The sequence below is a fragment of the Protopterus annectens genome, chromosome 11.part0 (genome assembly GCF_019279795.1).
Source record: "Protopterus annectens isolate FY-2018-M chromosome 11.part0, PAN1.0, whole genome shotgun sequence".
NCBI classification, from domain to species: domain Eukaryota; kingdom Metazoa; phylum Chordata; order Ceratodontiformes; family Protopteridae; genus Protopterus; species Protopterus annectens.
The window spans coordinates 185,457,984-185,746,341 of NC_056745.1; the positions used below are offsets into that span (position 1 = coordinate 185,457,984).

At 39.6% G+C, this 288,358-nt stretch overlaps 1 protein-coding gene across 2 annotated transcripts; it reads left to right on the forward strand.

Moving 5' to 3' along the window:
* Nucleotides 1–30,915: 30,915 nt before the first annotated feature.
* Nucleotides 30,916–238,620, forward strand: LOC122815249 (dihydrofolate reductase-like). 2 transcript variants are annotated; one of them, XM_044087591.1, is made up of 6 exons: nucleotides 30,918–31,261; nucleotides 80,536–80,585; nucleotides 123,594–123,696; nucleotides 152,876–153,002; nucleotides 190,816–190,931; nucleotides 237,641–237,877. In XM_044087591.1, exons 1-6 carry the CDS (start codon nucleotides 31,155–31,157, stop codon nucleotides 237,744–237,746), a joined length of 609 nt encoding a protein of 202 aa, XP_043943526.1. In that variant the 5' UTR covers nucleotides 30,918–31,154; the 3' UTR covers nucleotides 237,747–237,877. The 2 variants fall into 2 exon arrangements, with proteins under 2 accessions (XP_043943525.1, XP_043943526.1); XM_044087590.1 differs by lacking the exon at nucleotides 190,816–190,931 and having other exon boundaries at nucleotides 30,916–31,261; nucleotides 237,641–238,620.
* The last annotated feature ends 49,738 nt before the right edge of the window (nucleotides 238,621–288,358 follow it).

Consider the following 288,358-nt stretch of genomic DNA (forward strand, 5'->3'; position numbering starts at 1 on the left):
CATGTCATGCTGTACAAAGGAGAGGGATGGGAAACATTTGACATACCTTTCCACCATGTGAGCAGCTGGTACTTTAGCATGCATTTACTGAAAGATATGAAGTGTAATACTCAAAAGTCTGGCATTAAGGACTGGCAGTGTCATTCCTGTATTACCTGGGCAAGGAAAAAAGAGACATCATGGACGTTCTGGCAACAGGGACAGGTATGGGGTATGTGGTGTGTGCTTGTGTGTGTGTGTGGGAGGGTGAGGGGGGGAGGATTGCCTGTACTCACACGATGCCGCCACCACAGCTGACTACTGCTGATCTGCACTTCATGGTTAATAACTGCACTTCATAGACATGCAAATTAGTTAATAATGATTTTTTTTCCTCATTGAGGGTGATGTATCTATGAATTGCGAAACAGTACATTGTGGGAACAGGGCTTTTTTACCATGGGGCATCTGGCCCTTGCTGGAGATCTTAATAAATCCCCAAGATAGACTACAACTTACAAATAACATAGAAGCAATGGCTACATCCAGTATACTTACACACACACACACACACACACACACACACACATATATATATATATATATATATATATATATATGTATATTTATAGATATCTATTTACATAAGCATTATCTAAAAGTTCAGACACAAGAGATATTAAATCTGATTAATTATCAATTACATGAAATTAACAGCAGTTGTACAAGAAGTAAAGGAAAAAAATAAAAAAAAGAGTAGAAGGGTTAAAAGAAGGGGGACAGAAATGAACAGGCTTCAAAAATGTTTTGGACTTTATTAATAGGTAATTTCACTCTAAGACTATCATGTGTGAGAGGTAATGAATCGGTGGCACAAAGCAGGAGTTAAGTAATATAATCTTAGGACAAACATTTGAATTTGTCTTGAATCTTAACATGTTTTTTTTTTTATTTTTTTTTACAAAGAATTAAACAACATATCATTTATTTTGTGTGGTTTTAGTGGCTCCTACAGTTCTAAGTCAATATAAAAAAGTTGTGTTCAGTGCAATGCATGTGCATTTGATTTGTAGTAATGGGTCTGAGTGCCACTGGCTTCTAAGGTTGCAAGAAGGAATCCTGTCTGTAAGTTTAGCTGCTATGAGAGAAAATGTTTTGAATACATAACTTTAGATAACTGAGCTCTTATCAAGAGGACAGCACTTTGTTTAACTGGCAACTATATTGCTTGTTTGATTTTCTGGTAGTGATGTTTATTTTCTGGAGACAGTGTTATGAACTGTCATATTTTGTTAGAAAGAATTTGTAATGTTTTGATGTTTTTATTAGAGCTTTTACAGCTTTTACTTAAACATATTTACTATTCCATTGTTATAGGATCAGAGGTTGCTACTGAGTGATAAACCAGTTAAGCCTTTTGAATTCTAGTCACTGCAGTCACACCGGTGCACCTAGCTTGTTAGTCCCCCTGCCTGAAAGTGACAGGAAGTTAGACATGGGGATAAATTTGCAGTGTCCCATCCATTCATATAAAGTTAGATTTCAGGATAGTGAGGAATATTTTTTGTTTTACAAAAAGCAGGATTTTTTCCCAGCTGTGAAGATTACCTTGGCACAGATATCTGTCACACCAACAAGTCCTAGTTATGTTGCATTGTAGATTTATGTCCCTTGATTCTGCATTTGTGTTACTACAAGTCTTGCAGATAATCTAGCAGATCAAGCAGGCCTGGGTCATGTACATCTATTTAGGTCAGGTACAGATCACCGCACGAAAGTCAGTAGGATATGTAGAAGAGAAAAAAGAGTTTTTACGAACTCTGGCTGACACAGCAAACTCACAATAGAGAATTTTTTAGTAAGGAACTGCTTGAATTTGCCAGGTTTGATTAGGTATTCAGACAGGTATATACTGAGTGACACACTGTAGTCTAGCATCAGTACTGGATAATTTACAGCTTTGTAGGTCAAGTAAAAGATTGCCTACTAAAAGTCTGTACAAAATGGAGAGAAGAAACATGGAGTTTTTTTAGTGAGGAACTTTTTTTTTTTAATTAGGTTAGCTGTTTTGGGGTGAGCATACCAAACTATATATTGTATTCTAGTATGGACTTAAGAGGTAGGAGTAGAGGGGAATGATGACCTCTTTCAACCAGTTAGAGGTGTCCATAGTAATCAGTTGGGTGACACATAAGGCTTTCTTAATGACAACAGATACATGATGGTCAGAGGAGAGTTTGTTATCAACAGAGGTGCCTAGGTCTGTAACAAGAGTGTCTGTATTGTGTTAGTGTCATTTAGGTTCATAATCTGGCTCATTTTCTGTGATTTTTGGTCTGATTTCCTTAACTTGCCTCCTTTCAGACAAACTGTGCCAATGGCTGCACTATGAGATACAGTTCCTGTACAGCTGTCAGTTATAACCAGAATCATTTTAGAACCACAATTGTGGTTTCTCAAATAGGTTTCATGTACCATGCAAACATTTTCAACTTTAGGTGATTTCTGAGAGTGTGTTTCTTAGCTCAATGTTTTTTCTGAAATTTTGCTTACATACTTAGCAAAACCACTTGGTCTGGGATCTAGAGACTCTACTACTCAGGAGGAGGACATGCTAGAAATGGTGTGGGAATTGTGGTGAGGGAGAGGCTTCAGAAGACAGTGAGGAATGTCATCAGAATTAGTGACAGACATAAAAATCAGACTCCAGTGTAGGGACATGGCAGTATTCATAATCACAGTCTATATCCCACAGCAGGGGTGTGACAGTGAATATAGAGTGCATTCAGGCAGCAATTGCAGGACCTACTAGATAAAGTAGGGCAACATGAGCTGATGTTGACATTGGGGGATCTGAATGCAAATATCATTACAGGTAGAACAGGCTATAAGGACTAACTGGGTTCACATGAGTGCAGCAACAGAAATAACTGACAGGTTTTTTCTAGACTTCTGTATGATGGTGGCCAACACATGGTTCTGAAAGTGGAACAGTCACAATAACACTACAAGAATGACCAACATGCAACTCAGGTAGACTTCCTCCTAGTAAGGAAAGGGCACTGATAAAGAATCTAAGAATGCAAAATCATCCCCATTGAAACAGCTGGCCCACAGCATAAATGACTGTTTGCCACAATCGGCTGCAACAGTTGGCCAGAGAAAGCTCTAAGGTCAACAGAGACCACGCTGAAGGCATAGAAGTTGACTGGAGAGAAAGCACATGAGATCAAGGAAATACTCAGGGCCCTCCTCAGGAAGAGGAGGAAATAAGTGGAGCTGAAGAAGAATGTCAGCACCACAAAACAGCATGTGTGAGGACTACAGAACATATATGTGGCTAAGCCACATATGGCAATAAGGTGGATAAGGAAAGCTGGTGGTGGAATGTAGAAGTGCAGGAAAATGTGGAAGATAGAACAGTATCACATACACCCTCTCTCTGCACTACATGAAGTAGTTACAATGGTGAGATGGTTTCCCATTCCAGTTGTGGTCTGTGATTGTAAATAGTTGTCCAAACCCCACTGACATCACCAATAGTCATAAGGTAATGCATAACCAATGCAGACGGTCCAAGTGTCAACAGTTTGCTGATCAAAGTAGGTAGTTTAATTGTAATGGTAGATGCTACAGATGGCTATGTGGCATCACATCATACCTGAATGCAAGTGTCATTGGTCCTCTGGCCTGTCATAGATATGGTGGTAGTGATGGTGGTTGTGGGAGACATATCTTCCAAGCTGTACACAAGCAGTCAGAACCACATAAAGACATGGTAACACAGAGGCAGTAGCCAGATCTTTACTTCACAGAATGCACTGAGCTGGCAGTGCCTAATACAGCCATAGTGACTGATGTCATTGCTGGCAAAGTGGCCTATCATTGCAATGTACCTGTTTGTGCATAAGAAGCGTATCTCCCCACATTTACAGTACCATCAGTACCCTTAGACGGGGCACCTCCCTCCAAACCCTGGCAACAAGAAAAGCATGGTAATGCAGAATCTCAAAATAGCACTTCACTTCAGCAATTGTATGATGTTTCCAAAGGTGTAATTCCATGATGCAGAAGCAGGCAACTGATGTAAGTGATTATGTTATCCCCAAGCACATAGTAATGCAAAAGCACTATATACCCCCACCATCCTGCAAATCATATGCAGTGAAAATGTTGACAATGTCAGCTGTAGTCAGCGTCTGCCAGTGACAGCAATTATTGCACAAAAGTTGGCTAAGTATAAACAAATTATAAACCCTCCTACACTAATTCAAGTAGTGACAATAGTGAAATGTCTCCCCATTACTTTTGTGGTAGATAGTTACAGACATAGTCTAATCCCTATCACCATATCCACCAACCACAAGGCAATGCATGGCAAGCTCATTTCTCCCTAGTGTCAACAATGTGCTGTGATGGAAGTAGGTAACTGATTCATAATGGCAGATGCCATATATAGCTAAGTGGCATTACATAACACCTGAAATCCAAGTGTCTGTTACTGTGGTCCCTCACACATGTAGTGGTGCAAGGGGACTTATTTTCCAGGTCCCACACAAGAGATTAGTACCACATGTAAACGCATGGTAATATAGAGGCCACACACAGATCTATACTACACAGAATGCAGCAAGCTGACATTGCTTAAAGGAGCCATAGTGGCTTATGTTATTGGTGGCGTGGTGCATGAACATCCCCTTGCACCTAGTTATGTATAAGTAGCACATGCACCCTAACTGGCTACCATGTACTGCACTACTAGTAAATCAATGTTTCCTCATCCTGGCTGGAATGAATACATATATGTCCTACCAGTCCTCTAAATGTCATTTGCACTGCCACAGACATGCTAAAACCTAAACAGCACATTCTTCTCTAGATGTTTTTTGGGCGGCGCAGTGGTGCAGCGGTTAACATTGTCGCCTCACAGCAAGAGGTTCTCTGGTTCGATTCTTGGCTGGGGTGCCTTCTGTGTGGAGTTTGCATATTCTCCCTGTGTTCGCGTGGGTTTCCTCCGGGTACTCCAGTTTCCTCCCACATTCCAAAGACATGCATCTGGAGCATTTCTCCCCGGGCCTCCGCTGAAAACAGGCTCTGTGGAACCTAGTCGGACATTCCCAGTCAACAAATGTTAAATAAATAAATAAATAAATGTGCTGTGATAAAGTGGACTTGCATCCCAGAGAACTTGTTATTGTGTAACCATGATACACTCCCTTATTGTCCACAACAGAAAATAGTGGCATTAGTAAAATACTATCCTATTCCTGTGGTGCTTAGTTGCTACTAGTAATACATGCCCTGCAACTGCCACCAGCACCACTCCGAGCAACAAGATAATGTAAGCGTGGCATGTAAGTACCACTACAAGCATAGACAGTAAACAAAGTTTACACCAGTGTCACCTTCCAACTGCCTGACATATGTAAATGGATGTCAGTGTCATCGTCCGGCAACCCCACTGTATTACAGAAGCAGCACAAACCTCCACAGTGCCATAATCAAGGGTGAGGTAATGAGCATCTATGCCAGTTTATATTACTCCATACAATGCCGCAGTACTAACGAATGTGTGGTAATGAGCATCTACGCCAGCTTATATTTTTTATTTTTATTTTATTTATTTTACATTTGTTGACCGGGCTGGTCTAGATGGATACATGTCCATTTTCAGTAGAGGCCCGAGGAGAAAAGCTCCACATAGAGATACATAATAGTACAATTACATAAAAGAAGTTATACAGTGTTAAGAAATAATATTTAGGAAATGTAAAATAGTACAGTCAAAACGAAAATCCCCCCCCCCTTTTTTTTTTTCATACTTATTACTCCATACAATGTCGCAGTACTAATGAATGTGTGGTAATGAGCATCTAAACCAGCTTATATTACTCCATACAATGCCACAGTACTAACGAATGTGTGGTAATGAGCATCTATGCCAGCTTATATTACTCCATACAATGCCACAGTACTAACGAATGTGTGGTAATGAGCATCTATGCCAGCTTATATTACTCCATACAATGCCACAGTACTAACAAATGTGTGGTAATGCAAAAGCAGTGAAATTTCAAAATGCAAAAGGCATTTATGGCCAAAAATATGCACACTGCAGTAAGACAGATAACATTTGTACATTTTCATTACGATAATCAAAATGTCATTAGTGTGACAGCACAGTCTACAGGGCAGAGGAGTAGAATTATATCTGTATATATTGTACAGAATTCCATGTGTAAAGGAAAAAAATATTTCAATTTCTAATATGTATTTTCATAATTTTCTTGAAATCCATTTCAGTAGAAGTTCAGCTGCATTTTATTTCAAATGCAGAATATCAGTATTGGCCACCATCATGCCTAAAAGCTTTATTGTATTTGCATGACTAATAGCAGGGTTTGGCTTTTTCTCTTTCTGGGAATGCTACATATTTTAAAGGTAATCATTACAATTTTAGACACACTATATTTCATAATCTAGAGGAATTAATGTTGTGGTTACATCTAAAAGTTCACACCCAATCTGTTTTAAGTTTTCAGCTGCAAAGTATGTAGTTTACCAGTGTTTATGAATTCTGCACCCTGACTGAACCTGACTTATTGTAAGCATGAGGAACTAGGAAACATAATAAAATATGCACAAAAGATAATGCCCTGTACTCATAGCTAACCAGTGATTAGAAAGTGAACATTAAAACTCGGTATTTCTGAAAGGGAAGTACGTGGCTTGTGAATTATTGTCATACAGCACATAGTAAGCAAATCAAAGATAAATTTGGTGGTATTACTACTGTTGATGAGTGGTTTGAATTTAATTATGATATGTAAATGCATATATACTCTTTACAAGTCACTACAACAGTACGATTTTACTTTTATTCATGATTTGCAAAGACTTGCATCATTCTATTCAGCCACTGCTTCCAATGTGCCCACATGTGTCACCATGATGTCATTTGCATGAGAATTGTTGAGCTGCACAATTAATTTGTGGTAAAGGTACACTAACACCTGGCATTCATTACTGGAATACACATTTGACAAGACAGAAGTCAGCAAGTTACTACAAGCAGGATAAATTGTCATGAACAGCAAGCTAGTTCTATACCATTGTAGTCATGCCACATGACCATAATCATGGAGATGTTCCTGGACACTGTTACACCATGAAATGATTGTCTCACTGAAGTCTATTATGATATACATACAAATAGGCTTTTGAACTCTCTGACAGTTGTGAACTCATTAAGCATACATCATTTCACTTATTGCAAGACACACTAACTGCACTTAACACCATCTCTAGTCAAAGATCTCTTTCCTTATGTGTGTGACTACTATGACTTCATACACAACACTCTCTATGCTGATGTGATTTACAAAGCAGCAACCACTCGTTAAGAAGTATGCCAGCATTCTCCACTTCCAGTGCTGTAGCTAGACTGAAGCTCTGGGTGTAGACAAGGGACTGTTACTACTTTCACACAGTGGGCAGAAGTATGGAATGTGCCAAGACCATGCTAGGAAAGGTGGATCAAAGGCAAAAACGTGTGCAAAGGCAAAACTATGCAGCATTATAATGCTCAATACATAACCAGGAATGCCAATCCAGGGGGGTACTGATGAGGCAGTCATACTTCTTCCTTACTACACTACATTGCGTGTTGCAACATCCACAGAGTACAGTTATTTAGTTTGTTGACAATCACTGGTGTGGTGTACCTCCTGGGACATTATCTCATTGTGCGATCCAATGCACACATAACTTCCATTACAGAATCTGCCCTGCAGACTTACAATAAACTCTGTCTTGCTCTGCTTTGGATGCAAAAACTGGTGGTCACAGCATTCATACTTTTTTGACTCATTGCCTGGCTGTACAACAGAATGGCCTTCTGCACAAGGAAACAGCCATTGTCAATGTGTTCACTTACTTTCAATGAAATGAAAGAGGCAGTACAGTTTTACTGATTTCAGAACAGGAAAGCAGTAATGCATGCTGTCATTAACAAGACATTATTCAATATTTTTGAAGGCATTCCATACCGGCTCACATAATGGCATTTTGGGCCTGACAGACAATTGCATATTGATGACTAAAACTATGACCTACCACACTGTATCTTTACTTACTGGACTGCAATCAATTACATTCCAAAGAAAAAAACTTGCATGAGGAGTACCAGTGAACAAAAATCACATGATATGATGTAAGTCATGAGCCTGGTACTACAACCAGTTAAAATGCAACAGCTATGTGGATACATGCATTGTCACTAGAGAAAAGCAGTTAGTGGAGAATGCTTACAATGATGCCCATACACTACTTCTAATACTAGGAAAGTCATGCAGCTCTTGTGAGTATTACAGCCATACTGCTGCTGAGTAAGAACCGCTATCATGGCATATATTTAGAAGCAGAGGAGTGCTAATGTATGCAGATACTTACTATATAAAATTTAAGTATAAGAGATTTGGGAGACATAAATTGAAAGATGAACATTTAATACAGCACACAATGACTGAAACTGTAGATTCATTTAAGGACCTGGGTATATGGGTAGTTCCAGCTTTGAGTTTTTCTAATCGTATCAACCAATTGGTTAATGATAGTTATAACACTGTACGTTGTATAAAAAGATTTACAAAGTCTAGGAAATCAGAAATGATGAAGTTATTGTTTGTTAGTTACATTAGACCCAAATGTGAATAAGGAATAACAACATGGAAACCTTATAAGAAAACAAACCTGAGTAAACTGGAAGGAGTACAGTGGAAATATATCAAGGGCATCCATGGATGTGAAAATTTAAGTTATTATGAAAGACTAAAATATCTGAACTTGTACAGTGTCTAATAGATATCTAAGAGGAGATGTTATTCAGGTATATAAGGCATTTAGAGACAACTATCTCTGGGGATGTTTGAGATTATCAAAAAAATACTAGAGAATCATCAGATAACCTACTCAGAAGATTCTATAGGAATGAGAAGTGTATAGCTGGTTCTCTGAGAGAGCAGCCGATGAACAGACTACCAAGCTACACTAAAGCAAATAGTATTTAGATATTTTTAAGAGCAGCCTGAACACTTATTATGGGAAGAAGTGTTTTGGTGTATTGGCAGGCTAGATGGACATTAATGCCCGTGCTTGAAATATTTGTGTGTACGTATACATCATGGGTGTTTTAAGCTCCTTGATAATGGGATCATGACCTTGGCTGCATGGACATGTCACTGCTCAATGAGCCTCAGCACAAGCAGCGCTCTGCTGATAACAGTTTACAATCTCACTGAATTGCATTGCTAATAGCTTTACCCCAGAAGTGAAATGTTTGCGTAATAGTACTGTACATATTAATCTGTTGCTGGTGTTTTATTCTTCAACTGCTACACCACCATTGACAGATTACCTGGCCTACATGCTGTCATAGGAGTAGTCTATCATCTTGGTGCATAGAATGTTAACATGTGATGATATGCTTCCAGAACTCATGTTTGATGTGATGGAGACATGTATGGCACACCCAACAGTAAGGTCAGATTTGAAATGATGGACTTAGACTCCTTGCATTAACTGAATAGAGCAGAGAACAGCATAATGGAATGACAGTTATGACTGTTACCATTGCATGATATGATAACTTTGAAGGCATTTCTTTTTTCAGTTATGCATCTTGTAAGACAGTTGCCTATATGGACAGTTCAGTGCATTGATCCATAGTATGTAAGTACACAATACCATTGTATGAAAACCTTGACCTGCTCCAGCTATGCTTAACAGAAGTGGCTGGTTAGCCTACAGATGCAACAAATCCATGTTTCTCATAGGATACATTCCAACTATGATTTACAGAAACTCTATAACTATGACCACATCGTGTTTCACACTTGCTATAGTTAGCAGTTAGAATTACATTGCATAGATTGTGACCTTTTTTGAACCAGATGCATTTGTGTATGCCATCATACTGAGATTGTGGGAAAGTGCCACTGTCATGCACATAGCATACGTGACTCAACAAGGACAGCCACTTAGTAGTTACTGTGGGACGTTACCAGTGGCCCACAGACACGAAGTTAAAGAATCTGTACTCAGGAGCAGGGGCTCACTTCCTAGACCACTTTTTCTCTCTCTCTTCTTTCCTCACTCACCTGCTAGTTTATAAAACCATTAAATTTAACTTACAGCAGGCCTTCCTCCATTCTACTTATCCTTTCCCCTTCTCTATTTATACTACATATCCTTTTCCCTTCTCTATTTATACTACTTATCTTTTCCCCTTCTCTATGTATATTACTTATCCTTTCCCCTTCTCTATTTATACTACTTATCCTTTCCCTGTCTCTATTTCTACTACTTATCCTTTCCCCTTCTCTATTTATACTACTTATCCTTTCCCCTTCTCTATTTATACTACTTATCCTTTCCCCTTCTCTATTTATACTACTTATTCTTTCCCCTTCTTTATTTATACTACTTATCCTTTCCCCTTCTCTGTTTATACTACTTATCCTTTCCCCTTCTCTATTTATACTACTTATCCTTTCCCCTTCCTTTTTATACTACTTATCCTTTCCCTTCTCTATTTATACTACTTATCCTTTCCCTTCTCTATTTATACTACTTATCCTTTCCCCTTCTTTATTTATACTACTTATCCTTTCCCCTTCTCTATTTATACTACTTATCTTTTCCCCTTCTCTGTTTATACTACTTATCCTTTCCCCTTCTCTATTTATACTACTTATCCTTTCCCCTTCTCTATTTATACTACTTATCCTTTCCCCTTCTCTATTTATACTACTTATCCTTTCCCCTTCTCTATTTATACTACTTATTCTTTCCCCTTCTCTATTTATACTACTTATCCTTTCCCCTTCTCTATTTATACTACTTATCTTTTCTAAAAAATATTTTACTTAGCGCTTTCGGTAAAACTGTGCTTCACCTTCCTTACATCTGAGGAAGGTGAAGCACAGTTTCCAAAGCTAAGTAAATATTTTTGTTTATATCCGCTTCTTGTTTTTATTGGTTTCCGTTCGCTTTACAGTTTAAAAGGTTTTTTGTCATTTTGCTTGTTTTGTACTTATCTTTTCCCCTTCTCTGTTTATACTACTTATCCTTTCCCCTTCTCAGTTTATACTACTTATTCTTTCCCCTTCTCTATTTATACTACTTATCCCTTCCCCTTCTCTATTTATACTACTTATCCTTTCCCCGTCTCTATTTATACAACTTATCCTTTCCCCTTCTCTATTTATACTACTTATCCTTTCCCCTTCTCTATTTATACTACTTATCCTTTCCCATTCTCTAGTTATACTACTTATCCTTTCCCCTTCTCTATTTATACTACTTATGCTTTCCCCTTCTCTATTTATACTATTTATCCTTTCCCCTTCTCTAGTTATACTACTTATCCTTTCCCCGTCTCTATTTATACTACTTATCCTTTCCCCTTCTCTATTTATACTTTATTGTGCTCTTCCTTTTCCCTTCTCTCCGGCATGAATGCCTTGTTGTCTGTTCTTTCCATAATCTTTCCCCCTTTACTTTACTTTCTCTTTCACAAATCCACTCACTCTAGCATCTTTAGACCTAGGCTGTTCCCTCCTTACCTGCTCTCTGTACAATCTATTATCTGAGAAGACATGTCTTCAGCACTGCATTGCAACTACTATCACTACTGTCCTCTGCTACAGCTGTGCAACTGTATTTATTTATTTTATTTTATTTTACATTTGTTGACCGGGCTAGTCTAACTGAATACATGTCCATTTTCAGTAGAGGCCCGGGGAGATAAGCTCCAAGATAGAACAATGAAATTAACAAGATAACAAATAAGGAAACATTAAACAAAAAAATCATATTTACAATGCATATTACAGGTTATCACAGTAAATTCAGCAGTGCAGAATACAGGCATAACATATCCTGCTAGTACAATCAAGATGTTCTAGAGGGAGATAGTATTATGGTTAATAAGGAAGGAATTACAGTTAATGAGTAGAATGGGTAGGAAGAGCAAAGTATTAAGAGATACATAACTAGTCAGGCTTAGTACAGGGGCATAACCACTGTGTTCTGAGGAACACTTTCAATTTGTTTTTGAAGCATGATTCTGAGGGAAGTGAGGAGAGTTCACTGGGGAGGAGATTCCAGGTTTTTCCAACAATATTAGAAAAGAGGGAGTCACCAGCCTTGTTGTTTGGTTTAGTGGTATGTACTAGAAGTCTCTGAGAAGACCTTAAGGATTTCAGGTTTTTATAGGGAGTGATGAGTGTGGATAGAATAGGAGTTTTGGAAGGTTTGTAAAAAGTGTTGTGGGCTATAGATAGTTGATGAAATGTAATCAGATTTTGTAGTTCAAGCCATCCCAGCTGCTTTAAATTAATGCAATGGTGGGTTCTAAATGGGTTGCCTGTAACAAATCTGGCAATGTTATTGTAAGACATTTCCAATTTGCTAAGATTATTTTTAGATAGATTAGTAAAAATGGGTGAGGCATAAAGAAGTGAAGAGATTAGATGAGTGTGTGCTATAGTGGTTTTAGCTGAAGGTAAGAGGAAGGATTTTACCCTATAGAGAGAGCCAAGTTTTTTGTTGACAGTTTTTATAGTATTGTTAATATGGATATCAAAGTTCAGATTGTTGTCAATGGTGATACCCAATAGTTTGGTGGTTGGATCAGGGGATATAATAGTTTTATTGGTAGAGATAACTGAGAAATCAAGAGGACAGAACTTACTGGTGGGAGAGAAGAGGAGGAGTTTAGTCTTTTTGGGGTTTAGGAGAAGGCATCTATGTGTGAACCATTGCTCAACTGTGTTAAATACTTGTTGGGTAAGAGATTGAAGTTCAGAAGAGGAGGTGGCTGAGCATATCAGTGTGGAGTCATCTGCATATTGTATGCATGTGGCTTGGGGGATGGCAAGGTGAAGGCCATTAATGAATATGGAAAAAAGTAGGGCTCCAAGGATGGACCCTTGAGGGACACCAAGTTTGACAGGCAGGTGAGTGGAGAGAGACTTGTGCCATAGCACGGCCTGTTGTCTTTTATCAAGGTAGGACTGGAACCACTTTATAGAAGATGTATCTAGTGACAGGGATTTCAGTATTTTGATGAGAATTTGGTGATTTACCATGTCAAAAGCTTTAGACAGGTCAATAAATAGTGCTGAAGAAAGATTATTAAGATTGCGGTTTTTGTTGATATAATCTGTGAAGGAAAGAAGGGCAGTACTAGTGCTATGTGAAGGTCTGAATCCATGTTGACAGTTGGAAAGTAAATTATTTTGGGTTAGATGGTCAAGTAATTGTCTGTATATAACTGTATATGAATGTGACAGATTTTTAAAATCGATCTACCATAAATCTGCTTTGTATATGTAATTGTACAAAATTATCAATGTAATTGTAAATGTGCTGGATTATCTTCTGCTTTTACTACTATTTGTTAATAAATTTATTCTGTATTGTGTTATCCTACTAGGAAAATCATTGTAACTTTTTTTCTCTTTTCTGTACTATGTCTTTTTTATTTTGATGTACAGATCTTTTCTTCCTGGTTTTGCTGACATAGTTGGATCATCCGTGTAAATAAATACATAAATTACCGGGCAGAACTTAATTGAGTACCACACTGAGACCATCCCTTGTGAAACTAACTTTGAAACATTATCAGATGCCAGAGTCCTAATGCCAAATAGTTGAGGAGAAATACTGAAAATACTTGATATTTGGATCATCAAAGACTCATTGAGTAAGTAGAATGACCCCCTTGAACTGGTTTGTAAATCTGATGGAATTATAAGAATTTGACTTCAGAAAACAATAGTAATTCCATAGCTGATTCATACTGCATACCTAGTCTAGATGAACTGGTTTAAAAATTGGACAAAGCCAGGTTTCTGTTCACTCTGGATGGCAAATCCCATTAGCTCAACAAGCCAAGAAAAACAGTTTTTTTCATGCCAGATGGACTTTTCCACTACAACGCCATGTGGTTTAGCCTTCACAGAACCACAGCAGCATTGCAAAGGCTTAAGGACCAAATTATGAAACTTCCCACCAAATATGCTACAGCTTACCTTAATGTCATAGTTATTTTCATGTAGAATTGAGGACATCATCTCTCCAAGGTTCAAGCTGTTTGAAACTATTTTCATTAAGCAGGGTATCAACCAACCCCATGTAAATGTAAACTGGGCATGATCAAAGTCTGGAACCTAAGCTGTGTGATAGGAAAAGAGATAATAAAACAACTGGCAAAGAAGATATAATCTGTACTAAATCGACCCATAACCAGAAAAAACTACATCAGGGATTTTTCAGGACTGGCCAGTTACTACCACAAGTTTATCCCCAAGTTTGCTATGATAGTGTACCCCCTGACTTCCCTGACTTAGGTGAGTAATGCACACTAGCCATTTTGGAAGTTGAAAGAAAATGCTGTGCTTTGAGCCCATTCTGTTAAAACCTGACTTTTTAAAACAGTTTATGGTATTCAAGGATGCCTATAATGTAGGCATCAGAGCAGGAGTAGTACTGCCACAAAACATAAGGTTCATAGGTTTATACTAGGCTAATGACCACTAGGGTGTTTATAAGCCTAGCTGTGCAACCCAACCCAGAGTACCATAGACTCCTATATCATGGGTATATTAGTAAGGAGGTAGCTAAGGGTTATGTACGAGGAGTATGCTAACTGGGGAATAATTTACTTACAGTCGACTTCTGTCCATCAGACACATGTGAGTCAGATCAGGGGTGAATCTGCAATTGTCCATCCAATGCCCAAGATTTTGTTTCAATAAGGTCAGGGAAGAACTCTGTTTCATGTGGATAGGAAGCTTATTCCACAGTGCAGGGATCCTTCAAGACGCATATCAGTGTCTCCAGCATGTTCTATTTATGTCGCAGGCAGAATTAAGTTTCTAGGATCTAGTGTTTCTGGTGTTGTTTGTTTTGCAGATGGGCAAGAGATTCATCAAAGCTGATCTGAGGATGCCTTATATTTTAGGCATAGATCGCCTCTAAGAAACCTGTAAGAGATAGAATACAGATAAAGGGCCTTAAGGTGATCTGCTTCGGACAGGATATTCATACTCTGGATTCTCTTGGAGAGGAACCTTTGAGGGCATTCCAACTGTTGCAAGTGCCTGATTAGGGACATGCCAAAGGGAGCATTGTACTCAATGAGAGATCTGATAAGGGTTGACTAGAGTGGTACTATAACTTCCTTGGACCTGTATGCCATACCCTTGCTTATGAACTGGGTGATATAGAATGACTTTCTTACTATCTTGGCTATGTGTTGGTTGAAGACCAGATTACTGTCTACACATGTTCCCAGATCCTTAACTACCATTCTGGAATTATAGCTAAACTCACTAAACTAGGTATGATGACAGAACCCACACTGTAAAAGTTGCAAACTCCAAATCTGACTTCAAACCAATGCCATGTGGAGTACCACAGGGTTCAGTCCTGGGGACCTCTCCTGTTTGGTATCTACTTCTCTGAAGTACAGGCTAACACAGAAGGCCTCTGGCTAATGAAGTTTGCAGATGACTGCAAACTAAGAGCCATAGTTGAGTCCCCAAATGATGTGGACATCCTACAGAAGGGCCTCACTGAGACAAATGCCTGGTGTCAGAGGCATGGCCTCAAGCTCAGTGTCAAAAAGTGCATTGTCATCCCCTTCGGTAAAAACTCTGTACCCATGAACTACCACATAAATGGCAGTCTACTTAATGCTGAATGGGTGCTAAGAGACCTTGGGACCCAGGTGGACAGGAGTCTCTTCTTTAATAATCACATCGCCACAGTAGTCATGAAATCCTTCTATGTGGCACACCTCATCACAAAAAGGAACTCATCCATGAAAAAAGAGGTCATTGTTCCCCTCTACTCGGCACTCATTAGACCCATTATAGAGTACAACGCCCCTCAAGACATCTGCAGCAGCTGGAAACGCCACAGATGTACCTCACAAAAAGGATTACTGACCTCAAACAGATGCCCTACACCGACTGTCTCAAAAAACTCTAGCTTTACTCTGTAGCATATCGCCTGCTCTGAGGAGATCTCTGCCTAACATATAAAGCTATGTTAAACCCAGAGCTGTTGGACATGCTACACCTAAAGAAATCCCAATCCCTCAGAGCTACACTCTCTAGGGACCTAAACTTTGTCACCACAATAAACAGGACATGCTGAAGGGATAGATTTCTGTCCCAGAGACTTCTTATTCTCTGGAACAAGCTACCCATCTAAGTCAAGCAAAGTTCCTCATTATTTAGCACTCTTCAAGAAAAATCTTGATGAGCGAATAGAAAATAGGAAATACACCATGGGGATCACTTCTGTGGCTCTGCTCGACAGGGGCACAAGAAATTAACTTTCTTGGGTGGTGTAAGACAGGGAACCTTGTTGGCTAGGCTTACTTAGGCCCTTGGGCCGATAGCCTAGTACCTACCTATGAACCTATGAACCGGGTCAACTCTTAAGGGTGTTTTACTGATGGAGTAAATAGCTTGGGTGGATGATTTCTCAAAATGTACTATATGCATTTCTTCTCATTGAGTTTTACCCCATGGCTTTGGCACCAGTCATTGGTTTGTGTTAGACCCTCTTGGAGGATGCCAGTGTCATGAGGGGATTCTACGATGACTCCCAATTTACAGTCATCTGCAAACTTGGTGAGTCAGAATCCTTTGACATTAGCTTTGACTTCCAAGAAGAAGAGTTAAAACAAAGCAATAGTTTGTCAAAATATACGGCTCCCCAAACCCCAAAAACACACTACCTATGTAGAATTACTCAAATAAACCCTGTACAAACATGTAAATAGCTGCATTGAGGCTGCCATACCTACTCAAAATAAGGCCAAATCTAACACCAAAAACAAACAAAACTGGTGGAATCCTTACTGCTTTTATGAAGGAACAGCTTTAAACCAAGTCTCAGTAACAGCGCATATGTCTACATTATCCTGAGTGAGGAGAGCTTGTAGGGTGTGGAGTTTCTGAGATGTTATATAGACCAAGCACTAAGTGACGTAGAATGAAGATTCCAAACAGGTGCGGGCCCTACATGAAGCTCTGGGGTACTCCACTGGTGACTGTCTCCTGGTAGAGGGGATATCACTGATTCTGACTTCTTGCATCCTATCTGTGAGCCAGCCAGCATTCCAAAGAGTTATGTAGGGACTTATGCCTAGTTCTGAGAGTTTGTCAATAACACCTGAGTGGGGTATTATATTGTGCACCTTGGCCAGGTCAAGGTAGATAGTATGCACCATTTTTCACTTATCCATAGCCTTGGTGACCCTCTCAAAGAAGTCTAACCAGATTGAGTAGGCAAGACCTTCCCTTAAGAAAGTCAAACTGGGATGGGTCTAGTGTCTGTAGGTTGTCAATGTCCTTGTTGATCATTTTTCATGGTAATTCATTCCATGGTTTTGCATATTAGACTTATCAGACTTATAGGTCTGTAGTTCCCAAGGCACATAACTTATTTTGAGGCTGTAGTTGAAGAGTGTCTTAAGGGATCCTGCTATGGCATGTTTTAGTCTATTCAGGAGGCAACCAGAGATATTGTCAAGGCCCATTGAAGCAGTGTTTTTGGCCTTAGCAAGCTCCACCAGGACATTCTCCCTGTAGTTGGGGGTGATAAGCTAGAAGTTATTTTACAGGGGGTAGTTGGGAGAGAGTGGGGAGTGAAGCCAGAGTTAAGGTTATCAGCCAGTAGATTTGCTGTGTCACCCTGTCATTGAAGGTTGCGGCATTTATGACTAGTTCTACACACTGTTCAGTGTTGCCTTTAAGGTTTCTGACACAATTGAAGAAGGTCATATGATTGTCCTTAGCATCCTTAGTCTGGGAGGTTATCCTGACCTCATAATTTGCCTTGATGGACTTTATTAGACCTCTTAGTTTCTTGTTTAGTTAAATCAGAGAGCTCTTGTCTCTATGAAAATTGCTCTTTCTGATTTTTGCTATGACTAGGTTCATAGGTTAATACCAAGCTAACTGCCCTTAAGGGCCATTTTAAGCCTAGCTAATTATCCTATCCGAGAATCAAACCCTGCACCTTTTGTCTGTAAGGTAAACACTTTAACCATTATGCCACATTTTTTCTTTTGTTATATATTCTACCATTAGGGTTTGTTTTTGGTGTTAGATTTGGGCTTACGTCTGGTGAGTACAGCAGCCTTAATACAGCCATTTACCTGTTTATACAGGATTTCTGTGAATAATTCTGAATAGGTAGCTGTGGTCTTGGGGTTTGGAGGAGTTATGAATTTTGACAAACTATTGCTTAAAATAATGTAGTTTTCTTTAGAGTAGTTCCTAACTTTTACAGGTTTAGTTGGGTTTTCTGAGTTAATTTTTAGTTAAAGGAAACAGCTTTGTGATACGATATTAGCAATGAAGACTTCACACAGGGGAAGATGCAATCCTCTCCCGTGTTTGTGAGTACTAGTTCGAGTATGACTGATCCTTTTGTTGAAGAGTTCACTATCTGGTCCAGGGTGTTTGCATTTATAAAGTCCAGGAAACGTTGTGCCTGTGAGTTAGAAACAGTACATTTCTTAGTCTGTAGAGGTGTAGTTAAAGTCTCCACGAATTTGGTATTTGGTTGGATGATGAGCACCTCTAGTAGGTCTAGGTAGGAGTTTTAACTTCATGAATCATAGAGTGTGACCTGTAGCTGAACAGGACATGGTAAGGAACCTGTCTATGGAGACTTGGACCTGGATGAATTCCAGGGCATTATCATGTTTAACCAAATTGGAGTTGTATTTGTTACTAATGTAGATCGAGACACTTCCATCTATAGCCCCTGTCTGTGCTGCTGTTAGCCTAAATGTGTGGAATGCATTGCACCTTGCACTGCTGGAGTACTTTCTGCAGCTTTAAACCAAGTCTCAGTAACAGCACAGATGTCCACATTCTCCAGAGTAAGGAGAGCTTGTAAGAAGTGGAGTTTCTGATATGTTATATAGGCAGAGCAATATGCAGACGGAGATATTCAGTGGCTGAAAGGCAACACTGATGTATTAAATGAGCCCTCACCACTTCTTAAGTGTTACCTGTTGGGTAAGAGTTCCTGCTATTCACAGACAATACTCCTCATCAGTGGCTCTATAAGCAATCCGAGTTAGCCAGGTTGGCATTATCTCTACATCCCTTTCATTTCAAAAATGTACTGCCTGGGTCACAAGCATATGCATGCAGATGAGTTGTTATGGTCATATTCCCCATCTTAGGATGCAAAAGCTGTGCTGTTTCTATGCAGTAATACTGCGACCACTAGGCCAGTGTTGAACATTATGCCGAGAATGGGAAGAGTACAGACATTCTACTGCTAAGCCAAGGATATACAGTAGGGGGAACACAATAGAAAGCACATACAAAGTCTTTAGGTAAAAAAAAAAAAAGCTGTTGAAGCTAATGAGGGATGGTTGCCCCAGCCTTTATATTAAGTTCACTAGTGGAGTTAGATTCGCTTGTTTGTAACAATAAACAGAATTGTGGGAAAGTCGGAGGGTCTGGGTATAAATAAGAAGGCAAGCTAACAGTATGGAAAAGTAGCCTGTTTTCCTGTAGGAAATGCAATCTGTTTGAAATGAATTTATCCTACTTATACAGGAAAGCTAAATGAATTTCATAAGTTGCTGCAGGTCTTTTGTAATATGTTGGTGTGTGCCTAGTCAGGTGATACAAGCACATGTAGGACTGAGGATGTGTTTCTTATTTTCGCCAGATTAAAGCACCTGCTTGATAGAGTTATACTTATTTTTGCTCTAAGAAATCTCACTGAAAAAATACAAATATTTAGTTTTGGGAGTAAAGCAACTCATCTCCTGTTCATGTCTGAACTGTTTTCATTTGTAATTTTTAAAACTTTATTTGCTACTGAAATGTATGGTCTCTTTGTATTGTGTGCATGAATACAGGAAAAAATCACACTTTCCAGCTCTTTTATTATTATACTGTATAATCCTTTAAACCATATCATTTATCTATATATTCTTTTAAGTTAATTTATTTTTATTTAGTATTTAATGTGCCTGTTCTTACAGGCATGTAAATAAAAAATGATTTATTGATCTACTGAAAGGCACGCTTTTCTCTTTGTATGAGTTATTTGTATGTCTGTCGTGTAGGATCTGTCTTAAATTTGTCATGTGCTACTGAACAAAAGGAGTGATGCCTGCTGAGATTTAGAAGCATTTCCATCTCTAATTTGCTACTTTGCTGAGCTCTGTGATGTTTAGTGCTTCTTTCAGCCTCTTCAACCTCCGTTTTCACTTTCTCTTTTGCCACCTGCCTGTTTTTCCCTCTTTATTTTTGGGTTTCTGAGAAAATCTTTTTTTATGTGTAGATATCAGGTTGAGCCTAATACGTGACTCATTTAAAAAGTTTGGCAGTTGTTATTTAAAAATGTTTGGCAGTTGTTACGTGTACCTGTATACAACTGAACAGAATCACTGTGACGCATACCTCTCAAACTTGTAGCACAAGAAATTTGGACAAACCCAAGAATAATGATGGGAACAAAGGTCAAAAATTAAGGACAGATTTTAATTACTACTCATAACCGTAAGAGGTTTTGCATTAAAATACATTTTCTGAAGGATATGAAGCCTGAAACTCAAAAATTCTGTCTTTATTTAGTGACATCAATCCACAATGATTTGCCAGAAAACCACAAGTTTTATGACAAATATATTATGATGAATATACCAAAAATATGAGGCAAAAATCTGAACACTCTGAAAAATCTGGGCAGCTGAGAGATATGCTGTGACTCACCACTTGAAATATTGTGTGATACTATAATATGCAAACGTTATAAAAAGAACATGCTATACAATGAGACAAGTTTGGAAATAGTTTCATTTGTTGTGTGTGGGGGGGTATTCTACAGTATATGAGAAAAGGGCCTTGTTATCTTTCTTGTATGAAACTTTGGAAGGTCTCAGTAGTGGGTTTTGTTTTATTAATATGACATATTTTGCATTATAGTCATCATCTTGTACTAGTTATTGCTTTGTTCACTTTGTTGTGGAATGAATGCATTGGCTTGTGCAACAGTTCCCAGGAAATAAGAATACAAATCAATGTCCTTATATTTTGTTGTGTATTTGTTTTATTAAGGGAAGCATACAGCTTATGCTATCTATCCCCGTCCTACAACAAGCTAAACATTTCTTTCTTCTTTTTAATAAATGCCAGAGGTTAATGAATGGTAGCCCCCATACATGCTTTTTTTCAACTGGTGTAACTTTGTTCCATGTAGGGAGTGTTTTCTCCCCTTAACACCCTCCCATTTGGATTAAAAAGGCTTAATTAGGCAGTCAGGATCATTGCACACACTGGACACAATGTGCCTGACATTCTTCATTTTAATTTAAAGGTCTTTTCCATCACAATTGCTATCATACCTTCTGCCACACTGGTAGTGATTAGTTGGTTTCATTACACTGTTCATTAAGGGACAAATTATTCTTTTTATCTTGGGCAGCAGCTACTGAGAAACGAGAGTACGCATCTTTATTTTTGGGCAAAGCAATTACTTTGCTAAGGAAAGCAACCCCTTTTAACCCCCCCCCCCATTTTTCCTTAAAAATAAAATAATTAGATTGTCAAGAGCACTGCCCATAATTTATACTCTGCAAATTTTATTCATTGTTTTTAATGAACAAATCTTTTGCAGTGCATGAAGTGCCCTAATTGCACTCAAAAAACGGCTATGTTATATCCTGGTTCAGGGCTGCTATAGCATGAGACCTAACATTAACAATGTTTAGAGGGGTGCTTAACAATTGTTAAACACCTCCTAGGCACTGTTAACATCGCATCAGCACTAAACGCAGACAGCACTGACCAATAAACAGCAGCAGGAAGGAAGATATGAAATGGTTTTTTTCAGCTTCTGTTTCTGCCTGCTGATTGGTGAAATACACAAAGTATTTTGAATTTCTTACTTCTGATTCATGTGTAGTACATGGAGAAGATAACTCTCTATGCACTACAAAGAATTATGAGCTTGTCAGCAGATTATAACCCCCCTGCACTGTGTGTTCTCGACATGGATGTCAAGATTCACCTATCAAGAACATTTCTTGGCAGCTATGTCGTGAACACATAATGAAGCGGTTATAATCAGAGACCCACTCATAATTTTCTATTTCTGTCAGTTTCTGGTATCTTTTCCAATGTTGTCCACCAGCCTTTATATTTACATTGAATTTGCACTGTTAGTAATGCTGGGCTGGGCTGGTTCTTATGCGACATACACTATCTTAAATAAAGACGTACTTACTAAAAGGACAGTCACAATGAGCAGGATCCAGCAATAACAACTGCCAAAGCCCTAAAAACATCACTCTATGCTCTTCAGTTTATTGTACTTTCTTAGCACCTTTTCATGCAAACTCACTAGCTTTAAAGCAATGGACGGATTCTTCTTTATCAGAAAAGTCTTTTATATAATTCATTTGTTCTTACATACTTAACTCTGCTTTCTTTTAACTCCTAACTCCTCTCCCAAAACTGTAACATTTTAAATTATTGACTTTTCTCAGTCCACAGTTTACATACCAAACCTCACATATGCTTACAACAATCATTGTAATTCACCATTGAGATATCTTCCATTACTATTATTATTTTATATTTTATTTTCAGCTTTAATTATAAATTACTATTCTTCTTGCATCATTTTCAGTTTTTCCCAGCTTTCTCCTCTGCTGTTTGTTTCTCAGTATTCCTGTACTCTCTCATTTGCACTGCTGTCCACATGCTAGCCTGTGAAAAGGATGTCACACCTACCTACCAGCCCTTTTCACAGTGACTAGCCTACCCAGCTCTTCCCACCTTTATTTAAGTAACTTATCCTAGACTAACCCTGTGCCCCTATTCTTCACACCCTTCTCCCCTATTTAAAGGTCATCTGGCTGCAGGGTCCTAGCTAGTCCCTGTTAGTTGAAATTATCTCAGGATTCATCTCTGGATGCCTCAGAACCTCTGAGAAGAACAAGAAGAAGAACCTTCCTTATGCAGGTGTTATACCAAAGTCACTCATGCAATCATAGGTGAGAAGAACAGTTTAAAATAGCTTCAATTAGGACATCCTGTCAGTAGATGGGTAAAAGGTCACCCCCTCCTTGTCAAGTGTAATGGTTCACAGAGACATACATTCAGCAATAAGTTGCCAAAAGAAGTCCAATGCAAAAACAGTGTAAAATGGACAAAGGGCACCAATAGTGATCAAAACTTTGGGGAGGTAACAAAGCAGTATGAAAAAGGAAAGAAGACAAAAAAATACATTAAAAGCATTAAAATTATCAGCGCTTCAGTGTGCAGCATGACTTAACATAAGCAGAAGGGCATCTAGGAAATAGTATATCTGCAGCAGAAAATGCCACATAATAGTATAATTCCAGCACAAGTAGTAAAACGCTATGAAAAACAAAATAGGATAACAAATTATTACAGATGAGTAAAATATACATTAAACGGCATTAAACTAGCTAAGCTCCTTAATATAATATATGCAAAGCTAGGACTTATCCCATAAGGAACCAAACAATGTCTACAGTACAGTAGTAGGGCAAACCAGTTAGGTAGAGATTACGTGTATAATAAATGGGCACAGACTGAGACATCATCTCCCACATAGTCAGAATTATGATAAATGAAACATGCATGTCAACTGCAACTATATTCAATCACCATGGCTCATATTGAAACTGAAACTCTTGCAATAGGGCTACTTGAACAAAATCCATAAGGAGCCTCCCAACTCTTATTCTGTGTGTTTGAACCCCTAGGAGATACATAACAGTGTAACTTGTCTAGTTGCAAAAGGAATAAGACAATAAATAGTAAAACAAACATTAGCAAAGGCAGTAAGTATGATTACATAAACTTAGACATCTTTTTGCATATTTTTATGTCATTGATTTTCAAACCCTTGCAAAGAACAAGAATCACAGCACTTAAAACTCTTGGCCAACATATAGAAAAGGTGTTCTTCAGTGACAGCATTAGTGCAAAAAAAGAGAAGGCACAGAATTAAAGGCACTTTTTTAAAAGTTACCATAAAACTAATGTAACAGTTAACCTAAAACTATTACTTATTCAGCTGGCTATGCCTCATTGAGTCCCAGCTTACTTATAATAATTCCAAGGTAATGAAACCTTGGAGTAAGTATAAGCAAGGGTTTAGGGGATTGCATCCCCCTAAATCAATGGTTTGGGCAGCATAAAACCACTGAATAAACAAAAAATATAGTGCATAAACCAAAAAACAACAAAACTCAAAAAGTTAGAACCACTGAGGCTGGAAATGAAACGTAGCAATCAGCCTTGAAGGCTTTTCAGCCAAGATACCAGGAAGCACCATTAAATGTTTTGGACACTACTTGCATGATTGCTACGTTTCATTTCCAGCCTCAGTGGTTCTAGCTTTTTGGGTTTTGTTTTTCAGCATAAAACCACTGTAAATTATCTTACATTATGGCTACATTTTATTAGTTTTTATATGACATGTACAAAGTTATTAAACATTTTGCTTTCATTCACTAAGGAATCATTTACATATATAATTGGTCAGTCTGACTTTATTATATAGGAGGTGATATTTCACTATGTACCTCAAAATACTGTACCCCCTCAAAGTACAGCAATGTAATAATACCCAGATGAATTACTGATCGCTGAGTATATACAGAGAATCAGATGAAAAAAAGGTTACCGACAGGATGGTGAGTCAAAGGTGTAATATTTGTTTCACAGCTTTGTGGAATGGGATGCAGTCCTAGCCTCCAATACTCCCTGTGTAGAGTTCACAATTTGTCCCCAAGTCCTTCTTAGTTTTTTCCAAGTACACTCCACTCCCAGAAAACATACAGATGGAATTAGCTACTCTAAACTCTCTCTCTGTCTACATTGCATTTACCCTTATCCTATACTAAACAAACCACAAAAGTTTTGGTCAGACATTAATAAACTCCTACACCCAGGTCGTTCTGTCACACCCACCCCATTAGGCTCTGATCACGATAGTCCCAAACAAATTGCCAATACCTTTAACACTTTTTTTACAGAGACCATTCAATCTCTTGCCAATCAACTATCCCCTGACACCTCATCTCTGACTACTTCTATATCTAACTCACCCCCATCATTTCACCTTCAACCTGTTCCTACATCCCTCGTCTGCACCCTTATTCAAAAACTTAAACCAACCACTCTCTTTGATGATCTACTATCTGCAGAATACTTGCAAAAAGCTGCGAAAGCTATAGCCTATACCATTTCCATCCTGATTAATAGAACTATTACTGAAGGAACTATCCCATCAATCTGGAAAATTTCACATATTATCCCCCTACACAAAGGTGGTAACTCCAATGAATTATCAAACTATAGACCTATAGCTATATTATCTCCTCTGGCAAAAATCATGGAGAAATGCATTCATAGACAACTGTTAAACTACCTAATAGAAAACAACTTACTAGCTAACTGCCAACATGGTTTTAGGCCATTTCATAGCACCACCTCTGCCCTCTTATCCTTCTCTGACTGTATTAACAAAAATCGCAATAATGACACTCTATCCTCAGCCCTCTTTATTGATCTCTCTAAAGCCTTCGATATGGTTAACCACTGGTTACTCATAAATATACTCAAAAACCTGTCACTAGATGCACTGGCTACACAATGGTTCCAATCCCACTTAAACAATAGACAGCAGGCTGTACTATGGGAGAACAACTTATCTACCCACCTCCCCATTGCCCTTGGTGTCCCTCAAGGCTCCGTATTAGGCCCTCTCCTATTTTCTATTTTTATAAATGACCTACATTCTGTAATACCTCTAGCTAACTGCATCCAGTACGCAGACTATTCCATATTAATATGCTCAGCCACTTCTCCATCAGACCTACAGACCCTAACCCAAAATGTGTTTAATGCAGTCGAGAAATGGCTCCTACACCGATGCCTCATCTTGAATCCCAAATAAGCAAAACGTTTTCTATTCACTCCCACCCGTAGGGCCTCCCCACTTAACTTTACTGTTATATCAAACAATATAAATATCTGCTGATCCTAGGGGTACTAATTGATAACAACCTTAACGTTGATTCTCATATTAACAGTGCTATAAAAACAGTCAACAAAAAAATTAGGATCCCTCTATAGGATCAAACCCTTTCTGACTCCATTAGCCAGGGCTACTATTGCCCGTACCCACTTAATCTCTACTCTCCTCTATGCCTCCCCTATATATACTAAACTGTGTAAAAACAACCTGAACAAGCTGGCTATCGCCTACAATAATATTGCCAGATTTGCAACTGGCTCTGCTTTCAGAACCCATCATTGTTACAATCTTGAACAACTAGGATGGCTAGAGTTGCCAAATCTACTACTATTTAACCAATTAACAGTTGCCCACAAGATCCTGTATCAACCTACTAATACACCAATACTTACCAACCTTATCACCCCCTACAATAATCTTAAGACCCTATGCTCATCTAATAAACCACTTGTACAAATAGTTAAAACTAACAATATGGCTGGTGACTCTTTGTTCTCTGATACCGTGGACAAAACCTGGAACTCACTCCCCAGTGACCTGACCTCCCTTTCCTCAATAACACTGTTTAAAAACCAAACTGAAACTATACCTTAAATCACATTGGTTATGCCCTTGTGCTAATCCTGAATAACTACCTCACTTACCTCTGGGTACTTATCACTATACCTGTATAAACTAGTTACTTTTCTGTTAACTATAAAGAGAGTATGATTTTTGAATAAATGTGTATTTAAATATTAATCTAATATTAGAAATATCTTCGTATGACTATCCATACATGATATGTACTATGATTCTGTAAGCAGAAATGTAAGGAAATGTAAAGAATTCCTAAAATCTGTAATGTACCTGCATCTGTAAAATGTCTCATAATATAAATAATACTGTGTTTTGTGGAGCTTTTCTCCCCAGGCCTGTACTAAAAATGGACATATATCCAGCTTGACTAGTCCGGTCAACAAATGTAAAATGAATAAATAAATTGTGGGATGGGCTGTGTTTAGGAAGGGTCCACTGAGCACTAATTCACTTAGCTGGTTAAGAAATGAATGAAATTAAACACCAGGACCCTCTGAACAAAAAAGCAGTTGTACCTTGGTCCAGACAAAGACCCAGTAAATGTAAAAGTGTTCTAATTCAGAAAAGTTGTAGTGACCTATAATTACTTCTGAGAACAACAACAACACCTCACACACTTAACTTTGTCCATTAATGAAGAAGAGAATCTGGCACCTCATACACTAGACGGTGTGGCTAATACTGAAAGCTAAAATGTATCTATATAGTCGTATATTTTTAATTTGATGATGGACTTTTTGGATGAGTCTCCAATACTTTCAAAAATCTTCCCCTGTTAAGTGGCAAAGAATGTCAGCTTTGCTAACTTCAGTTTTACAGCCAGATTGCTTTTTAACTCTAATCTTAAGTGTACATGTGGGACAGTAACCATTAATTAGTTATTAGCTTCTCTTCTTGACTCTTGCTTGTTAATTTGAAATAATCAAGTTTGTCTCTCTCTGGTAACAAATATGTTTTCAAATGATTATGCAAGTCCCTAAACATGGCATGTTTTAGCAATTGCAAATACAACTTATGAGGCTGTATTGCAGTATCTGTTTACAATTGCAATAATTTTTGTGGATTGCACATTTTGTTGATGTGTTTGTTGAATTCTGATATAGTCAACTTCTGTGTGGTTGACTCCATTGTAGTGAACTATAGCATTTAGTTGGGAATTACCGTTTTGGGTACACTTGTGCAACTATGCTGTTAGTATATATATATATATATATATATATATGGTTCTACCTCACATAAACGAAACACCAAAACACCGACAATGCAATCACCGAAACCACATAACCGACAGTACAAAAACACGAAATTCCACATGCCCGACAACGAAATAACCGACGGTACACAAACACGAAACCTCATACACTGCACACACCACAATCAACAAACAAAACACATTCCCCATCCAAAAACCACATACACAACACAAGCACACCAAAATCCCTACAAACCCACACTAAACCTCACATACACAACTACCTACAACCCTAACCCAAACCCTAACCCTAAGGTCCATCACTAACGCACACTTACCTGGCCCGCTCCCTAACCCTAACTCACTTATCCCGCCCCTAACCCAAACACAATCACTACCGCACACTTACCTGACCCGCTCCCTAACCCTAACTCACTTATCCCGCCCCTAACCCAAACACAATCACTACCACACACTTACCTGACCCGCTCCCTAACCCTAACTCACTTAACCCACCCCTATCCCCACAGACCGTCAATATCCACACTTACCTTACTCGCACCCTAACGTCCGTCACTACTGCATACTTACACAGCCTTTTCCCATGTCGGCATCCTCGGCGTCGGTGCTTTCATCCGTCGGGTCGGTCTTCTGCACTGTCGATCTTCCGGGTCCCGTCGCATCGGTCTTCTAAGCCGTCGATCTTCTGGGGCTCGCGATTTCCGTGTCGATGTTCCGGCGTGTCATTTAAGTGAGGTAGAACCATATATATATATATATATATATATATATATATATATATATATATATATATATATATACATACACAAGTTTGGGGGGGGGGGCAAAACCTCCAGTGTAAAACAGTGACATTGTGTTTCAGTTCTATGTGTGAGTGTGTGTAGTGACTGTGGGTTGTTTTTAAAGGTTTGAGTGCTTTCTAGCAGACTGTTTAAGTGTTTGTATGTATGTATATGATATATTGTTATAGCCATTTTACTGTTTTGCTCATCACAGAAAGAAGCCTATCACATTAGGGAATTTCGGTTAGTTGGGTACTTGAGGTTTATTTGTTTGCTGAGTTTTGATGGGTTTTGTTTTTGGTATTTTGGAATAAAATCTTGTTTATGTATGTATAACCATAACTGGCAATGCCTCAACTGACTGTTTTCCCAGTCATCTACTGAAAATTAGTTTTACCCTATTGAAATCTGGTTATCAAAATAAATTAAGTATAAATTACAGATAGGGCTACAATCTATGGATAGTTTCTAAGCAATTATGAAACTTCCATAACAGGATGCACTCACTATATAGCTCAAGTAACCAAAACAATATTAAACATAGTTGAAAGGTTTCAGTATTCTAGTCAGTAAGGCAGAAAAGATGTAGGGCTTTAATCCATTAGATATAGTAACAAAATATTAATGTACAAAATACCCGTTAAAAAAGGTAAAATTAGGGAAGAGATGATTCAGACAAGGTGGGATGTGGAGAGGCACATATATAACTGTGTGGAAAACAAGGTCACCTAGCAGTGAATTATAATTTGTCAAGCCTGTTTAATTGAATAGGCTCTGATCAACACCTTTTACAATTTACCTTTAGGCTTTACAAGCTTGGAGTTAGTAATATTAGTTTCAAAGGAGATGAGTATAGATCCTGGTTGTGCCACATAAAGCTGTAAATCAGAACTCATGCTACTATGGGCTTACTAGGCCGTGGTTTGCTAAAAGGTGAGCCACCTGAATGTCCTATATTCTGAAAACAGTCCAAAAAAAATAAATGTATCTGACGTTAATCCCATGACCACAGATGAAGAAGACTGACTGTTCAGGGTTTGACTGCAGATTCATGGAAGGAAATGAGAGAGAAGAAGGAGCCCTTCAGGCTTTTGACTTTAAAAGACAGGTCTGTGCATAAATAAAGCATTACTTAGGAGGTTCTACACTGCTGTAGTATTTGTATGTGATTCAGCTTCCTTGGTTCACACCATATTTTTGTCAGTGTTTCTGAATGTTAGATAGCGTCACTGTTTTGAATTGCAGTTGCACTTTGATTTGCTGTTTGTTGCAATATAATGCTGCAAAATGTGTTTTAGGAACAGATTTCTTCTCATTGGATGTTTGCCCTTTTCTCAAGGTTGTGCAAACAATATATCTAATATAGTTAAGTAAGAGGTGGGGGCAGCAAAGTCCATCACATTACAAAAACACTTTTTCATTTCTATATGACATTCCTACTTACTGGTTTGTTATTTGGGGCTTCCTTTTTATTGTGCTACATCTCATGAGCTGATTGCCTTGCTTTTTGTAAAAGATCTATTTACCACAGCAAAAAGGTCAACTATGTTCGGGGAGGTATTGCACAGAAATACGGTGTCCAAATCTGAACTTTCTAGCTACTCCTGGAGGGTGCAGCATTGAACTTGGTAGGGTGCCACTTGGTATGGCTTGAAGGCTTCATGAAAGCACTAATGCTTGGTGAATGCCTTTTAAAAAGCCAAGAGAACAGAGGAGCCTCTCAGTGACCCAAAGGAAAAAAGTTTCATGTTTTGTAATAACTGTATTGCTCATTCTTTGAAATAAAAGGTAGATTTGCTTCGTGCTTGTGTAGAAATTAATAGAATATTAGGTGGGGTATTGAAACAGAGGCATATAAGTTCAAATCACCACTTCAAAGCCATGCATTTTCTGTAGCTCTAATGAGCTACATATTCTCTATACTTAAAAATAAAAAGACAATAATCATAAACAGCCACACTGTGTTATAACTTGGTGATTAGTTTAAGCTGGGCTTTGTTTGGAATATGTCTGTATCAGTTTTGCCATGTCATGGATTTAGAAAAACAAGTAAGGTCAAGCAGCTACCCCACAATAGATTAAAAATCAAATTAGCGACCCTTTTTAAATATTACAAAAGCCCAATTATGCATTGTCATTCTGTAATAGAGCATTGCACAACCTATCAGCAGGCAGATTTGCATCACTCCTCCCATACAGAGCATATGTGCTCATTGCTTTCCTGAGGGAAGGGAAAATAATTGTACAAGGAAGAGAAAGCATTTTGCAATGATGCAGCAGGAAGAAGCAGACATGATCTCCTTCAACACAAGGAAAAGAGGCTTTTTAAATGTATAGTATGTAGAAGCAAAACTTAAAAGTTTATGAGTAGCTACCACTTGAGGAAATACATTTTGAGTTTACATGAAAAAAGTGATACCATCTTCTGCATTTATCCAGTAAAGTGAAATTTTCTCCTTCCAAAAATGCAAGACAGTGATGAAAATGAGTACTTTAAACCTATTTATGTGATCGCCGCAGCCTGCAAAAACATGGGAATTGGAAATGACTCTGGATTGCCATGGAATCTTCCGTGAGTTACTCTCCTATATAATAAGGAACTAACTGAACCTGTTATATTCTAGCTTTGCAAATATATAACAAACTAAAGATGCATATCTTACCATTCTGAAAAGTAAACAGATCTATAGACAGCTTTTATTTATCTGCCTGCTTGTTGCTTTCTTTTTCACTTTCTCTGTCTCTCTCTCTATCTGTATGTATGCATCACCGCCTGCTTATGTGTTCTTGTAATGGATTTGCCTGCTGGCTGTGGCCCCACTTTATGATCCTAAGGTCAAAAATAATAAGATATGTAGACAGTTTAGTAAAAAGATGTACCTATTGGAAGGGTCCTAAGGGCAGAGATAGTGAGATATGTAGAAAGTTCAATGAAAAGTGTTGTAATGGTATACACCTAATTAGGAATAAAATGTTGTAAAAAATGACTTAAACAGCTCATTTGCACCAAACAATATCTGATACTATCTGTAACAGAACATTTAATATAAAATGGAGGTAGTTTAACTTAAATAAAATACTTCAGTCAGTATTTCAGGCTTCCTACAGAGCAAAAAAGGAAACACCTTTGAGCAGCTCATTCTAGACAAATGGTGTTTGATGGGGAGAAAACAGTTCTACGGGAGACTGGAATGAAGAATGGAGACAGCACACTAGCAAGAGCAGGGAGTAACAGCCGCCTGTTTGTAGCCAAGGCCCTTGATTCTTCTTAGCACTCGTACTGCTCTAATGCCTCGTGCTGTCAGTTCTGCCTTACCTGGATCATTAAATGGCTCTCGTCCTTCTAAAAGTCTGACATCCCACTCATTGAAATCCTTCATGAATCATAAAGATTCAGAATTTGACATTTTTGAGGGGGGTCCTTAGGGTTCTTTTTTATGTCCACAGACAAGCTCCTTGCAATCTGGACCTGTAGCATTGTAGCATTCTTTTGTATGTAGACAACAGTATTGTGTTTTCTAGCACCAGATCATCAGAGGTACTTGGGTAGACAACTTAGGGCATATCTCCACAGTCTACAAGTTTGATTTGCATTCAGTGACTACTAACAAATTTAAAAGAAGCAAAAACTTAATGCTGTAACTGTTTCTCCAGTATAACTAACTACATGCTGTCAGATGCTTGTCTGTGAATACAAAATTTCATGCTGGACTTCATGTAGTCCTTTGAGAAGACCCTGCCTCCATGCCTGCTTGTTAGAGATATTTATTTGCAGGTGCTCTATGTTAATAGGTTAAACCACATCAGAAACTCACCCACTGATTATGTTGTTTTCACTGTTTGCCACTTTTCTTTTAACTTACTATGGTATCATTGTCTGTGAAACTGCAATTTGGACAGATGAAAGTTCAACAGACTGGGGAATTAAAGAAGAATAAGGCACAGGGGTCTATATTAGAACAGCGAAGTTTTAAAACATCGAATGTTCTAATAGCGACCCCTATTCAGTGAACGCTTAAAATATCGAATATGCAGAACAGCAAATTTTTTCCCAGGGAAAAAAATTTCTGTTCCAAACACATACACACAACACAAGCACACCAAAAAAACAGCAATCCACACACATACACTTAAAATCCTACATATAACCCTACACTAAACTGTGCATACACTACTATCTATCCACTTATCTTAACCCAAACCCAAACCCTAACCCTAAGGTCCGTCACTATTGCACACTCACCTCACCCTCGCCCTAACCCTAACTCACCTACCCCACCCTAACCCTAACGTCCATCACAATCGCATACTTACCTGACCCGCGCCCTAACCCTATCACCTAACCCATGCCCTAACCCTCACGTCCACACAATCGCACACTTACCTGAACCCAACCCGTAACTTTCCACCACATTGCCGAAAATAGTGAAGCCACAGAAACCGCCAACCAAATTCTTTCCCTAGGAAAAAATTCAGTGTTCTGCAGCTTCGCTATTTTCAGCGTTCGCTGAATAGAGGTTGATATCAGAGCATTCGAAGTTTCAAGACTTCGATGTTCTAATATAGACCCAGGCACAGGATGAGTTGTCACCTTTCATTTTTATTAGGTTACTAAGATCACTGACATGACATCTGACAGATTTAGATGCAGACATGTCTGTTATGATAAGCTAAGCATCAGTAGACTGCAGAAGAGTGTGCTGAAACATTTCAAGACAGGAGTTCTAGAACACACACCAGAAATTACAGGCAGGCAAATCAGCCTTTATTTTAAGCTTGTAGAGAAAGCAGTGATGGTACAATGACTTTATGATTTCCTAGGGTCCAATAAGCATAGACATGAATGTGCATGGATATATGGAGGCAAAGATCATGACAGTTTAGTCTGATCCAATATTATGACAGGGTTATGACTGAGATAGACCAGAGACAGCTGCTAGAAATGGTCTTCAGTTTTAGTTAAAACCCTGATGTCATCCCACATTACAAGCTGGCTATGTTTATGTTTTGCTTGCATCTAATGTGCATCTTTAGCACCTGAGCAATATATTTGTCTGCCTCCATGTTTGCTGATGTAATCTCTAAATTTTACCCATACCAGGACACTCTCTGTGCATAGGATAACTTTTGTTTATATGTATGTATTCAATTTCATTTAATTTTGTTTGTTAATTAATTTATTTATTTCCTTCCTTCCTTTGTTAACTGGGTAAATAAAACAGTTCTAAACTCTGGAATATTTTCAGTCATGACCTGGGTAAAATGGCAACAACAAACATACAGCACAAACAATAATAACAAATGATAAAAATGCACAGTAGTGAACTATATTCGTATATATATATATATATATATATATATATATATATATATATATATATACACACACATTAGCTTAGCATTTATGTTACTCCAAATGAGTATAAATCGCCTAAAAACGTCAACAATAAGAACCACATTCACTGAGAAATACAGCAAAAAGAATGATGATGATGATGATGACAATGATGATGATGATGATGACGACAATGATGATGATGATGGCGATGATGATTACACCCCAAAATATCCCGTAATAAAATGAATGCTTACAGATTTTTTTTAATTATATCAGCTGTCATTGAGTGAGTGTCACAAACAAATGGCAAAGCCACATCTAGTCCTGCAAGGGGATATAAATACAGACTGGAGTATTTGCAGATATGACTTAAACAGGATCCCTAGGATAGCTGCACCTGTATCTACCTCCATGGCAAGATTTTAGGAGTTTGTGTAATACCATAAGACAATCATAGCACTCCAGGAGCTAGGAGCAACTTTACTGTAAATGTAGATCTTTGCAATAGGAAGCTGCCCTGATGTCCTCAAACCTTAAATGGAACATTTAATAAATACCTTTTCTTCTTAAAACTTGAAATTATGTAGAGAATCGATCTGTTATGTGTGGCACAGTGTTCATGGGTAACATGCCTTGATCCTCCTTTAACAGCCCTGCCTGTGGCCCAGACCTGTGGTAACTAGATCATAGCCTGCTTGCACCTCTGTGCTGTGTAGCTTGTCCTTAATGGACTTACATCAAACCTCATTACCATCCCGTACACCTCACTTTTCACATTTGACATTGTACCATCAGTCATTTCTTTGTTCCATCTGAATAAACACGTCCTAATACACATGAACATAGCTTCCACTCTGAGTCTTTTCTTCTCAATAAACGAGGCAGCCCTAAGACCCAACTTCTTCAAATTCAAATTATTTAATGTGCTAGTTACAAGTAATCACTGTTATAATAAAAACAAAGTTAAAACACAATATACAAATACTGTAGATTGTGAAATAAAACTGATAAATATAAATGAGACTTAGCTCAAAAGATGGCTTGAAAAAGTAGGTCTTAGGTGCCATTTTGAAGCCAGTCAGCAAGACAGACTCCCTCAACCACTGGGCAGGGGGAATTTAAAGGTGTGGTGCCTGATAACAAAAGGCATGCATGCCAGAGTATTCCATAGTCACTCTAGAAGTTTCTATTAACCCCAGGAAAGAGGAACACAAAGACCTTGAAGAGCTGCACAAGCCCAGGAGCTCTTTCAGATAAGGAAGACTCATCATGTAGGGCTAAATAAACAAGCACAATAAGATCAAAGGTAATCTAAGACATTATCGGGAGTTTGTGCAGGTTCCAAAAGGCAGGTGTGATATGTTTGTTATCATAAGTACCAGTGGACAACTGGGCTGAAGAATTCTGCACCAGCTACATCTGCTCATCTTCCACATCTGGAAAGTCTAGGCAAAGGGAAATAATGAAGATAAGAAGACACAAAGGTTTGCAGCACCTTTCCAAAATCTGTGGCAGGAGAAGACGCTCGATGAACGATGTGTGTTTCACAAATGAAAATTAGATGACTGACAAAAGAAGACATTTAATATCTGATAAAAAAAAAACATCAAGTTTCTTCACCGTCTCAACAAAATTCAGTGTATCACAACCATAACTTCCACAGAAATGCTGGGCTTAAGAACTAGCAAGTTTGATTGCCTGATAGTTGCAAGAACAACCATACCCACTGTCTTGGCTGAGTTAAATCTCGGTCGATTACAGTTCATCCAGTTTTAAATATATTCCACGTCCTTGCTTAAAGAACAGCATACACATTGTCCTGAGGAAAGGACAGGTAAAACTGAGTGTCATGTAAATGAGCTTGTCTAATGAAAGCGCATATCAGGACAAGTGCTACTAAATCTCCTGGCCAATTCATGAACCTGAGTCACCATCAACATGATTATGTACTCTTCCTCTAGTCTGTATGTTAGCCTAGCACAGACAAAAGTTGAGTATCACGTGGAAAAAGTCTTCATTTCATACAACAAGGGTATCCTTGGAGAGAGAGCATTTTCACAAACACTGTTATTATGGCTGCAATAGGCAGTACCTTGAAATCCAGCATGCAAAGAAAAGTCTAGCAGAGTCATGTGAAGAACACAGTCATCTAGTTTATGTAAGGCCAGTAAGAACAGACATCTCAGTTCCCTAGTCATTTCTGGAATGGAGTTACACGTCACAGATACTGACCTTTGGCTGACTGGCCTGGGACCTCTGATTTTCTTTTAATTTCAACAGACGCTGTGAAAGCATAAAATTCACATGATACTGCCCTGGGCTACATCTGTATGGATGTTTGGAACAAACAGTAATAGGAGAACCTATAAAGAAAATATAAAATGGGATGGCGCACTGTACACAGCGCTGTTGCTATCTAGTAATATTAAGAACAAAAATTAAATGGTACTAATTTAATTTCTACAATGACAAAGAATAAAGACTGTTCAGAAAACAACCATGTAAGTGGTACAGAGTCTCACAAAAGCCAGAAAAACAGAAATGAATGGAGTTTACTGTATAGAGCCTTGATGAAAAACGTTGAGGGACATGCATGATATTAACATTTAGGTAGTTCAAATGAGCCAGCGGGATTCCAAGAATATAACATTTTTGCTAAAAACAGCCGTGAGAGGAGAAGATAGTGCAGATGGAAGCTGTTTAAGTGGACGTCGAATGGACATCTCTTTCGTTATGTGGTTGTGTGATTAAACACGACTATCAAAATGCATAGGAAAAATAGGTTAGTTATACAGTTAAGGGTAGTCAAAGAGGAAATTAAACTGCAGATTAACTAGCATCTGGAGTATATCAACAGGCTGGAAAACAGACTGCTTATTTCATTAAACTGGTATCTGTCTGCTGTTTAAGTTTGTTTTCCTCCTTCCATCACTACAAACTGAACTGCAAACCAGAATACTAATTTTATAATAACTAAAATAAAGTTTGGAGTTACGTGATAGCAATTTTGCTTTCCAGTTTTCTGATATAGGTGCAATGGGAAAAGATGTAAAAGCAAGTAAAAACACATCACTTTATAATTGTCTTACTCCATTTTCTGATCAGATTTTGGTTTTCCAAGTAAATTTAATATAAAATGCAGCCATGTTGTATGCTGTCATATTACACTATAAACATATATTCTTTCATTTTATAGGGTTGCCAACTGTCTTACAAACCGGACACACACTATCAAAGTGGGTGACGCCACATCAACTAGCAGAACTGTGCTGGGCCCCCTACTATTTGGTATATACTTCTCAGAAGTTCAGGTCAAAACTAAGGGGTTGTGGCTGACCAGGTCTGCAGATGACTGGAAAGTGAGTGCAATTACTGAATCCCCAAATGATGTCAATATACTCCAGGAGGGTTTTACACAGACCAACGACTGCTGTCTTAGTCACGGTCTCAAACTAAATGCAAAGAAATGCATCATCATTCTCTTCAGCACAAACAATGTCCCTTCACAATATCAAATCAACAGCAATACCCTAAGTACCCATGAAGTGGTAAGGGATCTGGGATGACAAGTTGACTGCGATCTTAACTTTGACCACCACCCTATCTATATCAAACAAAGCTCCTCATTAGCACTCTTCAAGAAAAATCTTGATGATTGGATGGGAAATAGGAAATTCACCCCAGGGATCACATCTGTGGCTCTGCTCAACAGGAGAACAGGAAAATAATTTTCTTGGGTGGCGAAAGCCAGGGTACCTTTTTGGCTAGGCCGATAGCCTAGTACCTACGTATGAACCTATGTGTCTAGTGTAGTAAGGAAGGCATTCTACATACCACACTTTATTAGTAAAGGCATCACCTTGAGAGCAAAAGACGTTATAATTCGTCTATATTTGGCACTAATCTGTCCCATAATTGAGTATAATGCCCCATTCGGCATGTACGTACAAAGCATCTGCAGCAATTGGAGAGACCTCAGAGGTTTCTAACAAAGAAGATCAAGGGACTCCAGCACGTGCCTTACACAGACCGACTAAAGTCCCCATCACTATACTCTGTATCGTATAGACTTTTTAGGGGAGAATTATGCCTGGCTTACAGAGTAATCTTACACCCAAACCTAATGAATTTGCTGTATATCTGTAAATCAAACAGGACTAGAGCTACCCATTACAGGGACCTAAATATGGCCTATGACTTAAATAGGACACACTGGAGGGACAGATTTATCTTCCAGTGATTGCCTCATCTTTGGAATAGGCTACCAATTCATGTGAAACACTGCACCTCGATGACACTGTTCAAGAGGAACCTGGATGAGTGGATGAGGCACCATAAATTCTTACCGGGGTTAGTGCCCACAACCATCCTGGACATGGGCAGTCATCACTAAATGCAATCTTGGGTATGGACTAGCATTGTTATGGTATTACATTGAGATGAAATGACTAGACTTGAAATGACCTCTGGGTCTATAGCCTAGCAATCTCCTATGACCCTATGATCCTATGATCCGTTGGTATTTCCATACTATGTGTGAGCATTTAAATAGCAAAGCATTTGGTATAAATTTTGGGGGAACGTAACTTAATGGTAGAGCATAGGGCTTGCTTGTATGAAGACCTGGGTTCAATCTTTGGCATCTGCATGTATCTACAGTACCACCTGCAAATTAGTACAGAGGACTGAAGCTGTCAAATGTTGATGAATTGTTCTTCTGTACTACAATCCTTAATTTCCTCAGCCACCATTTACCTGCTGTGTGACTCTGAGCAAGTCACTTACCCAGATAGTGCTCTTGGGCAGTTTGGGAATTTGGGTGGCTAGGATCCTCACCTACAAACTTAGCAAATACTTATGTAGTAAGTGCAGAGATTAGGTACATGAATGACATATATCATTATATTCATAAACATTTTGAAAATCTAGACAAAAAAGATATGAAGAAACAACAGTCCAGCACAATAGTACAATTCAGTACTTCAGGATTCCACTTTATAAAAATCAGTATTCTTTGAAGTGACAAATTCTTCATTTGGTTTCTGTTGTGAGAATACAGCACACATACAGACTTTTCTTACTTGAGTGCATATCGGTCAGTGTCTTCTCCAGCCAGCTGCCAGCATACCTCTCGACTGACCAGATTTTTGCAGAATATGCAGAATGTTGCCTCTTATTTTTGGTCTTTTCTTCATAAAATTTGTGGTTTTATGGCAAATTGCTAAGGACTGAAGTCACTAAAAAATGACATAATTTTGAGTTTCAGATCTCATATCCTTCAGAAAATGCATGCTAACATAAATCCTATTATTCTAGCAACTTTTTAAGTCTATAAGAGCAATATATAAAATCTATCCCTATTTTATTTATTTATTTATTTAACATCTGTTTACTGGGAATGTCCGACTGAGACAGAGCCCATTTTCAGCAGAGGCCTGGGGAGAAATGCTCCAGATGCATGTCCCCCCATTATTTTAGGTTTTGTCCAGATTTCTTGCCTTCAGAGGTTGATAGGTATGGCTGCCAGTGTTACATCCTTTTTAAAATAAATGGTGACTCTTCCATTTGGTGGTGGATTTCTACAAGCCACGAAACAAACAACTAAGGAACTACTCCAGCTGTTCAGGCTGATTTTGATGTGCTAGCAAACTGTTGCCATACACAGCAGGGCCTCCAAATGCATAATTGTATCTTTACAAACTTTGAACAGCTTCAGTTATGACACTTTTAGGTCTATATATATATATATATATATATATATATCCCCTAGGATTTATAAAGCATCTAAAATCACATTGAAAAAGGCTCAGATCCTCCAATAAACAAGACATGGGGCAAATGATGCCATATTGCCTTGTTGGTATAATGGAGTCTCCCAATATACACCCTAACCTGTCAAGGTCTGTTAGCCTGTGCAGTACATACATACATACACACACCCCAAGTGTCATTCCATAAATGTATGTAAAGTTGTTAACAGGCCCACACCTGGCTTCCTTCAAAATAGTAATTAATGCATATCCTTCCTTCCTCATGTCAATACCTCAGCACTAGCAATGCAGTTGATGTATAGCCCTCTCCTACCTCAGCTACCTCAGTCATCTCCAGTAGAGAGGGAATAACAGTTCAGGCTCCTCTGACTTACTTCATGTCATGTCCCTTCCAACACTGTTCAGAGTAATGAGTCCATCATTTTTTTTCTTTGTTACTCAGTCAAGTAGAGTAGACATGATATGAATGTCATTTTTCAGATGCAACATGAAGGCACTATCTGGGTAAAGGAATTTCTCAAACAGTTTGCAAGTGGCACCTGAGGGAAGCAAACGCGGAATTGGAGAAGGAAACTCATTAGCAGCTTATAGCCTTAACCACTGAGAGAAACATTACTGTGACTGATTGCTAACTAGAACTGCCTATACAGCTAGCTAGCGCTTCACTGGCTCAGTGCTACGTAATGTACATTTTGTGACTTCTGTAAATACATACGGGACCAAGTGGTTACAGGACAGTGTGAAGGGTGTAATAGAAACTAGAGAACAAATCACACACAAGTGCATCAGTCCCTGTTTTAGAAATGAAAAAGTGGTAGTAGCAAAGATCTCTGCTGTCATGAAGTTATTTAGTGTCTGTAGTCCTCAATAATTTTACAGGAAAACAGAAATTTCACAGTGAACAGATCCAAAATATCTGTTAAAAATATGGGCATTCTGCAAAATTCTGGACAATTGAGAGGTATGTATGCCTATCTTTCTCTCAGATGGGTTAGCACTCAACCCAGTTTGGAACAGGGAATCTAAAATGGCTTAAACTTTATAGAGCTGGCTTTTCCAGTCTTTGTAAAATATTATTACATCATCTAGGTAGGCTGCTGAATCTTTGATATGACATTTAATAACTTAATCCATCAGCCTGTAGAACTTTGCTGTGTTCTGTGATCAAAAGATAGGACCGAAATAAGCAACTCCATCTGGTATGTAAAATTTTGTTTATTTCCTTATCTAAATTTCAGTCAATTCATTCTCTAGGAATATAGGGCATTTCATTTTCAGATGGTAGTCCAAAATCTTATAGACTCATTAGATTTAGGGACCAGTGCATTGGGAATATTCCACTAACTCTCGGATTTTTTATGACCATGTTTGAGCATTTTCTGCACCTAATTCTTAACTACTTAACTTTGGGATTATGGAATTTGGTATAATTGCAAATCAAATTTCTCACCAAATATGGCGTTTGTGTTGTGGTGGATTAAACTAGTTGTTAGCAACTCTGAAAATATATCTTTATTCCCGAGTACAAAGTCCTTTGCCTCTTGTTTATGAGACATTGATAACAGCTCATCTGTTCCGACGTTAGGGCTTGCAGCGGGGGCCTTACTTTCTCTCACTCAGACTTATCACCGAAATATAAGATTCTCTGCAAGGCTTTGTAACATTTATATGGGATGGCAGCTCTGGTTATCCTGTTATTTACTTCACTTACTTTTGCCTTGATTTCAAAAAAAACTTTACTACTTTGCAAATAACTTGTTTTCAGCAGTGGGTAATACACAAGTACATTCATTATTCCATGGATGGAATTCTCTAAGACAGTTTTTGTTACGTTATCTGCTCTGTCTCCTGTGCTCTCTTCTTATGTTCTTGTACTATACGCACTATAGTTGTTAACCTGTTGTTTGGGTCTGTAAAATGCTCTGTTATACTTATAAAGGCTGTGTTTTCCTCCTCTCTTGTTCCATTTGTTAGATGCGATAAGAGTTGGGGATGTCTGCCATACATCAGTCCAAATGATGGGACTCTAACTGATGCTTTCTATACATACATTACAGCATAGGAAAATATGGAAGCAGTTGGTCCCAGTTTTTCCTGTCCAGTTCTACAGCCTTTTGTAACATAGACTTCAATTTTTTTCTAAACGACACAACTAGTCCATCAGTTTGAGAGTGACACACAGATGTTCTGTAGGCCTGTAAGTCCCATTTCAAAGACTAGCAATGGACACTGACAGAATGACAAAGTTCATGCATTACTCTGGGTATGAATGGACAGCCTTGGTCAGTACGAATATCTCAGCTCATTCCTACTGTAGAAAATAGCAGTACTGGTTGCTTTGGAATGGATTTGCATTAAGGGTATTGCCTCAGGAAATTTGATTGCATAACCAGTGTTTGCCAGGAGTCGACCTATAATGTCCATTGCTATTCAAATGGGACTTCCACAGTATGGAAGGGTATCAAAGGGTTCTTAAATCCTGGGTCAAGTGCTGTCTTTTGATATTCTGGATAAGCTGCACAAACATATTTTAGGTACTTCATAACACCAGGCCAGTAAAATCTATCTAAAATCTTAGCTTTTCACTTATCCATTCCTAAATTTCTACCAAAATATGGCTGTGTACTAACTTCATCACAGGTTTTCCAAAATGCCTTGAAACTAATAACTAGTATCTGCTGTTTGTGTTTGGTTACCCTTGAAAGCAGATTGTTTCTTACTTCAAAATATGGGTATGAAGTGAGGTTGTTCTATACCTTTGTTTTCTTATTTACTTTTCCTATATTTTCCCTATTTCTTCTTAGCATGTTGTCTTCAAACTGAGCCTTCTTGAAAATGAGATTACTTATCTGGGAGGTCAGCCACGTCAGCTTTGTATTCATTACTATTCGGTCATGAAGTGGGGGCAATGGCCTCCTCTCCTACAGATACATGTTAGAGGCTTCTCCTCTTTAACTAGTCCATCCCCTACAAAAATAACTCATGAAAATAATTTTCTTCTGCCAAGAATGCTGGTAATTTCTTTTCCTCCTCCTCATACTTATTTATTTTCCTTTCTTTTATCCTTTTTGTATCCTTAGAGTCCTGCTTCTATTTGTGAGTGGCACTTTGCTTTGGTGTAGAAGGAAAAAGCTTAACATTCTTTAAGTTCCCCTTCCTTTTTTTCCTTCAGGATAAGATCTAACAATGTTCTTCTCAATTTCTACACCTAATTCTTTTGGCATTTTCTTAACTATGGATCCTTCTCTGTCAACATCCACACTGACATTTTTTTATTATTTTAGCACCTGGAATCTTTTGGTAAATCTAGTATCAGATTTATCGAACAATTTCACCCCCAGAGACAGATGTTTAGCTCCTTTGGCATCTTCACCTTTTTCTTTAGTGGGGTTAAATATTTCTGGCAACTTCCCTATTATCTTCCTTAACTCTTTGAACTGAGAAATGCCTTGGCCAAGTATCACATCGTGCAAAGATAGGCACTAGTAATATTGAGTGTAACACTTTTGTCCTGATTCCAAAAGATTTGCTCACAGTGTAAGTGACCACTTTCACTGAGAGTAGGTCATTTGGAATCTGGCCAGTGGTGTAAATTTGTTTATAGATAGGCTTTACGCCAAAGTAAGCCACTTACACTGACAGCAAGTCTTTCAGAAGCAGGGCAAACTTATACTGAGAGTAACTGATTCGGAATCTGATCCCCTGTGTTTATATTTGTGTTATATACTTTTCTGTCCATGTACACATTACTTTAGTTTTTTGTTTACTAGTTATTTTATGCATACAAATATACTATGACCTAACTAATACAATAATGCTTCCAGCAACACTTGCATCTCTTTCCCTTCTAGAATATTTAAGGCAGACCACCTCAGATGGTTACAGTTTTTTTTTCTTTTCTCCTGAAAAAGAAACATACTTAAGTGGAGGAGTATTATTACCTTTTGGTGCAAGCATATCTGATATAAGAATTGTAATTTCAATTAACAGCAGATGTTCTACTAAAGCAACTAGATGTTTAGAAGACTTAGGGTCATTCTGGAATTTCCATTTACTTAAGTTGATAGGGAGTTCTGCCCTTTTAAACATATCTACAAATGAACATTTCTAGAATTTTACTTACATTATTTGCATGAGGTTCTAACCCAAGTTTTCAAATTTGTATTAAATTATATGTTTGTGACTTTACCAGTCAGTCCCTAGCAAATGTCCAATTGTGAACATTAAGTCACTGTGCCTTGAGTGAAGCCTGAGCCTTAGCTCCAACCCCCACTAGACATCGCCCAACTCAAGTGTGCTGACCCTCACTCTAAGCTTGAACTTACCCCAACCACAATCCTGCCCATTACCTTAAGAAAAAACATTTCCCCAACAGTACCACTAATCAAGACACTCAGACACAGAATACATACACATTCAAACACTAACAACACTAAAACCTATCCCCTTATCTAACCCTGATTCTGTTCCTAACCAACAAACACTTGTGCTTGCATACACATACAAACACACACACTCTGATCCACATGCACAACACTAAAGATATCCTGTTATCTAACACTAACTCTAATCCTAACCAATAAAGATGCATGAGCCCCCCCACATACACAACACTAAAGATATCCTATCTAATCCTAACCAATAAAGATGCACAACCCCCCCCCCCAAAACACACACAAACATTCCCAACTGTAATAGAAACCCACTTACCTTTTTCACAGACATTTGACAACACTGACGTTCGCTAAAGTATATGTCTAGAATAAGAACCCATGGTTCATTTTATCAACCAAATTAACATTTGGTAAAGTGTGTGTGAATGCATTTAAATATATGTTTGTGTGCATATATTTGTGTGTGTGTGTGTGTGTGTGTGTGTGTGTGTGTGTGTGTGTGTGTGTGTGTGTGTGTGTGTGTGTGTGTGTGTAGATTTATATATGTATTATATATTTTATACATATGTGGATATAATTGTTCTGACTGAAAATGAAATGGAACAAGTCATTTCATTTCATCGTAGATCAGAAACATTTGAAGCAAAGAACAACTTGTGATCATAATGCTTCTGACTATAAAAATAAAAATAAAACAAAAAACTACTTGTACAAGGGGAACTCCACCCCCATATTTCCTGATCTGGGGGCTGTGCCCCTAGACCCACTGAATTAAAGTGTATTATCTCCATGATCACATGACAAAGCAAGTAAAATACATCAAATTATATTATATTCGAACACCTCAACTTCAGCTATGACATAATTCAATATAATTCATTAGTTACCATTTGTAGTACAAAAACTTTGCTGCAACTAAAGCAACCTGTGACCAAAACAGCTATAACCATATAAACAAATATAAAATATGGATTGTCCTAGTTGGTTGAAGGGTGTTTTAGTCGAGCTGCATGTTAGTTTAATGCATTTTTGTTGAATAACATGCATGTCAGATGAATAATACTGAAGGAGAATGCAGTAAGTGGCAAGTTTGCAGAATGCTTGGGTATGAGAGCTTTACCTTTTCCCTGTTATTGTGCATACCTGGAGTTAGTATTTGTAAATAGCTATATGTGTAAGTATGTGTGTTTGCATTTGTAGATACATAAAATACACACACACACACAGACACACACACACACACACACACACACACACACACACACACACACACACACACACACACACACACACGGACAAATATATACATGTACAGTCATGGGGGACACAGTTCTCTCCTGTGAAAATACTGGTTTACTGTTTGAATTTTTTGTTTAATGAGTCTGGTTTTTGATTAGTTTGACTTTGAGCAAAGTTTATTTTCAATAGATTGCCATATACCCATATTACATACACATTCTCTCTCACACACACACACACACACACACACACACACACACACACACACACACACACACACACACACACACTGAGAAGGATTTACAATACACACACACACACACACACACACACACACACACACACACACACACACACACACACACACAAACATTTAAAACCACTGCAAATTCCTGCTATCAGCGATGGTCCTATTGAATTAATCTGCTTAAGTTAATTTATCAGAGTCCTATAGTATACAGACAAATGCTGTTACAATCGATGTTACAGGCAATTAGGTCAACTGGCCTTGGCAGTATGCATGCCAAATGTCCAAAGGATCAGACAGGCAAAAGTGAAGTTATGCAGAGCTGTAAAACACATAGATTCATAGATTCATTGACTGTTACTAGGCTAACGACTGGGGAAGGGGTGCTTTCTAAGCCTAGCCATGTTTTTCTAAAAGAATAATGATGTCCTCTATTCAAGCAGGCCATTTAGGGCCAGGAATTTGTAAGCCACCGCTGTCCACTGGTCTAGGTTGTGCTTAAACTGGGTAATAGACAAACTCAGCTTCACATGGATGGGAAGCCTGTTCCATAGGAGGGACAGTCTCTGGGACACATATCTGTCTCTCCAGCAAGTTCTGAAAAATTTATTTCAATTTGCGTGCTCTCTTCCTATGCCCACTGGATCCAAAGTCTTTTTAAGACACACAGTCTTGCTGTGCTGTTTACTGCTGAAATCAAAGTCACAGAGCTTTGCATGACTCCATCTGAAGTCTGTTTAAAGCACCACACCTTTCAAATTGCACACTGATAAAGAAACATATTTTGCAGCTATAAGCACAGTTACAAATAACTTATTTTATAACAAATGACACATACTATTTCCGTCAGATTTGTAGCATATATTTACAAAGTTTTCCTTCATTACAGATATGAATGATAACTTCTGCAAAATACCTCTCTCTGTCCTTCTCTCACATAACTGAATTACTACAATTGCTATATAGAGAGCTAGTCACACACACAGATTGTTATTTCCTCTTGGTATATTTTTCTGGCCTTCTGTGGGAAGTCACATAATGTCTGTTTTTTAGATTTTTCTATTGTCCTTTTGTGATTTAAGCACTTTTGCTGATGTGAGGATGCCATTCTGAAAGGAAACATCCGTATAAGCTGTTCCTATAGAAAAAACATCACGTATTGCTGAATTTATAAAAAAAGGATGTCTGTTAATAGATATTTGTTCTGCAAACATGAGAAAATCATGTAATGCTTGCTTTCCAATATTGCTTTGTTAGGCATTTTCTGATGCTGTGAAGAGAAGCCTGTCTGTTATACATATAGTATGAATGCACATTTTAAACTCTATACATATATTCAAGCAAACTTTTTCTTTCAGCATATTTACAACAGAATTAATTTCAGCCTTATATTCATAATATCTAACAATTCCCTCTGTTTTTAAACATACTCAAAACATTTTATATAGAAAGCACATTAAGAAACAAAACCTTTAGTCTTCTTTTGATACAAGTAAAAATGCAATTTTACACAGTTAATACAATGATATTAATGTATTACTACCAAACCTGAATGTATTTAACATTTTTTCTTTTACAGACCATTTTGTGAAAATATTTCATCAATTATGAGCTGTGTCTGCTTTAGTTTTATTTTTTTAACTTGATTAATTTATTCTTTTGCAATCACATAATTTCATTTATGATTTAGAACTGTTTCATTAACTCTTTGCAACTGTTGAATTAACTATAAGAGACAAGAACCATGTGCTACTGCAAGCATTTATACACTGCTGAAAATATACAGTTTCAATGTCATTTTTAACCATAACATTGTGGTCATGTCTCTGAACTGCTCATTAACATCTTGGTAAAGTACTGAACTTGACTTAGATATTTGAATGTAATTATTTTAGTATATTTAATACTTGAGGATTAAAAAAACATGATTTATACACTAAAGAATGCTATGTACATATTAGTCCATTAGCTGTATGAGTACAATATTTTAATATAATTTTTTCTGTAGCTGGGGTAACCAATACTAGTACAGATCTTGAAACCAGCGATAATGAACTTCCTGTACAGTATGTATTTACACAGACTGTTTGCTATTCATGCATTTCAATCTAGTAGGTACCCTGGAGCCATTTTTTTCCTTACATATTCATTACTAGACATTAATTTCATTTGTACAGAATTCTTCTGCATTTGTATATACAAAGACTATCATTTGTACTGATTTTTCTGCATTTGTACATACAAAGACTATAAAGTACATTTAGTCTAATCTTACAAATTTAATAACATTAATATCAAGCAACATTTTGGAAAATTATTATGTCTCTTTAGAAGTATCTAGTGGAATTGACACCAAATGCATATGTCCTGTTATTTTAATCTACATACTCAGCAATTAGAAACATTCATGCTTTTTTATACCAACATTGTTTTGCCAAAAAATATTAAAAATAGTGACCATTCTTGCTATTAGAAACATTTATGCATTGTGCATATCTTTATTCTGTCTTGTATAGCTTTAATAAAGCAATTTTAAATTATCTTGTGTATAGCTTTGCAGTTTAACATGTTGCAAGTACAATTTAATACTAAACAATAATAACTAGCATAAAATATCTTGGACTTTCAGATTTAATCTGTTTACCAGTGTTTCTTATGCACTAATACCTGTTTTTCCCTCCCCCTAAAAGAGTATTGTCAAGAAGGAATGAGATATTTCTTCCTGTAACTTTATTTTAGACCCTTGTTTATTTTTTTCTGTAGCTTTATTTCAGACCATTGTTGTTTATTTTTTCTGTAGCTTTATTTCAGACCCTTGTGCAGTACTGCTTATACAGTCAGGGTAAAACTGAGAAAGTACATCTCCCCCTGTAGTACTGCAGCACTGTTTACCTGCTTTATGCTGTGAGAATAGAATGTATGTCAGCCCAACACTTTGGTTATACATTTTCTTTATTAGGTTACTAATAAACTATGGACATTTATCTGATTTGATCATTTTTTATAAATCTTTTGCTGTTTATTACCACTAGTGGGTATATATACCCTTCTGCATAATTGATTTGAGCTGTATGTATACTATAGCCCATCTGCTGGCTGCACTTGATGCAACTGAGTTTTTTTTTATTTTACTTTTAACATTTACTTGCAAGCAGATTATCAGTGACATCTATGCACAATTGTGACATTTTATTACAATTTCCAAATAGTGTTGCCTGTAAACATTTTAACAATTATGTTTTAATAACAATGATGTTTTAGAAAAACATAAGCTACTTGTCTGGCAATTAGTCTTGTTGTTTATCTTATCTTTCCAACATTTCCTGTAACTATTCATCTAGTCTAGGAAGGTCTGAGCTCACAAACTATACTCTATAAACTATAGTTAATTATTTTGGCATTTTTTCCTTTAATATGATTGTGATTTGCATAACTATGCATTTATACTACATAAATAGACATTATTTTACAATTAGCTTACATGGATTTCAGTATTTTTTATTTTTATTTATCTATTTAACTGTCCTGCCATTAATTTTACAAAAAAACTGTTTGACTAATACCATCTGTGATTTTCTTTTTAAAATTCAGAACTTTAACTGTTTGGTGTGGTGTTACTATAAAATTATTTAAAAATTGTAAAAAAAAAAACAAATAGATATTAGCTTAACTAACATGTGTTTATTTATATTTGCTGTTGTCTGCCTTTTGCTTTTGTGTATTGTAAACAAATGTACTCTAGATGAAAAGAACATACATGCATGTCTGTCTTGTATCTGTACATCTTTATACAAGCATGTCTGTCTTGTATCTGTACATCTTTATACAAGCATGTCAGTCTTGTGACTTGAAATCTTTACTCTTATTAACTATTTTTATTTAATTTTATGCACTAGAACTGTTTTGTGTAACTATTTTTATGTAATTTTTATACGCTAAATCTGTTGTGTACCTTTTGACTATGCTATAAGAATAGCAGTTATATACTGTACTACCAGTCTTGTTTTAACTGAATGAAAGTAAAACATTTAAGAATGATTTGTCCATACCATCCTACCATCTATGCTTAACCATTTTCAAAACATAAACATATTATAAAATATATTTATTTTGCACAGATTAGCTGTGTATGCAGGAAGTTCCCAGTCTTTGTCAGTTCAGCTAATTTATTTCCTTTATCCTGCAACTGCTGTTGAATTTCATATAATGTTGCATGGTCTTTCTGACATTCTTTAGTAAGCTGTTCTGCTGAATTTGAAACTCCTATGCACTTTTGAAAAGATGTGTGTATAACTTGTCTAAGCTTCCTGAACTCATTGTGTCTGTCTTTTAGAAGTTTATTACATTCTTTTGTAACAAAATATACTAGAGGTGCTATCAGTAACTGATTTGACTGTTGTTGCAACTCTGAAATAAACCTTTTACATCTGGTGACAGAAAATAACTGTCTAACATTTGAATATAATGTCAGCATATTAGTGGCATGCACTGTATTTTTATGACATTGTACACACAATAAACATTTTTTATACAACACATGATTTTGTTTCAGATACCAGTCAAATATTGTAATACATTTGCACAATACCTTACTATCAACCTGCAATCCATTTGCATAATGCCTTACTATTAACTTGCCCTAATACGGTTTTACATTTGCTAATATGCAGTATATACATTTATTCTGTTATTATTATTACATCTATGGCATTCATACTGTATGTAATCAGAATAATTTTCTTACCAGTCAACAGAGAGGCAGATGGCCAAGCTGCTTTACTGTAGATGGTTGAAAAGTTTCTGTAGTCACTTGTGAAGTTGGTAGAGCAAAACTGGCAGTTTCAGTCTTACAACTTTGTCTTGTACCTTTTCTGGAGAATTTATGGAAATGCTCACCTTCCTGCAATGCAGTCTCACTGGATTTAGACATCTATTAAACTGTATTGCTACAAACTGTAGAAAACTGTAGAAATCTGAAGTACTTCACATAAACGTTAGTTAGTGTGCTTTTACAGGAGTGACCTTATACAAGGCATTACCCATTCACTCCCCCTGTTTTTGGATACAGGCTAGGAATGTTGTTAAAGGGTCACCATTGAAAAATGTATTTTAATTTGCGTGCTCTCCTCCTATGCCCGCTGGATCCAAAGTCTTTTTAAGACACACAGTCTTGCTGTGCTGTTTACTGCTGAAATCAAAATCACAGAGCTTTGCATGACTCCATCTGTAGTCTGTTTAAAACACCTTTCAAATTGCACACTGATAAAGAAACATATTTTGCAGCTATAAGCACAGTTACAAATAACTTATTTTATAACAAATGACACATACTATTTCTGTTAGATTTGTAGCATATATTTACAAAGTTTTCCTTCATTACAGATATGAATGATGACTTCTACAAAATACCTCTCTCTGTCCTTCTCTCACATAACTGAATTATTACAATTGCTATATAGAGAGCTAGTCACGCACACAGATTGTTATTTCCTCTTGGTATATTTTTCTGGCCTTCTGTGGGAAGTCACATAATGTCTGTTTTTTTAGATTTTTCTATTGTCCTTTTGTGATTTAAGCACTTTTGCTGATGTGAGGATGCCATTCTGAAAGGAAACATCCATATAAGCTGTTCCTATAGAAAAAACATCACGTATTGCTGAATTTATAAAAAAGGATGTCTGTTAATAGATATTTGTTCTGCAAACATGAGAAAATCATGTAATGCTTGCTTTCCAATATTGCTTTGTTAGGCATTTTCTGATGCTGTGAAGAGAAGCCTGTCTGTTATACATATAGTATGAATGCACATTTTAAACTCTATACATATATTCAAGCAAACTTTTTCTTTCAGCATATTTACAACAGAATTAATTTCAGCCTTATATTCATAATATCTAACAAGTTCTGTTTAGGTCACAGACAAAATATAGGTCCCTAGACCTTATATTTCTGATACTGTCTGACTTATGAATATGCAGAGATTCATAAGTGTAGGGTTTGCAGATGTCTTGTAAGCCAGGCATAGATAACTCCTCAGCAATCTATAGGAGAGTGAGTAGAAGGAAAGGGCTTTAAGGCACTCTGCATAAGGCAGGTTTGTTATGCCTTGTATTCCTTTTGTAAGGAACATCTGAGGTCACGCTAGTTGCTGCATATGCCTGGTCAGGTAGATACCAAAGGGAGCATTGTACTCTATGATTGGTCTGATTAGGATGGTGTACAGTGGGATAATGACCTCTTTGTACCTAGAAGCCATGCCCATACTTATAAGTTGCACAACATAAAGGATTTCCTCACCACTGTGGTTACGTGGTGGTCAAAGTTAAGGCTATATGCATTGAGTTATACAGTAAAACTGATTTATTCCATCTTTCTCTCCAAGACATTAAGTAGGGAAGACACATGGAAAGCTCTTAATAAATCCAGAAATGTTAAGGAAGTGTTTTTTTTTTTTTTTTTTTTTTTTGCTTACATAGGACAAAAACTATTCAAAATGATTGATGTGAAAAGTTTTACATGCAGAATGAAGTACTGGAACTTGTCACACAAACTTCGGTCAAAGTAAGACTTTGGTTTTGAGTGGTGTCCTCCCTGCACTTTGAATGATGCCTAAATATAAGGAGAAGATAATTGGGTTCAACAACTGACCAAATAGCTGATATCAATCCTGGGGATTCAGTTTATGTCACACTGGGATAAGATGACTGACAGCCTGACTTGCTTTGCAAAGGACAGTCTACACCTCACCTCCAAGGATTTCTGCATACTGATTAAAGCCTTTGCTATCCCAATTGTGCTTTTTGTGGAGACAGAGTTCAACTAATGAACATCCTTACCTAACAAACAAACAAACAAACAAAATGATAAACATCAGGGTGGCCCTTCTTTGTGCCAGCAGTCACAATAAACTGCTTGATCTGGAAGCGCATTTAAATCTGAAACATGTCTATGTCTGTATGGGTCTATGTCACATAATCAAACTTTCAAAATTTCGAACACCATATGTTCGAACTTGGAAGTTCGAAATGTGATAACATTGAAACCTCAGAACAGCGAATTTTTCCTGGGAAAAAATTCGCTGTTCCGAAAAACACACACACACACACAAAACACAAGCACACCAAAAACCTTATAAACCTACACTAAACCTTACATACACAACTATATATACACTAACCTTAACCCAAACCCTAACCCTAAGGTCCGTCACTATCACACACTTACCTTACCCACACCCTAACCCTAAAGTCCATCACTATTGCACACTTACCTTACCCGCACCCTAACCCTAAAGTCCGTCACTATCGCACACTTACCTTACCTGCACCCTAACCCTAAAGTCCGTCACTATCGCACACTTACCTTACCCACACCCTAACCCTAAAGTCCATCACTATCCACACTTACCTTAACCCATTCTGCAACTTTTGCACCACAGTGGAGAAAATGTCAAAGCCACAGAAACAGCCAACCGAATTCTTTCCCTGGGAAAGAATTCGGATTTCCGCGGCTTCGACATTTTTAATTTTTGAACTTCCCCATTCGAACTTCTGGTGTTCAAACTTCTGGAAGTTCGGTTACATGACATAGACCCGTCTGTATTGCTGCCAAGATACAGTTTACAGTTAAACAGAGCACCTCCTCTGTGCCTGAGTTTGTGCCTGCCACACCTTTAAACCCACTGGTAACTGAGGCAGGGTCCCAGTGTTCATCAGTGACAGTATCCCTTCAAAGGTGATACCTAGAACCTCCCACCCACTCTTCACCAGTGAGCTCATAGACCTCCATCTCACCTTAGGGAAGACAGACTTTCAAGTTATAGCTTGGTATTAATCCCTGTTCATGGCCTCATACAATCATGAAAACTTTCTGGCATTCCTTAAAAATATCTCTTTAAGCAATGGCTGACTTAATCCTTGGTGACTTAAACTATTCATCCATAGACTGGAGTATCTACACTAGCAGTATAGAGTATGTCCAGTGCTTCCTGGATTGGTTAAATAAAAGGTCCCTGGATTGACTCTTCCTCAATCCCACCAGGATCAGTAACATTCCTGATCTGGTTCTTATGAATTTGGCTCCAGCCTTTTCTCTAACAGTAGTCAGTCCCTTATTAGTTCAGTCAGACCACCTACTGGTTATCTTTGCCCTTAGAAAATCCACTCCCCTGGTAAACAACATCATCCTCTTTAGAGACTTTAAAAAGGCTGACCTTTTACAATTATATGACAAAAATCTCTAAATTCATCCACAAAAACTTCACAGTTGATCTGAGATATGCATCCACCTACACAAAGGATTTTTATGCCCACTTAGACAAATGCATTGGCTTGGCAGTCCCTATTAGAACCAAATATAATCACACACTTCCTCCATGGGTCTCAACAATGTAACAGATTGACTAATAAAGTGTCAGACATACACTCACTGGTTAAAGTCTTTAAACCTAAGCCTTTCTATAGGCTATGTCCCCAAATCCTGGTGCGCTGTGGTAATGAAGCCCCTCCACAAAGATGGACCCACCACAGACCCTGGAAACTATAGACCTGCCACCCTTGCAATTCTTATCTGTAAAGCCATGAAGTGCATTATTACCGACCTAATAAATCAGAATAGCAATAATCTGATTGAGCTTGAACCCAACTATTCATCTTTGTAAAGGGTAGCTCATGTCTGCTAAATCCTGTAAGCTTCTTTGAAAACGTGTCCATGCTGCCCATCTTGATTTAGCTAAGGCATTTTGACACCATACCACATGATCAAACTGTAATAAGCTTATGGCATTAAATATTGATCCCTATGTGATAAGACGGATAGCAAACTAGCTTAAGGACAGAACGCATATTATCAAAGCTGGTGGCACCTCCTCAATCAGATGGAAGGAGACCAATGGTGTCCCCCTGGGATTTGCATTGGGCTCCCTCCTATTTGGTGTTTATTTGTCTGATCTTAAACCTGATAACACAAATCTCTGGCAGCTGGTAAAAGGTTAAGGTTGCAAGTTATAGTTCTAGTGGTACAGAGTTTGATTCTCTCGACTCTCGTTTGCCTAGTGTGTAATCTTGAGCATGTCACTTAACCAGCTATTGTTCCCAGGTCACCCCTGAAAAGGTACTGTGTCCGGTGGGCCTACCTTGTTAACAAATAGTGAAATGAAAAAATCCTAACAGAATTTTTCAGTGAACTTCTCGTTGTAGTGGAAGCCTTTTTTTCATTTCACTATGTTTGCCTATTAAGGCTTCCTTTGGAGGTGTTTTTTGGTTTGGTTGTTTGTTAGCAAATAGGGTTATTATTATTATCTTTGGTTAACCAAATGTGTTCATGCTGCAAGATTGTTGTAGTTCCTCAGGATACTCAAACCCTTCAAAATGAATTAATACAAGTCAACACCTTGTGCTCCAAAAAAGGACTTAAATCAAGAATCAGGAAGTACAGTATCATTCCTTTCAGAAAACAGCAAATTGATTCAGCCTACTTCACTTATAATACCCCTATATCAAGCAAGTTAATGATTAGAGACCTTGGATGATAATTATTTTTCCTTTAATCATCATGTGCACACTGTAATTATGAAATCCTATATCTTGCAGCTAATTGTCAAAGGCATCTCTTCTAAAACTAAGGAAGTTATTTTTCCCTTATTCTCTACCCTGATCTCAACCACTATAGAATATAGCACACACATATTGGTATGTATCTTAATAGGTACATCAAAAATTAAAAAAAATGCAGATCTTCTTAATGAAAATGATTAATGGCCATAAAAATATTATCTACCCAGAAAGGCTGGAAATTGTGTCCTTTTACTCAGTACTTTATAGGCTCCTGAGAGGAATCTGTGTCTTGTCTACTGTGCTCTCAAGGATCCTGATATCCTTTACTTCTTTTTTCTTGATAAACCAAAATGTGCAGCCAAAGCCGGAACAAATATAAATTAAATTAAGTGAGGAAAGGATTCCTCCACAAACCTGCTGGTATATAGCTTCTCCCACAAGCGTGCAGCAACACTAGAACAAAAGATCTCAGCCTACATCAGGAAGTAAATAAAGCTAGATGGAAAGATAGGTTAAACTCCCAGTGTCTTCCTCTGCTCTGGAATATTCTCCTTCAACTGGTCAAGCAGTGCAACTCCCTGTTGTCCGTCAAACATAGATTGAACAGAAAAACAAGAAACAGCACAGCAGAAGCAGCAATCAGAGGCAAACTGGAATTGATAAATGACAAAAATAATAGCGTAATAAAATTTAATTCACCGCTTTCGTCCGGAGACTTCATCAGAATAAAAAACAAAGATAAAAAGAAGGCTTAAATACATCCAAATTTAAATAATTAATTGAACATTTAAGTACATAATTAAAACAATTAGTTCTGATGCTTCAGTTAAAAAAGGAAGTAACAACATTATTCCTTTTATGGAGATGTAACTTCCTGTGTTTCAAAAAACATTTGATGTTAACAGCTTCATTTATTCCAGGGTGTTTATCAGCTTTTAATTTCATCTGCCATAAAGTTTCTCTTTGTAATATGTAGTTTTTAAAATCCCCTCCTCTCATGTCAGCCTGACACACTTCTAATATAGAAAATAAAAATTTTTTGAAACTAGTGCAAACAATAGAATGTTTGTATAAAGCACTTGTTAGATCTTTCTTTTTGATGTCATAAAGATGTTCTTTAATGCGAGTCTTGAGGCATCTACTGGTCATTCCAACATAAAAAGCTGGGCACGAACTACATAAACTAATGTAAACTACACATCTGGTGTCGCAATTGACACAATTAGGTGCAGTCAAGATTCTGTCATGAGATTCTACGCTAATGTAGGGTCCCACAAAAATGTACCTGCATATATTGCAGTGATGACAACACTGCATACCTTTCTTAGTGGTGGTCATATTATTGTTGTAACTGTAATTGGACTCTAAAATTTTTTTCAAACTACGAGTGTTTCTAGACACAAAAACAGGTTGATCACCAACAACCTTAGATAAATCCAAATTTTCCCTGATCACCGACCAATTTTTTCTAACTAGATTTTGTATGTGTTTGACATCACTACTCATGTCAATAGAACAAATCAAGTTGGTATTCGAGTTACCCCTGTTGGTGGTGTTAGTAAAAATGGTGTTGTCATTGGTTTCCAAACTATTGGAATAGTCAAGCAATGCTGGATATTGCTTTGTTTGTCTATTCCAAATGTCTTTACTGGTATCAACCAGTAGTGATTCATGGTATCCTCTGTTCAAAAACAAGGAAAAAATGAACTCAAATTCAACTATCAAATCAGATTGTTTAGAGGTCATTCGACAAGCTCTAATAAACTGGCCCCTGGGGATATTTTTGATAATGTGCCTAGGATGGTTGCTGGAAAAATGAAGGTACCCATTGGTAAAAGTCTCCTTTCAGAAAATACTGCTGTGAAACCGATTGTCAATGTCGTCCCATTTTAAACAAACATCTAAAAAATTAACCTTGAGACCAACAACACCTTTCACAAATTTTAAATAGCTTGAAAAAGTATTAACATCAGTGACAAAAGCATCAACTGTGTCTGAGTTTCCATCAATGATGAAAAATAAATTGTCTATAAACCTACAATAAAAAGAAATATTATACTTCTTATTAAGAAGGGGAATAAATTGGTGCTCCCACCATGCCATGACAATGTTGGCATAGGCCGGAGCAGCTGGAGAACCCATAGCTACACCTCGCTTTTGTCTATAATATGTTTTTCCAAATAAGAAAAAGTTGTTATCTAATATAAGTTCCAAAAAGTTACAAATAGTAGCAATAGCATTGTTAGTAAAACCAGTACTGTTGTAATGCAAAAAACTTCTTACTGCCTCAATTCCCTCATGGTGAGGAATACAGGTGTACAATGATATCACATCTATTGTAAAAATAATATGCTTATTAGGGTCAAAAGAACTTTCCTGAATGTATTTGTTAAATTTAATCAAAAAATCCCAGGAATCCCTAATAAATGAATCATGATGGTGTAATATTGGTCCAAGTACAGCGTCAATAATAATAGAAATTCCCTCGGTAATAGAATGGGGTGAGGACACAATTGGCCTGAACGGTGGGTCTTCAAGGTTTTTGTGGGTCTTGGGTATACCAAAAATGATCCCAATTTTGGGGTCTTCCACCACACAAAAATCATAAACCTCTAAAGTAATGTCACCTGACATAAGAGCATCATAGAGGAGAGAATGAATAAACCCCTGTCTCTTTAAAATTTCGAATAAAGGAATAACCTCATATTCATCACAGTTGTTTAAAATTTCTAACATTTTAATGTTGTAAGAATCTTGTTTCATTACTACAATGTTGCCCCCTTTGTCACTTTTCATATATCTAAGTTCACTATTTAAAACCTGTAAGTTGTGTAATGCTTTCCTTTCGTCTTTATCTAAATTGTTAGTACATTTACGTTTGTGTTCTAACAAATGAGTTGCATCCTGAATACATAAATTTTCGAACACTCTAATGGTGTGCTGTAATTTCGGGGTAAAAAATGATGGCTTTATAAGAACTTTATCAGTAACCGAAATGTCTTGCATTAAATATGCCAGATTTAGCTTTCTGGCATACTTCTTAATATCTAAGATGGTCTTACTAAGATTAGGTCTGTTACTTGGAACATAATTTAAGCCATAACGCAAAACTTTCAATTCACAATCAGTAAACAAATGCCCACTAAGATTAATAATACTAAAGTGTTCACAGTCTTTGTTCAAGTCTCGTCGCCTGAGGAATTCGATCCCAGAAAGGTACGACTTCTGGTGAGAATGTTCGTCTTTGTCGAATGATTCCTCTTTTGAAAAAAAGTGTTAACATTAGAATGAGATTTAGTCCTAGTAGACTTGTCATTGTCCGGAACAGAACTGTCAGTTTTATTGTCATTACTTTCAATGTCAGTAGATTCCGTTTCAGTAGCACAACCCTCCACATTTAAAAAATGGGTAGTGTTAACCGGTGGAGTTGGATTTAAAGTGACTTTATCAGAATAAGCCAACTCTCTCGTTTTAACAGCTTCAAAGAAAACATCAGTGTTAGGTACACGCCTGCTAGTTGGATTAAGATGTTGCTGTTGATAATGGTTCCTCTTAAAGGAACCAACAAAATCATGATAAGCAGTCTTATTTTCATAGGAAGAAATGTCCCTCGCTAATTTGGACTGCTTCCTATTAATAACATCGGTGGAATGCTGTTCTACTTCGTTTGATAGTTTTTGAAAAAAGTTGTCAAACGAGTTGTCAATTAGTTTTTCTTTAAAGTAAGACTCAATAGCTGTGATGTCATTCTTTAAGTAACTCATTTTGACAGTGCTGTTTTCAACTAATAATTTCAGAAACTTGATACCAGCATCATTAAAAAAACAAACCAAAGTGTCAAAAAATGGTTGCCCAATAGACACACCATTTGGGCATTTAAAAAACCGGAGCCCCTTAGGCACTATTTTCAATTCAATACACTTCATGAAATAGCAGTTTTCAAATTCTAAAGACCGGTACCTTTTTAAAAGTTTCAGCAAGGTGTCACGTTTGCGGTTGTATTCCTCGCCATTCAAACCTTGGCATGGTTGATTAAAATTACAAAAGGGATTGTTCACAGGTTTGAAAAAATGGTTCGTGTTCTTGTAACCTGGTAAATCACGGCAACACTCGTTTGTAGGTTTGTTGACACTAAAAGGTTCACCAGAAACAGGAATGTTGTTGAGGTCAATAACAGTTTCCATTTCACGAAGTGGTTCAACAGGACTGGAAGCATGAGGCAAACTTTCCCTTTCAGATGCCTTTGCTACCAGGAACTTCAACAAATTTTGTATATCTATTAAAGTCGTAACCAACAAACCATTGATGTTACATCCGTCGGAACTAGGCGTAGGATGTAATGTCATGTTCAGTAACGAATCCTCCGCTGCTTCAGCCATAGAAAGGCAAATAAACACAAATAATCCACTAAAGAGCCTGTTCTTGACACAAAAAAACAAGAAACAGCACAGCAGAAGCAGCAATCAGAGGCAAACTGGAATTGATAAATGACAAAAATAATAGCGTAATAAAATTTAATTCACCGCTTTCGTCCGGAGACTTCATCAGAATAAAAAACAAAGATAAAAAGAAGGCTTAAATACATCCAAATTTAAATAATTAATTGAACATTTAAGTACATAATTAAAACAATTAGTTCTGATGCTTCAGTTAATGTTTTTTGAAACACAGGAAGTTACATCTCCATAAAAGGAATAATGTTGTTACTTCCTTTTTTTAACTGAAGCATCAGAACTAATTGTTTTAATTATGTACTTAAATGTTCAATTAATTATTTAAATTTGGATGTATTTAAGCCTTCTTTTTATCTTTGTTTTTTATTCTGATGAAGTCTCCGGACGAAAGCGGTGAATTAAATTTTATTACGCTATTATTTTTGTCATTTATCAATTCCAGTTTGCCTCTGATTGCTGCTTCTGCTGTGCTCTTTCTTGTTTTTTTGTGTCAAGAACAGGCTCTTTAGTGGATAGATTGAACAGCCTGATGCAGCCCCAAAAATTTACTTCAGGACCTACAGACCCTGCCATCCTTCAAGGTGTGATAGAAACTGTGGGTAGTTTCAGTTTATGCTAGACCGCTTCCCCTGTGTCTGCGGTGATGTGCACAAGCTAAGTGAGGTAAAGACTTGCTTCAACCACCCCGAACCAACTGCTGCAACAGACCTTTGAGCAAAAGCAAACAGGCTTCACCTCTTTACTCAGACCCTGTGTTCAACTCCTGCCTGCGACCTACTGCTGCATATATTGCAACTGTTGTATAATCCATATTACCTTTTAATACCTCTAATTGGCTCTCCAACACATCACTCTCTACCCCTAACTGCTTTCCATTTTTCTCTTCTCTTCCCACTATTATTCCTCATCACAGATTTCTACCCCATTGTACTATTTTCTAGTTAATTATTTTTCCCTTAGCCCACCTTACTCCCTGTTGTATTCTCTGGTCTCTGCTCTTATTTACTTGTAATAACCCCTTTTCTTGTTGTGGTATCCTTCATGCAGTCTACTTAATCCCTACCTGTAATTCTCCCATGTAATTGCTCAGTATTTATAGTAGTTACGATTACACCAGACTTTAGCTTTCTTGCCACCCCTGTCTTGTTAACAATCTAAACTTTAAAGTAATAGTAAAAGTGGTTTACGTAGTTCATTTTCTCCTACATATCCCACAATGCATTACGATATTTAAAACTCCATTGTGGTCTCTCGTGCCATCTTTTGCTTTCAGTTTATGCTAGAATGTTTTCCCTTTGTTTGTGGTGATGTGCGCGAGCTAATTGATGTACTATTACACTGTTTTTGATGCAAATTCATGTGTTTCTAAATAGCTTATGTTCCTAAAAGCTAGAGAATCAGTTTCTCTTCTTTTAAAGCCTTTTTTCAACCACAGGAAAGCGTTATAAGCTGTAACAATGTCTTGAACTGCAATATACTGTTTACACTTATGAGCCTGCTTGTATATAGCGCCTATTGTTTTTCTGACATATTTTGAAATGGTATTGCTGTTTGATTGCTCATATTTTGATTTTAACTGTGCTATCTAATGCTGATACATTTTACAGTTGCTAGACATTCTGTATTATGATTGTATTACAATTTGGTGTACTGCTTTTAGTTGATTATGCTGTCATAGTACTCCATTTTTGACTGTTCTGCTTGACTTATAACTGCATTCAACTTATATGACTACTGTCTCTGATCCATGTCTGCTAATGCTTCACTATCGTAACTGACACTATTCTCTACATTTCCTCTCTTCCCTGGATGAAAGCTATTAGGCTTGTTGCCGACCCTTCTCTGTCTTCTTATAGCTTCCGCAATATTTCATGGCTGCTTTTCTTCTTTGTTGGACCACCTTAATTTACCCATTCATGTTATCTCTCTCTCTCATTTCTCTTCGGTAAAGACTTGCTTCTACCACCCTGAACCAACTGCTGCAACAGACCTTTGACCAAAAGCAAACAGGCTTCACCTCTTTACTCAGACCCTGTGTTCAGCTCCTGCCTGCAACTTACTGCTGCATATATTGCAACTGCTGTATAATCCATATTACCTTTTAATACCTCTAATTGGCTCTCCAACACATCACTCTCTACCCCTAACTGCTTTCCATTTTTCTCTTCTCTTCCTACAATTACTCCTCATCACAGATTTCTACCCCATTGTACTATTTTCTAGTTAATTATTTTTCCCTTAGCCCACCTTATTCCCTGTTGTAGTCTCTAGTCTCTGCTCTTATCTACTCCTAATAACCCCTTTTCTTGTTGTGGTATCCTTCATGCAGTCTACCTAGTCCATACCTGTAATTATCTCATGCAATTATTCAGTAGTTTTAGTAGTTAGTATTAAGCCAAACTTTAGCACTTCCTTACTGAGTGTTTTTCTTGACACTCGTGCATTTGTGACTGGGCTCTTCCTACTCCATTTGCCCTCGCTACACTCAGGCTCACTCTGCTCCAATATCCTACCCACAAATCCCACCCACCCCTACTACTCCTAGACTTTTATCTCAACCCCCCCCCCCCAATCAAACCAACCAACTAAAACATTCTCTGGCTTTTACATCACGTCCTACCCCAAAAGACCTTCCATCTTTACACTACAATCCACAACCAAAACCACTTTCTTTTATCCTTAGCTACATCTACCTCCTTGTATATTGTTACCTTCTCTATTCACAACAACATTTTTCAAAATCCTTACTACATCCACTCTAAGCTAACACCATGCCCCCTCAACACTAACACTCTTAACCTACATATCTTTAGCTTTTCTTTTCCTACTTCAACAAACAAGTTGCCGTAAACCCAATATCAATTCCCATATCACTTCCATAGCATCATCCACAGCCATTCCTCACAAAACAAAAACTTTCGATAATATATCATATGGTCTACTTCAAACTTATACTTTACCCTCTCCAAAAATAAAACTTTCACAATAAAATTCCAAAGTCACTAAGCCTCATTACTTGTTGTTGTTGTGCCTTTCGGCTTTTCCTGGTTAGGGGTCTCCACAGCGGAACTCTGGTCCGCTAATGATTGGCAGTAGATTTTTACATGCCGAGTTGCCAGCCCTGATGCACAACCTTCAACAAAGGTACGCCCATTCACGCATGTCTCCACACAGAAGACACTTTAGCTGAGAATCAAACAGGACAACGTCTTACTGTGAGGTGACAATGCTACCACAGCACCACCACCGCAGTGTCACTAAGCTTCATTACTATATAATTAAATTCCCTTTTATACTCAAACGACTGTCTACCTACATTTCATTCATCTCCCTCTCTGGTGATGTTCATCCAAATCCAGGCCCAACCTCTACCTCTTACCTCCCCAACCCTACAAACTCATCACAGAGCAAAAATCTGAAATTCATTACCCTCAATTCTTGAAACATTTGCAAGAAAATCTGAGACTTCCATGCTTGGGTTGCATTACATACATCTGATTTCTTAGCTGCCATAGAAACCTCATTTAAACATAAAATATGTTAAAATACTCCCCCAGGATATAATTTAATCAAACTACACAGATTACATGAAAAAGCAGGTAGAATTACCTTATTTTACAACAGTCCCTTCACTGTTACTAATTATTCCGGCCACATCCCTAAATTCGATAGTGCTGAACTACTCATAACTGTCCTAAAAATAAACAACTCAAAGAACCTGTGTATAGTAGTCATTTACATCCCCCAGGTCAAAACATCCCAACACTTGAAAACATCCTAGCATGGATTTCTACAAATATAATCGTTCTTGGTGAAGTCAATATAAATTGGCTAGCTTTTACATCTACCTTTCCCACTGCCTCCATAAATTTTTACAACTTCTCTCAACTAGTAGTAACCCTTAACAACAAAAATAGCACACAAAGATCAACCTTAGACAGGATTCTAGTATCCAATCCAAGTAAGTATACACAGATACCCTTCCTAACACTCTTAGTGATCACTTACCATCCTATACCATTAGAATATCAAAACATACTCCTAGTGCACATGTATATAAGACTGTCCGTAACCTAACAAACGTCAATATACAGATCTTTCTGAACATATTAAAATCCACTAAATGGTCAACCCTAAAAACTCTTCCTCTCGATGAAGCTGTAAATCACTTTAATACCAAATTCTTATCATTCTGAATAGCTTATCTCCCACTCGGACTAAACAAATCAAAACCAATTATGCCCCATGGCTATCATGTGCCACCAAATAATTAATGTCACTAAGAGAGAGCATAGAATGAATGCCAAAAATCCAAAACCCCTGACAAACTACTAAACTGCAAACAACTCTGAAACAAAGTCAAAATTCTCATTATCACTGATAAAAAAAAATTCTATACCAAACTGCAAACTAACACTTCTCATAACTCCCATAAAATTCTGGTCACCAATCAACTCACTTCTCAAACCAGGCACAAAACATAATCCTAGCCTTTACCCTGACAAATCCCTTAGTGAAACTGCCACACTATTTAACTGTCACTTTATTGACAGCATCTCCAACTTTGTGTCAAACAATACCCATGCTCTACCTACTTTTAATCAGTCCCCTGTTCCAAATCCTTCTTTAGTGAGTATAAATACTGCCTTCACGCCACGTTCCACTGCTACTTCTTTAACCTTTACACTCCACCCAGTCTCCACGAACTTCACAAAAAAACTTCTACTAAAACTCAAACCCAGTATAATCTCTGCAGATTACCTCCCTGCAGAATACCTCAAATGTGCTGCTGAGGCCATAACTTACCTAGTAAGTATTTTTATCTACAGATCAGTCTCTGAATCATATGTCCCATGCATCTGGAAAAAGTCATACATTATCCCACTACACAAAGGAGGTAACTCTTCTGATATAACTACCGCCCCATTGCAATCCTATCAACCTTTGTCCAAAATACTTGAAAAATGTATCCATTTACAACTTGTTAATTATCTTGTCCAAAGCACACTACTGTCCCCAACACAGCTTGCCTTCAGACCACATCACAGCACATCAACCGCTCTTTTATCCTTTATGGATGCCATAAATTATGCTAAAGACTTTGGTCAACTTATCTCTGCACTGTTTCTAGACTTCTCTAAGGCATTTGATACAGTGTCACACACTAAACTGTTACACAAGCTTGCATCTCTCGGTCTCACATCATCCTCCTTTGCATGGTTCAAAGTTTATCTCACAGACAGACAACAGTCAGCTAAGTGGCATGGCTTTCTTTTTCCCTTTCTACCAAATATCACAGGGGTTCCCCAAAGATCCATCCTTGGGCCCCTTCTGTTCAACATTTTTATAAATAATATTCATTTATTCTCTAAGAAATCCAAATTAATCCAATATGCTGATGATTCAACTATTATTTGGTCATCAAATAGCCTAACTGATCTGCAACTCATGATTATCTTTCATCTATTGAACTTTGGGTAAACAACTCCCAATTGCTACTTAACCCCCAAAAACAAAACTCATACTCTTTCTCTCAAAAGGGCAAACACTAAATAAACCACATTTAAAAATTCTTTCCTTAAATAACACTCTAATTGAAGCAGGCCCATACATTAAGCTGCTAGGCATAATCATCGATGAAAACTTATAATTTGATCTGCATATCCAAAGTAACATAAAAAAAAAAACCACCAGAAATTAGGCATGCTCTACAGACATTCTCATTTTATTAACTGATCCACCAGAATTACTCTTGCCAACACATACCTATTACCTTCCTTACTATATTACACAAATATCCTTACCAATCTCCAGATCTCCTTCTTATCTAAACTTGAAGCTTGCTATAATAAAATTGCAAAATTTGCCACATTTTCTCCCAGTTCTACACACCACTGCACCTCTTTCTGATCATTAAGATGGCTAGAACTACCACAACATCTCTTCTTCATGCAACTCTTAACAGCCCACAGCATTATAAATAAACCCACTGCCTGCTCTGCTCTAAAATCCATTCTTTCTAGTTACCTTCCCACTAGATCTCTAAGATCCAAAGACAAACAACTTATATCAGTTCATAAGCCCAATAAAAATGCTGGAATATGCCTCTAATCCCATCACATCACCAAAGCCTGGAATCATCCTCCAACAAATATTAGAAATAACTCTAACTTTCTCTCATTTAAATATGCACTGAAAGAATTCGTAAGCAAAATGTGGATCTGTTCCTACTCTAAGTCCACTCAATTCTATATCCCTTCTGCCTTAACTACCGTTTACAACAACCTTCGCACCTCTACCTCCTTAACAACCTCTGCTCCTCATTAAATTTCCCCACGTTCTCTCTCGCCTACTTGTATTTTTATACATACATACATGTTGACTATGAGTCTGTTACTCCTTAACAACCCTCCTCTCTTTCCACATCAGCTACTCTTACTGCCTGCACTAATTCCCTTCCTCACCCTCTCATCTGCTCCTGTGCCTCCCCTTGTGCTGTCTGTCCTCCCTTTTCCTATTCAAATACTTAACCAAGATTGTAATAGAATTCCTCCTTTTGTTACCTTGTAAATATCTCACATATCTCTTCCAGTGCAATTTTTTGACATGTTTATTATTTATATAAGAATTCTACTGTATTATATTATTATTTACCATGTACCTTGGAGCTTTTCTCCCTGGGCTACTGCTGAAAATGGGATCCTTGGACCCCAGTCAAACTTTCGCAGTAAACAATGTCAAATAAATAAATAGTTACTGTCAATTTGCATATGGCTGCTGGCCACATTGCCTTGTATATGCTATGATTCTATGATCCTATGTATATGGTTATTGCTATTCCTATCATAGGTCCATTGATATAGTTATTAGCTGCAAAGTTCTCTGTGGACTCCAGATATTGGTCAGTGAAGGGATGGGCAATAAATTGAAGAGACACTGTACAAACAGGAGTCAGATTAATGCCTCAGAATCCCTTTCTCTGACCAGGAATTACTAGAGAACATATGAATGTCAGATGAGAATGTTGCACAGTTTCTGAGCAGAAGCACATATCCTTCTGAGCACGTGACCCTTTAGCTTGGTTTGTAAGGTTGTACTTTCAGGCAGCTTGATACGCACCTAGCAATACTGTTCCATGAAGGGGGTAGGAACACAGAAGGTATTATCATCAGCTGCCTTTTTGTTTTTACTACTTTTGAATTAAAAGAGTACGCATTCATCAGTTCTCAAAGCTATGATAGGAGTACACTAAAAACAGTTTTACTGGTGTTTTGATATAATACGTGTGTGTTCTTCTGAGCTGCACATAGTGTAGTCTGTGGTACGGAAAAGCTAGCCTAGCTTTGTAAGGGCACGGCAATCATCCAACGATACTAATGCAGAAAGACTTATAGCTAAATAAATCTGTTGCCCTTCCCACAAACAGCCCCAATGTAAAATACAGAAATTACAGCTATGCTTAAATAAAAACGAAGTACAGAGCTGGTTCTTCATAGGATTTCATATGATAAATTATTATCCGAACTTATTATGTTACTGCTATTATAATATTATTTTAAAGAGGCGATGTGTACCAGAGATATGCCATGTTTTCAGAAACACAGGAGTTTTAGTGCACTTAAATAACTTGACAAGAACCATCTTGTACATAAGCAGAGGTTGAGTTAGTAAAATCCAAGTCTGCAGAATTCAGGATTTGCATTGCTAATTCATAATTCATTACTGCCCTCCCCCCTGCAACCCATCTCTTTCATGCTGTAAAAACCCTTTTCCCACTTCGTTCTCTTTAATCTAATTATTCCACTTAGTACATTATAATTATTTATATAACATTAGTATTTACTGTAATTATTCTGTACAGTTATATTTAATACTCTCACACTTAAAAATGATAAACAATGCAAAGACTACTTAATCCTGACTGCCAAGAGCTGCCTATAATGGGGGTCATTATGCCAGCAAATCATAGACATTTAACCCAGGTCCTGGTGCATATCACAGAACTGTTGAAGACAGCAGCCAATGTAGTGCAGGAATATGTACTGGCTGTCTGCCAGAAAGTGTGGGGGGGGGCAGAATATGTTGTTGTCTTTCAGCTTTTCCCAGTTAGGGGTCGCAACAGTGGAACTCCGGTCCGCTAATGATTGGCAGTAGATTTTGACAAATGCAGAGGTGCCAGCTTGATGTTCAACCTTCAACGAAGGCACGCCCATTTACGCATGTCTTTCAAATGCCCACCCAACCGTGGGGAGGACATGCAGACTCCACACAGAAGGCATTCCCCGCACTCCAGCCGAGAATCGAATGGGAGAACCTTTTGCTGTGAGGCAACAATGCTACCACTGCACCACCGCAAATATAAACTGTAAAATCCATGCCAACCATAGGGCCTTGTTAGTACTCTCTTTCCACACTCCCCATCCAGTAAGAAAAAGTCTCTGGTAAGTCAGACCCCCCCCCCCCAAGAAAGAGGAGATTACAGTGATTACATGTACTAATGTGGGATGCCAATGCCATGACAAGCTGGAGCAATAAATGTTTCAGTTTTGGCATGAAGGTAGATGGATGGTCAAAAATATGTAAGAGCCATGAAAAATGATGTCAGCAAAACAGCCCAAACTGTTACAAATGCCATTAACAGAGTATAGTGATAGTTAACAAAATGACAGATGCTCATAATTCAGACTGAATATAGCTCTAGTTTCTCAGTTGTCACTCAGTATTTGAAGCCACTAAAACCCACTGTTGACAGTTTGCTTTAATTTGCTGAACAATCAAAATACAATAACAAAAAAGCATAGGGCACTATATTAGTTTTGTACACTTCTCCCTGTCCAAACTGCTTAGCCTTTGTTTTTTCCCCCTTTTTCTGTGCCCATACACCCTTGATTGCCAGTTGCTCTTTATCAGGTTAAATACAGCTTTACCCTTCAACCAGGTGGTCCCCCTGATTACTCTGGTCAACCTCATGATATACATCTGTAGTTCCTAAGGACTGAGGGATCCAATGCAGAAACATACGCTATGGAGTCATCATAGATACAGAGGAGTGGTGATTGCTACTGCTCCTGCCTTTCCCCCAGGCAGATTACCTGCAAGGGTCCTGGCCACCATCTGCAATTTCACAGGTAGCAGTTCTTCTGAACCCTCCACCTGGGATAAGAGCACTGGCTGCAGGCTACTTCATCCTATCCCCCATCAACCCTACTAGTGATCCAAGCCCATTGCTGAACTTAGGTCACCATCAGCACAGATGGACTTGGACAGTCTGCCTCTGTGCTACTGGGCCAACTGTATAGGACAATAAATTACTGCATGAAAGTTGATCTTCAATGTTCTACTTTATCAGCAGAAATAAAAGCAATAACAATGCAGCCATTAAGGCTATAATAAAAAGCACAAGCTACCAGATCGGTCTGGCCTGCGCTCCTCTACTTTGCTTTAGATACTCTTGCAGCAAATTCAACAACTTGAAAAAAGAAGTGCTGTAAATTATGTGCCCACACATGAATTGGTTCAGCAATATCCATAGTTATGGGGACATGATAAAGTGAACGACTTATGAGTATGGATTAAAAAGGATTTTGGTGTGGCAGCTAAGGGTATGAGGGAAGAGACTAAACAAAAGATAATACAAAAAATGAGAAATTGTATCTCTGTTATATGTTTATGGATAGCAAGATACAAACAGTTAAAATGTTTTTAGTCCCTTTACCTTTATACACAGGTCAGGCATATTTTTATCAATCAGAGGAGAAGTTGTAGATAGCAATTAATAAAGAGCTGAAAGACCTGAAGGATTTTATCTGGGAGGGGAAGATAGCAAGAGACAAGTGGGATAAGCTGATTCTTCCAATTGAACAAGGCAATGTGGGATTACCTGATATGAAGGGGTATTTCAGAGTTACACAGTTAAGGCTCCGATAAATAGCACAAGCAGAAACCTTTAATTCAAAGTGGAAAGGGATGATGATGAATCAAGGGAAAGCTTAAGAAACAAGGAGAGACTGGGATTTTGGATGCAGATCCTTAAGAAGAATAACAATAACCATGCAAAATATTATATTTATAAAGTAGCAAAAAGTATTCTATGAACTAAGCCGACACTGGAATGAAAAAAGGAAATTCTGCTGATAGGGATAACTGTAATCAGGGATACAGACAATAGACAAGAGAGGGATGGAATTTATTGGAGAAAACTGGAAAAAGGACTAAGGTATTGGGAGCAAATAATTAGAGAAGGAAAGGTAATAGAATGGGAAGAGGCCAAGAATTTTTTGGACTGCAGGTTAGAGATTGCCTCCCTGTCAAGGATTGATATCAGACTATAGGCAATGAAAAATAAACAGGGAGATCCTAAGTGAAAGATCAGCGCTGGTAGAGTTTTTAGTAGACTCTAGAATATAAGCTGCTGTTAAAAAAGAACTAATTAGCAGAGCATACAAAATATTGCATGATAACTACAAAAATCAATCAGAGGAGGTTAAAAAGGATTGGGAAGAGAGATTTTATAAGCAATTTACAAAGAAACAATGGGGGGTATCTATATGTCTCCCAAATATGTAACAAAGTCTAAAGATTTAGGATCTTTGCTTGGAAGCGCTTACATAGGTATATTTATACCCCAAGTAGACTCCAAAGAATTTTTCCTCAGGTAGACAACAAATGTTGGAGGTATGATGGGGAAGAAAGAGGTAAATGGTAACATACTTTTTGTTAGTGTAATGAGTTGGCTGACTTTAAAGGTTCCCTGCATACTGCTCTGTCAAAGATACTGGGTGAGCAAATTGGTGTAACTAAGGAAATCATTGTTGAGCTACAATACACAATCAGAATTGCCTATACAATGTAAGGCCTTGCTGGGTCTAATTATGGTGGCTGCCAAAAAAAAAGCAATTACTAGAAAATGGAAATCAAAGTCTAAACCAACTTTACTGGAAGCAGTGAATATAAGTTCATAGGTGGTTACTGGGCTATTGACAAAGGTCTTTATAAGCCTAGCCATGTGTACCCAATATAATACTAGAGGAAACCCAATATAAACTCAAGATCTTAGTTAGTAATGACTGCCTATATCTAGGAGGGTCATAGGTGAAATCCCTGGCAGGAATTTATGGTTTCCCATCCAGTCACCCAGGCTACATTTAACTCATTATATCCAAGTGATGTCTCAAAGTGCATCTGTATTTAACTCCAACTAATTCCTCTAGGCATCAAATATTACTTGTTCCTTTGCATCAATAATTCCAAAAAACATGTTATGTGCAAGATTTTAAAATATTTCATCTTGAAGCTTGCACAATGGAAAGTTCAACTGCATTAATATTTGACCTCTGTCTAGTGTAGATAAATGGATATTAACTGTTGTTTTTATCATACTAATTTTTATAGATAGAATTTTCACATTTTTCTAAATATCTCAAAAAGTAAGAGACAGAACTTCGTAGCCTCATATGAAAACTCTCAGCTAGATGAATAAGATTCTTCTGACAGTATGTGTGTAACTTGAGTGGTTGCTGAGATATTGTAAGTTGTTTACAAAGTTCTACAAATGGAATAGTAGTTACTGCGTTTACTGTTACTTATAAAATATGGTTTAAGACCTAGAACCTAAAGAATACTACCACTAGAGGAATGGTTTGTGCTGAGGAGTTTGCCATTTATATTTTTTAACCCCTATGGTTTCAGAGATATGAACATTTGTTTGAAATGTGAGGATGTAATTTCATTCTGTCAAAAGGCTTAGGCTCTGCCTATTAGAAGTTACAGTGCAAACTTCCTGAGCTCCATTGGAGTGATTAAACAGGGTCATTGAAGAGCTTTTGTTTGATGTGAACTGGTAGCCTATTCCAGAGGAGTGGCAACCTCTGAGAGACATATCTGTCTCTCCAGCAGGTCCTATTTATGTCGCAGGCCAGGATAAGGTCCCTGGAGTGGGTGACCCTTGTCTCAATTGACTTGTAGATGTGCAGCATTTCCATTAGGTTTGGATCCAAGATTGCTCTGTAGGTCAGGCACAAGTCTTCTGTAGGTAGTCTGTATGCTACTGAGTACAGTGACAGTGACTTCAGTCTGTCAATGTATGACATGTGTTGGAGACCCTGAACTTTCTTGGTTAAAAATCTCTGACCTTCAAGTTGCTGCAGGTGCCTGGTAAGGTACATACCAAAGGGAGAATTGTACTCAATTACTGGCCTAATGAGGGTCGAGTACAAGGGTGTTATGACTACTTTCACTCTTGAGGCAATGCCTTTGCTAATTAGGTGTGTGACGTAGAATGCCTTCCTTACCACAGTAGACACATGAAGTTTAGATTACAGTCAACTTGCGTTCCCAAGCCTCTCACTACTGAGTTGTTACTTAGGGTATTATTATTTATATTATAATCTGCAGGGATATTGTTTTTCCCCGAAGGGGATGATAATGCATTTTTTTAGCACTGAGTTTGAGTCCATGGCTTTGGCACCAGTCATTGGTTTGTGTAAGTCCTTCTTGAAGTTTATTGACATAGCTTGGGGATTCAGTGATTGCACCTAATTTGCAGTCATCAGCAAACTTAGTCAGCCACAGCCCCTCTGTTTTGGTCTGAACTTCTGAGAAGTATTCCAAACAATAGGGGGCCCGGTACTGACCTCTGTGGAACCCACTGGTGACAGGTCTGCTGTTTGAGGTAAAGTCCCCAAATTTGACTGAGTGTGATCTGTCAGTGAGCCAGTTAGCAACCCACCTAACAACATAAGGGTTGATATTCAACTGGGAGATGTAGAGGGACTGCTTTGTGGAATGTTTGGAGGGGATGGGGGGGGGTGAAATTTTTGCCAAACCTGTCGGATAATAGGTTAGCTATTTTTGCAGGATCAGTGCATGTGATGCCATCCACAGCTAGTTCAGCACATGTCTGCATCCTACCTTTTAGGTTATGGATATAGCTGAAGAATACCTTATGGTTATCCTTATCTGTAGTTGCTAGGGGGTTAGGAGGGTGGCCTAATGGTTAAGGTGTTTGCCTTACAAACACAAGATGCAGGGTTTGAGTCTCACAAGGGACAACTGGCTAGGCTTACAATGACTCACAAGGGCAGGTAGCTTAGTACTAACCTATGAACCTATTTTTTTTTCAAAGTCACCCTTAGAGGATTTTACAAGTTGTCTGATTTGTTTGTTCAAGCAGAGAAGGGTGTTCTTCCAGAGCTGGAACCTCTTTTTTATTCTTAGACAGCAACTTCTTCCTCTTGTTGTATAACTTATTATTGCTAGATATCCACCATGAAGGCTTGTTTTTTCTTGAGGATCATGTTTTGATCCTATCAGGTACAGCTGTGTCAATACATTTGTGAAAGCGTTTGTACAGGACATTTGTGTATACCTTAGTATAGCTGTCAATGTCATCTGTGGGAAAAGGAGCTTGCAAATTATTTATGCCATCCCTTAGGAGGGTATAATTACCTTTGGTGAAATGTTTTAGCCCAATTTCACCTAAGAGGGGTTCAGGTGTTATAGCTACTTCAAATGTGAATGATTTGCAATCAGATTTAACCAGTGAGGGTTGTATACTTGTGGTGGTGCAATGGTCACCCGTGTTGGTGAGGACCAGGTCCAAAATATTTGAGCCCCTTGTGGGGTTGCATACTATTTGTTCCAGGGCATTAGTGTTAATAAAGTCCAGGAACCTTTGTGCAAGCATGTTGGTACTCATATAAGTTTCCCAGTCAATAGACAGACTCTTTGATTGTAATTTGATTGACTCAAGTAGGTCCAAATATGTAGTGTGGGTATCTTGGTTCTCTGAAGGGGGCCTATAGCTAAAGATGACTTGAAGAAGGGTCTTACCCAAAGTTAGGTGAACTTGGAGTAACTCCATGAAGGTTTCCTATCTAACCAGTCTACAGGTGTATATTTCTTTGATGAAGATAGATAGTCCTCCTTCTTTGGTTATCACACATTCATTTTGCAGTCTGAAAGTGTGGAAGGCATTGTAGCCTTGCAAGCCCAGGGTAGTCTCTGCGGCCCTGAACCAAGTTTCTGTGACTGCACAGACGTCAACATCCTCCAGGGAGATAAGTGCTTCCAGAGAGTGCAGTTTCTGATTTAAACTCCTAGCATTTAGCAGCATAACCTTTAATTTATTTGTGAATGATATTTTCACTTTGGAAATTTTGTTCTTGAGACTTGCCTAAAAAGGGCATTATGGGGGAGGCAAGTGTCTTAGTAACTGAAAGCATAGAGGTGACAAGTCAGGATCATCTCTGGCAAAGCGGCATGGTCTGTCATCCATGTCATTCCAGGCTGACAGAAACTGGATCCCCCTAGAATGACACCAGAAACTAAGTCAATCATTTTTTGTTTATATTGTGGTATCATCCTAGGTGAGGGTAGACTGCATCATAGGTGAAGGTAGAATAAAGTAACAGAGATAAAACAACTGGAAATGAGATCTTTAGAAAAGGGTAGGAGCAAATTGAATAGAAAAAAATGGGAATTGCGGGAACAATACATGCAGAGGAGGAACAAGGTTTAAAAGAAGTCAGGATTTGCATGAGTTTTATAATGTTTGACTGACAATGACTGGATAGAATATAAGAGATGTATAATGTTTGCAATTATGTAATATGGTTTGTGATGCATAATGTTTGCAACTAAAGTTATGTAATATGGTTTGTTTTCATTTATATAAATGTATGATAGCTTATGTCATACATTAGCTTATGTCATACATGATAATTTAATAAAAATGTTTCTTGTTTAAGAAAAACTTGAATAAAAGAAGCTTTAGCACAATTAAAGAGCACAGCCATTTCACAGATAATTATTCTGTCTTGTTGGCATGCCAGGTCTTTTAAGAACCACTCAAAAGCCTACATAATATACAATCCTCTCTCTCTCTCTCTCTCTCTCTCTCTCTCTTTCCAAGACAGCCACTGTACCATTGGCTCTTTTTAGCAGTAAGTAGCTGTACATTTCTCATCAGTACCCCAGTTGCTCCTTGTGATTATCTGTCCCTCTCCCAGATACAAAAATAGTCAGTTGATTAGTTCTGTCCACCATCATCTCCTTAAGTTTGTGACATAGTCAGTTCTTGATGTCCATATATATTCTTACCTTAAATATCTCATCTGATAATATGCAAGTCTACATACTGTAAAGGTGACTAAAGGAGCAAGGAAGTGGGAAATGGGAATGTGAAACAGATGCCATAATAGCTAACCATAGAAAAAGAAAAAAGGTACAATAACGTCACTGTTGAGTAATAAGGCAAGGAGTTTTATCAAAGGAAAAAAAAAGACTGTCAGTAGCCTCTTTTCTTCACCTGCATCAGTCGTGCCAACGTGTGAACTGCTTTACTGAACAGCATTTTAAAACTTGTTACTCTGCCTAATTTTATTAATTATTAATTAAAAAATAACTTGTTCTTTTTAAGCATAATTAAACCTTCCTTGGTAGGTATCATGAACAATGCTGGCTCTTCTTGGAGTTTAGCAACTCCCCCCCAAAAGGTCTGTGGCATTAGGGCTCATTACAACCCAGAGTGGTTGAGTATTATCACCTCCCCTTGTCAGAATTAAGTAATGGCATAATAAGACGTAATCAGAGCAATAGTTTTAGCTGTGTTTTTTGTGACCCTGAAGAGTTACACACTTAAGAATAGAAAAAATATGTTACAGCAACATAGTTTGCCTTATTTTAGATTTATCAAAACATTTCTCTGGTGCTCCTTCCAGAAATTGAACCATGTATCTTTATTTGGATTCAAATATGGGACCATCGGTAGAGCCACATCTGAATCAAAGCAGAAATGTAGCAAAAATTAAGTTCCTTGATCCAAAAACAGACCTACTCAAAAGTATTCTCCATCGAGTAGGCTGTAAGTCACCTGGGGTTGTGCATGGTATAGATATTGCAAGCCTAGGGGTGTTGTGAAGCACGAACCTGAACAGCAACTGCATAACTATCCATGGATGTACAGTAATATAAGTATCCTGCACACCCTCCCATGCTTTACTGCACTTATAAAATGGGCATCTGTATTTTTTGCAGTTTGAGGTTTACATTTAGTAGTTTATATATGGTAGTGTATGTTTTGTAGTGTATTTTAATGTAAAATAGATTCACTGTCCATTTTAATTAATTGATAGCTGTGTAGAATTTTGGTCTGAAGTTTTCATATCAGTCATTTAACAGACTCTTCTGTCAAATTGTTGTGTGCTATTGCCCAGTTTATAAACAGCTGCCAGCAGTACACAATTCCTCAACAAAGTCCAGATGAGAAGACTAACATGTTAGTAGGATAGTGCTTCTTTAACGGTAATATAGAGCCTCAAAAATACTGACAAGAGTAATCTTTTTGATTGTAAACCCAAAATCCGAATGTATGCAAGCAGTACCCACCTACACACACACACACACACACACACACACACACACGCACGCACGCACGCACACACACACACACACACACACACACACACACACAAACATGTTTAAGGTGATTTAGCTGTTGGCATGTTTGCAAATATAAAAATATTCACAAGGGTAATCATTTTGGTGGCAAGTCCCAAGAACTGAAATATGTAAGCAGTAATGCTCGAACCACCACCATTCTTTTTCTTAAGCTGGTTTAGTAAATAGTATCCTTGTTACTTTGATTTAGTTGTGATTCCGTGGTAAGTCTTATCTGTAGTTTATTTCCATTTTTATTTGATTTTTATTCAAGCACTGTTTTACTTTTGTGAATTGTATTTTCAGATATACCTCTCAGGTCAGTCAGTGCTTAGAAAATACTTTCTATTTAGTTTGTGTGTGTGTGTGTGTGTGTGTGTGTGTGTGTGTGTGTGTGTGTGTGTGTGTGTGCGTGTGCGTGTGCGTGTGTGTGTGTGTGTGTGTGTGTTAGTACATTATGTGTGTAAAATGTGTTTGGTTTCGGTTTCTTCAGGAAACTTTTACCTTATTGGATATATTTCACTGTTTGATCAGGTAATGTCCTTAAATTTATTTATTTATTTATTTATTTATTTCAGTTTGATAACCGGGGAAGTCCAATGGGCCATGAAGAGCCCGTTTTCAGTGGAGGCCGGGGGAGAAAAGCTCCACTGACAGTTACAAGCAATTAATCTATACAATCAATTTTTCAGAGGAATAAAGCAAACAATATAATGTGAAATCATACAATCAATATTCAGAGAAATACAGACTACATTACAATATATGAATATGATAACATAGTATTTAATACAGACAAATGAGAATACAGGTTAAATTATTTATTTTTTTTTAAGACAAAGTTCATGTCAGAGAGAAAGTGGGTGCAGTAGGTGACTGTCCTGAAAGGGTATAAGTGAGTTGTTGTAGTAGATAAGGGAAGTAGTTGTAGCAGAGGTGGTGAAGTGAGTGGCTAGAGGGGAAAGTTATGTTGGGGAGTGGGACGGGCATATTCATTTTGTAGTAAAATAGGAGGACAAGAGGGATTTAAATTTGGTGTGGTCAGGGGTATTGTGAAGAGTGGGAGGGAGAGAGTTCCATAGTTTAGAAATGGAGCAGGAAGGCAGGAGGTGGCCCGGAGGTCGTGAGGGTTTGCAGTAGGAGGGTTTGGATTCCTGATCTGAGTGAACGGGTTGGCATGTAGGGAGGTAATGTAGTAGAGAGAGAGTGGCAGCTAGAAGGTTTGTGGATGAGCTTGTGGGCATTGGTGAGTTTAAGCCAAGGTCAAGTAATTGGGCAGTTCGAGCCATTGTAGGGTATGGAGAGAATGGCAGTGGTGGGGGGAGTTTTTTGAGTTGGTAGCAAATTTGCTTATTCTATTACAGCATGATTCGCATTTAGATTGCAGGCCAAGTTGAAGATTGTTTAGCAGGGGGGCACCATACATAAGAGATAGGAGGTAGGAGGAAGCTAGGGTTTTTCTGGTGGAGGGGAGAGGTAGATATAGTGTCTGTATAGAAGCCCAGGTTTTTGGTGGGTTTCTTTGATGGTGGATTGAATATGAGTGCCAGATTTTAGATGCTCGCCAATGATGACACCAAGGAGTTTGGTATTATGAACGATTTTGATTGGGATGTTATTGATACTAAGTATTGATAAAGAGTTGTTGTCAATTGTGGAGTTTCTAGAGGGGGAAAAGTTCATCAGTTTGGTTTTATTAGCATTTAACGCAAGGTGGTTTTAACTCATCCAGGATTCTGTTTTAGAGAAGGCTGACTGAGCTTTAAGAAGTAGATTGGAGCGGCAGTAAGCTGAGCAGATGATTGTTGAGTCATCTGCATATTGGATTATTTATGAGTCAGGGATGGCACAGTCAAAGTTGTTGATAAATATAATGAAAAGTAGTGGTCCTAGAACTGAACCTTGTGGGACCCCAGTGGGAGTGTGCAGAAAGGGGGAGGTTGAGGATTTCCATTGAACGGCTTGTCGACGCTCGGAGAGGTAGCTTGAGAACCAGGAAAAGGTGGAGGTGAAGAGGTTGAGAGATGTGAGTTGTGTTAAGAGTAGAGGGTGGGGGACGGTGTCAAAAGCTTTGGATAGGTCAAGGAACAGGGAAGATACAAGTTTACCAGAGTCCCGCGCTTGGTTTATGGTTTTGAGAAAGGATAGGAAGGCAGTTGTGGTACTGTGGCCAGGGCAGAAGCCATGTTCAGTAGGGGTAAGAAGGCTGTTATGAGCCAGATATGACATGAGTTGAGTATGGATACATTTCTCCAGGATTTTTGAAAGAGGGGAAAGGAGAGCTATAGGACTAAAATTGGAGGTGTCTGTCTTTTTCCCTCCTTTGTGAAGTGGGATAATGTATGTATGGCATCAGATGGATGGGACATATGCTTCACTGATGGATCTGTTGATTAAGATAGAGATGGGGAGGGCTATACTGTCAGCAGATAATTTTAGGAAAGTAGCTGAGAGATTATCAGCTGCGGTCTTGCTAGATTTGAGTTGGAGCAGTAATCTTTTTATAGTACTTGTAGGGATGGGTTAAAGGTTGAAAGGAGGGGAGCAGTGTAAGTGGTTGGTGGGTTTGGGGGGGCTGGAGGGGTTGTTTTTGGGGGGGTGGGGAAAAGAGGAGGGCAATTTGGCTCTGCAGTCTATGAAGAAAGAGTTGAATTTTGTGGCAGTGTCCAGGTCAGCAAGGTTAGGGTTGGGGCAGGGGTTCTGTTTGTTACCGGGGGGGGGGGGGAGATTGTGTCCCAGAATTTTCTAGGGTTGGTTGAGTGTTTGGTTTGAAGTTTGGAGTAGTATAATTTATGATCTCTGGTTATAAGTTTTTTTATGGAGTTACAAACTTGTTTGAATTCTAGTAGGTAGTTGGGTTGTTTGTTTTTTTGGTATAATGTCCAGGTTTTATCTCTTTGTAGCATGGTAAGTTTGGTATCTTTGGACAGCCAGGGGGAGGCATTGGCTTTGATTTGTTTGGTTCTAATAAGGGCATGGCTATTTATTGGGTCTATGAATGTGTCATTGAAGTAGGTAGTGGTGCTATCAAGGGGCAAGGTTCTTAGGGGGGAACCAGGCTGTGAGATGTAGACATTTGGAGAAAGTTTGAGTGTTGAAGTGGGAGAGATTGTGAGTGTGTATGTATTTGTGTTGCTGCTTCTGGAGATGGCATGGGAGACAGTCAGCAAAGGCAGGAAGATGATCACTGAGAGGGTCTGGAAGGATTCCTGAGTTTGAGATAAGGTTGGGATGGGATGTACAGATCAGGTCAATGATGGTGCCGGACCCATCTTTGTTAGGCCTGGTAGGGGAGTTTATCAGCTTGCTGAAATTGAAAAGACTGACTGAGTGAGATGGGGCTTGTGAATTTATTGAGGCCCAATTTATATTAGTGTCACCTAGAATGTAGGTTTCATTTATAATGTTAGAAGAAAACCAGGACAGGATGTCTTCTAGAATTGGGATGTTATTGCCAGGGGGTATATATAGGGTGGCTATACATATGGATTTGTGATTGTTGGGTTTTAGTAGAGCAGTAGTAATTTCAGCATTGCTAAATTTAGGGATAGGATTGGTATATGGAATGACTTTTGTTACTGTGAAGTGTGTTGAATTTGTGCCACAGCCCTGATTCCTCTTTTATTCTTTTTATTACTATTTTTATGCAAACTTAGTATAGTATTTCAGCTGGAGATTTGCATTTTTGCTGTTTGATTGTTTTATTTTATTTGCATATGTATTTACTTACTTATTTATGTATGCATGTATTTATTTATTTATTTATTTATTTGTGGGGTATGAATATTTCTGTGCTTGTTATTTTTTCCTGCTACATGACTTTTCAAGATGGTGGCAGTTTGCTGGATTTTGAAGCATATAAGAGAGTGAGGGGGTAGGGGGCCTGTAAATGAATGTGAGATCCAGGCGACCTGTACTAGCTTTTTCTTTTTCATACAGCAGATTTAATGCACAGGAAGCTGGCACTTTGATTGGTCAGTTTTATTTACTCAGTTCATATACAGAAATAATCTGCAGCTAGAAATTCCTGTATAATTTTTGTAAGGCTAAACTAATCGGGTGAAAATACAGTAAAGTGAAAAGGTAGCCAAATGGTTGTACAGATTACCACCTATTGTACATTCTATAATAATACTGAGTATGGAGAAGTCAGACAAAAAAAAAGTAGGATAACAAGAAAATAGTATAGGTCGCCTGTCTTTCAGCTGAGATATGTACACATAGAATGATCAGGAAATTCATGAATAAACAGGGTGCACACAGTAGGCTTTTTTACTGTGTTTTTCATTTAGTTATTCCTGATTAAGTATATTATATATGTATGAGCAACTGTTGGGTGCAAAAATTAATTTGTAACTTCATATTTCATACATTCAAGTACCTCTTATTAAGGAGTATTTTCTTATCTACAGGAATGAATTTAGATACTTCATGGACAGAGTAACATCAGTCACAGCACCAGGTATGTCTTTTTTGTCTACACTTAAGATCCTTTATTTTCTAAAACATTATAAAGAAATTGGGATAATAGAGTCAAACAATGTGCCATTGTGTTAAAACTGCAGCTACCACTGTTTGCATATTTGCAGACTTTATTTTCTGAATTTACAGCCTTAGCAGCCTTTTGAGTGCTATCTTGTTGTGTATTGTTTATTTCATTGGTTACACTCAGAAAAAAAAGCTTAACTTGGTGTTGTCTATGTATTTGTGAGACCTGATTAATCATCAGAACTAAATTCTTTGATTCCAGTCCAATGTATTGATGGGGGAACTCAACGAGTGTCTTCATGTCCTTTCTTCAGTATCAATGGCAAATTCAGAACATGTTAGTACTGCGGAATGAAGGCACAGCTACTTTAACTGGGCTCTGAATGTAATTGTAATTTAAGTAGCTATGTTGTTTTTTTTTTTTGCCGTCGACTCCATAGCCTACGCCACCTCCATTCTGATCAACAGGACTCTTACAGATAGAACCATCCCTTCCATCTGGAAAATTTCCTATGTCATCCCCCTCCACAAAGGTGGTAGCTCTACTGAACTATCCAGTTATAGACCTATCGCCATCCTGTCCCCACTAGCCAAAATAATGGAAAAATGCGTACATAAGCAACTCATGCATCACCTCTGCCAGAATACTCTGCTGGCCAACTCACAGCATGGTTTTAGGCCCCACCATAGCACCACTACTGCCTTACTTTTCTTTACCAAGCTCATAAATCATAACCGTAATAATAATATGCTACCCTCTGCCCTCTTTCTTGACCTTTCAAAGGCCTTTGATATGGTCATCACCAACTACTCATTCACGCTCTGAAAACTATGTCCCTTGACAACAATGTCATACAATGTCATATCTAAGCAGGAAACAACAGGCAGTATTATGGCAGAACAAACTGTCCACTCTATTACCTCTCACCCTCGGAGTCCCCCAGGGCTCAATTCTAGGTCCCCTACTCTTTTCCATCTTTATCAATAACCTCCACTCTGCCCTCCCAGATGCAACCTGCATCCAATATGCAGATGATTCCACCCGGATCTGTACCGCCTCTTCCCTGACAGAACTCCATACCTTAACCCAAAATACTTTCAGCACTGTAGAAACCTGGCTCACTAACCACCGGCTTCTTCTCAATACCAACAAAACTAAACTGCTACTGTTTGCCCCAACCAGTAGATCAACCCCTCTCACCATCACCATTACCTGGAATAATGGTACACCTATTACCCCTGATGGACACACAAAATGGTTAGGTGTCATAGTTGACAATAACCTAAAATTCGATCTGCATGTCAACAAAACCATCAAAACCTTCAACGAAAAGTTTTGATCACTATACAGAAACAAGCCTTTCCTCACCCCAGTAGCTAGGATTTCTATTGCCAACACGCATCTCCTCTCTACCCTCTTTTACGCCTCCCCCATACTCTCTAATCTGAATAAATCTGAATTCAACAAACTCACAACCTCCTACAATCACATTGCCAGATTTGCTACCAATTCCACACATAGAACACACCTCTGTCAAAACCTTAATCTCCTGGGGTGGCTTGAATTGCCCAACCAAATCCTGTTCAGTCAACTCACTATGGCACACAACATCCTCTATAACCCTGACAATACCCCTGCACTCACAAGTATCATAAAAACGTACTATAACTCTAGGCCACTGTGCTCATCTAACAAGCTACTGATACAGACTCCCAAAGCCACTAATTCTGCTGGAGACTCCCTGTTTGCTAACTCCGTTAGCAGAACCTGGAACTCTCTCCCAGCAATTTTGACCCTTGAACTCTCCAAAAACCTCTTCAAAAAATGGTCTCAAACAATATTTTAAAACACACTGGCTCTGCCCCTGTACCAACCCTGATTAGCTACCACCCTACTCACTGTGTTTATAATCTTGAGTGTATCTACGCTTACTACTCCTAAAATGTATTGAGTGCATCTCTGCTCTCATCCTTATGTTTGTTATTCTACTAGATTGATGTAATAAATATATTAAGTATATCAATGTTCACTTACTGAATTTTTAATTACTAAATCTCTGTATTACCTTCCTGTTGACTATATTGTATTTAAAGTGTAAAATCCCATGTATCTTAAACTGGCATTACTATTTGTGTTTTGGAGCTTTTCTCCCAGGGCCTCTGCTGAAAATGGGCATGTACCCAGCCGGACTTTCCCAGTCAACAAATGTAAAATAAAATAAATAAAAATAAATAAATTGTTGACCAGCCACTTTTAATTTAGTTCTGAGCACTGCATCAAAATTGAATTATTACTCAGTGACTCATACCATCTGTCTTTTATGGTTTCCCTATGTTTCATCAAGACATCTAAGAATGAGTCACGTCACAAAATTTTCACCACTGAGAAGCGTAACTCTAAAAGCAGCCCCACCAGCACTCTTTTAACATAACGTAGATATACTGTCTTTTACAGCTATCAATTCATACTCCTTTCACTGCTCTCAAGTTCCAAAGGCACGTGCACACAAACACACTCATAATTTTGCTTGACTGTGTCTTTCTGTGTGTGCGTGTGTGTCACAGGTGTGTGCAAAATGGATAATCCTACTGCTGCTGGCAGATTAGAGGAAACTGCTATGTAAATTTATTTGCTTGCCTGGTAAACAGCAGGCATCAATGACAGGAAGTGCTTTGTAGAAAACAGTTTCTGACAGCACTGGTGATAAAAAGAATGTAAAATATTATTACAAAAAGACATCATTTTGGTTTATCTACATTAAATATTTCAGTCACTAGTTAGACCCTTCCATCAATACTAGTATTGCTTTTTTTTTATTTAAGATGATTTTTGGGAAATATCATTGTCATCTGAATGCTCACTTTAACACTAAATGGCTTTCTGAAACTACTTCTTAAGAACAGAAAAGGGGAAGTGTGGTTGCAGGTTTATGAGTACACTACGGCTATGGCCAGCTATGAAGTTAGCATTTATCTCTTATTACATCATATGCCTTTTTAACAGCCAGAGAATTGCAGTGTTACAGAGCTGGACTGTGTGAAACTGTGAGTGAATTTTTGACAGACTGAGCTTTGAATCATTGGCCAGCTATTATTTTTGCTTCTTTAATCTTTCATTTAAATAAAATAATAGATTTTTTTTCTTGATGTTTTTCATTTTTCTGGGAAACCTGTGGTTGCTAACTTGGCAGAGGACAGTGGCTGTGTTCTGAGGCTGGGATTATTGGGTTCATGCAGTCACTGATATTTGCATAAATTCAAAGTTTATTCTGTTTTTGGAGAAAAAAAAAGGGGCGGGCTAACAAGTTATGCAGCTTAGTCAGGTCATCTTTTTCCCCGAAAGGGACATCTGCACCATTTATTATTTAAGTTTGTTTACTCGGTTGGGGATGATAGTGCTATTTCTGACTTTTTATAGCTAAATCTGTATAATTCTACTTAATTAAACATAAAGTTCCTTAAAGGTACTTTTGATTTGTATTACATTTGTATTTGATGACTATATGGATTTAGAAGGTATTAAGTTAGCATTTTCATATTTTTAGTTTAAAATACATTTTATTTTCAATTCCAGTCTCTTGTACTGAAATGTTTTAGGTTCACCTTTCTAACCACGAAAGGTCCAGTTTTATTTGTATTATTTTTCTTTTACTGATACACAATAACAGTTCAATGATTCATACTTTAAGCATTCAAATATTCTGAAATATGTTCTTTTCATAAGCATTTGTTTTGCAATTATCTTCCACCAAAGCATTGTATACATGTCAACCACACCTATCAAAATTCTCATTTTTGTTTTCTGAAACTTGTAACAGATACTACCATATTATTATTCTTTCAGATTATCCATTTTACTCTAAAGGATGAGAAAACTAAAACATTATCTGTTCAAAGCTAAAATCTAGTAGGACTGACGTATAAGTTACTGTAGTCTAGGATGAGTAAATAATGAGATTTCAAACATCAGGTTAGCCTCGTCTAGTAGTGTTACATGGTTTACTGTCTCTCTGTCTACTTATTCTTTACCTGAATGTATGTAGGCTTTAGTATGATACATGCGCAGTTCCTGAGTACAGACACAGCCATGCATGACGGACCAAGACACATGGATTTCAGGTAATTATCCTGTTATTAATAACAGGGGGCAGCACAGTGGTGCAGTGGTTAGAGTTGTCGCCTCACAGCAAGAGGGTCTCCAGTTTGATTCTCAGCTGGGGTGCCTTCTGTGCGGAGTCTGCATGTCCTCCCTGTGTCCACATGGGTTTCCTCTGGGTGCTCTGGTTTCCTCCCACGTTCCCAAGAGATGCTGCAGGTGGATTAGACATTCTAAATTGGCCTTAGGTGCGTGTGTGTGTGTGTGTGTGTGTGTGTGTGTGTGTGTGTGTGTGTGTGTGTGTGTGTGTGTGCCTTCTGAGAAAGGTTGGGCACTGGGCTGGCAACTCAACACCATAAAACTCTACTGCCAATTGTTCTGTGGACCACTGATCCACTGTGATGACTCTTAACAGGAGCAGCCGAAAGGAAAAGAAGAAGATCCTATTATAAATGACAGAGCAACGAGAAGAGTTAAGGATTCTTATTCTACTTGGTAATGTGTCTTTGCACCATTCTTTAGATAGAGCTGCTGCTACATAAGAAAGACACTCAAAATTATTGTATTTTATTTGTCCTTTGCAATAACCAGAAATTGGCAAAATAGGTATATTTATTGTACATTTATCCTTTTGTTGACCAGGTTAGTCCCACTAGGCTAGTGGCCTCTTTTCAGGGGTGACTCAAAGTGGTATTTATACTACTAGGGGAATTTGGCCAGGGCATCGGTGAACTTACCCTACTCTTTTCGATAGTGGCTGTGGGATCTTTGACATCCACTTCAGCTACCACCAACTCAAACAGATGGGGACTTTGGTTTCATATCTCATTCAAAAGACAGCACACTCAGGAGTGCAGCACCCCCTATGCTGTCACTACAGTGTCAGTGATCAATCTACCTGGTATGGGAATGGAAGTCACAACCTTCTGCAGCAAAAGCAAGCATGCTACCTGTTGTGCCACCGACACTATCCGTACAACTAGTAATAACCAAAGGGTAAAAAGGCCACAGCGACAAACCACTCAGGAAAAACTGCAAGAAAAACCCAGCCCAGCTAGAGTTTTCACTGTGTGATACTTTAAACCTCCTGTAATGGAGACCCATGAGATATATGGAAATGACCCCTTAAGGACATCATGTGTTTCAGCTACATGGCGGCTGAATGCCCATGACTTTTTAAAGTCTTTAAAGTCTTTATGGTACATTCAGGCCAATAAAACTAAACCCCGCTAACTGTGGGCATGTACGTTTCAGACTGCAGTTTTTCGTTAGTGAACATTAAGGTAATTGGTGTGGGTGTTTGTAATGGCATTTGTTTGCATAGATATAGTTGGGGACTCTTGTGGTTCAGAAGGCCAGGCAGAGATCACCATGTAAGAACTTATATGAGGTAACATACAGTCACAGAGCTTTTAATCTATCAACATAGCTTAGTAAGTCTCAAAACCAATAATTTTCTTAGAAATCTTTGAGGCCTTCCAGTTGGATGAGATACTTAGAGAGGTACATTGTGAATGTGACAATGTGTTCTGTGATGAGTTGGATGATGGAAATCTAGAGAGGGATTATCAATTCCTTACTGCTGAAAGATATGCCTTTGTAAGTTTAAATGTGCTAGACTGAATGATTTTCTGACTGCAACTGACACATAATGGTCAAATGGTTGTTGTTGATGACAAAGTCGATTTTAATGGGTATGTTTTTGATATGGCCTGAAGTAAGAAATTCTTGCCTGCCAGATAAAATCACGCTGCATTTTTAACACTAAGCTTAAGTCCATGGTCAGTCGACCAGTGAATTGTGTGGCTGAGCCTTTTGTTGAAGAAGGTGGGTGTCTTTAGAGGAGAGTGTGATAGCAAGCAGTTTGCAGTCATCAGCAAACTTAGTGAGGAATAGACCATCAACATCAGAAAAAAAAAATGACAAAAAGCAGGGAGGCCCAAAACAGCCTTGAGCTACTCCACCAGTGGCATGCATTTATAAAAACTACCCCCATCTTTTACTGTGAGAGTCCTAGCAATAAGGCAGTTGGATGAATTAAGAATTAATGCAAAGTCTGTAAACTTGTTGATAATACCTGCATGGGGAATTGTATCATAGGCCTTAGCTAGATTCATATAAAAACTGAGGATTGTGTGAACCATCTCTGTGGCTTCTGTGACCTTATCAAAGAAATTGATTAGATTGAATAGACCAAACTTACCTTTAACAAACCCATATTGGTTTAGTTAGAGAAGTTAATGGTTTCCTATATAATTAGGGGTTAATGGCTCCCTACATCATTATCTTACAAACAATACTAGTGAGACATTCATGAATGTAATGACTCGAATTTTTGGTGGGCCACCGTTGTGTAATGGAGCCACTTTGGCAATTTGAGAAGTTCCAGGTACATAACTGGTGTAGTGGCTGAGGTTAGACAAGGTAAGGAAGGGTTAAATAAAGCTATATTTGGCACTTATCAGGAGGTAGCCATTGTCCTGACTCATGGAAATAGTGTATTTAATCTTTGATAAGAATGACAGGGCTTTATTGCTAAAGATAACAGGGGAGAAGGAGTTAGGTGGGTAATAGGGGAGTGGGGATGTAGGTGGAGTCAGTGGGGTGACGTGGAAGCTGCATTGCTTGACAAGGATGTTGGTGCTGACCTAAAAAGCGCCATTGGATATTAATTTAGCACAAAACTGAGTGGCACTTCTGAGATGCCTGATACATTTGAAAAAAGCTTTGTGGTTATCTTTGAAGGACAGAGCAATTTTAATTTATAGCTAGCCTTGCATTTTTTAATAAAGTGCTAGGCATTTTTACAAACCAATTTTAAATCCCTTTTATGATGAGGGGAGAAAGATATCTTATGTCTCTTTTGTTCTACAATTTACTTATGCGTTAATTCCACCATAAAGGTTTATTCTTGAATTTTCTTTTGTATTTATGGTATATGGGAAAAGATACCTCAAGGCAGCTGTTTAGACAGGAGTAGAATTTGGAGCTGTACTCAGCAATTTCTGTGAGACGTTCAGTGGGAGAGGGGCCACACTGACCTTTATCAAGGTCATCTGACAGCAATAGAATGTTGACTTTGGAGTAGTCCCCAAAATGTAGTAGGGTTTAGTGGGGGAGTTGGTTCTGAGGGAGAAGATGACAGTTTAGTGATTGGACTTAACTAGAGCAGGTGTCACTCAAGGTGGGGGTGCAGGCATGCACAGTGTTGGAGAGGACAAAGTTAAGAAGATTTGCACCCAACGTGGGAAGTTGTATGAGCCGATCTAGATAGTTGGTAATTACAAAATGCAGGAACCACTGTACATATTTATTTTAGTTATTTAACTGTCTTATTTGATGGAAGGGTAGTTAGAATAACCTACTGGCAGCATATTGCGTTTGATAGATATCTTTTCCTAAGTAATTTGTGTATAAACCATGATCAACAGGATATACTGGAGGGAACCTATATTTTACAAGTATAATTTTTTTACTGTAGGTGACCATAACATCAAGAATCTTGAGGTTTGTGTGTACTATGTATGTATTCTACCTACATTCCAAAGTTCAGCTGTACACCACAAATCTATTACTTACCTTTATTTTTAAAATTAATATTTTTTTTGATTGTTCTCTCCACTGTAACTGTTTGTGCCGCATACCACTGTAAAAACATGTCTCTTGTAATTTGTGTGTATACTGATTATGTCTAAATAACTAAATGTGTCTGTAATTTTTCTTTGTGGAGCTTTTCTCCCCGGGCCTCTGCTGAAAAAGGGCCTTTTCGGCTCAGTCAGACACCCCCGGTTAACAAATGTAAAATAAAATAAATAAATAATAAATAAATATGGAATTTGTCATGAAATGAGGGTGTCACAGATAAATATGGAGTTGTCCTTGCATTCCTTGGGGGTCTGAATGGATGATAAATGCTGAATCCAGACATAGATGAGGTAGTGTTATCTATATATTAGAACTAAGTTTCAGTAAAAGTACAAATATGGATGTGCTCAAGGGTTAGGAAGGCCTCATATTTGGATACTGTCTTATTTACATTGCTAGCATTAAGCAGTGCCATCTCGATATAAGCTGAATTGGAATTTGCTAAGTCAGTAAGTCCAGGTGATGGACTTTGCCTAAACAAAGGCACTATTAAACTTGTTTGTTGTTTACTAGGGTAGTTCTATAGTAGACATTTCCAAATATAGACAAGGAGAGTCTAGTAAAGTGACATTTTTAGACATAAGTATAGCTTTGATTCAATTTATCATTGGTTTCTACTTAAAGCACTGGATGAAACTGGTCTTGGCTCTGGAAAACTACCCTGAATGTCTTATTGCACAATCAAATATGACTATCAGTCCCCTTCCACTGGGTTCTCTGCGTGTGTGCCAAAGATTCAGTGCTTGGACATTTTCTTGCATTTGTGGTCCAGTATACAGATAAACAGTTACTTATTTATTTTTTATTAATTTAACAAGATAGAAACTACAGTACAGCAGGCCTTTTTTGTCAGTAAAAAGTTGACTCGATCTGTTATAACTCCAAATCCTGCCACCCCCTGCCCCCCCCCCCCCCCCACCAAAAAAAAAAACACTTTGTTTGCAGAATGTGTCTTGGTTTAAAAAAGTCCTACCTGTAGAGTCTGGAGTTTTTTTTTTATTTGAGATGTCTAGGCTGTTACCTATCATCTACAAAATTTGTAGAACACAAAACATAAACTATGTAAAAGACTCACTGTAAACTCTGTTTATTGTATCACTGAAAAAGTACCTTTTCCAGAGATTTATTTTATTACATCAAGAACTATTTTGTTCCCTTGGATTTATTTTGGAACTATAATACATTGCTTCTTGCATAAATCTGATTAACATAAATTAGGATCAAGTTTATGGGCTCTGGACTTACACAGGGCTGTAACTACTACTTGTGTGACTGCTTCTGAATGCAAAAAGGACTCTTTTTGAAGGAGGTCCTTGCAAGGGAAATGCCCCTTTCCCCAAAGTGCAGAAGTTCATAACTGATTGTGTTACATAAAAGGTACAGCAGGTGAAACATCCTGCATGATAGGAACTGAGAGCTTTGTCCTGTGTAAACACAACATTCAAATTGTATTCTGAATTCATGTTTTCTGACTCTCACTATCATGGTACAGACTCATAGCCTACCTCTTTCATAGTTCATATTAATGCTTTCGTCTTTGCTCAGTGGAATGACTTTCTCTGACAGTAAGTTTTCTGATTAGCAGGATTCATACTTTCAGTTTATGCACTACATGCTAGGCTTTAGCCAGCTTTGTTAAATATCTTTGCTCTTCCAATGTAGCCAAGATCATCACAAGCCATAATATTAAATAAACCAGAGACTAGTAATCTCTTTGTGTATTAAAAATAGGCTCAAACTACACGCTTTAAAGTGTAGTATCCTCACGTTTTATAGACAACTCCTCCTCTTATCATACTGTCTAGACAACACACCTCTACAGAATGAAAACATAGTTAGGGACCTAACTCAGTCTCTTTTGACCATCATGCAACAACAGTTGTCAGAAAATCCTTTTATTTAGCCCAGCAAATTGTCAAAAGAATATTGTCAAATATAAAGAGGTAATCATTCCTTTATACACAGCACTGATCAGGCCAGTTATGCAGCACAATGCCCCCTTTGAGATATATGTCACTAAATATATCACACAGTTTTAGAAAGATCCCAAAGCTTCCTAACCAAAAAAATCATGGGCGTAAAGTTCCTGAGTACCAAGAGAGGCTAGAAGCTCCATTACCTTTATTCAGTGTCTTATCGCCTTCTGAGGGGGAAGATTTCTCTCGCTTACCGGTTACCATGTCATTAGATACCTGATTATCCTGGACTTCCTGTTTTGTCTCAAGTCCAATATCTTCACCAGCACTATCAACAGGGACCTAACTCTTCATCAACAGATAAAACACAATGCCAGTAAGTCCCAAACATCTGGAATAAAATTCATTTCCATGTCAAACACTGCAGCTCAGTATCTTCTTTTAAACATGAACGAGATGATTGGATGGGTATCTACAAATTTACTCCACAATGAAATGGTATGGCCCTCTAGGAGAAATGAGGTGCTGCCTGAGTGACGGTACTGGCAAGGCAACAATGATCATGAGACTCCGTGGCCTTGGGATATGAATCTATGAATATATTACTCGACAGTCTTCCTTGGTTAAACAAAAAAAAATCCCTGGAGATGGTGGTGGTGCATAAGCAGTTATATGGACACTTACTGTATAACAATAAATTCTGAGCCAACCAACACAGTCTCCTCACAGAACAGGAGGAGGAAACTGGACCCTGTAGTGTCACTAACTACATTAAGGCAAGTTTAACTAAGAATAACGGTGTTGTAGGATTAAGCCTGGACCTGTCTAAAAACCTTGGGATCTGTGGACTATTCTCAACTAATTCAGTATATGACAAAAGTACAGTTTTGTACCTACCATAAATGTAGATGTCCGATAGATATGCAACTGCAGTCATAACATATGGGTTGTCCTGCCTCAGGCAGCCCTCGGTTGGCCGGATTCCAAGGTCTGGGTCCGGCGTCGGCTGGTGTCACCTCCTCTCCGACGTCAGAACAGCTGGAGTATAAAGGCATCAGCCGACGCCATCTTCTTCAGTGTTTCTTGCCCCAGATGCCAGGTGCCCTCCTAGGAAGGCTAAATTTGGTGAATGGATAAACAATTCCAGACATGCACAACAGTAATAAACAGATACACCATAGGAGATACCCCCAGCTAATAGGAATAGGGGTAGTGGACCCATAAAGAAGGTTGCAGAGGGGTAGGAGGGTTGGAAAATCCGACTGCAGTTGCATATCTATTGGACATCTACATTTATGGTAGGTACAAAACTGTACTATGTCCTTCAAGAATGCAACTGCAGTCATAACATATGGGTTGAATACCATAGCCAAGCTGGGGGTGGTTGGAACTAAGAAAGTGATGGTGTAGCTAAAATGCCCTGCAGGACTGCCGAAGCAAAGCCTGCTCGGGATCTGGAGTATAAAGGCAGGTTGTAGTGCTTGGTAAATGTATGCACGGAGCTCCATGTAGCAGCCTCTAGAATGTCCTTTGTAGCCACTCCTCTTAGGAAAGCTGTGGATGTGGCTATAGCTCTGGTGGAGTGTGGCCTAATATTGGCTGGCACACCTTTTCCATGATAAGAATAGCAAAATCTGATGCAGTGTCCAATCCATTTGGAAATTGTTTGTTTGGAGACTGCTTTTCCTTGTACTCCAGCAGCATAGGCCACAAACAGTTGGTCAGACTTTCTGGTGGTCTTAGTTCTGTCCAAGCAGTATTGTAGTTGTCTGTGTATGTCCAAAGTATGCAGCAGTGCTTCCCCCCTGTTTTGAGGATTGGGGAAGAAAGTAGGCAGGTGAATGGCTTGATTTAGAGACACCCTGGAAATTACTTTTGGCATGAATGAAGGATTGGTTCTTAGAGAGACTCTGTCCTGATGAAAAATGAGAAAAGGAGGTACTGCCATGAGTGCCTGTATCTCCGAGACTCTTCTTGCTGATGTAATTGCCAATAGGAAAACTGTTTTCCATGAGAGAAACTGCATTTCTGAAGTTGCTGCTGGTTCAAAGGGAGGAAGAGTTAATTTTTCCAAGACGAAATTGAGGTCCCATGCAGGTACTGGTGGTTTCCTGGGAGGTTTGATATTCTTTATCCCTCTTAGGAACTGTCTTAGCAAAGGATGTGAAAACACAGGTGGATCACAATTGTATTTTGCTGAGATTGCTGAGGCATGAATCTTTATGGAAGAATATGAGAGACCAGTATGAAACATTTCTGCCAAGTATTCCAATATCTGAGGTATACTCAATACTGTTGTATCCTGACCCTGTTAGCATTCCAGATGATGAATCTCTTCCACTTGGCTGAATAGGTTTTTCTGGTGGAAGGTCTGCGTGCTTCCAGTAAGATCTCTTGAACTTTTTTGGAAAGAGAGATATCGGAAGGAGTTATGGTAACCTCCAGGCTGGCAGATGCAATGTTTTCAGGTTTTGATGAACAGTCCTGTAATTGTGTTGTGTTAGAAGCAGAGGCCATAGGGGCAGAGGCCACGGTTTGGTCCGAGTTATGCTCAACAGCAATGGGTACCAGTGCTGCCTTGGCCAGTCTGGAGCTATCAAAATGCCTGTTGGTTGTTCTGCTTTGATCTTCAGTATCACCCTGGTCAGCAGTGGTAGAGGAGGGAATGCATAAATTGCTAGGGAATTCCAGCTGAAGGAGAGAGCATCTGTTTTCCAGGCTAGAGGATGGTGGGTCCTTGTACAGAACTTTTCCAGGTGATGATTCATGTGAGAAGCAAAGAGATCTATGTCCGGTCTTCCCCATGTCTTTGTTATTTCTGTGAAAATGTGAGGATGCAGCATCCATTCGTGTGGATCCAAGAAATTTCTGCTCAGCTTGCCCGCCAGTACATTGTCCTTGCCTGGCACAAACTGGGATTGCAAATGTATCTTCAGACTTAGGGATTTTTCCCAGAGAATCATTGTTAGTCTGCAGAGGGGATAAGAATGAGTTCCTCCCTGCTTGTTTATATACCACATGACAGTGGTGTTGTCTGTCCTTATTAGCAAATGTCCTTGTTGAAGTGATTTTTCGAAAGTCTCGATTGCATGTATCACTGCCAACATCTCTTTTTGGTTTATGTGCAGATGCCTTTCCCTTGGTGTCCATTGACCTTGAATGCATCTGTCCTCCATGTGCGCCCCCCATCCATGGTCTGAGGCATCTGTTGTAATCATTTGACCTGCTTGAGGTTTGTTGAAAGACATGCCTTTGTTTACTGACTTGCTTGAGCCCACCACAAAAATTCTCTTTGCAGACATGGAATGAGTGGGATTACGTCCTCTAGGCTTTGGCTGTGTTGGGACCATAAGCTTTTTAAGCACCATTGCAGCTTTCTCATATGAAGTCTTGCCAAAGGTATCAGAAGAATGCAAGATGCCATGAACCCCAGGGCCTGCAGGATTTTCCTTGCAGTCAGCTGGGAGAGCTTTGCTAGGCCTTTGAAGTACCCTGGTAACTGCTGTTGTTTTTCCTCTGTGAGATAAGCCATTTGTGTTTCTGTGTCCAGTTTGGCTCCTAGGAAAATAATTTGTTGGGATGGCAGAAGTCTTGATTTCTGAATGTTGACTGTGTATCCCAAGGCCTGTAGTAATTGGATGACATAGTCTAAGTTTGCTATTAAGGTTTATTTGTTGTCTGCTTGTATGAGGCAGTCATCCAGGTAGGGGTATATTTGAATCCCCTGGAGTCTGCAGTGTGCCACTACTGATGCCAGGCATTTCATGAACACTCTGGGCACAGTAGATAAGCCAAACGGCAATGCTGAGAATTGATAATGCTCTGTCCCTGCAAGAAATCTGAGGTATCTTCTGCAGCTTTGTCTGATTGGGACATGCAGGTATGCCTCCTTGAGGTCCAGAGTGACCAGCCAAGACCCCTTGCCCAGCATGGGAAGGAGTTGCTGCAACGTCAGCATTTTGAACTTCGGCACAATGAGATAAGTATTTAGAGTAGACAAGTCCAGTATAGGCCTCCATTTGTTTTCCTTTCTTGGAACAAGGAACAGTCTTGAATAAAATCCCTGGCCTTGTTCCTGTGGAGGGACCTTTTCTATTGCTTTTATATTCAACAGCTTTGAAACTTGAATGAGTGCCTCTGCCCTTTGATGTAGTGGCAGGTTTGGCATGCCTTGTCTTATTGGTAAAGTATGGAAGTGGAATCTGTAACCTTTGTCTATTAAATCCAGAATCCAGTTGTCCTTGGTTAAGATATGCCAGTTTTTTGAGAATAAGGCTAATTTTCCGCCCAAAGGTGCTTCTCTTTGAGCCTTTGTAGGCGGTATGAAAGTCAAGTCATTGTGGTTGTCCTTGTGGTGCAGCTGGACTGCCTGCGCCACTTCTTTGATTTGGAGGTTGCCACTGGCGGCCCCTGTAGGAGCCTCGGTATTGGCCTCTACCTCGGGCACGCCTGTTTTTTCCCCTTTGAAACTTGTCAGTGTCTGGAAAGGACCAATTCTTTGAAGGCCAATTCCTGCTGAATCTGGGTGGCTGAACCTGGAGGAAATCTTTGACTGTCTGTACTGATTTAGCTTTTTCCTCAATGGACTTCAACACATCTTGAGCATTAGCACCAAAAAGCTTCTGTTTTTCCAAAGGTGCATCAAGTAACTTTACTTTAGCATGGTCTGGCAGTGGCTGTTCTTTTAACCAAGCATGTCTACGTATAACAGCCCCAGTCATAGCTGCCCTACATGAAGCTTCCAGTGCATCATAACCACACTGAAGAAAATGATTGTTAACCTGCTGAGTGTTATGTACTAAATCCTGCAATGCCTTTCTATCAATAGGCTCAGGCGAGGCTAGCTTTTTCTGTAAATCATCCAGTAAAAAATCCTGGTACTGAAACATATGAAAAAGGCAGTTAAGTGACCTCATGGCCAGGGTGGTAGAGGTATAAACTTTTTTACCCCATCTCTCCAGGGACCTAGCTTCCCTATCTGCTGGCAGTGGATTCTTGGCTGCAGAAGTAGCCACTCCCTTGGGGCCCTGTGAAATAGTTTCTAAATCCACAGAATGGGCCTTAAAGAGATGTTTGTGGGTGTCAGGGACCCTATAATATCTGTCTGGTTTGACAGGAGCAGGAGGGAGAGAATCAGGATTAGCACTGGAGTCGGAGAAAACATCATCCAGGACATCCATAACTGGAGGGATAGCTAAAGGTCTGTGCTGGGGTAGCTTGAGGAAGGTACGCAGCCTTTTCCTGGAATCAGAGAATTCCTGACCCTGCCATTTAAAATGCTCCCTCATAGAGTGTAGGACTTCACCGAATGAGAAATCCTCTGGAGGAGAGGCAGAGGGAATTGATTCCTCAGCATCAGAGTCCTCATAGGCCTGGAAGGATTCTTCTTTAGTATCTGAATGCTCAGAATCCCCAGAGGCATCATCTGAAGAGAGGTTGTCGGCCTGCTCAGTTCTGGACCTTTTCTCTGCAGGCGGCTGAGAACCTCTGTCTGGATGAGGCTGAGACCCCCTGATAAGAGAAATAAGATCTGCAGCAAGAGACATGATCTGTTTATCAGAAGAAGGGGCCTGGGCAGTAGGTTTAGGATGGGCCTTGGCCTGGCTGGCAGCCTTAGCATGTGCAAAGGCCTTGATGGACATGGATACAGGAGGCCTAGCTGCCCCACGTACAGGAGTAACCTTGTCCACAGGAATGGTGTCGGGTAGATCCAGAATTTCGGTTTCTGGAGGAAAATCAACAACCGGCACCGGTGTAGACTCCGAGACCAAAGGACGTGTTAACGCTGTGTCGTCAGCCTGGAGCGGTTGAATTACCGCTTCTGAAGGGACCGAAGCACTTGCGGAGGGTTTAGGAGGAGTATCGGTGGAGGACGCGGGCCGAGGATGTCGGTCCCGGTCCTTTCGTTTTTTGGTAGATTGAGTTGTCGGTTGTTCCGACGGCATGATATAAGCAAAAGATTCACCGAAAAAGTCTTCGGCAAATTCTGCCCGGCGCCTGAGAGTGCGCTTATTAAAGCAAGCACAGGCAGCACAGGCCGAGACGTCGTGGTCTGGGCCCAGGCAAGGAAGGCAATAAGAATGGAAGTCCTTATGAGGTATTTGTTTACCACAAGACAAACAATTATTAACTTTCTCAATTTGTTCTGACATCGGCTGAGGCAAGAAAAAATGTTCCCCAATGGGGTACTTAGCTTTTAGATGACTTTGGTACTGAAAACACAGGAGCTGACCGACCGGCACTTGTGAACTGCTTCTGCTTCGGGCACCGCGCGGCAAGAAAGACTGAAGAAGATGGCGTCGGCCGATGCCTTTATACTCCAGCCATTCTGACGTCGGAGAGGAGGCGACACCAGCTGACGCCAGACCCAGACTTTGGAATCCGGCCGACCGAGGGCTGCCTGAGGCAGGACAACCCATATGTTATGACTGCAGTTGCATTCTTGAAGGACATCTGCATCATCAAATCTATTTTGATGGAGGCCAACAATAACTCAAAAAGTCTAGTGCTACATCTGCCCCAAAAATGGACATAGCACAAGTAGACCATAAACCTCTACCTGGACCACTCCTACCTCCTTAATATAATCAGCAAGTATTGTAGCAATCGTGTGTTTTTTTCCCAGTGTGTAGATACTTCTGTAATGGTTATCAGAGCCTGATTTCACTGCTTGCTAAAATTACTAATGTACTGCACCAGCTAAGAGATGAGGCACACTCCTACTGTATAACTAAGACCAAGTACTGACATCAGTTTCAAGTTATACAAAACGTACAACAATGACAGTCAGTCAGCATACAATCATTTTATTCATGTTATTAGGAACAGTATTCCATATGACAATCACAGCTCTCAGAACTGTACTAGGTTTATGTATTTATGACCTGATCACTTAAAAGCCAAGGCTAACTGTCAATGTGGCATTACCTGAGCTCCTTAGCTGTTTAAGACTCTTCTTAATCAGCATCCTTATGTATGCATACTGACTCCCATCCACCAACAAAGTGACATACAAGGCTCGCCCATAGGTTCATAGGTTCGTAGGTGTGTACTAGACTAATAGCCCTGGAGCCTTTACAAGCCTAGCCCATAGGATTACCCTGGCATTGTGCCACCCGACCTTAGCTCCCAGTGCCTCTGTCGAGTAGAGCCATTGGAGCGATCCCCGGGGTGAATTTTCTATTTCCCATCCACTCATCAAGATTTCTCTTGAAGAGGGCCAGTGAGGTGCTCTGTTTGACATGTATGGGAAGTCTATTCCATAACATGGGCAGTCTCTGAGTTATGAACCTGTCCCTCCAGCTTGTTCTGCTGATTGTGGTAATGAGGTTTGAGGTCTCTGGAGCATGTGGTGCAGAGGGATTGGGATTTCTTTAGATGTAGCATTTCTAACAGAGCTGGGTCAGACATGAATTTGTAAGTCAAGCAGAGATCGCCTCTAAGTAAGTGATATGAGACAGAGAATAGTTGGAGTTTTTTGAGTCTGTCCATATAGGACAAGTGTCTAAGGCCTAGGATCCTCTTTGTGAGGTACTTTTGCAGCCTCTCCAGTTGTTGCAGGGGTCTAGTGAGGTACATACCAAATGGGGCATTGTACTCGATGATTGGTCTGATGAGGGAAGAGTAGAGGAAGACAACGACCTCTTTCTTCCTGGATGCAAAACCCTTAATAATGAGATGTGCCACATAGAAGGACTTTCTGACCACAGTGGCAATGTGGTGGTCAAAGGAGAGGCTGCTGTCAGCCTGTGTTCCCAGATCTCTTATAACTCCTTCTGTGTTCAGTAGACTACAATTGATGTGGTAATTCATGGGAACCAGGTTTTTCCCAAAGGGGATGATGACACATTTTTTGGCATTGAGCTTAAGGCCATGGTTCTGATACCAGTGGGATGTCAACATCACTTGGGGAGTTAATAATAGCTCCCAACTTGCAATTGTCTGCGAACTTTGTCAGCCAGAGTCCCTTCATGTTGGCCTGGACTTCAGAGAAGTACATACCAAACAGAAGAGGACCCAGGACCGAACCCTGTGGGACTCCACTCATGACAGGTCAGCAATCTGACTTGGAGCCAGCTACTTTCACACTGTGGGTTCTATCTGTGAACCAGTTTGCAACCCACCTAGTGATATAGGTTCATAGGTTCATAGGTAGGTACTAGGCTATCAGCCCAAGGGCCTACATAAGCCTAGCCAACAAGGTTCCCTGGCTTACGCCACCCAAGAAAGTTATTTTCCTGTGCCACTGTCGAGCAGAGACACAGAAGTGATCCCCGGGGTGTATTTCCTATTTCCCATCCACTCATCAAGATTTTTCTTGAAGAGTGCTAATGAAGAACTTTGCTTGACATTGATGGGTAGCCTGTTCCAGAGTATGGGAAGTCTCTGGGACAGGACTCTATCCCTCCAGCATGTCCTGTTTATCGTGGTGACAAGGTTTAGGTCCCTAGAGCGTGTAGCTCAGTGGGATTGGGATTTCTTTAGGTGTAGCATGTCCAACAGCTCTGGGTTTGACATAGCTTTATATGTTAGGCAGAGATCACCTCAAAGTAGGCGATATGCTATGGAGTAAAGCTGGAGCTTTTTGAGGGAGTCAGTCTAGTGCATTTGTTTGAGGCTAGTAATCCTCTTTGTGAGGTACTTCTGTGGCCTTTCCAGCTGCTGCAGATGTCTTGTGAGGTACATTCCAAAAGAGGCGTTGTACTCTATAATGGGTCTAATGAGTGTCGAGTAGAGGGGAACAATGACCTCTTTTTTCCTGGATGAGAACCCTTTTATGATGAGGTGTGCCACATAGAAGGACTTCCTGACTACTGTGGTGATGTGACTATCAAAGGAGTGACTACTGTCCACCTGGGTCCCAAGGTCTCTTATCACACATTCGGTGTTAAGTAGATTGCTGCCTGTGTGGTAGTTCATGGGTACAGAGTTTTTACCAAAGAGGATGGCACTGCACTTTTTGGCATTGAGCTGGAGGCCATGGCTCTGACACCAGGCATCTGTCTCAGCGAGGCCCTTCTGTAGGATGTCCACATCATTTGGGGACTTGACTATGGCTCCTAGTTTGCAGTCATCTGCAAACTTCGTTAGCCAGAGGCCTTCTGTGTTAGCCTGTACTTCAGAGAAGTAGATACCAAACAGGAGAGGTCCCAGGACGGACCCTGTGCTACTCCACTTATCACTGCTTTGAGGTCAGAGTTGGAGTCTGCAAGTTTTACAGTGTGGGTTCTGTCAGTGAGCCAGTTAGCAACCCATCTTGTGACGTAGGGATTTATACCTAGTTTAGTGAGATTAGCTATAATTACAGAATGGGGGATGGTGTTGAAAGCCTTGGCGAGGTCAAGATAGGCTGTGTGAACCACCTTACCCTCATCTACAGCTTTGGTGACTGCCTCAAAGAAGTCAATCAGGCTCAGGAGGCATGATCTGCCTTTCACAAACCTGAACTGGGTGGGATCCAGAGTTTGGAGGTTACCAATGTCTTTGTTTATGAGTTCCATGATGATACGTTCCATGGCCTTGCAGACCAGGCTCGTCAGGCTAATAGGTCGATAGTTCCCAGAATCAGTGGTGGCTCCCCCTTTATGGAGTTGGATAACTGTTGCTGTGCGCCATTCAGTGGGCACAAAGCCTGGTGAGAGGCTATTATTGAACATGGTGCTTAAATAGGGAGCCAGTTCATTCTGATGTTCGTGTAAAACACAGCCTGGGATGTTGTCCAGTCCCATGAATGCTGTGTTTTTGGCTTTAGAGAGTGCATCTTTTATCTGCGTAGTTGTGATTACAGGGACTCTGCATTCTTCCTGTATAGATATGGGCCATTTAGGGGATGAGAGGGGGGTAAAGTTAGCACTGAACCTATCAGGATATAAGGGTTGATGCCTATCTTAGTGAGTTTTTCTATGATTCCTGAGTGGGGAATGGTATCAAAGGCCTTGGCCAGATCAAGGCTTGCCTTCATCTACAGCTCTGGTGACTGACACAAAGAAGTCGACCAGGTTGAGCAGGCATGATCTACCCTTCACAAAACCAAATTGTGTGAGATCCAGAGTTTGGAGATTCCCTATATCCTTGTTTATTAGGTCCATGATGATGCGTTCTATAACTTTGCATATCCTCATCAGGCTAATAGGACGATAGTTCCCAGGGTCTGTAGTCACTCCTCCTTTGCTGAGAGGGATGACTGTAGCAGTGTGCCATTCGGTAGAGACAACGTCTAAGGTGAGGCTGTGATTGAACAGGGTACACAGGTGTGGTGGCAGTTCACTCTGTAGTTCATGTAGAACACATCCAGGGATATTGTCAGGTCCAATAGAAGCTGTATTCTTGGCCTTGGACAGTGCTGTTTTAACCTGTGCAGCAGTAATACTAGGTGCCTCGCAGTCTACTGGTATTGTGATTGGTCCTTTGGTGAGGGAGAGAAGGGTAAAGTTGGCACTGAATCTGTCAGCCAGTATATTGGCAATATCTGTTGGCTCGGTATAGGAGGTACCATTGTGCAGTAGCTCAGAGCAAATCTGGGTATTGCCATGGAGATTCTTCATATAACTATAGAAGGCCTTGTGGTTGTCTTTACTATCTGCTGCAATTCTGCTTTCATAGCTAGCTTTAGAAGATTTGATGAGGGATCTCAAGTATTTGTTGAGGCTGATAAGGGAGTTTTTCCAGTCTTGGGACTTCACCTTATTCCGCATCAGTTTCCTCTTTCTGTTGTAGAGTCTGTTTAAGGCAGGGGACCACCAGATGGGCTTTCTTTTTTTGGAGGAGAGCATCTTGATTCTATTGAGTATGGCGAGATCCATGCATTTGTGTACGTGTTCATACAGTGCATTGGTGTGTGATTCGGCAGTCATACAACTATTCTCCATTTGCATGAGTGCCGTGAAGTTAGCCACCTCTGTTTTTAGGAGCCCAAAGTTAGCATTGGAGAAGTTTTTCATGGTGATTACCTTTGCGGGGTGAGGGGGAGGGATGTGATTTTCCAAGGTGATTAGTTTGTGGTCGGATCTAACCAGGGAGAAGTTGACTATTGGTGTAGAGCAACGGTCACCCATGTTAGTAACGACCAGGTCAAGGATGTTGCTACCTCTAGTGGGGGTAAGAATAATCTGGTCCAGGGCATTGGAATTAATGAATTCCAGAAAACGTTGGGCAATTGTATTGGTACATGAGTAGTTTTCCCAGTTAACTGAGGGGTAGTTGAAGTCGGCCAATATGAGAGTGTTAGGTTGGACCCTAATATTCTCCAGGGTGCTTAGGAACATGGAGTGTGAGTCTTGGGACATGGTTGGGGACCTGTAGCAGGTGATGACCTGAATCACTGTCTTACCCAATGTTAGCTGCACCTGAAGTATCTCTGATGTGTTATGTTGGGCTACCAGTCTGGAGGTGTGCAGATCCTTTATGAATATGGAAACACCACTGCCTTTGGAGCTTCGTTCCAAGTTCTGGGGCCAGAAGGCGTAGAATAAGTTACAGCCTGGTAGTGCAGGGGTGCTTTTTGCTGCCTTGAACCAGGTCTCTGTTACAGCACAAATGTCGATGTTCTCCATTTTAAGGAGTATTTCAAGCAAGTGCATTTTGAGATTTAGACTTCTACCATTGAGCGGCATGACCCTCAGATTGCATTTGTTTGTAGCTGTTACTGTGGTAATTTGTTCTTTGGAACACTGCCTAAAAAAGGCACTATAGGGGTGGAAAAGCCATGGTCAGTATCCAGAAGCCCAGAGGTGACAGATGCAGGCCATCTCTGGCAAAGCATCGAGGTCTGCCAGTCATGCCATCCCAGACAGACAGACACTGGATCCACTTAGAATGGCACCAGAAACTTAGCCAATTGTTGAAATCAATCATTTTCTGCTTGTACTGTGGTATAATTCTGGGTGATGGTAGGAGGCTGCTCAGGGCTAGGGTCATACCCACCTGGGCTACATAATATGAGAGCTCCTCCATGTCACTTTTCATGTAGTCCAGGGAGGTACATCTCAGGTTATTCACACCTACATGTACAATAACAGAGTCATATTTGTACTTGTTGTTGAGGGAGTTGAGTGTGTGTATTATGTGGTGGATCCTGGCATCTGACAGGCATCTGACTGTTACTTTCTCCTTATTCAACCTAGTGAGTGGGACATTAGTGTGTCTCACTATCGAGTCACCTATAACTAGTGTGTTGGGCATGCTGTTTTGCCTTAGGGGCTTTGGTTGAGTGGCGCATTGTTTAGGAGAGTTATGTGTCTCGTGATTAGTGTTGTGTTGTGGTGGTCGAGTATGTTTCTGCCTTGGAGGTCTCTGCTGTTTGGTAGATTTTTATTGAGATCTCCCACAAAGGTAGGTATGTGGTTTGTGTTTTTATGTGAAGGCAGCACTCGTGTGTGTTCTGGAGGGCTATCCATGTGCTCTGGTGCCAGTGTTGACCTTCTCCTCTTGGCCAGCTATTCCAGTCTTGGCTGGAGAGTGCGTGGCTTCCAATTTGGATATATAAGTGCATCTTTCGCAATTCTGAGTGTTAGGAGGTAAGAGGAGAAGGTCGTCAGCGTACATGAGGCAGTTGCTACATTGCCTCTGGATGCCCACGTTCATCAGATTAATAGGAGAAAGCACAGGGAACTGACCTTTAGACATGCCTGGAGGGGTGGGCATTAAAAATAAGTACTGGAGCTGTTTCCTTGTAGAATGTTTAGTGCTGCTGGCACTTTTGTGTGCTACAATAATTGCTACAAGATGTCTGGTAATGTGCTAGACTAATAAGCTAGTAAAAGAGCAGGAGAAGAAGAACTAGCTAACTAACTAAGGGAAAAATTGAAGAGCACAGTCTACACCAAAGAATACACTGCCACGGCTTGGATTCCCTCACAAACTTCTTTACTGAAACAATTCCACACAAGTTAAAAGATTGAGCGCTTTCTTCCCTATGCCCAGGGATTTCATCAGAATCTTTGATTCTGAATCTGTATCTGGACTAGACTAGTTACAGGAAAGGTGGGAAACAAGTGCAAATGCAGGCTTTTAAACCAGAAAGTTGAAAGAGATTGAAAAAACTGCCCAAACAGCCAGTAAACTACAATTTCTGGGCCAGAAACCACTCCTCTTGTGGTAGGTAGGCTACCTAGTACTTACCACTCCCACTGATAAGCTAGAAGGCTTCCCTCTGACACAGAAAAGCTTGTGGGCTCAGAAGCTTACAAACAGTCCTGGATACAGCAAATCAGTATCTGGACTAGACTAGTTACAGGAAAGGTGAGAAACAAGCACAAATGTGGGCTTATCCCGCAGTATTAACCACTGCAGTACTTACTCCATATTCTTGTCTTCCCTTGCCTTCCTGTTAATATTTTACTCATCTTGTAGCATTCATCTCTTTCTTTTGTTTTCTCTACATTTTCTTCCTTACTGAAAAGCATCTTTACTCCGGTTTGTTTACTCCTGTAGCAACCCCTCCCTCAACGCTGCAATCATCTAACTAGTTTCTTGTCTATTAGTGATGCAAAGTTCATTACTTTGTTTTGGTTTCTGCAGCATTCTGACATGACTTGCCTTTGACTTGGTTTACAAATCACAAAAAATGATGAATCACTAAGGTCAGACATAACTCAACTGTGAGCTAATTTACTGACTACTATCCATCATGCTAAAGGTTACAGTTCTGCACCTATATAATACAGTCCCACATATCCTTTATATATAACATTGTCCATACTAGTTTGCTATGCATTTAGTGATGCAACAGACCCTGAATCCAGTTTAAGTTGTGCCTTAAGCAACCATTGCCTGTGCATAATTGTTCATTATTTATAACAACATTAGCCTGGACCCTTACTCCTTGGGTCTCTACTCTAAATAGTATATGCCAAATTGAACACATCTGGTTAACAAAGTAGCACAGACATAAGTCAATACTAAATGTTGGCTTGCAGAGCACTGGAGCTGTTGCAATATGATGCAGTAGAGTAATGGAACAGAAGTATATGAAGAAGGAGATGGCATGAGAAACAACAACTTTGAGTGCTATTTCATAATCGCTTATGCATACATTAAAGTGAAGTTGAAGTGCTGAAATATAAAACATGACAAAAATATAAGTATTACCATCTTTGCAAAGTTATTTAAAGCAGAAGCATTCTGAATACTATTACCATAAAATATACAGAAATAACGTAGCAGTAAAAGAAACTGTAGAAATTAATGGTCAGAAAAACATCTTACTGATCCTCTCAGGACATTCCAATCACCAAGGCAGTTGAGCAGTAACTTTGTTAAACAGCCCACAGTGCAAGAAAAATGTGTCAGCAAAGTAAGGAGAACAGGAGTAGCAGAAGTTAATGATCTGGTTTTACTAACCAAGCAGTGGATCATTATGTGGTATCCCCATATTGCTAAGTCCAAAATCAAACACAAGTCTGGAGCACAAAATGTTATTCTGCTTGAAGACAAGAAATAAAGACAGATTAGAAAATAATTTTCCAACACTGCTAGGGTTTCCACCTTTTCAAATGCCCAAAGTGGGACATTTTTTGTACAAATGTCAGATTTTGAAAGGCAAAACATACCCACGGCCAGTACAAAGGACAGAACTTCACTTTTTTTCCTAAATGAATGCTTATTCTTGTAGCATTTTAGTTGCTTATTCTGTTTTTTATAACATTTAGGGGTTTCAGAAACAGAATAACTTTTTTATGCAACTATTACATAAAATATAGGAAATATGTTTGTCCTAAAATCTCAGGACAGTTGCCATTTTTTCAATTTTTTGCAGGACACAACTGCCCAAAGAGGGACTGTCCCTCACAAAGTGAGACAGGTGGTAACCCTAAACACTGCCAAACTCAGGTTGGACCACAAATCCATATCCCAAGGCATTCCACTAGATTGGGACCATTCTTGAAGTTAGCATTTGTATTTTTAATATATGCTTTTGTAACTGCAATTACAAGTCAGACTGACAAAGAGAACAACTGGGTAGCCAAAGATATTCTTCATCTTGTACAGAACAAGAGCCAATACATCAAGAAAAGAAAGAAAAGGCAATTAATGTTGACATGATCAGAGGCTAGTTTCTTAACTTCTTTAACAAGTACAGTCTTCATGGAAAGGATTGAAAAGTTCTAGCAAGTTGGCAACATGTTCCTGGTTATATGAGAACTTCACTTTGGGTTCCTGGTTACATGAGAACTTCACTTTGGGCTCTGAGTTTTAATAAGAAAGGACAACATCATTACTTTGAATGTAATTAGGTCACTAAGGGCAGTCTTTACTTATATGATTATAACAGAAATATGTGCATCCTACTTCGCAGGATAATAGCAATGCAGTCTGCTTTTCTTGTATTAAATAAAAAAGCTACAATCTTCTAACTTCAAGATGATTATTTTATCATTTATAATGTAATGTTATGTAAAGTTATCAGCTATAACTATACACACGCATATATATATATTCAAACTTCTGAATCATTGCCATGATAGTTAAGGGAATTCAGTGGAGATGACCACAGTTTAAAAACAGTGTGTATTAACAAATTGCATAATGTATATCGTTGCAGCACCATGGTAAGGGATCATATACAATGAAAGCATCAGGTCTCTCCAAAGACTACCAAAAACAGGAGAGATAATGTTACAAGGTGAATAATGTCAAAGAAACATTTGGGAAGTTCAACATGCCAGGTACAAACACAATTCCAAAAAGCAGCCATATTAATAATGAAGACTAAAAAAGATAGTTTTTGAAACATGAAATACTCAGAATCCAAATTCAAAAACTAAAGCGATAGGCTGTCCAACTTTGTCCTAAGCAGCCAGCTGCCACCATCTTGGAACATATTCATTAAGAACAAAATCTCATGCATCTGCAGTTAGGGAAAAGAAATAGAAATATTTCTCTTGTCTATGTACGACCATTACTTCTCTTGCAGAAGTACGAATTAGCCAGGGACGTAGTTGTGTTAATATGCACTTGAGAGCTACTTTTGCTCAAAGTGTAGTCATTTATAGGCCAAAGGGCACAGAAGTTAGTTTTCAGCTTTTTTCTGTCTACTATAAATTTGCCACTCACCACACAGCAGCAGATAGCAGTGCCCTGTATAGCAATGAAAGCTTAGATTGTAAAATGTATCTATAAAGCTAGTAATTAGGACTTCAACCTGTAACACAGACAGGCATTGTATGAAGCTAAGCTTAGGGCAGCAAATTAGCACACTGAGTAGCACTAATACCAGATCACAGCACTATCTAACATCTAGCCTTAACCCTAGACACCACACAGGTGACTCCTCTAAAACCAAGTCTGTAAACCATAATAGCCTAACCCTAATATAGGTCCTGACAACATGCATATGTAATTTCCTTATGTCTATGTGGCCAGCTTGGTAGATATGGGCATCCTGAGACAATGTAGCAATTGTCTCATGTACACTTGCAACTTTTTATGTTGTACATATGTAAATCTCATTTACAAACAAGGTTGTCAAGAACACACATACTACATCCTTCACACATACCACGCACCACCCACATAGACCTTCTTACACTGAAGCACTTAAAATAAACTTGTCCTAACCTCAAAGACCTCTTAAGCCTTCAAAGGGCAACATCTGTCCTCAGCAATCACTAAAGCACACACCAAAAGCAACACCAAACACCACATATAAATATGCATCCAATGGTCCCTAAAGAACAAAGCCCATAAGGCAAGCAAATACTTTACCTAGTACTCTTGTCATAGGGGATTATATTGTATGACACACAGATGCCCCTCTCACCAGGCTGGACAAGGATAAAATAACAGTTAATATTACCCATCACGAACTAGGATCAACAATATCATGCACACACTCAAGTCACTTCATAGTCCCTATGAGTGTAAGTGACCAAAGGCATACCTCACTAGGCTACATGAAAAGAAATATGGATCTCTCTGAATATGTGTCACAGACAGATACGTGCCTCACACTGAGCAGCATTCCTATCTTCACCTAGGATGATGCCACAGTATGAACAGAAAATGATTGATTTTAATAACTGAATTAGTTTCTAGAGTCACTCCTGAGGGGCTCCAATATATTCCAAACCACATAAACGAACAGGAACAAAGCTGGAACACCACTGACAGGACAAAACTTCTTTAATAGTAATACACATTCTGGTACCTCGGCTTCTTGCCTTCTGTTGTAACATATTTTCATTATAAGTATGTCCCTATATATACTTGTTCAACTTTCAGTTAATTCAATTAATCAACATCATTTCATTAAATAATTAAACAATTATATTGCCACTAAACCAGTTTATATTCATTCCCTTCAAACAGGCTAACACATTTGATTTAAAAACATACATTAAGTCCATGTTATACTGATTTTCAGTAAAAAAATAATAATAAACATGCTAAATACATTTTATCATTGTTTTTTTTTTTCAATAATGTTTATTTATTTTTACAATATAACAGATGAGAAACTGAGATGTTGCATATACAAACGGAAATAATTGGATGTTACACAAATGTTCTGCATTCAGGTTAAAACAAGAGGAAGTAAATCAAACAAATAATTTTATTTACACTATATACATAGATGCTTCCACAATTCAACAGAATACAACAGGTTATCTCAATATGCTTAATATAGGTAAATTCTTACACGCAAATAACTATTTCTGTAGTTTATGAATGCAAGATGATGTGAGAATTCTTAATTATGATGGAATAGTTTTATATGTGGTAACTTATGCAAGTATGATATTAAAAATCTGTTCCCAGAGTTTGTAAGATTTAATATTTTGGGTTCCTTTGTTAATTGTTATTTTATGGGCTAGTATATGTTTAATCGCTAATACTCTAAAGTTCTCCCAAGAGTTCTTGGTTGGATTAAGCCAGTTGGTGGCTATATAAAGTTTCATTAAAAGGAAAATATTGACCAGGATGATTGCTTGTTTTTTGGATATGTTATTTGGAGGGATGTGTAGTATCATAAATTCCCAGGTGAGTGTAGATGTTTGATAGCCCGTCTTTTGCAGTTGCAATTTCAGGGACTTCCAAAGTTTGAATACACATTTACAGCTCCAGAACATGTGGAATAGGTCAGCCGCTTTATCTTTGCAATGTGGACAGGTTGGGGAGTTATTAGAGTTAAATTTGTGTAAGATAGTAGGTGTGTAGTATGCATTATTATATATCATGAGTTTGGGTAAAAGCCAGTTTTTGAAGGGATATAGATGTTCTTGTTAAGTTGATTGCTTGAATCAATTTATGATCATCAGTGGATGGAAGGTTTTTCCTCCAATAGTCCGATATGAGTATATCTTTCTGGAATTTAATGTCTTTAATCATTTTGTAAGTACGTGAAGTATATTTTTTGTTTAGGAGGAGAGTCTTCCACATTTTATCATTGTTAATCAACCTTTTTAAATCATTTTTAAATACTTTTTAAATACTATTATAACACAATATTAATTCCATATATTACAAAATTTAAAATGAAATGTGCTTAGATAAATCACCGACATTCAATGGGGTACTTGTGAGAACAAAGTGCACTTATTATTTCTTCATTTAACATCGGCTAATAGCCATAACTATGTGAAAGTAAAATTAAAATAAAAATAAAACAACTCTTCCTAACAAATTCATACATACATAATAATAATTTACTTCCCCATTATGCATCTCTTTTATCTCACAATCACCTGTATAATTCAGTCCATAATTATGTGCATGTTTATTATTTCTACCCATAATCACTTTAATTCATTTTAGAAAATTCTTGCAATATCACATTATACTATTTCCAATTTTCACTCAGTTTTATTCATGACTATTAATAGCCATAACTGTGATATGCTCTTTTATGAAATTGTAATGATTTTAAATATTCAAATTGTTTTCTAAATTCATTCCCCGAGGACATAATGTATGAAACTTAATGATCATTCTACTCTCTAGCCTATTTAATTGTTTTTTAAAATTCCCATCAATAACTACCGGATGTGCCAAAATACTAAAAAATAAACTTTTGTCCAAACCCTGATGTTTGGACCAGAAATGCATGGAGGCGGGACTCTCAGGCTTCTGTCTTCTCACACCCTCCAGATGCTCCATGATACGTACTTTGGCCTTCCTGGTAGTTTGACCAATGTACTGCGAAACTGGATCACAGTCACAACCTATTATGTAAACAACTCCACAACTGTCACAATTACAATATTCTCTGGCCCTGTACAACTTGCCATTGATCTTTTTGCCGTCTAAATTTTACACATGATTACATACAGAACATCTTCCACAGCAGTAAGTCCCAACAGTTTTACCTGGTTTACCCAAACTGCTTGATTTTAAGCCCTTTCTGTTTAACAGCTCTTTCAAATTATTATACCTGCTGTAAGAGAATACTATATGTTTAGGAAACAAAAAGCCAATGGAATTGTCCTCACAGCCAATTTCCCTGGCTTGTCTGACAATTTTCTCCAAAATGGAAGGGCTACAATATCTATCAGCATGGGAATATATGGTTAACAGACCATGTTTCTTTGCCAAGGATTGTCTGCACCTGTCCCCTCTGGGCTTTTGGATATTGGCTAAAATGTTATCCACCCTCTTAGAGCCTTTTTTAGACAATCTCAAAATGACAAAGCTACCAAAATAGCAAAAAAAAAAAAAAAAACTTAAAGCAATCTTAAGGTGTTACTGCTCGATGTGAGAAGCCTAAACAGGAAACTCCACACCCTACAAGCTCTCCTCACTCTGAAGAATGTAGACATTTGTGCTGTTACTGAGACTTGGTTTAAAGCCACAAAAAGTACTCCAGTAATGCAAAGTTACAGTGTCTTCCTCACATTTAGACCAACAGCAGCACAGACAGGGGATAAAGGTGGAGGTGCCTCAAACTACATACAACTCCAGGTTGATTAAACAGGATGATGTCCTGTAGTTCATACACATCCAAGTCTCCCCTAAAGAAGGTTCCTTATCATGTCCTGGTCACCTACAGGTCATCTTCTATGATCAATAAAGTTCCCAACTCATACCTATAGCTACTAGAGGCACTCAACATCCAACCAAATACCCTATTCATGGGAGACTTTAACTACTCTTCTACAGACTAGGAAATTTACACTACCTCTAACTTACATGCACAATGTTTCCCAGACATTATCAACACAAACACCCTGGAACAGATAGTGTACACTTCAACCAGAAGATCAAACATATTGGATCTAGTACTTACCAACATAGCAGAGGTTGGATCACAAAGCTACCTCCCTTAAAACAAAAATCAACCCAGAAAATCCAACTAAACTCTTGACAGTCAGGAACTATTCTAAAGCAAACTACATCCTATTCAGTGACAGGTAAAAATGAAAGGCTCCCTAAAACCTAGAGAACACAGCTACCTATACAGAATTATCCCCAGGAACATTGTACAAACATGTAAATGACTGCACTGAGGCTGCCATACCTACCAGAATTAAGCCCAGATATAACTCCAAAAACAAACCTCACTGGAGGAATCATTACCTTAACAAGATCTAGAACAAAAGAAAAAAAAGTTATGGCCAAAATCAGAAAGAACAACTCTCATACAGACAAGAGCTCTCTGAGTCAACTAAACAAGAAAGTAAGAGATTTAATAAAGTCCAACCATACCAGTTAGGGGATCAAGATAGCCTTCCAGGCTAAGAACAATCATAAAGCCTTCTTCAGCTATGTCACGAACCTTAAAGGTAACACTCATCAGTGTGCAGAACTGGTTGCAAATGGCACAACTTTCTCTGACCAGGATGACATAGCAAATCTACTGGCCAATTCATTTAGTTCTGACTTCACCCCCACTCCCCCTACTACCCCTGTAAAATCCCTTCTAGCATATTCCCCCAACTATCAACAACGAGCAGGACCTGGCAGCACTTGCTAAGACAAAAACACTGCTTCATTTGGCCCCAATAATATTGCCGGTTTCCTCCTAAATAGGCTAAAATATGACCTAGCAGGATTATTAGAGGCACTCTTCAACTACAGCCTCAAAGCAGGTTGTTTACCAGGTGAATTGACAGCCACAATGGTCACCCCTCTTCATAAGTGTGGGCCATCACCTGTCCCCCAGGAACTGCAGACCCATCAGTCTGACAAGTCTAATATGCAAAGCCATGGAATTAATTATCATAGAAATGATCAAGGACATTGGCAACCTACAGACATTGGAACTGTCACAGTCTGGCTTTGTTTAAGGGAAGATCTTGCCTACTTAACCTGGTAGACTTCTTCAAGATGGTCACCAAGACCATGGATAAGGGGAAAATGATGCATACCACCTACCTTGACCTGGTTAAGGAATTCAATACAATACCCCACTCAGGTGTTGTTGACAAACTCTCAGAACTAGACATAAATCCAAACATAACTCAGTGGATTGCTGGCTGGTTCACAGATAGTGCCCAAGAAGTCAGGACTGGTGAGACCACCTCCACCAGGAGGCCGACCACCAGTGGAGACCACCAGAGCTCCATGTTGAGCCCAGTCTTATTTGGCATCTACTTTTCAAAGTCAAGGCTAATGTCAAAGGCAACTGGCTCACCAAGTCCACAGATGACTGTAAATTGGGAGCTGTCATACATTTCCCCTATGACATCAAGATCCTACAGTAGGGTCTAACACAAAATAATGACTGGTGCCAAAGCCATGGATTAAATCTCAATGCAAAGAAAGGCATTATAATGCATGTGAAGAAACTGAACACATTGTCATCTGTGTTAGCATGTCTGGCAGGAGGTTTGTGTATATTCTTAGATTAACTCGTATTTTATGTCAGCATGCCTATTTGCGAAAATGTAAGTAGGTTTAAAATGTTGAGTCTTTCCCTGTTTACACAGAATGCTTAAAGAATCTGTTACTGCCTTGATACTTTTCTAACTGCGCATGTTTGAGAGGGATATTCTAAAGTACAAACTGTGGAGAATCAGCTGAACAGTGAGTGATGTCGCTGAAATGTTCCTTGTTGCTAGGAGCTGATTTAAACAGCTGATTAACAGAAAAAGAATCTTTTTTACAGCTGACGGTTACATTTTGAAATTAGACAGTTGAGACTGCTGAAGACAGTTGAGACTGAGAAACTGTGCAGTTTTGTCAAGTACCGAGCCGTCAGTGAACACCAAGAAAAGAGAACTCACTAAGAAAACTGTAAGCTTGCCTGGGCCTTGCTATTATATCTTAGAGTAGCTCAGGGACGGTATTCCTTTAGTTAGATCATGAAAGCTTAGTTATTAAGATACGTTTTTTCTTGAATAATGGACTTCTATCCTGAAGTTTGATTTACATTTCTGGTGACTAAATTCTAATGTTTATTGAGGGTCTATATTAGAACATTGAAGTTTCAAAATGTTGAATATTCTAATATCGAACCCTATTCAGCGAAAGCTGAAAACATTGAACATACAGAACAGAGAATTTTTTCCTAGGGAAAAAAATTGCCGTTCCAAAACACATACACACAACACAAGCACACCAAACAAACAGCAATCCACACACATACACCTAAAATCTTACACCTAACCCTACACTAAACTATACACACACCACTAACTATCCACTTACCTTAACCCAAACCTTAACCCTAACGTCCGTTACTATCGCACACTCACCTCACCCGCGCCCTAACCCTAACTCACCTACCCCACCCTAACCCTCATGTCCATGCAATCGCACACTTACCTGACCTGTGCCCTAACCCTAACTCACCTAACCCACCCTAACCTTCACATCCACACAATTGCACACATACCTAACCCATGCCCTAACCCTAACTCACCTAACCCACCCTAACCCTCACATCCACACAATCGCACACATACCTAACCCACACCCTAACCCTAACCCGCACTCAATCGCACACTTACCTGAGCCCGACCCATAACTTTCCACCATAGCACTGAAAATACTGAAGCAACAGAAACAGGCAACCAAATTCTTTCCCCTAGAAAAAAATTTGGTTTTCTGTTGCTTCGATATTTTCAGCTTTCGCTGAATAGGGTTCGATATTAGAACATTCGAAGTTTTGAAACTTCGATGTTCTAATATAGACCCTTTATTGAGAGTTATTGATTTTCAATCTTGTAATCATATTTACTTATTATTAAATGTTGTTCATTACTTTATGTTGTGGCTGAAAATTAGTGTTTTTCTTTGGAGATTAGAGAGTTCTTCTACCTGTTTGATACTCACCAGGTGGTCATAGCTATTATTTATTTTGATAATTAATTTTCATAATTCAGCACCCCTTTTGAAGGCCATGAAGACCCTCTGATTGGTAGCAGCATTACTGTATTATTTTAAAAGAGAGACATAGCTGGAAATCTGTGTCAGGCTTTACCAGAAGTGTTTGGATGTGTGAGATTTAAATTTACTTTGAGTGTGAGTGTATCAGAAGTCTTAAACTGGGACACTTTGCTCTGACATGTAATAAGAAAATACATTTGGCTGAACAGAGGTATATAGTCCATTCCCAGGAAAATAGAGTGTGTTCCTTTTGTGCTCTTAGGGGAAAGTTGTGAAATATTATTTTTGTTTAAGTGACAGTCTCATATTGGAGTCAGTAGTATGGATTGAAGCTCCTTAGTTACTGTCCCAGGATAGTAAGGGACAGCATTTACTTGTTGGCAGCCCAGTGAGATATAGCCAGACATCACATTAATTGGTGCCAGCGGTGTGAGATTTTTAACTGGATTCCAGTAGCCTGTGGGTAGTTGTCATTAAGGTGTGCACTCTTGACAGCCACAAGGTAAACTTTCAGAATTTCAATCTACCACACTTTTATTTATTTATTTTTTTAGTTAGATAGTCATGGATAGCAGGCAAGGATGTCAGCAGAAGATTTTAGCAAACTGATAAAGATCCAGTTGGCTAAGGAGTGTGAAGCCAGAGGATTGGTGCATGCCAACCTGACCAAGGAAGCAATGAGTTCAGCGTTGGTTGCAGCCACAGCTCAGACCAATGGATCAGAGGACATCCATTTTGGTGTTGGTGATGTGCAGCCTGCCGAGGCAAGACAGTTCATATTTTCATTGGAGGAACTGAGAATCTGTCTTGAGTTAGAGAGACTGTGCCTGGAGGCCAAATGTCTTGAACTGGAATTAGCAAAGAGACTGCACCTGGTAGCACAATGTCTGGAGGCTGAGAAGAAGCAGCACCAACATGAACTGCAGACCAATGGCTGGAGACCGAAGAGAGGGACGGAGGTGTTTAGAAGCCGAGGACAATGAGACACAGCGCTGGCATGAAATGGAGATTCAAATCCTTTGAGAGGGTCATAGAGGTAATGGGGAAGGGAATAACTGGACCCCATAAGCTGAAAAGGTCAGTAAACTTTTTCCTCAGTGAAGCAGAGTTCATCCCTGACCCTACTGAAATAAAGCCTTGATCACTGGATGGGAAATTATAGATTTCCAGTGGTCTCGCCCACATGTCTCTGTTGGATGAGGTCAACAGTAAGTAAACTAATCCCCAACTAACATACTCCCCCCACATAACCCTTAGCTACCTCTTCAGTAACATAACCACCATATAGACCCACGTGGCACAGTGATACTGTGTGGTACCTGATAATGAAATTTATAACCAAATATAATCAATAGAAATGTTTCAATTTATTTTGCTACAATTATAATTTCATAGGCTGTTTACTTGAGAAGAAACATACATCTTGTTTAATGAGGGAACATCACACAGCTGCATGATTGCAATTTTTTGACAAGTGCTATTCTATTATACACATTAGTGAGAAGCGTATAGCCAAATATAAGTATATGGATATTTTACATGTTTGCAAGTATCTTTGGATGCACTGCCTAAAACAGTAGGCAATATAAAGTGACATGATCTTAACTGTTTGCCAAAAAATCTAAAAATCTAAACTATATGTTGACATAGCAACAGAAATAGTTTCACTTCATTTTGTATGATTACAAAAATCATCAGTGGAGTAAAATATAACATTTCAAGGCTGAATTAACTGTCTCTCTTTAATGTGCTTGTAAAAAAACTGTCTGACAAGCATTATTTATGATACCCAAATGTAAGATGTAATAGCAAAATATAAGCAAGTGAAATATTTTACTCTGTTTTACATTGCAGTCACAAGTGCCATTCTGTGATATCTGACAGTGAGAATTAAATATAAGCAAGATAAATATTTAATTTCATTTAAATGTCTGCAGTTATCAGTTGGTACACTGTGTAACTGGAAAGCAACACAAGGTAACATGATCTTGATTGTTTGACAAGTGCTATTTTGAAATGCCTGATAATGAAACATTAAAATGTAGTATAAGCAAGAGCAGTATTTCATTTTATTTTGCATTTCTATAAGCATCATTTAGTGCACTCCTTGGGAAAGCAATATACAACAATTTGATATTTTGTCAAAGAAGGAAGACCATGTTGTATTATGTTGCTGTAAGTGACAGGAGTATTTCACTTTATTTCAAATTAATATACAAATCACTGGGGATAAATGCAATTTGGAATCTGGGGGCTATATTAATTTTACTTCTTTAACACATATGTACAGAAAGATAATCATTCATAAGCAACATGCAAGCAACACTGCAGCACTGTCATGATGGCTTGACAAACAGTGAAAAGTAGTAGTTATTTCACTTTATTTTACATGTTTTCAGGCATCATTTGCTACATTGTTTAATGAGGAAACAAAAGGCAACATGGTCTTAGCTATTTGACAAGCACTGTCTTGTGATACTGATGCTGAGAAGTTATAACCAGATATAAACAAGAGAAATACTTCATTGTACGTGTTTGCAAATATTTTGCTGTATTGTTTATTTGGAAATATTTGGGAAACATTACACAGCTAGGTGGTACCTAATAATGATAAGTAATGGTCAATTACAAACAAAATAAATATTTCACTTTATTTTCTGCCTGTGGGTATCACTCAGTGGACTGCTTAATAGAGATGCAACACATAACATATTATTGATTGCTTGACAAGTGCTGTTGTACCCAACAGTAACAAACTGTAAACAAGATTAGTATTTCACTATATTGTATGTTTGAAAATGTTTTCTGTATAGTTTAAATAAGTAACAGTGTGCTCATTGTTTGACAAGCAAGCAACGTCATGCTGTTTTATGCTGGCATGCATAGCTGAAATAATACAACCTCATTTAAGAGGTCCTATGTGTGATCAGTACAACCTCCATTTGCTAAGCCCCTACCTTACACAGAAGTCTTTAGTAAAAAATAAAGAAGCTAATTTGAAAGCAACATGCAATATTATGGTGTTGATTCTTTGCAAATGAGAACTACTGTCTGATACCTTATAACCAGAAGTAACAGGTAAATATAGGAAGTTTGAATATTTTGTGTTAGTTTATATGATTACAGGCATCATTCAGCATTTTGTGAACAAATAACATTCTGACATTAAGGGACTGTATAAAACCATACAGTATCATATCATACAGAGTTTGCATTAATTTTGCTGCCCAAATACTGTTTAAGTAAGACAGCCTTGAGGAAGGAGCTGTATGCACAACTAAATTAATACAGCTTCCAGGTGTTCCGCTTTATTGTGCAAATGTACCATGCAACTACACCTTAGGATGTGGGGACTGTATTAATTCTACTTCAGTAATGTTGTGAAAAAAAATCTTTGAAATAAGTGTATAGCATGATGGTACTGAACCTTTGAAAAACACTATTGCTTGCTATAGCATAATCCTAAATAATACCCAAATATTGCCAAAAGGAATGTTTTACTTTATCTTACATGATCACAAATATAATTTGTGGCACTGTTAGTATATGGGTGGAATGCATCCATAGACTACATTCTACTGATAAAAGTGGTGGTGAAAAAGATGATCATTAGAAATAAATATACAGCTTTTTGTTCTTGAGTCTTTGACACTCACTATTGACTTAAAGCCAGTAGAGAGGAGTGTTGAGTGATGACCACCTAGCCAGCTATGGGAAAATGGGAATGACTCATTTTGTTTTATATGATTATTACGTGATTACAAATATCACTGTAGAGAAGCATAAACATGCAGGATATATATATATATATATATATATATATATATATATATATATATATATATATATATACACACACACACACACACACACACACACACACACATATATATTTATACACACACACACACACACACACACACACACACACACACACACACACACACACATATATATATATATATATATATATATATATATATATATATATATATATATATATACACACACACACACACAGGCATACAAACACACACACGTGTGTGTGTGTGTGTGTGTGTGTGTGTGTGTGTGTGTGTGTGTGTGTGTGTGTGCGCATATGTGTGTGTGCGCATATGTGTGTGTGTATGTGGCTAATGTATTTGTTAATAGCAGTGAGCTTGGTGAAACAACATACAGCAACATGGCATTAATTATTTGACAAGCATTGTTCTGTGATATACAATTCCATTAAACTATAGCATCTAGATGCTGTATTAAGTCAACCTTCCTAATATGCTTCAAAATAAATAAATAAAATTAATAACCAGCATCTTACAAGTTATATAGCCTTGTTTGCATGGTAGAAACAGTACAGTCTCTAGTCTAGCAAGGGGAGGATGGCAGAATGGTTAAGGTGTTTATCTTGCAGACACAAGATGTAGGGTTTGATTCTCACATGGGGTAACCGGCTAGGCTTAAAATGGCTTGCAAGGGCAATTAGCCTAGTAGTAATCTATGAACATATGTTCATTATTGTATAATGGGATGGTGGCGTAATGGTCAAGGTGTTGACCTTAGAAGCACAAGGTACAGGGTTTGATTCTCAGAAGGGGTAATTGGCTAGGCTTAAAAATGGTCCATGAGGGCAGCTATCCAAGTAATAATCTATGAATCTATGAATCTATGAAAAGGTGTTCTATGCATGATATAATTCAGGCTCTAGTACTTAAGCTATGCTGTTCATGAAGGAATGAATACAGCTTCCAGATGTTATTTTATGTCTGGAAGAATTAATATTGATGGAAAATAGAAAACTAATTTTATCCAAGTCAAGTTGGAATGTTTTGCTTTGTTTTATGCCTATGAGAAAGAAACATGCAGCATTTTAAAATGTTAGTAAGAAAGCAACATATGGCATTGCACTGCTGAAAAAAGATAAGAGAGAGAGATAATTTGTAAGGAAGAAAGTTGCACTGATTCTGTTTTCATTTTTCCCACTGCAGGATATAGCTAATTATCATCAATAGTGAAATACAGTTAGTGTCTGAATGTCATTTCAAACTTGTATTTATTTGCATAATGGTTTGTTTTGACATTTGCTGACTGCATATTATTTTTCTTATATGTCTGCTGGGCCGTAGAAACATCTGTGTGACTGAAATGATGCATAAGCCAGAAGAAAAAGGACAAGCTCTGTTGTCTTAACCACTACAGCAACATCAGAATTAAGTCTGTCAGGTCCTTCCTGGCCTTTAACAATAAGTTGTGAATTAGAAGAAGAAGAAGAAAAGCATAAATGAATATGTAGCTCCATGGGTAGAAGAAACACTTGTGATATAAGCATTGAGGTGAAGATTCTGTGGAAATACTATGAAAGCTGTTTGGTTTCCCACATGCAAAGAGATTCATGTCATTAATTCATGTCTGAGTTATTCAAGGAATAACTTCTCTCAGTAGCTGTCACTCAGAAAGATATTACAATTGTAAATGATACCTAACTCAACCCAACTAATTTTTTGGTCTCACCACTTACTAGAGGAGTGCTTACACGTCTACACAGTAGTAACTGTAATATGTGTGGGAGTATTGACATGTGCCCTTGTGTCATTACTCATGCTGTGAGTCATAATAGATGTATTAATACATACATGCACACAAAAATACATTGTTTGGGAAGGGCTGTAGTAACACACATGCCCTTCTAACTGCTGCATGTAGACTGCACTGTACAACTGAACCCTCAGTAGTTGACTGTGGTCTAGTTAATGAAGATGATAAGTGATAAGAGAAGACTGATGCTATATGGAACGGAATGGTGATGATATACATGTATATACTTCACTTACAAGAAAGCTGCACCAAATGTATGTGTGACAGTGTTATGCAACCATCTCATCTCTGAATAAAAACACCATTATAGTCTACAGCTGGAATGGCATTACCAGTGGCAACTTCACCTAGAAAAGCTATGGACTCCTCATCTGGAATGAGCTGCACTGGTGTCAACTGTGGTGATAGAAGTGTATTTTGTTACAAAGCTGTGAATTATAATTAATATATTTAATGTCACAACAGATAAAACTCAGCTTTCTGCTGTCCTGATGTTCCAAAGAGGTAGATTTTTTAATATTCTTTCTGTACAAGACTACACAGCCTTGCAAATGGAATGTGCAACAGTGGCAGAAACTCAGCTTGTCTCAGTAACAAAAAACAAAAACAAGACATTATCAAGGGGTAATGTCCAGTATGAAATATGAACAAAGGCAGTTTCAGTGTAAAAACGTAATTTATAAAGCAAGGGCAAGATTTCCCAAGTTCCTAATTCTACTGATTTCAACTGGAAATGTGAATGACAGCAAAAGCCAAATAATCTGTTTTTCCTATTAGACATCTGATTCTTAATTAATTGTTTGTTAATGGACATATTCAACAGCTTTGCATCTATCGTATAAATTAAGTTTAAATATTATGTCCTACAGAGTTTCTCTACTGCACTGCATTGTGCTAGATCTGTTGGTTTTGTTTATAAACCATCTTACCAATAACTTGACTGTTAAATGGTAGGTTAGAAATGGCCCAGTAATTGTCAAGATCATTGGGCTTGACAGTAGATTTTTACACAAAAGGGGTGATAATTACCTCCTTAAAATATAGTAAAAAACACCACAACCTAGAAAAGCAGTGACAATTTAATAAATAAATTAATCAAATCCATCAAGACAGATGAAAGCCATCAAGACAGGTGAAACTTTGTTGGGATGTGCAGTGATTCAAACCACAGGTGGCTTGATGTTTCCTTGAAGTCAGAGGCAGGAGCTCACAGGAATTGGGTAGCTGAAACTCAAACTGTTGCCCAGAAGGACACTCATGGCAAGCACTGCAAATGTCCCTCATAGGAGAAAATCACAGTGGTACAAGCTCAGCTGCAAAAATGAGCAGCAAGCTTGCATTGCTCAAATGAAAAGGTCCTACAAGTGGCCAGGCAAACAGGGTTAAACAGTCAGTCAACTACCCCATAGATAATATCCAATCAAATGGTTGCAGTAGAGAATCCTCTAGTCTGAAATACTGCCTCTTTGCTACAATCTCTACATCCTAAAATTCATAATGCTTATTAAGCATATGTCTACTGTCCATAAACCAGTCTGACTCCATTTAAGCTTGTCCCTTCTTCCTACTCTGTTAAGTTATGGTTCTCGGCTTCATACCAAGGATCATGTGGGACAAAGTGAATAGTATGTACAGAAATGGGACTAGCAAGTCAAGACAGGAGCTCATAGGGTCTTGCTCTGCACTCTGACAGTAAGATGTAGAAGGCAGGTTTAAACTGATCGGTCACTGCAGCATTTAAGTTCTTGCATTCCACATGTTCAGGACGGAGGGATTGCAACTACGGGAGGTTCAGTATGTTATCAAAGTAAGTGGTGAGTAGACCAAGACACCGGCTCTACTCCCAAATCAAAACTCATCACAACTAGTTGAAAGCTACTCTCCACCCATATTTAAGACTCCCAACAGATATCATAGAAAAATACCCAAACCAGGCAGTGGATCAGAGAGGCAAGAAGAACAATATTACCCCAAGAGGACTCTGATACCTGCAGACTTATGTTTACATGACACTGAAATTAAGACTCTTCTAATCAAAGGCATATAACAGGAAATACATCTGGTATACTGACAGACCAGATGTATCCTACTAGGAATAACAGTACATGTGACTATTTTGTGGTAAGATTCTGGGTGAAGTGGCTGGCAGCAATGAAACCAGTAATTTCAGACCAAGAGAACACAGTTTCACCTCAACATTCAGTGAGAGCTACTGTAACATTGTGATGATGTAAGATAGTGACAGCTATGTCATAGAAAGTAGGGCAATGAATACATAACACATGCTAACATAGCTAGATAGAGTTTTGTAAAGAGCTTTATGTCATTTATATATCATACTAATTTGTACAGATGCTTTGTTAAACTTTATTTGTAAATCTGCTTGTGTTAAAAATGTATTAACAGTGGGTCCTGCTAGACAGAAAAGAAGCATACATTTATATCACACTGTACTGTTGTAACTGAGGAAATGTATATATGCTAACAGAGGATGCTGGAAGGGAAGGGTTTAAGCTCAGCCCAGCTTACCTTAAGAAAAATAGTTTGAAATTAAATGACTTGGTTTAGGCTATAAAGATTTTATCTCAAAGGTCTGAATGCAGCCAGAGAAGCAATGTCTGGTCTGGGATCCTGCTCTAATTGTCCTTAGTGGTGAACTAATTGCTAACCTGGGATGCCAGGGAATGGCTGGTTAGTCTCTACAAGAAGGATGAATGTATTGGAATTGTTTTACAGTCTCCAGATGCCTTAGTAAAGCTCTAGGTATATATTGTGACATATATGTGCTAGATTCTGGTTCAACTTCTAGTCAGAGGGGTAGTGTGGAAACCACAGAATCAGGTAACCAGAAGTGATGTCATTCTATAGTCAGCACTGAAATTGTATTAGATATTAGTGACAGATGTGATAGTGACACTCAGCACTCTGTTTTTGGGAACCTAACAACAAAGACCACTCATCCATTTCATCTTGCCTTGCTTTCGTAAGTAACCAAGGAATTGTAATTCTTCAGTCAGTTAGGAAAATAGTGACATTACATAAAAGTATTGCTTTTCTGTATCTGTCTGAGTCTTTCTATCTGTATTATTTTTTATATTTCCTATGAATTGAAACTGGTGTTTATTGTAAATAAATATTCAGTATTTTCTATTTTATGATTTATTATTACAATATCTATACCTTTCATTGTGGCTGACCTTTTAGAAAATAGTTTAACCTTTGAGAGAATTGCATTATTTAGTGACACTGTGGGCTTCATGCTCCTGAAAGTCTTGCTGCTTTGCTTGCAGATATTACTATTTGTATAGTATTAATTTTACTAGCAGCAATTGGGTACCCTGGTAACAGTCTGAAAGTAGCTGGCTGGTGGCAGTGAATCTACCTTTATAGTCTGGGCAGAGGGGGCATAGCTGGTAAATCTGTGTCAGCCTTTCCCAGGTGTGTGTGTGTGTGTGTGTGTGTGTGTGTGTGTGTGTGTGTGTGTGTGTGTGTGTGTGTGTGTGTGTGTGAAAATAAAATCTTAAAGGGTGTGTGTGTGTGTGTCATCTACTTGGAACAGGGACACAGAGCACTGATTTCTGCAGAGAGAAAGGTGAAGTCTTATTCGGGGCCTGGAGAGGAAGTCTAGACCCTGGTCTGGAGTGAGCTACCTGTGTGCTCTTAAGGGAAATTGTGCTTGGTGAGAGAGCTGCATCTGAAAATACTGTGTGCATCCATTTTTGTTCTAAGTGAACATTCCCCACTGGTGTCAGAGGTAAGGATTGAGGCTCCTTGATTAGTGGCCCAGAAGGGGAGGGGGGTGTCACAAACATGTCTCAGTTTTGCAGTTAAGAAATGACTGCCTGAAAATTTATGTGTTGCTAGTTCAGGTGTCTAAAGAGCTAGTGTGCCAAATGCCTTACATTCTGTCAAACTGACAGTCTAAACTTGGTGACAGTAAAAGGAGGATGGGAACACCCAAACAAGAAGCAATTCTTTAAAGGGCAATTTTAGTGCAGATACCTGTGGCAGGTACATGTACTACTGTACAAGAGGTGGTCAAGGTAAAAGTGAAGAGGAATAAAAGTACTTGACAACAGCTTCAGGAACTGTGCGTTACAACAGTTATGTGACACATACAAGGTTACAGCAGACTCTGTGTTGTGCCTTGAGGAAGGCAAATGTGCTCTATCCATTTTCAACTCTGTCGCAAAGTGTGAATATGAGGTAAGTCCATCAGTAAGTGGATGCCAGTACGGTGCAACTGAATAAATGAACCTACTTTTGATACAGCTGTTGTAATAGTATGTACTGCTTGATTGTTGCTCATCTCTATTCTGAATCATATAATTGTACTTAATGTACAGTGAAAGAAAATCAGTACACATCAGTCTACGTTTTATGCTACTACAGTTTATAATATTTCATTAATGACTTAATACATTCTGATTCTGAACTACCTTAAAATCTGTTTTCTAAAAATACCTAGGAAAGAAGAACTTGATTGTGTGTGGCAAAAACAGTTTTAACATCCCTGAGAAATACCTGCCACTAGAAAACTGTCTAGTCGCAATGCTGAGCACAACTCTGAGGTAACTCTAAGTTTTGATTTATCTAATTGAACTAGAAAATAAATTTAAAAAGTATACGCATTTATGAAGGCAATTGCTTATGCAGCATGGATCAAACATGCCATTATAGATTTTTGTAGGTAATCTGGAGAAAGAAAGAAAGAAAGAAATAAGAAAGAGATGAAGATCAAGGAGGACAGAACCAGAGTGAAAATATAATTACTAGTATTAGGCACTGCATAGCAAATTGTAATGGAAGATACAGTGATGTGTTATGTGTGTAATATTACTAAAAGGAAAACAGTGAGACATTTTAATGTTTTTTCTCATTTAAACACCCTTTCTGCAATCAGTCTTTCTTCAGGGTATGTCATAGCAAACAGACCATCTGCCATCCATGTAGCATTAGGTCTTATATAGAAGGCATTAGTCATTCAACAGCATATACTTTTCAGCTGGATATATATATCAAGTGTTGGGTCCATTAAAGAACAAAAATAAAAACACTTACCATAAAGGAAGGCCCATCAAAGTGCAGCAGGTTCCTCTGTAGGTCTTTGATGGGTTGTCTTTGGGCCTCTTCACTGTACATTTTCTATCTGAAACCTTAACCAAAGCCTTAATTTATACTGTTGAGTGATGTTATCACCTGTCTATATGTACAGTTTCTTAGATGGGTGACTCTGGATAGTTTTGCACCTACAGTACTAATCATCACAAACTTCAGTGAGTGCCTTTCTGCATAGAGCAGGCTATCAGTGATCCCATAGCTATGAGAAAATTAAAGAATAAAGCAGCTCTTCAGAATCTGTGGTCCAGTAAGGTACACACACATCTTTATGGGGATCACTGGAAAACACTTAAGGCAGCAAGCATCCATTAACATGTCCGCTGAAAGTACCTTTACTCAGCACTGCTCACAACAGTATGCCTATAGTACACCTGCACCCACAGATAAAAAAATAGCAGAAATAGAATTCTGCAGCCAATAAAAATGGCCTAACATCAGCTGATTTGCTCCAGATTGATATGAAAAGCTAACAGTCCTACCAACCTACTTCATCTACTTCCATCTCCATTCACATTTGAATAGGGTCATGTCTTTCCCAGTCATTTTTAAATTCCTCACGTCCTTCATCCCCTGCCCTGAGTACAAAGGCTACATAACCATTAGCACACAATGATAACAGATCAAAACAAAAACATTAATTTGTATTTTCCACTGTGCCTGCCACACCTCCATATTCAGTTTACTTTTTTTGCGCATCATCACCTCTAAAACCCCCTCCCGAATTGTATAATATTTGAGATACTTTAACATGTCTGCTACATTCCTTCATTTCATTTCTTCCCTAGGGTATACACAGTAAGCGTCATGTCTGCTATATTCCTTCATTTCATTTCTTCCCTAGGGTATACATAGTAAGCGTCATGTCTGCTATATTCCTTCATTTCATTTCTTCCCTAGGGTATACACAGGAAGCATCATGTCTGCTATATTCCTTCTTTCATTTCTTCCCTAGGGTATACACAGTAAGCGTCATGTCTGCTATATTCCTTCATTTCATTTCTTCCTTTGGGTATACACAGTAAGCATCATGTCTGCTATATTCCTTCATTTCGTTTCTTCCCTAGAGTATACACAGGAAGCATCATGTCTGCTATATTCCTTCATTTCATTTCTTCCCCAGGGTGTACACAGGAAGCGTCATGTCTGCTATATTCCTTCATTTAATTTCTTCCCTAAGGTATACACAGGAAGCTTCATGTCTGCTATATTCCTTCATTTCATTTCTTCTCAAGTGTGTACACAGTAAACGTCATGTCTGCTTTATTCCTTCATTTCATTTCTTCCCTAGGGTATACACAGTAAACGTCATGTCTGCTTTATTCCTTCATTTCATTTCTTCCCTAGGGTATACACAGGAAGCATCATGTCTGCTATATTCCTTCATTTCATTTCTTCCCTAGGGTATACATAGTAAGCGTCATGTCTGCTATATTCCTTCATTTCATTTCTTCCCTAGGGTATACACAGTAAGCGTCATGTCTACTATATTCCTTCATTTCATTTCTTCCTTTGGGTATACACAGGAAGCGTCATGTCTGCTATATTCCTTCATTTCATTTCTTCCATTGGGTGTACACAGTAAGCGTCATGTCTGCTATATTCCTTCATTTCATTTCTTCCCTAGGGTATACACAGGAAGCATCATGTCTGCTATATTCCTTCATTTCATTTCTTCCCTAGGGTATACACAGTAAGCGTCATGTCTGCTATATTTCTTTATTTCATTTTTTCCCTAGGGTATACACAGGAAGCGTCATGTCTGCAATATTCCTTTATTCCATTTCTTCCCTAGGGTACACACAGGAAGCGTCATGTCTGCAATATTCCTTTATTTCATTTCTTCCCCAGGGTATACACAGGAAGTGCCATGTCTGCTATATTCCTTCATTACATTTCTTCTGTAGGGTATACACAGGAAGCATCATGTCTGCTATATTCCTTCTTTCATTTCTTCCCTAGGGTATACACAGGAAGCATCATGTCTGCTACATTCCTTCATTTCATTTCTTCCCTAGGGTATACACAGGAAGCATCATGTCTGCAATATTCCTTTATTTTATTTCTTCCCCAGGGTATACACAGGAAGTGCCATGTCTGCTATATTCCTTCATTTCATTTCTTCCGTTGGGTATACACAGGAAGCATCATGTCTGCTATATTCCTTCTTTCATTTCTTCCTTAGGGTACACACAGGAAGCATCATGTCTGCTATATTCCTTCATTTCATTTCTTCCCTAGGGTATACACAGGAAGCGTCATGTCTGCAATATTCCTTCATTTCATTTCTTCCCCAGGGTATACACAGGAAGTGCCATTTCTGCTATATTCCTTAATTTCATTTCTTCCCTAAGGTATACATAGTAAGCGTCATGTCTGCTATATTCCTTCATTTAATTTCTTCCCTAGGGTGTACACAGGAAGCGTCATGTCTGCTATATTCCTTCATTTCATTTCTTCACTAGGGTATACACAATAAGCGTCAAGTCTGCTATATTCCTTCATTTCATTTCTTCCCTAAGGTGTACACAGGAAGCATCATGTCTGCTATATTCCTTCATTTCATTTCTTCCCTAGGGTATACACAGGAAGCATCATGTCTGCTATATTCCTTCATTTAATTTCTTCCCTAGGGTATACACAGGAAGCATTATGTCTGCTATATTCCTTCATTTCATTTCTTCCCTAGGGTACAGACAGTAAGCGTCATGTCTGCTATATTCCTTCATTTAATTTCTTCCCCAGGGTATACACAGTAAGCGTCATGTCTGCTATATTCCTTCATTTCATTTCTTCCCTAAGGTGTACACAGGAAGTGTCATGCCTACTATATTCCTTCATTTCATTTCTCCTCTAGGGTACACACAGTAAGCGCCATGTCTGCTATATTCCTTCATTTCATTTCTTCCCCAGGGTATACACAGTAAGTGTCATGTCTGCTATATTCCTTCATTTCATTTCTTCCTTTGGGTGTACACAGTAAGCGTCATGTCTGCTATATTTCTTCATTTCATTTCTTCCCTAGGGTATACACAGGAAGCGTCATGTCTGCTATATTCCTTCATTTAATTTCTTCCTTTGGGTGTACACAGTAAGCATCATGTCTGCTCTATTCCTTCATTTCATTTCTTCCTTTGGGTGTACACAGTAAGCGTCATGTCTGCTATATTCCTTCATTTAATTTTGTCCCTAGGGTATACACAGGAAGCGTCATGTCTGCTATATTCCTTCATTTAATTTCGTCCCTAGGGTATACACAGGAAGGGTCATGTCTGCTATATTCCTTCATTTAATTTCTTCCCTAGGGTGTACACAGTAAGCTTCATGTCTGCTATATTCCTTCATTTCATTTCTTCCCTAGGGTATACATAGTAAGCGTCATGTCTGCTATATTCCTTCATTTCATTTCTCCCCTAGGGTATACACAGTAAGCAACATGTCTGCTATATTCCTGCATTTCATTTCTTCCCTAGGGTATTCACAGTAAGCGTCATGTCTGCTATATCACTTCATTTCATTTCTTCCCTAGGGTATACACAGTAAGCGTCATGTCTGCTATATTTCTTCATTTCATTTCTTCCCTAGGGTATACATAGTAAGCGTCATGTCTGCTATATTTCCTCATTTAATTTCTTCCCTAGGGTGTACACAGTAAGCGTCATGTCTGCTACATTCCATCATTTCATTTCTTCCCTAGGGTATACACAGGAAGCATCATGTCTGCTATATTCCTTCATTTCATTTCTTCCCTAGGGTATACACAGTAAACATCATGTCTGCTTCATTCCTTCATTTCATTTCTTCCCTAGGGTATACACAGGAAGCATCATGTCTGCTATAGTCCATCATTTCATGTCTTCCCTAGGGTATACAGAGGAAGCATCATGTCTCCTATATTCCTTCATTTCATTTCTTCCCTAGGGTATACATAGTAAGCGTCATGTCTGCTATATTCCTTCATTTCATTTCTTCCCTAGGGTCTACACAGTAAGCGTCATGTCTGCTATATTCCTTCATTTCATTTCTTCCTTTGGGTATACACAGGAAGTGTCATGTCTGCTATATTCCTTCATTTCATTTCTTCCATTGGGTGTACACAGTAAGCGTCATGTCTGCTATATTCCTTCATCTCATTTCTTCCCTAGGGTATACACAGGAAGCATCATGTCTGCTATATTCCTTCATTTCATTTCTTCCCTAGGGTATACACAGTAAGCGTCATGTCTGCTATATTCCTTTATTTCATTTTTTCCCTAGGGTATACACAGGAAGCGTCATGTCTGCAATATTCCTTTATTCCATTTCTTCCCTAGGGTACACACAGGAAGCGTCATGTCTGCAATATTCCTTTATTTCATTTCTTCCCCAGGGTATACACAGGAAGTGCCATGTCTGCTATATTCCTTCATTACATTTCTTCCGTAGGGTATACACAGGAAGCATCATGTCTGCTATATTCCTTCTTTCATTTCTTCCCTAGGGTATACACAGGAAGCATCATGTCTGCTATATTCCTTCATTTCATTTCTTCCCTAGGGTATACACAGGAAGCGTCATGTCTGCAATATTCCTTTATTTCATTTCTTCCCCAGGGTATACACAGGAAGTGCCATGTCTGCTATATTCCTTCATTTCATTTCTTCCGTAGGGTATACACAGGAAGCATCATGTCTGCTATATTCCTTCTTTCATTTCTTCCTTAGGGTACACACAGGAAGCATCATGTCTGTTATATTCCTTCATTTCATTTCTTCCCTAGGGTATACACAGGAAGCGTCATGTCTGCAATATTCCTTTATTTCATTTCTTCCCCAGGGTATACACAGGAAGTACCATGTCTGCTATACTCCTTCATTTAATTTCTTCCCTAGGGTGTACACAGGAAGTGTCATGTCTGCTATATTCCTTCATTTCATTTCTTCACTAGGGTATACACAATAAGCATCAAGTCTGCTATATTCCTTCATTTCATTTCTTCCCTAAGGTGTACACAGGAAGCATCATGTCTGCTATATTCCTTCATTTCATTTCTTCCCTAGGGTATACACAGGAAGCATCATGTCTGCTATATTCCTTCATTTCATTTCTTCCCTAGGGTACAGACAGTAAGCGTCATGTCTGCTATATTCCTTCATTTCATTTCTTCCCCAGGGTATACACAGTAAGCGTCATGTCTGCTATATTCCTTCATTTCATTTCTTCCTTTGGGTATACACAGGAAGTGTCATGTCTGCTATATTCCTTCATTTCATTTCTTCCCTAGGGTCTACACAGTAAGCGTCATGTCTGCTATATTCCTTCATTTCATTTCTTCCTTTGGGTATACACAGGAAGTGTCATGTCTGCTATATTCCTTCATTTCATTTCTTCCATTGGGTGTACACAGGAAGCGTCATGTCTGCTATATTCCTTCATTTCATTTCTTCACTAGGGTATACACAGGAAGCGTCATGTCTGCAATATTCCTTTATTTCATTTCTTCCCCAGGGTATACACAGGAAGTGCCATGTCTGCTATACTCCTTCATTTAATTTCTTCCCTAGGGTGTACACAGGAAGCGTCATGTCTGCTATATTCCTTCATTTCATTTCTTCACTAGGGTATACACAATAAGCATCAAGTCTGCTATATTCCTTCATTTCATTTCTTCCCTAAGGTGTACACAGGAAGCATCATGTCTGCTATATTCCTTCATTTCATTTCTTCCGTAGGGTATACACAGGAAGCATCATGTCTGCTATATTCCTTCATTTCATTTCTTCCCTAGGGTACAGACAGTAAGCGTCATGTCTGCTATATTCCTTCATTTAATTTCTTCCCCAGGGTATACACAGTAAGCGTCATGTCTGCTATATTCCTTCATTTCATTTCTTCCCTAAGGTGTACACACGAAGTGTCATGCCTACTATATTCCTTCATTTCATTTCTCCCCTAGGGTACACACAGTAAGCGTCATGTCTGCTCTATTCCTTCATTTCATTTCTTCCCCAGGGTATACACAGTAAGTGTCATGTCTGCTATATTCCTTCATTTCATTTCTTCCTTTGGGTGTACACAGTAAGCGTCATGTCTGCTATATTTCTTCATTTCATTTCTTCCCTAGGGTATACACAGGAAGCGTCATGTCTGCTATATTCCTTCATTTCATTTCTTCCTTTGGGTGTACACAGTAAGCGTCATGTCTGCTATATTCCATCATTTCATTTCTTCCCTAGGGTATACACAGTAAGCGTCATGTCTGCTATATTCCTTCATTTCATTTCTTCCCTAGGGTATACACAGTAAGCGTCATGTCTGCTATATTCCTTCATTTCATTTCTTCCTTTGGGTACACACAGTAAGCGTCATGTCTGCTATATTCCTTCATTTCATTTCTTCCTTTGGGTATACACAGTACGCGTCATGTCTGCTATATTCCTTCATTTCATTTCTTCTTTTGGGTATACACAGGAAGCGTCATTTCTGCTATATTCCTTCATTTAATTTCTTCCTTTAGGTATACACAGGAAGCATCATATCTGCTATATTCCTTCATTTTATTTCTTCCTTTGGGTATACACAGTAAGCGTCATGTCTGCTATATTCCTTCATTTCATTTTTTCCTTTGGGTACACACAGGAAGCATCATGTCTGCTATATTCCTTCATTTCATTTCTTCCTTTGGGTATACACAGTAAGCGTCATGTCTGCTATATTCCTTCATTTCATTTCTTCCTTTGGGTATACACAGTAAGCGTCATGTCTGCTAGATTCCTTCATTTCATTTCTTCCTTTGGGTATACACAGGAAGCGTAATTTCTGCTATATTCCTTCATTTTATTTCTTCCTTTGGGTATACACAGTAAGCGTCATCTCTGCTATATTCCTTCATTTCATTTCTTCCTTTGGGTATACACAGGAAGCGTCATGTCTGCTATATTCCTTCATTTCATTTCTTCCTTTAGGTATACACAGGAAGCGTCATGTCTGCTATATTCCTTCATTTCATTTCTTCCTTTGGGTACACACAGGAAGCATCATTATTCTCTGTTAGTGACTTCCTCTGTACAATATTCTTCATATTTCCTTCCTTCCTTTCTTCTCTTGTTCACGTTTTTTGATTTCTTTCTTACTGGCAGAACTGCATTGAAACGGTGTTCCTTTTACAAAGAATACTAAAGATGTACACTGGCTTTACATTATTTTGTGCTCTGTAAATTAGTAGCAGTGTTGTTAAAATCAAGGGGTTGTGTTAGTACCGGTTTGTGAAACTGATCACAAAAGTAGTGTACAGGCATTTTTCTTACGTGCTTATTGAATTATGTACCCTGATGGGAGAGTTTGGTTACAATATCTTATCATTTCAAGTATTCAAAAGCTATTGGTTATGTGTTTAACAAGTAGGCTGAGTTAAATTTTATATAATGCCAAGAAGCTTCCACTATGAGTGGATGAAAGCAAATGTACAGGGGACTGGAAAGCCAGAACTGCAGTCAATGAATACATCTTGCCAAAAAAACACTTTTTAAGTATTTTTGCATGTGTCTAGTGTGGTACATGCCAAATGGGGCACTATACTCGATGAATGGCCTAATGAGGGAAGAGTAGAGAGAGATGATGACCTCTTTCTTCCTGGATGCAAAACCCTTGGTAATGAGATGTGCCGCATAGAAAGACTTTCTGACCACAGTGGCAATGTGGTGATCGAAGGAGAGGTTGCTGTCAGCCTGTATCCCCAGATCACTTATAACACTTTCAGTGTTCAGTGGGCTCCTATTGATGTGGTAATTAGCGGGAACTGAGTTTTTCCCAAAGGGGATGATGACACATTTTTTGGCATTAAGCTTAAAGCCATGGTTTTGACACCAGTCATTGGTCTCAGACAGTGAGGCCTTTCTGTAGGATGTCTATATCACTTGGGGAGTTAATAATGGCTCCCAGCTTGCAGTTGTCTGCAAACTTGGTCAGCCAGAATCCCTCTGTGTTGGCCTGGACTTCTGAGAAGTAGATGCCAAACAGGAGAGGACCCAGCACTGATCCCTGTGGGACTCCGCTCATGACTGGTTGGTAGTCTGACTTGGAGTCCACTAATTTCACACTATGGATTCTATCTGTGAGCCAGTTTGCAACCCACCTAGTGATATAGGGGTTGATGCCTTTTTTTAACTTGGCTAAAAGCATATTTACTCATTTGCCTTTTTAGACTGGAGAGTGTATTCCAGTGGTTAGGACGACTGTGGCTTTTTCACCAGTGGTGGGTCTAGAAGATACAACCTGTGAATATGAGGTCACATGTAAGAATTTGGGTAAGATAATAATTCTGATTAGGTACTTGTACTTCAGGTCACATAACTACCAGAGTGCAATGCAGAGGTGGACAGCCTTTTAAGTGACATTTATTTATTTATTTTACATTTGTTGACCGGGCTAGTCTAACTGGATACATGTCCATTTTCAGTAGAGGCCCGGGGAGAAAAGCTCCAGAAAAACATTAAAAAACATTAAAAAATTAATAGAGGATTTACAGAAACAAATATAAACAGTAGTAATTGTTACATAAAAACATTGAAACTAAAAAAATATAGAAAAAATTGATAAAAATTTTTTTTTTTTTTTTTTTTTTTTTTAACAGAAGATGAACTACTCTTAGTAAATGTAGCATAATGAAAATCATTTAAGGGTAGTCTACTAAAGAAGGTATAATATACTTGTAAACATTGAAATTATATGCAAACCTTAGTATAAAGAAGCATTATAGGAAGGTTGTAGTAGAAGTAGGTTGAAGAAAGAAAAAGTTAGAAAGCAAAAATAGGAGAGCAGTTATGTACGTAAGAGGGGTAAAAGGGTGAAAGTGGACCCAAGGAAGTAGGAAGATAGAAGTGAAGGAGGTAAGCAATTTAGTCAGGGTTTGTGCAGGGGCACAACCAGTGTGATTTTAGGTGAATTTTGAGTCTTAGTTTAAAGAGAGACAGAGATGGTAGTAGAGTTAGATCTGTAGGTAGAAGGTTCCAATGTTTGCCAACAGTGTTTGAGAAAATGCTGTCACCTGACAAGTTATTAGACTTCGTAGTACAAACAAGTAATCTACTTGAAGAGCGTAGTGAAGTTAGATTAGTATAAGGGGTGATAAGGTTAGCAAGAATAGGAGTATTTTTAGGTTGATAAAAGATTTTGTGAGCAATGATGAGTTGGGAAAATGTTAGCAAGCTAGGTAATTCAAGCCAGTTGAGCTGCTTAAGATTAAGACAATGGTGTGTCATGTATGGATTGCTGGTAGCAAACCTGGCAATATTGTTATAGGCGTGAGAAATTTTAGGAGGTTAGTTCTTTTAGATTAGTATAAATTGGTGAAGCATAGAGAAGTGTAGAGATTAAGTGAGAGTGGGCAATGGTGGTTCTGGCCTGAGGAGTAAGGAAAGGTTTGATTCTGTATAAGGAACCAATTTTTCTGTTCACTGCTTGTATGGTGTTGTTAATGTGCATATCATAGGTGAGGTTGTTGTCGATTGTGACTCCTAAAAGTTTGGTAGATTGTTCAGGAGTTATCAGGGTGCCTTTGCTAGATACAATAGAGAGATCAATAGGAGAGGACCTACTGGTAGGTGGAAATAGTAGAAGTTTAGTTTTTTTGGCATTCAAAAGAAGGCAACGTTTTAGGAACCATTCTTCAACTATGTTAAATACTTTTTGGGTTATGTAGTGGATGTCAGAGGTGGAGTTAGCAGAGCATATAAGTGTGGAATCATCGGCATATTGAATACAGGTGGCTTCCGGGACTGCTATGTGAAGGTTGTTGATAAATAGTGAAAAAAGAAGGGGTCCTAGAATTGAGCCCTGGGGGACTCCTATGGAGACTGGTAGGAGGGATGATAGTTTATTTTGCCAGAGAACTGCTTGTTGCCTATTGTTAAGGTAAGATTTGAACCATTGAATAGCTGGGGGATCAAGAGCAAGAAGTTCAAGGGTATTTATAAGTAGGGGATGATTGACCATATCAAAAGACTTTGACAGGTCGATGAAAAGAGCGGAAGAGAGGGTGTTGTTATTACGGTTTTTATTGATGGTATCTGTGGAGGATAGAAGGGCAGTGGTGGTGCTGTGAAATGGCCTAAAGCCATGTTGGCAAATAGCCAAAATATTGTGTTTAATTAAGTGGTTAAGTAACTGATGGTGAATACATTTTTCCATGACTTTAGCTAAGGGTGAAAGAAGAGCTATTGGTCTGTAGTTAGAATAGTCAGTGGATTTACCACCTTTATGCAGTGGGATGATATGGGAGACCTTCCAGATTTCAGGGATGATACCTTCATTAATGGTTCTATTTAGTAGGATGGATATGGGAAAGGCAATGGATTTTGCTGCTATTTGCAGATACTCAGCAGGTAATTTGTCTGCTGAGGGGGAAGAAGGTTTAAGCTTTAGGAGGATTTTATAGATAGAGTTAGTAGAGATGGGGTGAAATGTGAAAGTTGGTAGAGGTATAGAACTATGGGAAGGTTGCCTCATATTCTCAGTAGAAAGCTGGCTTGCTAAGGACTGGATGGTCTCTGTAAAGTAGGTGTTGAAATAATTCGCAGTTTGGAGTGGGGTGTTTTGGTCAGCATCATGAGGAGATTGTGTACTACAGTGACCAGGTTTGAGGAGACTATTGATGCTTGACCAAAATTTCTGAGGTTGCTTTTGGTGAGTTTGTTGAAGCTTGCTATAGTAGTTCTTTTTGTCAGATAGTATAGCCCTTTTTGTCATATTTCTCAATTGTCTAAAGGTTTGTCTATCAGGAGAGGTTCTGTTAGTTCTCCAATTATGCCAAGCTTTATTTCTATGTAGTATTTTATTCTTAGTCTCAAGTGTTAGCCCAAGACATCCCTGCCATGGCTAGCAATACAGTGCATGCAATACAGTGCATGGGGGGGGGGTTACTTTATGGGAACTCTGTAGTGAAGTAAAGACAGTAATGTAATAACTACTTGTACTTCCTTTTCAAACACAGCTCTTATTCAGAAAGCTTAGCAAAACTCATAATCTATACTGACTCTGGAATAAATATAATGCTGATAATCTGAATAGAAGCAAGGTTAACTGAAAGGTGTTTTACTTTTAATAATTATAATTGACAATCTTTCATATGCACAAGTTAGTGTTCAGTACTTGACTTTTTGACATTTAATATTAATGTCTGAAGTATTTCTCAGTGTGAATAGCAGCTTGCTTGTGTCAGTGGCATCAAACTGCTGATAAATTGACTAGTAATACTAAACAAAAAGTATTATTTCACAGGTTTCATAACTTTAGATCAAAGCATAGAACTTCGATTTGCTTATTATTGCTCGGAGAGTGCTAAACTTCCATCTTAGTGACTTTTCACAATATCGCAAAACAGAACATTAGGGAAACTTAATGCATAAGGCTGCATATAATGATATAACTGGTGTTGCCTTATATTTGAAGCCCTTTATTTATTTAACATTTGTTTACTAGGAAAGTCTGACTGGGACAGAGCCCATTTTCAGCAAAGGCCTGGGGAGAAATGCTCCATGCATGTCTTTGGAATGTGCGAGGAAACTGAAGCACCTGGAGGGCATGTGGACTCTGTACAGAAGGCACCCCAGCTGAGAATTGAACTAGAAACCTCTTGTTGGTGAGACAACAATGCTAACCACTGCACCACTGCACTGCACTGCCTTATACTTGGTTTTACTTGAACAGTCTTGCATTGGAAGCCTTACATTTTGATTAGGCATAAATGTGCAATAGCTAAATAAATAAATGCTAATAAATAAGTATGAAATATTGAATAAGTAATATACAATCATAATAGTGAATTGGAAGGGATTGCACTTTAAGTTAAAAAAAAACTCCTATGCATAGAATTGAACCTGCAATATGATATACGGAAACCACTGTTCGTAACCACCATGCCAGCACAAGCAGGCTTCCCTTGAACCTTCCAGTTCACACTTAATAGTGCTAATGCTGCACAGTGCAGCTGCATATACTTAACATTGCTTTTCCTCAATGTTATGTTTTTTGTTATTGTTGAAAGTCACTGATATGGACATTCAGTGCTCTCTGAGCAATAATAAGCAGAATTAAGTACTATGCTTCGATCTAAAGTTAGAATACCTATATAATTCAGTGATTGTCTCATATCAAAAAATTTAAATGACTACCCTTTGTTTTTACCAGTCTCCAACATAATTACCATTTAAAAGAACTACAGATGAAAAAAACAGATTGCAAAGAAGATGATCATGGGATAGTTTTAAATAAAGGTATTAAGTTGGAAGCTTAATATCTTTATCCATTTGGAAAGGTTAACAATGTACTTGCATGTAAGTTTAAGCTCATTCCATAGGGAAAGCCAAATGTTATAATCTCTTTGTATGTGTCTTTGATTTGCTATAAATACAGACAAACACAGACGCGCACACACATACACACACACACACACACACACACACACACACACACACACACACACGTGAGTGCACACACACACGCACACACATACACACACACACACACACACACACACACACACACACACACACACACACACACACACACACCAGGAGGAACATAGGGTGACATACAAGAGTGGAGGAAGATGCACACAGGTGGATTATATCTTATGTAGAAGGGCCAGTCTGAAGGAGATTGGAGACTGTAAAGTGGTGGCAGGGGAAAGTGTAGTTAGGCAGCATAGGATGATGGTTTGTAGGATGACATTGGTGATCAAGAAGAGGAGAAGGAGTGTGAGGGCAGCCCCAAGGATCAAATGGAAACTGAAAAAGGGTAATTGTGAGGTGGAGTTCAGGGAAGAGTTAAGACAGGCACTGGGTGGCAGTGAAGAGTTACCGAATAGCTGGTTAACTACAGCAGAGCTGGTAAGAGAGACGGCTAGAAAGGTACTTGGTGTGACATCTGGAAAGAGGAAGGACAACAAGGAGGCATAGTGGTGGAATAAGGAAGTACAGGAGAGTATACAGAAAAAGAGGTTGGTGAAGAAGAAGTGGGATTGTCAGAGAGATGAAGAAAGTAGACAGGAGTATAAGGAGACAAGGTGCGTGGCAAAGAGAGAGGTGGCAAAGGCTAAGGATAAGGCGTATGAAGAGTTGTATGAAAGGTTGGACACAAAGGAAGGAGAAAAGGACCTGTACAGATTGGCTAAACCTATAAATATATATATATATATGGATCCATATTTGTATATATAAAAGAAATATAAATATATACTTACATAAATATACACATAAATGTGCAAAATAAACAATTGTACATAACTATATACTACCCTACATCTATCTATTTTTATGAAAACATTATTACTATAAAATCATTGTTACAATAAAAAAACAGTGCTTAAGCGATCATCTTTCTAATGCCTTTAACTTAAGTAGGCACTTGATAGAACAAAATTCATTAAGTCCTGGGAAAATGTGGGCATTAATACGTAGTTGCCATAGTAACTCATGTTCTTCCAATTTCAATTCCCAAGGGCCACCACTAATATTCCTACTAACTTGCTCAATAATAGTAAACTCAAAGCTGTGTGTGGGAAATTCATTTACATGTTTAGCTAAAGCATTATTACAGTTTTTCCTATTAACATTATATTGGTGTTCATAAACCCTCTGGTTTAAACAGAGGGTTTATGAACACCAATATAATATTATTTTCCCAGGACTTAATGAATTTTGTATTTATATTTATATGTTTATACATGTTTTTATTTGGTTTTAGAATGGATGACACTGAACTGTTATTTTTCCTGGTCTTCTTATATACATTACTATGGTTGTGCATATCAAATGTTTATAACTTTAAGAGTTAATTAGGTTTAATTACAATAACAGGCATGATTATTTATAGAATGGTTTCTTGGGACTGATTTGTCTGATGAAGTACATGTTAGTGGTTGTACGAAAGCGCTAACAAATAAATTTTGTGGGATTTATTAATCTATTTTGCCATCCTTTGTATTGTTTTTCTTCATCTGTTTTCGTTTGGAGGTTTTAGATTGTAAGCACTGTAACTAAGCAGAAAAAGAGATGAATGGGGTAATTGGTATTAGGGTGTACAGGAAGAGATGAAGCCACAGAAAGAAAGTTACAGTCAGAAAGAGGAATTAACTGGTGACATTTCAAATGGAGCAATGTCTTATCTTCTGCAAACCACAGTTTCATAATGACAGAGACAGGAAGGAAGTAGTTAACAGTTGTTGTTTTTCTTTCGGCTTTTCCTGGTTAGGGGTCGTCACAGCGGAACTCCAGTCCGCTAATGATTGGCAGTAGATTTTTTACGGGTGTGGAGGTGCCAGCTCGATGCCCAACCTTCAACTAAGGCACGCCCATTCTACGCATGTGTTTCGAATGCCACTCGACCACAGGGAGAACATGCAGACTCCCCACAGAACGCGCTCCAGTAGTTAACAGTATAGTACCAAAACTGGTGTAGGGTCTTCATCAGCAATAACGAAAACTTATTAAAAGAGATTAAGGTACATACTTTTGTGGAAAGTGTGTGTGGGTTGAAAGGGCAGCAACAGAAACTTACATATGTCTACAAAAATGAATATGTTGAGAAGAATAGCATATGATTGTGAATAATGGGGCTCATGTTGAAGTCAGAGTGTATGCCTGTCAGAACAACAGTGAGAAAGCTTTTTCTTACAGAGAGGGTGTTGGATGTGTGAAATAATTTTCCTGAAGATGTTCCAGAGTCAAAATGATGCAGAGATTCAACAATGCAAGGTCTGCAGCAGTTATTGTGGGGATGAGGAAGGTAGGAATATTTGGTCAGGGATTCATAGATAATTAGTGCAATGTGCAAGACAAACTAATGCAGCAAATGGCACTGTGCAAAGTGTGGATTATTTAGCAAAAACTGGATACTATAGTGCAGTAAACAGAGTCTGTAGTAACAAAACAAAATGAACTACAAGAAAATCAGACTCTGTAAATGCCAGACACCAAACTTTTAATGTAAAATAAATGCAAAGCTTAAGCTTTCGGGCAACAACCATTCTTCAGTGCAAGAATAACAACCCCCCTCTCAGACCTATTGTTGCAATCTTTGTGGACAAGCATCTACAAAAAGTTGTAGAACTAAGTGTCTCATATAGCAAAGATATGTTTGATTTTATAACCAATGTGATGTCTGGTTAATATCCCACAGAACTGCCACCAATAGTGTGACATCCTCTACTGTCCTGGATCAGTAACTAAGGAACTTCAATCCTCACTACTAACTCCAATGTGAAACCGTCATTTAAACATGAGTAATATTTCACAATCTCCCCTAAGAGCACATCAGGAACACGCCCTAAAACCTGGACTGGACTTTATACTTCTGTCCACCCATAATGTAATTCCTTATTATACACTCCAAAGCAATGTGTCACAGTTTAAGACCTCTGATACACACACAATTAAGTAAATTGAATCTCACACATCCAAACTCTTCTGGAAAAAAACTGATAGATTTCCAGCTATGTCCCTTCCCTCAAATGATATGGTAAAACGCTGCCACCAACCAGAGTGTCTACATCCCATTTCAAAGGGGTGTCCAACTTTTAAAATTAGGTAATTATTTATCTAACATTTGTTTAGTGGGAAAGTCTGACTTGGAACAAAGCCAATTTTAAGCGGAGGCCCGGGGAGAAACACTCCAGACACGTCTTTATGATGTTGGAGAAAGCTGGAGCATCCAGAGGAAACCCACAGAAATCCAGGGAGGACATGCAGACTCTGCACAGAAGGCAACCCAGCTGAGAATTGAACCAGAGAACATCTTGCTGTCAGGAGACAATGCTACCACTGTACCACTGTGCCATCCATATTAAAACATAGTAGTACATATTAGGTATTAAAACAAATGGTAGCAAATAACCTAAAGCAGCCAGGCTTTCGGAGTGGCCCGGAAATTATCAAAGCAGGTATAAGCACTCTTAAATCACTAAAGAATATACTAATTGATCAGCTACAATATAAGATAATAAAAATATTTAATAATGAGCAAAATTATTAAAAAATATAAAACAGTAATTTCAATAAACAAACAGAATTCAATCACCAGAAAAGTTACATTAATACTGAAAAATAAAAATCCAACATTTGAAAAAAACTCTGACTGATTAGCTATAATTTCCTATCTGACTAAAGAACATTGTCCCTGATCTTAACTAAATATTACAACAGAGCAAAGGCAGGCTTACAGTTCTTGGTGAGTCCTTTGGGTATCCACTGCTCAGTACAACTGTGTACAGCAAACTGAACTGCTTCCTCAACAGCTGTTCACAGCAGCTGTAACTCAACTGCTACAACTGACTTCAGCTGATTTCAGCAGTCTCCTTTACAGAGTAGGTCAACTGTCTTAACGGTTCCATTTCTTATTTCCATTTCAGTGTTTCAAAATCAACAGACAGCTGTTTAAAGTTCATTCCCGTCTTTCAGTGTCTGAAAGTAAACACAGAGTAACTGGAAACATTCCAATGACATCATCTGCAGATCAGATGACTCTGAGACAGTCTGCATTTAGAATCACCTTCACAAACATGTGCAGTGAAACATGTAACAGAACACCATTCAACTTTTAAAAATATCCTGCACAAAGTATTAATCAACATACAAAAATATATTCTTAACACCATAGCTAGTCATGGTGGCATATAATACACAGGTTAATCTGAAATTATGCACAAAACTTCAGCCAGACATGCTAGCACAGATGACAGTGTCTAATTTCTTCACACACACACCCATGACTGAAGCATGATTTTCAAGTGACCCTTGCAAAACAACACTTGAGAAAAAATGGATCTGTCTGGGACTATATCAACCCACTACTCTCCTGGACAATCCATCTTCAATGGCATTATTAACCCTACTGCAGTGTTGTATTGACATGTGGTATGCTTGCAACCCTAGACTCCACCTCAGTAACTTGGCATTTTGCTTATTGACTCTATTTAGCCTTGTTAAAGGGTCGTGATCTGTGAGTACAGTGAATGTTCTTCCATAAAGATAGGGCTGCAACTTCTGCAATGCCCATGCTATGGATAGACATTCTTTCTCCATAGTTGCATAACATTCTTACTTAGGTTGAAGTCTACTGATAAGATATACCACTGGGTACTCTTCTCCTTCTGAGAAAACATGGCTAAGTATAGTCACCACCCCATAATTTGAAGCATCTGCTTGCACAACAAATTCTTTGCTGTAATCTGGGCTAGCAAACACAGGGGGTTCTCCCAAAATTTCTTTAAGTTTTTGGAATGCCTGCTCACAATCTCTGGTCCACACTACCTTATCCAGTTTATTTTTCCTAGTTAGGTCTGTAAGGGACACAGCTATTGTTCTATAATTGGGCATACATTTTCTATAGTATCCTGCTGTTCCTAGAAATGCTCTCACTTGCTTCTTAGTAACAGGAACTGCCCACATTTGAATAGCCTCCACTTTGACAGGTCCTGGCCTAATCTTACCACTCCCCACTCTGTGTCCTAAGTATGTGACCTCTGCCGTACCCACCTGACACTTACTCGGTTTAATGGTTAATCTTGCACTTTTTAATCTACCCAAGACCTCTCTAACATGTTGAAGGTGCTCTTGCCAGGAATGGCTGTTAATAGCAAAGTCATCTAAGTATGCTAGAGCATAATCTCCTGCTCCTACTAAGATATGATCTACCAATCTCTGTAAAGTTGATGGGGCATTTTTCACTCCAAAGGGCATCCTTGTAAAGTCATAAAATCCAAAAGGAGTTACAAAAGCTGACCTCTCTCTAGCAATGGAAGTTAAGGGTACCTGCCAGTATCTCTTGGTCAGATCAATAGTGGTCAGATACCTAGCCCCACCCAGCTGTTTTAAGGCTTCTTCTGTTCTCAATATGGGGTATGTATCTGATTCTGTGTAACTGTTTAATTTCCTATAGTCTATGCAGAATCTAACACTACCATTCTTCTTTGGTACTAGCTCTACTGGGGAAGCTCATGGACACTTGGACTCCTGAATTACCCCCCCCCCCCCCCAGTTCTATCATTTTCCTTATCTCCTCCCTCAGAGTCTGTTTAACTATCAAGGGCACTTTATAAGGAACCTGCTTGATAGGTTTTTGGGGTCCTGTGTCCACATAGTGCTACACCAAGTCAGTATATCCAGGTTTCCCTGTGAACATGTCCCCAAATTCCTTCAATACTGCTCTTACCTCTCAGACTTGATTAGGAGGTAACTGCTGCTATATGGCTATCTCTTCCATAGAGGTGTCAGTCCTAGCCTCACCAAGAAGATCAGTTACCATATCCCCTTCAGACTCCTCCTGCCATCTGCTGTAAATACTCAATACTAAGGCCGCACTATCATAATAAGGTTTCATCATATTAACATGGTATACCTTGTGCCCCTGTCTCCTACCTACCAGGTTTAGCATGTAGTTCATGTCGCTGACTTTCCTTAGCACTTCAAAGGGTCCCTTCCAAGCTGCTTGTAACTTATTATGTCTAACAGGAACAAGTACCATAACCTTCTGTCCCTCAGCATACTCTTGGGGTCGAGCATTCCTATCATACCAAACCTTCTTCTGCTGTTGGGCTAATGCTAAGTTCTCTTGGGCCAAACCCATGAGCTCCTTAAGTCTTGTCCTGAAGTTAAGGATGTATGCCACAACAGACTCTTTGTGAGATTCACTCTTACCTTCCCACTCATCTCAAATCAAATTTAAAGACCCCCTCACCCTACACCCATATAACAACTCAAAGGATGAAAAGCCTGTAGATTCCAGTGGTACTTCCCTGTAAGCAAATAATTGATGGGACAAATACTTGTCCCACTCCCTTTTAAACTGGTCTGCAAATGCCTGTAGCATAGTCTTTAATGCAGAGTTTAACTTTTCCACCAGACCATTAGTCTGGGGAAAATATGGGATGGTCTTTAGATGTTTCACCTCACAACACATCCAGAAACAAGTCAGCAGGTCTGATATGAAGTTGGCACTTCGATCAGTCAGTATCTCCATCAGAAAACCTACCCTGCTGAAAATTTCTAGCAAAGCATTTGCCACCTTTTCTGCCTAAACAGATGATAGAGCTACTACTGCCTCAGAGTATCTGGTAGCATAATCCACTACTACTACTACCAGGATATATTTCTTCCCTGTAGAACTTGGAGTACTCAGGGGTCGCACAATATCCATGGCCTCCCTCTGAAACAGCTCTTCAATAACAGGCAAAGGCATTAACAGAGCCTTAACCTTCTCCCCTGCCTTTCCAACCTTTCGCCACTGTTCACAATATCCTATCACATCCTTTGCAATCCCAGGTAAATAATTTTTTTTCATAATACGTCTTTTAGTACATTTTATACCCATATGACATGAAAAAGGGATGTTATGTGCTATGGCTAAAAGTGGCAGATGGTAAGCTCTAGGCATTACCAACTGCTGCATTACTTCACCTTCTAGCCCACCTTCAGGAGTTCACTCTCTATACAACAAACCTTTGTTCCAGTATACAGACTCCCTGCTTCCTTGGACCTCAGGTGCTTTCTTAGCCACCTCCCTCAAGCTTTGTAATGTACGGTCCGTAAGTTGAGCCTGTCTCAACTCTAGCTTTGTGACCTTTCCCAGCTCCCCTTCCACAGAAAGCCTATTAACTTCCAACAGTTGTGCCTCACAGACAATCTGGGTACTAATACTCACCTCTGTCCTTGCAGTTACCATGTCCAAGGGGACATCAGTACCCACCAGCAGCTGTGCCTTACTTTCAGACTTACTGCTACAGGGTAGCTCCATCTCTGAAATGGCCAACACACCAGTCCCAGCTTCAGGTATGAGATCTGTCTGGGTCTCCCCCAGGGTACCAGACCTACACGCCTGTCTCTAAGCCTGATTGCATGTCACTGTATGCACACAAGGTACCACATCATCAAAGTAATTCCTTATCAAGACATCTGCAGGAATATTCTCAAACACACCTACCTGCTTGCTTCCTCTTCCACCCGCCCAGTCCAGATGAATGCTAGCCAAAGGTATTTGGAATGTGGTCCCTGCCAAAGCTTTAACTGGAGTGGACTGTCCAAGCAAGTACTGCTGTTTAACCACCACAATCCTCATAGGTTCATAGGTGTGTACTAGGCTAATGGCCCTGGAGCCTTTACAAGCTTAGCCCAAATAAATTTCCCAGGCACCGTGCCACTAAATGTTAGTTCACAGTGCCCCTATCCAGTAGGGCAACTGGAGTGATCTCTGGGGTGAGCTTTCTGTTACCCATCCACTTATCAAGATTCCTCTTGAAGAGGGCCAGCGAGGTGCTCTGCTTGACATGAATGAGAAGCTTATTCCAAAGTATGGGCAGTCTTTGCGAGATGAACCTGTCCCTCCAGCATGTTCTGTTAATTGTGGAAATAAGGTTGTAATCTCTGGAGCGTGTGGTGCGGGGGGATTGGGATTTCTTTAGGTGTAGCATTTCAATTAGGGCTGGGTCAGAGATGGCTTTGTAAGTCAAGCAGAGATCACCTCTACGTAGACAATAAGAGACTGAAAACAGCTGAAATGTCTTGAGTCTGTCCATGCAGGACATGTGTTTCAGGTCTAGGATCCTTTTTGTGAGGTATTTTTATGTCCTCTCCAGCGGTTGTAAGTGTCTGGTCAGGTACATGCCAAACGGGACATTATATTTGATGATTGATCTAATGAGGGATGAGTAGAGAGGGATGATGACCTCTTTCTTCCTGGATGTGAAACCTTTGGTTATGAGATGTGCCGCATAGAAGGACTTTCTGGCCACAGTGGCAATGTGCTGGTCGAAGGTGAGATGGCTGTCGACATGGGTGCCCAGATCATTTATGTGCTTTTAGTGTTTATTGGGCTGTCATCAATGTGGTAATTCCTGGGAACGGAGTTTTTTCCAAAGGGGATGACAATGCATTTTTTGGTGTTAAGCTTCAGGCCATGATTCCTACACCATTCATTGATCTCAGAGAGGCCCTTTTGTAGGATGTCTGCATCACTTGGGGAGTTGATAATGACTCCTAGCTTGTAGTCATCAGTGAACTTGGTCAGCCAAAGTCCTTCTGTGTTGGCCTGGACTTCTGAGAAGTAGATGGTAAACAGGAGAGGGCCCAGGACCGAGCCCTGTGGGACTCCACGCATGACTGGTCGAGTCGGACTTGGAATCTGCAACTTTCACTCTGTGGGTCCTGCCTGTGAGCCAATTTACAACCCACCTAGTGATGTAAGGATTGATGCCTAGTTTGGTGAGTTTATCAATGATACCTGAGTGGGGAATGGTATGAAAGGCCTCGGCCAGGTCAAGATAGGCTGTATCCACTGCCTTAGCCTCATCCACAGTCTTGGTGACTGCCTCGAAGAAGTCAACCAGGTTCAGCAGGCAGGATCTCCCCTTGACAAAGCCAAACTATGTGGGGTCAAGAGTCTGGAGATTGCTTATTTCTTTGTTAAGCAGGTCCATGATGATGTGTTCCATAGCTTTGCATACCAGACTCATCAGGCTAATGGAGTGATAGTTCACAGGGTCTGTAGTTGCTCCCCATTTTGTGGAGCGGGATGACTGTAGCAGCGCACCATTCATTAGGGACATAGCCTGAAGTAAGGCTGTGATTGAACAGGGCACACAGATGTGGTGCCAGTTTGTTTTGTAGCTCATGTAGGATGCAGCCAGGAATATTATCAGGTCCCATGGATGCTGTATTCTTGGCTTTGGACAATGCAGCTTTTCTCTGTGCCACAGAAATAGTGGATACCAGGCTTTCTTCTGGTATTGTGATAGGGCCATGGGGGGGGGGATAAAGTTGGCACTGAAGCTGTCGGCCAGTATGTTGGCTATATCTCAGTATAGGAGGTGCCATTTTGCAGTAACTCAGAGCAAATCTAGGTATTGCCTTGGAGGTTTTTGATATAGCTATAGAAGGCTTTGTAGTTGTTTTTGGTATCAGCCGCAATTCTTCCTTCATAGCTGGCTTCAGAGGATTTGATAAGGGATCTCAGCTTTTTGTTCACACTGATAATGGAGGTTTTCCAGTCTTGTGACTTCATTTTTTATGCAACAGTTTCTTCCTTTTGTTGCAGAGTTTATCGATGGCTGGGGACCATCAGATTGGCTTCCTTTTTTTGAGGAGAGTGTCTTAGTTCTATTTGGTATGGCAAGGTCCATGCATTTGTGTACATGCTCGTACAGTGCACTGGTGTATGCTTTAGCAGTCACGCAGCTATTTTCCATTGGCATGGGTGCCAAGAAGTTAGCCACCTCTGTTTTTAGGAGCCTTAGAGAAGTTTTTCAGGTTGTAGGTGAGATGGAGATTTCCATGGTGATCAGTTTGTGGTCGGATTTAACCAGGGAGGAATTGACTATAGGTGTGGAGCAATGGTCTCCCATGTTGGTAATAACCAGGTCAGGGATGTTGCTTCCTCTAGTGGGGGTCAGAATGAACTGGTCCAGGGCATTGGAACTGATAAATTCCAGAAAGCGTTGGGCCTGTGCATTGGTACTTGAATAGTTTTCCCAGTTGATGGAAGGGTAGTTGAAGTCACCCAGTATGAAAGTATTGGGTTGGACCTTGATAGATTCCAGGGTGCTCAGGAGCTTGGAGTGAGAGTCTAGGGACATGTTTGGGGTTCTGTAGCAGGCTATGACTTGTATCGCCATCTTACCCAGTGTTAGTTGTGCCTGAAGTATCTTGGATGCATTATGTTGGGCTACCAGTCTAGAGGTGTGCATATCCTTTAAGAATATGGAGACACCACCACCTTTGGAACTCCCAGCCGTATTCTGGTGCCAAAAGCTATGGAATGAATTGTAGCCTGGGAGCACAGGGGTGCTCTCTGCCTCTTTAAACCAGCTCTCCGTTACAGCACAGATGCTGACATTCTCCATCAAATGCTGTGTCTCTCTTACCATCTACTAAGATAGGATATAAATTAAGGTGATAGTTTGGCATCCCTGTTGCTTCCAAACAACTTACCACTGGCAGTTTGTCATCCACACTTGCTGGTTCCCTCATCTTTTGTTTCTCACCTTGCCTCAATGGACAGTTGGCTGCTAGGTGGCCCCTCTGGTTACATTTGAAGCATCTAATGCCTAACCATATACTTGGACTAGTAGTTTCCCCTGTTACTGGTGTACTCTGTTGGAGTGGTTTAGACTGCCCCTGTGGGTTTACCTATGTCCATGTGCAGCACTGGGTATCCATGCATTGGTACTTGCTAAGTACAGATCCCATTTTCTCCCCAATTCCTCCTCAGCGTTACACTCTCAGTCTGCTAACCAAATTCTCATCTCACCAGGCAAAGTAATGAGGGCTTGTTCCCTCACAAAAAAGGTCTGCCAGTCCCTCAAAAGTGGTGACATGATACCCACTCACCCATCTGTGAAAATAATTACTAAAATCAGCAACATAATCACGTACACTTTCATCTGCCTTGCGTCTGTGTTTATGAAACTTTTTTTCTATAAGCTTCAGGTGTTCATTTAAAACAATCAAGAAGACAGTTTTTTACTTTATACTGTATCATAATTCAAACAATCTACATCAGACAGTTTGACATGGCCTGAACAGCTTTGCCATGAAGTAGGGGAGTCAGTTGTCGAACCCAGAGCTCACAGTCAACATCATACTGTCTACAAACACTCTCAGATATATGAATAAAACTATCAAACTCATCTCCATCCCTGTTTTGAGGAAAAAGCTTACTGACATTTACAGCTTCTGGGGTGTAGTTATTCCCTTCCCCATTACCTCCATGACCCTCTTGAAGGGTAAGAAGCTCCACTTCATCCCTGCACTGTTTCTCATTTTCCTTGGCGTCTAAACATTTGACCTGTAGTTCATATTGACACTTTTTCTCCTCAGCCTCCAGTTGTTGGGCTTCCAGGCAAAGTCTATCTGATGATTCAGTTTGGCCTCCAGTTCATACTGATGCTGTTTCTCTTCAGCCTGCAGACACAGTCTCTCTAACTACAGATGGATTCTCAGGTCTTCTGAAGTAAAGGTGGACTGTCCTGTCTCGGCAGGCTGCACATCCCCAATGCCAAACTGGATATCCTCTGAATGGCTGGTCTGAGCTGAAGCTGCAGCTAATGCTGAAATCATTGCTTCCTTAGGTTAGCATGCACCAGTCCTCTGGTGTCACACTCCATGACCAACTGGTTCTTGGTCAGATTACTATAGTTTTCTGCTGACATACTTTCCTGCTGTCCCTGACTAACTAGCTAAAAATAAATAAAACTGAGATGGGCTGAAATTTTATATGTTTACATTGTGACTGTCAAAAGTGCACACCTTAATGACAACTACCCTCAGGCTACTGAAGTCCAGTAAAAAATACCACACCGCTGCCACCAGAAAAATGTGATGCCCGGTTAATATCCCACTGAACTTTCACCAATAATGTGGCATCATCTACTATTCTGGATCAGTAACTAAGGAACTTCAATCCACACTACTGATCCATATGTGAGACTGTCACTTAAATAGGAGTAATATTTCACAATTTCCCCTAAGAGCATAACAGGAACATGCTCTACAACTAATGAGAGTTAATAGGCTTACTAACAAAGATCAAGGTTTCATGGAAGAAGGTGCTATCTTGTGCAATAAATTTATGAGTAGAGGCTATCCAGTCAGGTTAGTCAAAGATAAGTTCTCAGAAGTTTCTGACCTTAGAAAGTGTGGCAAGACCACCCCAATAAATAGAATAATGTAGCTTGCAGCATATCAATGCAAATTAGTAATAACACTGATGAAAAAGCTATTAAAAATCTGATAACAAACAACTGGAAATTTTTGAAAGGTTTCTCTGAAATAAAGGAAGTAGTCAGAAATCATCCAGTATTTGTTCAAAAAAGGTAAGAGCTTTAAACATTATTTTTAATCTAAGTTACGTCTACCTAAAACAGAATGTAAAAAGCCTGGTATGTATAAATGCTGTAACTGTAATTATTGTCAATATTTACATACGGCAGTGGATGAAATTATTGTGAACAATATTAAGGTCAAGATTAGGGGCAAATACACATGCAAATCAAAGTTTGTGGTTTATTTAGTTACATGCAACTCTTCCACTTCCTTTTATGTAGGCCGGACCACTAGAGAATTGTATAGAAGGGTGTATGAACATCCGTGTGCAATATCATAATGTGATAAAAGAAATACACTTAGTAAGTATTACAGAGAGTAGTAAGTGTAAAATTGATTTTAAATTCACAGTTTTGGATCAAAAAGAAAATTCTGAAAGGATATTTGATGCAGAGGAAGAACTAAGCTGGAGAGAGTATCTGTGGCAGGTTAAGTTGAATGCTTGCTATCCACCTGGCTTGAACAATAGGGAAGAGTTCACAGCATATCTAAGAAGGAAAGGGTTAAAACATTAACTAATTAGTCAGTTTATTGATGTGATTTTGCTAGTATATATTGGAGCTGAATTGTCAATTTATTCAGTCTGAAGAAGTCTTGTGGAACAGGATCAAAGCGCTTACTGAACTTTGCTATTTCACTATGGAATAAAGTGCTGTTCATTTTTATACAGAAGCTGTTTTTTAACATGTATTATCACATTCAGGTTATGCATGTCAGTGCATGGGCATTCCATGCTATCCATCAGGCATAGCCATACCCATGCAGATTGGGCACAGTCATCACTTAAAAAATGTAGTAGGGGTGACAGTGATAGCTGATAGCAACACTAACATGTAGGGTAGGGTCATGAAAGGTGAATATAGTAGCCACTTACTCTGCTAGAAGAGTGTGGGGACTCAGAGACCACATCCTCCAGTGGTGAGATTGAGCTGCCATGTTGTGAGCATTGGTGATGTCCACTTTATTCACGTGTAGTCTTCTAGCTCAATGTAGTCTGTGTCAGGGAAGGTGTAAAACTATGGGATTGATTGTGTGTGCCCTTACAGAGTATCACATGCTTCGAGCTTGTAGAGCTTTGTTATCTAAAACTGAGACACGGCTATGAGCAGGCATAGTGTTGCATGTGAACACACATAATAACAAAGGTATAGAATTGTGGCAACAGTGGTAAGCAGTCTGGGAAGAGGTTCCAGCTGATGAGTCTGAGGAGTTTTGCTGCCTATGATCATGAAACTGCTAACCACTGGGTGTGAAACAACATGTAGTCATAGCTGATGGTGAGGTCATCTTAGCAGTAGTCTATATAATTTTGTGTAGGGGAGCATGAGCTTGGCTACCTCACATATTCAAACTCTCCCATGACCATGCACTGCACAGCTTGCAGAGGCAAACAGGATGGAAGTTGCCATACATCTCATCAGAGCAACTGTTGAAGCTACATTTGCCACCATAGTGCTTGGCAGCAACATCAGCTCTGTGTCTCTATACTCCATGCACTATGCAGGTGTTGAACAACATCACTGGTTCCCTTCCCCCCATTCTGCAGGAGGTTAGCCAGCCCCTGTACGTCTTTCTGTGTGTAGCACCCTCTCCATGTACACTCGATTTCAATGGACAAGTGCTTCCTGCATCTGCATTTGACCCCATGTAGTGGGATGCACATCTTGTTTGTTAACCTCTCTTCTAAAAGTGTACTGCAATAACTACACCTATGTACAGGGGTCTTCATGTCCCTTGTCCTGTCCATCCCTAGGTGCTCAGGATTTTTCAGTATTTTTCCCAGAAAAATAGAAAGTCAATGTCCTTGATTATTTTGTGTTCCATGCATTTGGTGAATCTCATTTCCCATATGACTGCTCTGTTTCACTTTTGCTGATTTACCACAACCCCCACTTGCCCCAACATGCATATTCAAAAATAGCCTTTCTTATAAATATAGCTAAGTTAAGCACTCCAAACTACTCAGGTTTCCTTTGACAAGAGAATCTGGGTTGGCTCTGCTGAATTTAGAACTTCATACAGCCTCTTCTTAGTCATGGTTCACCAAGGATAAGTGTGCATAATTACTGCCCATATGTTTGGTCAGTGAAGCTATGTAAAGAGAGCTGAGCCTGTCGCAGTACTCTAATGCCTTCTACTATTGGGCATGAGATGTTTTGATGCAAGGTTAACTTTCAGAAACTAAAACAAAAAAAAAAAAAAGAAATGTTGTCCTGTTTGTATTTCTTCCCTATTCTTACAGCTGTTATTCTCCAGCAACGAATCACCAAAAAATGGTTGTGTTTATGCGTTTAAATGACAGATTAACAGTGGTTCTCTGGCCAATGTACTCACTTTTTTTCCACGTTTTCATTTTATTCTTTAAAATGGTTTAATAAATGCAGAAATTCCAAAGGAATTCTTCAAAGTAATTATTCAGGCAATAAACTGCTGTCCAATCTATTGCTGCCATTCAAAGCCATCTGAATAATAATTTTAAAATGACAGTACTACTGTACAGATATATATCACAATAATCGGAACTGCCTAATGTAGCCTTTCCTCCTTTAGACAGATAAAAACACCATCAATATCTGGCCTTGAAGATAACAATGAGCCCCAAAGACACTCTCTGCAGTTCTTATTTTCTCCAGCTTTACTAATTTATGGTGTTGCAGTCTGGATTCTGGAGAGAATCCCTCAGAGAATATTGGATGGACAACAGTTAAATGGTATATGATAAGCAGGACATACTTGGAAAGTGGCTTATTATATTTTGACGTGCAGTACATGAGTGTTAGCCAGTGTTTCCTACAGAGATTATGTGATAACTGCAGTTATAGGCCTTGTACTTGAATAGAGTAGTACTTGATCTGAAACTGCCCAATTACCCTGCTTGTAAACAGTATTTCAGGAAAAGGAAAGCTGGTTATTATTTTTTATTATTATTATGGCATTACATTAATCTCTAAGGGAGAAATGTTAAGTAGGGACTAGATGATTTCAGAATTAATACCACTATGTTCTGGGTACGAGACTATAACTTCATTCATAATATTATTTTTTATACAGTTGATCTAGTTGCTGGGTCTTTAAATTTAACAGTACAATTTTTATAAGTAATTAGAATTGTCAGATATTCATATAAATTGTCAATAAGCCACTGTTTAGCTTTCTTATTTTAAGCAGATATTTTTGGGTCTATATCACATGGTCAAAAGGTCATAATAGTGAAGAACCACAACTTTGAAAACACCAGAACTCAAAGTTGTTATTGTGGGGTCGCACTGCAGTGTAGATAGGGGTATTTGCCCTTTCCTCACTGTAGTGCAATCTCGGAGTTAGTATATATATTTAGCAGAGGGTGTGGGAGGGGACAGCCCCCCCATAATTGCAACTTCAAGTTCTGGTGTTTTCGAAGTTGTGGTCGTTAACTATTATTATTATTATTAGCTTTCGACCACGTGATATATACCTGATATTTTCAGGTACTTGTTCCTTTGACATTCCTTAATACTGCTGTTTTCAGGGTGGCTGTTTAAAAGTTCCAAAGCAATGAAAGGGAAAAAAAGGACCACAGAATGAAAATGCAATAGTGGCGTACCACGCAACTGTACACCAGTAGTGAACCTAAAAAATATGAACATGATTAACTTCAGCTGCAATTTTTCTATTAGATTACAGCCAAGTATCTCTAATTACCAAACAATGGCTTAGCTGCGTGTGTTCTTTCTGTTTAATGCCTATAATACTAATCATATTTGTCCAAAGTAACACTGATTTCTTTCTTTCTCCTATCCACTAGTGCTGCTCCAAAGTATGTCCAATATTTGTGTCGGGATTTTCCAACTGCAATTAAAATAGGCAGCACTCCATCTCTGGGTGACACAGTTGAAAAGATCTGGATCATAGGAGGACCGAAAGTCTTTAAAGTAAGTAACATTGCATCATCTTGCAGCAAACCTCTCAGCTGTCCAGAGTTTCACAGAATCTCCAGATATTTGCCTCACATTTTTTATCTGTTCCTCAAAAAATTGTGGTTTTCTGCACATAGTTGAGGACTGAAGTCAGTAAATAATGATACGAATTTGATAATCAGATTTCATATCATTCAGAAAATACCTGTGAGTGCAACACCTGTTACTCTAACAACTTTAAAATAGCAATATTTAAAATCTGTCCCTGATGTTGGGCCTTTGTCTTCCCATTATTTTTAGCTTTGTCCAGAATTCTTCATTCTTGAGAGGTTGAGAGGTATATCTTGTGATAAGCATACGTTATAAAGTAGAGAGGAACTAAACTGTATTCTGTGTGGTTAATAACTATATGACAATTTTATAGCTATGAAAAAGCTCATGTTTACACATTTCAATGTCATAAACTGAAATCTATAAGAAAATGAGTGAGCCACAAACATGACATCTTTATGTAATTAACAAATTAAATAATGAGGCCTTAAAACAAAATTTCCTTGCATAAACAAGATTAAGGGTGATATACCTGCCAGAACCACCTCTGATATGACCTGTTGTGGGATGTATTGAACTGTCAGTGCCAGCTGGAGGGAAGCTGGTACTGTGAATTTCAAAGCTGACTCTGTGGGCAAGAGGCAGGGAGTCAACGCAGGCAAGGAGTTGAAAGCTGGGGTAGGAAACAAACCTTGGGTGCACAACTCTAAGTAGTGCGTCTGTGGCAAGGTCAGCTCTAATGAAATTAAAGCCAGGTACCAAGATTGGAATGAAATATCCGTTGGCTGAAAGATCTCCCAGCACCCCTTTGCCCCGGGGATGAGAGTCTGAGTTGCCAACATTTGCTCCCTGACCTTCTACATGGCCTTGGCCAGTTTTTTAAGAAATAATTTACACTCACTTATTGTCTAATACATACTTTATCCAGTTCAGAGCTGTGGTGGTGTAAACTGAAGCTAATTCTAGCACTCAGTGGGTGCAAGGCCACAGAGAAACTAATCATGCAAAGGACACCCTTCTGTCATGGGACTCGCACATACATGGCACATCCACATAAATGCAGTTTGCAGGATCACCAGTTCATTTACAGCATGTTTCTGCAATGAAGGAGGAAACTAAGCATCTGGTGAAAAATCACACCTGTAAAGGGATGATATGCAAACTCCTCAAAGAAGGCACAAAAAAAAAAGCAGTTCTGGGTTACACAATAACTTTGTACATGTAACATACATTATAAGATTATTTCTGCAAAATATGCTAAAATATTGTTGATAAAACTAGGCTGAGGCACTAACCATAACAGCAATGTCTCAGATCATATAGATGCCTACTACTATGTATCCTTATGTGCAGGACTTATCCTGTCAATCATTCTAACCTTGTGCAAATTATCAAACAAATATAGAGAGAAAGAAAGGCAGACACTCCTAATGAATGCGCTGGTTTCTCATCATTTTAGAACATATAACAGTTAGATGCAAACAGCAACACATCAACATAGTGTTTCTTTTTTCCTCCAAGAGTAAAACTCTGAGCAATAGCTTCAGCCACAAACAAAAATATTGGTAAACAAACATACAGAAAGACTCAAAACAATAAAAAAAATGATAAACACAGAAAAGGGAGGAAGAAGCATACACCTACTTCAATAGATTCTGTTGCAGATGGGAAGACCAGCGAAATGTGTACTTTATGGCAGTGTGATGATCCCGTTATTGTGAGTTCCTCGTACAACTCTACTATACTTTTCTATCATGGATACTTGGCACTATGTATTCTGGGTCTATATCACTTCATCAAAGTGACACTTCAGTGAACGGCATTTCATTGGAAATGCCATTCACTGAATTCCGCATATTCCCCACACCTCCACTAATTATATATACTAACTCCGAGATCACACTAAAGTGGGGAAAGGGCAAATTTCCTGATCATCCCTGTACCGCAATCTCATTAAAAGCAGTTCGACAAATGGCATGTGATGCAATAGCACCGAAAATGCCATTCGATGAACTGACGTTTTGATGGAGTGATAGGGACCCTGTATTCATTACTTATAACCAAAATAGCAAGCAGTGAACCTAGGCTGTCCAAGAAACTACTAATAAAACAAAACATGCAATATAGATGAAATAAAACCTACCTTACTTCAGGAATGGCTGTCCAGTTTGTGGTGCTTTCTGAAAGTGTACTCAGACACCTACATCACAGACTCACAGATATCTGGAATTTGGGCTTTCCTGAAGAAAATGTTCTAAATAGCTGCTGAGTTGGCCTCACCATTGCATTAAAATTTTTGTTTCATTTTCCTAACCATTTAGAAGTAATTTGCTTGGTGACCACTCTAGCATGTCTCCATTTCCTAAGTGAGACACAAGTTAGTCAGGCTGTCTAATGCCCACTGCTATTTATGTTATATATCTAAGCTGTCTATGAATAGTCAACATGTGGAGCATTGTTTTTTCCTTATTCTTCTGTTTTGAAAAAAAAAAAGTGCTGGCAACTGAACAGCTTGGTTAATAAAAAGACCAGTCACTGCTTTTTACATAGAAATATAAATAAACCATGTCCTTATGAAAAATTATATGGGCCATCTGCACACCATAGACAGCAACTCAGAAATCCTTCTGGATGAAAAAATGGCCACTAGAAATAAAACCTATTTTTTTTCCAAAAAGGAACATCAAATCCACAAAAGATGCAGATTCAGAGAGGTGTATTATCAGTTTCTGAATAATAAAATTAAAATCCTAAGGTGGTAAAATGTTTATTTAGTGGACCAAGGCTGCAAAATATCCTTTTGAAACTGAAAATTGCAATGTGCTAGCCTGTGTAACAAATGTATCACTGTCTCTGCATTTTCTGTGTGTTTCTACCAAAAAAACAAAAAAAAATAATCCTTGTTTTCCCGCCTTCTTCGACTAGTTTAGACCAGTTTACAGGCATTGCTGTATTCTGGGCTGTGGTGTAGTTCCTGTGTTGTTCATTACCTTACTTGGATAGAAGGAAGTTTCTTTGCTCTCCAGTGGGAGTGGGGAGCCTTGAGCAGCCTACCTGTCCTTGGGGGAAGTGACCTCAGCACAAGAAGCTGTAGTAATTGGTTGTTTGGGACCATTCCTAGCTCTTTTGTAGTTCACTGTTTAAAATCCACCTCTGGGCATTTTTTTCTGGCTATACTGCTCAGACAAGCTCCACGTGGGTTTACAGAGTGGTCCTAGCAGCAAGGAACTCAAAAAAGCAACTACCTTCTGGATTTAAGTATCTTTGCTTTTTTTCACTTGAAATAGCTTCTGTAGCTTACCTTGAACTAGCCTGAACTGTTTTTTTTATCTGATTGCTGCATTATTTTAAAATCTGCACTTAAAGTTACATTTTAGTCGAATTTGATCGAAAAATTGCTTGTTTGTTTGTTTAATTTAACTGTGGAGGCTGCCCACTAAAGTGTGCTAGCCTGTGTAACTAATTTATCACTGTCTCTGCATTTTCTGTGTGTTTCTACCAAAAAAACAAAAAAATAATCCATGTTTTCCCGCCTTCTTCGACTAGTTTAGACCAGTTTACAGGCATTGCTGTATTCTGGGCTGTGGTGTAGTTCCTGTGTTGTCCATTACCTTACTTGGATAGAAGGAAGTTTCTTTGCTCACCAGTGGAAGTGGGGAGCCTTGAGCAGCCTACCTGTCCTTGGGGGAAGTGACCTCAGCACAAGAAGCTATAGTAATTGGTTGTTTGGGACCATTCCTAGCTCTTTTGTAGTTCACTGTTTAAAATCCGCCTCTGGGCATTTTTTTCTGGCTATACTGCTCAGACAAGCTCCACGTGGGTTTACAGAGTGGTCCTAGCAGCAAGGAACTCAAAAAAGCAACTACCTTCTGAATTTAAGTATCTTTGCTTTTTTTTCACTTGAAATAGCTACTGTAGCTTACCTTGAACTAGCCTGAACTGTTTTTTTATCTGATTGCTGCATTATTTTAAAATCTGCACTTAAAGTTACATTTTAGTCGAATTTGATCGAAAAATTGCTTGTTTGTTTGTTTAATTTAACTGTGGAGGCTGCCCACTAAAGTGTGCTAGCCTGTGTAACTAATTATCACTGTCTCTGCATTTTCTGTGTGTTTCTACCAAAAAAACAAAAAAATAATCCTTGTTTTCCCGCCTTCTTCGACTAGTTTAGACCAGTTTACAGGCATTGCTGTATTCTGGGCTGTGGTGTAGTTCCTGTGTTGTCTATTACCTTACTTGGATAGAAGGAAGTTTCTTTGCTCACCAGTGGGAGTGGGGAGCCTTGAGCAGCCTACCTGTCCTTAGGGGAAGTGACCTCAGCACAAGAAGCTATAGTAATTGGTTGTTTGGGACCATTCCTAGCTCTTTTGTAGTTCACTGTTTAAAATCCGCGTTTGCACGGCTTTGCGCGGTCGTGCGCATAGCGCAGCGCCGGTTAAACAAGGTTAAACTTTTTCTGGCTCTGCCAAGTCTGCTCTTCAAGTTTTCCCTTAAGGAAGCTCTACTCTTAGTATAACCAGACTACTCACTGTATTACAAGCCTAGCACTTGTTCTCAATACTTCTCTACTAAGTAAGCACTCTCGTATTAAGTAAAGCACTACATCTACTTACCACCCCTGTGAATACCCACTTCCCTTAAAGGTATACCACTCCCTTATACTGTTCTAGCATGTCGAGTGGTAGATTACTGGCGTCGTCTCCAGTTCAGCTGGTCAATCTGGGCATCTTGAGACAATGCTACAATTGTCTCATGTACACAGACAACCCTCTCCTCCTCCCAACAAACACAAATACATGTGAGAGATGCAACTATATAGCCAAACTGGAGGCTGAACTCTCTCAACCCAGGGCTGGCATGACCAGACAGGAGGAGATGGCAACCACACACACAACAATCCTAGTCCCACATAGACCTACCACAACTGCAAACCAAACACATAAAAACACAAAGACATACTCGGAGGCTCTAATAACAAACTTACCAAAACAACAGAGGCTCCCAAAGCAGACATCCAAAAATCCACCACCTCAAAACAAAACACATGCAACACATACTTCAATAAATCAATGTGTCAACCAATCGCAGCCCTTAAGGCCAAACACCTTGCCTGATACACTAGTAATAGGTGACTCCATAGTCAGACACACTGATGTCCCACTGACCAGGCTGAACAAGGAGAAGGTGACTGTGAGCTGTCTATCGAGGGCTAGGATCCGCCACATAACACACGCACTCAGGTCACTCCAAAGCAAGTACAAATATGACTCCGTCATTGTCCATGCTGGTGTGAATGACCTGAGGCACCTCCCTGGACTACATGAAAAGAGACATAGAGGAGCTCTCCGATTATGTAGCCCAGGCTGGTATGACCCTGACCCTGAGCAGCATCTTGCCCTCACCAAGAATGATACCACAATACAAAGACAAGATGATCAGCTTTAACAATTGGCTCGAGTACTGGTGTCATTCCAAGGGGATCCAATGTCTGCCTGCCTGGGATGATATGTTGGACAAGCCACGCTGCTTCGCAAGGGATGGCTTACACCTGTCACCACTGGGCTTCCAGATATTGGCTAAGGCTCTTGCCACCCCCATAGTGCCTTTTTTAGGCAAGGCTCAAAAGACAAACCCACCTCCTTAGAAAACAAAAATGGAAAAAACTAAGGGTAATGCTGCTCAACGCCAGAAGTCTAAATCTCAAGATGCAGGCACTTGATGCACTCCTCAGCATGGAGAACATCGACATCTGTGCAGTAACTGAAACCTGATTCAAGGCTCCTGAGAGCACCCCAGTGCTACCAGGCTATACCTCGTATCATGCTTTTCGGCCCCAAAACCCTGGCCGAACCACAAAGGGAGGGGGAGTGTCCATATACATAAAGGACACCCACACCTCCAGGTTAGTAGCAACACATGAAGCATCAGAGACCATACAGGTGCAACTAACCATAGGCAAAACTGCTATACAACTGGTAGCATGTTACAGACCACCCTCCCAATCTCAAGAACCCCACTCAGCCTTCCTGAAGACATTGGAGGATATGAATGTATCACAAAATACCATCATACTGGGAGACTTCAACTACCCAAACATAGATTGGGTACATTATTCTAGCCCTAATACCCTAGCCCAAAGGTTTCTGGAATTCATAAATTCAAATGCACTGGAACAACTAGTCACCTCTCCCGCTAGGGGAGATAATATACTAGACCTGATCATCACAAACATGGGGACAAAATGCTCCACACCGGATGTACACCCCTCATTAGTGAGATCTGACCACAAACTAATCACCCTGGATATACATATCCCACCTCCACCCCCAGCACAAAAGACCACAGTGAAAAACTTCTCAAAGGCAGACTTCACTCTTCTTAAGATGGAGATGGTATCCTTTAAGCCCACTGTGCCAGTGGATACCACATCCCGCAATGCCGAATCCTTCACAAATGCTTTCTATGGACATATCCAAGAATGCATGGATCATGCAATCCCAAACAAATCCAAGTCCCTCTCCACCAAATGTAAGCATCCTGTCTGGTGGACCTCAGCCATAAACAAATTGTATAACAAAAGAAGGAAGCTACTGCACGTCAGAGCGAAATCCCACGAAGGGAAGACGTCTCTGATCAACATTAGCAGAAAACTAAGTTCTCTCATAAAAACATCCAAGGCAAACTTTGAGAGAAAAATCGCTAAGGACACTAAAGATAACCACAAAGCCTTCTTCAGCTATGTTAGAAACCCATGGAAACCCACAGATATGCTCAGAGTTGGTTCACAACAACAAAAAATACACTGAACCCACAGATATTGCTAACATTCTGGCTGACAAGTTCAGTGCAAATTTCTCACCTCCTTCACCCCCAAAAGAAGAAATACTTATCCCAGCTGAATGTAATCTCCCTGTCATCTCAGATGTCCAAGTGAGAACCGCCCTAAACAAAGCAAAAAACACAGCATCAATGGGACCTGATGGTATCCCGGGGTGCGTGTTACGTGAACTCCAAGAGGAGCTAAACCCACACATAAAAATGCTATTTAACCTTAGCCTTACTTCGGGATATGTACCTGTACACTGGCGTACAGCAACAGTGGTCCCACTCCACAAGGGGGGTGCCTCTACAGACCCTGGAAACTACCACCCCATAAGTTTAACTAGCCTGGTATTAAAAGCTATGGAAAGAATCATTATGGAACTCATAAACAGAGACATAGGGGACCTACAGACACTTGACCCCACCCAGTTCGGCTTTGTGAAGGGCAGATCCTGCCTTTTTCGAAACAGTCACTAGAGCCATTGATGAGGGCAAAGCAGTCCATACAGCATACCTGGACTTGGCTAAGGCCTTCGACACAATACCCCACTCAGGCATCACAGATAAGCTAAACAGATTAAAAGTAAACCCTTATGTCACTAGATGGGTTGCAAACTGGCTAAAGGACAGAACCCATAAAGTTAAAATCGCTGGAGCAATGTCAGACTCAAAGCCAGTCACAAGTGGTGTCCCACAGGAATCTGTCCTGGGACCCCTCTTGTTTGGCATTTATTTCTCAGATGTTAAAGCAAACATGGGAGGGCTGTGGCTGACAAAGTTTGCAGATGACTGCAAACTAGGCACCATAGTCGATACACCAGCAGACACACACATCCTACAAAAAGGCCTCACTGAAACGGACAACTGGTGCCGTAGTCATGGCCTTAAACTAAATGCCAAAAAATGTATAGTCATCCCTTTTGGAAAAAACAAAGTACCCACAAATTATCACATAGACTGAAACCCACTGAGTATGGAAAAAGTAATCAGAGACCTAGGGACCCAAGTAGACAGCGACCTCTCATTTGACACCCACGTTGCCAAAGTGGTTAGAAAAACATTCTACCTTGCACACCTCATCATGAAGGGATTCACATCCAGATCCAAGGATGTCATTGTACCCCTATATTCCTCCCTCATCAGACCCATGATTGAGTACAATGCCCCATTTGGTATGTACCTCACCCAGCACTTGCAACAGCTGGAGAGACCACAAAAGTACCTCACCAAAAGGATCAAGGGTCTCCAACATATGTCTTATTCCGCCAGACTAAAGTAACTTCAGCTCTATTCAGTAGCATACCGCCTGCTCAGAGGTGATCTCTGCCTGACGTACAAGGCCATGTCCAATCAGGATTTGATGGACATGCTCCACCTCAAAAAATCCAAATCCATCAGGACCACGAGAGCTAAAGACTTAAACCTCGGCACAAGTATGAATAGGACATGCTGGAGGGATAGATTCATAACCCAGAGGCTTCCCATGCTTTGGAACAGGATCCCAGTTCATATTAGGCAGAGCCCCTCAATGACTCTCTTCAAGAGAAATCTTGATGAGTGGATGGGAGATCGAAAGTTTACCCCAGGGGTCACATCTGTGTCACTGCTAGACAGGGGCAAGCAAACTAATTCTATTATATAAGGGGACCTTCACTGTGTCACTACTAGACAGAGGCACAGTATTCTAGATTTATTCTGTACATTTTTGTACCATTTCATGGGGTGGCAAAAGCCACATCACTATGGCTAGGCTTACAAATGCCCCAGGGCAGATAGCCTAGTACTATACTATGAAACTACTATGAAACTATAAACACTTTAAATGGACAGTGATGGATAGCAGTGATTATGGAGCATACATCCTCACTACTGCCACCAATATGATGAAGAGTTAGGAGTTACAGAGGTCAAATTTGCACACTTTTGCTGAAATATATCTATCTATACATAGATATACACATATATACACAAGAGGGTGATTGGCCTTAAGAGTTTATGGTAAATGTGCAGTACTGCCCTGGGTTATGATTGGAACACCTGACAAACACAAAAAAGCTGTATATTGCAAACTCCAGAGCACAGCATGACTTCCCCAGAATTCACCTAGCTCAGTCTGACCCCAGTGTCTTCCAGTGCCAAATTACCAAAGTAACTGAAGCTTAACCAAACTGTTTTTCATGTACACACTATTTCACAGGGGTGCTACTGATACCTCTGCAGTAATGGTGCCCCTTACATGTGTCACTGATTAGACTGCTAATCTGACACCAAGACTTCACTTACTGACTGCTCTTTTAATAAGCTGACCAATATTGTTGATATCCGATGGCCAAATGATCTTTAGTTCTTCAAAAGAATGGCTAGAAACAAATGCTGTGAAGATCCACTTCGGTAGAAAAATAAGACATTAGTCACAATCTCTGTCAAATGAACATATGAAAAAGTTTTACTTTTAAAATATCCAATTTCTTATATAATACAGCATTTCAGTCGCACACAGAAAGGAAAATGCAATTATTTTGTATATGATAGTCTAGTGACAGCAAAACTCTAACTGTATCTGTAATTACTTCAAAGTACTTTTGGTTGATAACTGAAATCTCAGGATATAAATAAAGTCCAAAAAATCTATAATCCAAGCATCTTGATGCAGCTTCTTCCTAAGGATTCCAAAAGTCAAGCAATCTCAGACAAACAGATTGCAAAGGACAACAGTAGCTCTGGTGAAGTACTCTCCTCATTGGTTACAGAACAACAGTAGCTCTGGTGAAGTACTCTCCTCATTGGTTACAGAACAACAGTAGCTCTGGTGAAGTACTCTCCTCACTGGTTACAGAACAACAGTAGCTCTGGTGAAGTACTCTCCTCATTGGTTACAGAACAACAGTAGCTCTGGTGAAGTGATCTCCTCATTGGTTACAGATATCTCAAAGTTGAAAATAACAGTTCCAGACAACAAGAAGCAAATAGGACAACACTGGCTCTGATTCAGTAAACTCCAGAGAGGTCACAAATATTTTCAAACACAAGTAGAATATGTCTTTCATTTTGAAATAAATTGCAGAATGCTGAGATATATGTTCTTCATTTTGATCACTGCTGCAACAGCCTTAGCTATATGAGTTACATCCCACTCCCTACTGAAATGTTGGCACTCGAAATGCTGAGTGCTGACAAGCTGAAAAAATAAAGACTGAAAACATTGGAAAAGAGCAAATCTCTAAAATCGCTCTTCTCTTCTCTTTAAAACTTCTTTTGGTAGGGGGGCAAGCCCTCTGCTGTACCCCTCACCTCCTGAATTTATATATACCAACTCCAAGATCTTCATACCTTGGAAAAAAGAGAATATTCCAAGAAATGGCATCTTAGACTTAGTATATGTAAGTCTGATCTTTCGCCCATTCAGTCTGTCTATTCTGGGACTTGGTCTAATGGGTCCCGACATTTCAAATGGTTACCGTTATATCCTCCCAAGGATATAACAATCAGCCAGCATCCAAAGCTTCGGGGTACTTCCTTGCACCTAAACTGTCAGACAGCTCAAGCTAGGCTGACTAAAAAACAAGTTTGGGTGCCAAGCCCTTTAGAGCTGTACTGCTGGCAAAGTACTGTCCTCTAAGGCTTCTGAGGATCAATGGTCACCTTGTGCTTTCCCTTTGCTGGGAAGAGAAGTTCCCTCTGAGGAAAAAACTTACATTTAATACTTTTGTTTATTATTGATACTTTTTTCTTCAGGAAAGTTATTTTAAAGCTAGGAGTTTGCGTTTTAATGGACTGCCTCAAGACTATACTGTAATTTGAAAATGGAAAGTCTTTTTTTCCTGTTAGTTGAATAGATGTTTCAAATAACTGAATTTTTTTTTTCCTTTGGAGAAATTGTGTTTATTTCACTATGTGGGGCTGACAACGTCTTTAAAAGAACTTTTTACTGTGCTTCTCCGTGAAAAAAGTAATTTTTAACTTTTTTTTGTTTTTAATGGCATTTGCTGCTTGTTTTCCTAAGGAAAGAGGCACCATTTTCAGCCTGACTATTTAACAGTCTATCAGTCCCATGGTCAGTCCTTCTTCCAGCCACAAAAAGAAAAAGTTAAGCAAACAGACTTTGCCATCACAGCAGGCTAGCAATTTGCCTCAGCCATAGGTGGGTGACTTTGCTGTGACCATTTGTTGTGCCTTGGATGACTCATCTTTTACCCCCGATCTCTCTGGTGTAGCACCTATAGCCACTATCAGCCAGGCAATAGCCACATTCTCTGTGACTGCTGGGATCCCCTAATCGGCTCAGAAAGAGCCACTCTTGTTAGTCCTGGGAAAGGAATATGGAATACTTCCCCATTTTGTCAGAATGATGTACCTATCCCTCGGGAAGATGTTGCTGCCATTAATAACCCTTCTGGTCCTATTTATCCTGTAAAAAAGAAACAGAAAACTAAACATCTATCTACTCCACCTCAATTTTTCTTAAACAAGAGTAGTTTACTGGGATAGGCTCAAGGTTTAATTCATGATACTGATTATTTTTGTAAAGTAGTTTCTTGTAAAAGAAAGACAGATACATCATTTCCTGAAGAGATTCAATATTTTGAATCTAGACAGGAGGATGAAAGGACAGTACAGGGTTTTCTCCTCAGATTTCTGATTCAGACTCAGAGGAGAGCTCAGTTAATGACTCTCCCTATGGGAGTTCTCTTTTTCTGAGCCTATTTCTAGAATGTGTCAGTGTTTTTAGTGGGAGAACACTGAGGTTTCCCAGTCCCTAAACAATATTATGAGTTGTTAGAGAAGGAAGTTCCAGAACTTTCACCCATTCCTCCAGTTCTATCAGCTTTGAAGGATGTGTGTGTGTGTGTGTGTGTGTGTGTGTGTGTGTGTGTGTGTGTGTGTGTGTGTGTGTGTGTGTGTGTGTGTGTGTGTGTGTGTGTGTGTGTGTGTGTGTGTGTGTGTTACTGTCTACAATTGTCCTGACAGTCAGCCAGATGTCCGTAAAAGGCAAATAGGATGTATAAAGTTTCTCAGTCTTTTTTAAGTTTTTATACACTCTTCCCAAACCTGCTCCAGCTTTAGTTAATCCTTCTGCTGCTAAACCCTTACGTAATTTCAATCCTACTATTTCTGATAAAGATGGGAAGATTGTTGATAAGTATGGGAAATAGGTGTATGCTTCTGCAACTTTGACTTTCAGAATTTTGAACTGTCAGACTCATATGTTAATGTTCATCCTAACTATTTGTGAAAGTATGAGGAATGTTTTGTCATCAGTTTCTTCTTGTAAAGAAACTGAATAATTTAATTTCTTCTACTGTTCAAGTCACTACTCATTGTATATGGTATGTGTATGATTCTGTTGATAATTATTCAAGGGCTATGGCCGCCGGTACTGTTTTGAGGAGGTTTGCATGGTCTTGTTCTTAGAACATCCCTGATGATGTTGTTAAAAATAAAATTTCAAATTCTACTTTGGATAGAGATTTAGTTTTTGGCCCCTTGCTGCAGAGGTGATCAGAATGTGTGATGAAAGGGGTAACCTAATTCAGGGAATCTCTAAGATTTTTCAGCCATCTTTTTCTAGATTTTCCAAGGGATATCCTAACTCCCCATACAGTTTTGGTAAGGAACAAAATAAACAGTCTTTCCACCCTTTCCATTAATATCCAGGTAAACAGGCGTTTAAGAAGAAATGACAAGGGGGTTCCAAGAAGAATTCTGAAAACTCCCAAAATCAAGGGCAGTCCAGTAAGTCAGAATGACTATTTAAGAGACTTTGTTCCCTCCTCCCACCCTAAAAGCCCCATTTTTTCCCCCAGAAAGTCTGACTCTCCACGCTTCTATTTGGCAGCAGGTAGTTTCAGACAAACGGAGTCTCAAGATCATTAATCAGGGTTGCAGATTGCAGTGGGGGGAAATCCCCCCTTTCCAGGTGGGTAATTTCTCATCCCCCAAACCAGACTCTTTTGTTTCCACCTGTCCTTCATCACATGCTATCCAAGGGAGTGATAAAGTTTCCCATTCCCAGGTGGAAAAGGGGGTTTATTCAAAGATGTTTTTACCACCAAGGAAAAAAATGCTTGGATTCCAGTTCTGGATCTTTCCTTTATAAACCTGTTTGTGATAGTGCCCAAATTCAAAATGATGTCACTTCATTACCTGTAACCTCTTCTTCCTCATTCAAATTTTCTCGTAACACTAGATTTAAAATATACTTATCATCACATTACTATTCATCTAGACTCCAGACGTTTCATAAGGTTTTGTGTGGCTAGATCACATTATCAGTTCTCTGCCTTACCATTTGGACTACCGCTGCACTAAGACTGTTCACAATGTGTCTGTCACCAGTTGCTTATCTTTGTGGAGTCTTGTTCAAAGTGTCAGGAATCTCTTCAGTGAAAGATCTCTTATACAATCTGGGATTCCAAGAGAACATTCAGAAGTCTTTCTTGTTTCCTTTTCACAGTATTGTGTTTCTGGGATGTCAACTAGACACCACGGTAAAAAGAAATTTTCTTTCACAGGAAAAAAAATAGAGCTAGATCTATTTATAGGGTGTTTCACTCAGACTTCAGTGAGTGGGAATACCCAAGATTTGGGGTCTCATTGCTTTTATGATTCTCATTACACCCCTAACAAGACACCACAAGAGAGAGATGCAGTGATATCTGAAGTCTCTTTGGTCCCAGCATCAACACTTCTTATCTTTTCAAATCCTAGTGCTGGGGTTTGTTAGAAGAGAAATCACTTGGTGGAAACAACAGATAACCCTACAGTTAGATCTCCGCTTCTCCCTCCCTGTTCCAAAGCAGTCAGTCACCACAGACACATCAGACATTGCCTGGAGAGCAGTTTCAGGAGGGATAAGAATGCAAGGTGTGTACGACACCAAGGACAGATGCAAGCACATAAATATTAAATAGATGGTTGCCCTGATCAAGGCAGTCAACTCTAAATCATCTATGGTCCCCAGGATCTCTTCAAGTTGTAGAGACAATACCACAGTGATGTGATACATCAACAAGCAATAGGGATCCAGGTCATACCTCCCTTTGCAGAGTAACCATGTTAGCTTGGGATATAGCTACACAGCAAAATCTCACTCTACAGGCATCCTAAATTCCATTAGAGCAAAACTATGTAGCAGACAAGCTGAGCAGGACAGAGGTAGACCCTCACAAATGGAAACTAGATCAGGGGTCTTCCAAGATTTTATCCATCTGTTAGGAGTTCCTCAAGTAGACTTCTTTGCTTCCTCTCTGAACAATCAGCTGTCAAAATTCTGCACCAGAACTCTATGCAAGAAGGTGTGGAAGGCAGATTTTCCTTGGATAAGAATATTCCTGTATGCTTTTCCACCCTTTCCACTAATATCCAGGGTACTGCTAAAGATTCATAAGGAATCCCTCAAGATCATTGTGGTGACTCCCTTCTGGCTCCAGCAACAGTGGTTCTCCTTTCTTTTGGAAATGGCCAGGGGCAATTACCACAAGTTTTCTCACAGACTGGATCTACTCACACAAGAACGTTTTTTTTTACACACCCCAACACCAATTAACTTCAGTTGACTGCCTGGATGATAGGGCTCTTAATTCCTTTTAGGGACCTTTTTACTGAGGATTTATAGCAAGTACTAATAATGAAGACAAGAAAGCCTGTTACTAGAAAATCATATATTAGCAAATGGAAAAGGCTTTCTAGTTGGTGCCAATAATATAACCAGCACCCATTCTGAGCTAATTATTCTCTGGTTTTACAATATGTCTGGCAGTTATTATCCTATGGTCCTTCTTATTCCTCTAGCAAGGTTCATTTATAGGCCATTTCAGCATGTTAGCCCATAGATCCCACTCTATAATGTAGTCTCATGTCAAAATGTTTTAGAAAGGGGTTTTGCATTTGAGTCTTCTAAGAAAACTGGTAGCCTCTCCTTGGGATCTTAACTTTGTGTTAGAGAAGTTAAAACTTGCTCTATTTGAGCCAGCTAACCTGGCTTATTTGACTTCAAGAAGGGTGAGTTGCAAGCTCTTATGACAAGTCAACCCTATCTTATTTTCCACAAGGACAGGGTTTTTTGAAAACTAATCCTTCTTTTATGCCTAAGGTGATATCAGAGTTTACTTTAATTCAAACTGTCCATCTCCCTATTTTCTTTCCTGAAGCCAAAAAAGGATGAAAGGATACTCCATACCTTGGATGCCCATGGGCAACTCGGGTACTATCTTGTCAGAACTAAATTTTTCAGATCTTCAGATCAATTGTTTATTTATTGTGAAGGCAAGAAGAAGGGAAAACCAGTGTTACAATGGACTATTTCCATATGGTTGTCTAAGGCTATTATCTTTAGTTATCCTCACTACAACAAAACTATTCCAGGCAGGGTCAAGGCCCACTTGACTACATCTACAACTTTTTAGAAAGGGTTGGATTCTAGAACTATTCTAGAAGCTGCAACTTGGTCCTCTGTACATACTTTTACAAAACATTATAAGCTTCATTCCTTCTATAGGTCTAGATCAAGCTTTGCACGGACCATTCTTTAGGGGCTCCTGGACTTTTCTCCTTCCACCTCTGAAATGTAGTAAGCTAGGGTAATCTACCCATATAACTAAGGCTACTGCAGCAGTGATCAATATGATGAATATAGTACAGTTGTGAAAGTAAACTTACCATAGCAGTAGATGCTCAAATGGTCCCTGATGCAGTAGCGACTTCCTCCCTCCATCACCCTTGTTTTTTGGTGTGCTGTTTATACTAGGGTGTCATTATTTATTTTTTGTTCTTCCTGGCATTGCTCTTTCAGAGGTCAGCTTTCCTCTCTCTCCTAGCAGGAAAGCTCTGAAGGGCTTGGTGCCCAAATGTCTCATTTAGTCAGCTCAGCTCAAGCTGCCTGACAGTTTGGGTGCATGGATGGTGTTCTGAAGCTTTGGAAAAGTACAGTTTTGTACCTACCATAAATGTAGATGTCCGAACTGGATAGCATCTGCAGTCATAACAACTGGGTTGTCTCATCTCTGTTGGTCATAAAGCATCTCCGGCGCCATTTTCCTCAGTGTTTCTTGCCCCAGATGCCAGTAGCCCGCGTGTAGGCTAAAATTTGGATAGATGCCAATGTTTTCAAATAGATAGAGGTAAACACAACAATAAGCATGTATGTACATATATACAAACAAATACACCATAAAGACTCCCCAACAGCTAGCTATTAGGAGGTAAACACCTACCACAGAGGGAAGGAGGGGACATCTACATTTATGGTAGGTACAAAACTGTACTATGTCCTTCATGGATGCATCTGCAGTTAGAATACCATAGCCAACTAGGGAGGAGGATAAAGTAGATTATGGTGTGTTTAGGATCCCTTGCAGTACAGCAGTGGCAAACCCTGCTCGGGATCTGGAATATAGAGGCAAATTATAATGCTTGGCAAATGTCAATAATGTCTTTGGTTGCCGAATGAGGTCTTATGTTTTGTGGAATTGGTTTTCCATGGACAATTTCCTATCCATTTGGAGATTGTCTGTTTGGAAATAGCTTTTCCTTCCCTTCCTGTTGCATAGGCTACAAAAGTTGGTCAGTCTTTCTGCTATTTTTGTTCTGTCCAAGTAGTAGCGTAGCTGTCTATTGCCTGGTTTAAAGACACTCTGGATACCACCTTGGGCATAAATGTAGGATTAGTCCTCATGGACACTCTATCTTGGTGGAAGATTAGGAAGGGTTGCACTGCCATTAAGGCCTGTAGTTCTGAAACCCTCCTTGCTGAAGGAATTGCCAGTAGGAAAGCAGTTTTCCATGACAGGTGTTGTAGGTCTGCTGTTGCTGCTGGTTCAATGATAGTGTCAACTTTTCTAGCACAAAGTTTAAATCCCAAGCTGGTAATGGTGGTTTTCTTGGAGGTTTTACATTCTTGATTCCTCTGAGGAACTGCCTGAGCAAAGGTGTGAAAAAAACAGGTGGATCAAAGCTGTATTCTGCTGAAATAGCTGATGCATGTATCTTGATGGAGGAGTAGGACAGGCCTGAATGAACCAGATACTCCAGAATGTTAGGCATATCTATGTGTGACACATCTTTTCCTCTTAAATGACAAACCTTTTCCATTTTCCAGCATAGTTCCTTCTTGTTGAAGGTCTTTCAAGAATAATGTCTTTAACTCTTTGGGAAAGTTCTGGATTAGCTGCTGCTATGTGATGTTCCATGCAGTCAGTTGGATGTATGATGCTGTAGTTGTTCTGAGTTAACATCAAAGGCATCAGGGACATATTGTTCGAGACATGCTCCTCAGTAGTGGGTACCAGTGTTGTCTTGGCCAGTTTGGAGCTATCAGGATTATCCTTGGGCGTTCTTCCTTGATTTTTGGTAGTACCTTGTGTATCAAAGGAAGAGGTGGGAATGCATATGCTGTTAGGCCTTTCCAGTTGAAGGAGAGCGAGTCCACTTTCCATGCTAGTGGGTGGAATGTCCTTGTGCAGAATTTTTGAGCTGGTGATTGAGAGGTGATGCGAAAAGGTCTATCTGTGGCATTCCCCATTTCTTTGAGATGGTCTTGAAGATGTCGGTGCAGCTTCCATTCGTGGGCATCCGTGGTTCTGCTTAATATGTCTGCTAGAGTATTGTCTTTACAAATATTGCCTGTAACTGGATGTTGTAGCTGAGTGCCAGGGTCCACAGCTCCAAGGTCATTCTGCATAGGGGTATGAATGAGTGCCTCCCTGTTTGTTGATGTACCACATGACTGTGGTGTTGTCTGTCCTTATCATCAACTGGCCCTCTTTGAGAAATGGTTTGAACTTTTGGATTGCCAGTTTTACTGCCAGCATTTCTTTTAGATTGATGTGCAGGTGAAGTTGATCCTGTGTCCACAATCCTTGCACGCATTTGTCCAGCATGTGGGCCCCATCCTAGGTCTGAAGCGTCTGTTGTGATGGTCTGGCTTGCTTGACATCTGCGAAAGGGTAGGCCTGGGTTTGACTGGCATGCCTGAGCCCACCATAGGAACTCCTGTTTTAAGCATGGAATTAGTGGGATTTCTGTTTCTAGACTGTGTCTGTGTTGGGACCATAAATTCTTTAGGTACCACTGTAGTTTCCTCATATGTAGTCTGGCAAATGGAACCAAGATTATGCATGATGCCATGAAGCCCAAGGCCTGCAGAACTTTTCTTGCTGTTAACTTGTTCAGTTTTGTTAGTGCCAAGAAGTAAAGAGGAAGTTCTTTTGTTTTTCTGTAGTCAGGAATGCCATTTGTTTTACTGTGTCCAATTCGCAGCCAAGAATGTCCTTGTTTGGGATGGTATCAGCCTTGACTTTTGTAAATTGACTGTGTATCCCAGTGCTTGTAGCAAGTGAATGACCCTTTGTAAATCTGTTGTCAGCTTGCTTTGGTATGGGTAAATTTGAATTCACTGATGCCAGGCATTTTGTGAATACTCTAGTAGATAAGCCAAAGGGCAATGCTGAGAATTGATAGTGCTCTGATCCTGCAAGAAATCTGAGGTATCTTCTGCAGATTGGTCGAATGGGGACGTGCAGGTATGCCTCCTTGAGATCTAGAGTTACCAGCCAAGACTCCTTGCCCAGCATGGGAAGAAGTTGCTGTAGGGTCAGCATTTTGAATTTTGGGACAATGATGTATGTATTTAAGGTGGACAGGTCGAGAATTGGTCTCCAACTTTTTCCTTTCTTGGAACTAGGAATAGTCTGGAATAGAACCCTTTCCTTGCTCTGCTGTTGGCACTCTTTCCACAGCTCTCATGTTTGCTAACTCCATTATCTGGTAGAGCCTCTGTTTTTGATTTGGAGGTAGATTTGGCATTCCTCTTTGACTGGTAAAGTGTGGAAGTGAAACCGTAACCTTGATCTATGGTTTGTAAAATCCACTTGTCTTTTGTTATGTAGTGCCAGTTCTTTGAAAATAAGGTTAACTTTCCGCCTAGAGGAGCTGCTATTTGTTCCCTGGTAGGCGGATTTAGGTTAAGTCACTGTGGTTGTGCTGATGTAGTGGCAGTGGCTGTGTCTGTGCCTCTGTTGTTACCTTGCCACTGTCGTCCTCTGTAGGCACCTCCTCTGGATTGGTTTCTGCCTCTGGAGCGTCTATTCCTGCCCCTTTGAAATTTTGTGGAGTCAGGAAAGGACCAATTTTGGCAGGCCAGTTCCTGCTAAACCTTGGGGTTGAACCTGCAAAAATCTTTAACAGTTTGAACAGATTTTGCCTTTTCTTCCATTTTCTTCATAACCTGCTGGGCAGGTGTACCAAACAAACTTGTCTTGTCCATAGGAGCATCTAGCAACTTAGCTTTAACATGATCCGGTAAAGCTTGTTCCTTTAGCCATGCATGCCTTCTTATCACTGTGCCTGTCATGGCTGATCTAAATGAAGCCTCCAGTGCATCATAGCCACATTTTAAGGAATGGTTGCTAACCTGTTGTATGTTATTTACCATCTCTAATACATATTTCTTATCAAGAGATTCATCAGTGTTTAGTTTTTAGTGAACTGATCAAGCATAAACTCTTGGTATTGTATCATGTGAAACTGACAGTTTAAAGCGCTAGTTGAGAGAGTAGCTGAAGTGTAGACCTTTTTACCCCATCTGTCTAATGACCTTGCTTCCCTTTCAGAAGGAATAGGGTTTTAGCTGTGGTCTACTGCCTTGGGACCCTGGGATATAGTTTCTGGGTCTGCAAGTGGGGCCTTGTAAAGGTGGTGATGAGTATCTGGTACCCTGTAAAATCTGTCTGGTTTGGCAGGGGCTGGGGTAAAGAATCTGGAGCAAACATCATTGAAAGCATCATCCACCACAGAGAACAGGAGGAATAGCTAAGGGCCTGTGCTGTGGGAGGTGCAGAAAGGTCCTAAGTCTTTTCTGGAGTCTGAAAATCCTGTTGCTGCCATTGGAACTGTTCAAAAGGAGAATTCTTCTGGTGGGGAAGCAGCTGGAATGGATTCTTCAGCATCAGAATCTTCAAAATTGGAGAAGGAGCCTCTGGCTGGTCAGTTATGTCTGATTCATCAGCAGAATCATCAGAAGACACTGGCTCAGGGGCTCTGCCGGTCTCTTCTCTGGGGCTGAGAGGCCCTGTCTGGGTGAGATTGAGATCCTCTAATTAAAGAAATTAAATCTTCTGCCAAAGTAAGCATTTGAGAACTAGAAGAGGGCCTGGATGTGGGGGGTTTAACAGGCACTGTTTTAGTAGTCTTGGCTGCTTTAACCGCCTTAATGGACATGGCTGCTGGAGGCCTAGCAGCAAGAGACATCCAAGGGTATGGTGTCTGATAAGTCAACCACCGTAGTGGGTAAAATTTCTGAGGTCGATTCAAGATTTGTAGCAGGGGCCTCAGTTGTAGGAATAGGCTCAGCTGTACTTTGATCAGTTTTCCGGGGACCGGCTTGACGACACTCCATGTTTGCTTGGGGCCGAAACCGAAGACACTCGCGTTTGCTTAACCATGGTTTCGCCGAAACCGTGGACCCATGATGTCGGTCTTTATCTTCGTTTTGGTAGATTGGGTAGTCGGAGGATCCGGCGGCATAATGTACACAAAATCAGAACCGAAAAACTGTTCTGCAAACTCCCCCTTAAAGCGTCGTCCGTTGTTGAAAAGACCCTAAAGCGTCGTCGGGTGTTGAAAGAAACACAGGCCGAACAGGCTGCTACGTGGGCTGGGCCTAAACAAGGCAGACAGTAAGAGTGGAAATCTTTATGAGGTATTTGTTTCCCACAGGTTAAACAATTGTTAACTTTTTCTGACATCGGCTGAGGCAAGAAAGAGTCCCCAGCTTTAGAAGTCTGTAGTAGTTCCGTAGAAGTAATCTCTGGATCAACAGCTTCCGGCGCCCACGCGGCAAGAAAGACTGAGGAAAATGCGATGGCTGATGCTTTTATACCGAAGACCAACAGAGATGACGCCGGGTGGAGTGCGACATCAGCGAGCGGACCCGGACTTTGGAATCCGGCCGACTGCAGGGCTGCCTGACGACAGGACAACCCAGTTGTTATGACTGCAGATGCATCCATGAAGGACATCTGGCCAGCTGTTATATCCTTGGCAGAATACAACCCATATATTTAAGGCCAGCAGTAGCAGTGATCATTCGAACACCTAGTGTTATGGTAAGTTTATGTACACAACTGTCCTTTCTTTTCCATGATGATGTGATACAGATTCTAAAGGAAGCAGTGAGTACATAACCATAAACAATTTCATGTTATTAAAAGAAAACAGTTCTATATTCTACACATCTTATAAGACATACAACTATTTACATTTTTAAATGCAAGACAGCATGAATCTTCTGGCATGGATAAATGTGTAGACAAGTAGTAATGGGAGACATGAGAATCATTTGTCAACTAGAAAACTCTAGAAGCAAGCAGATGGGTAAAATACTGTAAACCATATCACAAAACGCAAGGAGTAAAAAGGTATCAAACAGAACATGTTCCATTTTGCCAAGTACAATTTTCTAGTAGCAGGCCTCTTACAGGTCTTTAAAGTGGATAAAACAGCATCAGTAAACAGCTGCTTATTAGGAATCATAGGTGAGTAAGAGACTAACTTACCCAAAAGACCATTTTAAGCCTAGCCACATTATCCCATTCGGTCTTCAAATTATCCTTAAAATGATTTTTATTCCTATACTTCCCAAAGGTAAATGAATGCTTTTAGTGTCATACTGCTGAGTATTGAAAGGGGACCCTGCAGCATGATAGGGCATTTAGGCACTGTCTCTCTCCATTACTATCACATGGTGCAGTCCTGGCGTAATTTTCCTTATTTCCATCCATTGACCTAAGTTACACTTGAATTGGGACAGGGAGAAGCTTTGTTTTACATGGATGGGGTGTCGTTCCAGAGTACTGGCATCCTCTGGAATATGAACCTATCCCTCCAAATCATTATGTTTATGTTGCAAAAGAGATTGAGGTCTTTGGATCAGGTATTTTTTTTTAAACAAGAAACATCTTTATTAAATTATGATGTATGACATAGACAATCATACATCTATATAAATGAAAACAAACCATACTGACATAATTTTAGTTGCAGACGTTATGCATCACTAACCATATTGGCATAGTTTAGTTGCAAACATTATACATCACTATTTGCTCCTACCCTTTTCTAAAGATCCCAATTCCAGCTGTTTTATCTCTGTTACTATATTCACTACTTCTAGTACAGTTAGTTTAGACATTGATTTCCATTTTCTAGTAATTGTTTGGTTTTTTTTTTTGGCAGCATCTATAATTAGATTCAGAAAGGCCTTACTATGTCTAGGCGATTCTGATTCTGTATCATAGCTCAGAAATGATTTCCTTAGTTACACCAATTTGCTCACCCAGTGTCTCTGACACAGTAGTCTACAGGGAATCTTTAAAGTCTGTTAACTCATTATAGTCCCAGAAAATACATTCCCAATTATCTCTTTCTTCCCCATCACACCTCCAACATTTGTTGTTTGCCTGAGGAAAAATTCTTTGGAGTCTACTTGGGGTATAAAAATATTCCCGTGTTATTACCATTCTGTCTCTAATTATTTGTTCCCAATATCTTGGCTCTTTTGCCAGTTTTCTCCAATAAATTCTAGACCCTTCTTGCCTATTGTTCGTATCCGTAATTGCAGTCATCCCTATCTGCAGAATCCTCTTTCTCCATTCCTGTGTTGGCTTAGTTCTTAGAATACTTTCTGCTACTTTATGAGTATAATATTCTGTATGGTTATTGTTCCCCTTAAGAATCTGCATCGAAAATCCCAGTCTCTTCTTGTTTCTTTAGCTTCCCCCCTGTTTCATCATCATCCCTTTCCACTTTGAATTACAGGTTTCTGTTTGTGCCTCTGTAGCCTTAACTGTTTAGCTCTGAAATACCCCTTCAAATCAGGTAATCCCAAACCACCTTGTTTTATTGGAAGAATCAATTTATCCCACTTGACTCTTGCCATCTTCCCCTTCCAGATAAAATCCTTCAGCTCTTTATTAATTGCTGTTCACAACTTCTCCTATGATTGATAAAAATATGTCTGACCTGTGTATAAAAGTAAAGGGACTAAAAACATTTTAACTGCTTGCATCTTGCTATCTATATCCATATAACAGAGCTTCCAATGTCTCAGTTTTTGTATTACCTTTTGTTTAGTCTTTTCCTACATATCCTTAATGGATCTGGTATCTCTGATACCATTTGACTTGCAGATGTACAGAGGGCCATTAGTACTGGGTCAGAGGATGCCTCATAGACCAAGCATAGATCATATCTTAATAGTCTATAAGTGACTGAGTATAAGGATAGATCTTTGAAGGGTTCTGTGTGGGCATTGTTGTTTATTCCCCATATTGCGTTTATGAGGAACCTCTGTGGTTGCTCTAGTTGTTCATGGGTTCATAGCTTCATAGGTGTGTACAAGCCTAGTCCATAAAAGTGCCCTGCCATTGTGCTGCCTGACATTAGTTCCCAGTGCCTCTATCAAGTAGAGCCACTGGAATGATCCCTGGGGTGAACTTTCTATTTCCCATTCACTCATCAAGATTTCTCTTGAAGAGGGACAGAGAGGTGCTCTGCTTGACATGTATCGGAAGTCTATTCCAGAGCATGTGCAGTCTCTGTTTGAGGAACCTGTCCCTCCAGCATGTTCTGTTGATTGTGGTAATGAGGTTGAGGTTTCTGGAGTGTGTGGTGTGGAGAGATTGGGATTTCTTTAGCTGTACCATTTCTAACAGAGCTGGGTCAGACATGGCTTTGTAAGTCAAGCAGACATCACCTCTAAGTAGGCGATATGAGACAGAGAATAGCTGGAGTCTGTTGAGTCTGTCTGTGTAGGACATGTTTTAATGCCTAGGATCCTCTTCGTGAGGTACTTCTGTGGTTTCTCCAGCTGTTGCTGGTGTCTAGTGAGGTACATGCCAAATGGGGCATTGTACTTGATGATTGGTCTAATGAGGGAAGAGTAGAGAGAGACAATGACCTCTTTCTTCCTGGATGCAAAACCCTTAGTAATGAGATGTTGCAAATGTCTGGACAGGTATATACCAAAGAGGGCATTATATTCAATGATGAACCTGATATGGGCTGAGTACATTAGGACAGTGACACCTCTGGACTGAGATGCTGTCCCTTTGTTTATAACTTAAGAAATATAGAAGGATTACCTCACAACAGTAAACACATGGGTCACATGTTAGGTCACTGTCAATGTATCTTCCCAAATCTCTACCTATTGGATTAACTGTTGGGGGTGTATTGCTAATGTGATAGTTTCCCAGGGCAGTCGGTTTACCAAAGGATACAAGAATACACTTTTTGGCATTTAGCTTTAATCCATGACTCTGGCAATAGTTGTTTGTTTGGGACAAGTCCTCTTTGAGGATGGCTGAGTCCTTTGGGGATTCAGTGACTGTCCCAGTCTGCAGTTGTCCAGAAACTTGGTCAACCAAAACCCCAGACATTTGCTTGGACTTCTGTGAAGTAGATGCCAAACAGGAGTGGTCCTAGCACTAAGCCCTGCGGGACTCCATTAAGCTTTTTACAATGTCTGAATTGGGTATCATGTCTAGATCTAAGTAGGCAGTGTGTATCATCTTGCTTTCACATATTGATTGGTGATTTTTTTTTTTCAGAATAGTTCACTAGGTTAAGTAAACATGACCTGCATTTGATGAAGTCAAACTGGGATAAGTCTAGTGTTTGGGGGGTTTCTATGTCTTTATTCATTAATTCCATGACAAGTCTTTTCAAGGCTTTGTGTATATGGTTGGTCAGACTTATGGGTCAGTAGTTACCCTGGCTGGTGGATGGCCCTCCCTTGTGCATGGGTATGACTGTTGCTTTCTTTCATTCACCTGGCACCAAATGCATTTAGCAACTAATGTTTAACAGTGTTGTTAGGGGCATGGATAAGTTGTGCTTTATTCTATTTAGGATACATCATATTGTTAGGACCCACAGATGCAGTATTTTTGGCTTTTGAGAGAGCTTCAAGAATGTGTGATACATGTGGGAGCACTTGCTTTCTGATATTTCATTTGAAATATTCAGGAGTGCGAGGAAGGTGAACCTGGACATACATTTATAGCCAGTAGGTCTGCTATATCTTCAGCTTCAGTATAGGTGGTGCTGCTCATAATCAGCTCAGCACAGTGCTGCATAACGCTTTTGTGATTATAGTCAAAGCCGAAGAAGGCCTTGTGGTTGTCCTTGGTTAGGGTGGCTATTTTTGCCTCTGATTTGGCCTTGGTGGTTTTAATTAGACTCCTGGTCTATTTATTTAATTTAATGATGGGATTTCTAACATGCTGGGCGGTGATCTTCATATTTTTGACCACAGTTTTCTTACTTTCGATATAAAGCTTATCTATATTGTGGTTCCACCAGGGAGGTCTGTTTTAGGGTTCACCCTGTGCTTGTTTCTACTGCATACAGCTGCTTCTGTGCAGTTGTTTACATGCCGATATAAATTAGCAGTGTAAGTTCCCACATAAGCAGTAGAGTTTTCTGGGTTTGTGTAGGATTTGAAACTTGTCAGGGTATCAGTTAGAAGTAGGAAGTTTGCCTTGAAGAAACTTCTAAAAGTTACAGAGAGAATGGAGACCTTAAGTTTTCATTTTATTTTGAAAATGACCACTTTGTGGTCAGACCTAATGAAACAGGATGCTACAGAAGGGATGGGACATAATTCTCCCATATTAATGAGGACAAGTTCAAGGTTGTTCCCAAGTGGCTACTCTGACACATTGGTCCAGAGCATTTCTGCTGGTGAACTGGGCATGAAGAAGCTCTAGGGTATCATGCTACTTTACCAGTCTTGATGTGAGTTTCTTCTAGATGAAGACTGAGACATCTCCACCTTTGTCCTTTCCTGTATAGTAGATGGTTTAAGTGTGTGGAAGGCATTATAGCTCTGTGCAGTTGGAGTACTCTTCATTGATTTAAACCAGGTCTCAGTTACTACACAGATGTCTATGTCTTCCAAGGTAAGGAAGGCTCTCAAAAAGTGGAGGCTGTTGTTTAGGCTTGTAGCATTGCTCAGTAGCAGCGTTATGTTCTCCTTTGCTTATTTTCTTATGTTGGTAGGTGTATCTGGTTGGCATTGTCTAAGAAAAGTCACTATGGGGGTAGACAATATTTTAGCCAAAATGTGAAAGCCTAGATGGGACAGGTTCAGACCATCCCTGGTAAAGCAGACTGGCCAGTTGACTATATCCTCCCAAGTTGGCAGATATTCTACCCCCTTTGAATGATGCCAAAAGCTAAGCCAATTATTGAAGTCAATTTTTTTTTTGCTCGTTTTGAGGCATTACCCTTGAGGAAGGTAAGATGCAGCTTAATGCTAGGCTCATACCTGCCTGGGACACATAGTCTGAAAGCTCCATCACATCTCTTCATATAGTCAAGGGTGGGACACCTAAAGTCATTTACACCCACATGTACTATGGCAGAGTCATACTAGTAGGACTTGAGTGCATGCATACATGATGTGACAAATCATGGGACCAGAGAAGCAACTGGTCATTACTCTTTCCTTACTCAGCTTAGTAAGTGGTGCATCAGTATGTCTTACAATGAAGTAACTTATGACTAGAATATTTGGTTGGGTAGAAGACTGCTTTATGGGCTCTACAGTCATGATATTGGAACCCCTAGTGCTACATGACATGGTAAACTGCAGACCTGGAGTACTTCTGAGGGTACTTAATGTCTTTGTTACATTCTGAAGGCCTTTGAGGTTTATACAAGTTAAGCTTTGAATGTCAGCATAAACTAGATTATGTGATTTATGTAGGTTGTGAGAAGGTGTGCTTTGGGGGGAACTTCTGAAGATCCTTATATCAGTGTTATCTGTATGTGAGACTTTGGCCTCCAGTAACATTATAGATGTACATTTATCACACATTACATTTAGGTTTTTTAAGTAATAGGCAATCATCAGATAGCATGAGACAGTTCCTAAACTGTTTCATGATACCCATCTCAATCAGACTGGCTACAGAAATTGTGGGAAAGTGCTAGTCCATGCTTTCAACAGGTCTGATTTTTGGGGTAAGGTGGTTAGAACCTGCTGGGATAGGTGGTTTAGGGGGACGATTATACCTGGCACAACAATCTGCAGCTTAGATCATCTTATTTATGCTAAAGCACAGTTCTGAGAGGCCACAGATTTCAGGCACTAAAGTTAGTTTGGCTAGACAGGCTTCTTATGGGAAAAAGCTCTTGCACACACTATCCACTGTTGAGCAAGTCCTACGGTGACTGTGCAGGCTATAGGAGAAACGCTAATTCAGTAAACCAATCAAAAAAGCAAAATATTTAGCCAGTATTGTTTGGGGACACAGATTCTGCAGCAAATAACAATCTCACAACTATGAAACTAAACTACAAGTCTGTGGTACCAGACTAGCTAGAATTTAACCAGCTGTAACATTTTATGTAAAAATGTGACAAACATAGAAAAAGCAGAAACAAATGTATCAAAAATGAAGGCAGCTATAAGTATAAGTTAAATATGCAACAGAATCCAGAAAATGTACACTTAACTTCACTTTTGATCAAAAACACTGTGTGGAACACAAATCATGCAGTAATTCACAATATTCCCACTACTGTGAGTCTAAATACAAATATTTTCCACCATTCTAGGATAAAGTTACAAACTGCACTTTTGATACAAAATGAAACAAGCGGCAGAAAATGTAGAAATAATAAAGGAAGGCAACTGTCTTTTCCAGGATGGCTGCACACTGAACAACAGTTTAATTTCAGCTCTTCTAATGTGAAAAAAAGAAAATGAGAGATAAGGACTAGTAATTCTGATAGTTTTAGTAATATTCAGTTACTGGATAGTAAATACACTGCCTGGATGTCAGCTAAGAATAAACTTAGATAGCCTGAAAGAAAATCAGCTAAAAATGTGAAGAGAAAACAACGAATCCCACAGCTGTTCAGCAAAAAGCAGTTCAAGCTCCAGTTTTGGAACAAGAGATGGCTTCAAGTAATTTAGAGGAAAAATAAATCAAATGTGCTCAGAGCTGATTAAAATAAATGAAACATTAAGGGAGTATATCAAGTGAAATAAAATGCTGGAAATGGAAAAAGCTTTAAACAGCTGTTCAGATGGGCTAATACAACCGCAAAAATCAGAGGTCAAAATGAAGGAAAGGCTGGCTGAGTATGAGACTGCTCAAGAAGAACATACATACATGCAAACATACATACAAATATTTCAAGCATGGGCAATAATGCCTTTCTAGTCTGCCAATATACCAGAACATTCATTCCCATAGTAAGTTTCCACGATGTTCTTACAAATATCTAAACTAGTGCTTGCTTTAATGTAATTTGGTAGTCTATTCCACACATCAGCTACTCTCTCGGAGAACCGATTAGTATACTTCTCATTCCTAGGTGATTCTCTACTACCTTTTGATAACCCCAAATATTTCCAGAGGTAGTTGTCTCTAAATGCCCTATATACTTGAATAAGGTTTCCCCTTAAATATCTATATGAGACATTGTACAAGTTCAAATATTTTAGTATTTCATAATAACTTTTTTCACATTCATGGATGCCCTTGGTATATTTCCAGTTTATTTATGCTTGTTTTCTTATAAGGTTTCCATATTGTTATTCCATACTCAAGTTTGGAAGTAATGTAACTAACAAAAATGACTTCATCATTTCTGATTTCCTAGACTGTATAACAGACCTCTCAACCAATTGGAGACAAATTTCAACAGAATCAGGGACAAGTCAAGCAAAAATCAGGGACAATCAGGGACACTTTTAAAATATTAGTGCTATTAACTTGAAACATTGACAGAATCAGAGCATATTAATTAATACATATTTTCTGAAGAAAAGGAAGTTTATAGCTCTTAATTATTGTCATTATTCATTAAGTGTAATTCACCACCTTTCCTCCAAAATTCACTAGTTTTAGTTGGGATTAAGAGGGACAGAGTTAAAATGTGAGTCAAAATCAGGGGCAGTTGAGAGGTATGCTGTATAAATCTTTTTGTACAACCTATAGTTCTATAACTATCATTAACCAACTGGCTGAGATTATTAGAAAAACTAAAAGTTGGATCTATCCATATAACCAGATCCATAAATTAATCTACAGTTTCAATCACTATGTGCTGTATTAAATTTTTTCCTTTCAAATTTATGTCACCCAAATCTCATATGCTTCTTTTTGATGTATTTATAAGCGTATTACTCTACTATGCCCAAATGGACAATTTAATCAAGTTCTTTTGCAGACATGCCTTATCTGTAACATGAGTAATCAATTTACCCATTTTCAAATCATCTGCATACACACTGTGGAATACCTAAGATGAAAAAGATAGATCTGAAAGATACAATCTAAACAACTATGAACCTAGGATAGAGTCCTGTGGGACACTTTGACTGTAAACATGAATTCCACCTGTGCAATTGCTTTATGATACTTGCCGTGTAGCTATTTGTATGCCATGCAGTTATCCATTTCATCAAGAGTACATCACTATTAGTTGTCTAAATTTATTGATCAGGGTTTTGTTATGACCCTATCAAACGCTGAAGTTAAATCTACAAAATTACATCACAGCACAACTTTTCATTATAGCCATTATTATATTGCTATACAAAATCATGTTATAGGTGGTAGTAAGTCTATTTTCAACATATGCATGCTGATATATGGTTTTAAGTCCAAACCCTCTCTATGTCTGACAATAATTTATCCAATATAACCTTTTCCATTATTTTGTCACAAGATGAAAGTAAACGTATGGGTCTGTATGACTCTGGGTTTGTCCTACTCCCCTTTCCCTTAAAGGCAGGTTTAACAAGTGCATATTTCCAATCTTGAGGAATCCCACCATAGTTTTACAACCAAGTAAATAACAGATATATTGGTAATGTAAGCTCTTGCAGAAATGTTCTCATGTCATTATTACTGATTTTGTCTCCTCACTGTGCTTTGTTTGGATCCAGTTTGTGTAGTTTTTTTTTCAATACAATCCAGGTTCAGTTGCAAAAAATGGCAGAGTTAGAGGACAGACCACGCAAGGAAAACCTAAGATTTTTTGCTGTACTATTGAAAGTAGAAGGAGCAGACTGTATTAATTTTATGAAAGCAAAGATAAGCAACCTGACTGGTACTCCACAGCAGGATTTGTTAATTGAAAGGGCACATGTGCATGCCCCAAACCCAGACACGAGAAAGCAGCCAAGATGTGCATTGATAAAGATGTAGTCATACCAGCAGAAAGAGTTGATCCTGACAAAACTGGAGTTAGTATAGTGTTTATGGAAAAATGATTACTCACTGTACACCAGGTAGAAAAGAAGTAAATTTATACCAGCAACTGGGGAATGTCAAGAAGGTGTGAGATTCAAGCTGATGTATCCAGCTGTCTTCAGAATATTTTTCCAGGAGAATCAAAGTCATATTTTGATGCAGAACAGAATAAGATGGAAATACAAAAGTTTGCCCAACAAAAAGTGGGCCATCAAACAGACGGGAACTCTGCTTCTCAATCTTCTCATTATAAAACTCATAGCTAGACTTTGCCAGTGAAAACATTTCCAATACTCTAAAGGAAAATGTTTGAAAGACAGAAAAAAAGCACAGGAGTTAGCTAGAAAAATTGGGAGTACCTTGGACTTGAACCAGAGTCTGGAGATGGGAGATTTAGATGAATAGGAAGAAGACCAGTGGCAATGAAGTTAGTGAATAAATGTGAGACTATAAAGCATCAATCACTTTAGTGAAATATGGGTTTACAAGAAAAAGTGGCTGAGAAAGATTGGACTTTTGTTGATGTTGTTAAACTCGGGGGGGACTAAAGGGCATATACCTCACTTCATGTCATTAATGTTTGGAAGGACACAAAAATGAAAAAAAAGTAAATATAAGTAAAACAATTTTTGCTCTTAATATCTATATAAAATCTATGATATAAATTACATGCTATATAGTAAAGCAGTTTTAATAATTGTTGTATGTGATAAAGATACTACAGTAAACAAGTATTTTTTTTTCTTTCTTAGATTTAAGAAATGTAGGCATTACAATGTAAAAAGAGAAGAAAGACTGGATAAAAGCATGTTCATATGCTCTAATCTTGGCCTGTTGGGGTAGGGGATGGAGCATAAAAGTACACTGATTATAATATATGCAAAAATGAGCTGTTTTCTCTTACTGTTATATAGACAAATGTCTGGATTAATGCCTTTGACTAAATCTAATAACAATATTTTGTGTGTGCAAGCATGTGGGATTTAAAATAAGAGAACACTGTGAATGTAATGAAAAGCTTTACTCTAGTAAATACATGTTCAGTGTGAGTTAAGTCTGCATCTGAGAGCTGTATATTGTGTTCTTATGTTTCCATGAAGCCAAGCTGACTACAGGTGCAGGCAATAAATCTCAAGAGTTCTGGGCACTTTAGTATACTTTTACTTAAGGCTAAGAGTAAATGTGCTCTGAAAGTATACAAGCTGCTTTCCACTTGTGGAGGGGGGGTAAAGATAAGACAAGAACAGATAGCAATTAGTGTAAGTAGGAGTACAGGCTGTAACATATACCTTAGCATGGTTAACCTTAATTTTAGGTTAGGTAATGCCTGTGGATGTAGCTGTCAATTTGGTACAACTGCTCCTAACAGGAGGGTTTAACTGCATTATTTGAAGATCTACATAGTTTTGTGTGTTTATTTTATATTGATAGGCTATGGGTGTATTCTGGGGTACCTTTTTTATTTGAGAGATTTTAGTAAAACAATGTTTTGTAAAATGTGAAATAGGTTCAAATGGAGATGACAAGAAACAACTGTATAAAAGATCAACCAGCAAAACATTAGTGAATGCATGTAACACAAAAGCTGGAAATAGACATTTAAAAAGGCTGTCATTAAATAATAGGTGGGAATAATAGCTTCTTATCATAATAGTTTACTCCCAGGAATACAATTTTTTGTGTGGGGACTAGTTTTGATTTCTTTTTGTTGATAGTATACCCCAGGGAGGTCAGTAGGTCCTTTACAAAGGTCAGGTGCTGTAACAGCTTTTCCTGACTGTCTGCCTGAATCAGGCAATCGTCTAAGTAGGGGTAAATTTGAATATTTCTTTGTCTGTAAAAGCAATGACAGGCATTTTGTAAAAACTCTGGGAGCAGTGGATAAGCCAAAGGGAAGTGCAAAGAACTGAAAGTGCATAGATCCTGCCCTGAAATATGAATATTTCCTGCAACATTCCCTGATTGGGATGTGTAGGTAGGCCTCTTGGGTCTATATTAAAAACACGAACGTTTACTTGCCCGAATACCTAAACGCTGACATGTCTTCATCGAACCGCGAAAACATCGATCATCCTGAAGAGCGAAATCCGAAACATCGAATTGTCATGGCTGACCATTCTGCGGTATAGCTCTGTAAGGTAAGTGTGTGATAGTTACGGACCTTAGGGTAGGGTGCGGGTTAAGGTAAGTGCATAGATGGTAATGTATGTTAGATTTAGTGTAGGGTTAGAAGTAGGGTTTTATTAAGTGTATGTGTGTGGATTATTTACTTTGTTTGGGTATAGCTTTTTAAGGTAAGTGTGCGATAGTTACTGACCTTAGGGTTAGGGTGCGGGTTAAGTTAAGTGCATACATGGTGGTATATGCAAGATTTAGTGTAGGGTTACAAGTAGGGTTTACCTTAGGGTTAGAAGTAGGGTTTTGGTTAGTGTATGTATGTGGTTTATTTAGTTTGTTTGTGTAGGTAGTATGTAGCGAGCGGTGGGATGGGACAACTATGACATTTCGAGTTTTTGAATTTCGCAGTTTAGGGCGTTCGGTGTATTTGCAGTTCACAGAATATGTGTTGGCGTTTAGGTATTCGGGTAAGCAAATGTTCGTGTTTTTAATATAGACCCGGCCTCTTTTAGGTCTAGGGTGGCTAACCAAGCATCTTTGGAAAGTATAGGAAGAACCTGCTGGAGGGTGAGCATTTTGAATTTTGGTATCACCAGAAAGATGTTTATAATGGATAGAGTGAGGATTGGGCACCAGGTGCCCTCTTTTCTGGGTACCAGAAAGAGTCTGGAATAGAAACACTGGCCTATCTGGTCTGCAGGAACATGCTGCATTGCCCTCATCGAGAGCAGGGCAAGGACTTGTTTTTTGACCTCTGCCCACTAGTTTGGAGGAAGATCTGGGAACCCTATTGGGGTTGGCAGAGTGTGGAATAAAAATATGTATCCCTGGGACACTATGTTGAGGACCCATCGGTCGTTGGTAATAGAGACCCAATTGTTTGCATGGAAGAAGAGTTTTCCTCCTAGGGCACAAGCAGGTGGGCAGACAGAAGGGGTGGAGGTGTGAAGTCATTGTGAGTTCTTACCATAAGGGGGTGGCTTAGCACTCCCTGTTTTTGAAAAGGAGGAACTCCATTGCTTAAATCTCTGTATTCCTTGGGACTGCTGTCTGGGGGGGGGTCTGTTTCCCCTGGGTCTGGGCTGAGCTGGCCTGGAGGGGGCCGGAAAGGACCAGTGCTTGGAGTGGCAATGCCTACTGAACCTTGGAGGCTTGACCTGTAAAAAGTCTTTAACTGTCTGCATATTTTTAGATTTTTCTTCCATCTTTTTTAAGACCTCTTCTGCCTTGGTGCCAAACACATTATCTTTCTTCAATGTTGCGTCCAATAAGTTTGATTTGACATGGTCTGGCAAGGTCTGTTCCTTAAGCCAAGCAGGATGTCAAAGCCACATTGCAAGTTATGCTTAGTAACTTGGCTTGCAGAATGCATAAGCTCTTGTAATTCTTTATTTTCTGCACAAGCAGGAAAGGAAGACATTTTTTGTTTGAGGAGATCCTTGGTATGCTGCTGATATTTCAGCATGTGGAACTGACAATTTAGTGCTCTAATAGCAAGAGTTGCAGAGGTGTATACTTTTTTACCCCATCTGTCTAACGCTTCTGAATCCCTGTCTGAGGGGGTGGGATTCTTAGCTGAGGTTGCTTTAATTTTATTTATTTATTTATTTTACATTTGTTAACCGGGTGTGTCTGACTGAGCCGAAAATGCCCTTTTTCAGCAGAGGCCCGGGGAGAAAAGCTCCACAAAGAAAAATTACAGACACATTTAGTTATTTAGACATGATCAGTATACACACAAATTACAAGAGACATGTTTTTACAGTGGTATGTGGCACATAAACAGTTACAGTGGGAAGAACAAACAAAAAAATATTAATTTTAAAAATAATTAATGGATTTGTGGTGTACAGCTGAAATTTGGAACATAGGTAGAATACATGCATAGTACACAGGTACAGTACATACATTGTAGATTAGCCAGTGTTTGTGAGTAAGACTGAAAACTATTATCAAGTGCTTTAGATATAGTATGTATATGTTATCCGCTTTCACTAGCCTGGGGAGCAATCATGGCACTGCCAACTTTGCTTGAGATGTTGTCTGATGATTCTTGGGAGATGACCTCTGGGTCAGCTGTAGGATTTTTAAAAAGGAATTTTTGAGAGTCAAGGACTCTGTAGTACCTGTCAGGTTTCCTGGGAGCAGGAGGAAGGGTGTCAGGAGTCAAACTGGATTCCATAAAAACATCAACCACAACATCCAGGACAGGAGGAATGGCTAAAGGTCTGTGCTGTGGTAAATCTAAGAATTCCCTGAGTCTCTTTTTTGACTGAGGATAGTCCTGACATTCCCATAGGAAATGCTCCCTTAAAGTATGTAGGGTTTCACTAAATGAAAAATCCTCGCGAGGAGGGGCAGAGGGAATGGATTCCTCTGCATCATAATCCTCATAAGCAGAGAGGGCTTGCATGTCTTCATATTCAGAAACCTCAGAGTCATCGGACTCCTGTTCAGAGAAAACTACTGAAGACAAGTCTCTTTTTCTTTTGGAAGGGGTAGCCTGGCTTCCCCTAATAAGCATAATAAGGTCTTCCGCCATTTTAAGCATTTGAGATTGAGTCATGGAAGCAGGTGCCTGAGCTTGGGTCATTGGTTTTTTAGGCATAGTTCATACCCTGGGCCTCAGAAACTCAGTAGTTTTAGAAAGAATTGAAGACACAAGAGAAGTCGTCGGTTTGTGTCGAGTATCGGCAGTGAGAAGAACTTCCTCGGAAGCCAGTGCCTGCTCAGTGGCTCCGGACCCATCCAAGGTAGAGACATCCGCAGGATTCTTAGTCGAAGAAGAGTCTTGTGGCATACCGGACTCTGAACAGTTCTCAGTAGCGGCCTGTGAAGCCAAAGAAGCTGGCATCAGGGGCTGCAAAAGTGCCTCACTGAGGACCGGAGAACTGATGACTAGCTTAACGGAAGCATCATCAGCAGTTTTGGACCTGTGCGGTCTGTCTCTGTCTTTATCCTTACATTTTTTCAGAAGATCGGTAGTTGGATGGCTTACCAAAGCCATATCGGAATACGAGGACTAACAGTGAAAATATGTAGCTACAATAAGGGCCTGACAACGTATAGTTCTGGCGTTGAACAAAGCACAAAAGCGACAGCGAGGGACATTGTGGTCTGGGTCTAAACAGGTGATGCAGTAAGAATGGAAGTCTCAGTGTGGTATTTGCTTTCCACAGGTGAGACAATTGTTAACTTTTTCTAACATTGGGAATGAAAACTCAGGTTGCGGCTGACTGGCACTCGTGCGAACTGCTTCTGCTTCGGGCTCCTCGGCAAGAAATACTGACGTAATGATGTCGGCTGCCTGTTTTTATACCACTGGCCACCTGACGTCAGTCCTGAAGCGGCATCAACCGATGCAGAAATACTAAGCCTCTGGTATTCGGGCTGACTGAGGGCTACCCCTGGCAGGATAACCCAAGTGTAATGACTGCAACAATGAAACACAAAGAACATCTGGCTGTTCTAAGTTTGAAAAGTAACTATAGACAGCAATTAGATGCAGCAATGCTGATAAATTCAGTTAATGCCGATAAATCCACCTGAAAGCACAGAAAAACAGCAAAAATAAATAATTCAATTTATAGCTTCATATTCACAGAAAGAGTAAAAATGCAGAAAAATGAGAAAAGCAATTCAAAACAAATTTAAATACCTAGGCAAAGCACAGGACCCACTAGAAAAATCAGTGCAAACAGTAAAATGCTTTCAATTAATAGCTGTAACCTCAGAGACAGAGAAAACACAGTAAATTACAAAAGAGGAATCACACAAAACTAATTTAAATGGTAAGATAAGTGCAATAGTCTAAATGTACTTTCCTGGATGCAAAATGGAGTTCAAATAATTTGTTTAGTTTTAGCTTTAGAAGAGCTTTGGCTTCCAAAAATCTAAAATGACAAGAATGCCTGTCTGATCAGTGATAGGTCCTCCAAGTTGTTAGCCTGAGATTTCAGACCAGGATGAAAAAATGTGCCTTTAACAGCAACAAATATTGCAACACTGAAAGTAGAAATATTTGGTGGTGTGCCATTCAGTGCAACTAGGTTAACTAACACTGTCTTGGCCAAAACTGAACTATTAGAATGGATATTTGTTGTCTTCACTTTGCTTTTATCAACTATTTCTGAAAGAAATGTATTGCAGAGAAAGCATACGGTAGGTAGTGACTCTATATTATATTCAGAACATGTGTGTACAAAGTTTTGTGATGGGGATATAGAGATGAACATTTTAACCGGTGAGTGTGCTGCAATGCCATCAACAAATGTCCCATATTTGTTTGATCTCATCAAACACTACATTGCTGAGCTTTCTTTTGTGAGACAGTAAAATATTTTTTGCTGAAGAAACATGCTAGAGCATCAGTTATGGAGGACAAGTAAACAGCATGACAGGGACAAAGCTGGTTCCCAAACAATCACGGCTAATATGCATTAAAAGTGAAGTTTCACATTTACCTGTGTATACATGCCAGTGGAAGTTTAGAGAATATTAAATTCCTCCAGGTATTGACAAAGAACATGAGTATCTGCTTGTAGGAGGAATACTACAAGATATTAAATGACTTGTCTGCCCAGGCAATCCAGGTTTGAATAGAGGCCCTGGTGTCTGAGGAGCTGTCAGGGAGGGTTGTTCATCTTGGTGCTCCCTGAGGGGAGGAGTAGTTCATAAAGAGGAATATCCCTTGGATGGCATTAAGAGATGAGTGTAGGGGCAGGGCGGGGCAAAAACAAGGGTAGGTCATAAAAAAAATCTGTCCCCCTCATGGAAAGCAGTTGCTTGCAAACCCCCCAGGATGCCCTTATGTTGCATGCTGACCCCAGCCTGGAGTAAAAGTTAGTATGGGGATGAAAGGAGGAGCTGGCTGATCCAGCAATGGACAAGAGCAGTGGGATATGGACCAGAAATTATGAAACAATGGGGGTGTTGGGACAAAAAAATGTTTCTGTGCAAATATTTCTTCATCAGAATCCACTGAAGTACAAAAATTACAGTAATTTAAATCACAAAAGCTGAAAACCATCACATCTGCTTTTGTCACTAGTTTAACAATTTCTTCACAGTAACTCATTAATGTGTAAATGTAAAGATGAGGGTAAGCATACAGTTAGTGTTAAAAATATTTTGAAATATTGCTCTTTAATAAGCAGTGCACCCACTGCATATACAGAAGTATAAACAGCATGGCAAAATCAAATCAGTTTTTATGAGATTGCTTGCCTGTAAGCTATACTCCAATCTCTCCTTAAGTAATCTTATGTTGTGATTTTTTTTAACTTATCTCATATAACATATACTATGAAGAGACACCTACATCACCTGGAACAATAAAGATGTTTAGTTAATGGTCAGGAGTCAGGACAACACTAGACAAACAGCAGTGATTGTTCTACCACCTGCAGTCAGTATAGTCAGTTCTTATTATTAAAGGAAAACATGTTTGAATGTTGACAAATCATCAATCAGACTTTGTAACAGAGCCTTATTTTTACAGCATAAATGGAGTATCCAGTGACACTCAAAAAGTACAATATGTATTGTTTCAACTCTCTAAATAGGAGGGCCTGAATCATCCATGGTGTAGACATTTCTTCTTAACAGACATCATGTCAAACTTCAAATGTGACACGTTCTTCCCTGATTTTGATCGACAGACATTCCACCTGCTTGACAAGTAAGCCATTACTTGCTGCAAATGTATATTACAGCTGATTACTATCTGAAGCATAACAGAATATGGTTTAATAAAATGTGCATGGTTTTATTTTAACGTTCTTAAAAAAATTCCACAACTACACTAAATGCAAAACAAAATAAAATGCATCATGAAAGGATCACGGTTTTCGGGACTAGAAGTGGATGATTGATATGGTACAGAATGATTAGAGTTGTTGCCTCAAAGTTCCAGTATTTAGTGGGTTAATTCTAACATCTGCTTAGTCTGTGTGAAATTTGTCTGCTCTTCCTACCACTCAAAATCATGTAGCCCTACTTAATTCACTACGGTTACTGTCTGTATGAAATTTGCATGTTATTCTCACAACCAAAGTCCTGCAACCCACATAACTGGATACAGTTCATTTATTATTCAATACATCCCCAATAATTCTTTCTTTCAGTGATGATTTAAATGAGTTCCTCTACCACAAATGGCAGGCTGGACGGACTATGCCATCCAAACTGTTCAGCTACTATGGTTTAGAGTATATTTCCTTCTGTAAAATATTACAAAATTCATTCAACTTTTTTCTGCACTAGACCCAGGAAAGTAAGGAATACCACTGTTATTCCTTTGCATTTTCTCAGCAGAGAAGGATAGTCCATCCAATTCATATGCTGTATTGGCCTAAAGATCAGAAACCCTCTCTAGAACTCTTCTTAAAAGGCTGGGCTCTGTCTCCTCACAATGCAGATCTGCTGCCATCCTAATGATCCTTGCCTAGGTAAAGAGTACCTGCATAGGATGCCTGCCACTTCCTGAACCACTCTGTCTTTCTTCTCTTCCTTTTTTAACATTACAGAACCAACTCTGGTTAGCATGATCTTCCCCATCAATGCCCCCAAAGTTACGTTCACTTATACATGTACAAAGATCATTCTGGCCAACTGGTGGTGGTCTACTCCGAGCAGAGCTAAGTGATTTGACAGGCTAATCAATGTAGATGCATGATTTCCTGCAGTTAAGAAGATCTTCCCTCATTGTCTTTCCACAACACTAGTAAGAATGTATGCACTGTCAATTACAAAGGAAGGTGTGCAGTATATAATTGACAGCCATTCCCTTAGTTAAACCACAATTCCCATTTTGTTGAGTCTTTCAGCTTTTCCCGGTTAGGGGTTGCCACAGCAGAACTCCGGTCCGCTAATGATTGGTAGTTGATTTTTACATGCCGAGTTACCAACCCTGATGCACAACCTTCAACGAAGGTATGCCCATTCACGCATGTCTCCACGCAGAAGACGCTCTAGCTGAGAATCGAATCGGACAGCATCTTACTGTGAGGCGACAACGCTACTGCAGCACCACCACTGCGGGTTAAACCACAATTCCCATTTAGTAAGATTAAAAGCCTCCCTTTTTACCCATCTGAAAGTATCTATCCAACATCCATATTTCCCCAGTGGCAGCTCCTATCTGAATACAGAACACATGTTGTAGGTCAATACACCAGTTTCTGTTCCCACAACAAAGAAAAACATCCTCTTGGAATCAAGACATCATTCTAGTTCTTCAATAAAAATAATTTCCTTATTCACCTACTGTATTACCTACTCAGTCATGTACACTTGACAAACACGTCAAACAGTAGTGACCCTGGGACTGTGCAGTCCCATTGAATTAAGCCCTCCTATGTCAGACACTTACGGATGACTGATGTACCACTGCCTAATCCCTCAGATACATAAAAGTGTACTTTCTAGCCCACCAACCGTTTAATAATAATAAAAACAAGTTATTGTTATATGTTTTCCAGCCACCTAATTATCAGACCGCAAGCTCAACTACCCCCTTCCCCCCACCCATCCACCCTTACCTACCTTTATGGATTTGTAGACATTTCTTCATAGTTTACTACACGTTATTGTTGTCCCTTTTCAGATGAAAAGAAAATATATTTTTTTCATTTTTTATTAACCAATATAAATGCTAAAATTAATGTGTAAAAATCATCTGTTAGAGTAAAGAAACTATGAAACCGCCCCAACTAATAAAGATTAGACCTAACAGGTATGGTATACCTGGATTTAAGGCCTGTAATATTTATTATTTTATTATTTTTATTTATTTTTTATTTTACATTTGTTAACTGGGAAAGTCGACTGGACACATGTCCATTTTCAGTGGAGGCCCGAGTAGAAAAGCTCCACACAAAAACAATAAAGTAAAAAGATGATGTAGTTATACATAATAAAAGTGTTAACAAATTAATACAAGTGAGAATATGCAATAGTTATGAACATTTTGGAAGACTCCATCATTTGTAAGTAGTAACAAAGTATGCAATAATGGTACATACAACTTAGTTAAATAAGACAATGATATATAAGAGTTATACCTTTACTTTTACTAAAGACATAATCTATTATCTATCATAAATAGAGTAGGATAGTGAAGATGATGGTAGGACTTTCCTGGACCAGTAGAAGAGCAGAGCCAAATATCAGCAAAGTGAGTTCTTAGTGACTTTTTAAACAAGGATATAGATCGTATGGAGGTTATGTGAGGTGGTAAAGAGTTCCATAGTTTAGAGACAGAATTAGAATTAGAAATTCCCCTGCTGTGTTGTTGGGTTTAGTAACTACTAGAAGAAATTTATTGTTAGAGAGGAAAGTTTTTTTATTAGAGTAAGATTGAAGTAGGTTTTGGAGTGAAGGAGTTTTCTAAGGATAATGCAAAATTATTAAAGTGCTAAACAGAAGTCTAGTGCGGGAGATGACAGGTATGGCAACAGGACCCAGACTGGTAAGGAGATAATTAGACTGACTGGCATACTGGAAACAGCACAAGGTTCTCTATACAGCATTATCTTGTATGGCTTCTGGAACAAAATTCTGATATACTCCTTAAACCTCTTTAAAATTTGCCACAAACTCCAAGGATTTCACCACTGTACATCCCTAGATTCTTCAGAATAGTTGGAATTACACAGTTGTTTCTCAGTGCTGCAGCACAATTAGTACGAAGACGTTGCACTTTACAAACTATCCATCTCTGTTTGACTCATTCTTTGCTATACCACTAAGTACTCCTACCGAATCATTAATAGATCAACAGACATCATCTGTTAACAAAACAGCTATCATGGATACAAGACCTACACGTTTGTTGCAAAAAAAAAAGTCTCTGAGATAAACTTCCTCCTCAAACTTATTCAAATCATTGTTGAAAGACATATATAATCTCAACTGCCTTGCAATTACGCTACTACTTAAAGCTAACATCCTGACATGACCTTTTACCATTTGACCAGTTAAGTTATTATTAGCGTGTGGCATAGCTATCTCTTCATTCTATTATTATTTTTTTGTTTTCTGTTCTTATTTTATTCTGATTTAAAGCCCTCCTGCTTTCATCTTTCTCCCCATTCCACACTTTATCTTGACCTCCCCATGCTCCTTTTCTAAAACTGTCACCATTTCTAGTGTTTTTCCTTGATGCCTTCTTGTTTTTCTTCCCGTACTGTTTTGCCCATCCTGTGCTATTTTAGGCTGCCCCTGTTAGGTCTTTGGATCATTTTCTCATGAATATGAAGCTTGTTTGATTAACTTCTTAGATTTATCTGTGTTTGACTTTAGAGAACCTGCAAGCTGTTTTTCAGTTTACATTTCCAGTAGGTCCGGACCATACATACCATGTTCACTACTTCTGTGTATAGTATGCTTTTATATTTTCTACATCATGATTGTTTCACATGATATCCACTACATAGTAAAGTATAGCTTTGTTTATGTTTCTGCACTCACAGTATTCCATGTATGTAACTATACCTTATTAGTTTAGCCATGACACTGTCCCATTCTCATTTGTCTGTTTTCACAGTACATCATGTATGTTGCTGTATATAAGTATACCTTAAATTACTAAGTATCATGCATCACTTACATGATTATTTATGTAGTTAAGCTATTGTTATTGAAAAATAGCACACGTGGGCATACTTTTAAGGTACAGAACACAGTTCACTAGTATAGCCATTTTCTTCAAAGCAGCTCATTAATGCCTTAACATAGACATGCAGGCAAGCATTATGCCTGTGTGTGTGTGTGTGTGTGTGTGTGTGTGTGTGTGTGTGTGTGTGTGTGTGTGTGTGTGTGTGTGTGTGTTGTGTATATATATATATATATATATATATATATATATATATATATATATATATATATATATATATATATATATATATATATATATATATATACATATATATATATATATATATATATATATACACACACACACACACATATATATATATATATATATATATATATATATATATATATATATATATGTCTAGGACATTTGACTGGGGGTGTTCTGAAAATAGTAATTTATTGGAATTGTAAGTCTCCATGTCTATAGTTCAAAATATTTAAAATAGGAGGGGGGCTGTGCCCCCTACACCCCCCTTACTATATATACTAACTCCAGCATCGCACTACAGTGAGGAAAAGGCCATATATAACTTTCTATGAAATTAGTTTCAGTGACTTGAATTTTCAGTGAAGTGAGCTTTCAATGAATTGTGCACAGTCATCTGAGTTTCTATGAAATGTGCTTTCAGTCAAATGTCCCATACCCATATATATATATATATATATATATATATATATATATATATATATATATATATATATATATAGTTAAAAATATGCTAGAAAACAACACCTTCATTTTCACCTTACTTCACTCTACTGTTCCTTGTTTCAAATACATCCACACACTCCCAATCTGGTCCCCCATGGATCTTCGGGTCTCCCAAGCTTCAACCTACCTCCTGCACACTGTCCACCATCAACAGCGGTTAACCAACATACAACTCAATCTGAAACTACAGAAAAGACAGCCACAAAAAGGAACCACACCATAAGAATGCAGAACCCCTTAAGGTAACAAGACCAGGCTAGTTTACCTAGCATGATACACAGATGCTGCCTTCATCAGGCTAAACAAAGAAAGAGTAACAGGTAACTGCCTCTCAGGTGCCAGAATTCACAGTGTCACTAGAAACCAAACGTCATTTTATCCCAGGTATACATATGATCTGGTCATTGCTCACATGGGTGTGAATAACTTGAGAAGCACCTCCTTGGATCATATGGAGGGGGACATGATGGAGCTCTCACAATATGCATCTAAAATGGGTGTGAAACTAATATTGGCCAGTATCCTACCATTGACAAAAATGATGCCTCAATAGAAAGAGAACTGACTTTAGTTATTGGTTGAGCTACTGTTGTCATACTAAGGGGATCCAATATATATCAGCCAGAGAGGAGATGTTTGGCACCTATGGTCTGCATTTCTCACCCTACAGCTTCCCTATATGAACTAAGACACATTTTTTGTTCCCCATACTGCTATTTTTAGCCAAAGGTCAGTCTCCTCAAATTACCTACATAGGTAGGCATCCTTTGATCACAAAGGATCATAGGTTTGCACCTCTATAGGACTGATTCAAGCAGAATCTTCTGTGGCTGTGCAATCCAATCCTGGAGTGGCAATCCTTTCCACACTCTGAGCAGCAATAGGCAGATGTCAGTCTGGTATCATGGGCATGAATCTTCCTGAGGGCTCTTTTAACCTCTGCTCTCCTTGCCAAGGTGGTTTCATACATAGTGAGAGCTTCCTAAACTTCCCGTTTCCAAGTAATCTTGTCTGAGGTGAAAGAATACCAGTTCTTCACACTGCTGGAGAGAGCACTGAGGTCACACTTGCATATATCCTTGTAGAGCAATTTTGATCACCCTTTTGGCCTCTTTCCAGACTCCAGCTCTCCAAACAGGAGGTCATTTGGTATTCGGCCTTCTGTCTTGCATGAGACATGACCCAACCAATGCATACGTCACTGTTTCAGGAGGGTGAACATGAAGTTGGTGCCTGTTGTCTCAAGCACTATGCTGTTGGGGGTATCTTGTCCTGCTGTGAGTTACCAAGTATGAGCCTCAGGCAGTGCATATGAAATACACTGAGCCACTGCTGCTCCTGTTTTGAGAGCAGAGTCCATGGTTTCACTGGCATACAGTAATGTGCTCAAAATACATGCTGTCCTAAGCACCTTGGTCTTCAATCTAAGTCTTGACAATTTGAAGAGGCTGCCTTCCATTCTGGTTTGGAGAAAGATACCCTCTGTAGCATTTCCAAAAGCAAATTTCAACAGAACTGAAAAGAAGATACCAAACAATGGTGAAGCCAGTACATACCGCTGCTTTACTTCACAGAGAATCTCCAAAGGTTCAGATGTGGATCCATCATACATCATGGTCCCCTTCATAAATTACCTACACAGCCCACAACAAACATAGATATATAAAGTCAACACTGCTCAATGCTAGAGACCTTAACAAAAAGTTGCATTGCTTACAGGGACTCCTAGCCCTTAAAATTACTGATATATGCATAGTTATTGAATAATTTCAGAGCACAGAAAGCACCCCTGTGGAGCCCGGCTTTAACGCTTACCACTCCTTCAGCTCCAACAATGAAGTGGACAGTATAGATGTAGGGGGCATATCAGTGTTCCTAAGAAAACATTTCACTTCTAGACTCAATGCAGGGCAATGACTTTAAACGTCTACATGTCCTTTTCAAGATAAACAAAACTCAGTACCACACTGTAGCCAACTACCGTACCCCGTCCGTGGCAATGGTGGCAGATCATGAGGATATCTGTTAACAAATTGACATCTCTTATTATAGAACCTAAAACTATCCTCTTGGGTGACTTGAACTATTCCTGCATTAAATGGGAAACCTATGCCAACACAGATAAGAATACACAGAAATTCTTGAACTTCATTAATGCTAAATTCCTGGACCAACAAGTCCAAATCCCAACTAATGGCTCAAAGATATCAGAACTGATCCTCACCAATATAACCCCCCACACCTTCATGCTCAATACCCATAGTTACCAAATCATAAGTCAGATCTAACCACAGTGCTGTAACATTTACTTTAAGTCAAAGACCTAAGTTACCACAAAACGTCTTTGTCTTCAGAGACTAGTCTAAGGAAAATTCACTGACTTTAACTGATGACCTGACAGTATTCAACCCTCTCTCCTCATCTTGATGAATCCACATCACACTGTGCCATATTCACTAACAAACTTTATGCCTATTTCCAAGCTTATCCAGAAGCGTCTGTCCCTATAAAGCATTTATACAGTGCTCAATTCAAGAACAAACCCATTTGGTCAAATCCCTGTATTACCAATTGTTCAGTAAGAGGAAGAAACAGCCTGTAAAATTAAACAATTCCCCATCAATTAGAGAAGAACTCAAAAAGATCAATGAAGAAGTAAAAAAAAAAAAAACAAAAATCAAATCCTCCAACAGCAAGTATGCATTGAGAATTATCACCATACGAAGGATAACTACAAAGTATTCCTCAGCAATATCCAAAACCTTAAAAGTAATACCCAGCAATGCTCCAAGTTAAAAAAAATAACACTACATACTCATCCACTGAGAAAAGTGTCAATATATTACTGGAAAAATTCAACTCAAACTTTACTCCCCTATTTCCCCTAATTATCTTTAGAACATTAGCATGCCTATTCCAACGAAGCCCTATGTATTCTCACCAAGGCTAAGAACGCAAGATCCACAAGCCCTGACATTGTCTGTCAGACTCATTATTAGGTCGGTTCAGTCTCATCCTCTCCACTGGATTCATGCTAGAGGTATGGAGAGCTATTGTAGTCATCCCACTCCAGAAAGTGGGATCCGATACTGATCTGGGCAACTATAGACTGATAAGTCTCACAAGTGTTATCTGTAAGCCAATGGAGCACATCATTAAAGAACTTTTCAAAAAGGACATAGGTAGTCTTCAAACCCTAGAACCTACCCAGTTTAGGTTTGTAAAAGGCAGGTTCTGCTTCTTAAAAAACTTGGTGCAATTTGTGGAAAAAGTTACAGAGGTATTAGATTCAGGCAAATTGGTTCATACTGCATACCTGGAGATGGACAAGGCCTTTGATGCCATTCCACATTCTGGCATCACTGATAAGCTATTCCATTTAAATCTAAAGCCCTAGTTACCTGCTGAAAAGCAAACTGCATCACTGAAAGGACCAATTCTAGTATTACTGGAAGTATTCTCTCATCTAAGAGTACTTACCCCATGGATCAGTTATAGCACCATTATTTTTTGATACCTACTTGTCTGGCATTAAGGCCAATACCAAGGGCCTGTAGCTGATGAAGTTTGCTGAGTATTACAAACTCAGGTCTGTCATAAATACCCCTACTTACCTTTTAATTCTCCAAGAGGACCTAACATACATTAACAAGTGGTGCATAGACCATAGCCTCAAATTAAATGCCAAAATGCAGCATTCTGTCATTTAACACATCTGAATACCCTTGCTCTTATCACATTGGTAATTCCCCTATAAAAGTTGATACAGCCATCAGGGACTTGGACACTTTCATAGACAGTGAACTATCCTTTGACCACCACATAGTCATTGTTGTTAAGAAATCCTTTTACACAGATAGACTAATCACCAAGTGTATATCTTCTAAATCCAAGGAATTGTTCACCCCCTCTTTCCCCTTCCCCATCAGGCCAAAAATTGAGTATAATGGACTTCCAAGATGGCTGCACGTTGAATAACAACTTAATTTCAGCTCTCCTGGTATGAAAACAGAAACTCAGACGAAAGAGTCAGTAAACTCATATTTTTGGGTAAATTGCAAGTAACTGGCTAGTAAGTACACTCCCTGAATGCCAGCAAAAAAAGAAATTCAGAGAACCTGAAAAAACATCAGTCACAAAAGGTGAGGAAAAAACACTGAATGGGAAGAATTCTGCAGCTGTTCAGCAAAAAGCAGTGCAAGCTCCAGCTCTGGTGAAAAACATGACTTCTAGTAACCTAGAGGAAAAAATAAGTCGAATGAACTCAGAGGTGATTAAAATAAACAAAACACTGATGGAGTATATCAACTCAAATAACAACAAGCTGGAAAAAATGGAAGAAGCTTTAAACAGATATTCAGATGAGGTGATAAAACTGCAAAAATCAGTGGTCAAAACGAAGTAAAGGCTGGCTAAATATGAGACTGCTCAAGAAGAAATATTTCAAAAAATAATAGAATCAGAGGACAGAGCACATAGGGAAAACTTGAGATTTTCTGCTGTATCAGAGAAGCTGGAAGGACCAGAATGTATTAATTGTATGAAAGCACAGATACAACTAGATTGGTATTCCACAGCAGGAGTAGTCGACTGAAAGGACGCATCATGTGTATGCTCCAAACCTGGCCACAAGAAAGCATCCTAGACCATTAATAGTAAAGATGTAATCCTACCAGCAGAAGGAGTTGATTCTGACAAAACTATGGCAGAAGGAAAAAGTACTAAAAGTGGGAGACAGTAGAGTATTTGTAGAAAATGATTATTCACTGTACACCAGGCAGAAAAGGAATAAATGTATTCCACTAATCAGGGAATGTCAAGAAGAAGGTGTGAGATTCAAACTGCTGTACACTGCTATCTTCAAAAAAATTCTTTCCTGGAGGGATATAATCATTTTTGATGCAGGACATGCTAAGGGAAAATACAAAAGTTTGTTCAACAAAATGTGAGATTCTGCTTCTTGTTCTTCTGGTAATAAAGACCACAGTGAGACTGTCCCAGTGAAACATTTTCCAATGTTTCAACAGAAAATGCTTGAGAGACAGAAAAAAGCACAAGAGTCGACTATAAGAACCAAAAATATGTTGAAAATGAAGCAGAGACTGGATTTGGGAGATGGAGATAAACATGAATAGAATCAGCAACTTGGAAATTGACAAATAAATGCGGGATTACAAAGCATTAATTATATTTGTGAAACAAGACACTACAAGAAAACCTGGAAATATTTGACTTTTTTTACTTTGTTAAACTTGTAGGAGACTCTAAAGCATATGCCCTTCTTCATGTCATTAACGTTTGGAAGGACACTTAGCAGAGGGGAAGAGGAGGAAGAGAGTTAATTGTAAGAAAAACAAAATTTTGTTCATAACAGTAGTATTTTTATAATGCCTGATATAATCTGTATGTTATAAAGTAAAAAGTTAAGTTTTCTCAGTTGTTTTTTCTTCTTCTTCTTGGCTTTTTCTCCTTCAGTTTAAAAAATGTAGGCCTTGTGGTTGTCTTTAGCCTGTGAGGCTATCTTGACCTTATAATTGTCCTTGTAGGACTTAATTAGTCCTCTTACTTTTTCTATTTAGTTTAATTAGAGAGCTTCTATCATTATGGGAGTTCCTCTTCCTGATTTTAGCCATGACCTTTTTTCTTTTGCTATATACCCTATTAAGATTAGTATTCCACCAATGTGGTTTATATTTTTAGAGCTTGTTTTGGGTTTATGTCTAGTAGGTACAGCAGCCTCTATAAAGCCATTTAAATGGTTTTAAGGAACTCTGGGAACAATTCCGCAGAAGTTGTTGTGAACTCATGGTTGGGAGGGGCAATGAATTTTGATAAACTATTTCTTAATAGATTTGTAGTTTGCTTTGGAACAGCTCCTAAGTGTTACAGAGTTTGCTGGGGTTACCAAGTAAATTTTTATTTCAAAGGAGACAGCTTTGTGGTCCGAATTCACCAGTGATGACATAACAATGGGGAGGGAGGCAGCAGTCTCCCATATTGGTGAGCACCAGATCCAGTATGTTTGAACCTCTGGTAGATGTGCACACTATCTGGTCAAGGGTATTTGTTTTAATAAAAATCTAGAAATCACTGTGCCTTCAAGTATGAGGCAGTGTACATTTCCCAATCTACAGAAGGGTAGTTAAAGTCTCCCATGAATAAGGTATTTGGTTTAATAGTGTTGCCACTAGATCTAGGAACATGCTATGAGATCCTAGGGACATACAGGCTGACCTATAGCTTGCTAGAGTATGGTATGAGACTTTGTATATGATGATTTGCATGTAGATAAATTCCAGGCATTGTCCTGCTTAACAAATGTAGAGTTATGCTTGCTGCTTATATAGACTGAGACTCCTCCACTTTTGTCCCTGTCTATGCAGCTGATGGTATAAATGTGTGAAAGGCGCTGAAGCCTTGCACTACCAGAGTACTTTCTGTGGATTTAAACCATGTCTCTGTAAAGACACAAATGTCTGTATTCCCCAAAGTGAGGAGATCTTGTAGGGTGCGGAGTTTCTTGTTTAGGCTCCTAGCACTGAGCACTAACACCTTTAGGTTTTTGGGGGGTTCTAGTTGCTATGCTGATAGGTTTGTCAATTTGGCATTGCCTAAAAAAGGCTCTAAGAGGGTAGGCAATGTTTTAATCAATATTCAGAAGTCTAGATGAGAAATGTGCAGATCATTCTTTGCAAATCAATGTGGCCTGTTAACCATGTCCTCTCATGCTGACAAATATTGAACCCCTTGGAATGACACAAGGAATTAAGCCAATTAGTGAAGTCAATCATCATTTGCTCATATGGTGGCATCATCTTTGGTGAAGGCAGAATGCTGCTCAATGCAATGCACATACTTGCCTGAGACACACAGTCAGAGAGACCAACAATGTCTCTTTTCGTATAGACCAGGGAAGTACACCTGAGGTCATTAACACCAACATGTACTATGATAGAATTATACTGTTACCTGTGGTGTAGTGACATAAGTGTGTGCATAACTTGGAGGATCCTATCTCCAGTTAAGAAACTGTTATTTTCTCCTTGTTCAGTATGGTGAGTGGGGCATCTGTGCATCATACAATGGAATCCCATATGACAAGAGTCCTAGGTAATGTGTTGACTTGCTTCATGGGCTTTGCTCCTTGAGCTCCAATAGGTATAGGATTATTTGTGGTGTTTGGTGTTTCTTTTGGTGAGTGCTTTAGAGATTGCTGGGGATAGTTGTTACCATTTACATGCTTAGGAGGTCTTTGAGGTTTGGGAAGATTGCTTTTCATTGCCTCAGCTTACATTGGTCTATTTGTGGTGGATGTAGTACGTGTGTGTTCTTGACAACCTTGTTTGTATGCAAGATTTTTGCCTCCAGTGAAATTGTGTATGCGCATCTCTCACATACTATGTTTGTTTTTTTAAGGATTAAACTGTTGTCTGTGCACGAGACAATTACTACATTGTCTTAGGTTGCCCATATCTACCAAGTTGGTTACGAAGACATTTGGAAATTGCATATCCATGTTGCTCATATCTACCAAGGTGGCTATGGAGACATTTGGAAATTGTATATCCATGTTGTCCCAACCTGTATTTAGGTAGGCTACTGTAGGTCGTGGACTGGGTTATACAGAGGTCTTTAGGTGATTTCCGGGGTTTGGTACTACACTAGGTTAGACTGTGCTCCACACAATGGCTTTGTTTTAGGTACACTAAGTTACAGGTTTCAATTCTAAGGGACGTTTTATTGATAAAATTTACTTTCTAGTCATTTGTGTCTGTACAGGCACTGCTAAACTCTTGGTGTAACAACATCATGAAGGATTACTTGCAAGTGTAATGCTACAATAAAACGTAAACTACTTGACAAGGCAATTTCAAGTATTAGGGACCTTTAGAATAGTTTAAATGTAAAATCAACAAAAAACATAAAAATAAAGCAGCAGCAATCTGAACAGTTAACAGAAGTACCAAACAATAAAATAAATCTATTATCTGTCAAAGATAGAGCAGGATAAGCTCAGGACCCCCACAGAGTGTGGCTGGGATGCCAAGCAGATGGGAGCTCTATGAAAATGAGCAGAAGACAAATTATAGTAAGAATAGGGAAAGGAAGTTATCTAATGCATTTTATCCTGCTGTCTGTTTCTGTATATTTTCATTCTTATTTCTAGCATCTTATGATGATTTTTCATTCTTATGCCGGATTTCTTCTTTCAGGGTTTCTTATTGACTCACCTTGATTTTAACTTCCTCCTCCCTCTGTCCCTCTACCTATGAATGTACTAATATCTCTATCAAGCCATTTCTATGTTTATTATACAAGAGGAAGTGTGTTTATGTAAGACCTACTTCCAGTCATAACATTTAATGTTATGTAGTCCAATCTCGCCTACATTCTTACCCGTGGGTTCGGAACCGAACCTCGGCTCTGACTCAGCCATTCTCTAGCTCAAAGTCTTTCAATTGGCTGGGCTAAGAAGGTATTCCATGCTGCACTGCTCCCTTTTCTTAGATCTCGTTTGCCGCTCGTATAGCTCAGACGTGGTCTTGCTCCTGGCTGTGGCTAAATATAACTTTTGTCTTTATTTACAGATTCTTGCTTCAAAAAAAAAAAAACACTATTTTCATAGCTGTGTGTTGTGTGTGTGTGTACTAGTTTAGTAATCTGGTGTACTTTTTTTCTTGTAATATTGTCTTTTGTGGTGTCTCGCTAACTGTTTTCCCTATGGGCTAGGCCCGTTTCAGTTAGAGGACCTAGTCTGCCCCTTCTTCTGTGTTGCTTGTTAGTGTTAGTAGGTACCTATCCCTCGGGCTAGGACCATTTAAGTTAGAGGACCTAGTTCTTTCCTTGTGTTCCTGTTGAGACTGCTTAAGTTAGAGGTCTTTGTGATTGTCTGTTGGTTTTTCTTAGTTCCCGCGTTTGTGGCTTCTATATTAACGGTTGATTTTTATTAACGGTTCATGGTTTTTTCCTCACTATGTCTAAGGATAAGAAAGAGCTTAAGCCCTTGGGCTTTAAGAAATGTACTAAATGTGGTTATGTCAATCACTGATGGGCACTATGTTTGTGCTTATTGTCTGGGGGCTATTCACCTCCAGGAATCTTGTACATTTTGCCATGCATTTAGCCCACGTGTTCTTCAGGAAAGGAAGAACAAACTAATTTTGAAAGGACTTTTGAAACCCTCCTTCAAGGAGGATTTGGGAAGGGCTTCTAGCTTCAAGTCCTCTCCCTCTAAGAGTAAAACTTCCAAGGCTAAACAGCATTCTCCGGCTCCATCTGTATCCTCAGAGCCTCCGGAGAAAGTAGTAAAATCTACTGTGGCATCCTCTGCTCCACTGTCTTCGGAGCCACAGGAAGTTACTGTATTGACTGAATCTGCTTTGGCTCCAAGTCCCTCGGAGCCGATTGCGGCGGTGCTAGTTCGCAGCCGTCTCCAAATTTTAGGTCAGTGTCTCCTCCTCACAGGTCTCCTTAGGAGAGGAGGTCTAGATCTCCTTCCTTATTTTCTAGGTCCTCCAGGACTCTTTCAGATGTGGATGTAGATAGAGTGGTACAGAGACTGCTCCAGTCACCAGTACTGGCAAAATTGTTTTCAGATTCAGCCCAGTCGGCTCCAGAAACTGTCACCCAGCCAGCGTCGATACTTCCTCCTCCGATGGAATCTCAGCTTTCGGAGCCGGTGTGGTTGGCACCGTCTGATATCCCTAGGTCGGCTCCAATGGCCCATTCTAGCTTATCAGCTCCGGCTTCAGCTCCAACCCCGTCGGCTCTGTCCACAGGGTCCAGGACTCGTGGTTCCTCGGTCGGACCCGAGGGGAGGCCTTGGGACACTTTTTGGCTCCTAGCCTCCCTCTTGGTGCTTCAGCATGGGGGAAGCTTGACCCCTGCTTCGGCTTTGGACCTTGTCCCTTCTGCTCTGAGGTCTTCCATGGCTGGTCGATCTTCAGAGCCGGGGAGACCAGCTTTCGAGGCCATGTGGAGCGTGCTGGCCAGGTCCTCAGTGGCATCATTCAGCCCCTCCAGCTCCAGTGCGGGCCTCTGATCGCCCTCTATCTTTCAACAGCGGAGACCCAAGGTCTCAGGATATCCCCATAAGTGGTCCCATATTTCTGATGGCCCCTCAGTGTTTTTGCCTGAGGAGCCACCCAGAAAAAGAACGTGCAAGAGGAACCACATTGACTCCCAAGATGAGTCCCTCATGTCAGACACCAACCTCGAGGAATCAGAGGGTCCCCAAGTCATCCTTTCAGGATGTCTCTTTCTCTGACATCCTAGAAATTTTTGAAGCAGAGGGGTGACTGGCCCTCCAAAGCTCCCTCCGAGGAGGAGTCGGTGTTCCTGAAGGCCTTTGGGGCTCAGCCCTCCACCTCCTGGGTGTCTCCACCTTTCGACGAACTTCTGGATCTGGTTTGTCGAAGAGTGTGGGAAACCCCTGACTCTGTGGAACCAGTCCCCAGGAGACCCAACAAATTCATGTCCGCCCCCACCCCCCAACAAAGAGTTTCTATCGAAGGGAGTCCCTGTAGATGCCATGGTGGTGGCAGCGGCCACCAAGAAGGAACTGGCTGAGACTTCGTCTACTGTCCATCCTCCTAACAAGGAGTCTAGGACCATGGACCGGTACAGGAAACGTATGTTTTCTTCAGCGGCCTTTACTCTGCGGTCACTGAATTACTTATCACGTTTTACATGGCTTCAAAGAGATCTCCTGAAAGAGCTTGGAGATACTCTGCAGGGTAACTTTTCTGATGCGGTGGCTCAGAAGGTCAACGCTCAGATGTCTACCCTCAACTCTATTGCTAACTCCTCCATGAGACTAATCTCTTACACAGCTGAAGGAGCGGGTAGGGCAGCAAGTTCAGGAGATGCTCTTAGGAGACACTCCTGGATACGCCTCTGTAACTTTGCAGAGGCCTTCAAGTCTACATTCACCAACACCCCATTTGATGGTTCCTCCTTATTCGGAACCAAGGTGAAGGACACTCTCACTAGGTGCGAGCAAGAGGGAAAAACTTTGTCTGCTGTGGGAGTCCATTTTTCCCTACCCTCTAGGCCATATCTCAAGACCCAGAGGGGTGGGAAGATGTGGTTCAAAAAATCGCAGAGGTTTTTTCATGACGCACAAGGTGAGTCCCCCTCCAGAGGCAGGGGGAGGGGGTGCTAATTCTGGTAGATGCCACCCTAGGGGCAGAGGAGGCCCACGTAACCAGGGAGACCGCGATTCCTTTTGTGGTTCTCCCTACCAGCGCTCCTGATGGGAGACCCATCTGTGCATTTCCAGAGCCAGTCAGGGGTCGCATTTCACTATACCCAGAGGCCTGGCAAGGTATCACTCAGGACCAATGGGTATTAAATATAGTTTCTGGAGGATATCGCATTCCCTTCTCTTCAGCTCCCCCTCCGATCAAAGAAATCCCAGATGTTCCACCCAATCAAAGGGATTCCACAGCTTCAGAAGTTTTAAAGCTGCTAGAAAAATGAGCCATCCAGCATGTCCCCTCAGACCAGATCAGATTAGGGACTTACTCTAGATTCTTTTTGGTGCCAAAAGGACAGGGGACCTGAGACTCATTTTGGATCTCAGCAGATTGAACACCCATGTGAAGAAGTCCAAGTTCCGAATGGTCACATTGCAATCTATTCTCCCACTGTTGGGAAAAGAAGTGTGGATGTGCTCCATCGACCTCAAGGATGCTTACTACCATATAAAGATGGACAGGGCATCCAGAAGTCATCTACGTTTCCGGCTGGAAGCCAGTCATTTTCAAGTTCATGCCCTGCCCTTTGGTCTCACCACAGCCCCCAGGGTGTTCACCAAAGGTATGGCAGTGGTGAAGCTCACTTGAGACATCAGGTATTCCAAGTGTTTCCGTACCTGGATGACTAGCTCCTTTCTGCCACCACCAGGCATCTACTCCTACAAACCAGAGGTGCCACAATCAAACTGTGTCAACAATTGGGTATCACTATAAATTGGGAAAAGTCTGCCTTGTTGCCCGCGCAGCGTGTCACCTTTATAGGCACCGAGTTAGACACCGTGCTCATGAGGGCATTTTTACCACTAGAAAGGATTCAAAGTTTACAACAGCAGGTGTAAGCATTGCTCCCTTTGAGAAGAGTGAAGGCAAGATTGATCCTTAAATTGTTGGGGACGATGGCTGCTACAATTATGTTGGTTCCTCTGGTGAGGCTACACATGAGGCTCCTTCAATGGCTACTCTTCACCCAGTGGTCTCTACAACATCTTCCGCTTTCTCATCTCATAATAATCACAGACAGGTGCAAGCAGGATCTTCACTGGCTTCACACCAGCAACCTCAACGAGGGAAAACCCTTCTTTCTGTCCCCTCCGGTTGCCACAGTGACCATGGATACCTCCCAGATGGGGTGGGGGGGCATTATCTAGGCAGGACAGTCCAAGGCATGTGGCAGGAACATGAGATGCATCTGCATATCAATGTCCTGGAGATGAGAGCAGTGCTACTAGCATTGCAAGCACTTCAGAGCTTTCTTCCTCTCGGGACAATTGCTATCCACACAGACAATATGTCGGTGGTATAGTATCTAAACAAACAGGGAGGAACCAAGTCGTACCCCCTTTGCAGAAAGGCCATGCGAGTGTGGCAGTGGGAAGTGTTTCACAAAACTTTCTTGTAGCAATGCACATTCCGGGGAAGTCCAATGTGATTGCCGACAGGTTGAGCAGAGCTATTCTGATGCCTCACGAGTGGTCCCTGAACAATCAGGTTACAGAGTAGATTTTCTGCAGGTGGGGGTCAGCCTTGCTGTGACCTATTTGCCAGCCCCCTCAATACCAAATGCAGCAGCTACTTCACCCTTATCCCCCCTCAGGGGGAGTCACCCAGGGATGCTCTAGTACACGATTGGCCCTCTGGTCTACTGTATGCAGGCAAACATAGGAGGATTGTGGCTGACAAAGTTTGCAGATGACTGCAAACTGGGTGCCATAGTTGAAAATCCATCAGACACAGATATCCTTCAGAGAGGTCTCATAGAAACGGATAACTGGTGCCAGAGCCATGGCCTTAAGCTAAACGCCAAAAAATGTATAGTCATACCCTTTGGTAAAAACACGGTAACCCCAAGTTACCACATAGGTGGCAATCCATTAAGCACAGAAGAGGTTATCAGGGACCTGGGGACCCAAGTTGACAGTAACCTTTCTTTTGACACACACATTGCCAAAGTGGTTAGGAGGACCTTCTACATTGCCCACCTGATTATGAAGGGATTCACATCCAGATCAAGGGAGGTCATTGTTCCCTGTACTCTTCACTTATCAGACCAATGATTGAGTACAATGCCCCATTCGGAATGTATCTTACCCGACACCTGCAGCAATTGGAAAGACCCCAAAAGTTCCTCAACAAAAGGATAAAGGGGCTCAAAATATGCCATATGCTGCCCGACTGAAGAAACTCCAGCTCTATTCAGTCGCATACCGTCTGCTCAGAGGTGACCTGTGCCTGACATACAAGGCCATGTCCAACCCAGAATTAATGGACATGCTCCACCTCAAAAAATCCAAATCCACCAGAGCCACAAGAGCAAGAGACTTAAACCTCCACACGGATATAAATAGGACGTGCTGGAGGGACAGATTCATCACCCAGAGACTCCCTATGCTGTGGAACAGAATCCCGGTCCATGTGAGACAGAGCACCTCGCTGGCTCTGTTCAAGAGGAATCTTGACCAGTGGATGGGAGATCGTAGGTTTACCCCGGGGATCATCTCTGTATCACTGCTGGACAGAGGCACGGCAAACTAATGGGTATAGTATTCTTCAACCTAAGGGGTGGTGAAAGCCACACAACTCTGGCTAGGCTTATAAATGCCCTAGGGCAGATAGCCTAGTATGAACCTATGAACCTATGCCTTCCCTCCTGTTCCTCTGCTGACAAAGGTTATTCAGAAGGTGCAATCTTTGGGAAGCAAAATGATTCTGATTGCTCTACACTGGCATCATCAAATTTGGTTCCTATTTCTCCATCTTTACCTAGTGGACGCCCCCTGGATTCTGGACCCTCAACCAGATCTGCTGACTCATATGTCAGGGCAGCTCCATCCCTCTCTTCAGATCCTCCGGTTGACAGCTTGGCTCCTCCACTTCCATCATTAGTCAGGCTTCATCATTTTTCACCGGAAGTGGTTCATATTGTCTTCCTCCCATAAGCCTTCCACCAGAAAAATCTATTCCAGCAAATGGAAGAGATTTTCCATATGGGCGCATGCAAGACAAATTGATCCTTATACAGCTCCAATTTTGTTAGTCTTGGAGTTCATCTCCATGCTTTTCAGCCAGGGATCAGCGTCCACAACTATTAAGGTCCAGTTGGTGGCTATTTCCACTTTTCACGTCGCTGATGAGCCTAGTCTCATGGCACACAGACTTTGTAAGGCATTCCTGAAGGGCACTATGCTGCTTTGTCCTCCAGTTTTTGACCCAGTTATGTCTTGGGACTTAAATTTTGTTCTACAAAGTCTCACTTCACCCCCCCCTTTGAGCCAGCAGCCACATGTGATTTAAAATTCTTGACTTGGAAGACAATCATTTTAGTAGCCATCACTTCAGCCAGATGTGTCTCGGAACTTCAAGCCTTATCAGCTAGACCACCTTACTCGATTTTTCATAAGGACAGGGTTTCTCTCAGACCAAACCCTTCCTGTCTACCTAAAGTGGCTTCCGTTAGTAATCTAAACCAATCCATTGAACTACCTGTATTCTTTCCAGAGTTCTCGAACAAGGCAGAATTTAGATTTCATCAGCTGGATGTGCACAGACAATTACGATTCTATTTACATAGAACGAAGGATCTTAGAAAATCAGATCAGTTGTTTGTCTCATTTTCAGAAAATAGGATTGGGTCTCCTCTTTCCAAAGTCACCTTGTCTAGATGGCTCTCCAGTTGTATTTCCTTTGTCTATGCTTCAGGTGGCAGGGATTTACCATTTCGAGTGAAGGCTCATTCTACCCGATTGGTGTCTACATCTACAGCCTTTCAGGCCAGGTTGTCTATGGACGATGTTTGTGCTGCGGCTACATGGGCATCTCCTCACACCTTTGTTACTCACTACAAGTTAGATTTGGTGTCCAGAGATAGGTCTTTCTTTGGTTCCACAGTGCTCAGGAGTATTTTCCACTGAGCCTCCCAGGATTCAGGTGCTGGGGACGCTGCCCCACGGGTAAGAATGTAGGCGAGATTGGACTACATAACATCAAGAAGTTATGTACTCACCATAACGTTCGATGTATGTAGTCCATCTTGCCTCACATTCTTACTTACCCTCCCTCCTTCCCCCATCCTGGAGGACCTAGGGGTTAGGTATGGTTTCAAATTCCTTTCTGGTTGGTATGTTCTTCCTTCTCTATGTGTTGTTGTGTGTGGAGAAGTGAGTGATTGAGCTCGCAGTAAACTACATCTGGAAAAAGGGAGCAGTGCAGCATGGGATACCTTCTTAGCCCAGCCAATTGAAAGACTTCAAGCTAGAGAATGGCTGAGTCAGAGCCGAGGTTTGGCTCCAAACCCACGGGTAAGAATGTGAGGCGAGATGGACTACATACATCGAATGTTATGGTGAGTACATAACTTCTTGCTTACTGCCAGTGGAGTACCGATTACCTACATGCACAAAAGGGGAAATGTAACTGGCCTCTAATCATAAATAATCAGCATTCACATGCTGGGACAGAGTTTGTAGCAGCACTTATGCTGCCCAGCATAAAAAAAAAATCCATGTAGCCATCCCAGTAAACAGCAAGTTGGGTAATTATTTGATTTCATTCCTAGTAGTCTATAATGTGTTCCAGAATTTCCAACTGCCATCCCACACTTCATATTCAGAAATTGGACTAAAGGACCCAACGCTGTGCTCCACTTCTGAGTTTTCTATATTAAACTGCAGATGCAAAGTCCATTTTAATTCAAATATTTAACTATCTGGAAAATATGCTTTCATTGCAGGAGATTAATAAAAAAATCAAGGCAAGAAGGTTTCTGAATTTTTTCCTCAAAACTCCTTACACTCTATATTCCTCAAATATGTCCAGCTCTTGACAGAATTTTGAAATTAATGCTATATATGCCCCTCACTGGGCTATAAATAAACTGAACATTATCAATTTTACGTCTTTTCTATCCCTTCTGTTTTCTTTTCCTCCCAAATTCTCTCCATGTCCCTTCTGTCTCTAGCATAATTCAAGCTGAAAATGTTCTCTCTACACCTCACAAATTAATTCTGTCTCCAACCATCATCCTGTGAACTATCACCTCATCTTCAAGGTTTCTTCTACAGCACTGTTGTCTACAATGGCTGATATACAGCTGTCTTAGTATAACATATTGTGCTATAAATGCAAACCACTTCTTACAGGAAAGCCCCAAGCAGTCAAACAAATGGGATTTTATCCAAGAGTACAGACTTGGGTTTTTCTACGTCCCTTCCTAATACTGCAAACATTGAGGGGTTTTATGCATCATTTTGATTGTTGGCAAGCATGCCATTTTATGCAACTGTTCCTACTGGTCTTATTCTGCTTATGAACCATTATCTATCTCAATTCATTATGTAAGGTGTAACTACAATGCCATTGTTAAATATTAAATTGATGAATTTTTTGCTGTGCAACTGTTTGAAAACTGAATTGTTAAATCTTTTGATGTTTTATGTAAATTCATGTGCAGCTTTTCTCCTTTGGCCGCTGCTGAAAAAGGGGATCTGACGAGCAAATACATTTCTTAGCCTTGGTTTAAGATCCAAAACTCTTGTTCGCCATCCACATGCCATCAGTAATGTCCTTCTCCTCCCATTTACAAGCAGAATCTGGATGACACACCATCTGTCAATCACTTGTATTAAAATATGGCTATGGCCAGAAATGGATAAGATGGTTACACGTATCCAAGATGATCCCAGGAGCTCAACCTGATTCTGAGGTGGTAACATTCTTCCATGTCTTGGTTTACACAGCCTTCCAGGGCCTGCTTTGACATGGTCTGTGTGTCTATAGCAGAACCACCAAAATCATTTTACTTCAGGAATTCTACAAGGGTAGCTTTCATAAATCACTGATGAAATTGATACTCGAATCAATCATATTTATTCTGGCTCACAGTTTGATTGCTACAAACCTGAAAAAAAATGCAAATACATTTGTGACATTCTGTTCTTTTCTTGGAATACAAAGCTTGTACAATATTTCAGCATAAACCATATTTAAACATTATTGCTCATTTATTTTATGCTGCCTCCTTTACAATGACAAAACAGTCAAACATGGATTCAGTTCATGAGGCACTTAGCTATAAAGTTGTAAACATCCCCAGTGTTCTGGCCAGATTTCTTCAACCATAATAGATACATTTTAGATCATGACTGAAAATGGACCCTTGGATAACTGCATAAAGATACATTTTAGATCATGATACTCTTGTAATAGGTAACTCTATTGTCAAGACACACTGACGTCCCGCTCACCAGGCTGAATAAAGAGAAGGTCACAGTGAGCTGCCTGTCAGGCGCTGGAATCCGCCACATAACACAAGCACTCAGGTCACCCCAAAGCAAATACAAATATGACTCAGTCATTGTACATGCTGGTGTGAATGACCTGAGACGTACCTCCCTGGACTGCATGAAAAGAGACATAGAGGAGCTCTCTGATCATGTAGCCCAGGCCAGTATGACCCTGACCTTGAGCAGCATCTTACCCTCACCCAGAATGATGCCACAGTACAAAGACAAAATGATCGATTTTAACAATTGGCTAAAATTTTGGTGTCATTCTAAGGGGATCCAGTGTCTGTCAGCCTGGGATGACATGCTCGACAAGCCACGTTGCTTCGCTAGGGACGGCTTGCACCTGTCACCACTGGGCTTTCGGATATTGGCAAAGGCTCTTGCCACCCCATAGTGCCTTTTTTAGGCAAGGCTCAAAAGTCAAACCCACCTCCATAGACAGCACAAGAAACAAGAAACTAAGGGTAATGCTGCTAAATGCCAGAAGTCTTAACCTCAAGATGCACGCACTCGAAGCTCTCCTCAGTATGGAGAACATCGATATCTGTGCAGTGACAGAAACCTGGTTCAAGGCTGCAGAGAGCACCCCAGCACTACCAGGTTATACCTCATATCATGCTTTTCGCCCCAAAACCTGGACCGAACCACAAAAGGAGGGGGAGTTTCCATATTTATCAAGGATATCCACACCTCCAGGTTAGTGGCATTGCACGAAGTATCGGAGACCATCCATGTGCAACTAACAGTGGGCAAGACTGCTTTTCAGTTTATAGCATCCTACAGACCACCCTCTCAAAGTCAGGAATCCCACTCAGCTTTCCTGAAAACATTGGAGAACATGAAGATCTCTCCGAACACCATTATATTGGGCAACTTCAACTACCCAAACATAGACTGGGAGCACTACTCAAGCCCCAGCACCTTAGCCCAAAGGTTCCTGGAAATTATAAACTCAAATGCTATGGAGCAACTAGTCTCCACTCCCACAAGAGGGGATAACATACTGGACCTGATCATTACCAACATGGGGACTCTATGCTCCACACCTGAAGTATATCCCTCATTGGTAAGATCAGACCATAAATTAATTTCACTGGATGTCCACATCCGACCCCACCCTAGCCCAGAAAACCACAGTGAAAAACTTCTCAAAAGCGAACTTCTCACTTCTCAAAACCAAAGTGGAATCCTTCAAGGCCCCAGGGCCAGTGGAAACTATGGCCCAAACTGCAGAATCCTATATAAACGCATTAGACGAACATCTCCAGGAATGCATGGATCATGCTATCCCAAACAAAACCAAAACCCAAACATCCAAAGGCAGGCGTCCAGTCTGGTGGACCCCAGCCATAAATAAACTGTACAACAGAAGGAGGAAGATACTACATGATAGAGCAAAATCCCTAATAGGGCAGGCATTTCTGATCAGTACTAGCAAAAAATTACGATCCCTCATAAAATCCTCCAAGGCCAGCTTCGAGAGAAAAATTGCTCAGGACACTAAAGACAATCATAAGGCTTTTTTCAGTTATGTTAGGAACCTGGGATGCAACTCCCAGACTTGTTCTGAGTTGATTCTAAATGACAAAAATACACTGAACCCACAGACATCGCCAATATCCTGGCAGACAGGTTCAGTGCAAACTTCTCCCCCTCCCCCAAAAAGAGCAAGTATCTATCCCGGCAGAGGGATGCCTCCCAAACATCTCTGATGCTCAGGTGAAGGCTGCCCTCTCCAAAGCAAAAACACTGCTTCCATGGGACCAGATGGCGTCCCGGGTTGCCCTACATGAACTCCAAGAAGAACTAATCCCTCAAATAAAACAGCTGTACAATCTCAGCTGGATGACACACCATCTGTCAATCACTTGTATTAAAATATGGCTATGGCCAGAAATGGATAAGATGGTTACACGTATCCAAGATGATCCCAGGAGCTCAACCCGATTCTAAGGTGGTAACATTCTTCCATGTCTTGGTTTACACAGCCTTCCAGGGCCTGCTTTGACATGGTCTGTGTGTCTATAGCAGAACCACCAAAATAATTTTACTTCAGGAATTCTACAAGGGTAGCTTTCATAAATCACTGATGAAATTGATACTCGAATCAATCATATTTATTCTGGCTCACAGTTTGATTGCTACAAACCTAAAAAAAATGCAAATACATTTGTGACATTCTGTTCTTTTCTTGGAATACAAAGCTTGTACAATATTTCAGCATAAACCATATTTAAACATTATTGCTCATTTATTTTATACTGCCTCCTTTACAATGACAAAACAGTCAAACATGGATTCAGTTCATGAGGCACTTAGCTATTAAGTTGTAAACATCCCCAGTGTTCTGGCCAGATTTCTTCAACCATAATAGATACCATTTTAGATCATGACTGAAAATGGACCCTTGGATAATTGCATAAAGATACATTTTAGATCATGATACTCTTGTAATAGGTAACTCTATTGTCAAGACACACTGACGTCCCGCTCACCAGGCTGAATAAAGAGAAGGTCACAGTGAGCTGCCTGTCAGGCGCTAGGATCCGCCACATAACACAAGCACTCAGGTCACCCCAAAGCAAATACAAATATGACTCAGTCATTGTACATGCTGGTGTGAATGACCTGAGACCTACCTCCCTGGACTACATGAAAAGAGACATAGAGGAGCTCTCTGATCATGTAGCCCAGGCCGGTATGACCCTGACCTTGAGCAGCATCTTACCCTCACCCAGAATGATGCCACAGTACAAAGACAAAATGATCGATTTTAACAATTGGCTACAATTTTGGTGTCATTCTAAGGGGATCCAGTGTCTGTCAGCCTGGGATGACATGCTCATCAAGCCACGTTGCTTCGCTAGGGACGGCTTGCACCTGTCACCACTGGGCTTTCGGATATTGGCAAAGGCTCTTGCCACCCCCATAGTGCCTTTTTTAGGCAAGGCTCAAAAGTCAAACCTACCTCCATAGACAGCACAAGAAACAAGAAACTAAGGGTAATGCTGCTAAATGCCAGAAGTCTTAACCTCAAGATGCACGCACTCGAAGCTCTCCTCAGTATGGAGAACATCGATATCTGTGCAGTGACAGAAACCTGGTTCAAGGCTGCAGAGAGCACCCCAGCACTACCAGGTTATACCTCATATCATGCTTTTCGGCCCCAAAACCTGGACCGAACCACAAAAGGAGGGGAGTTTCCATATTTATCAAGGATATCCACACCTCCAGGTTAGTGGCATTGCACGGTATCGGAGACCATCCATGTGCAACTAACAGTGGGCAAGACTGCTTTTCAGTTTATAGCATCCTACAGACCACCCTCTCAAAGTCAGGAATCCCACTCGGCTTTCCTGAAAACATTGGAGAACATGAAGATCTCTCCGAACACCATTATATTGGGCAACTTCAACTACCCAAACATAGACTGGGAGCACTACTCAAGCCCCAGCACCTTAGCCCAAAGGTTCCTGGAAATTATAAACTCAAATGCTATGGAGCAACTAGTTTCCACTCCCACAAGAGGGGATAACATACTGGACCTGATCATTACCAACATGGGGACTCTATGCTCCACACCTGAAGTATATCAGACCATAAATTAATTTCACTGGATGTCCACATCCCGACCCTACCCCTAGCCCAGAAAACCACAGTGAAAAACTTCTCAAAAGCGAACTTCTCACTTCTCAAAACCAAAGTGGAATCCTTCAAGGCCCCAGGGCCAGTGGAAACTATGGCCCAAACTGCAGAATCCTATATAAACGCATTCGACGGACATCTCCAGGAATGCATGGATCATGCTATCCTAAACAAAACCAAAACTCAAACATCCAAAAGCAGGCGTCCAGTCTGGTGGACCCCAGCCATAAATAAACTGTACAACAGAAGGAGGAAGATACTACATGATAGAGCAAAATCCCTAATAGGGAAGGCATCTCTGATCAGTACTAGCAAAAAATTACGATCCCTCATAAAATCCTCCAAGGCCAGCTTCGAGAGAAAAATTGCTCAGGACACTAAAGACAATCATAAGGCTTTTTTCAGTTATGTTAGGAACCTGGGATGCAACTCCCAGACTTGTTCTGAGTTGATTCTAAATGACAAAAAATACACTGAACCCACAGACATCGCCAATATCCTGGCAGACAGGTTCAGTGCAAACTTCTCCACCCCCTCCCCCAAAAAGAGCAAGTATCTATCCCGGCAGAGGGATGCCTCCCAAACATCTCTGATGCTCAGGTGAAGGCTGCCCTCTCCAAAGCAAAAAACACTGCTTCCATGGGACCAGATGGCGTCCCGGGTTGCCCTACATGAACTCCAAGAAGAACTAATCCCTCAAATAAAACAGCTGTACAATCTCAGCCTCACTACAGGATATGTGCCCACAGAATGGCGTACAGCAACAGTGGTCCCACTCCACAAAGGTGGAGCCTCTACGGACCCTGGAATCTATCACCCCATAAGCCTGACTAGCTTAGTCTGCAAGGCTATGGAGAGGATCATCATGGAGCTTATAAACAAAGACATTGGGGACCTACAGACACTAGATCCTACCCAGTTCGGCATCGTCAAGGGCAGATCCTGCCTTTTGAACCTGGTTGATTTCTTCGAAACAGTCACCAAAGCCATAGATGAAGGGAAGGTAGTCCACACAGCCTATCTGGACCTAGCAAAGGCATTTGACACAATACCCCACTCGGGCATCATAGATAAGCTATCCAGCTTAAATATAAACCCCTATGTCACAAGATGGGTAGCAAACTGGCTCAAAGACAGAACCCACAGAGTGAGAGTTGCTGGAGCCATGTCAGACTCGAAACCGGTCACAAGTGGCATCCCACAAGGTTCTGTCCTGGGACCGCTCTTGTTCGGTATATACTTTTCCGAGGTACAGGTCAACATGGGAGGACTATGGCTCACCAAGTTCGCAGACGACTGCAAACTAGGAGCCATAATCAACTCTCCAGTTGACACAAACATCCTTCAAAAAGGTCTCACAGAGACAGATAACTGGTACCAGAGCCATGGTCTAAAGCTAAATGCCAAAAAGTGTATAGTCATACCCTTTGGCAAAAACAATGTGCCCACAAATTACCACATAGGCAGTAACCCATTAAGTACAGAGAAAGAAATTAGGGATCTGGGGACCCAAGTTGATAGCAATCTCTCCTTTGACAACCACATTGCCAAAGTGGTTAGAAAGAACTTTTACATAGCCTACCTCAACATGAAAGGATTCACCTCTAGATCAAGAGAGGTAATCGTGCCCCTTTATTCATCCCTCATCAGGCCCATCATAGAATCCAATGCCCCTTTTGGGATGTACCTTACCCGACACCTATAGCAATTAGAAAGACCCCAAAAGTACCTTACCAAGAGGATCAAGGGACTCAAACAGATGCCATATGCTGCTCGGTTAAAAAAACTCCAGCTCTACTCAGTTGCATACCGCCTACTTCGAGGCGATCTGTGCCTGACATATAAAGCTATGTCCAATCCAGAATTAATGGACATGCTCCACCTCAGTAAATCTAAATCCCTTAGAGCCACACGCTTGAGGGACTTGAACCTCAGCACTGAAATAAATAGAACTTGCTGGAGGGACAGATTCATAACCCAGAGGCTCCCTTCGCTCTGGAATAGAATTCCAATTCATGTTAGGCAGAGCACCTCACTGAATCTCTTCAAGAAGAATCTTGATGAGTGTATGGTGGATCGTCGGTTTGTCCTGGGGATTACTTCCGTGTCACTATTAGACAGAGGCACAGCAAACTAAACCTTAAAAAGGGCACAGTATACTCAAATCAAGGGGTGGCGTAAGCCAAACAAAATCAGGCTAGGCTTATAATTGCCCCAGGGCAGATAGCCTAGTATGAACCTATGAACCTATGACTGAAAATGGACCCTTGGATAATTGCATTTACCTAGTAACAAAACAAATAACCAACTAACCAAATAGACAGTAAATAAACCAATAAAAGCTCTTCATAGTAAAATTGAAAGCAGTCATTTTTAAAATACAGGGATGAAGTAAGCAAAAATTCTCATAGGTCCATAGGTTTACATTAGGCTAACAACCTCCTGGGTCTTTACAAACCTAGCTGTGCAACCCAACCCAGTTTTGCCCAAGAGTTCATTAGACACCTATACAGTGGGGTATGCTGGTAAAGAGGTAGGTAAGGGCTATGTAGGGATATGTTAGTTTGGGATTAATTTACTTACTGTTGACCTCTATCCATCAGAAAAATGAGGGCCAGACCGAGGGATGAATTTTCAATTTACCCATCTAATGATCAATGCTTCTTTTGAGTAGGATCAGGGAGAAATTCTGCTTCACATAGAGAGCTTATTCCATAGCACAGGAATCCTTTGAGACACACATTGGTCCCTCCAGCAGGTACTATTTATGTTACAGGCAAATTTCAAGTCCCTGGATCTAGTGTTGCTGGTGCTGCTTGTTTTGTGGATGTGCAAGAGATCCATCAGAGCTGGACCTGAGGATGAATTATTTGCTAGGCGTAGATTGCTCTTCAACAACCTGTAGGAAACAAAGTACAAAGATAGGACCTTAAGGGGATCTCTGTAGGACAGGGTATTCATACCCTGGCTTCTCCTGGTTAGGAACCTTTGAGGGTGTTCAAACTGTTGCAAGTGCCTGCTTAGGTGCATGCCAAAGGGGACAGTGCACTCATTGATGGGTATGATAAGGGCTGAGCACAGTGCTGGTACAACTTCCTTGGACCTGAATGCCATACCCTCGCTTATGAGTTGGGTGACATAGAATTATTATTTTCTTACTGTCTTGGCTACATGTTGGTTGAATGTCTGATTACTGTCTACATACGTTCCCAGATCCTTCACTAGCTGATCAACTCCTAGGGGTATTTTATCAATTAAATAATTAGCTTGGGTGGATGATTTCCCAAAGAGAACTATAATTCATGGCTTTGACAGCAGTTGCTTGTTTGTGTTAGACCCTCTTGTAGGAAGCTGGTGTCATGATGGGGAGGAATCTATAATAGCTCCAAATTTACAATCATCTGCAAATTTGGTAAGCCAAAGGCCTTTAACATTTGCCTTGACTTCCAAGAAGTAGATGCCAAACAGCAGCGGACCCAACATCGAGCCTTGGGGTAATCTGCTGGTGACCAGTCTCTTGGTAAAGGGGGTTTCACCGAGCCTGACATCTTGGCTCCTATCTGTGAGCTAGCTGACAATCCAGTGAGTTATGCACGGATTTATGCCTACTTCTGAGAGTTTATTTACATACCTGTGTGGGTCATTGTGTCAAACACCTTGGCCAAGTCAAAGTAGCCAGTATGCACCATTTCCCCTAATTCAGAGCCATAGTGACCATCTCAAAGACATCTACCAGGTTAAGTAGGCAAGACCTTCCCTTAATAAAGCCAGACTAGGGGATGGTCCAGTATCTGTAGGTTGTCAATGTCCTTTTTGATCATTTCCATGATAATTAATTCCATGGCTTTGCATATTAGGCTTGGCAGACTGATGGGTCTGTAGTTCCCAGGGTTAGCTGATGATCCACCCTTATGAAGAGGGATTACCATTGTGGACTTCCATTTACCTGGCATTAAACCTGTTTTGAATATTCTCAAACACTACGTGGATCCAGCTACTACTGTACATCGCTAGTCTAATTAGGTTTCATAAGGACTTTGCACTCCCAAATAGATTTTCAATTATAACCACTTGTAGTTGTGAATGAAATATGAAGATGCTAATTATATTTAACTCATTTTAATAGACTGAGTATGCCATGAAGTGCCAGTAAGAATAGTTCATTGCAATCCATTCAGTTGTAAAAAATGTTGTGGGCAGCACATAACACTTATGCTAGCATGTGACACATCTTTGGATGAACAGCATTATTTTAGACTTTATGTTCATTTGTTAGCAGCATAATTTATTGCAATTTCTCAGATTAAACCATTCAAGTAATGCTAACTTTCTGATTCCACTACAAAAAAAAATGAAAATAAAATAGAAAAGACAGAAGTAGTACTGTAACTTTCAAAGTACTATGTGCTAATATAATATAATTTAGCTTTAAGACCTGTAGGCAGTAATCTTGTGTTCAACCAACATGTATCTGGTCATGCCTTTGTGGCCAGATTCATCAAAGTCTGCTTGGTCAAGACCAGCAGCCTAAAAGGCAACACACCAGCAACTGATTACATTTTTATCTTTTGTTGACAGGGTTATTCCCATCAGGCTAGTAACCTTTTTTTAGGGAAGACTCAGTGTGGTGGTATTTATACTACTAGGGGAAATTTAGCCCAGAGTCGAGGAGCTTACCCTACTCTCTTTTTGATAGGTGTCATGAGATCTTTTACATCCACCTGAACTACTACTACTACTAACTCAAGATGACAGGACACAGTCAGGAGTGCAGCCCCCCAACCCCATTACAATGCCTGCAGAGTCAGCAATCCACCCATCTGGTGTAGGAACCGAACCCATAGCCTTCTTCATCAAAGGCAAGTATACTAACAGTGCAACGCAACTTACCCTGATATTTAATAACTTCGAAGTTTGTTATATTACTTAGGGTGGGTGAGACAAAGCTGTTGCCACACACAAAAATGTTAGCATGTCACCCACTCACATCTTTCAGCTGTGACAACATGGACTTTGATACATCAATCATCAATCAATTCTAGACCTGATGCCTAAACTAGACTTCAATGTCAGCAAGAAAATGTGCAGTTTAGCAAGCCAAGTTTCCACCATACTAAGTTTGTCAGTCAAATTACAGGACTGCATAATTAAACAGATGGAATGATTGTTATAACAGAAGGGATGTAAAAGTTGGAAAATGTGAAAATCCTCCACAGATAGACCACCGTGGCCATGCCTACCTTAAGTGCAAAATATTTGCGCTTGTCTAAAAACAAATTTTCCACAAACCACAACATCTGACTATGATGGAGGCGTAATTAAATACTCCTGGTGTTTTAATTAGTTCCCTGGTACCCTTACAAGACAGAATTGCCTGTTACAAAAAGCATAGACCATTGTGTCAGTTTAAGGAAATAAGCAAACTACTATAAAGATACCCTTCTTCTGCTGTCACTACGATGGCAGTTATAAGCAGGGCTACAATATACGAAACTATAATATAAGTTAAATCTAATACATACTGAACAATTACATAGTAAACATTTTTTTGAATCAATATCTTACGCCCAAGACAGTGGATGAGCTTGGCAAAGGACAGGGTGTGGGAATGAATAGCTTAAATTGTGGTTTGTCAGTTCTAGGGGTAGCATGGATTTTTTACACGTACAGCCTCTGGTGAAGGCTTGAGGGTTCTAGCACAACCAGACAAGAAGTATGAGGAAGCACAAACAGATTATCTAGAGCATGTGATGTGAACATGGCAGCACATGTACAGGAACTGAACGACATTACTGCACATCATCTGCAGAGAGTGGGGTTAAACAGAGGCCAAAGGGGAAAAACCTCCTCTACTGACAGGATGGATGTGTAATGGCTTCTCTCATGTCTTACTGAGGAGTGATAGTGAGACATAGCAGAAAACTGACATTACAATAGTGGAAAAGAAATGTTATTAAAGCTTAAAACTAAATGTCTGTGCATACCCACAACACTGATAACTGTTAATAAAGAATATATGTCTATGTGTACAACTGTAAACTTTATCTTGTGTGGAATCTGCAGAAATACAATGCTACGTCAAGACCATAAGTAGAGGACCTTTAAGACCTCATACCTAATGGCCTTCTTGGTAGTATCACTAAGAATAAATATAACAGGTGTAAACAGTCTTAATGACAGGAGGACAGCTATTCCACAAAGAAAATCTATTTATCTGATTTCCTGAAAATTGATGATAATGTCCGTATCCTCACTGTATACCAGCATATGTCATCTATAAGCTGTATCAAAAAATGTCAGTCTGTAGCTTGTCCATAAAAAGACTATATAAGATATAGGGATCCTTGGCAACAGCTGCCATATAAACATCGACTATATAGGTTCATAGGTTCATACGTTCATACTAGGCTATCTGCCCCTGTAAAGCACTTAGTATAGTTTGTGTTTTCTTTAGCCTTTTATATGGGGAATGTTACCCTGTATTTTTTATTGTGCTCTGACCACACTTGAGGTAGAGACTTGGGGAAGGTATATCTGCCATCTCCCATCTCCCATCCATTGGTTCTCTTGAACAAGGCCAGTGAGGTGCTCTGCCTCACATATGCAGATTTTATTCCACAGCATAGGGAGTCTTTGGTCTTGGTGATGAATCTATCCCTCCAGCCAGCTCCATTAATAGCCGTTGTTGAGGGTTTAAGTCCCGCGTGTGGCTCTGTGGGGATCTAGATTTTTGAGGTCAAGCATCATATCAAAATCTGGGTTGTATAGCCTTGTATGTAGAGTTCCCTCTCTGAGCAAGCTGATAGCGACTGAATATAGCTGGAGTTCTTTCAGTCGAGAGCACATAGACAGATGTTTGAGACCCCTTATCCCTTTGGTGAGGAACTTTTTGGCCACTCTCCAGCTGCAATGAAATGTCGGGTCAGATACATTAATGGGGCATTGTAATCAATATCATTGGTCTGATGATGATGAGTATAGGGAGACTATGACCTCCCTTGATCTAGATGAGAATCCCTTCATGATAAGGTGGGCAATGTAGAAGGTCTTCCTAACTACCTTTAGCTACATGGGTGTCGAATGACAGACTACTATCAACCTGGGTCCCTGATAACTGATCTGTAATCTGTTCTTTGCCACCTCCACCTATTTGGTAGCTAGGGTAGACCCTTGTTTTCCGATTTATGACTATTTTATGCATTTAACTTTAGGCCATGGCTCTGGCTGGCACCAGTTATCCGTTGAGACCCTTCTCCCTTCTGAAGGATAGTGTCAGATGTTGTGTTTTCTACTATGGCCCAGTTTGCAGTCATCTGCAAACTTTGTGCTCATAACCCTCCTGTGTTTGCTGTGCCGGAAAAGTAGATGCCAAACACAAGAGTGGAGCCAGGACTGAGCCCTGTACTTGTGACAGGCTTTGATGATGGCCAACTCTCTGACCCCTGTGGGTTCTGTCACTCAACCCAGTTTGCAGCATCTTCTTGTGATGTATGGGGTTAACATTTAAGCTGATTTTTTTTGTACTGAATGTGGGGTATTGTATCGAGGGCCTACGCCAGATCGAGGAGTAGGCTGTATGACTGCCTTTCCCTCATCAATGGCTTGGTGACTGTTTGAAAAAAAGTCAACCAAGTTTTGAAGGCATGATCTGCCTAAATTCCCTATGTCTTTATTTATGAGGTCCATTATGATCCTATAGTACTGTAGAAGCACTTAATGATACAGAGGACAACCTCAAAGGCTGATCTCTGGAGCTTTCCAGCTAAATCTTATCCATGAAAACTGTGCATGTTTTTCTAATATGTCCATCCCATGAAATGGAGGCATGGGCTAGTTAGCAAGGGAGGTGAGTAAGGTTATAGTTATGCATCAAATGGCTGAAACAAACATACATTACCGAAGTGGTGGAGAGAGCTAAATTCCTTATATGTTTGAGGCAGCCTGAGTGCTTGGAGTGCTAAAATCTGTACTGGGCTATTGAGATGATGGTGGTGTTGACCTTGAAATGAACCACAAGATTCTGCAGTATCATAGAATCCAGCCTGCTTCACTGCAGAACTTGACTGGCTGCATTTGGAAGAACTATTAAGAACTGGTCCAGAGTGGAATTTGTCCATGGAGGTAACCCTTGGATTTCCAAGAAATATATAAGGGAAATGCTGGTGCTGGGGTTGTTTCCACAGAAGACCATTTTACAGTTGCATATTGGCTTGTCTGTCTCTATCTATAGGCTACAGTTCTGCAGAGGAGAGTGGAAATCATCCAGTTGATACTTATCAATCTAATCAAAATGTGAAGTCATGGACTGGTAGTTAAAATCTAAAAATGATCAAAATATGTACCTCTTGTACTTCATGGACATATGCTGTTCAGGTTTTTGATGGCAAATACTATAATCCTATGTGGGGGCAGATAGCATGACTTGTAAAAGATTTAAAACAGATGGGATCAGAAACTGGGTGGGGGCTGGCAAGACAGCCTGCAGAGTAAAGGAGCCATTTTCTTTTTTGCATCAGTGAAATTATTTTTATTATTCTCCATCACCCAGTAAACATCTTTTCATAGTCCTCAATAGAAAATGGCCATACTGTACATATTGTAAATATCTATTAGTTTAATAGTTAGTAAGATGGTGTTTAGGTAGAACTTTCATTGAGGGGTAAAGGATGCTTAAGAAAAATGGAATAAGTCTATTGATTATTGTTGTATGGAAATTACAAACTACGATATATAATTGCCTCAATAACAGTTTAAAAATATGCCAATAATAAAAGAAGAATTTAGAAATGGAAACAACATGAACTGAAAGCCTGATATGCATAACATCAAAAAAAAGTAACCCTAAGAATTTGTGTGCTGTTTGTCTTATTTGTATCAAAATAAGGTAACTGAGATGATGAGATTACCCTAACCTTATATTCACAGACAGAAGCTAAAAGGCATGCCTGGACATTGCAGACCAAGATCCCTAAACATTTCTATCTACATTGGTCTGGTAGGGGGGATGGAACAAACACACACTGGTGTATGAGCATCCTGTGGTGCAGCCCAGTAAGACATGTTGCATTAGTGTGTACTGGGAATAGTAAACATTTGTGAAGGCCACTTGTGATAATGTATGAGTGGCTGAGGTGCATAGTGGTCAATGGGGTTTTGCTGAATAGGGGATTCTCTTTCCCTGGTACAGTGACCATGGAGTCACTTACATTACAAAGTGTGTTTTAGAGGCATGTACCTCTACATTGGAAACAGAGGCAGTAACTTTGCCAGTAGCACTTTACTACAGTGACTAGATGTCATCTCATAGCTTACTTCATTCAGAATGGTGTTTGAAAAACTTTTTATTTTCAAAAGGCTGACCTTGACACATGAGTACTTGTGGCTCAGTAGGCTAGCTGTATGTTAGCAAAAAAGTATGGGCATGTTTACTCAGTGGACATCAATTCAGTTTTTGGCCATTACGATATTGCAAATTTTATAGCAGCCCTGGCCACCTAGTTGGCAGCCATTCAACTTCTTACCATATTTACTACAGGAGTGCACTCAAAAATCTGGAGGTAATGTTAGGCTGTGAAAATGGGAGTATCTCAGGTGCTCGCAACTCTGAGGAATTTTTGGACAAAGGGCACAGGCTATTTAGTAAAAATAAGTAGAAATGAAGAAACTGACAAACAAAGAGCACAGCATACTAACTACTACCATTGACTGCCATAATCAACACTATCTTAGATAATGTGGGTCAGAATGAATTTACTGGTGTAGTTTTCATTGACCTGTCAAAAGCATTTGACTCTGTTCAGGACACAAGACTGCTCTCTAAACTCAAGCCATACAATCTAAATACTGCACTTAATACTTGGCTTTAAATCAGATCTTTCAGACTAAAAGTCAGCTAGATTATATGAAAAATATATCAGTGCAGATTGTCATGGAACCTATTATTATTTATAACCTTCAGTAATACTTTCAGAAATAGGTTTGTGGTAACCTGGCATTATTCTACACAGATGACTTGTTCAACTGGTCTGCACACAACCATCGGATTTTTTTTTTCAGCAAAATACTCTCCAAAGACCTCATACAAATTTACCATGGTTTAATAACATGGGTCTGAGAAAACAGTTTCCATGTTATTTTGTACCCAAGAAGGGCTAACAACATCCAAATAACTAAGTGGGCTGCTGCATCCCTACAAGGCAGATGCCTGAACTCTGTAAAACAATTCAAATACATTAGTGTCTGGCTACATAGAGGTATACCTATGACACTCTGCACATGTACACAAGGCTTTTGCCAAAACCAGCAGATTTGCTGGTACCCATTCTAAGCCATTCTCACTTATGAACTGAAGAGGACAGAAACTTGGTTAGAAAAAAAAAAGAGTACTCACCCTCATTAGAACATGGATGAGCTATGGCTACTGCATGCTCAAATACCAACTATTACAAATGTCAAATTCCAGTGAACAAGACCTGCAGATTAATGACGCATTCAGCATGCCTCAAGTATCACAGCACAACTTTACAGAAAGTAAATATGTTAATCGTAGATAAAAGAGCCTTAATAATTAGGCACTCTCATTTATAAAGATCCATCATATTAAGCACTACCCCACTATGGGTCATTTATTACATATGAAACATTGGACACCCAGCCCTATGGTTCTTAGGTAGGAGACCCTTTAAATGAGGAAGCCCAGTTTAGCCCATGGATTGCTACAACAAAGCCTTCTCATTGTGGCATTTTAAATCATACCTGTAAGCCTACTCCCTTACCTAGTCTTTTTGGGTTTGTTATAGCATTACATACGTGTTTACACTAGTTTATATCTTTTAAATTTGAATATCTTCTTAGCAGACATGACACTGATGAGGCATGTTTTATTCCTCACTGCAGTAGTCAATCTTCTGCCTGGTTAGATCATTGTCAACTGATACATAATCTAGTCATTGTGTATGCACTTTAATTACCTTTTCTAATGACACTGTATACAAACAAGGGGCTCTGTGTTCCTGAGGGAAAACAATAAACGGATTATTGTGTATTTACATCTAGTTTGCCAAGTTTAGCCTAATGGCTTCCATATACTTAGTCAACATATAGTCAGTCATTTCTTAAAGTAAGTTTGGTCAACCGTAGACCAAACGGTAGCTTCCTAGAGGACTTTCAAGATGGTTGCACACTGATCAAAAGCTTAATGTCCCAGTATGAAAAAAGAAACTGAGAAATAAGAGCTAGTAATTCTGCCAGCCTTAGTAAAATTCAGTTACTGGCTAGTAAGTACACTGCCAGCAAAGAAGAAATTTAGGGAACCTGAAAGAAAATAAACCAAAAAATGTGAAGAGAAAACACTGACTGGGAAGAATTCTGCAGCTGTTCATCAACATGCAGTTCAAGCTTCAGCTTTGGTACATCAGATGGGTTCCAGTAATTTAGAGGGGAACAATATTAAATGTACTCAAATGTGACTGAAATAAATGAAACACTGAGGGAGTATATAAACTGAAACAACAAAAGGCTGGAAAAAGCAGAAGTAGCTTTAACTAGCTATTCAGATGAATTGATAAAACTGCAAAAATCAGAGTCTGAAATGAAGAAAAGGCTGGCTGAGTATCAAGAAGAGCTGCCTTAAAAATGGTAGAAGATAGAATGAACTGAGAAAACCTGAGATTTTTCTACTGTACCACAAAAACTGGAAGTATTAGACTGCATTAATTTTAACAAAAGCACAGATAAGCAACTGGACTGGTATTCCACAACAGGATTTGTTAATTAAAAGGGCACATTGAGTATATGCTCCAAATCTGACCATGAGAAAGCAGCCAAGACATGTATTGGTAAAGATGCAATCATACCAGGAGAAAGAGTTGATCCTGACAAAACCTGTTGCAGGAGAAATGTATTAAAATTTTCAGACAGTAGAGTGTTTGTGGAAAATGATTATTCACTGTACACAATGCAGAAGAGAAGTAGATTTATCCCAGCAATCGGGGAATGTTGAGAGGCAGGTGTAAGATTCAAGCTGATATATCCAGCTGTCTTCAAAATATTTTTCCTGGAGAATCAAAAACATGTTTGATGCAGAACTGGCTAAGGAGGAAATAGAAAAGTTCATCTGACAAAATGTTAGACATCAAACAGAAGGAGAATCTGCTTCTCATTCTTCTGACAATAAAGATCATAGAGAGACTTTGCCAGTGAAACCTTTTCCAATGTTCCAAAGGAAAATGCTTGAGAGACATGAAAAAGCAAATGAGTTGATTATAAGAATAGGGAGTACTTTGGATTTGAACCAGTCTGGTGTTGGCAGATGGAGATGAACAGGAAGAAGATCAGCAACAACAAAATTAGTGAATAAATGTGAGATTATAAAGCCTCAATCACATTTGTAAAATATGGCTTTGCAAGAAAAAGTGTCCAAGAAAGACTGAATTTTTGTTGACTTTGTTAAATTTGTGGGTGGACTATAAAGCATATACCCCACTTTATGTCTAATGTTTTGAATGACACTAAACAGAAAAAAGTAACTAAGTTGTTTTGTTCTTAATAGTATAAGTATAAAACATTCCATGATATAAACTGCAAGTTATGTAGTAAAGCAGTTTCTGTGTAGTCTGAAGTTGGGTATCTTAAATGTGGTGGTGGTGGGTTATTTTCAGGACTGCTGTATATGATAAAGATATTAACAAGTACTTTTTAGTTGCAAGAAATATAGTCTTTAAAATCTAATAAGAGAAGAAAGGTTAGACAAAAGCAAGTTTAAGTCAATATGATGTGATCATGGGCTGCTGGGGTGGGGTAAATGTGCACTGATTATATTATATGCACAGTTGAGATGTTTTCTGTTATTTTTGCAAAAGTGAATGCCTGGATTAATGCCCTTGCCTTAATTTAAAACAAATATTTTTGTAAATAAGTAGGCTTGAAAAATAAGACAAAATAATGAAAGCCATGGGAAGTGCTACGTTTCTTGCATATGCAAGGATATTAGCTTTTTTCCCATTAGCAAATGTTAAGTTGGAGTCAAGACATCTATAGCTGAAGGCACTTGTACATTCTGTTCTGTTCTGGGTGAAACTGACAAAGATTCCTTCATGAATCCACAGAGCTGTTAGCTGTTTTTATTTTCCTTTTGCTCATTGCTGACTACATTTTCATGAAGGTGAGCTGTCTGCACATGCAAGCAATTAATCTTGAGAGTTCTAAGCATTCTTTGATGAAGTAAATGCAAAGTTTAAAGGTACAAGAGCAAGCAGTTCAGTCAAAAATAAAGTTAAAAGTTATTGGAAGTGAATAAGAGATAGCAGCTTCCCTAGCACCCTTAGTACTTCATTGCATTTAATAGAACATTGTATAATTTAGATTTATTTAAAGATAGTCAGTACATTTTTTTTCACACTAAAAATGAATGTTTCCTGAAATACAAGCTGCTTTTCTAATCTGGGAGAGGAACAGAGATAAGAAAAGAACACACACCAACCACTGTAAGTGGAACCACAGGCTGGAACATGTGCCGTGGCATAGGTAACATTAACTTTAGGTTATATATAATGTCTGTTGAGTTGGATCGGTTCCAATCTGGAGGGTTAAATTTCATTTTTTTGAAGATGTATATAGTTCTATGTGTTTGTTCTAAGTTAATAGCCTATGGGATGTTCTGAAAATGTATTTAATTTTTGTTTCCATTAAAACAAAATGTCTTGAAAATGTGACATAAGTTCAAATGGAGATGTATAAGAAAAGATCCATAAAAGATCAGCCTAATAAACATTAGTGTGTGCATGTAACAACAAGTTGGAAATTCACATAAAAAAATGGTCATATATAGTAGAGGGGAACAATAACTTCTTCTTATAATGGCTACATTATCCATATTTTTGGAACATAAATGGCCTTGCAGGTATAGATAAAAAAGGAAAGAGTATTGAATTATATTAAGAAATGCAGAGTGCAAACAGCAATGCTCCAGAAGATACATTTGGAAAGATATGAGCATGTGAATTTGATAAAGAAAGATTTAAAGGATAGACATTCAGCAGACTATCAGGGACAATGGAAGCGGGGAGTAATACTAATTTTAGAGGAGCTCCAATAGTTTCAGAATAGTAAAAAAAAAGATAATGGTAGATTTTTAGTAAGGGGCTATTGGCAAGGGAAGAGGAGTACACTGGCATGTATTTATATTCCACCAAAACCTGCTATTATGGAGCTTAAGAATATTTTGGGAGAAATAATCAGCTTTCAGCAGGGAATATTACTTATAGGTGTTGACCTGAACTGATTTGCATCAGTGAAGATATATATGGGAGACCTAGAAAGGAAAATATAACAAAACAGAGTATTTTTCTGAAGAAATTTATGGAAATATTTTAGGGAAGATGTAAATTCAGTAGTAGGAAATCTAAGAGGATTTACATATTATTCCTCACTGTACAATAACTGGGCTAAATTGGATAGAAATTATATTTCACTGGAACATATGCATTTAATTGAAAGCTTTGGCACATATCTAGTAACTATTTCAGATCATGCACCAATAAAAACTAGGATAAAATGCAGGGTAATAAAGTAAAAAATGAGACATTGTTGTTTTCCCCACCTACCTGTTAAAAAGAGAGGAATTTATGGAATAGGTAGTGGAAATTATTCAAGAGTTATTAGTGAAAACAAAAATTTCTTCAGAAATTATAACTAGTGAGTAGGATAAAATGAAAATGGAGTTTAAAAATAGGGCAGAAACAAAGCAGAAAGAGATATGGTTAAGAACTAATAGGAATTAGAGGGTCTGACAAAGGTTAATATATTGCAGAATAAGGGTAATCTCACAGAACAAGAGGCACAACTGCAGAGTGCTAAAGAGAAAATAAGGTAGTATCTGTATAATATGCAGGAATATAAAAAGATTGCTGTTAAACAGCTATTTTTGGATAACTCATAGCTCAAAAACTTTTAGCACAACAACTTAAGTAATAGAAAGTAGAGTTCTCATTAAATGTAGGAAGCCTATAACAAGAAAAATAACCAGAGATCCTGTAGCAGTATTAGAGATATTTCAGAAATTTTGTGAAAATTTGTATAAAGCAGAAAATGTGAAAATCAAGAAAGAGCTCAAATGGAAATATTTAATTATGTCAATGTTAGAAGTAGATGAGCCTTAGCAATTAACAGTTAATACAGGAAGAGAAGAGATAAAAATGGTGATGTATAATCAATGTGCAGAAAAGTCTTCAGAAACAAATGGTATTCCTGTGAAAGTTTGGACGTTAGGAGGGAAGAAAGTGCTAAAGGATCTGGAAGGTTTTGTTTAACAGTATTTTAAAAGAAGAAAGCTATAGTGGCTGTAATACCAAAAGACAGTGCACACCCATCAGACCCAACTTCATATAGACCCAGTTTCATTTTAAACCATGATTATAAAGTGTTTATGTCTATACCAGCTAAAAGAATGGCAAAGGTGTTGCCAAAATTAAAAGATGTGGATTACTGTGGTTTTGTGGAGGGGAGGCAAACATTTAGCAACATTGATAAAACAGTGATGATCCAGAGGGAAGCACAATGTAAGAAAATACCACTGTTTTTGAGGACTCTTGATGAAGAGTAAACTTGGATTTTATGAGTAGGGCAATGGAAGCACTTTCATTCCCTGATGCAATAATGTTAATTAGGGAGATACATGGAGGATTTGAGGCAAGAATTAAAGTAGGAGGGTTCCTCTGTAAGTTGTGTCTTAACAGAGGAACCAGGTAGGAATGTCCCCTTTCCCCTTTGTAGTTTTCTTTATATTTAGAGCCACTGGCAAAGAAAATAAAAAGGACTCAGAAATTCAAGGATATAAATGGTATAGTTCTGAAAAAGTTGGTTTTATGTGCAAACTATTTTATTTTGTACCTGAAAAATCCAGAAAAGGACATCTCAGTGTTGTGGAATATTTTGAGACAGTTTCAAGTCTTTTGAGGATATTAAAATGAATAAAGATAAAACAATGGCTATAGCCATAAATTATGCAACCACATATGGATTGGTTCTGTAATACCCATATTTATGAGGACATTATAGGATGTAATATTTAGGAGTATGGATTAAAAAGGCTTCTGTTATGGCAGCTAAAAATATGTGGAAGACTAAACAAAAGAAAACACAAAAACCGAGAAAATTTAAGCTCTTGTTTATGGATATGGATAGTATGATACAAGCAGTGAAAATGTTTTTTAGTCCCTTTAGTTTTATATATAGGTCAGACATATTTTTATCAACCAGAGGAAAAGTTGTGGACAATAATTAATAAAGAGTTGAAGGAATTTATCTGGAAGGGGAAGAGGGCATAGGTTATGTAGGATAAGCTGATCCTTCCATAAGAGTATCAAGGTTTAAGATTACCTGATTTAAAGGGATGTTTTAGAGCCACACAAGTAAGGCTCATACGTATAACAGAAGCAGAAGGTTATAATTCAAAGTGGAAAGGGATGATGATGAAGCAGGTAGAAAATTCAAGAAATATGGAGAGATAGAGATTTTGGATGCAGATCCTTAAGGAGAACAATAATAACCATACAAAATATTATATTTATACAGCAGCAGAAAGTATTCTAAGAACTAAGCCAACATGAGAATGGAGAAAAGAGTACTGAGAATAGGTAACATAAGACTGGAATTTACAGGAGAAAACTAACAATGGAACCAAGGTAATGAGAGCAAATAACTAAAGAGAGAAAGATAATAGACTGCGATGAGGCCAATAAGACATTTGGACTGCAGGCTACAGACTGCCTAGGGATTGATAGAGTATAGGCAGAGAGAGTGAAGTTCTCAGTGAAAGAGCTGCTCTTGTATAGTTTTTAGCTGAATTTAGAACAGAAGCTGCTGTTAAAAAGGGACACTTAGCAGGGCATATAAAATATTGCACAATAAGAATAAATCAAAAGATGTTGCAAAAGATTGGGAACAGATAATGGATAAGCAATTTACAAAGGAACAATGGGATGACATATGTATGATTTCCAAGTAAACAAGTTCAGAAGGTTTAGGATTTTTTTGCTTGGCAGTGTTTGCATAGATATGTTTACATCCAAGCAGACTTCATATCATTTTTCCTCAGTGATGGTAAATGTTGGAGGTGTGCAGGGAAGTAAGAGGTAACTGGGAATATATGTTTTGTGAGTGTAACGAGTTGGCAGATTTTAAAAACTCCATACAGAGTATTCTGATAGAAATACCGGGTAAGCAAATGAGTGTAATTAAGGAAATGCTTCTTTTGAGCTGGGACATAGGATCTGTATTACCTAGACATAGTAAGACCTTGTTAAGTTTACTTCTCACACCTGCCAAAAAGCAATCATGGCCTAAACCAATTGTGTTTGAAGTACTGAACATTGTAACCGATATAAAAACTGGCAGTGGGATCTTTGATAAGGGAAGCAGCACATTACACAGAAATACATGAAAATTGTGGGAACAATACATGCAGAATAATGTTCAGGAGTGGGAATGAGGTTTAAGGGAATGCAGGAATTTAGCAATTTATGAAATGTTGGACTAATGGTAGTTATAACAAAACATATGTGATGTATAATGCACGTAACTGGAAACATGTTAATATGGTTTGTTTTCTTTTATATTAATAAATGTTTGCCTATGTCTTAAGTAATAATTTAATAAAGGTGCTAAAAAGGTAGCTTTCTAGGCTCAGGTATGTGATCTCAGGGAAATCTTGTGGTCAAGGTATTGCATTTTGGAGTGTAGTTTGTCACTGACATTTTGATCATTGTGCAGTTTGTGGTCTTCTGAACAAACTTCTCTGTTGTGTGAGATTTATAATTGCTTTAGCAGAGCAAGATCATTATGTGAGACCAATATACTATTTAATGTGAAGTTTCTTCTTTCCCCATTGCTGTCCAATCATACATAGGTTCATAAGTACTTACTAGGCTATTGATCCATGAAGATCTTCAGAAGTTTAGCCAGGAATTTCGAAGAAGTTTTTTTTTATCCTTGTATATGAATATACCAGAGCCCTTGTATTTGAGGTACGATTAACCCACAGTTGGACAGATATTTACATGTTATCCCTATGCATAAGGAACAAGGGTGCTAAACCAGAGGTGAACTTGCAGTTTCCCATCTATTTGTCCAGATTATGCTTGAAGAGAGTAAGAAACATAATTTGCTTTATGGAGAGCGGAAGATGATTCCAGAGAAGTGGTATTCTCTGCAATACACATACATCCCTCTATAATGTTCTATCAATGTTGCAGAAGAGATTAAGATATATTGAATGGGTGTTTAAGCCACTATTAGACTTGTGGATGTGGAATAAGTTTGAAAGGATGGGGTTAGTTGATGCTCTGCAAGTGAGGCATACATCACCCCTCAGTAGCCTGTAAGATACTGAGAAGAGGGACATGGCTTTGAGATGGACAGTGTAGCTTTTATGGTTTAGAGGCACTTGATTTTATTGGCAGGTACAGTTCATTTCATCTAATTGCCTTTTAATCTAATCACAAATTATTGAAATACATTTCATCTAAAATACAATTAGTTGAATCACAATTGAAATAAAAACTGTATAAGGCTATAAACAATCACTGCTGATATGGCTTAGGATCTTAGGAACATAGGAATTACACAGCAAGTTAGTCTAAAACAGCATTTGTACCCTGCCTACCCTTACGTTGAACCTCCATCTCTACAAGTTTGTGTTTGTGCATCAGCAGTGATTCATTATGTGTAGTGTTTTTTGTTGTTGTTTCTTTTATCTGTGGTCATGTGACTGTGGAGTTAGTATACTTAAGTAAATGGGTTTGGGGTGCTGAGGGCTTGCTCCCCTGCAAAAAAGTTTTAAAGGTATATGAAATTTTGGATGAACTGTGTTTTCAATATTTTTCAGTGATTTGTTATTAGATGAAAAAGCAAGTAGATGAAATGTCATCCACATATATCAGTATAAAGTAAAGGGGTGTGGAAGGTGACCCCCCCCCCCACATAGTGGGTACATTCTAGTGTTGGCAGGCTTACTTTTGAGGAACTTTTTTTTTTGTATGAAATGAAAAGAATTCTGGTAGCTATGCATGTTGCAGAATCAAAAGGGATGCCAGACTAACACTCCTTTGCGTTGGCTGTACATTTTATACTGTATTTTTGGTGTTGTTTTTACTTCAAAACATAGTATCGGTTGCATGTATCTCTTTTTCATTCATTTTCTTGTAAAAGTACACAATAGCTGAAAAAAAGGAGTTTTGGATACAGTTCACTTATTGAGAAAAAGAAAACATATGTTACTTCTGTGTTAATTGACGTGATATCCTCTGCATGGAAATTTTGGAAATGAAGAAGGGATTATTTTTTGTTTTATCTACTTTCCTAAAGACTGTTTGGACCCCAGCAGTGCTCTGACTATCAGCCTGCCTACCAGAGCCCCTGTGTCCCATTGACCCAAAAGCCCAACTTACTCCCTTGGCCAGATACCATTCGCATGGGAGGGAATAACCCCAGAGTGAAAACATAAATGCTTACAGCTCAGAGAACTAAAAAGTGGCCACAGTGCAGCAGTCATCCTCTGTGCTTTATTATTTAAGTATGCACTATTTATATGCACTATTTCTCACATCCCCCCTTGTGGTTAGACAGAACAGACAATACAGAATCAGGTCATACAACACTGATTCTGTGTGTGTTGAATACATTTCATCTGTCTGCACTACTATCTATTGCTCTGCACTCTGGTAGAAAACTACTGTCACACCTCTCTTCTGAGAAGTATCACACAACAATGAGCCACGACACAACCCTCCACAGGATTGCAGAGCTGAATATGAACACTCATTACTATTCTCCCTAGCTGGCTTCTCCGAAACCCAAGTCTGCTAACTTGATCCAGACCATCTGGGTTGCAGTTAAGGCTTTATCCTTCTGCACCACTAAGATGACCTTTTCATGTAGGGATATTTGTCTCCATACAGTAAATTCCTTTCAATGTGTGTCCATCACTCACTTTGCCATTCACACAAGATGAGGACTGGTCGGTTATATACATGTTCATATACATGCACTGAAAGACAAACAGACATTCTGAAACATAGCTTACATCACTACACAGAAATACCAATTTGCTGCAGAAATGCATCAAAGGACAGTGATGCAAACTAAAAGCAGTATTTTTCATGGTTTTCAGCATAGTCACAGTAGTTCTAGAAACTGTGTATGGGTATGTCTCTAGTTCCTTTCCAGTGTACTTAAAATTTTACACTGCTTTGTACACCTGTGTGATCTTCTTTCCCCTACTATAGTAGTGAACAACTTTTTGAGATGGCATACAATGACAGTTACATGTAACATCTTGTCCAAGGACTATCTATATGTGGCTCAATGTAGCACATTCAAAGTATAAGCTTTAAGCAGCAAATCAAGGTTTATTTTGATCTTATCTGGTCTTACCCTTTTTCTTCACAGCAAAGCATTTCTTATGTATGGTTGTGTTATGTAGTGAGGTTAGAAAAGGGTCCTGTTTGTATCCATTTCATTGCCTAACAGAGAAAGCAACACCAGGAAGTCCCATTAAGAACAAAGTATACATTCTTTGTAAATATCTAATAGATCTGCAACAGGACATTACCATCAGTTGTGTGTTTTAAATCAATGGAAAGTGGGGGGAACCAGGTACCAAACTGTGGTATTATGCCAAAATGCCACATTATCTGAAATTTTACAAAGGAAGACTTTTATTTAAAGGCCACAGTGATTACCTCATAAAGCAATATGCATTAGATATTGGCTTATCACCTATCCCTCAGTTGTTCAGTACCTTAGCATTTTATTTGTTTTGTTTTCTGTTGCATAGATTTCCTGGAGTTCCAAGTGGCATTCAAGAGGAAAAGGGGATCAAATACCATTTCCAGGTCTTCACGAGGGATTCAAAGTTCTCCAAACCAAACTATACAATATAACAGTAAAACACACACATAAAGGACCAAGGAACAATTACACACAGTTAAATTCTTCAGGCCAATATGATAAGCAAAATGAAACTAAAAGACCCATGTTTGCAAATGTTACTGTTGAATGTTATTCAAAAATAATTTGCTAATGATATGTGACACATCCTATTATAAATCGGATTCATCCAGTACTTCTTTCTTCTCTACTCAGATACAAGTAAACAGAAAAGCTTGCTGGCATTTCACATTAGCCTGCTTCTGCTCCCTTTATAAATACAAGCACTTGAAAATTATGGTACAGAATTCAGAATAACATGGTTGTATACACATTTGTGTCATACAATGAATATAACATTAGGAGGGTTAATTAAGGACAATATTGAGTGCCATTTATTGTTCTTTCCATGTAAACAAATATGGTTTTGCCTCACTTTGAGAAGCCTTTTACACTTGTTGCTATGGTGTTAGCGATGTAATTGTGACACACAGCATCTATTTTTCATTTTGTTTCCTAGGTTATATGAAGCTCTGTGTGCAGTTCAAACAGAAAATCGACTTCAATAAAATTTTAGATGTATTCTCTGAACAGAAGTGTTTACAATGGCATTGAAGTTATATAAAAGAAAAGTGAATAGATATTGATGGGGGGGGGTCTAACTGAAATTTCATGTTCAAAAAATGTGTGGGCCTGGCTTAAGAAATCTTCATAAAAACAGTAAATTCACTGAAGTTAACGTATTTGCTGTAAATGAAAGATACTGCAAGTGCAATGCTATTGGAAAGAAAGCATGCTATCAAGAATAATGATTCAGTCATAAACCACTTTCAGCAATTACCTGTAAAAATTAAAAACATAAATAAATAAATCATTACTGAGTTGACAGTGCAGTGGTTTGTACTGAATCTTTTGCAATTTCAGGTGTTCTGATTCTAGAAATAAGCTACTGTCATAAGTGAAAAGGAAACACTGAGCTCCACAGAGCACTTGTTGATCTGTGTTTACCCCCCAACACATAAACACACACACCTTGGGTTACCTTGTAGTGTATTCACAATTCTTTGCAAATGGAACAGATGGCAATGTTATAAGCTGGTTTTGTGAATCAAACACTTCTTTGTGTATTTCTGTTTGTAGGTTTTGTGTATGCCACATGCAGAGCCACAGGAAATTGCCCCTGGAATGCAGAATGTGCACCCCAGAATTTTCAAGTTCCCTACCCTAGACGTCATCTTAGGGAAATCACATAATTCCCTCCTACCAGTGCAGTTGGAGTAAGTAGTAGTTCACAGATGACACAAGCTAGCTAATAAAGAGGACTGTAACTGAATGTGTCTTGACTACTCCAAAGAAAAGGCAATAATTAAAAAAATGGGAGCAGTATCATTTACTAAACAAGAACAAAATACTATAATAAAGTGTAGAATGGCTGCTTTTACTGTTACTTGCCTTATAGTTCTGCAAGGACATATGGCATAATTAAACCTATAAGTCTGATAGGGCTGGCCATCCTCCCTGCCATCCTATTAAAGAGGTATCCTGCAGTCAGAAACAAAATATCCCACTGAAGACAGAATCCACTCCTTCCGCTATGCATCCCGGCACTCTTGGCATTCCACACCGTCTTTTCACATGACACAAGATTCCTCTTAAGGATGATCATTAGCTTCTAGTCCTTTGCTTCTTTTGTTCTATGTAAAGTCTGCATGTTTTCTGAAACCCTCCCCCCTTTCCAATGTGAATCACTGTATATTGTGATACTGAATATCATGTTCCGTATAGCTATTCATAATCTGTCTGCTATCCATGACTACCGCACCAATCGTTGTCACAAAAGTTAATAGGCTTCCAAACTCTGGGATGACATCTGCCACAACTACACTTAATAGAACTGCTCTTAGCACTGAAGCCTGAAGCATTCTTCTGCTTGGCATTTCTATCCGACAATTCCCCTCTGACTGGCATTCTTCGCTTCTAGTCATATAACCTGTATCCATACCTCTCAACCTCTTAGTGCAAGAAATTTGGACAAAGCCAAAAATAATGGGGGGACAAAGGCCCAAAACTAGGGGCAGATGTTAAATATTGCTTTTATAAATGTAGAAGGTTGCTAGAATAATGGGATTTGAATTAGCGTGCATTTTCTGATGGCTATGAGATCTGACACTCAGATGTATCTCATTATTTTTTGGCTTCAATTCTCAGTAGTTTGCCAGAAAAAACAAAAATTTTATGAGGAACAAACAAAAAATATTAGTCAAAAATCTGGACATTTGAGAGGTAAGCCTGTATCCAGCCTTGTCCAGCATTCCCATACCTAAGACACAGCATGTTAAAGGCCTTTCTAAGCTGAGATAGACTCCATTCTCATAATTCCCCCTGCCCACCTCAGAGGTGACCCAGCCACAGAACTGAATTAGACTAGACTGACAAGTACTCTGCTACACAATGCCATACTGTGTACCACTGTCCAGAAAATTAGCATTCGGGATCCTTGTGTAATCTTTTTCATATCCAGAATGGATGGGAAAAGACCTATTATGCAGCTCCTGCCTCAATTAAACTTTAAGCAAGGGAACAAGTGTTGCTAAGTTCTTGTAGTATCACACTATAAGGTCAAAATATAAAGTTCTGCCAGTTTACAGAGCTCTCAGTCAACTCAACACCCTGTGAAGTACCTCAACTGGGCTTTATACCTTATTGCCTAAAGACAGAGTTCCTCCGTTACTTCTTCCCCAATCACACTTGTGCCATACTATTAATCTCCATCCAAAACTGCTCTACTGTCTCATAGTGGCATTCTGTGTCTCCATTCCTGTGTAAATACAAAGGTAGAGAATTCATCCACTAATTCCATCTGATCTGCAGCACTGTGAGCTCTCCCTGATCTCCTCCATTAGATAAAGCAATCTCATACTTACTCTTACTCTTATAATCTTCCAGTGAATCCAGAATTAGTCTTGGGCCATCCATCATCTCCCTACCCATCCTCTTCTCTACTGTAACATCTTGACCTGCTGGAAGACTGATGCTGCCTTTTAAGTAATAACCTTACGGCCCTTTTTCTTATCCTGTCTTTGTTCAACATTAAACAGGTTTCTTTTCTTTCATAACTTGCATAACCTCACTTTAGCTGGGCTGGCTGCCTCCTCTTCCACTACTCCCTTCTCTTGATATAAGATTTCATATACTTTTCAATCATTCTTTACTGAAGTCCCACAACAACTTCTCCACTGTTCTCAGTCTCTGCTACTCTTCATATTATTAATCATCGTATTTCAGAGTCAATGGAGTTTAAATTCCTGTATTCTCACAGCTTTTTTGTGCCATGCTACCATACCATACTAGTCCACGGATGGAATACCACATAATGGCATGATTCAGTGGGGATCCTGTAGGTTGATCAATGGCAGATTCAGTGAATGCTGCTTGGGTGAAATATTTCACTGAAAGCACTTTTGGCAACAGTGGAGAATCCCCTTTTCTCCACTGATGTGTGACCTTGGAGCAGGAATACATAAGGTTGGATGTGTGGTGGGTACAGGTGGGGGGGTGCCCTGTAAAAAAAATATATATATATTTTTTTTTTTTTCAAGGATTGCTAAAAGTGATTTTAGCAAAACATTTTCAGTGTCTTTGCATTCAACAGAATTGTTGTTGAGGTACCAACATGGTTCTGAACAGTGTTAGTACTGACTCTCTTGCAGCCACAGGTAAGCCTTATGCAGTAGTTATGACTAGTCAAGGATAAGCCACTTTCAAGTTGCAGTTAGATGATTACTCACCCACTAATAAGTGTAGGCTCCTTTTCTTTACCCTTCAATATTTTACTTTCAGCCTGTCATCATCATTTCTTGTATCTGGTGGTCTGTATAATTTAGCTACCCACCAGAAATACTTTGCTGATTCTGTCAGCCTCATGGTTAAGAAATCAGTCTTTCTGTCCTTTTTAAATCACCAGTAACATCTTCTATGCTACCTTTTATCCCATCCTAGCTATATATTATCATATCACCACTATTTCTGCTTTCTCTGTTCCTTCTCTATATCCTGGATCCGAGTATTACTATATTCCTATTCATATCCATTGATCTGACTTCAGAGACATTCAGCATTGAGTAAATTATGAGATTTTCTCTTACAATAACACTGACTTGGTATAGTTCAGAATATTTTCTGACTCCCACACATAGCAGTAGACATGCGTCACTAACAAGCACACCTCATGATGTCATGCACAGGCCAAGGACAATGCAACCACTCCACTACTCCAGTTCTTTTCTGTTGCATAAATAGTTTGAATCTCATGTCTAACAGATGTCATGGAAAAGGTTTGCATTCAAGATCAGAAACACTAAAACTTTCAGAGTTCCTACAGCTGTCTGATAATGAAACATAAATAATACAGACACCATCTGTATTGCCCAGGAAAGGAGTGTGGCATGAAACACTGTCATACCTGCAGTGTTTCACCTGGTACACTCAGTGGTGATATAGAGAGAAGGTAAAGGCCTACATTACTGAAAAAGAGGATGGTAGTCCTGGATGCTGCTCAGTACAGGGATCAGCAAGAGGATCATTTGTGTGATCTCAGGTCAATGCCCGATCAGTAAAACAAGGTAAGGGATCCAAAGGCCATACATGCTCAGTCTCCTCCTTCTAAGCCCACACACATGGGGGTCTTTCACTTCTCATGAGCTGGGAGCTCATCCTGAAATATCTAGTCAGTCTTGCTCCCACTATTGGCTGACAATGATAGGATCTTGAGGGGGGCACTCCCACAGCAACCACATCAGGGAATGTCCCCCATGGTGTCTACGCAAATTCTCCCTTATTAAAAGTGTCTGGAACATAAATACAGCCAGCCATCTTATCTACAGTAATCTCTAAAGTCTGTAAGTGAAGACTCCAAGGCTAAGCTTAGGGTCCAAGCGTACACCGTATTGACCTTCTCCCCATCAAGCATGACTTTCCATTGAGGCTTCTAAAGACTCCTGTGGGTCCTGCCTTACCAGATGGGCTCTAAAGGTGTGCCCAGACACTGAATGTGCACCTATTATTCAAGGTATGACATGACTTACTTCCTTGATTGTAGGAATGCATCCTTAAGGAGCACAGTTTGACACCAGCACCATACTCCATTAATATCTCACATGAAGGGGCACAGGCTCTGGTATTCACTGCCATCAGCACTGGGAGGACACTATCACCTGATATATATATATATATATATATATATATATATATATATATATATATATATATATATATATATATATACAAACACACACACACACACACACACAGATATATATATATATATATATATATATATATATATATATATATATATATATATATATATATATGTATATATATATATATATATATATATATATATATATATAAAATGTCCACCTGCACTGCTTTCCTTAAATAAATCCCTAAATTAATATGTCTATATCTAAGCAAGAAGGATATGGAAACTTTAGCCATCGCCCATCTGGAATCTCTTGATAGATGCTACTTCTGTGAACTCAAAACATTCAGAACCGGCCTTGACTGTTCCCAAGAAAGTATATGCACGCCATAAACCCTACCAGAGCTGACTAATAACCAGCAAGCATTCCAGGGCAGAGTCCTATATGATATCTTTAGTCTAGCAAAGGTGTCACAGACAACAACACAACACCTGTCCATGTTAATTTTTGACAAGGAGTCTATGACTTTGGTAGGACTCTGGCAGTTTAGTGCAAAGGATTAATACTATGAGCTGCTAAGAAGTTTCACCCTACAGCCCTGGGTTTGAATCTCTTAGTTTCCATTTACCTACTGTGTGACTTTGAACAAGTCAATTAACCATACAGCTGTCCTACAATACTCCTGAAAACATGCAGTCAGACCTACAGGCTTTACCTGTTTAAATAATATAATTAAAAGAGGGTTTGCATTCTAGCACAGTGGGGCTGACATCTCCAACTATGTGCTCAACTATATAATTTCCAAATTGTGGACTAGACTCTGCAAAAGTTGACAGACCTCCTGAAAATGAGATGAAGTTTTAGAAAAGACCCTTACCAAGGCTTCTGCAGTGAGTTTCCACATAGCCTACAGTATCTCTGACTCTGTTGTCAGGGTTCAGTAAAGCCTTGCACTGGATAACGTGGCTCAAGCAGTCCAGATGCTCCCTTCTGGGGTAATACCCAATATGGGCAGGCCTCAGGGACCTGGCTGCCAATCTTCAAAGCAAATGACAGCCATTCAGCACTGTGGTAGATCTCAGTAATGCAGCCCCATCTTCTATCATGCCACTCCAGTTCTCCAATAATACACAATTTGTAGAATATGAAAAGTCCTGAAATATCATGCAGAATTACCTCCTCAGCTCATTGTAAGACTCCACAGGTGCAGCAAGTGCAATCCTGATTACCCCACTGGATTACTTAGAGAGGCCAGCTTTCTGAGTTTGTCTCAGCTTCCAGATGTGCTACTAAAAAAACAGCGAGTTCTTGATCTGTCACTGGTGCCCTCATCTTAGAAATACTGGGTGCAGGCCCAGGCAACATTCTACTGAGGGATCAAACAGACCCTGCAGTTCGCAAATGTTACATGATTCTGCTCCTATAGCATGTTCTTCTCTCAGGGAAAGGCCCAACCTGGTCTGCTACTTGGCAACTTCAACAAGCACATGTGGTCTACCAGATTCTGTATGGTGACTCTCCAAGGTAATGCCCTTTTGCAGTAAGATGCCTAGCTATATTGCTGGGCATGTATGCCTTTTGGATGATCAGAGTCTGGGGTCCACACATGACATTGCTTCTGTTCACTTGTGGGGAAGAGCTTGGGATTTGGTGCAAAGTCTTACTTTGTCTGTTTTCTATGTGTACAGTATTACAAAGGTATTTTGCATAGTAACAGAAACCTTGCAAGGGAAGAAATGTATTTTCTGTTGAATGCAGGGCTGACCTATGGTGGTTTGTTGAGGGGCTCCCTGATAAAATCTTTGGAATGTGTGGTATCATGGCTAGGGCTAACATGTTTTGTTGTGACTAAAACTGGAGTAAGACAACACCCCTTGCATTACCCCATAACCCCCCCAATCCCACCCCTCCCCCACCCATGTTCCACACATTTTGTGAAATGACTGTGATGTCAGTGGACAGGAACGCCCTCTTTTTCCATTCCTGATGCCTGCTTTCAGCCGATTTACTATTCTTTTCTGTAAAAAAGCATAGCAAATCAGCTGATTTAAAGATAGTCTGTTTCCTTTTTTGAAACAGAATACTGGAGTTTGTACAGTGTTTTCTGGACTATCGGAGAATCAATTTGATTTCCAAATAGTCCGGAAAAAAAAATGGATTGGTGGCAACTCTACTCATGGCAGGAAGTCGGGGTGGTCTCCACAAACTGGGAAACTCCTCTATGCCCCCAACTCAGCGAACTACCTTCCTCAAAGTAAAGTGGGATACTCAATTTCAGTCATTCCAGTCCATAGAAAGGGCCCAGAAAGTAAAGAAATGGCAACCTGTGTTAGCCTCTCCTGTACCTGCTGGGCCTTAGCAGCCACCATCTTCTCTGTTTTTTTCTCACACCTGAGGATTAGCATGTGGTGATGGCATGTCAATGGCTATAAAGCTACTTTCTGACCACTTTTCATAAGGCTCTGGAACAGGAGAGTCTGTAACCTTTTTTAGCCAAAGAGTCACAACAGGCAGGCATTTTTTTAATACCTTTATTGAATTATCACTTATGACATAGGCAAACTTGCATTTATATAAAAGTAATCAAACCATATTAACAAGTTTACATTTACAAACATTAGATATCACTTATGGTGTTATATATATCACATAATAAAAAACAATATTACATAAGTTGTTTAATTCCTGCCTTTTCTTAAACCTCATTCCTCCTCGAAAACATTTTTCTTCATGTATCGTTCCCACAATTGCCATTTTTTCTATGCAGTTTACTGTTTCTCTTTTCTAAAGATCCTATGTCCTATTCTTTTATCGCTGTTACAATATTCACTACTTCAAGTGTAGCTAGTTTAGCATTTGATTTCCATTTTCTAGTAACTGCTTTTTTGGCAGCCACTAGAATTAAACTTAACAAGGCCTTACTATGTCTAGGCAACTCAGGTCCTGTATCCCAGCTAAAAAAATAATTTCCTTAATTTCACTCATTTGCTTGCCCAGTAATCTTGACATAAGTAGTCTTTAGGGAATATTTAAAGTCTGCCAACTGATTACACTCCGAGAACATATACTCCCAGGTACATCTTTCTTCCTCATTACACCTCCAACATTTGCCATCTACCTGAGGAAAAATGCTTTGGAGTCTGCTTGGGATGTAAAAGTATCTATACAAACACTTCCAGGCAAAAAATCCTAAATCTTCTAGATTTTGTTGCATATTTGGGAGCCATATATATGTCCTCCAATTGCTTATTTGTAAATTGCATATCTGCTCTCTCTTCCCAATCTTTTCTGACCTCCTCTGACTGATTTCTACAGCTACCATGCAATATGTTGTATGCCATACTATTTATCCATTTTTAACAGCAGCTTCTGTTCTAGATTCACTTAAAAACTCAACCAGTGAAGGTCTTTCATTTAGGATTCTTCCATCCTTTTCTTTCTCTGTACTCTTGACATCAATCCCTAATACAGAAGTCAATCACTAACCTGCAATCCAAATGCCTTCATGGTCTCATCCAATTCTATTACCTTTCTCTAAGTATCTGTTCCCAATACCTTGGTTCCTTTGCCAGCTTTGCCCAGTAAATTCTAGCACCTCCTCTTGCCTATTCTCTGTACCCCTAACTGCAGTCATCCTTATTGGCAGAATCTCCTTTCTCCATTCCTTTGTTGGCTTAGTTCTTAGTATGCTTTGCGCTACTTTATGAATATCGTATATATTTTTTTAATTTTCTCCAAGGCTTTTAGGTTACTAATACCATGACGGGAATGAACACCATTGTTAAGTCAAAGTATGATTATAGTTCATAAAATTAGTGTTGTTTCAGTCTTTAATGTTAGCCAGAGGTGCTCTTCGCAGAACCTGCAATGTGCCCAGTAATGACTCCTTCTGCAATTTGTATGGAGTTATATGTATCAGTAACATATCTAAGTATGATTGTATATTCTTTTTTTGTATGACCCGTTGCTCCTGTTACTACTGGAACTGTCTGGGTATCTTTCTTCCACATTACTCTCATTTTTGCCTGCAAATCTTGATATTTTATGACTTTGTGTCTCTGTACACAAGACACTGTAGTCACTGGGTGTAGCGATTTCAATGATCAATGCTACTTCTGTCTTCATGGACCACTATATCTGGTTTTCTCGCATCTATCTTTTGATCTATTGGTAATGGGTGATCCCATGTGAGGTAGACTCCATCATTTTCTATGAGCTTTGTGGCTCATGTTTCCAGTGTTTTTCAGTTACTTCAATATTATAATGTTTGCACAATTGCCAGTGCAACAGTCTTACCACATTATTATGCCTTTCAGTATACAATCCTTCTGCCATTAGTATGTCACAACCAGCAACAAGGTGTGCAACTGTTTCCAATTCTGTTTTACAAAACTTACATTTGTCTGTTTCTCTCAAATGTTCAATGGATTTTGTAAGCCAATGTGTATATAGCACACTATCTTGTGCCGCCAATATTAACCTTTCATCTTTTGGTTTGAATGTGCCTCTCCTCAACCATTATTATTTTCAGTCCGGTTCAACATGAGGTTCTTCCAGAAGTTTTCTATACTTGCAACTATATTTATGCATTTTCTAAATTTTTTTGCCTTCTCATCTGATCCTTCACTTTACACTCTTTCTTTTGTTTTTTTGGCACATTCAATTGCTGCATGATTTTTATCTACTTCTGGTTTGATTTCCATTCCTGCTTGATGACGATATGCTTCTGCTAGACTAAGCAGGGAAGTCTTCTTAGATCTGTTCTCATCATGTTTCAAAACTTTCACTACATTTGGGTCTAGCGAGGTCAACAGATATGTGTGAAGTCCCATGATTGCAGACCTACGCATGTTATCAATTTCAGGGAGGCCCATTCCTCCTTCAGAATGGGAATATATAATCTTGGTATGCACTGATTTTTACAAATCATTTGGTGAGCACAGAGCATCCTTCTCGTTTTCCTGTCTAATCATTCCAACACGTTTTTGGGCCAGTCAATCACCCCAAAACTGTAAGTTAGGACAGTACAGCAAATTGGTTTATAGCTTGAATTTTGTTTCTATATTTCAACACTGTTTTCAGGATTAAAGTCTTCTAAAATATTCCTTACTGAGTTTTATTTGCATTTGTTCATGTTTTATTGTTGATCCTTCATCAATTCCCAAATATTCATACACTTCCTCCTGCTCAAGTTCTTTTATATCACATTCTTGTCCCAAAGTGATATGTTCTTGTTGCTGCAGTTTTCCTGCTTTAAAGGTTGTTTTTGCACATTTATCAAGACCAAATGAAATTCTTATATCATCTGAAAAAGTTTTGACTACTTGCAGTTGTGTTTTCAGTTCCTCATCTGATGAGCTATACAGTCTTAAGTCATCAACAAAGAGAAGATGAGAGGTCTTTATACTTTGTTGTTTTCTAGGATCCAAATTACAGCCATGGCCTAATCTGTTGAGTAGACAGCTTAATGGGTTAAGGGCAAGACAGAATAATATCGGTGGCAGGGAGTCACCCTGGAATACCCCCGTTTTAATTTAATAATAATTTGCCCCTTATCATGGCTTAATTGCAAAGTGATCTGTCACTGTAATGTAGTTGATGAGTGTAGGGTTTATCTTATCCATTTTTAAGCATTCTTTGTAGTCAATCCATGCCATACTTAGATTCTACACCTTTTTACAGTTCTCCATTATGACTTTATTTAGCAACAGATGATCCTTTGTTCCATATGACTTTCTTTTATTACCCTTTTCTTCTATTGCCATGATTGAATTTTCTTCTAAATGACTAAAAACTCTGTCAGCATCAATTCCGGTGTATAGTTTATACATCATTGGAAGGCAAGTGATTGGTCTATAATTTTTAGGATAACTTGCATATTCACTTTTAAGTAGGAGCATTGTTTTTCCTGTTGTTAACCAGGTTGGTGTCTGTTCGGGGTGCACATATAAATAGTTCTTACGCATGCCTAAATCTTCATGCAAAGATGTTAATACTTTTAGCCAAAAGTTAGGTACTGCATCTGGGCCTGGGGTTTTCCAATTGGAGGCTTTTCTTAATTTTATCTCAATCTCTCTGGCCATTACTTCATCCCATTTCATATCCTGTACCTTTGAATTTCTTATTCTTTTACTTCTTCTATCCATTTAGCATCTTTGTTATGTTTCACAGGATCTTCATAGATATTTCTGCAAAATGTTATCTATTTCTTCTTTTTTGGGTGGTCTTTCAATTCCTTTTGCCTTGCTTCCCAATTCTCTATAGAACTTTTTGGGGTCATCAATAAATTGCTTATTTTGTACTTTTCCTTTATATTTATCTGGGTATCTTCTAAGTTCTTCTGCCTGTGCTGAGATTTTTAGTTTATTATTTGCAATAGAGCAAGATAGACCCTGATCCATTAAAATACTGCACATTGCTTTTATCACGTCAGTCTGAGTATTTTTGTTGATCTGTTCCCGCTTCTATACTCTTCTAACAATGACACTTTTTGTCTTAATTGCTTTATTGTTTTTATTATTTTCTCTATTCGATAATTCCATGATGGTATTCAATTTCTCCCCTTCCTTTCCCTTACTACCCTGTGTTCTTGTGGTACAATTTTATATGTTATTAATTTAGCTGCACAGTAATATATCCTGTTAACTTCTGTTATATCGCATGGATTTCTATGGACAGTCCTAATTACTGTGTTCATTTGTTTTATCAAACTTCTGACTTTTGGGGTTTTATTGACCTTCTGCAGTCTATTTCTTTCATTGATCTTAATATCTCTATTTATCTCTATTAAATCAAGCAACTCTTCTCTTAACTCATTTAGTTTAAACTCAGGGCACATTTTTTGTTCTCCATTTCCTGTGGGCATTGTATAGAGAGTTCTATAGTATTTTCCTGTGGCACATTCTCTTCAATTTCACCCTGTGTCATCTGTTGCTCTGTCATATGGGAACTCACTGGCCTATCACTCCTCAACATTGACTGTGTCAGAGTAGCCACAGTTTCTTGTTCCTTCTCTTGCTGTCCAGCTTCAAGGGAATGTTTATACTGGTTTCCTGTGGAAGGCTCCAAAATATCTTCATCCTATATATTCTGTATGACTGTTATTTTTCTTAAGGATCTACACCCAAAATCCCATTCTTTCCTTAGTTCTTGAATTACCCCCCCCTGCTTCACTGTCATCCCTTTCCAATATGAATTCTAGTTTACCTGCTTGTGTTACTGTGTAGCTCTAAAATATCCCTTCAAATCAGGTAATCCTAAACCACCTTGTTCCACTTGGAGGATCAACTTATGAACTTGACTCTTGCCCTTTTCCCCTCTCAAATAAAATGTATCAACTCTTTATTAATTACTATTCACAAATTCTCCTCTGGTTGATTAAAAAGTACCTGACCTTTGTATAAAACTAAAGGGACTAAAACATTTTACTGCTTGTATCTTGCTATCCATAGCCATGGGCAACAGCTTCCAGTTTTCAGTTTTTGTATTATCTTTTCTTTAGTCTCTTTCCATATACCCACAGCTGCCATAACAGAATCCTTTACAATCCATACTCCTAAATATTTCATTTTATCATGACCTCATAAATATGGGTATTGCTGAACCAATTCATGTGCTGGTACATAAAACAAAGGCTATTGCTATAAACTATCATTGTTAATTTTATATCCTGAAAAAACTCTCATAATGTTCCAAAACTCTGAGATGTCCTTTTCTGGTTCCTTCAGGTACAAAATAATATCATCCTCAAATAAAGCCAACTGTTCTTGAACACAATACCAATTATATCATTGAATTTCTGGGTCACTTATTTTCTTTGACAATGGTTCTAAATATAATGTAAATAACAAATGGGAAAGAGGACATCCCTGCCTGGTTCCTCTGCTCAGAGAACTTACCAGAGAGGAACCCTCATATTTTGATTTCTGCCTCTGATCCATTCTATAGCCTTCTAATTAACCTTATCATTGTATCAGGAAATGCAAATGCTTCCATTGCCCCACTCATAAAATCCCTGCTTACTCTGTTGAATGGTTTCTTTGCATCACAACCCAGCAATAACAGTGATATTTTCTTACATACTGTTTTCCTCTGGATCATCATTGTTCTATTAATGTTGTCAAATGTTTGCCTCCCATCCACAAAATGATACCGGTCCACATCTATCGATTTTGGCATCAATAATGCCATTCCTTTAAATATTATACACATAAACAAGTTATAATCATACAGAAAAAATGTATATACCTCAAAAAGGTAAACTGCACCAAACTAAACTATCAAAATATAAAAAACACAAACCAAGTGCAGTTACATGGCTGGTAAAGAACAACGATTTGAGTTTGGAGTTTCATTGTTCTTTACCAGCCATGGAACTGCACTTGGCTTGTGTTTTTTACAAGTTATAATCATAGTTTAGAACTGAAATGGGCCCTATACAAAGCTGGATCAGATAGGTCTTTTCCATATTTAGGTATTATTTAGGTATTACAGCCACCTGAAAGTTTTTACCAGAATGCTGGTGTTTCCCCTCCTTTTAAAATACTGTTAAACAAAACCGTACAGATCTTTATCACTTTCTTCCTCCTAGTTTCCAGACCTCCAAAGGAATACCATCTACTCCTGGAGACTTTCCTGCAAATCGGTTACACATCACCATTTTTTATCTCATCTCCTATCTTAACTGTTAGTTGTTGAGCTTCATCTACCTGTAACCTTGGCTTATTTAAATCTTCCAAAATATTTCTATTTGTGCTTTTTCTTGATTTCCCCACTTGTCTGCTTTATACAAATTTTCATAACATTTCTGAAACTATCTACAATACCTCTACAGGAACTCTGGTTATTTTTCTTGTTATAAACTCCCTGATTTTGGCAACAACCCATTCTACTTTCTGTTGTCTAAGTTGTTGTGCTAAACGTTTTTGTGCTCTAGAGTTATCAAAAAACTGTTGTTTCATAGTAATCTTTCTAAACTCATGCATCATATCCAGATATTTTCTTATATTGCCTTTAGCACTCTGTAGTTGTGCCTGTTCTTGTTCTGTGAGATTTCCCTTACTTTGTAATACTTTAACATTTAAAAGTCTCTCTAATTAATTCTTACTTCTTAATCAGATCTATTTTTCTTTTATTTCTACCCTATTTTAACCCCCTTTTTTATTTTATCCCACTCACTAACTATAACTTCTGGAGTGGTTTATATCTTCCCTAACAACTCCTAGATTATTTTCACTACCCATTCCTTAAATTCCTCTCTTTTTAACAGGTACGTGAGGAAGCACCAGTGTCTCAGTATTTACTTCATTATCCTGCATTTTTATCTTAGCAATTACTGGTACATGATCTGAAATAGTTTTTGGATATGTATGTGTGTGTGTGTGTGTGTGTGTGTGTGTGTGTGTGTGTGTGTGTGTGTGTGTGTGTCAAAGTTCTCAATAAAATATACAAGTTCCTCCTGTGAAATATAACTTCTGTCTACTCTAACCCAGCTATTGTATCTTGGTGAATAATATGTAAATTCTCTCCAACTTCCTACTACTGAATTCCACCAAATATTTTCATAAATTTCCTGTTATATTTTCCCTTCTAGTCCACCACATACATCCTCATTATTGCAAATCAAATTCCAGTCTTCACCTATAAGTAATATTCCTTGCAGAAAGCTGATTATTTCTTCCCAATTTTTAAACAACATAACAGTTTTAGGTGGAACATAAATACATGCCAGCGTAATCCTAATCGCTTGCCAGTAGCCCCTTACTATCACAAATACAAAATATTATATTTCTTCTTTTTCTTCTATTACTACTGCAGCTCCTCTAGTAATTACAAGAATTCTTCTTTTCAATTGTCCCTGATATTCTGTACAATATCCTTTCTTTATCAAATTCATATGCTCATTTCTTTCCAAATGTGTCTCCTGTAGCACTCTGCATTTCTTAATATAATTAAGAATACCTCACTGATTGTTTATGGTGGTAAACCATCTGGGGGTTCTTCCCGTTCCGCTGCCCTTCCTCCATATCCCACCCTCCCCCAGCACCTCTACTCTTATCCTAAGCAAACCACTCCCCCTCATTCCTATGATCCAGTTATATACAACTCTACATTGTCCACACCCACATTTCATGCACACCTTACTTTCTTTTATTTAGCCAAACTTATCTGCTCTCCCTCATATCCAACACCTTGAATTCACATGCCCTTTACTATATTTTTTTGCATCTTACTCTACTTTACCATCACAATACAATCACCACCTCAAACTATTTTAAATTAACTCCAGGCTTACCACATTCTTTTCTACTATACACACAAACTAGCATTGCACCATAACTTTACCACTGACCAATCACATTAACCCCACCCATCCTTATCACAAACTGCAAGGTAAAACACCTGATCACATTATCAAAGCCCACTCTGAAGTCAAAACATTCCAACCTTACCTTCAGCTGCACACAACACATGATAATGTTTATTTACACCTGATACTACATTCAAACACACAAATTCCACTTTTACTATTTTTAAATCCACTATCACAGTTGACATGCTCCTCCTAACTTGCCTAGCCTCTTTACCCTTAATTCTCACCCTCACTACAGCTATATCTTCACATACCCCCACACACCAATACACATTAACAACCTCCTCTAACCCTCTCCCCAATAAACAGCACAGCTTGTCACGTATCTCCTCCCATCTTTCCCCTATACCCTCCCATTCTATTCAAGCCACAAAGTGGCCTCCTCACCTCCTATGAAACCACACTTGACACCAGTACCCTCACCTAGGAATAAAAAAACACTTCCCATGGTACACATTTCTCATTACCTATCTACTCAAATATGAAGACATACATCCTAGCCCTGGCCCACCCTCTAATCCTAACCACAAAAGTAACTCCAAAGATTTAAGCATGCTTACACTTAACCTTAGAAGTATATGTAATAAAATAGCCCCACTGCATGCCTGGATTGATCAAAATAAACCTGACATACTAGCCCTTACTGAAACATGGCTACATCCCAATGTAAAAGACTCAAAAATAATACCTCCAAACTTTGCAATAACCAGAAGAGATAGATCTAAAAAAAAGGGGGGGGTGGCACTTCTAGATCCCTCTACACTCAACATCACACTCTACACCAGTAATATACCCATCTTTTCCAATGCTGAGGTACTAATCACCTTTTTGAAACTGAATATATCAAAAATAATTTGCATAATAGTAATATATAGTCCACCAGGTAACAATATACCAGAGTTGGAAAATATTTTATCCTGGACATCCCAAACAATAAACCTTGAAACAATAATCTTAGGAGACGTAAATATAGATTGGCAAACCATAGCTTCCGACTCCCCCCACAAATAGTATAAATCTGTATGTTTTTTCTCAGCTTATCAATGCTCCAACAAGGTACAGCACAGATCTTACCTGCCAATCCACCTTAGACTGGATTCTAGTATCCCAGCCTGCCAATTACCCCACTTCTGGTACATTGTCTAGCTCCCTGAGCGATCATCTGCCAGCTTACTCCCTTAGAACAAACTTCCAACAACTAAGAGTACACATTATAAAATCAGTTAGGAACTCAATTAATTTTGTCAGCATAAATTCAACAATCTCCTACAGGAAATAGACTGGACACCCCTTAAACAACTACCCCTTAATGATGCTGTACTATACTTTAATAACACCTTCCTTCACATACTTAATACACTAGCTCCCATTCATATGGAAAGAATCAAAAAGAACTCAGCACCATGGCTCTCTAAGGAATGTAAACACCTAATGAAGCAAAGGGACCTAGCCTGGGCAACCTGGAAACAAAACAAAAATGAACAAAATCATGTTAATTTCAAAACACTATGTAACAAAGTGACAAAACTAATCAACAGAGATAAGAAGTCATATTATTCCCAGCTTCAACTCCAGCATAAAATCAACCCCAGTAAATTCTGGCACTCCCTATCTTCTCTACTTAACCCTGGAAGAAATGGCATACCCCATCACCTGATACCCCTCCATCACAAATAGCCAGAAACTTTAACAAGCACTTCATACAATCAGTTTCAGACCTACTAACTAGGACCTCTAATGCTGGACCCCCCCACCCTTCAACCTATTCAGACACCGACCCCAGGCCATCAACTACTTCTATCCCTGTCATCACTAACCCCCCTACTCAACAAAATGTCATACAAACCCCATTCTCATTTCAGCCCACACCCATTGACACCATTAAGAAACTGCTACAAAAACTAAAACCCTGCTGTACTTCAGCTGAAAATCTCCCCCCATACTACCTCAAACTGGCTGCTAACTCAGTCGCCTACCCAATCAGTATCCTTATAAATAGGTCTTGATCCAAATCAGAAGTACTTACCATATGGAAACAATCTCACAACACCCTCACCCACAAAGAAGGCAACTCTTTTGATCCATCCAATTTCTGTCCTATATCCATCCATCCACCCACCCATATCCACCCATATCCCAAATTCTTGAGTGAGGTATCTATCAGCAGGTAATGCAATATCTATTGCAAAACAATCTTTTAACCAAAACCCAACATGGCTTCCAACCTAACCACAGCACAGCTACAGCCCTATTATCTTTTACAGACACAGTGAACAAGGCCAGAGATTCAGGATGCTATACAGCTTCAGTATTCATTGATCTCTTCAAGGCGTTTGACACAGTGTCTCACCCCTTACTTTTGAACACACTAACTTGGGCTTCTCACATAACACAGTAAAATGGTTTCAGAGCTACTTCAAGAGATGCACTTCTTTAGTTAGCAGCAACAAGCTGAAAGAAAAGCAAATGCTTTTTCTTTTCTGAGGAGAGACAGAGACAAAATAGACTGCACTAGGGAAACTAAATTCTACTTATTATAGTGATTGGCCCAACAAACTCTCACCCTTTCTCTGCAACCCTACTGGAGTCACCCAAAGCTCCATCCTAGGACCCCTACTCTTCAACATTTTCATAAACAACCTAAACACTGCCTCTCATCCTGGGACCCTTATTCAATATGCTGATGATTCCACCAGAATCTGCACTGCTCAATCACTACCAGAACTACTCTCAAAAACTCAACAGTCCTTTACAGCAGTCGAATTCCGGCTAAGAAATGCCCAACTCTTTCTTAATCCAAAGAAGACAAAACTAGTACTCTTTCATCCCCAAAACACCTCCCCTGTCACTGATCATTTCAACATCCTTGCATCTGACAACACTGTTATAGAAATAGTGCAGGAAACCAAACTTCTAGGTGTTATCATTGACAATAAACTTTCATTTGACCCCCATATACAGAAAAATATAAATAAAACTCATCAAAAACTGAGACTCTTATATAGAAATAAACATTTCTTTACTACAGCAACCAAAACTACCCTTGCAAAAACATTTTTACTTCCCTCCCTTCTTTATGGTGCCCCTATCTTAACTAACTTACAAAATTCTAACCTACGCAAGTTGGAACAGTACTACAACAAAGTTGCAAATTTGCCACAAACTCTAAATATCACACACATCACTGTAAACCACTCCTAGAATTAAACTGGCTTGAACTACCCAACCAACTTGCCTTTACTCAGTTATTCACCTTGCACAACCTTATTTTCAAGCCTACTGCCTGCCCTGCACTAGCTAATCTAGTCACACCTTACACACCAAATCGATCCCTACAATCAGAAGACACAAATCTCTTACCTATCTCAAAACCCACAAGAAAACCAGGTCACTCTCTGTATTCATACTCTGTCTCTATACATTGGAATTCACTACCTCTAGCTACCAGGTCTATGCCTGGCCTAACCCATTTCAAAGCCTCTTTAAAAAATCATCTAAAAAATACATGGCTCTGGTTCTGCATAAAGCCTGCCTAATGCTCAGGTCTTCCTCTTCTGTCACATTTCAATCCCTCACAGACTGCAAGATCCTAAAGCTCTTCTAACTCCTTCTCTGCTTCTATATCATATCCTTAAGCTACTGGTCAGACTTTATTGCTTCTATTCTTCTTAACTCTCTCTCTCTATATATCTGCATCACTAACTTTCTGGCTGCTATTTTCCTAACTGAAACTAATATTCTATTTTGCATGTACTATAACAGTCAGTGTCACACATTGCACTACCTACATACTTTTTTTGGACACTATCTACATCATGTATGATGATAGTGACTATTATCATCTGTAATGTTTTAGATGTGTAGTAATATATTACTACATCTTGTAGCAGTTTGTTCTTTCAACTTATTTTTTTGTATAGTATTTCTAATGTAATCTTTATTGTATTGGATTATACTGTATTTGTACTGTACTGTATGTGGAGCTTTTCTCCCTGGGCCTCTGCTGAAAACGGGTTCTGTAGACCCAGTCAGACCACCCCAGTAAACAAATATCAAATAAATAAATAATTATTTCCTTGTCTATACCTATGAGACCATTCACATTCCAAATTAATATGGAAATTGCTGCCATTACAGTAAGAAGTAATTATTTCAATTATACATGGCAGCTTTTTTAAACATCTATTTCTAGCTTTCGTGATACATTCACCCAATAATGTTTGGTAAGTTAATCGTTAATACAGTTTTTCTCTTAACATAAACAATGGAACTTATGTCACATTTTACAATACTTTTTGTTTTAATAAAAACACAAACAAAAAATCATACACACCCACAGAACACCCCATAACCTGTTAACTTAATACAAACACACACATAACTAAGTACAGCTTTAAATAATGAAGTTTAACCCTCCTAATAGGAACATTTGCGCAAAATAGCTACTAACACAGGCCCTAATTAACCTGAAATTGAAGTTACCCATGCTTATACATGTGTTATTGCCTGTGCTTCTACTTACACAAATTGGTGTCTATTATTTTTTATCTTTATTCCACCCCCTGATGTGAAAATAGCTTGCATGCTCTCGGAAATCATTAACTTTTAGATTTGAAGAAACTAGTATTCTGTCTGCCTATTATCAATGGAAGCATAAGAGAAAATGTAGTCCTCTGTTGCAGCCTGAAAGACGAAGCTGAAACATTTTTTGCTAAAGGAAAACTTTTTGTTATATTTCTTGTTTTCAGATTTACGTCTTTCCACTTAAAATGTGTTATTAGATTAAGCCAAGGGTTTTCATCCAGCCATTCACATATGCAAAAGTAAGAGAATACATATTAGCTCTACATATATTGTGATCTGTGGACTTTTACACTCCATCCCGCACCTCAATAACCCAAGATTACAGCCCATTAACTTAAACATGCTTTGTCTAGCTTTTCTTCTGTTTTTCAACTACAATACTTACATTTCTTAATACCAAAAAGAAAGCAACAGAAGATGAACAAAAAAGAGCATCTGTTTGCTTTAGTAACTTTATCACGTACAAGAACAATTAAAAATACACAGGCCTGGTATGTACAGAAGAGCCACGTAACACTATCAAAACAAACAGCACAGATCTGTGTGGCAGAAATGCACAGGTAATCATAATTGTGGGTGTTTGCTGCTAACAAAACAAATGATAGATTTTCAAGGATGAAAACATTATTCAGTATTATCTCCATACTTTCTGTGCAACATTTCAAGTGTTAAGGTGTGATTTGGTCATACACATTGGTAACACAAATAACTGAAATATAACAAACCACTTTACCACAGAGCCAATATGTCAAAATAAATTTATGTGTATGTGTTAATATTTGCAACATTGACAGACACAAATCAGTCTTACAATAGCTGAAGCTGCCATACAGCACACAATTAAAAATAACTAGAAAGACCCCCACAAAAATGTCTTCTCAGATTAGTGATAATTCATTTCAAAGATATTGCCAATAGCAAACTGTGAAATTTGGGGAAGGCAAGGCTGATAATGAAATAAAAGAGCTTCTGACATACACTCACTGTCTGCATGCATACTTAAGCAAAGTTTGGGGCTCAGCAATTTACCTAAACCAGGTCTTGAGATGGTGGAGGAATGGAAGGAAATTACAGCACCTGATAAAAAGTTATATGAGCACAGGGTGGCCATGTTTTTGTAACATTTCAAAAGATGGTAAACTTCATTTTCAGGGACAAAGAAGGAGTGGTTTAATTTATGATTTTATAGATTAGGTGTTTACTCACTGTAAGTAAACCAAATCTAAAGTCGTTTGCATTAATAAGACTGTAAAATAATAATATAATAAGGCTGTCAAACTAATAAAATAATTATTTGAAAGCCAACCATGGACTGCATCTGCATTGTGTTTCTAAAATAAAACACTACCATAAGTTTTATTCAAGGACAATGTGCCACTTCTAAGTGGCAAACCACCTCTGACTACGTAGAAGTCTCATAAATAATGGTTTCAGTAACATACCACAACTTGTCGCACTCAGACGCATACAGTGACCACAAACACACACACACACACACACACACACACACACATATATGGATCTCCTTCAGAAGCTCAAAGTTTTAAAGCTTTGAACTTCAAAAGGCAGAGACCATAAGATCGAAGTTTTGAAACTTTGAATGTTTTGAATGGAGATCTCCATACAGGCAGAACAGAATATTTACCTTTTTTCTCAATGTAGTGTGATCTTGGTATATTTAATTAGCAGGGGGTGCAGGGTGGCTTGCCCTCCTGCAAAAATACATTTTTTTGATTTTATTTTTTTATTAGGTTTTCAAAGTTTCAAAATTTCAGTCTTATGGTCTCAGCCATTTGAATTTTGAAGTTTTGAAACTTCGAGCTTCTGAAGTAGATCCACACACACACACACACACACACACACACACACACACACACACACATACACACACACACACAGATGAGTATCAATAATCAGTTAACTGACCTTTGCTTTCACACACAGCCCATGTCTTCATAAGCAGCCACTTTCTGTTCATACCTCTGATGTCTGACTTGAAACCATACTTCTCAAACTTTTAGTGCAAGAAATCTCGACAAAGCCATAAGTAATAGGGGACAGAGGCCCATAAATAGGGATAATTTTTTAAATATTACTCTTATAAAGTTAAACAGTTGATAGAATAACAGATTTTGCATTAGCATGAATTTTCTGATGGGTATGAAGTCTGAAACTCTGTCTTCATTTCTGGCTTCAGTCTTCAATGATTTGCCCAAAAATAAAAACAAATATGAGAAACAGATCAGAAATGTGAGGAAGAAATCTGTACAAAATATATGGACTGTTGAGAAGTATGATAGAAACTGAAACAGTTGGTGGCCTCAGTAATATATTTCAAGATGCTGCTCACAAACAAAATGACATTTATGGTTTGGTCTTTCACATCACAATTCACACACTTACAACTTTGACTTGCCTTTTACTACCAGAAGATTGTAAGTTAAATGATATTCTGTTGTTAAACTGGCTTGCAAACATAGTTATGTTGCTAAAAAACAAAAAATTAACATAGTGTCCTTTACTTTAATACTGTTTAATAAGAGTTTTTTTTTTTGTCTTGTTCTGTCACAGACTTCATCAGATAAAAACATCTTATGCAAAAAAAAAATGAAAAAAGGAGGCAGGCTTTCTGAGGGTGTTTTTTCTCCCTAGCATTGTTTGCAGAATGTGTGCAAGACAGTGCAGCAGTGCTGACAGATGGGCCCTCCATCAATGAATGTCATTTAAGGAGGTGGCCAGTTCAGTTTAGGAACACAACTGTACTCTGGCTGCTGTCCCAAGAAACATCAGCCAGGTTTTATGTCCCACAAATACGGTGTCCCATGTAGGTAGATACTTTTAAAATTGACACCACCGTTCCTCAATTTTCATCCATTCCTTACAGAGAAAGGTCTTCTGGAGAAAAAGGGGCCCTTGTTCTTTTCATTCACATCCTCCATACTGGGGTCTAGTTCCGGTTCCAAAGGACTAGCTTTAGCTAGAAACTAGCCCAGAACCTTTTGGTTCTAAAAAGACTAAATAAGAGGAAAGTGAAGGATTTTGAACTTGAGCCTTCCTCAGGAAGTGACTGCAAGGGGAAAAAAAACTTGCGTGTGGGAGGTACGCGGATTAGATGGAATGTTACTGCACTGGTAGGGGCTATACAGTGCAGGGGAAAACTGCCATTTGTGCTGAAGTCCCCACCAACATTGATGCTCAAAAATCTGACCATGGTTCAACTAACCCCTGACAGTTAGTTATTGCTGGGACTAATGCTTAGTGTCCAGGTGATTCACTGGAGTTTTAACTTCTAGTCTTTCTAAGCAGCTGTGAGTAAGTCATAGTATATGGTGTGTATGGTTGGTATTCTCTTAAACGGGAGAAATGAAAACAGGAACTAAAGAAGACGTATGAGAAAAAGATGGCTCTACATTAACAGGGGAGACCACACCAACTGTAGTAGTGGACTCCATAATAACTAAAATAAGGAGATATAGTTTAACTTCAGCCTTGTGCTCCATCTAATCGTTTTTTTTTTTTTTTATATATGCTCAGAGGATCGTGAAGAACTACAGCACTGCTCTTTACTCTTTTTGTCTAAAATTAAGAGCTTTACCACTTTATGCTTATGTTTTTGTGACAAACAAGAAGATTGAATACATCTTTCAAGCTCCAAGAAGAAAAGAAAGGAAAGGAAAAGAAAGGCAAGGAAAGACAAATCGCATGGACCATTGCCCCAGCCAGAGCTACTTATGGAACATAAAGTCATTTTCAAGCTGTTTACTCCTACAGCACATGACTCATGTCACTGGATGCCAAAAAGAAAGAAAGAAAACTTAGAAGAGTGGTGTGGCCAACAGCCAAACAAAGCAGGCACCTACAAGTGCCTTTCAGTTAGTGCAGTCCATTTCCCAGAGGTGCACTTTCGTGCCAGTGAAGATACAAGAGGGTCTAAGCCCACCAAAAATCATGACTGAAAAACAATGCTGCACTATGAAAAGGTGATAATATGCTTAAAAGACTGTAACAACAGAGAAATGTAATGTTACAATAGAAACCTCTCGCCCAATTCAAAGAATATCAGAAACAAAAATCATCACTTCCAAATCAACACATTGAGGACATCTAAAGCGTCCAAGAAATTTTGCTTTAGGAATGAACTAGAAAAGCAGGAGTAAGGAGTGCACTGTGAGAAAGGGGAGATGCGGCTTGCAACCTGAAGATGCCTGTACCGAGCTAAACTGAGGTGGGCTACCAGCCACAGCTCTGAGCTGAGATACCAGATGACTAGGACTTCTAAGCTTCCAAAAACTTGAGTTGCCTGTTTTTTCCCCTTATTTATATTATCAACTGCACTTTTTTATTGTCCATCACCTTTAATACTGTAGGGGCTTCCGAGTTTCCAAAAAAAGCATAAATCGCTTGTTTTTTTTTTATATCTATACTATTTAGTATTTGCACTGTTGCAAACCAATCTGTTCTGCTTGTTCTGGTTTTCCCACCAAGCAGTGTTATAATAACTGATTTGTTAGCTGATTAAAACATACTTTAGTCTCATTGCTGATTGTCTGCTGTTTTAAAACATTTTTTAGTGTCTCACTGCTATTTTTCTGCTGTGTTAAACATTCTCTAGTGGTTCCTGCTGAAACTAGGGTAGCTAGTAGCTGTAGCATAGTCCAGATACATGTCTGCTGCATCTGGGTCTGTTTGTAGTGGCTGTTTGTTCTGAGCACATTTTACAGGCCATCTTGGACTGGAAGGGGCCTTTTTGCACTCTAGTAAGAAGATTGTGCTGACTAGAACCTGTCTGGTGAAGGGTCGTTGGTCTAGGTATTGGAAAGCATCCTCATTCGTCCTTTTGAACTTTTTTAAAGTATTTCAAGTTGTTAGCTTCTGGTAATTAAGCCCTTTATTTGAGCAGGTTTCTGCTTGTTTGCATGTCACGCAGCACCTCGCACTGCACGCAACTGTGTGCCATAGCTGGACAGATTAATTCTAAAGTTTTTCCCTTAGGTACAGCTGTAGCACATTAGTGTAGCCCTCATCCTTAGTACTTTCCCAGTCAAAGAAATACTGCTAGTGAGCTGAAACCTATTAAATTACCCAAAAAAAAAAACAGGCAGAACTATCCATTCACTGAGCTCCTCCTTGATCGATCCTGAAAAGCATCCCCTACTGAAAATAGTCTTCAACCTAGCATTATGGACAGTTGGACCACCACCCTTGTTTCTCCTGCCAACCTTGTTGACTTTGGTCTCTTGAGGCAGTTGCCTCATGTACACTGACAACCCTCTACTAATAATTCAATCTAGTACAGAGTGTGAAAGATGTATCTACATCAAGAATCTTGAATCCATTCTCTCTTGCTCAAAACAGCAACACAGAAGAGGTTGTCAACCTACCCATCATTACACATGCACATAGTACCATCTCATACACATAGTACACATCCAACACAAAAAACAACATATGTGGAGGTTCTCTCAAAAAAACCTACTTAGACACCAGAGACCTTGAAAACACAAGACTACTACAACTAACACAATTCCCACAGCAGCCATGACACATAGCAACACCAGCATCTCGCCTACCAAGCCCATAAGGTGTACAATCAAAAACCAAATTTTCTAGTTATTGCAGACTCAATAGTGAGACACACATGTCCCACTCACTAGGTTGGACAAGCAGAATGTCTCAGTCATCTGCCTGTCCACTACCAGGATTCATCAGATCATGCATGCACTTGGGTCTTTCAGCAACAAGTACCATTATGAATCTGTCATAGTTCATGTTGCAGTGAACAACCCGAGACGTACCTCACTGAACTATATGAAGAGATAAATGACTGAGCTGTCTGAGTACATGTCCCAGGCAGGTATGGCCTTAGCATTGAGCAGCATATTACCCTCACCTAAAATGATGCCTCACTATGAACAAAAAATTATTGATTTCAATTATTGGCTTAGTTTTTGTGTGTCATTCAAATAGGATCCAGGTCCTGTCAGTCTGAGAAGCCATAGTCGACAAACCTCGCTGCTTTGCCAGAGACGGTTTGCACCTGGCACCTGTAGGCATTTGGCTGCTAGCAAAGGCTGTTGCCTCCCCATAGTGCCTTTTTTAGGCAATGTCTCAAAACCAAACATAACCAATGTGAAATTTGCCAATCGTACCAAAATAAGGATCAAGCTCCTAAACACTAGGAGCTTAAACCAAAAACTGCACACACTGGAAGTACTTCTATCACTGGAAGATGTAGTTGTCTGTGCAGTAACAGAAACCTTGTTCAGAGTCTCACAGAGTGCCCCAGCCTTACAAGGCTACAATGCCTTCCAACCTTCAGACCACAAAATGAACATGTAAGAACCAAAGGAGACGATGTTTGTATCTATATTAGAGTTAAATTCACCTTCTGTCTAGTTAGACTGGACAACTCCAATGAGTTACTCCAAGTTCAGGTTACGATGGGTAAGACCCCCCATTCAAGTCACAGCCAGTTATAGATCTCCCTCCTTGGGTCATGATGTCAATGAAGCCAACAAATCCAAATATTACCAAACACTCTGGCTATGGGGGATTTCAATTATCCCACCATTGTTCATACCCCAACAAGAGGAAAAAATATACTAGACCTGGTCCTCACTAACATGTCAAATGGATGCACTACCACGACTGTCAAATCCCCATTAGTTAAATCTGACCAAAATCAGTCACCTTTGAGCTGACACTAACACCAGAACTCACAAGGAGCAAAATCAGACTAAAAAATTTCACCAAGGCAAACTAAACCCTCCTAAGTGAAGGTATAAATGCATTCCAAGCCCCACCATAAGCTGGAAGTGGTAACAACACTGAATCTTACACTAAAGCCCTGTACAATCACTTGCATAAAAGTGTATAGACTTGGCTGTACCAGAAAGAATCAAAGCTAGAGCCCCAAGTAAAAACAAGCTACCATGGTGGACATCCAGCATCAACAAATTTTACAATAAACACAAAAAGTTGCTGTCCATGAAAACAAAGGTGTGACCCCAGAAATGAAAAATCACCCTCCTCAGCCTCAATAGGCAAATAAGATAACTTGTCAAATCCTCTAACAGCCTCTTTGAGAAAAACTTATCTAGCACAGCCAAGGATAACCATAAGGTCTTTTACAGCTATGTACGTAGCCTAAAAGGTAGGACCAAGCATGTGCAGACCTAGTGACCAATGGTATCACACATATTGACCCTACAGAGATAGCAAACCTGCTAATGGATAGGTATGGCAAAAATTTTACACCCCTATCCCTTCCAAATCTATCAAAAACCTTGCCCCAAACTTCACCCACCCTACATATCTGAAGAACAAGTCATCAAAGCTTTATCCAAGACAAAAAACACAGCCTCTATGGGACCAGACAGCATCCCAGGCTGTCTTCTAAACAGGCTAAAACATAAACTCGCATCACCATTAAGTACCCTTTTCAATCATAGTCTAACCACAGGAATTACACACCTAGAAGCCTGACCAGCCTCATCTGTAAGGCTCTGGAATGTATCATTATGGACCTCATAAATAAAGACACAGACGACCTCCAAGCCCTGGATCCTACCTAATTTGGTTTTGTCGAGGGCAGATCTTACTTGTTAAATCTTGTGGATTTTTTTGAAAATGTGACCAGGGCCACTGATGAAGGCAAATCTGTGCACACAGCATACTTCAACTTGGGAAAGGCTTTTGACACAATCCCACACTCCGGCATTAACGATAAACTTAGCAAACTGAATGGTAAACCCTTCATTGTCTGATGCGTTGCTAACTAGCTCACAAACCGGACACACACTATCAAAGTGGGCTACTCTACATCAATCAGCAACTTGTTACAAGCAGGGTGCCACAGGGGTCAGTGCTGGGCCTCCTACTGCTTGGTATATACTTTTTAGAAGTTCAGGTCAAAACTAAGGGGTTGTGGCTGACCAAGTTTGCAGACAACCGCAAACTGAGTGCAGTTACTGAATCCCCAAATGATGTCAATATACTCCAGGAGGGTCTTATGCAGATCAATGACTGGGGTCTTAATCATGGTCTCAAAATGAATACGAACAAATGCATCATCATTCTCTTCAGCACAAACAATGTCCCTTCATACTATCAAATCAACAACAATACCCTAAGTACACATGAAGTGGTAAGGGACTTGGGTTCACAAGTTGGCAACGACCTTGACTTTGCCCACCATATGTCTATTGTAGTAAGGAAGTTTTTTTTATGTAGCACACTTGATTAGTAAAGGCATCGCCTCAAGAGCAAAAGAGGTTACAACCGCTAATTTGGCCCATAACTGGAGTATAACATCCCGTTCGGCATGTAATGTACAAAGCACCTGCAGCAACTGGAGATACCTCACAGGTTTCTAACAAAGAAGATCAAGGGACTCCAGCCCATGCTGTATACAGACCAACTAAAGTCCCTGCCACTTTACTCTGCATCATAGACTTCTTAGGGGAGGCTTTTGCCTGGCTTACAGGACAATCTCAGACCCAAATCTAATGAACCTGCTGCATATCCATAAATCAAACAGGACTATGGACATACATTCCAGGTACCTAAACATGGCCTGTGACTTCAATAAGATTATGCTGGAGGGACTGATTGATGTCCTAGCAACGGTCACGTTTTTGCAATAGGCTACATATTCCTGTGAAACAGAGCATCTCTGTGAGACTCTGTTCAAAAGGAACCTGGACAAGTGGATGGGGCACTGTAAATTCTTATCACGGATTGTGCCCACAACCCTCCTGAACATGGGCTTTCATTGCTAAATGCAATCTTGAGTATTAACTAACATTTCTATGGTATTACATTGGGATGAAATAGCTAGGCTTGAAATGACCTCCAGGTCGATAGTCTAGTAATCTCCTATGTTCCTATGATCCTGTGTTGAAGGGTCCAAACTTCTACAGGGTTTCTGTAATCCCAGTTTTACAACAGCAGATCAGGGTAGTTCAATTTCATATCACTGCCTAGCCTGATCAATCATTCGGTGATGGAACAGTCTATCTTCCTTTCCTGGAAATGGTGCTATGTTACATGGGTGTTCCAAAGTCTGCTGCATTAAATCCTAAAAAGTATCCATAACAGGTGAGACCAAACAAGTGGATTACTGTTGTGTGAGTTGGCAGGTCACTACAACGTCCTCTGGGGAGAAGAATATCTCTTCTCCATTCTATTATATAAGCTTTAATAATTTTTCCCTGAAATTAGGGTCATCGATAGCACTAACAGTAGGGGACACAACACATTCCTCATAATCCATATCTTAGGAATTTCCTCAAATTCAACCTTAGGCTCCACAAACTACGTATTCTTGAGAATTGTTCTGCGCTTCTTTTGTCAAAGGAGTTCAATGGGAAGAGATACTAGCTCTTTTAGAAATAAAAGTGGTTAAAAACAGGTCTGCTGAAGCAAGCACAGATGGATAAGCTACTTGCTAATGAAAAACCTTAGCAGGGTTAAATGAAAACAGGCTGGAGACAGGTTAGAGTAGAAAGCCAGGGAGGTGGAAATGTAGAGTAAAATGGTGTTCATGGTACCCAGCTGTAGGTGATTAACATCTTTATACTAAGAAGTAAGGCTAGAAGGTACACATTTCATATACTGAGGACAGAGAGAAGCAGAAGTAGTTGGAAATAAAAATGACTTCAAATAGATGACATCAGCAGGGTAGAACCTAGTACAGATACTTTAGAATCCAGCATCAGATATTTGATTGTCAGCAGGATTAGTGTTGGAGAGGCTGTTGCCTACAAAGCTGGAGCAATGACACTGACATAATTTGGAATAGAGCTGGAGCAGTCACCTTTAATGAGGCTCAACCCGGCTCCATGACTGAGGTTCAATTAGCTGTCCCAGCATTTAAGGGATCAGGCAGGGAGGCCAAAGTGTGTGGCCCGTTTGCCTCTTCTGGGAGGTTTGGCTGGGTGGCACACAAGGTGGTATGATATCCCTGGTGGAGACTGGGGAAACCACCTCAAAATGCTGAAAGGGAGGGGCATGGTTGCTTGAAGGGGAATGCCCCTTGCAGAAGTGAGTGGACAGCCACTATGATTACCCCACTGCATGCCCCAAGCCTAGCATTTCACCAGGTATGTGTAGGGAGCAGGGATTAACAGTAAAAGTCCCAAACCACCCCAATGGTTGTCTAAATGATGTCCCTCCCAGTTGACCTTAACACTGGGGATAGAGAATGACTGGGCCAACTAACTGGGAGGGGGCTGAAGACCCACTGACAGCTGAGGTAAACAGTCGAGAGAGAAAAAAAAAGCTTTTATGAGGCCGATGCTTGATGACCTAGTATGATGCAGTGAAAATGGGTGAAGGAGGTACAGCTGATGCAGATGGGGCCAGAGCTGGCATCTTACACCAGAAGGCCACAGGTGAGACTAACCTTTTCCAAGCCATTTTCAGGTAGTCAGAATCAATTTCAGAAAACTTCATGGTTGCTATTCACCTTAACTGAAGCAGAGGATAGAAGAGGGAGGCAATGCCTGGTGGCCCTGATGGGGAGAAGCCACATAAGGAAAGAAAATGGGATACATTTTCCAAACAAATTATGGAATTATGGTGCCCCTCCCCGAGTCTGAGCAATTATCAGTGGAATCAACACTAACAGGATGAGCAGAGGCCGGGGAACTCAGGCTAAAATCTCCTTATATTGAGCACTGATTAGGCTAATTACAGAATGCAAAGCCCCTTCGAAATGTACCTCATTAGACATATGAAACAACTAGAAAGATCGCAGTAGTTCCTAACAGAGGAGATCACTGCTTTAATATTGGTAAGCTACCAAAAAATACTGGAAGCTCTGTCCCTTTTTTCCAGTATCTTACAGACTCCTGAAGGACAATCTATGCCTTGCCTTGTTTTCTGTGACATTACAGACCTAGTTCTACAGGATCCCTTATATCAGAACAAATTAATAAGCCCTACAGATACGAGAATTAGGTAGCTAAATAATTACCATGAAACAAATAAAATGTAGTGGAGGGACAGGTTAATTATGCAGTGCCTCCTAAACCTGTGGAATAGTCTCACCCTGCAAATCAAGCAGTATGGTACATCATATTCCTTCAAATGGGACCTGGAGGATTGGAAGGGTATTCACAAATTTATAGAACGTTTAACTGGTCTAGCCCAACTCAAGAGAGAAGGTACAGTCTAAGTGTGGGTACTAGCAAAGAGTGAATGTTGCAAGGCTAGGCTGCCTTAAATTTCCTATGACTACTTCTGCAGTGTTGGTCCTAGAAGTTGTTTTGCTTATGATTTTCATGTCTTTAGCATGTTCATGATGTTTAGAAATTTATGCAAATAACAGGAAGACAAAGAGGAGGGCTGAGAGAAATTCCAGTCAAGAAAGCCAGCCTGACATTAAATTATGCCAGGAAATATCCTTAACCCCCCCCCCGTAGACAATTTACCTTCCAGTATAGTGAAATCTCCCTGAACAAACTGAGCACTTAAAGTGCAAGTCAGCAGGTGGAATTTGCTAAACAAGCACATTTACTGCTTAATGTACTAACAAAACATGAAGCAAAACTGTGACACAGGATGAGAAAAAAGGTTACTTGGTACAAACAAAAAAGGCAGTAAACTTGACACCCTTAATTAGAGAAACACTAGTGTTGTATACTGTTCTATTGCACAAAGGTTATATATTTTATGAGATATCTAACTTCAGGCCTATTTCTCTGTTAACCCCTCCATTAAAAATCCCCAAAAGGAAGATTCACCCATTTTGTGAACTTTCAGCAGTCTACCACATAATTTCCATCTCATGCTCATTCGGCATAGAATAAACTCGGGTTGTAAAAGCCATCTTCATTGACTTCTACAAAGCCTTTGATACCATTGATTATAATACACTCTCTAACAGACGTGGTGCCCTGGCCATGAACATGCATATGAAACTAATTTAAGACATTCAAACCTACAGTGATGAGCACACAAGGTTTCACTCCACCACTGCAGCATAATTTCAAATGCTTACAGCTGGATAGCCACATACATTATAATGTTAAATGCAGACTAGTTCCCACTGGGGAGATTATTCACATTAATCCCAGGCATAAATCTGTAGTTACCCATACAATTATCAAGACTAACTCTGTAGGTTGTCAGGGAGATTTTGTGTAGAGGGAATCTATTCCAAAAGTGGGGGATGCTTTGGGTAAGAAACCCTGTCATGCCAGCATGAGTTGTTGATCTTAAAATGCAGGCTTAGGTCTTTGGAGCGAGTGTTTGGTAAACTATTTGTTACATACAGACGAATGAAAATCAAATCACACAGACCCATTCACAACCCAAAATGAAAAGCAAAGGTTCCCCATCAACAGGCTGTAAGAGAGTAGAGGGAGACAGAATTTAATCTGTCAAACTAGTATAAGTGGTTTGTAAATCAAAGATTGTTTTAGTTAGGGGTCTTTGGGGTTTTTCAAGTCATGCAAAATGGTTTGCTAGATGCATTAGAAAGGGGTGTTATATTCAATGATGGGTATAATAAGGGAGAAGCATAAAGGGGGAAGAAAGTGCAGTTGTGTACACTTACCATAAATGTACATGTTCAAGTGTATTCACTGTTGCAGTCATCCCCTGTGGGTTATCCCTGCTGTGGTAGCCCTTGGCCGGCCCGAATACCCGAGTCAATGTTTTTCTGCATCAGCTGCTGTCACTTGTAGACTGACATAAGGTTGTCAGTGCTATAAAGCAAGGCAGCTGACACCATTACATCAGTTTTTCTTGCCCTAACCAGTCAGAAGCCCAAGGAAATATGGCAAAGTGGTCCTGGTGGTTAAAAACCACCCAAAGAAGCTTATGTCTCCCTAAGGAAAGAGGATATACGGGGGAAGGAGGGGGGAAACCAGGACTGCAACAGTGAAGACACTCTAACATCTATATTTATGGCAAGTGTACACAACTGTTCTATGTTCTTCGTGTTTCACTGCTGCAGTCATCACCTGTGGGAGGATTCCCAAAGCTGAGGAAAGGGGTGGAAGGATTAGTTAGAGATCTAGGCATGGGTAAGCAAGCCCTGCAGAACTGCAGAGGGAAACCCTGCCCTAGCCTTAGAGAAAAGAAGTAGGTGGTAATGCTTTGTAAAGGTATGGAGTGAGGTCCAGGTGGCAGCTTCCAAGATGTCCCTGGTGGGAACTCCTCTGAGGAATGCTATGAAGTGGAGGATGCCCTAGTGGAATGGTTACAACTAGACTTAGGGGGGTGGTTTCCCATGTAATCTGTAGCAGAAATGGATACAGTGTGATATCCATTTGGAAATGGACTTCCCCTCTGTCCCTGGGGCAAAGCTGACAAAACATTGGTCCGTTTTCCTGAAGGGTTTAGTACAGTCCAGGGAGTATCTGAGCTGTCTGTGCACGTCTAGTGAGTGGAGAATTCTTTCCCCCTTGTTTTGAGGGTTAGGGAAGAAGGTGGGCAGATGAATGGCCTGGTTGAGAGTCACATCAGATAGCACCTTGGGGATAAAGGAGGGGTTAGTCCTAAGGGAGACCTTGTCTGCATATAAAATGACGAAGGGCTCAAAGGCCATCACTGCCTGAAGTTCTGAAACCTTTCTGGCTGAGGTGATAGTAAGAAAGCAGTCTTCCAGGAGAGGTATTTCAGTTCTGCTGAAGCAGCAGGTTCGAAGAGTGGTAAGGTTAGTTTTCCCAAAACATAATTCACGTCCCAGGCTTGTGTGGGTGGCCTTCTGGGAGGCCTGATATTAGAAGCCCCTCTGAGAAATTGTTTAATCAAAGGATGTGAGAACAGGGCCTGGTCTGTATTGAAATGAGCTGAAATGGCTGAGGCATGGATTTTAATAGAAGAGAAGAAGAGGTCACTACTGAGTAACTCCGCTAGATAGTCCAGGCTAAGAGGGACAGAAGGTTGTGAGGAACTGGCCCCTCTGAAGTGGCTCCAGAAGCAGAATCTTTTCCATTTCCCTGTGTAAGATTTTCTGGTGCTGGGCCTTCTGGCCTCTGTGATAATGTCTAAGACCTGTTTGCTTAACAGGTGCCCCTTGCTTGCCTTTAAAGTATTAGCCATGCTGACAGTTTGAAAGTCTGCAAGTCTGGGTGCAGCATTTCTCCCCCCTCCCCCTGCTTGAGTCAAGAGGTCTGAGATCAGGGGAAGCTGCCTGGGAGGCTGTGATGTCAGGCTGCGCAGCAAGGGATACCAATGTTGTCTGGGCCAATCTGGAGCAATGAGGATGGCCGTTGGTCCCTACTCCCTTATCTTGATCAGTACCTTGGGAATAAGAGGAAGAGGAGGGAATGCATGCACAAAGAGGGAGTTCCAGGGGAAGGTCAAGGCATCCACCTTCCATGCTAGGTGGTGATACTCCCTGGTACAGAATTTCTTTAGCTGGTGGTTGAGGTGCGAAGCAAAGAGATCCACCCCTAGATTGCCCCACTCCTGACTGACTTGCAAAAAGATCTTTCTGTAGAGCTGCCATTTGTGGGGGTCCAGTAACTTTCTGCTTAAGTGGTCTGCCAGGGTGTGTTGACCCCTTGTAGGTATTGGGCTAAAAGATGCAATCCCATGGAGGAGGCAGTCAGACAGAGGTTCATGGCTAGCCTGCACAGAGAGTAAGATTAGGTCCCTCCCTGTTTGTTGATGTACCACATTACTGTGGTGTTGTCTGTTTTGATAAGGAGAACCCCTGGCCTGATATGGGATTGGAAGGATGTCAGAGCCATTTGTACTGCCATCATTTCCTTCTGGTTGATATGTAAGGGAAGGTGCTGGGCATCCCAAAGACCTTGGGTGCACCTGCCTGCTAGGTTGAGCACCCCAAGCAATGTCTGAGGTGTCGGTGATGATGGTCTGTGCAGTAGGGTGGAGGATGAAGGGGAGACCATTGTTCTTGGCACAGGCCCCTGCCCACCAGAGAAGTCTGGCCCTTATACAGGGGATCAGAGGGAGAGAGGTCTCTAGAGGCTGCGAGTGTTGACACCAGAGGTCCTTTAGATACCACTGAAGCTTTATCATGTGAAGCTTGGCCAGAGGAATTAAAAGGATGCAAGATGCCATGTACCCCAAGGCTTGCAGGAACTTCCTCGCCGTGAGATGACTTTTGGATGCCAGCTGGGTAAAGTAGAGAGACAGGAAGCTTTGCTTTTCTGGGGATAGGAAGGCCATTTGGGATGCTGTGCCCAGCAGTGCTCCCAAGAAAATGATCCTCCTGGAGGGTGTTTGCTTTGATTTTTTCTCGTTGATGGTGAACCCCAAGGAAGTTAGGAGGGTTTTGACAAGGCAGAGGTCCTAGAGCAGCTTTTCTTTGCACTCTGCCTGAATGAGGCAGTCATCCAGATAAGGGTAAATCTGTATATTTCTCCATCTGCAAAATGCTATGGCCGGGGCTATACATTTGGTGAATACCCCGGGAGCAATAGATAAGCCAAAGGGAAGCGCAGAGAACTGAAAGTGTTGTGAGCCTGCTCTGAAGCGCAGGAATTTCCTGCAGGATTCCCTTATGGGGATGTGGAGGTAGGCATATTTTAGGTCTAGGGTCACTAACCAGGCCTTTTATGTCAGCATAGGCAGCTTTTTGAATTTGGGGACGACCAGGGAGGTGTTCAGAATGGGTAGATCCGGGATGGTCCACCAAGTGCCCTCCTTTCTGGGAACAAGGAATAGCCTGGAATAAAAGCCTTTGCCCATTTGATCTGCGGGAACAGGTTCTACTGCCCCCTGGGATATGAGAGTTTGGACTTGTTTTAATGTCTCTGCCCACTGATTTGGAGGCAAGTCTGGGTACCCTCTGGGAATTGGGAGTTCATTGAAAGTGAATTTGTATCCCTGAAAAATTATCTTTAAGACCCACTGGTCCTTTGTTATAGACAGCCAATTTTCTTGCAAAGGGGCAGCCTTCCTCCTACCTTTTGGTGGGTGAAAGGAGGGCAGAGGGGAGAGTGGGAGTCATTGAGAGCTTTTACCATAGAGGGATGGCTTAGAACTCCCTGCTTTTAGGGGAGGCAGTGGTCCACTGTTTGGTTCTCTGCTGTCCCTGGGATAGGGGCCTGGGTGGTCTGTCCTTGCAGGACTTATCTTGCCCCTGTCTGCTAGGTGCAGGAAAAGACCAGTGCTTAGAAAATTCCTGCTGAATCTAGGAGGTTGAACCTGAAAGAAATATTTTACTGTTTGCATTGATTTTGCTTTGTCTTCCATCTTTTTAAGCACCTCTTCTGCTTTTTCTCCAAACAAGTGGTCTTTATCCAAGGGTGCATCAATTAATTTAGAGTTGACATGATCAGGGAGAGTTTGTTCCCTCAACCATGCATGTCTCCTAATGACAGATCCAGACACTGCTGTGCTGCTTGAGGCTTCATATCCACAGTGCCACTTGACAAGTAGAGTGCAGTAAATCTGCTAACTCTTTAGAACTGGCACAGTCAGGAAAGGTAAAAATCTTTTGCTTTAATAGTTCCAAAGTGTGTTGTTGATAGTTTAACATATAGAACTGACAGTTGAGTGCTCTGATAGCTAAGGTTGCAGAGATGTAAACCTTTTTATCCCATCTGTCCCGAGCTCTGGCATCCTCGTCAGAAGGAGTAGGATTCTTTGCAGAACTAGTCCTAGCTCCTTTAGGTCCCTGTGTAATGACCTCTGGGTCTGCAGCAGGATGTCTGTACAGGTATTTGTGAGAATCCGGTAATCTGTAATACTTGTCAGGTTTACTGGGAGCAGGTGGGAGGGCGTCAGGGGCTAAGCTGGATTCATTGAAAACATCATCCACCACTTCTAAGATAAGGGGATGGCCAGGGGTCTGTGCTGTGGCAGGTCTAGAAACCTTCTTAGCCTTTTCTTAGACTGAGGGAACTCCTGAGATTCCCAGTGGAAATGTTCCCTGAGGGTGTGAAGGGTTTCCCCAAAGGAAAGGTCTTCTGGTGGGGAGGCACAAGGAATGGATTCCTCTGCATATGAATCCTCATAAGCAGTCAGAGGTTGTTGTTCCTCTTCAAAATCTAAATAATCGGATTCCTCAGAATCCTGCTCTGTCATTATTTCAGGAGAAGGGTGTCTTTTCCTTTTAGAAGTTGTGGCCTAACTGCCCCTGATAAGGGAGATAAGATCCTCCACTATCTTAAGCATTTGGGCTTAGGGTGCTGGAGCAGGAGTAAGATGGTGGCTAGAGGTAGATTTTCTAGGAGTGGCCTAGCTTCTAGGCCTAAGAGTATCCATTGGTCTGAGAGAAAAGGTAGTTGGATTAGAAGACATTTTTTGTCTAGAATCGGTAGTGCAAAAGGCCTCCTCGGAAGCCAGTGCCTGCGTCGTGGCTCCAGATCCAACTGAGGCAGAGACAACCAAAGGCTCAGAAGATTAAGATTTCTGTGGCATACCAGACTCCGAAAGGGTCTTGGTAGAGGCCTTTGTAGATATCATATTGGGCGTCAGGGGCTGTGAAAGCGCCTCACTGAATTCCGGAGAACTGACGACCTGCTTAGCAGTAAGTTGTTGGAAGGCTTAACCTTGTGTGGTCTGTCTTTATTCCCTACGTTTTTTTTTGGAATGTCTAAGGATTGTTGGCTGAAAATGCCATTTGTGAAGAAGGAGGACGAAAATACCTGTCTACAATAAGAGCTCTACGACGAATGGTTCTCGTGTTAAAGAGGGCACAGAACCAGCAACGGAGGACGTTGTGGTCTGGGCCTAAGCAAGTGACGCAGTATGAATGGAAGTCTCGGTGTGGGATCTGCTTTCCACAGGCGAGACAATTGTTAACTTTTTCGGACATCAGTTAGTGCAATAAAAAAGGATCCCTAACAGGGTACTTAGCTTTAGACGTTTTCAGCTGTAATCCGAGCTCTGGTAGTGACTGACCAGCACACTTGCAAACTGCTTCTGCTACGGGCTCCATGGCAAGAAAGACTGATGTAATGGCATTAGCTCCCTTGCTTTATAGCACTGACAACCTGATGTCAGTCTACAAGTGACAGCAGCTGATGCAGAAAAACACTGACTTAGGTATTCAGGCCGGTCGAGGGCTATCACAGCAGGGATAACCCACAGATGATGACTGCAACAGTGAAACACGAAGAACATCATCCTTTAACTTGGTGAAGATACACAGAAAGGTAAGCTATGTGAGACAAAAAGACTCCTAACTACAAGTGAGACATGGTGATCATCGAAAGAGAAATCACTGTGTATTTAGGTACCCAGCTCTTTAAAACCAGAGTCTTGAGAGAAGTGCCAGCAACATGATAAGAAACAGGATAGAGACCTAATCAGAGATAACTATGTTGCTATTCTTTGCATTTAGGTGAGTCTGGGGTCAATGCACTAAGTGTTGGTCTGATGCAGGCTTTGCTGGAGAAAATAAGCATCATGGAAGAATTAACAAAAGCACCTAATTTGCCGTCATATGCAAACCTGGCTTGCCAGGGACCTTGGGTGCCCAATTTTGCTTTTCAGAAGCAAATGCCAAAAAGAATGGGATCCAAGATCAAGCCCTTTGGGACACTCCTAGTAACACCTATGTAGAGGACATATCCCCTACCTTGACAAGGTGAGTTCTGTCAGTAAGCTACTTTCTTATCCAGTGGATAATGTACAGGTTAACAGTGAGACTACAAACGTTCTCTATGATAGCCACATGAGGAATGGTGTCAAGGACCTCAATAATGTCCAGGTAGGCAATGTGCATTGTCTGGCCCTCATCTAAACCTACTAAGAAATTGTCAGTGAAACCGACTAGGTTGAGTAGACATGCGCTAACACATTTAAATGGATTAGGATTGAGGGTTTGGTGATTGCTCATCTCATTACGTATTAGTTCTACAATAATGCATTCCATAACATTACAGTGAATACTAGTGATACTACTGGGACTGTTGTGGGGCCACTCATCTGGAGAGGTACAAATAAACTGATGTCCTTTTATTCATATGCTGCTGTATTCATCACATAAGGGAGTCCACCTCCAGCTGACTTGTACGCCCGGCCAGTACCCAAAAGTCTGCATGCTACTGCGAGGAACGTGCTACACCGCACATCACATGTACGCTGGTCATAAAGAGACATTGGGTGTAAAGCAGATGTCAGCATGCATCTACCTTAGAAATTTTCTTCCACCTGTCCAATTGCCTGTTCCAGACGTTCACTCACCAGAACAGTTGTGTGCCAGTTACCAGATAAGTACCCATTTGGGTTTTTTCTTCATAGATATTTTTTTGATGCTGCTTGTTTGCTGGGTTTCATGTCAGCTAGGAAGAGCAAGTGTCAGTGTGGAAGGCAGATTCCACATAAAGACACACACAATCTTTGACTTTTTCGTCTAGGCCCAGATCACGACCACACAGTGTCTACTCTTTGCAAGTCCTTCATCCCCAAGACCCTCGGGAGTAGTTTAACATCTCCTAAACTATACTTAGAAAATCAGTCCCTTAAGTGCCTAGCATGGGACATGGAGGTGACGTCAGGTCATTCGGACGAGTCCTTACTGAAAAAAGACCAAGAAATCATGCCCTGAACTTTCAGCTGTGCCCTCTCTTCCAGTCATTTTTCCAGAAGCTGTGCTGGAGGTGGTGGATGTACCTTTGGTGGGTATCATAGGGAAAGCTCCGAAGGAGTCCACCAATGTCGGTGAGGGAAGTGCAGGCATCCGATCCAGATGAAAATGAGGAACCCAGGCTCGTTATCTCCAAAGGACCCTCATGGCAGCACACAAATCATTGTGCATGAAGATGTGCTTACAGATATCATCGAATGTATGCCAACATTAGGTTCTTCCATCATTCACCATATGGAAACCCCTAAAAAGAAGGCCAGTTTTTCCAGCTCCACCACAACAGTCTCCTGATTGCTAACCTTTTTCACAAAGTCTCTTTAATGCCTTCATGGCTCTTCACCAATCTTCTACTTCTTCTGTTCCTCTGCAGGCCTTTTCCCCTTCTACTACCTTTAAATGACAGCTGTTGACACTTCTTCAGAAGGGGAGGGTTTTATGGCCTACTCCACACAGATGGCTTCCCCCCAGGGTATGCCTCCCCAGAGAAGAAATCTAATGTTACAGATACCCCTGGGGAGGATATTTCCTTTGGAGAGACCATTCTCAAAATGAAATATTTTTTTCAAGTGGGACTGTTCCCAAATTTGGGACATACAGAAGAGGTATTATTACCTCTTTTAGATGGATTCCCCATCTCCTTCAGCAATTCCTCCAGTCCTGCCTGCTTTTCCGGATGCCTTCTCGGCTGCTTCCCAGTGTCCAAACTCTCAGCCTCCTGACCCTACATGCCCAGACAGGTTCTATAATGTACCTGAGGACTCCAAGTTCCTATTCAAGGCTCCTTCTGCTGACCCAGCTACTATATATGTGTCTATGGAGAAGGCAATCCGATCCACTTCCTTGTTACCCTCTGATAAGTAGAGTAAGGTCATGGAACATTTCAGGAAAAGGGTTTATACTAATGCCACGTTGGCCTTCAGGGCAATTAATCATAAGACACACATGGAAAAGTACTCCCTGGCTCTTCTTGCTGATGCAGGGAAACGTTTGGCAGACATCCCAAATTCCTCAGCTAAATCTCAATTGTCAGTTATCCTCAATTCATCTGCATAACTGACTAGGCACTCCATCAACTGTAGTTATGATGCTGCTGATGCTTCTGCTAGGGCAGCTGCGACAGGGTCGGTCCTAAGACGATACTTTTGGCTCAGGTTATAACCTTTGCCTGAGGATTTCAAGGCTAAATTGATGGACGCACCCCTAAATAACAAAGCCTTACTTGTTGGTAGTTTGGCAGCAGAACTCTTCAAAATCTTACAGGAGAAACGGAAGGAGTTACGGACCTTAAACATATTCTTGTATCTCCAGTACCATGGTTCCAAAGGAATTACCCAGTTAAAACTGCCTTTGTAAGAAAGCCATTCCTGTCCTCTTCTTTTAAAAGTAATGGGGGACCTAGAAAGTCAGTCTCTTCCAGTCACTCCTGCTCCAAAACAGTCCTTTCAGTCTCAACCTAAGCCAGGTAGCCTATGACTACCAGTCTCCAGGGCCATCCACTCCCCTGTCTCTTCATTTCAATCTATCTTTTGCTGCTTGGAAACTGATCACCCAAGGCTCCTAAGTCCTCTCCATCAAGATGGGTTATTTCACGGTCTGGGAAAAATATCCCTCATTCAGAGGCATCCCTCCAACCCCCAAAGATCAGTTGAGCTTTTTTCCTCAGGTCATCTCAGACCTACTCTCTCAGGGGACTATCCAAGAGGTTCCCACTTCCCAGCAAGGAAAGGGATTTTACTCCAGGATGTCCTTGGTCCCTAGGAAGAATGGCCCTTGGACATCCATCCTGGATCTTTCCCATTTAAACACCTTCTTCAAAGTCCCATCTTTTTGTATGTTGACTTTGGCTTCCCTTCTCCCTCTCATTCTTCCCCAGATGTTCATGGTGTCTTTAGACATAAAAGATGCTTATCTTCACATCCCCATCCATCCACAGTTCAAGAGATTTGTGTGTTTCTCTGTTGGTTTCTTGCATTTTCATTTTTGTGCTTTGCCCTTTGGTCTCTCTATGGCACCAAGGGTTTTCACAGAATGCTTGGCTCCTGCCAAGTCTTGAACCCAGGACCCTGTGCACTAGAGTCAGAGCAACACACCACTATGCCAAATCAGCTGTGATCCTGTCATAGCCTTCTGCAGAATGCAGGGAATTCAAATCTTTCCTTAACTCAATGACCTTTTGATTCGGGCAAAGTCCCCAATACTTCTTCAGGAAAATCTTTCCTTCACTATTGTCCTTCTAGACAGCTTAGGGTTGACCATAAACTTCCAGAAGTCCTCTCTCACCCTTTCACATGATCACATTTTTCTGGGATGCAGAATACAAATACACAAAATGTTAACCTCTCTACCCACAGACAAGGTGCTGTTCCTGACATCCTTTTTTCAGAGCATTCTTCCCCTACTGTCATTGTCAGCCAGGGACTTCCTACGTCTCCTGGGGTATATGGCCTCCACCATGATACCCTCTCCAAAACTACACATGAAGTTTCAGTGGTATGTAAGAGCTGTTTGGATGCAACACTCACATCCTTTAGAGTTCTTGATCCCACTCCTTTCTTGCATAAGAAGGGAACTAGATTGGTGGATCCTGCAGGTTACCAAAAACCCTGGTCTACCCTTATAACCCCCCTCCTTCTCTAGAGCTATTCACAGATGCTTCAGGCACAGGTTGGGGGGGGCAAATTTTCAAGCCTGGTGGGTCAGAGATGTTTGGTCTCCCAAACAAACACAGGAACATATCAGTGTAAAGGAGATGACCCTAGTTTATGCCCTTCAAATCTTCAAAAGCAACCTAGTTCCTGGAGTACTGAGGTGGTTCACAGTCACCACCACAGCTCTTTGGTACATTAACAAGTAGGGTTGTACAAAGTCTTATAGTCTATGCAGACTAGCCCTCCTAACCTGGAAATTAGCTTTACAAAACCAAATTACTCTTCAGGCAGTTTGCCTCCCTTCAACTCAGCTCAGAATATAGTGGCAGACGTTTTAAGCAGGTCCATGACTCAATCCCACAAATGGATGTTGCACATGGATGTGTTTCTGGACCTAATCCATCGCTGGGGTATGCCTCAGGTAGATCTCCTTGATTCCCCCATGAACAGGCAACTTCCAATATTTTGTGCCAGGGTCCCACATCCCCTGGTTTGGAAGGTGGATGCTCTAGCTTTCTCTTGGAAGGGGGTGTTTCTGTATGCATCCCCCTTGCCTCTCCTGCAAAAGGTCATATTGAAGATTCAGCAGGATCAGCCAGAAATCTTGTTGGTGACTCCCTTTTGGCCAAACCAGCAGTGCGTCCCCCTTCTCCTGCACCTAGCCAGGGGCAATCATCACAAGTTAGCCCACAGGATGGATCTACTCACACATGACAAGGGGATCCTATTACATCCACAACTCAGGATAAGGGGACCTTAGTACATTCACAATTGTCAACCCTGAACCTGACCTTGTGGGTGATAAGAGTTTTAATCCCTTTTAGACACCTACTTCCAAAGGATGTGCTAAAAGTTCTGCAGAAGGCCAGAAAACCCACTATTATAAAATCCTATATTTCGAAATGGAAAACGTTTTCCATCTGGTGTCGCCAAAAGGACCTACAGCCACTGCCAGTTCATGTTCCAGTGCTCTTGTCCTGTGTGAATTGATGAGGGCTACTCATCAATTCACTCTTAGGTGAAGGCTCACCTTTCAGCCATCTCTGCTTGTCTGCCTATTTCTCCACCATTAGCCTCCACGTTAGAGGTTAAAGCATTCCTAGAAGGCATCCTTCATATCAGACCACCAAGGAAACCAATACTTCCTCCTTGCGATCTCAATTTTGTGTTAGAGTAGTTTACATGGAGACCATTTGAACCAGCAAGCTCTTCTTCCTTGCAGCATTGCACTTGGAAAACTATTTTGTTAGTGGACATGACCTCTGCTAGAGGGTTTTTCAGAGCTACAAGCTCTGATGTCCAATCCCCCTTTCACTGTCTTTCATAGAGGCAGGGTTTCCCTGTGCACTAACCTTTTCTTTATGCCTAAAGTGGTAAACAAGTTGTGCCTTAATCAGTCTATTAACCTACCTACCTTTTTTCCTTCTCCTCAGTGAGAGAATCTTGCATACATTAGATGTGCACAGACAACTCAAGATACTATCTTGACAAAACTAAACTTATACAGAAGACTGAATGCCTGTTTGTCTTTCACCACCCAAGGGCTCTGCATCAATCAGTTTCCAAGTAAACTATTTCCAAATGAATTTCTAAAGCCTTTTGCTATCTGTCTAATGGTAAGAGCCTTACTTCTTTAGTGAAGTCTCACTCTATGAGAACAGTGTCTTCCTCTGGGGCATTCTTTAAAGGTTTGGACATTGGCTCTATCCTGGAGGCATCCACCTGGTCCTCTGTCCATACTTTCACTAAACATTACAAGCTTGACACCATCTCCAAGTCCAGAGCTAGGTTTGCCAGAGCAATTCTACATGGATTTGTAGAATAAACATCTGCTCATCCTCCTCCCAACCTGTCCCAAAGCTTGAGCTTTGGCATTCTCCCTTATGTGATGAATACTGCAGCATATGAATAGAAGGACAAAGAATAGTTGTATAAAATCTTACCGTAACCATAGATGTTCTTCTCATCTATATGCTGCATTATTGCTCTCCTCCCTGCCTTCCCCCTGATGCTAGCCTAGTTTTTTTCTTGCAGATATGTTTCTCAACTAGGAACTTAGGCTGATGCTGGGCGGCACACAGTTCTAAGGTAGGCATGTGCTGACATCTGCTTTATACCTGATGTCTCTCTATGGCCGACATACGCGTGATATTGTGTGGCATAGCATGTACCTCACAGTAACATGTAGACTTTTGGGTACTTTCCGGACGTATGAGTCAGCTGGAGGCAGACTTCCTTATGTGACGAGTACTGCAGCATAAAGAAAATGACATGTATGGGTATGGTAAGATTTTACACAACTATTCTTTCTGCAAATTTCAGGTACTTAACCTGTGGAGAGATGACAGTTAAAGAGATTTAGAACAGGATGGGCTGTGTCATGTTTAATCATTGCGAGCAGGCACACTAAAATTTTATCAAGACCCATGGAACTATTGTTTTTAGTTTTGAAGAGTGCTGTGACTTGATCAGGGGTGAGAGAAAGGGGGATGGTCAATGGAAAAAAGTGGAATGATAGAGCTAAATTTGTCAGCAGGGATATCAGCCACTGATTCTAGGTCAGAGTAGGAGATACTATTTGATACAAGTTCAAATTGAACCCACACTACCTCTGAATTTCCTAATATTGCAGAAGGCTTTGTGGATACCCTTGGTATCGGTGATTATCCTAATTTTATAGATGGCTTTGCACTCTCAAATTGTTCACCTATGAGTTTTGCATAATGCTTGTACATCACTTTTATGTGGAGAAAGAAGGATATTTTTAACAGGATTAATACGCTTTTCCCCAAAATAATTTATTTAGATGGAAATTCTACTATAATGGCTAACTTTTGAAATAATTACTACTTTTGCAGCAGATGGGAACAGCTTCTTCGTTGCCTCTATTCCTGAGGAAGTAAAACTCTGAGGAGTATGCTAAGACAAGGTGGCATCATGAATCAATTTGTTTGGTGGAATTTACCAGATGTGATTGCTGAGGATATTAGTATGCAACAATAAATTAGATTTGGAATAATCAAAACACTGCAGGGTTTTTATAGGTGGGGAGGCTTGTATTAAGGATGAAGGTGACAGCTAGGTGAGCTGATTTAACCAGATAGATACTGACATATGGCATGATATAGAAGTTGGTAATGACAAAATAAAATGGTTAGCACCCTTGGTGGGGATGAGGAGAATTTGCAATAGAGAATTGATAGCTACAAAATCAAGGATTCTTTAGGCATACTGGTGGTTGCATACATTTGCCTATGGGTTGCATTTTGAGTTGACAGACTATTGGTATGTTGTAAAGGGGACCTGTAGTTGGCAATGTTGTGACTGGCAGTTTTGTTGATACAGTGTAGGGCCCCTAAAAGGTCTATCTGGTATCATGCAAGATTTGATACGAGAAAGCAGGATTCCTACTAAATGTGGCATGCCTTATAGTTCCCAGTGGTCCTGCATGTATGGTAAGAAGAGTATCCTGGCACAAAGGGAGTGCTATCCTCGTTCAGAAACTAATCAAAGTAACTAGACAAATGTAGATGTCTTCAGGGTAGTTGAGAAGCTCAGACTTTTTTATGGTGGAGGGAATTAAACTCCAAGTACTAAGCAGAGCAGCCCTAGTATCTAAATGGAACTTGCAATGTGTGTATGTTTGTGAGTTGAAGAATGCCTGAAAAAGACACTAAGAGTGAAGCAAACATTCTAGCCCATATGAAAAGCTATGTGATAAGAGATGCATGCCCTCACTGGCAAAGCAGGTGGGAAGGGTCTGTTGACCATCTGGTCCCAGACAGATACAAAGTGAATTCTGTTAGAATTACACAGTTAACAATCCAATTACTGTAGCAATTTCTTTTTATTTGAATTTAAATCATTTTTTTTTTATTTGAATTTAGGTATTACTCTTGAAAAGGTATTACCTCATTGGAGACGGAGGCTGTGAGTTCATTTGTGTCTTGCTGCACTTCCATTAGAGCAGCTCAGGTCATCCACCTCCACACTGGCAACAATACAACTGTATTTGTGTTTAGGATGGTGAAAGGTCCATCCTGAGGCCTGTTATAACATCCTTTGACACCACACTTGTGATGCACCCTATCCTACTACTGGAGAATTAGCTGATTGTAACCCTTTCGTCACCTACCTGAGTGCAGTGTCAGTATGCCTCACAATGAAATTGTCTATAACTAGAAGAGTTAGAAGCAGGCCTATGTGACTGTAGAGGTTTAGGCTGTAGCCTTGGTGATTCCGTTTAGAGGTATATAAGGCTGTAGGTATAATTTATCATCAGATAGCTGAAGTCTTCTAGATGGGTACCTGGGAGGCTTAGGCACGGAGTTCTTGACTGCTTCACCATAAGTGGACATAGTGGTGTGTGGTTGTTTACAAACAGTGGCAGATATACAGACATGCCTCCAGACCATGTAGAAGTATCCCTCAAAGACAGAGTTGGGAGATTCTAGGAGTTAGTGGTGGTCAGTAAACAAGTAATTTCTACACTACCTCCATATGCTGAGTGTCAACAAACCTGCAAGGTGGAAAGCTTATTTAAAAAAACAAGATAGTTTAAGAACAAAACATTGTAAGTGCAAGGATGATAGAGCAAAATAGTATAAGAAAAAAAAAAATACACCACCAAAAATAACAAAAGGCCAAGGATTAGCATAACGGCAGCAAGTGGGTAGAGAAACAGCCACAAATAATGGTCTAATAGTCAAACGCAGCAGCAACACAATCTAATAGCAAAAACAGTCTACTAGTAGACAAGACAGCAAAGACTGGCATAACAGCCTAAAGACTGTCTGGTACCAATAATAGTCTTGGAGCAAAGCAGTTCAAAAGCACAAAAGTTAAACAGAACAAACAACAGTATAAGTGCAAACCCAAATGGGGGGGCAATCTTATTTTTATCTGGTCTCGCTGAGGTTCCTAACAGATGAGAAGACATGTTTACATACTGGAAGGCAGTCAAGCTAGAAGTCTACTAGTACTGCTGGCCTGTAGTTCTTTCTCTTCTCTCTCTCCCCTGGTTACTGCACACAGCTGCCTAGGGGTCGGCAGCTCAGTAAAAAAAGAACACCAAGCCATGCAACAGTCTTCCTTATTAAAGCAAAAAAGGTCCCACCAAAAATTACAGTTGTGTACACTTACCATAAAGGTAGATGTTAGCGTGCATTCACTGTTGCAGTCATCACACTTGGGTTATCCTGCCAGGGGTAGCCCTCAGTCGGCCTGAATACCAGAGGCTTAGTATTTTTGCATTGGTTGCTGTCACTTCAGGACTGACGTCAGGTCATCAGGGGTAGAAAAACAGGCAGCCGACACCATTGCATCAGTTTTTCTTGCCCCAAATGTCAGGAGCCCCCAAATAGGGAGCTAAGCTATGGTGGAATAACACCACCAGTAAAAAGTAAATACCAATAGCCCTGAAGTGAAGAAGAGAGAGAGAGAGAGAGAGACAAGGGGGCTGGAGGGTGGGAAAACAGGACTGCAACAGTGAATACGCTCGAACATCTACATTTATGGTAAGTGTACACAACTGTACTATGTTCTTCATGTTTCACTGTTGCAGTCATCACACACGGGTTGATTCCCAAAGCTGAAGAATGGGTGGAGGCAGTCAAGAAGAGTATGAACTGGCTAGTATGCCCTGCAGGACTGCTGCTGCAAAACCCGCCCAGGATTTGGAAAAGATAAGCAGGTGGTAATGCTTGGTGAAGGTATGAACAGAACTCCATGTTGCAGCTTCTAGAATGTCCCTGGTAGGGACTCCTCTGAGAAAGGCTGTAGAGATTGAAGTTGCCCTAGTGGAATGTGTTCTGACCCCCTATGGGGGAGGTTTTCCATGGTGTTTGTAACAGAAATGGATAGTGTGCTATCCATTTGGAGATGGTTTGTTTTGATATGGCCTTGCCCTCTGCCCCTGATGCAAAGCTGACTAGTAACTGGTCAGATTTCCTAAAGGGCTTAGTCCTATCCAGGCAAAATCTGAGCTGTCTGTGCATATCTAAAGAGTGCAGGATCCTTTCCCCCTTATTTTGAGGTTTAGGAAAAAAGGTGAGCAAATGACTAGATTGGTTGAGAGCCACACTGGACACCACATTGGGCACGAAAGTTGGGTTAGTCCTGAGGGAGACCCTATCAGCATGGAAAATGATGAAGGGTTCCACAGCCATAACTGCTTGTACCTCAGACACTCTTCTAGCTGAAGTGATGGCCAAAAGAAAGGGTGTTTTCCAAGAAAATAATTTTAACTCTGCTGAAACTGCAGGCTCAAAGGGGGGGGGGGTAAGCTTTTCAAACACAAAGTTAAGGTCCCAAACAGGGGTAGGTGCTCTTCTTGGTGGCCTTAAGTTGTTATCCCCTCTCAGGAACTGCTTGATGAGGGGGTGTGAGAAGAGAGGTGGCTCAGTGCTGTAATGTGCAGAGATGGCAGAGGCATGGATTTTAATGGAAGAGAAGGAAAACCCCCTGCGGAGTAGGTCTGCTGAGGTAAGGATGGCTGTGCTGGGTCAGCTCCTTTAGTCTGGATCCAGGAGCAATACCTCTTCCACTTGTCAGCATAGGATTTTCTAGTACTGGGTCATCTGGCTTCACGTATAACATCCAGGAACTGCTTGCTTAGGCTGGCCACTGGAGGAGAAGTCAAGGAATAAGCCAGGCTGTTAGGTTCAGGGTGTGCAATTGTGGATGCAAAAACTCTCCCTCCTGCTGAGTCAGGAGAGTTGAAATCTGAGGGAGGTGTCATGGAGGCAAAGGAGACCGACTGCGCAGTAGTAGGTACCAGTGCTGGCGTGGCCAGTCTGGGGCATTCAGGATTGCCCTTGGTCTCGCTTCCCTTATTTAGAGAAGTAGTCTGGTAAGAAGAGGAAGGGGGGAAATGCATAGATTGAGAGGTTTTCCCAGTAGAAGGACAGGTCATCCACTTTCCAGGCCTTGCTGTGAGTTTCCCTGGTGCAGAATTTGCTGAGCTGTTGGTTGCAGGGGGAGACAAATAGTTCCACCTTCAGGGTACCCCACTTCTGGGCCACAAGGATGAAGGTGTTGTGGTTTAATTGCCACTCCTGTGGGTCTAGGAGATTTCTGCTTAAGTTGTCTGCCAGAGAGTTTTGGTTGCCCTGCAGGAATTGGGCTTGTAGGTGAATATGCATGGCTGAGGCCATGTTCCAAAGGGTCATGGCTAGCATGCAGAGAATGGGTTCCCCCCTGCTTGTTGATGTACCACATCATTGTGGTGTTGTCTGTTTTGGATTAGAAGAGGCCCTGGAGAGAGTAGGGATCTGAAAGCTGTTAGAATGTGGTGAACAGCTAGCATTTCTTTCTGGCTGATGTGCTTATGAATCTGATTTGGGCACCAGTGGCCCTGAATGCACCTGCCATCCAGATGTGCACCCCAGGCAAAGTCTGATGCATCTGTGGTTAGGGTCTGGGCGGCATGGGGTTGTGTAAAGGGAACCCCTTCTTGTGGTTGCAAGCTGCTGCCCACCAAAGGAACTCTTTCATTAGACAAGGTATCATAGTTTCCAGGTCCTGAGAATGTTGGCACCAAAGACTTAAGTACCATTGAAGTTTCCTCATATGCAGTCTGGCATATGGAATTAGTAGAATGCAGGAAGCCATGAACCTTACAGCTTGTAGGATTTTCCTTGCAGATAACTGGGTTCTGGTGGCCATTTGAGAGAAGTAGCCTGTCAGATAGGCTTGTTTTTCTGGAGTAAGGAATGCCATCTGGGATGCTGTGTTGAAGCTTGCGCCCAGGAATACAATTTTTTGACTGGGGACTAGTTTGGATTTCTTTTCGTTGATCGTATACCCCAGTGAGGTTAGAAGGTTCTTTACAAATGTCAGGTGCTGCAACAGTTTTTCCTGACTGTCTGCCTGAATCAGGCAGTCATCTAAGTAGAGGTAAATTTGAATATTTTTTTGTCTGCAAAAGGCAATGGCTGAAGCCAGACATTTTGTGAGAACTCTGGGAGCAGTGGAAAAGCCAAAGGAAAGTGCAGAGAACTGGTAATGCATAGATCCTGCCATGAAACGTAGATATTTCCTGCAGGCGTCCCTGATTGGGATATGCAAATAGGCCTCCTTTAGGTCTAGGGTGGCTAACCAGGTATCTTTGGACAGCATAGGAAGAAGCTGCTGTAGGGTGAGCATTTTGAAATTTGGTACCACCAAGAAGGTGTTTAGAAGGGATAGATCTAAGACTGGGTGCCAGGTGCCCTCTTTTCTGGGTAACAGGAAAAGTCTGGAATAAAAACCTTGGCCTATCTGTTCTGCAGGAACAGGCTGAATTGCCCTTATAGAT

What these genes read in the sequence shown, in the direction of transcription:
- LOC122815249 (XM_044087590.1), top strand. Translation starts at nt 31,155, where the DNA reads ATGCAAGACAGTGATGAAAATGAGTACTTTAAACCTATTTATGTGATC. An exon ending in GGATTGCCATGGAATCTTCC is followed by an intron (nt 31,262 to 80,535) that starts GTGAGTTACTCT and finishes TCTTATCTACAG; the next exon opens with GAATGAATTTAGATACTTCA. An exon ending in ATGCTGAGCACAACTCTGAG is followed by an intron (nt 123,697 to 152,875) that starts GTAACTCTAAGT and finishes CCTATCCACTAG; the next exon opens with TGCTGCTCCAAAGTATGTCC.